We start from the raw sequence: 221,516 nt of genomic DNA, 5'->3' as shown, positions 1-221,516 counted from the left end.
TGTGTCACAAAACAAACAATTTAAAGTTGCCATTAGGGCCTTTTTTTTGCCTCCATCTTAGCTTATTTGTTTTGCTCTAGGCTGGTCTCCCTCAAGCGTCTGAAAGGCAGAAAAGCCTGTTTTGCCTCTCACATCTCAGTTTTGTTAGTGAGCCCCCAGAAAATTTCCACAAAGTTTCTGATGACCCTGATCAGGTCACTGAGAAAGCTGAACTTGACACTCTTGGCTTCTGTGGAAAGGGAACTCTTGGTAAGGAAGAAGCCTAAGGCAGAGTCTGGGGCAGTGGGGAGGCCCACTGCCTGCTGTGAGGAAGGTATGCCACAGCTGACTCATTCTGTCCTCTCTGCTAGGCATTTTGAATGTCTGCAGTTTTTACTGTAAGCAGTGGTTTATTGAATATCCTCGTAGCCACATTTTGAAGTACATATTTAATTATGTCCAAAGGAATTAAATATATTTAGAGCCTCAATAAGTATTGCCAAATTTTTCTCCAAAAGGGCTGCATAATTTATATTTCCAGTTAGTGTTATATGTTTGATCATTCTCACACCACCACCCCCACCCCCTATCAACCTACAGACTTGGTCATCTGTAGATAGGATCTTTTTTTAAAAAAAAAATTTTAATCTTTGCCAGTATAGGTTAAAAGTGGTACCTTATATTTTAAAAGTGTTTCTTTCATTACAAACGAGGTTGCTATGGCAGTGTTATTATCGGCTGTTTGTATTCTTTTTGTATGAACTGCCTGTTCATTTTCTTAACCTATTTTTATTTTGATAAATAAGACTTAAAGTACAAACATAATACGTAAGATGCAAGACCATCATATTGATGACAGAATCTATTCTATGGTTGTAGTGCATGTCTTGGGGAGTTTGAAGTCTTATATTAATAATTGTTAAATGTCAGGAGTGAAATAGTTTCATTGTTTCTATTACTAAAGTGAAAAGTTGTGTTTAAATTGTATAAAATTAGGTATTTTGCTTAAGTACAAGAAAAATTTTGAGCATTTTATTTTTTACTTCGTTAAGCATGCAGATAGTCCAAGCATAGTAAATAACTTGTTTTAAAAGGATCAAGTAGCATTTGTAGCAGAGGAAGCATTGTTATCCGTAGCATGAGTGTAATGGTGATATGAAAACGCCGCCGTCGAATGTCTTGTTGTTATAACATTTCTGAACTTTTATGGATCAGGCACCATGCTGCGTTTCCAGGGGTGGGGTGGGGGCGGGCAGTGGGTGGAGATCTGTTGTCTTAAGGTTTCACATAGTCAGAATCAAATAAATACACATAGTTTAGATTCAAGTAGGTCTATAAAAATCTTTTTTTCTAATAAAAATTACCATTCCCTTGACCACCTCCTATTTCCTGTCCCCAGAGTGAGCTGTTCCACTGATTTTTTTGTTGTTGTTATTTATTATCGTATCTCTAAATAGCATGCTTATATTGCTTTATCTGTTTCTAGTTTGAGGCATTTCTTTAATTTCTAATATAAAACTTTGTTCTGCTGCTTCCCAGCCATTACACTTTCCCTTCCTGCTCCCCTTTTCCCAGTGTATGTAATTCAGTGTTTTCATTATTGACTGTGATTAAGAATGCATGCACGACTGAGATTATGTAACACTGTACAGCTAAGTGATGTGTTACTCTTACCCTGTTCTGCCTTTTTATTTCCTTGACTTAATAATTAATTTTGTTTGCATAGGTTTCTGTGTACTTATTGCTAATTAAACCCAAAACTCTACGTCCAGACATACCAGTTGTTTATCAGTTTCATCCATCTTGAAGAAATTGCTCCTGAAGTAATAATCTGTTTTGTCCATTCTGAACTTTTTGCCTTCTGTGGCTAGTACACAGCTGTCATCCTGGGATCTGTTTTCACCATCGTCCTAGAAATTACTTCTGTCTCCCTTATGTTGGCGGCTCACCAGGTAGCTCAGTGGTTAAGAATCCACCTGCCAGTGCAGGAGATGCAGGTTCAGTCTCTGAGTCAGGAAGATGCCCTGGAGGAGGAAATGGCAACCTACTGCAGTATTATTGCCAGGATAATCCTGTGGACAGAGGGGCCTAGAGGTCACAGTCCAAGAGTCGGGCAAAACTAGCACACACCCCTATGTTGGGTTCCCTGATGGCCCATTTTCTATGTCTCATATCCTTTTTAAGATTTACTGCTTCATTTGTGTGGATTGTTATCAAGTAACTTCTTGAGAACAAAGGGAGTATAGGGATACATTTTTTCGCAGAATGGTATAGTAGATCTAATTTCTTCTTACAGATTACACCATTCAGTTCCCCCACCAAAGCACCCTGTATTTGGTGTCGCCAATTTTTGAGTCCTGAGCTGGGCTGGACCACAGCACTGTTTCATATCCATATTTTGCTGAGTCCAGAAGCATTCTTTGCTTTGTACCATACTGCCAAGTATTTATAGCTTCATTGGTTTCTGTTACTATTTTCCTACCTAGGAACTCTGATGGATTGACTTTTTAAAATGAATCTGTGTGTGTATGTGTGTACATAAACATATTCACGCATCCTGTGGTCTTCAAACTCAGGAATTGAATATATTTGAATATATTTTCAATTAAAATATTTGCCATCCTTACTACTAAGTATCTGAAACTCAGAAACTAATTAGATTTGGATAACTAAATAGCCCCTCGCTGACTGAAGTACTGCCATCCGAACTTAAACAGCTCAAGAGATTTATATGTGTGTTTCTGTATATGTTTTTATGTATGTATATACATAAATATATATGTACTTAAATATATTCATCTTTGATCAAAAATATGCATAAGGATAATTCCATCTAGTACTTGCACTTCCCAGGTAGCACTAGTGGTAAAGAACCTGCCTACCCGTTGGAGGAGACATGAGATGCAGGTTCAATCCCTGGGTTGGGAAGATCCCCTGGAGAGGGTCATGGCAACCCACTGCAGTATTCTTGCCTGGAGAATCCCATGAGCAGTGGAGCCTGGCAGGTTATGGTCCATTCGGTCGCAAAGAGTTTGACATGACTGAAGCAACTTATCAGTAGCAGCACTTGATCAAATTATGGGGAAAATATGCCACCAGAGTTTGTGAATTTGAGGTTGGCAAACATCTTTGCACATAATATTTTTTGTCTGTCTTAGAGCATCTATGTTAGAATACCTATCTTCCATTTTGCTTCACATGTATCAAGCAATCCTCATAACTTTGCAGGGTAAGTCCTAGTATCCCCTTTTTACTGATGGGTGAAATAAGGTACTGAGATGTTAAGCAGTTTACTAATAAAGTAGATGGGATGATATAGTGGACTCCACATTTGAACCAGGTAGCCTGGATCCAGAGTCTGAATTGAACTATACTGAAATTCAGTGATACACTGTAAAGAATGAAAGCAATCCTGGGGCAAGGATGATAAAGCCTGGGAGCCTTAACTTGTAGCTTTTGCTGATATCATTAAATAATGTCAGGTCACCAACTCCTAGGTTTATCACTGTCTTGCCATATTTGCCTCAAATTTTTTATCCCAAAGATAAAAAATTTTATCCCACCCCTGAAACCAAGCAGGACTATGTGGGGCTCCTGGTCATGAAAGCCTTTCCATGTTTCCCATTTCTTGTTTGTACAGTATAGACTTCAGCCTCTGTGACCTCTGAGTTCCAAAGGACAGGTTCAAACAGTTGCTAATCAAGGAATGGAGGGAATGCAGAGACAGGAGGAACAATTAAACAGGAGTGTGCCAGGGTCATGATTCTGCCTCAAGGGATACACGTGACAGTATCTGCTCTTCCACAGAACTAAAACCCCCAACAAGTGGGAGATGTTTACTACTTTCGCATTCTTTATTCCAGAGAAGGTCACAGTTTGAGAACCACAGAAGCTCATCAGAAGACCACCTGAGGCCAGATTAAAGCCATGCAGGCCATAAACAACTCTGATGCTCATCAGCAATCATACCCTTGAACCATTGCTATAAAACTCTTCACCAAATCCTCCCTGACTTGGGGCACACAGTTTTTAGGGCATTAGCCCACTGTGTTCCCTTTACCCAGCAAGGCAATAAAGCTCTTCTTTTCTACTTCACCCAAAACCTTGTCTTTGAGGTTCAATTTGGCACTGAGTTTTGGCATCACCCCCAGTCCTATTCCTTTTTCTTTCTCCAGAGATAACTTGTATCACTTGCAGTTTTATGGACTTAACTACTTGTGTATGCATCCATAATCTATGGGTAATGCTATATACTTACAGCCTATCTTTTCCTATTAAAATTGAAACATCAGGATCGGATGTCTTCAAAGTGGCAACAGTATGAGAATAATCAGCTCACTCAATTGAATTAGACACCCTTGAGGCATCCCAGATGGTGCTAGTGGTAAAGAACCTGCCAATTCAGGAAACGAGATGAGGATTCAATTCCTGGGTCAGGAAGACCACCTGGAGGAGGGCATGGCAACCCACTCCAGTATTCTTGCATGGAGAATTCCATGGACAGAAGAGCCTGGGGGCTACAGTTCATAGAGTCACAGAGTCAGACACGACTAAAGTGACTTAGGATGCACATGCATCCATACATACCCTTAAAGGTAGGTGGTCACCATTAGGAGTTACAATAGGACACCTGGAGGCATTCATTTTTTATCTAAATTTTGGGAAAGAATCATTATGATGGAAGCAATACAGATAATAAATAGAATGTAAACTTGCCTGACTTTTAAAAAGGACAGCAGAGGAGCTTCCTTGCCTAGGATATGCAGTCACAGTTCCTTCAGGATCATTTTTCAATGCAAAAAGTAAATAGGAGCCAACATTAGAAGGACAAAAAGTGAAATTTGTTGAATACTTAATCAGAGGTAGAGCCTGATGCTTGGCATAATGCCTACCTTTGCAAGTCACCTTCAAGAAAGCACCTATGTGCTAGATATAAAGCCACTCTTCTACCGGCCTGGAGCTCAAGTATGTTAGTGGAAGCCCAGAGTTTTGGTGGTCCCATCACTTCATGGCAAATAGATGGGGAAACTGGAAAAAGTGTCAGACTTTATTTTCTTGGGCTCCATAATCACTGCAGATGGTGACTTCAGCCATGAAATTAAAAGACGTTTGCTCTTGGGAAGAAAACCTCTGACCAACCTAGACAGCGTATTGAAAAGCAGAGACATTACTTTGCCAACAAAGGTCCATCTAGTCAAAGCTATGGTTTCTCCAGTAGTCATGTATGGATGTGAGAGTTGGACCATAAAGAAAGCTGAGTGCCAAAGAATCAATGCTTTTGAACTGTGGTGTTGGAGAAGACTCTTGAGAGTCCCTTGGACTGCAAGGAGATCCAACCATTCCATTCTAAAGGAAATCGGTCCTGAATATTCATTGGAAGGACTGATGCTGAAGCTAAAACTCCAGTACTTCGGTCATCTGATGTGAAGAACTGACTGATTTGAAAAGACCCTGATGCTGGGAAAGATTGAAGGCAGGAGGAGAAGAGGGTGACAGAGCATGAGATAGTTGGATGGATATGAATTTGAGTAAGCTCCGGGGGTGGAGTTGGTGTTGGACAGGGAAGCCTGGAGTGCTGCAATACATGGGGTCACAGAGTCAGACATGACTGAGCAACTGAACTGAACTGAACTGAACAGTACACTGTCATATCTATTTGTACTTAGCACCCTTTCTGTGCTCTTCCCTGTGCCTTAATAAGGAAGCCTGATAACCTGGCCATCTAAATCTACTCCACCCTTCACCCTGCTCAGTACCCAAGAAATTGACGTCTATGCACTATATTAACCAGAATTCCTTTTCCTTGGTAGAGTGTTGCAAATGGGCAAAACCATTAGGAGAAGACTGGGTGGGAAGGGAAAGAAGTCAAGGAGTTTATGCTTTTGCCTCTTCTCATGCAGTGATTTGGAAATGGCTGTATTTCTCCACATTACAGCTCCTGATGTAGCCCAGAAGTTGATCTCACAGGTTCAGCAACTGGTTTTCCTTACATTTTCTTATGAGTAGAAACATGGTGCTTTTGCTTAACCCAGGCTGCTTCATCAACTCTTGTAGTGTCCTTTATCCTTGCCTGCACTCTTTGTTCACTCCATTCCCATTTCCTGGTGCAGTCCTGTATAGTATAGTCGTTTGTACCACAAGTAGCTCTAGGAAGCAGATCCTGAGTGTAGGGGAAATGATGTTTGTGGCAAGAGGTGATTTCACCTTTGTTCACATTGTCCCTAATGGTGTTGTGGGGTGTTGGAGAACAATGGGTTAAGATCAAGTGGCTGTGGCGTTCAGTCACTGTGGTCATGGTGGGGATTACAGAGGTTGTGAGAGCTAGTCGTTTGGGATTTTTATTTTTTGGCTATGCCACATGGCATGTGAAATATGTGACCAGGGATCAAACCTGTACCCTCTGCAGTGGAAGCACAGAGTCTAAACCACTGGAGCGCCAGGGAAGGCCTGGGCTAGTCTTTTTGAATGTCCAGGAGATAGGCACAGGATAAAGTATAAATTGAAAACAAGTGTGAAACTTCAGAAAACTTAACTGTGGCAGCATTAGAGGACTGTCTTGTCCTTCATAGTTGACAGAAGGAATCCTTCCTCTTTGGGGCAAACAATCTTACTCCCAAGAAAATAAAGCCTTCAGTGACTTCACCTAAGAAAAATCTCTCAGAGGATATCAGGGTCTACACCTGCCATCCACCTTTACACTCTGGAAAATAATAATATGCCAGCATATCCCAAATGAGTACAAGGTTGAACCCAAGAGAAGGCACCTGTACAACATATTACCACTTTGCATCAGTATGAGTCTGGGAAACAAGTATGGAAGTGGATTCTAAGGATTCACACCAAAAGTGTGACATAGGATAGGCCAGGATTATTGATATGGTGTACTCACATGGGAAATGTGATTTAATGTATTGGCTTGGAAACCTGGGAATGATAGCAGTATTGACACAATATCTGCCTACAGTCAGCTCGGTGGAAATGTCAGTACATTTGGAAGGGTCCAGAGTCTTAGGGAGATGGGAATGTGGGCTTGCTCAGTACCAAAAACTTGGTTGCTTAACAAGAAGACAAATGTATTCTCTCACACTTCTGGGGGCCAGAAGTCTAAAATCTGGTCTGAGATTAAGGTGTCAGCAGGACTATACTCCCTCCGGAGGCTCTAGGGCTCTGGGGGAGATCAGTTCCTTGCCTCTTAGCTTCTGGGGGCTGCCAACATTGCTCAGCTGGTGTTCACATCACTCAAGTCTTTGTCTTCAAGGACACATTGCCTCTTCTTTAGCACATGTCAAATCTCCCTCTGCCTGTCTCTTACAAGGATGGTTGTGACTGAATTTGTGGCCCACTCAAATAATCTAGGATTCAAATTTCTTAAACTAAGTCATATTTATGGGGGGGGGGAGTTTGCCATATAAATTACATTCACAAGTTCCAAGGATTACGGATTGCTATCTTTGGGGACAGTTATTCAATCTACTATTATATAGTGAATGGTTTAATTATCATACATCTATACCATGGGATACTAACTCAGCAATAAAAAGGAATGAACTATCGATACCGATTACAATCTGGGTAAATGGCCAGAAAAATTGCACTGAGTGAAAAAAAGTCAGTTATGAAAGTATACATAGTGTATATATTTACATTTATATATATATATATATATATATATATATATATATATATATATATATACACACACACACATACATACACACACACACAAGCTGGAATCAAGATTTCTGGGAGAAATATCAATAACCTCAGATATGCAGATGACACCACCCTTATGACAGAAAGTGAAGAGGAACTCAAAAGCCTCTTGATGAAAGTGAAAGAGGAGAGTGAAAAAGTTGGCTTAAAGCTCAACATACAGAAAACAAAGATCATGGCATCTGGTCCCATCACTTCATGGGAAATAGATGGGGAAACAGTGTCAGACTTTATTTTTGTGGGGCTCCAAAATCACTGCAGATAGTGATTGCAGCCATGAAATTAAAAGATGCTTACTCCTTGGAAGGAACGTTATGACTAACCTAGATAGCATATTCAAAAGCAGAGACATTACCTTGCCAACAAAGGTCCATCTAGTCAAGGCTATGGTTTTTCCAGTAGTCGTGTATGGATGTGAAAGTTGGACTGTGAAGAAAGCTGAGTGCCGAAGAATTGATGCCTTTGAACTGTGGTGTTGGAGAAGACTCTTGAGAGTCCCTTGGACTGCAAGGAGATCCAACCAGTCCATTCTGAAGGAGATCAGCCCTGGGATTTCTTTTGGAAGGACTGATGCTAAAGCTGAAACTCCAATACTTTGGCCATCTCATGCGAAGAGTTGACACATTGGAAAAGACTGATGCTTGAGGTCAGGAGGAGAAGGGGACGACAGAGGATGAGATGGCTGGATGGCATCACCAACTCGATGGACATGAGTCTGAGTGAACTCCGGGATTTGGTGATGGACAGGGAGGCCTGGCGTGTTGCAATTCATGGGGACGCAAAGAGTCGGACATGACTGAGTGACTGAACTGAACTAAACTGATATATATATATAAAGGATTTATATAACATCCTTTAAATGACAAAATTATAGAAATAGCAGATTAGAGACTGCCAGGGTATAAAGAGGTGGTGGGGACAGGAAGGAGGAAGGTATGGCTGCAGTAAGACACAAGGGATCCTTGTTGAGACGTTAATGTTATGTATCTTGATTGTATCAATATCAAAATTCTGATTGTAATATTGTTCTATAGTTTTGCATGCATAGTAAACAGGCTACCTCTAGTATTTTACATCTACATATGAATTTCCAATTATGTCAAAATAAAGTGCATAACTTAAAAATATCCTACTCAACAACTAAAAAACAACCCAATCAAAAATTGGGAAGAAAACCTAAACAGACATTTCTCCAAAGAAGACATCTAGATGGTCAATAGGCCATAAAAAGATGCTCAATATAGCTAATTATTAGAGAAATGTAAATCAAAAGTACAATATATCACTTCACACCAGTCAGAATGGCCATCATTAAAAAGTTTACAAATAACAGGAGAAACAAAATGGCAGAGGAGTAGGTGACATGGAGTACATCTCTCCACTGATGCATCAGGAATACACCTTCAGACACAGAAGTTTTTGCAGGACACCAGCTGAGAGCAGGCAGGAATCCTTGACCACTGGAAAGGAATATATAGACCCATGCAAAATTTGGCAGAGCAAATGAAGGAAGAGAAAAATTAGAGAGTGAGCAGGACTGGTCCTACACCTGGTAGACAGGGGAAATGAAACTGCAATTGCTTGGAACAGAGGAGAAGCATTTGAGACTGTTTGAGAGTGCAGCAGTGATCTGTGATAGGCTGAATGGAATGAGAACAATACAAACAATCCTTGCCACATCTGTACATACACTGGACAGGGATGCAACTCCCCTGGAATGCACGGCGGCTAAGAGCTGAAGCCTAGGAATTGGAGAGCAACCCCAGGACAAAGTCTGCTGTTGATGGTAGGGAGACTGCCCAAGGGGATATTAGCGAGGAGATCACCATGAGAAATGCCTTTGGCAATACTGCTGAGTTGCACACAGAGGGTGAGGCCATCACCATCATCTCTCTGCCCACATGCAAGCACCAGCAGCTGACCAACACAGAAAGACCTCAGACAGGGTGGTCCCCGACACACCAAGAAATGGAGAAGAAACTAAGCCGAGGGGGAAGAAGGGTTAAGTGCCTAATGAAGGACCCCAGCCAGGGGGGCCACTTAAGTGCCTGAATGCCTCGAGCAACAGAGAAGGACCAGCCAGGGAGGTCCTTTGAATGCCAGCTGTCAGTTCAGTTCAGTCCCTCAGTCGTGTCCTACTCTGTGACCCCATGAACCACAGCACTCCAGGCCTCCCTGTCCATCACCAACTCCCAGAGTCAATCCAAACCCATGTCCATTGAGTCGGTGATGCCATCCAGCCATCTCATCCTCTGTGGTCCCCTTCTCCTCCTGTCCTCAATCTTTCCCAGCATCAGGGTCTTTTCCAATGAGTCAGCTCTCCACATAAGGTGGCCAAAGGACTGGAGTTTCAGCTTTAGCATCATTCCTCTCAATGAACACCCAGGACTGATCTCCTTTTAGGATGGACTGGTTGGATCTCCTTGCAATACAACAGACTCTAAAGAGTCTTCTCCAATACCACAGTTCAAAAACATCAATTCTCCGGTGCTCAGTTTTCTTTATAATCCAACTCTCATATCCATACATGACCACTGGAAAAACCATTACATGACTAGATGGACCTTTGTTGACAAAGTAATGTCTCTGCTTTTTAATATGCTGTCTAGGTTGATCAGAGCTTTTCTTCAAAGAAGCAAGGGTCTTAATTTCATGGCTGCAAGCACCATCTGCATTGATTTTGGAGCCCAGAAAAATAAAGTCAGCCAGTGTTTCCACTGTTTCCCCATCTATTTGCCATGAAGTGATGGGACCGGATGCCATGATCTTCGTTTTCTGAATGTTGAACTTTAAGCCAATTTCACTCTCCTCTTTCATTTTCATCAAGAGGCCCTTTAGTTCTTCTTCACTTTCTGCCATAAGGGTGGTGTCATCTGTATATCTGAGGTTATTGATATTTCTCCCAGCAAACTTGATTCCAGTTTGTGCTTCCTCCAACCCAGTGTTTCTCATGATGTACTCTGCATATAAGTTAAATGAACAAGGTGACAATATATAGCCTTGATGTACTTCTTTTCCTATTAGGAATCAGTCTGTTTTTCCATATCCAGGTCTAACTGTTGCTTCCTGACCTGCATACAGGTCTCTCATGAGGCAGGTCAGGTGGTCTGGTATTCCCATCTCTTTCAGAATTTTCCACAATTTTTTGTGATCCACATAGTCAAAGGCTTTGTGATAGTCAATAAAGCAGAAATAGATGTTTTTCTGGAACTCTCTTGCTTTTTCAATGATCCAGTGGATGTTGGCAATTTGTTCTCTGGTTCCTCTGCCTTTTCTACATCCAGCTTGAACATCTGGGAGTTCACAGTTCACGTATTGCTGAAGCCTGGCTTGGAGAATTTTAAGTATTATTTCACTAGCGTGTGAGATGAGTGCAATTGTGTGGTAGTTTGAGCATTCTTTGGCATTGCCTTTCTTTGGGATTGAAATGAAAACTGAACTATCCTGGAAAATGTTAAAGGGACATACAATCAGGTTACAGCCATGATTCATAATCAGAAAGGTCAGTTATACATTGTGACCTACACCAATAGGTGCCATAAAGATTACAAAGGTGATTGACTACACAGGGGATTATTACATTCTTTCTGGCGAAAGGAAATCTTGGTATGGGATCTGGTGTCTATCAGGCTGGGAGGTCTGTTCTGTCATAGGTATGTGATCTCCATGGCCATACTTTGGAACATAGTCCAAAGTTAACTGGGAATGTAAGATGGATTTTATTCCTTTTCAAGATGGAGTCAGCTCAGCTTGTTCCTTTCCTCTAACTACAAGTGTTAGATTTTTTCCCCTTCTCTATAGAAACTTAAAAAGAGGTTTCTTTTAAAATTTTCTGTTGCCATGACAACACCCGGTTCCACCTGAACTTAACTTTTCTCAAACCTTGAGCTAACCGATGTATTTTTCTTATGGAAATGTTTGTCTTAAGCTATGTTAATGAACTGTGTATTTATCCTAGACTCTGTCTTCAAGTTGGTTCTGCCTAAGACTCAGAACCATAAATATAATATGCCTAGCTGCTGTTAACGGAGAAGGCAATGGCACCCCACTCCAGTACTCTTGCCTGGAAAATCCCATGAACGGAGGGCCTGGTGGGCTGTAGTCAATGGGGTTGCTAAGAGTCGGACACGACTGAGCGACTTCACTTTCACTTCACTTTAAGACTCAGAACCAACTTGACAAACCAGTATATTTTACTCATACAAATGTTCTCTTAAGCTATGTTAATAGGACAGCATTTACTTGGAAACTTGCCTTTCTTCAAGATTCATGTCAATCATTTTATGGCCTGGGACCACTCACCTTGTGCCAATGTTATCTCAGAATGCATATTGTGGGTGAGGGGCCTGGTGCCATTCTCTGAGTTTTGAGACATTTCCTTTCTCCAATTAGCAACATGCAAGTAGCTATATAACATCTAGCTAGCAGGGAAGCACTCTTTCTGCCCGCTTCTGATGTCTATGTCAGAAGCTTTCTCTATCTTTTTTATACTTTATAAAACTTTATTACACAAAAGCTCTGAGCGATCAAGCCTCATCACTAGCCCCGGATAGAATTCTTCTACTCTGGAGGCCAAGAATTCCAGCATCTTTCACAGCTCAGCAACAACCTTTCAAGATAAAAACACAATTGAAATGGAGGGGCAGTGGGGCTAAGGAGAAGGAGCAAATACCTTCCCACCAATTGTACAAGCTGCAGATTAAATCCACACACTCGACTAGGCAGACTGTCTGCCTATGGAGCATATGAAAGAACAATGAGAGTTCCCACAAAAGGAAATGCACTAACTCTGGCAACTGTTGACACTGGGGGCAAGAACACCGAACAGTAGGACAAGATTAGAGTCTGAGCTATTCCCACAGTAGGTCCAGAGGCCACATCAGTATTGGAGGGAACCCTAAGGAGACGCAGATGATCTGTGACAGTGAAGGAAAGGACACTGATAGCTGAGATCTGAGATAAATATTTATCATTCTTCTATTTTGATTTGTTTTATTATTGGTTCTGGATTCTTTTTCTTTTTCCCCTGTTGCTGTGGTTGTTGATATTATTATTCCTGTTAACTCTACTTAGTCTTTTGAGAACTTCTTTTTAATCACACTTTATATTTCTTTCATATGCTTGTGAGAGAGCTAATTCTTAGGTAGGTTGATAAGGAGTCCAGGGCCCTCAAGGAGAAAGGGGTCCAGGGCTCTCAAGGAGGAGAAAAGGACAAACATTTTTTTCTACGTTACTTTGTCTTAGTCGAATAAGATGTTTATTCTTAAACTCTGAGTTGTTATGACAACAATTTTCAAGACTAACTTCCTTAAGCTCAGAGCTAATGATTACACAACAAAACAACTCATCTTGCTCAAGGATATGTTTTTCCTTAAGCTCTGTACTAATGATTTTATAAGAACAATGTATCTTGAGGATATGTTTCTCCTTCTTAAGAACCTTCTAGGCAAAACACTCTCTGACATACATCACAGCAGGATCCTCTATGACCCACCTCCCAGAATATTGGAAATAAAAGCAAAAATAAAGAAATGGGACCTAATTAACCTTAAAAGCTTCTGCACATCAAAGGAAACTATTAGCAAGGTGAAAAGACAGCCTTCAGAATGGGAGAAGATAATAGCAAATGAAGCAACTGACAAACTAATCTCGAGAATATACAAGCAACTCCTACAGCTCAACTCCAGAAAAATAAATGACCCAATCAAAAAATGGGCCAAAGAACTAAATAGACATTTCTCCAAAGAAGACATACAGATGGCTAACAAACACATGAAAAGATGCTCAACATCACTCATTATCAGAGAAATGCAAATCAAAACCACTATGAGGTACCATTTCACACCAGTCAGAATGGCTGCGATCCAAAAGTCTACAAGTAATAAATGCTGGAGAGGGTGTGGAGAAAAGGGAACCCTCTTACACTGCTGGTGGGAATGCAAACTAGTACAGCCACTATGGAGAACAGTGTGGAGATTCCTTAAAAAACTGGAAATAGACCTGCCTTATGATCCAGCAATCCCACTGCTGGGCATACACACTGAGGAAACTAGAAGGGAAAGAGACACATGTACCCCAATGTTCATCGCAGCACTGTTTATAATAGCCAGGACATGGAAGCAACCTAGATGTCCATCAGCAGATGAATGGATAAGAAAGCAGTGGTACATATACACAATGGAGTATTATTCAGCCATTAAAAAGAATACATTTGAATCAGTTCTAATGAGGTGGATGAAACTGGAGCCTATTATACAGAGTGAAGTAAGCCAGAAAGAAAAACACCAATACAGTATACTAACGCATATATATGGAATTTAGAAAGATGGTAACAATAACCCTGTGTACGAGACAGCAAAAGAGACACTGATGTATAAAACAGTCTTATGGACTCTGTGAGAGAGGGAGAGGGTGGGAAGATTTGGGAGAATGGCATGGAAACATGTAAAATATCATGTATGAAACGAGTTGCCAGTCCAGGTTCGATGCACAATACTGGATGCTTGGGCCTGGTGCACTGGGACGACCCAGAGGGATGGAATGGGGAGGGAGGAGGGAGGCGGGTTCAGGATGGGGAACACATGTATACCTGTGGTGGATTCATTTTGATATTTGGCAAAACTAATACAGTTATGTTAAGTTTAAAAATAAAATTAAAAAAAAAAAAAAAGAACCTTCTGACTAATCTTAGATGATCTTGTTATCTTAAGATGTATGTTGTACCAGTGGGTCTGGTAAGACATTTCTATTGCTAGTTCTAATCTTGTTAATTTAAAATGTATGTTGTGGGAGTTCAGTTCAATTCAGTACAGTCAATCAGTTGTGTCTGACTCTTTGAAACACCATGAACTACACCATGCCAGGTTTCCCTGTCCATCACCAACTCCTAGAGCTTGTTCAAACTCATGTCCATTGAGTCAGTGATGCCATCCAACCATCTCATCCTCTGTCATCCCCTTCTCCTGCCTTCAATCTTTCCCAGCATCAGGGTCTTTTTCAGTGAATCAGTTCTTCACATCAGGTGGCCAAAGTATTGAAGTTTCAGCTTCAGCATCAGTCCTTCCAGTGAATATTCAGGACTGATTTCCTTTAGAATGGACTGGTTGGATCTTCTTGCAGTCCAAGGGACTCTCAAGAGTCTTCTCCAACAACACAGTTCCAAAGCATCAATTCTTTGGTACTCAGCTTTCTTTATCATCCAAGTCTCACATCCATACATAACTGCTGGAAAAACCGTAGCTTTGACTAGACAGACTTTTGTTGGCAAAGTAATGTCTCTGCTCTTCAATATACTGTCAAGGTTCATCACAGCTTTTCTTCCAAGGAGCAAACGTCTTTTAATTTCATGGCTGCAGTCACCATCTGCAGTGATTTTGGAGTGCAAAAAAATAAAGTCTCTCCCTGTTTCCATTGTTTCCCCATCTATTTTCCATGAAGTGATGGGACCAGATACCATGATCTAAGTTTTCTGTATGTTGAATTTTAAGCCAACTTTTTCACTCTCCACTTTCGCTTTCATCAAGAGGCTCTTTAGTTCCTCTTCACTTTCTGCCATAAGGGTGGTATCATCTGTGTACTGACATCATTGCTATTTCTCCTGGCAATCTTGATTCCCACTTGTACTTCATCCAGCCCAGCATTTCACATGATATACTTTACATAGAAGTTAAATAAGCAGGGTGACAATATACAGCCTTGACGTACTACTTTCCTGATTTAGAACCAGTCTGTTGTTCCATGCCTCATATGGGTGTCATCCCCTGGCCTCCATTGGCCGGTGGCATCCCTGGATGGAGCAATGCCCTCAGTCCCTGAGAGGGGGAAGCTGGATGCAGCAGGTTGTGTGTGTGAGGGCCATGGGGGCCACCAGTATGCAGTAGGAGAGTGTTCTCCCAGGCCGGTTGTGGCTCTGGGTGTAGGCAGAGGTGGGTGTGACCAGTTCTAACTGTTGATTCTTGACCTCTGTACAGGTTTCTCAGAAGGCAGGTAAGGTGGTCTGGTATTCCCATCTCTTGAAGAATTTTCCACAGTTTGTTATGATCCAGTCAAAGGCTTTGGCGTAGTCAATAAAGGAGAAATAGATGTTTTTCTGGAACTCTCTAGCTTTTTCTATGATCCAGTAGATGTTGGCAATTTGATCTCTGGTTCCTCTGCCTTTTCTAAATCCAGCTTGAACATCTCGAAGTTCACAGTTCACATACTGTTGAAGCCTGACTTGGAAAATTGTGAGCTTTACTTTTCTAATTTGTGAGATGAATGCAATTGTGCATAGTTTGAACAGTCTTTGGCACTGCCTTTCTTAAGGATTAGAACGAAAACTGACCTTTTCCAGTCCTGTGGCCACTGCTGAGTTTTCCAAATTTACTGGCATATTGAGTGAAGCACTTTCACAGCATCATCTTTTAGGATTTGAAATAGCTCAACTGGAATTTCATCACATCCACTAGCTTTATTCATAGTGATGCTTCCTGAGGCCCACTTGACTTTGCATTCCAGGGTGTCTGGCTCTAGGTGAGTGATCACACCATCGTGTTTATCTGGGTCATGAAGATCTTTTTTGTACTGTTCTGTGTATTCTTGCCACCTTTTTTTTTTTTTTAACATCTTCTGCTTCTGTTAGGTCCTTTATTGTGAACATCTTTGCATGAAATGTTCCCTTTGTATCTCTAATTTTCCTGAAGAGATCTCTAATCTTTCCCATTCTATTGTTTTCCTCTATTTCTTTGCATTGATCACTGAGGAAGGCTTTCTTATCTCTCCTTGCTATTCTTTGAAACTCTGCATTCAAATGAGTAAATCTTTCCTTTTCTCCTTTGCCTTTCACTTCTCTTCTTTTCTTAGCTGTTTGTAAGGCCTCCTCAGACAGCCATTTTGCCTTTTTGCATTTTTTTTCTTGGGGATGACCTTGATCACTGCCTCCTGTACAATGTCATGAACCTCCATCTATAATTCATCAGGCACTCTGTCTGTCAGATCTAATCCTTTGAATCTATTTGTCACTTCCACTGTTGGAGTGGGTATGTTAAAAATATATAAGGCCTTGACCATACTAGCGTGCAGGACACTCTCCATCTGCATTCTGATGTCTGTGTCAGAAGCTTTCTCTGTCCTTTTTCACTGTAATAAAACTTCTGCATTTTATTACACAAAAGCGCTGAGTGATTAAGCCTGGTGCCCAATCCCAAAACTGAATCTTCTTCAGACATCACAAATCCAACATCATTCACCGTAAGATGTCACTTCTACCTCTACACTGGCCTTTTGTGGTTCTATGGCGTTTTTTTTTTTTTTTTCTTTTTCTTTTTTCAAATTAAAAAAATATTTTTTTTGGTTTGTTATTTTCATTACTGTTCTTTTCCTGCTGTAGTTATTTCTTAATATATATAAATCTTTTAAATATAATTCTATTTAACTTAGCTTTTCTACTTTTCCTTTCTTTCATTCTCTTTCTTTCTTTTTTTCACCATGTTTGTCAGTTTTGTGGGTTTTTTTGTTTTTGTGTTTTTTGCTTTATTCCCCAGTTGGCACTCTGCTTTGGTTTTGTTTTCCAGTTTGTGTTTTAGTTAGTTGTTTTTTTTTTTTTCTTTTTTTCCCCTCAATATCATTTTTAGTATTCTTTGCTTGCCAGATCACTCTCTTGTACTTTTTCTTTGTACTATTTTGGTTTTGTTTGTGTGTATGTATGTGAGTGTATGTGAATTCCATTATTTTTTGTTATTTTTCTGATTTTGTATTTACCATTTGCCTGGGGTTCATCTTTTGTTTCTTGTTGTTGTGTGTTTATTTTAACCCCCTTTAATGACATAACAAATGACTTGTAAAATCACAGTTCCCCAGCCAGAGATCAGCCCTGAGTCTTTGGATTGGGTCCTGGACCCAAGACACTAGACTGCCAGAGAATTCCTAATCCTAGGGAATATTAATCAGTGAGAACTCCTGTGAAGGCCTCCACAAGTATACAAGACCCAGCATCACCCAACTGCTGGGAGCAAACAGTGTAAGATGCCTCACATAAAAGAGAAGCAAGACAAAAACACAAACCTAGTCATCAGCCTACAGGGTTCCCACGGATAGCTCAAAACATACTACCTCTCACATCCCTGCTTATCAGAGGGGGAAAAAAAATTCACCTTTTCCTACCAGAACACAGGCACAAGTCCCTCCCAATACGAACCCTACACAAACCACTAAACCAACCTAACCCACCAAGGTCAGAAGCCAAAATGAAGAAGGAATATGACCCTAAAGCCTAGGAAAAGGAAACCTCAAGAACTGTAAGTTAGAAAAAAAAAATGAAAGGACAGAAAAATATCATGCAAATTAAGGTACAAATTAGAAACTCACAAGGCCAAATAAATGAAGAGGAAATAGGCAAACTACCCAAAAAACAGAGTAATGTTAGAAAAGATTATCCAAAACTTTGAAAATAGAATGGAGAAAGTGAAAGAATAAATTAACACATTTAACAAGGACCTAGAAGAAATAAAGAATAAACAAACAGAAATGAATGACACAATTACTGAAATTAAAAATACTTTAGAAGAAATTGATAGCAGAATAACTGAGGCAGATGAAGGATTTAGTGAGCTGGAAGATACAATGGTGGAAAGAACTACTGAAGAGCAGAATAAAGGGAAAAAAATGAAAAGAATTGAGGATAGCCTCAGAGACCTGTGAGACAATATTAAATGCACTAACATTCAAATTATAGGGGTACCAGAAGAATAAGAGAAAAAGAAAAGGTCTGAGAATATTTCTGAAGAGATATAGTCAAAAAATTCTCCAGCATGGGATAGGAAATAGTCAATCGAGTCCAAGAAGCACAGACAGCCCCATACAGGGCAAACCCAAGAAGAAACATGCTGAGACACATAATAATCAAACTGAAAAAGACTAAACACAAAAAAAGAATACTAAAAGCAGCAAGGGAAAAGCAATAAATAACATACTAAGGAAACCCCAAAATATTAATAGCTAATCTTTCAGCAAAATTCTTCAGGCCAGAAGGGAATGGCAGGATATATTTAAATTACTGAAAGGGAAAAATCTACAACCAGTATTATTCTACCTGGCAAGGATCTCATTCAAAATTGATAGAGAAATCAAAAGGTGTACAGACAAGCAAAAGTTAAGAGAATTTAGTACCACCAAACTCAAATGTTATGACCAACCTAGATAGCATATTGAAAAGCAGAGACATTATTTTGCCAAAAAAGGTCTGTCTAGTCAAGGCTATGGTTTTCCCAGTGGTCATGTATGGATGTGAGAGTTGGACTGTGAAGAAAGCTGAGCGCCGAAGAATTGATGCCTTTGAACTGTGGTGTTGGAGAAGACTCTTGAGAGTCCCTTGGACTGCAAGGAGATCCAACCAGTCCATTCTGAAGGAGATCAGCCCTGGGATTTCTTTGGAAGGACTGATGCTAAAGCTGAAACTCCAATACTTTGGCCACCTCATGCGAAGAGTTGACTCATTGGAAAAGACTCTGATGCTGGGAGGGATTGGGGGCAGGAGGGGAAGGGGACGAAAGAGGATGAGATGGCTGGATGGCATCACTGACTCGATGGACGTGAGTCTGAGTGAACTCTGGGAGTTGGCGATGGACAGGAAGGCCTGGCGTGGTGCGATTCATGGGGTCACAAAGAGTCGGACACGACTGAGCGACTGAACTGAACTGAACTGAACTGAACTGAAACTAGCTTTAAAACAAATGTTAAAGTGACTTCTATAGGCAGGAAACACAAGAGAAGGAAAAGACTGACAAAAACCCAAAGCAATTAAGAAAATGCCATGGATTGCGCCCTCACAGGGCACCTGGGAGCCCAAGTGACTTAGACTCTCCTGTAGTATATCAACTGTGAGAGCTCCCCACACACACCAGTAGCATTTGTTTGCAGTGTCCCTCCCTCTCCACAGCACAACTGAGCAAGTGAGCCCAAATAAGTGACCACTTTCACCCCATCATGTCAAGGTGGAAATCAGACACTGAAGAGAGACTTGCAAGCAGAGGAGGCCAACCTAAGCAAAAACAAAAGAAGGGGGAATTGCCCCAGAGGTGGCAGGTGCAACAGATTAAAATCCTGCAGTTAAGCTGAGACTGTGCATTTGAGGGCCACCTGTAGACTTTGAGAACAAGTACAAGCCAGAACAATGGACTATCTAACACTGGACTGACTCTACACTAACAAGAGCTCCAGAGACATTCCTAGATATAGTGGAGGAATTTCTGAGTAGGCAACTTGACTGGAGAAGGAAAACAGAGGAATCACATGAACATCCACCTCACTACCATATATATCCCCATGCCTCATTAAAAAAAATTTTTTAATGATTTTTAATTTTAAAAAATGTTATTATTTATTTAATTTCTTTTTTTATTGTATTTTTTCCTCCCTTTCTTCTCCTTTCCTCCCCTTCTCTTTTTCTTTTTTCTTTCAAACTGTTCTAATATGGTTCTTTATTACTCCTTTAACTTTTTTTTTATACCCTACTTTTACCTTTCTAAAAAAAAAAGAAACTTATTTTTTGAGTAAGTTCCATATTTTTAAATTTTTGTGCTCTATTTTGTCTTTTTAACATTGTAATTTTGAGAGTATAATTTTTTCTAGGTATTTAATTTTTGTTTTTTGATTTATTGTTATTAACTTTGTATCTTTAAGAGGTTAATTTTTAGTACCCGTTTTTACTTAGGGATTTGACTACTGGCTTGATTGCTCTCTTCATTTTTGACTCTCTCTTCTCTCCTCTTGGTCACCTCTTTCTCCTTCCTCCCTTTTCTATTCTCTATATAACTTTGTGAATCTCTTTGGGTATTCCTGGCTGTGAAGAGTTGTTTCATCATTGACCTAGGGGTTTTATATACTGTGCTGTGTGGATGGAGATGTCTTGATGCTATTGTAAGAGGTTGTGACCAAAACCCAGAGCCAGGGGACTCAACTTCAGAATTTTGGATCATCATAGAGCTCCTGACCACAGGGAACATTAATAGACGACAGCCGACCCAAGTCTCCATACCTACACTGAATCCAAGCTCCACCCAAGAGCCAGCAATTTCCAGCGTCTTTGTTGCTGCTGCTAAGTAGCTTCAGTCATGTCCAACTCTGTGCAACCCCATAGACGGCAGCCCACCAGGCTCCCCCATCCCTGGGATTCTCTAGGCAAGAATATTGGAGTGGGTTGCCATTTCCTTCTCTTTGTTAGCAGACCCCAATTTGCAGGTTGACACCCACCATATATCCTGCAGTGTTCCAGAACTGAAAATACACATTTGGAACAAAACTTTCCATGAAAGAAGTGGTGTGAACTGGTTGTTCTCTGTGTGGTGAGTGGCCTTATGAACCTAGGTGTTGTAGGAGATGAGCTCTTAGTATTGAACTCCAAGCACAGTGTCTCCTTCAGAAAAGCTACCTGCTTGTGCAAAGAATTGACTGTCGTGAAGAGAAAATCAGCACCCAAAGCATCTTCATAGGTGGGTTTGCAAATGAAACATTATAGCTTTCACAGGGTGAGCACACTGTTTTTGTAAGCAGTCCCCATTTGGCAAGTTGACAACCAGCATATTTCTCTGCAGTGTCCCAAAAATGAAAATACACACTTGGAAAAAACTGAACTTTCTACAAGAAAGTGCTATGACTGGCTTGTTCTCTGTCTGTTGACTGGCATACCCATACAATACATTATGAACATAGGTGTTCTAGGAGATGAGCTCCTAGTAAGGAGATACCAGCACAGTGTTGCCTTCAGAAGTGTCACTTGCTTGTGCCAACAATTAACTGGTGAGGAGAGAACTGGTACCCAAAGTGTTTTTCTAGGTGGGTTTGAGAATGAAACATTCTAGCTTATCAGAGGGTGAGAACACTGTTTTTGCAAGCAGACCCAATTGGCAGGTTCTCACACAGGATATTTCCCTGCAGTGTCTCAGAAATGAAAATACACACTTGAGACAAACTGAACATTTCCATGAAGGAAGTGGTGGGAACTGATTGTTCTCTGTGTTGAGTAGCATATCCATGCAACGTAATGTGAACCTAGCTGTTCAAGGAGATGAGCTCCTATTATTGAGATCCATGCACAGTGTTTCCTTTAGAAAAGCCACTTGCTTGTGTCAAAAATGGAGTGTAATGAAGAGAGAATCAGCACTGAAAATGTTTTCCAGGGTGGGTTTGAGAGTGAAACTTCCTACCATTCAAAGGGGAGAAAACTGTTTTAGCCCTCTCAAAAATAGCCAGTTCATGGATGCTTGGGGCTGGTGCACTGGGAAGACCCAGAGGGATGGTATGGGGAGGGAGGAGGGAGGAGGGTTCAGGACGGGGAACACATGTATACCTGCGGCGGATTCATTTTGATATTTGGCAAAATTAATACAATTATGTAAAATTTAAAAATAAAATAAAATTAAAAAAAAATAGCCAGTTCAAAACTGCTGCTGCTGCTGCTGCTGCTAAGTCGCTTCAGTCATGTCCAACTCTGTGCGACCCCAGAGACGGCAGCCCACCAGGCTCCCCCGTCCCTGGGATTCTCCAGGCAAGAACACTGGAGTGGGTTGCCATTTCCTTCTCCAATGCATGAAAGTGAAAAGTGTAAGTGAAGTCTGTTTTCCTAAATAAGTCCTAGATGAATGTGAGAATGAAATATACTACCTTTAAAGGGTGAGCATACTCTTTTTGCCATAAGTCCCCAATTAGCAGGATCACAATCGGCATATTTCCTTGCAGTGTCCAGCCCTGAAACTACACGCTTGGGACAAACTGAACCTTTCCATGAAGGACAGAAGATTAGAACAGAAACTTTCCATGAAGAACAGAAGCTTAGAACAGAAGCTTTCCATGAAGGAAGTGGTGCAAACTGGTTGTTCTCTGTGTGGTTCTGCCATAACCATACAATGCATTTTGAAACTTGGTTTCTCTAGGTCATGAGATAACAGTAAGGAGATCCAAGCACAGTGTTTCTTCAGAAAAGTCATGAGCTGCTGCCAAAATTGATGGCAGTAAAGAGAGAATCAGTACCCAAAATGTTTTCCAAACACCCAAAGTGCTTTCCTAGGTAGGTTTGAGAAAGACACATTCTTGCTTTCATAGGATGAGAACAGGGTTTGCTAGCAGACCCCAAATCCCAGGTTCATACACAGCATGTTTCCTTGCAGTGTCTCAGTACTGAAATTACACACTTGAGTCAATAACCTTTTGACACAGCAAGTGTGGTGAAATGTTTGTTGTCTGTTGAGCTGCATAACCATACAAGGCATCATGAGACTCAGTGTTCTAGGAGAGGAGCTCTTAGGAAGGAGATCCAAGCACAGTGATTCTTCAGAAAAGCCACTTGCTGGTGACAAAAATTGACTGTAGTGAAGACAGAATCAGCACCCAAAGTGTTTTCCTGTATGGATTGGAGAGTGGAACAGTCTAGCTTTCACAGGGTGAGAGCAGTGTTCTTTCCAGCAGAACTCAGATGGTAGGTTCATACTTCCCTGCAGTGTCCCAACCTTGAAAATAAAGACTTGGGACAAAATGGACATTTCCACAATGAAACAGTTGAACTGACTGTTCTCTGTGTGTGCATGACATAAAAATAAACACATTATAAAAGTTGGTGTTCTATGAGATGAGCTCCTAGGATGGCAATCCAAGCACATTGTGTTCTTTAATAGTGTCACTTCCTTGCACCAATTGACTGTAGTGAAGAGAAAGTCAGCACCCAAGCTGTTTTCCTAGGTGGCTTTGAGAATGAAACATCCTAGCTTTCAAAAGGTGAGAAAAGTGTTTTTGTCTGCTGAATGTAAATGGTCGATTCACACCCAGCATATATCTCTGCTGTGTCTCAGCACTAGAAATGCACAGTTGGGACAAATCAAAACTTTTCATTTAAAAAATTGTGTGAACTGTTCTGTATGTGGAAAGTGGCAAACCCATATGACACACTATGAACCTAGGTGTTGTGTAAGCAGAGCTCTTAGTAAGGTGAGTTAGGCAGATTTTCCTTCAGAAAAGTAACTTGCTTGCACTAAAAACTGACACTAGTGAAGTGAGAATCAAACTGCTTTTGTAAGTGGCTTCAGAGTAAAACATTCTGGGTTTTACAAAGTGAGCACAGGAGTCCACAACTGGCAAGTTCACACCCAGCATATTTCCTTGCAGTGTACCAAAATTGAAAGAACTCACTCTGAACAAACTGAACGTTTCCATGAAGGAAATGGTGTCAACTGGTTGATCTCTGTGTCGTGAGTGGCCTAGCCCTAGAACACATTCTGAACCTATGGGCAGAGCTCCTAGTAAGGAGATCCAAGCACAGTGTTTCTTTAGAAAAGTCTCAAGCTGGTGATAAAAATTGACGATAGTGAAGAGAGAATCAACATCCAAAGTGTTTTCCCAAACACCCAAATTGTTTTTCCCGGTGGGTTTGAGAATGACACATTCTTTCACAGGATGAGAGCTGAGTTTGTGCTAGCAGACACCAATTGCCAGGTTCACACCCAGCATGTTTCGTTAGAGTGTCTCAACACTGAAAATACATACTTGAGTTAAACAGCTTTTTGACAATAGAACTGGAGTGAAGTGGTTTTTCTAAGCATGTTGAGTTGCATAACCAAACAAGGCATTATGAACTGAGGTGTTCTATGAGATAAGTTCCCAGTAAGGTGATCCAAGCATGGTGTTTCTTCAGAATAGTTACTTGATAGTGACAAAAATAGAAGAATCAGCACCCCACGTGTTTTCCTCGGTGTTTCGAGAATGTCAGATTCAAGCTTTCACAGTATTTGAGAAGTGATTTTGATAGCAGACCCCAATTCTTAGGTTCACATTGAGAGTAATCCGCTGCACTATCCCAGAACTGAAAATACACACTTGGGTCAAACCAAAACATTCCATGAAGGAAGTGGTGTGAACTGATTGTTTTGCTGTGTGTGGAGTGGCATAACCATACAAGGCATTATGAGCCTAGGTGTTCTAGGAGATAAGCTCTTAGGAAGGAGATCCAAGGACAGTGTTTCATTCAGAAAACTCACTTGCTTGATCCAAGAACTGACTGTAGTGAACAGAGAATAGGCACCAAAGACTCTTTCCAGCTTGGTTTGAAAGTGAAACATTTTCGCTTTCATGGGTTGAACACATTGTTTTGGTATCTGTCCCCAATTGGCAAGTTCACCCTCAGCACATTTCCTTGCAGGGTCCCAGAATTGAGATTACGCATTTGGAACCAACAGAACCTTTCCATGAAGGAAGTGGTATGATCTGCTTGTTTTCTGTGTGGTGACTCCCATAACCATACAATGCATCTTGATCCCAGGTTGTTCTAGGAGATGAGACCCCAGTTAGGAGATCCAAGCACAGTGTTTCTTCAGAAAAGCCACAACCTGGCGATAAAAAAATGACTGCAGTGAGGACAGAATCAGCACCCAAAGTGTTTTCCTATTTTCCTGGGTGGGTTTGACAGTGACACACTCTAACTTTCACAGGGTGAGAGCAGTGTTTTTGCCAGCAGAACTCAAATGTCAGGTTCACACCTGTCCTATTTCCCTGCAGTGTCCCAGCCTTGAAAATACACTCTTGGGACAAACTGAACCTTTCCATGAAGAAAGTGTTTGAACTGGCTGTTCTCTGTGTGCTGTGTGGCAGAAAAGTCAATGAATTATGAATGTTGGTGTTCTATGAGATGAGCACTAAGATGGAGATCCAAGCACATTGTTTCCTTTAGTAGTGTCACTTCCTTGCATCAACTGACTGTAGTAAAGAGAAAGGCAGCACCCAAGGTGTTTTCCTAGCTGGCTTTGAGAGTGAAACATTCTAGCTTTCAAAGGGTGAGAAAAATGTTTTTGCCCACTGAACGTAAACAGCCGATACACACCCAGCATGTTTCTCTGCTGTTTCCTAGCACTAGAAATGCACAGCTGGGGCAAACCAAACCTTTGCATGTAGAATGATGTGTGCACTGTTCTCTGGGGGTGAGTGGCAAACCCATAAGACACAGTGTGAACCTAGGCGTTCTATAAGCAGAACTCTTAGGAAGGAGACTCAGGCACAGGTTTTCCTTCAGAAAAGTAACTTGCTTGCCTTAAAAATGGATGGTAGTGAAGTGAAAATAAGAACCAAAAGTATTTTTTTAGGTGGCTCCAGAGTGAAACATCCTAGGTGAGCAAACTGTTTGGCTAGCAGTCCACAACTGGCAAGTTCATACCCAGCATATTACCTGACACTGTACCAGAGTTGGAAGTACTTACTCAGAACTAAAACATTTCCATGAAGGAAGTGGTGTGAACTGGTTGATCTCTTGTTGTGAGTGGCCTACACCTAGAAGGCATTATGAACCCAGGTGTTCTATGGGTAGAGCTCCAGATAAGGAGATCCAAGCACAGTGTTATTTCAGAAAAGTCATAAGTAAGCTACCAACACTGACGGTAGTGAAGAGAGAATCAGCACCCAAACTAGTATTTTCCTAGGTGGGTTTGAGAATGACACATTCTTGCTTTCACAGGACGAGAGCAGAGTTTTTGCTAGCAGAGCCCAATTGCCATTTTCACACTCAGCATATTTCCTTGCAGTGTCTCTGTACTGAAAATACTCACTTGAGTCAAACAACCTCTTGACAATGGAAGTGGAGTGACCTGGTTGCTCTCTGTGGGTTGAGCTGCATAACCATACAAGGAATTATGAACCTAGTCATTCTAGAAGATGAGCTCTTAGGAAGGAGATCCGAGCACTGTGTTTCAGTCAGAAAATTCACTTGCTTGCATCAGGAATTGACAGTAGTGAAGAAAGAATCAGAACCCTAAATGCTTTCCCAGGTGGGTTTGAGAGTGAAACAGTCTAGACTTCACAGGGTGAGAGAAATGCTTTTGTCAGCAGAACTCAAATGGCAGGTTCACACCCATCATACCTCCCTGCTGGGTCCCAGCCCTGAAAATACACACTTAGCACTAACTGAAGCTCTCCATAATGGATGTGGTTGAACTGATTTCTCTCTGTGTGGTGCTATAAACTTAAACACATTAAGAACATTGGTGTTGTATGATTGAGCTCCTAGTATGGATATCCAAGAACATTGTTTCTTTTAGTAGTGTCATTTCCTTGAACTTATGGACTGTAGTGAAGTCAATTACCCAAGGAAAACAAGCACTCAAGTTGTTTTCCTAGGAGGATTTGAGAGTGAAACACTATGGCTTTCAAAGTGTGAGAAAACAGTTATTGCACACTGACCGTCAATGGCCGAGTCAGACCCTACATGTTCCTCTGCAGTCTTGCAGCACTAGAAATATACATTTGGTACAGACGGGACCTTTGCATTTAGAAAGCTATGTGAAATGTTCTCTATGTAGTGAGTGGCAAACCCATACAACAGAGTAGGAACCCCACGTGTTCTATAAGAAGAGCTGGTAGTAAGAAGAGTCAGGTAGATTTTCCTTTCAAAAAGTTACTAACAATTGACGGTAATGAAATGAGAATCAAAGTGTTTTTGTAAGTTGCTTCATAGCGAAATATTCTAGGATTTACAGGGTAAGCACACTGTTTATGCTTAGGTGTCTACAACTGGCAAGTTCACACTCGGCATATTTCCTTGCAGTGTCCCAAACCTGAAACTACTCACCCGGAACAAAATGAACCTTTCCACGAAGGAAGTGGTGTGAACTGGTTGATCTCTGTGTCATGAGTGACATAGCCCTAGAATATTCTATAAACCTTGGTGTTCCATGGGAAGAGGTCCTAGTAAGGAGATCCATATAGAATGTTTCTTCAGAAAAGTCAAGAGCTAGTGACAAAAATTGATGGTAGTGAAAGGATTTATTCAAACCCTGAAAGCTTTTCTCAGGTGGATTTGAGAATGACACATTCTTGCTTTCATAGGATGAGAGCAGTTTTGGCTAGTAGATCCCAAATGTCATGTTCATACCCATCATGTTTCCTTACAGTCTCTCAGCACTGAAAATACACACTTGAGTCAAACAACCTTTCGGTGAGGGAAATGGGGTGAACTGATTGTTCTCTGTGTGTGAAGTTGCATAACCAAACAAGCCATTATGAACCTAGGTGTTCTATGAGACGAGCTCCTAGTAAGGCATTTCTTCAGAATAGTCTCTTGATAGTGACAAAAAAATCGACAAGAGTGAAGGGAGAATCAGCAGGCAAAGTGTTTTCCTTTGCGTTCCTTTGGGTTTTTAAAATGTTACATTCTAATTTTCACCGTTTAGCAGTGTTTTTGCTGCTGCTGCTGCTGCAGCTGCTAAGTCGCTTCAGTAGTGTCTGACTCTGTGCGACACCATAGACGGCAGCCCACTAGGCTCCACCGTCCCTGGGATTCTCCAGGCAAGAACACTGGAGTGGGTTGCCATTTCCTTCTCCAATGCAGGAAAGTGAAAAGTGAAAGTGAAATGGCTAAGTCGTGTCCAACTCTTCGCGACCCCATGGACTGCAGCCCACCAGGCTCCTCTGTCCATGGGATTTTCCAGGCAAGAGTGCTGGAGTGCTAGCAGACTCCAATTGGCAGGTTCACACCAAGAATAAATCCAAGCAATGTCCCAGCACTGAAAATAGACACTTGGGTCAAACCCAACCATTCCATGAAGGACGTGGTGTGAACTGGTTATTCACTGGGCATATAGTGGCATAACCATACAAGGTGTTCTATAAGCAGAGCTTGTAATAAGGAGACACAGGCAGTTTTTCCTTCAGCAACTTAACTTGCTTGCACTAAAAATTGACAGTAGTAAAGTGAAAATCAGCACCCAAAGTGTTTTTGTAAGTGGCTTCAGGGTGAAACTTTCTAGGATTTATAGGGTGAACACACTATTTTGCCAGCAGTCCACAACTGGTAAGTACACACCAGGCCTATTTCCTGAAAGTGTCCCAGAGTTGGAAGTACTCACTCTGAACAAACTGAACCTTTCCAAGAGGGAAGTGGTGTGAAGTGGTTGATCTCCGTGTCGTGAGTGGCTATGCCTACAACACATTATGAACCTAGGTGTTCTACATGTAGACCTCCTAGTAAGGAGATCCAAGTACAGTGTTTCTTCAGAAAAGGCATGCATTGGCCAGAAAAGTTGACAGTTGTGAAGAGAGAATCAGCACCCAAAGTGTTTTTCTCAAACACCCAAATTGTTTTCCTCAGTGGGTTTGAGAATGACACATCTTGCTTTCACAGGATGAGAGCAGAGTTTTTGCTAGCAAACCCCAATTGCCAGGTTCACATCTAGCATGTTTCCTTGCAGTGGCTCAGCACTGAGAATACACACTTAAGTCAAACAACCTTTCGATACGGAAGTGGGGTGTATTGGCTGATCTCTGTGTGATGAGCTTCTTAACCATACTAGGCATTATGAACCTGGGTCTTCTATGAGAAGACCTCATATTAAAGCAATCCAAGCATGGCATTTCTTCATAGGAGTCACTTGATAGTGGCGAAAAATTGACTTGAATGCAGGGAGAATCAGTACCCAAAGTGTTTTCATCAGTGGGTTTTGAGAATGCCACACAAACTTTCACAGTATTCGATCAGTGTTTTTGCTAGCAGACCCCATTTGGCAGGTTCACACTGAGAATAAATCCCTGCAATGTCCCATCACAGAAAATATACACTTGGGTCAAACCAAACTTTCCATAAATGAACTGGTTTGAAATTGTTTTTCATTGGATGTTTAGTGGCATAACCATACACGGTGTTCTATAAGCAGAGCTTATAGTAAGGAGATGCAGGCAGTTTTTCCTTCACCAAAGTAACTTGCAAGCATTAAAAATTGATGATAGTGAAGTGAAAATCAGCACCCAAAGTGTTTTTGTAAGTGGACTCAGGGTGAAACCTTCTATTATTTATAGGGTGAGCACACTGTTTTGCCAGCAGTCCACTACTGGCAAGTTTATACCCAGCATATTTCCTGAAAGTGTCCCAGAGTTGAAAGGACTCACTTGGAACAAATTGAACATTTCCATGAAGGAAGTGGTATCAACTGATTGTTCTCTGTGCAGTGACAGCCTTAACCATACAATGCACTTTGAATCTAGCTTGTTCTCAGTGATGAGAATTCAATAAGGAGATCCAAGCACAGTGTTTCTTCAGAAAAGTAACTTGCAGGTGATAAAAATTGACTGTAGTGGAGGTGAAATCAGCACCCAAAGTGTTTTCCTAGGTGGTTTTGACAAACAGTCCAGCATTCACAGGGTGAGAGCAGTATTTTGGCCAGCAGAACTCAAATGGCAGATTCACACCCATCATACTGCCCAACAATGTCTCAGCCTTGAAAATACAAACCTCGGACAAACTGAACCTTTCTACGAAAGAAGCAGTTGAACTGATGTTCTCTGTGTCGGGCATGGCAAACAAAATAAATGCATTACGAATGTCAGAGTTCTATGAGATAAATTCCTACTATGGAGATCAAAGCACATTGTGTCCTTTAGTGTCACCTCCTTACATTAACTGCCTGTAGTGAAGAGACAGTCAGCACTCAAGCTCCTTCCCCAAGGGGGTTTGAGATAGAAACACTATTAGCTTGCAAAGGGTGAGAAAACGGCGTTTGCCTGCTGAACCTAAATGGCTGAGGCACACCCACATACTCCTCTGCTGTCTCGCAGCACTAGAAATGAACAGTTAGTACAAATTGAAACTTTGCATTTAGACAATTATGTGAACTCTTCTCTATGTGGTAAGTGGCCAACACATACAACACAGTAGGAGCCAAGGTGTTCAATAAGCAGAGCTGGTAGTAAGGCCAGTCAGGCAAATTTTACTTTAGAAATACTACTTGCTTGCACTAAACATTGATGGTTGTGAACTGAGAATCAAAGTGTTTTTGTAAGAGGCTTCAGAGTGAAACGTTCTTGCATTTACAGGGTGAACACACTGTTTATGCCAGCAGTCCACAAATGGCAGGTTCACAAAACCAGCGTATTTCCTGGCACTGTCCCAAACTTGAATCTACTCACTTGGAACACACTGAACCTTTCCACAAAGACAGTGGTGTGCACTGGTTCATCTTTGTGTCATGAGTGGCATAACCCTACAATGTGTTATGAACCTAGGTGTTCTGCAGGTAGAGCTCCTAGTGAGATGAAAGCACAGCGCTTCTTCAGAAAAGTCACTGCCAGGTGACCAATATTGATGGTAGTGAGGGATCATCACTACCACCCAAAGTGTTTTCTCAAACACCCAAAGTGTTTCCCTAGGTGGGTTTAAGAAAGACACATTCTTGCTTTCATAGGATGAGAGCAGACTTCTTGCTAGCAGAGCCCAGTTGCCAGTTTGACACCCAGCATTACGTCTAGTCAAGGCTATGGTTTTTCCTGTGGTCATGTATGGATGTGAGAGTTGGACTGTGAAGAAGGCTGAGCGCCAAAGAATTGATGCTTTTGAACTGTGGTGTTGGAGAAGACTCTTGAGAGTCCCTTGGACTGCAAGGAGATCCAACCAGTCCATTCTAAAGGAGATCAGCCCTGGATGTTCTTTGGAAGGACTGATGCTAAAGCTGAAACTCCAGTACTTTGGCCACCTCATGAAAAGCATTGACTCATTGGAAAACTCTGATGCTGGGAGAGATTGGGGACAGGAGGAGAAGGGGACGACAGAGGATGAGATCACTGGATGGCATCACGGACTCGATGGACGTGAGTTTGACCGAACTCCAGGAGTTGGTGATGGACAGGGAGGCCTGCTGCTGCTGCAATTCATGGGGTTGCAAAGACACGACTGAGTGACTGAACTGAATTGATGTTTCCTTGAAGTGTCTCAGCACTGAAGATATACACTTGAGTCAAACAACCTTGGATGATGGAAGTAGAGTGACCTGGTTGTTCTCTGTGTGTTGAGTTGAAATAACCACACAAGGAATTATGAACTTGGTGTGTTCTAGCAGATGAGCTCATGGGAAGGAGAACTGAGCACTGTGCTTCAGCCAGAATATTCACGTGTTGTGTCAGGAACTGATAGTAGTGAAGAGTGTTTCATAGTGGGAATTTTTCAGCACCCAGAATATTCTCCCAGGTGGGGTTGAGAGTGAAACAGTCTAGCCTGCGAGGCTCCTCTGTCCATGGGATTCTCCAGGCAAGAATAATGGAGTGGGTAGACACTCCCTTCTCCAGGGGATCTTCCCAACCTAGGGAATTAAACCAGGGTCTCCTGCATTGTAGGTAGATGCTTTACCAGCTGAGCTACCAGGGAAGCCCTTTCTCCTAATAATAGTAATTTTTTATATACTCAAACACTACTGTAAACTGACTACATAAAAATAATCTTAAAGAAAATGGAAAAGAAAGAAAACTGAATTTTTGTTATGATTATTTGATAAACTAACTGGTGATACTGAGATAGTAACACTCATATGTGAAAAGCAGTAATGTATGAACAAAGTTTTCTGTAAACAGTTCAAAGAAAATAAACTCAATGTGCACCAAAGGATATCTTCTTTAATCAGCTTTACAAAGATCAAAGGTGGTAGAATCACAAAGACATGCTTGAAACTTATCTCCATCTCTCACTAACTGCATGACAATTTACTTAACCTCCATAAGCCCACTTCCCCGTATATACAATGGCATCCTATCTCTGAGAGTTACTGTGAGGCTCACATGAAGCAATGTATGTGAGTCCTACAGCACAGCCTACACGCAGTCAAAGTCGTTATTATCACAGTGACTCAGTGTAGCATGACTGGATATACAGAAACTTTCATAAAGAAGACCATTTGAGGTTATTCTACTTGTGCATTACATTGAAAACGATTAGGTAAGGCTGATAATACACAGAAGAACTGTACAAAAAAGATCTTCACGACCCAGATAATCACTATGGTGTGATCACTCACCTAGAGCCAGACATCCTGGAATGTGAAGTCAAGTGGGCCTCAGAAAGCATCACTACAAACAAAGCTAGTGGAGGTGATGGAATTCCAGTTGAGCTATTTCAAATCCTGAAAGATGATGCTGTGAAAGTGCTGCACTCAATATGCCAGCAAGTTTGGAAAACTCAGCAGTGGCCACAGGTCTGGAAAAGGTCAGTTTTCATTCCAATCCCAAAGAAAGGCAATGCCAAAGAATGCTTAAACTACCACTCAATTGCACTCATCTCACACGCTAGTAAAGTAATGCTCAAAATTCTCCAAGCCAGGCTTCAGCAATACATGAACTGTGAAATTCCAGATGTTCAAGCTGATTTTAGAAAAGGCAGAGGAACCAGAGATCAAATTGCCAACATCCGCTGGATCATGGAAAAAGCAAGAGTGTTCCAGAAAAACATCTATTTCTGCTTTATTGACTATCACAAAGCCTTTGACTGTGTGGATCACAATAAACCGTGGAAAATTCTGAAAGAGATGGGAATACCAGACCACCTGACCTTCCTCTTGAGAAATTTGTATGCAGGTCAGGAAGCAACAGTTAGAACTGGACATGGAACAACAGACTGGTTCCAAATAGGAAAAGGAGTACGTCAAGGCTGTATATTGTCACCCTGCTTATTTAACTTATATGCAGAGTACATCATGAGAAACGCTGGGCTGGAAGAAGCACAAGCTGGAATCAAGATTGCCCAGAGAAATATCAATAATCTCAGATATGCAGATGACACCATCCTTATGGCAGAAAGTGAAGAGGAACTAAAAACCTCTTGATGAAGGTGAAAGAGGCGAGTGAAAAAGTTAGCTTAAAAGTCAACATTCAGAAAACGAAGATCATGGCATCCGGTCCCATCACTTCATGGGAAATAGATGGGGAAACAGTGGAAACAGTGTCAGACTTTATATTTTGGGGCTCCAAAATCACTGCAGATGGTGACTGCAGCCATGAAATTAAAAGACGCTTACTCCTTGGAAGGAAAGTTATGACCAACCTAGATAGCATATTCAAAAGCAGAGACATTATTTTGCCAACAAAGGTCCATCTAGTCAAGGCTATGGTTTTTCCTGTGGTCATGTATGGATATGAGAGTTGGACTGTGAAGAAAGCTGAGTGCCGAAGAATTGATGCCTTTGAACTGTGGTGTTGGAGAAGACTCTTGAGAGTCCCTTGGACTGCAAGGAGATCCAACCAGTCCATTCTGAAGGAGATCAGCCCTGGGATTTCTTTCGAAGGAATGATGCTAAAGCTGAAACTCCACTACTCTGGCCACCTCATGCGAAGAGTTGACTCGTTGGAAAAGACTCTAATGCTGGGAGGGACTGGGGGCAGGAGGAGAAGGGGATGACAGAGGATGAGATGGCTGGATGGCATCACTGACTCGATGGACGTGAGTCTGAGTGAACTCCGGGAGTTGGCGATGGACAGGGAGGCCTGGTGTGCTGCGATTCGTGGGGTCACAAAGAGTCAGACACGACTGAGCGACTGAACTGAACTGAACTGAGAGACACCTGATTTTTTAATAAAGGCAGACTCACATTCTCATTTGGTTTTTATTGCTAAAAATTGCCTTGTTTAAGACAGCTGTGTCTGAAAAAGGAATTCCAATGACCACTCGAGTAAGTGCTTATGAACGAACATTTATTCTCCAGTGTTGTTCTCCTAACTTCCAAGCACTGTCTAGCAGAGACAAAATGCTGAACATGTTATAATAGAAAGGGAAACAAGAAAACAAATTAGGTAGTAGTTTGCTTTTAGATTTCATAAGCCATTTCTTTCATTAAACACAGTTTCGGGCCTACAAATTTCTGCTTTTCTGAGATCCACTGGCAGATGGGGCTATGTCATTCAATTCATGGTGAGGACTATTAGATGTTCCTGAGGCTTGATTGAATAATTAAAGTGATAAACCAAATATGAGTGCTTTTATTGCATTTGCTCAGCATTAATAATACCCATCATGGAAAGGGAAAATGGTATCAGTTTAGAACCACTCATTTGGTAAGTACCAAAAAGTTCCACATATGGAATGAGCAGTAAAGTATTCTGAGTTTCAAGGCTCTGGGCCCACAATGCAAACAGATTTTCTCTTAGAATCTCATTTCCTTCAAGTCCTTATAATTAGCTATAATTAGCTAGGTAATATGGAGTTGACCTTTAAACACAAGAACTGGGGTGCTGACCCTCTGTATAACTGAAAACTGAATTAGCTGCTGAAATTCTTTGCCTTTTCTTATTCCTTGAAGTTTTTCTTCTGTTGGAGGCCTTGACACCTGGCAAGGGCCTTTGAAGACAGGAAGGCATTTTGCTTGGATTCTTGAAAGAAACTGTTTGTTGCATATCCTACTAAAGTCATGAGAAAGAACTATAGGAATATCAAGGAAGAACTGTGGGATCTTCAAGGATCCAAATACCTAAAATAGAAAGGGCATTCCTGCTTGAAATGTTCGGGAAAGGAAATACCTTATCTATATTACATCTCATTTATTCCTCACAAAACTGTAATAAGATAGATACTATCTGCATATTAATGTGAGAAAACAGGTCATTTGCCAAAAGGCAATCATGATTTGGACACAGATTTATTTGGCTCAAAATTTCCTGCTCTTCCTCTTAGTCTTCTGCTTTGCCTCCAGGGAAAGTTTCAGGCATCTTGACCTGTGCTGAACAAAGCAGCCACTAGTCAAATGGGGTCATCTGAATTAAGATGTGCCATAAAATACACTAGAAGCAATGACAGATATTTTCTTGGGCAGAGGATGAGATTATTAGATAGCCTCACTGACTCAGTGGACACAAATTTAGGCAAACTCAGGGAGATAGTGGAGGACAGAGGAGCCTGGAATGCTGCAGTCCATGGGGTCACAAAAAGTCAGACATGACTTACTGACTGAACAAAAACATAAAATACACATTGCATTTTGAAGATGTAATATAAAAAAGTAAAATATCTCAATAATTTAAAAATATGTGTATCATACGGGAATGAGTGCTTTGGATGTATCAGGTTAGATGATGTAGATTATTAAAATTAATTTCACCCATTTGTGTGTGTGTTTTTTAATTTTATTTTTAAACTTTACATAATTGTATTAGTTTTGCCAAATATCAAAATGAATCCGCCACAGGTATACATGTGTTCCCCATCCTGAACCCTCCTCCCCCCTCCCTCCCCATTCCATCCCTCTGGGTCGTCCCAGTGCACCAGCCCCAAGCATCCAGTATCGTGCATCGAACCTGGACTGGCAACTCGTTTCATACATGGTATTTTACATGTTTCAATGCCATTCTCCGAAATCTTCCCACCCTCTCCCTCTCTCACAGAGTCCATAAGACTGTTCTATACACAGCCACTAGAAAAAAAATTATCTATGTGGCTCACATTATGTTTTATGTAGTAGCAATGATTTTAATAATTTCCACTTAGGTTCCCAGACTGAAATTGTAGGATTTCCAAGGGAAATTTTTAGGAATTTAAAATATCAATATGCTACCTACACTCAATCCTTCTTAGTTTACTGTCTTCTGAACTTAATAAACATGGATCTTTAATTCCCTCTAGAGAAAGCACTCTGTCTTACACAAGTTGAATGGTCATTCTATGAACTTACAGAAGGACTGGAGCATCCCATGGTAACTAATGAAGTAAGCCATTATCAATGATTTTGTGATCATGTTTGGTACCTCCCTGAGTCAAAGCAGTGCTGTAAATTCCTTGAGTCATTTCAGGTAGGGTGAAGATGGCACATGTTTTTATCAGGAATGGAGAACTGATACAATTTCATTTTGGTATGGGACATAGGTCTTAGACCAAGTTTTATTTCTCTGAGCCTTTTTTTTTTTTTTTTTTTGCCCCCCTCTGGGCCTCTTTTGATCATGATCTTCTAGCATAGTGGTAAATGCAATAATAGATGCCAATGAAGAGAAACAAAAGGATGCTTTCACATCCATAGTATAAAAATGCTAAATCCTTTCACTGTTGTAAGCTATGAGCCAGAACAAATGTTTGGGACCTGGAGAAGCACATTTAAGATTTATAAAAGCAAAGTCAACTAATTTCATTGTCACTGTCAGGGTCACTGTCCCTTGAACAATGACAAAGTTCCTCAAGCACATAGTTACAGTTAAGCCTTGTTATGCAAAACAGATTTTATTTTTTAAAAAGTTCTTGAGATAAACTATGTGAGACTAGTGAAAATTTTGTTTGGAAATGATTTAGTCTTCTTCAACTGGTAAACACAGCTAATACAGAGTTGACCCTTAAACACAAGGATTGGGGTGCTGACCCTTTGCATAACCAAAAACCGAACTTTCTCACTGGAACTGTATCTGTGGTTCTGCATCTACAGATTTAACCAACTGCACAGGTTGTGTGCACATAGGCATGTGTGCTCAATTGTGCCCAAGTCTTTGCCATCCCATGCACTGTAGTCTACCAGGCTCCTCTGTCTGTGGGATTTTCCAGTTAAGAACACTGGAGTGGGTTGGCACTTCCTTCTTCAGCATGGGTTGTGTAGTACTGCTTATGAATGGACCTGCATGATACAAATGTGTATTCAAGGGTCCACTGAGTAGTGAAAAGCATGATTAGAGCACATCTTCTGTGGACTGAGGAGTCAGAAAACACTAAGGAGAGTATCAAATCACTTTGTTGGGACTTCCTGGTGGTCCACTGGTTAAGACTGTGCACTTCCAATGTGAGGGGTGTGGGCTGGATCCCTGATTGGGGAACCAAAGCCCACAGGCCATGAAGCACGGGCAAAAAGAAAAAAAAAAAAAAATCACTTTGTTATATAGCTGAAATACATAATATTTTATGTCAAGTATACTTCGATTAAAAAAGAAAAAATAATAAATGAAATTTAAAAACCACCATGGAAGGTATAAAGGAGGCAAATAATACAAGTTCCACCCTCAGGGATGGAAGGGATTTCTCTAATTGTAGAAATTTGCTCCCTAGGACTGGTTGAGTGATTGAAGATTGAAAAAAAGGGAGAAGTTATATCTCATTTTCTTAGAAATAAAGCAGCTCCTTTGGAGTCATACTTATAGGGAAAGCTTATATATATATAAAATCACGAATGAAACTCATTTGCAAGTAAGAAAGGAGCCATAGGCTCTGTGACTTTCAGGTAATCAGGTAGCCTCCTTGAGCAGTCTAATGGGGTTCAGTTCAGTTTAGTCATTCAGTCGTGTCCGATTCTTTGCGACCCCATGAATCGCAGCACGCCAGGCCTCCCTGTCCATCACCAACTCCCAGAGTTCACTCAGACTCATGTCCATCGAGTCAGTGATGCCATCCAGCCATCTCATCCTCTGTTGTCCCCTTCTCCTCCTGCCCCCAATCTCTCCCAGCATTAGAGTCTTTTCCAATGAGTCAACTCTGCATGAGGTGGCCAAAGTACTGGAGTTTCAGCTTTAGCATCATTCCTTCCAAAGAAATCCCAGGGCTGATCTCCTTCAGAATGGACTGGTTGGATCTCCTTGCAGTCCAAGGGACTCTCAAGAGTCTTCTCCAACACCACACTTCAAAAGCATCAATTCTTTGGCGTTCAGCCTTCTTCACAATCCAACTCTCACATGCATACATGACCACAGGAAAAACCATAGCCTTGACTAGATGGACCTTTGTTGGCAAAATAATGTCTCTGCTTTTGAATATGCTATCTAGGTTGGTCATAACTTTCCTTCCAAGGAGTAAGGGTCTTTTAATTTCATGGCTGCAATCACCATCTGCAGTGATTTTGGAGCCCCCCAAAATAAAGGCTGACACTGTTTCCACTGTTTCCCCATCTATTTCCCATGAAGTGATGGGACCGGATGCCATGATCTTCCTTTTCTGAATGTTGAGCATTAAGCCAACTTTTTCACTCTCCTCTTTCACTTTCATCAAGAGGCTTTTTAGTTCCTCTTCACTTTCTGCCATAAGGGTGGTGTCATCTGCATATCTGAGATTATTGATATTTCTCTGGGCAATCTTGATTCCAGCTTGTGCTTCTTCCAGCCCAGCGTCTCTCATGATGTACACTGCATATAAGTTAAATAAGCAGGGTGACAATATACAACCTTGACATACTCCTTTTCCTATTTGGAACCAGTCTGTTGTTCCATGTCCAGTTCTAACTGTTGCTTCCTGACCTGCATACAGGTTTCTCAAGAGGAAGGTCAGGTGGTCTGGTATTCCATCTCTTTCAGAATTTTCCACAGTTTATTGTGATCCACACAAAGGCTTTGGCATAGTCAATAAAGCAGAAATAAATGTTTTTCTGGAACTCTCTAGCTTTTTCCATGATCCAACAGATGTTGGCAATTTGATCTCTGGTTCCTCTGCCTTTTCTAAAACCAGCTTGAACATCAGGAAGTTCACAGTTCACATATTGCTGAAACTTGGCTTGGAGAATTTTGAGCATTACTTTACTAGTGTGTGAGATGTGTGAAATTGAGTGGTAGTTTGAGCATTCTTTGGCATTGCCTTTCTTTGGGATTGGAATGAAAACTGACCTTTTCCAGTCCTGTGGCCACTGCTGAATTTTCCAAATTTGCTGGCATATTGAATGCAGCACTTTCACAGCATCACCTTTCAGGATTTGAAATAGCTCAACTGGAATTCCATCACCTCCACTAGCTTTGTTCTTAGTGATGCTTCCTAAGGCCCACTTGACTTCACATTCCAGGATGTCTGGCTCTAGGTGAGTGATCACACCATCGTGATTATCTGGGTCATGAAGATTATTTTTTGTACAGTTCTTCTGTGTATTCTTGCCATCTCTTCTTAATATCTTCTGTTTCTGTTAGGTCCATACCATTTCTGTCCTTTATCAAGCCCATCTTTGCATGAAATGTTCCCTTGGTATGTCTAATTTTCTTGAAGAGATCTCTAGTCTTTCCCATTCTGTTGTTTTCCTCTATGTCTTTGCACTGATCACTGAAGAAGGCTTTCTTATCTCTTCTTGCTATTCTTTGGAACTCTGCATTCAGATGCTTATATCTTTCCTTTTCTCCTTTGATTTTTGCTTCTTTTCACAGCTATTTGTAAGGCCTCCTCAGACAGCCATTTTACTTTTATGTATTTCTTTTCCATGGGGATGGTCTTGATCCCTGTCTTCTGTACAATGTCATAAACCTCATTCCATAGTTTATCAGGCACTCTATCCATCAGATCTAGGCCCTTAAATCTATTTCTCACTTCCACTGTATAATCATAAGGGATTTGATTTAGGTCATACCTGAATTTTCTAGTGGTTTTCCCTACTTTCTTCAATTTAAGTCTGAATTTGGCAATAAGTAGTTCATGATCTGAGCCACAGTCAGCTCCTGGTCTTGTTTTTGCTGACTGTATAGAGCTTCTCCATCTTTGGATGCAAAGAATATAATCAATCTGATTTTGGTGTTGATCATCTGGTGATGTCCATGTATAGAGTCTTTTCTTGTGTTGTTGGAAGAGGGTGTTTGTTATGACCAGTGCATTTTCTTGGCAAAACTCTTTTAGTCTTTGTCCTGCTTCATTTCGTCTAATGGGGTAGTTGGGGTCTTATTCTACTGTCATTTCTATCAGCTATACCTTGTCATTTGGTATCACAACATTAGGTCAGATTAAACAGAAATAAACCTCTCACTTATCGCCAAAACCCTTATATAAAAGGTACTGATACCCTGAAATAGAGTTATGTCCTAGCCAGAGATCACAAAATAACCAAAGTTTTCCTAAGTGTTAAAATCACTGTCACAATGATTCAGTTCATATGTTATCTTTAACTTTTCTGAGATGATCCAATCTTGTTTTAACCTAAAAACTGCCACATATATTTGATTAAATAATGTTGTTACTTAGTTTAAGGTAATTGGGTCACATGGACTGGGTCAAAAGAGACAAATACTTTGGTGGACATTAAAAAAAATATAACCATAGAGGGAATTCCCTGGTGGTCTAGTGGTTAGGATTCTGAGCTTTCACTGCCAAGGATTCAGGATCAATCCCTGCTTGGGGAACTAAGATCCTGCAAGCCTCGCAGCACAGCCAAAAAGAAAAAAAGAAAATAAAAAACTATATATACATATATATATATATATATATATATGTTTATATACACGCATACACACATATAACCAAAGAAAAGGCCCATTAGTTCAGCTCCCTTTCCCCAGTGTGTCAGTTCTGGTGCTGAGAAGTTGAGAGATAATTCTTGTTTTAGTCACAGAAGGGCAAAGAAACAGGAAGCTGCTGCTGGAGAGATGGACAGAATCAAAGCTAAACAAATGTATGCCGGATAGATAAGATATACACAGGTATAAGAACTATTCACGCTTTTTCTTGGTTGTTTAAAACCTTATTTATTTATTTTTTTTAGAATATTTATACTTACACTTTTGTTGTTATCTACAACGTGGCTTTTATAAAACTCCTGAGCCACTTTGTGGTTCTTGCCCCAGTATAATCATCTTAGAATTCCTTTTCCCTTGTCACTTTGACTTTGTGTGGCTTCTATAAAATGAGGATCCTGGAAAAGAACCCTTCCTGTGACCCTGGAAGATGAGGTGAGCAGGGCCTGGCTCAGCAGGACCAGACAGGTAAAACTAGCTGGATGGCAAATAGGCTATGATCACCTGGACCAAGGTATAGTTGTGCACATGTCTTAAGGGTTGTGATGACTCACCAGGAGAATAAGGATTATGTAGGTTGACCAGGGTGGGTGAGGTAGGAGGGTCCACAGGATTGTGTGGATTGTGGAAGGAGAGGCAGTATATAACATTCGTAGATTAAACATCTATGGTTCTATTAATAAAAAACAAAGATCTAGGTTTCTCAATTTTTTTTAAACTTATGAAGATTCAAGTCACTAATATGTTCATTCTTACGGTTTACAGTTGAAAGCAAATGGCTATGGTGATGCAGAGAAGACAGCTGAACTGCACCAGTATATTTAAGATTTTTAAGTAAAATTCTGAGTTACTTGACCTTATAAAAATACATGTTGATATACTAAATACTCCACAAAGCTCTAGGATGGGGGATATTGTAAATGTAAAAATACATTTCTCTTGGATCAGCACCAAAAATATCATTAGTTTTCTGTACAACCTCTGACAAGTTTTTCAATATAGACAAGTTAAAATGATTTGGTAAAAATCACAAATGCCATGGAAATCATTAAAGATAAATCCAAACAACTTTCAAATACATTTTGACATCAAGGTCGGGCAATTCACTTGGAGGGACAGTATCGTGAGTGCCACTGAATTACTGTCCTAAGACTTTTGATGTCAACTTTGTACAATGGGGATATTTCACATCTCACACAAAGCAGGCACTCAGAAACTTAAGAAAATTATTAGAACCGTTATTAAGACTGAGGTGAACAATTTGTGCAGCCTTCCACAATTTCAAAGAGGTAGTGATAGATACCGGTCCTCCTGGCGATGTCAAATGCTGTTTCCTCCAGGCTGTTCTTCAGACCTGGCTTGATGTAGCGGTTCATCAGTAGGAGCTCCAGGATGTCTTTGCTGTCTCTGTTCCCAGCAGCAAGGTGTAGGGGGGTCAGGAGGCCTTTCGTTTGGGCGTTGATATCTGCATCATGCTGCAGTAAGAAAGAAGCCACTCTGGCATTATTCCACTTACAGGCACTGTGCAGGGGTGTCCAGCCATCCACGGTCACCGCATGGACATCTGCCCCGTGTGCAATCAGCTCCCGGACCACGTCTAAGTGCCCATTGTAGGCTGCTCGGTGGAGCGGTGTGTACTTGTCTTCATCTTGAGTGTTCACGTGGGTAGCCCTTTCTGAAAGCAGTCTCCGCACTGTGGTCAGCTGAGAATAAAACAGGAGATCTTTCACAAACCCAACATGAAACAAAACAGTAAACAACATGAAATAGTCTAGTGGTGTTAGATTTAATTAAGTTAAATGAAAACTTCCTTGTTAGTAGATGACTGTAAAATAAACTTAAGATTTCTTTTGGGGAGGAGGACAACCGATTTAACAATGAACAAGTCAGTGTTAATTATAAATTCTTTTGGCTTTTTTTTTCCCTCATAAATTAATTTTATGAACGTGATTCTCGGAAAACCAATCCATATGTTTACTCCTGGTCCAGTTAAGGCTTACTGCACTAAAGCTACAGTTAGATGAAAAATACAGGCTAGAATCATGTTTGATATGTTATGTTTCATTTGCGAAGAAAACATAATAATGGGACATTATGTTCTGATCTTTCAGTAGTAGGATTATCACACCAATATGCATGGTGCATAAAACTTTTTGTGTGTGTGTGTGTATAAAACTTTAAAACATAAACTTTTATCAGTAGAAAACAATGCTAAAAAGGAAATCTAGAGATTAAGAAGCTCAATTCCTTCTAACTAAAATAACCTCAGACACCTGTTTTCATGAAGTGATTTTTTTTCAGTTTGGTCTGAGGAAAAAGTAAGCTTCAGGGACAGGTCCTCTGGCTTCCAATCTAGTAGTTTTTCTACTAAACTAAGGTTTCTTTCTTAACCGTTCTTTTTTTTTTTTTTTTTTACCCGATTTTTTTCAGCAGCCCAAAGAAGCAATTTGCTTGGATCTTTTTCCATTTTTTTTTCTTGCAGTTGATACCACTCTTCAGTTTTTTCATCTTGCTCTTCATCGTCATCAGAATTCCCTATCCAGAGACTTTGGGTACCAGTGGGAATAAGGTGTCCGTGTGTTTCCAACAGTTCAAGTTGGTTGAAGTGTTCAGAAAAGTCCAAGGAGTTCTGTGGGTCTGGTTTTTCATCATTTACTTTCTCTTTTTCCATTTTTACTACTATTTTAAATATAAATCATTTCAAACACCAGGCTATAAATAATCTCTCCAGAGATGATTATGTCTGCTTTATTTTATTCATCAAGATCTGAAAACACAAACACAAAAATTAGGAGCGAACCAGTAATTGAGGCTTTATTAATAGCATAAGTAAGTCTTGCAAACATACACAAATATACTCTGTCTAAACTTTTTGGTGTTTATTAATACTCTTTACATTCATCAAATATTGGAGCTGACAGATTTCAGTTATCTTTATTTTTAATGGCCTAATACTCATTTTTTTATTGTTTTCCTCTAAGTCAGTAGTTATGACTCTGACTTATTTTGAATCTACTGGTTTAGATACTATGTTGTATTATACTAACAGTTGATTAATGCTTGAAGTTTTTAAATTATAACTAATACAATAAAAATGAGAACATTCACCATTTTTATAAACTAGACACATAGATGCTATAGAAAAGAAGCAAAAATTTGTATTTCCTAAAAACTACTTCCAAGAATCAGAGATTCTTAGAGATGGAATAGTCCCCAGAGGACACATGTCCCAATCTCTCATCAGTGCAGATATCTTTACCATGACATCTATAATAATCATCCTCTTTCTACTTAAACAATTTCTGGCTGAGGAAAATTCATGGCTTTAAAAAGTAGTCCTATTCATTGACAGACAACTATTGTTCTTAGTTGGGTTCTTGTTGTGAAACAGGATTTTGGCTGTCATTCACTCCTTCATTCAACAAAGATGAAAAAAAACCTGGCATGTGCTAGTCTCTTGGTGTTATGTGCTTGTGTTTAGTGACTCAATCATGCCCAACTCTTTGCGACCCCCTGAACTGTAGCCTTGGAAGGAAAGTTATGACCAACCTAGATAGCATATTAAAGAGCAGAGACACTACTTTGCCAACAAAGGTCTGTCTAGTCAAGGCTATGTTTTTTCCAGTAGTCATGTATGGATGTGAGAGTTGGACTGTGAAGAAAGCTGAGCACCAAAGAATTGATGCTTTTGAACTGTGGTGTTGGAGAAGACTCTTGAGAGTCCCATGGACTGCAAGGAGATCCAACCAATCCATTCTAAAGGATATCAGTCCTGGGTGTTCTTTGAAAGGAATGATGCTAAAGCTGAAACTCCAATACTTTGGCCACCTCATGCAAAGAGTTGACTCATTGGAAAAGACTTTGATGCTGGGAGGGATTGGGGACAGGAGGAAAAGGGGACGACAGAGGATGAGATGGCTGGATGGCATCACCGACTCGATGGACGTGGGTTTGGGTGAAGTCTGGGAGTTGGTGATGGACAGGGAGGCCTGGCGTGCTGCGATTCATGGGGTCGCAGAGTAGGACACGACTGAGCGACTGAACTGAACTGAACTGAACTATAGCCTGGCAGGCTCCTCTGTTTAAGGGATTTCCCAGGCTAGAAATCCCTGGAGTGGGTTGCCATTTTCTTCTCCAGGGGATCTTTCTGATGCAGCGATCAAACCCACTTCTCTTTTGTCTCCTACATTGGCAGGCAGGTTTTTTTTTTTTACCACTGCACCACTTTGGAAGCCCGCCAGTCTCTAGGTACTGCGATTCAATAATGAACAAGATCCATGTCTTAACCTCATTAAGTTTATCATCTAGTCAGGAAGACTGGCAAAAACAGCATTAAGTACTATGATAAGACTGTAACCAGATACAATGAATATACAGGAGCGTAATTAACCCAGTCTTATGGGATTACTGAGGGCCTCCCTGATAGCTCAGTGGTCAAGAATTTGTCTGCCAACACAGGAGACATGGGTTCAATCCCTGGGTTGGGAAGATGCCCTGGATAAGGAAATGGCAACACACTCCAGTATTCTTGCCTGGAGCATCCCATGGACAGAGAAGCCTGGTGGGCTACAGTCAATGGGTTTGCAGAGTTGGACACAACTTAGTGACTAAAATACCACCACCAAAGGATTACAGAAGGCTTCCTGAAGGAAATGATATTTATTCTGCTAGGTTGCCATAATAATTTATAAACAATATCAGCTTAAAGAGTTATGCAGGAGGGCAGTCCCAAGATGGAGGACGAATAGGATAGGAAGAGCACTTTCTCCCCCACAAATTCATCAAAAGATCATTTGAATGCTGAACAACTTCCACAAAACAACTTCTCAACGCTGGCGGAGGACACCAGGCACCCAGAAAGGCAGCGCATTCTCTTCAAAAGGAGGTAGGAAAAAATATAAAAGACAAAAAGAGAGACAAAAGAGTTAGGGACGGAGACCCATACTGGGGAGGGAGTCATGAAGGAGAAGTTTTCAAACACCAGGAAACCCCCTCAACAGTGGGTCTATGGGGGAGTTTTAGAATCTCAGAGGGCAAGATAACCAAGAAGAAAAAAAAAAACCCCAAAACCCACAGAATAGGTGCCTAACCACAACTCCCAGCAGAGAAGTAGCCCAGATGCTCGCATCAGCGACCGGAGGCTGGAAAGGGAGGCGCGGGCTGCATGCTTAAGGTAAGGACCGGGCCTGAATGCTCTGAGGACAATCTGAGGGAGCTAATGTGAGACAGTAGCCCAAACTGTGGGATAGCCAGAGAGAGAGAGAGAGAGAAAAAAAAAAACACTTTCCTGTGAAATGTTCCAACTTAATGCACAGCCTGGCCCACTCACAGAGCAAAGGACTGAGTGATCACCAAAGGAGAGCTAGCCAGCTGCATACAGTTCCCTTCCTGCCAGAGGCAGAGAGGCAGGTGGGCAACAGCCAGAGCCAGAAGGCAAGGGGCTGCTCCAATCTCGGCCTCAGAGACCAGCATCCTGCACCAAACTGAGCAGGCCCCCAGTTGCTAACCATGTCTTCCTGGGATCCTGAATGGTTGACATCTGCCAGGAGGGTCATAGCCTGAGATCAGCTTCCCAGAGGAGACACATGGCACACCCAAGACCAGAGAGGTGATTCAGATGCATGGCCCCCCTGGGACAGTGTGCTCACCAAGCACCTGGTTGCCTGAGCTGCTCAGACCTGGGAAGGGCACAAAATGCATGCCCAACAGAGTCTGTGCCCTTGTGGAGTACCCGAGAACCTGAACCCGAGCGGCTTAGACCTGGCAAGTGCATGAAACCCAGGGCCTGCTTTGGACAGTGCCCTGCAGAGCACCCTGCAGCCTGAGCAGTGTAGAAACAGAAAGAACACGCTGTGAGCTTGGGCAAACCCAGTGTGGTCCATACATTGTGAGCACTCCCCACACACGCCAGTGATATTTGTTTGCAGGGTTCCTCCCTCCCCAAAACACAACTGAACAAGTGAGCATAAATAAGTGACCATATTTTCCCCCTTGTGTCAGGGCAGAAATTAAACACTGAAGAGACTTTCAAACAGAGGAAGCCAAAATAAAGAAGAGGGACCCGCTCTGGAAGTGACACATGCAACAGATTAAAACCCTGTAGTTAACACTAACTAAACATTAGATAGCATATTGAAAAGCAGAGACATTACTTTGCTAACAAAGGTCTATCTAGTCAAGGCTATGGTTTTTCCAGTGGTCATGTATGGATGTGAGAGTTGGACTGTGAAGAAAGCTGAGCGCCGAAGAATTGATGCTTTTGAACTGTGGTGTTGGAGAAGACTCTTGAGAGTCCCTTGGACTGCAAGGAGATCCAAGAAGTCCATTCTAAAGGAGATCAGCCCTGGGTGTTCTTTGGAAGGAACGATGCTAAAGCTGAAACTCCAGTACTCTGGCCACCTCATGTGAAGAGTTGACTCATTGGAAAAGACTCTGATGCTGGGAGGGATTGGGGGCAGGAGGAAAAGGGAATGACAGAGGATGAGATGGTTGGATGGCATCACGGACTCGATGGACGTGAGTTTGAGTGAACTCTGGGATTTGGTGATGGACAGGGAGGCCTGGTGTGCTGCAGTTCATCGGGTCGCAAAGAGTCGGACACGACTGAGCAACTGAACTGAACTGAAGCATTAGAGGGGGCCTATAGACCTTGAGAACAAGCACAAGCTGGAACAAGGAACTATCTGAAACTGAACTCACCCCACACTGCCCACAACAGCTCCAGAGAAATTCCTAAATATATTTTATATGATCACTTTTTAATTTTTTTAAGTTCTTTACCACTTTAATTTTCACTTTTATAACCTACTATTACCTTGCAAAAAAAAGATCCTGTTGTAAAAGCAAATTTCATATATATATTTTTTATAATTTTTGTGATTCATTTTGTTTTGTATTTTTAATATTATATTTTTGAGAGTCTAACCTCTACTCTATATTTTTAATTTTTGCTTCTTGGTATTTTTTTTTTTAAATCAATTTTGTACCTTTAAGAATCTAATCTTCAGTATCCATGTTCACTTAGGGTTGTGATTACTGGCTTGATTGCTCTCTCCCATTTTGACTCCCCCTCTTCTCATCCTGGTCAGTTCTATCTCCTTCCTCCTTTTCTCTTCTCTTCTCTATGGAACTCCGTAAACTTCTCTGAGTGTTCCAGACTGTGTAGAGCACTTAGGGAATTGATTGCTGGCTAGACTGCTCTCTCCCCTTTTGACTCCCCTCTTCTCCTCCTGGTCACCTCTATCTCCCTCCTCCCTCTTCTCTTCTCTATGTAACTCTGTGTACCTCTCTGGGTGTCCTTTACTGTGGAGAATCTTTTCACCATTAACCTTAATGTTTTATCATCAGTGCTGTATGGATGGAGAAGTCTTGAGGCTACTGTAAAAATAAGACTGAAAGCCAGAGGCAGGAGGCTTAACTCCAAAACGCGAGAACATCAGAAAACTTCTGATTCCAGGGACCATTAACAGACAAGAGCTCATCAAAAGCCTCCATACCTACACTGAAACCAAAAACCACCCAAGAGTCAACAAGTTCCAGAGCAAGACATATCATGCTAATTCTCCAGTAACGCAGGAACACAGCCCTGGGCATTAAAAGACAGACTGCCCAAAGTCACACCAAACCCACAGACACCCCAAAACTCACTACTGTACACTTCATTGCACTCTAGATAGAAGACATCCAGCTTCACCCATCAGAACACAGACATAAGCTCCCCTAACCAGAAAACCTTGACAAGCCACTAGTACAACCCCACCCACAGGGAGCAGGGTCCACAATAAAGAGGACCCACAAACTTCCAGCCTACAGAAGACACTCCAAACACAGCAATCTAAACAAAATGAAAAGGCAGATAAATATTTACCAGGTAAAGGAACATAATAAACATCCACTAAACCAAAAAAAAAAAAAAAAAAGGAGGAGATAGGGAGTCTACCTGAAAAATAATTCAGAATAATGTTAGTCAAGATGCTCCAAAATCTTGAAAACAAAATTTTGAAACTAAAATAAATAGACTAGAGACCAGGATTGAGAAGATGCAAGAAATGTTTAACAAGGACCTAGAAAAATAAAGAAGAGTCAATCAATAATGAATAATGCAATAACTGAGACCAAAAGCATTCTGGAGGGAACCAACAGTAGAATAACTGAGGTAGAAGACAGGATAAGTGAGGTGGAAGATAGAATGGTTGAAATAAATAAAGCAGAGAAGAAAAAAGAAAACAGAATTAAAGACATAAGGAGAACCTCAGAGGCCTCTGGGACAATGTTAAACACCCCAACATTCGAATCATAGGAATTCCTGAAGAAGACGACAAAAAGAAAGGGTGTGAGAAAATACTTGAGATAACAGTTGAAAACATCCCTAAAATGGGGAAGGAAATATTCACTCAAGTCCAAGAAACCCAGAGAGTTCCAAACAGGATAAACCCAAGGCGAAACACTGCAAGACACATTTAATCAAACTAACAAAGATCAAACACAAAGAACAAATATTAAAAGCAGCAAGGGAAAAGCAACAAATAACACACAATGGGATCCCAATAAAGATAACAGCTGATCTTTCAATAGAAACTCTTCAGGCCAGAAGGGAATGGCAGGACATACTTAAAGTGATGAAAGAGAAAAACCTACAGCCCAGATATCTATACCCAGCAAGGATCTCATTCAAACATGAAGGTGAAATCAAAAGCTTTACAGACAGGCAAATGCTGAGAGAATTCAGCACCACCAAACCTGCTCTTCAATAAATGTAAAGGATCTTCTCTAGACAGGAAACACAGAAAAGGTGTACAAACTCTACCCAAAACAACAAAGTAAATGGCAACAGGATCATACTTATCAATAATTACCTTAAACATAAATGGGTTGAATGCCCCAACCAATAGACGAAGACTGGCTGAATGGATACAAAAATAAGACCCCTATATACGCTGTCTACAAGAGACCCACTTCAAAACAGGGGACACATACAGACTGAAAGTGAGGGGCTGGAAAAAGATATTTCATGCAAATGGAGACCAAAATAAAGCAGGACCAGCAATCTCATATCAGATAAAATAGTCTTTGAAATAAAAGCCATGAAAAGAGACAAAGAAGGACACTACATAATGATCAAAGGATCAATCCAAGAAGAAGATATAAAAATTATAAATATATAGGTACCAAACATAGGAGAACCTCAATACAAAAGGCAAATGCTAACAGGTATAGAAGGGTAAATTAACAGTAACACAACAATAGTGGAAGGCTTTAATACCCCACTAACACCTATGGATAGATCAACCAAAAGAAAATTAGCAAGGAAACACAAACTTTAAATAATACAATGGAGCAGTTTGCCCCCATTAATATAGGACATTTCACCCCAAAACTTTTTCTCAAGTGCATACAGAACATTGTCTGGGATAGATCACATCCTGGGCCATAAATCTAGCCTTAGTAAATTCAAAAAAACTGAAATCATTTCAAGCATCTTTTCTGATCACAATGCGGTAAGATTAGATGTCAACTCCAGGAAAAAAACTATAAAAATACAAACATATGGATGCTAAATAACATGCTGCTGAATAACCAACAAATCATGGAAGAAATGAAAAAGGAAATCAAAATCTTCATAGAAACAAATGAAAATGAAAACATGACAACCCAAAACCTATGGGATTCAGTAAAAGCAGTGTTCATTGGAAGGACTGATGTTGAAGCTGAAACTCCAATCCTTTGGCCACGTGATGCGAAGAGCTGACTCATCTGAAAAGACCCTGACGCTGGGAAAGGTTGAAGGTGAGAGGGGACGGGGACGACAGAGGGTGAGATGGTTGGATGGCATCACTGACTCAACGGACATGAGGTTGAGCAAGCTCCCAGAGTTGGGATGGACAGGGAGGCCTGGTGTGCTGCAGTCCATGCGGTCACAAAGAGTCAGACATGACTGAGCGACTAAACTGAAATGAACTGAACTGAAAAGCAGTGTAAAGGGGAAGGTTCATAGCACTGGAAGCTTACCTCAAGAAACAAAAGAAAAGTCAAATAAATAACTTTACACCTAAAGCAACTAGAAAAAGAAGAAATGAAGAACCCCAGGGTTAGTAGAAGGAAAGAAATCACAAAAATTAGGGCAGAAATAAATGAAAAAGAAAAAAAGGAGACTCTAACAAAAATCCCACTCTGGTACTCTTGCCTGGAAAATCCCATGGACGGAGGAGCCTGGTAGGCTGCAGTCCATGGGGTTGCTAGGAGTCAGACACAACTGAGCGACTTCACTTTCATGCATTGGAGAAGGAAATGGCAACCCACTCCAGTGTTCTTACCTGGAGAATTCTAGGGACAAGGGAGCCTGGTGGGCTGCCGTCTATGGGGTCGCACAGAGTTGGACACGACTGAAGTGACTTAGCAGCAGCATCAGTAACTATACGACAATGAATAGGACAACTTGAAACAAATGGACGAATTCTTAGAAAAGTATTACCTTCCAAAACTGAACCAGAAAGAAATAGAAAATCTTAACAGACCCATCACAAGCACAGAAATGGAAACTGTAATAAAAAATCTTCCAAAAAACAAAAGCACAGGTGAATACTACTAAAAATTTAGAGAAGAGCTAACACTTATCCTATTCAAACTCTTCCAGAAAATTGCAGAGGAAGGTAATCTCCCAAACACATTCTATGAGCCCACTATCACCCTAATACCAAAACCAGAAAAAGATGACACAAAAAAAGAAAACTATAGGCCAATATCACTGATAAACATAGATGCAAAAATCCTCAACAAATTTCTAGCAAACAGAATCCAACAACATATTTAAAAGATCATACATCATGACCAAGTGGGCTTTATCCCAGGGATACAAGGTTCTTCAATATTTGCAAATCACTCAATGTGATATATCACATTAACAAATTGAAGGATAAAAATAATATGATTATCTCAATAGATGCAGAGAAAGCCTTTGACAAAATTCAACAACCATTTATGATAAAGACTCTCCAGAAAACAGGCATAGAAGGAACATACCTCAACATAATAAAAGCCATATATGATCAACACATAGCAAACATTATCCTCAATAGTGAAATATTGAAAGCATTTTCCCTAAAGTCAGGAACCAGACAAGGGTACCCACTCTCACCACTACTATTCAACATAGTATTGGAAGTTTTAGCCACAGCAATCAGAGAAAAAAAAGAAATAAAAGAATCCAGTTTGGAAAAGAAGTAAAACTCTCACTATTTGCCGTGATATGATCCTCTACATAGAAAACCCTAAGACACCACCAGAAAATTACTAGAGCTAATCAATGAATATCATAAAGTTGCAGGATATAAAATTAATACACGAAATCCCTTGCATATACACTAATAATGATTAAATAGAGAAATTAAGGAAACAATTCCATTCACCATTGCAACGAAAAGAATAAAATACATAGGACTATATCTACCTAAAGAAACAAAAGACCTATATATAGAAAACTATAAAACACATGTGAAAGAAATCAAAGAGGACACTAACAGATAGAGAAATATACTATGTTCATGGATCGGAAAAATCAATATAGTGAAAATGAGTATACTACCCAAAGCAATCTATAGATTCAATGCAATCCCTATCAAGCTACCAATGGTATGTTTCACAGAGCTAGAACAAATAATTTCACAATTTGTATCGAAATACAAAAAACCTCTAATAGCCAAAAGAATCTTGAGAAAGAAGGAAGAATAGAACTGGAGGACTCAACCTGCCTGTCTTCAGACTATACTACAAAGCTACAGTCATCAAGACTGTATGGTACTGGCACAAAGACAGAAATATAGATCAATGGAACAAAATAGAAAGCTCAGAGATAAATCCATGCACCTATGGACACCTTATCTTTGACTAAGGAGGAAAAAATATTAATGGAGAAAAGACAATCTCTTTAGTGGTGCTGGGAAAACTGGTCAACCACCTGTAAAAGAATGAAACTAGAACACTCTTAGCGCCATACACAAAAATAAACTCAAAATGGATTAAAGATCTAAATTTAAGGCCAGAAACTATAAAACTCCTAGTGGAAAACATAGGCAAAACACTCTCTAACATGAATAACAGCAAGATCCTCTATGACCTACCTCCCATAAACTTAAAAGCTTTTGAACAATGAAGGAAACTATAAGCAAAGTGAAAAGACAGGCTTCAGAATGGGAGAAAATAATAGCAAATGAATCAACTGACAAAGAATTAATCTCAAAAATACAGAAACAGCTCATGCAGCTCAATACCAGAAAAATAAATGACCCAATCAAAAACTGGGCCAAAGGACTAAACAGACATTTCTCCAAAGAAGACATACAGGTGGCTAAGAAACACATGAAAAAATGCTCAACACCATTCATTATCAGAGAAACACAGATCAAAACCACAATGAGGTACCATCTCACCCTGGTCTGAATGGCTGGTATCAAAAAGTCTACAAATAATAAATGCTGGAGAGGGTGTGGAGAAAAGGGAACCCCCTTACACTGTTGGTGGGAATGAAAACTAGTACAGCCACTATGCAGAACAGTGTGGAGATTCCTTCAAAAACAGAAAATAGAATTGCCATACAACCCAGCAATCCCACTGCTGGGCATACACATCGAGGAAACCAGAAGTCAGAGAGACATGTGTACCCCAATGTTCATCCCAGCACTGTTTACAATAGCCAGGTCAGGGAAGCAACCTAGATGTCCATTGACAGATGAATGGATAAGAAAGTTGTGGCACATATACATAATAGAATATTACTCAGCCATTAAAAAGAATGCATTTGAATCAGTTCTCATGAGGTGGATGAAACTGGAGCCTATTATACAGAGTGAAGTAAGCCAGAAAGAAAAACACCAACACAGTATATTAACACATATATACATCGAATTTAGAAAGATGGTAACAATGACCCCATATGCGAGATAGCAAAAGAGACACAGATGTAAAGAACAGACTAATGGACTCTGTGGGAGAAGGCGAGGGTGGGATGATTTGAGAGAATAACATTAAAACATGTATATTACCACATGTGAAATAGAAGACCAGTCCAAGTTCGAGGCATGAAACAGGGCACTCAAAGCCGGTGCACTGGGACAACCCAAAGGGATGGGATGGGGAGGGAGGTGGGACGGGGGTTTGGGATTGGGGAACACATGTACACCTGTGGCTGATTCATGTCAATGTATGGCAAAAACTACCACAATATTGTAATTAGCCTCCAATTAAAATAAATTCATTAATTATAAAAAAGTTGTACAGCATATCAAAGTTTAACACCACTTAAAGAAAATGAGTATAACAGATGTTTTAAAAATATCTCTCAGCTTCCTAATTATATTTGTTGAAACCTTTTTAGTCATTTAAGACTCTTCCCAGAAGTTGCCTCTCTCTTAAGTCTTTCTTGAGCCTGTATATTAGATCTCTCTCTCTAGTTTCTCCTGTTTCTTGGTGATATATACTGTCTTATCACTAATTTTATTCTTGTTTTAGCCTCTAAAGAGATTGTTAGCTTAAGGATAGGGACTATATTTAACTTACATTTATGTCCGACTTATATACACAGGCATTAAAACATTTGCATAATTAACATGATTAAAGTGCTATCACTTGATTTTGCTTGGAATGGATTCTGAGAAATCTTAGAGTTACTCATACTCCTAAGATACAGATTTCTTTCTACCTAATTTTCATGAGTTTTAATTGAATGAATCCTAATGCATCAATGCAAAGAAATATAGGAAAATAACAGAATGGGAAAGACAAGAGATTTCTTCAAGAAAATTAGAGATACCAAGGGGACATTTCATGCAAGTTTAGTTCAGTCGTGTCCGACTCTTTGAAACCCCATGAACTGCAGCACGCCAGGCCTCCCTGTCCATCACCAACTCCCGGAGTCCAATCAAATCCATGTCCATCGAGTTGGTGGTGCCATCCAACCATCTCATCCTCTGTCGTCCCTTTCTCCTCCTGCCCTCAATCTTTCTCAGCATCAGGGTCTTTTCAAATGAGTCAGTTCTTCGCATCAGGTGGCCAAAGGACTGGAGTCTCAGCTTCAACATCAGTCCTTCCAATGAACACCCAGGATGGATTTCCTTTAGGATGGACTGGTTGGATCTCCTTGCAGTCCAAGGGACTCTCAAGAGTCTTGTCCAACACCACAGTTCAAAAGCATCAACTCTTCCATGCTGAGCTTTCTTTGTATTCCAACTCTCATATCCATCCATGACCAGTGGAAAAAGATGCAAAGATGGGCTCAATAAAGGATAGAAATGGTAAGGACCTAACAGAAGCAGAAGATATTAAGAAGAGGTGGCAAGAATACACAGAACTGTACAAAAATGATCTTCACGACCCAGATAATCACGATGGTGTGATCACTGACCTAGAGCCAGACATCCTGGAATGAGAAGTCAAGTGGGCCTTAGGAAGCATCACTATGAACAAAGCTAGTGAAGGTGATGGAATTCTAATTGAGCCATTTCAAATCCTAAAAGATGATGCTGTGAAAGTGCTACACTCAATATGTCAGCAAATTTGGAAAACTCAGCAGTGACCACAGGACTGGAAAAGGTCAGTTTTCATTGCAATCCCAAAGAAAGGCAATGCCAAAATATGCTCAAACTACCGCTCAATCCCACTCATCTCACAGGCTAGTGAAGTAATGCTCAAAATTCTCCAAGCCAGGCTTCAGCAATACGTGAACCGTGAACTCCCAGATGTTCAAGCTGGTTTTAGAAAAGGCAGAGGAACCAGAGATCAAATTGCCAACATCCACTCGATCATGGAAAAAGCAAGAGAGTTCCAGAAAAATATCTATTTCTGCTTTCTTGACTATGCCAAAGCCTTTGACTGTGTGGATCACAATAAACTGTGGAAAATTCTGAAAGAGGTGGGAATACCAGACCACCTGATCTGCCTCTTGAGAAACCTGTATGCAGGTTCAGGAAGCAAGTTAGAACTGGACATGGAACAACAGACTGGTTCCAAATAGGAAAAGGAGTACGTCAAGGCTGTATATTGTCACCCTGCTTATTTAACTTATATGCAGAGTACATCACGAGAAACACTGGGCTGGATGAAGCACAAGGTGGGATCAAGATTGCCTGGAGAAATATGAATAACCTCAGATATGCAGATGACACCGCCCTTATGGAAGAAAGTGAAGAAGAACTAAAGAGCCTCTTGATGAATGCGAAAGAGGAGACTGAAGAAGCTGGCTTTAAGCTCAACATTTAGAAAACTAAGATCATGGCATCTGGTCCCATCACTTCATGGGAAATAGATAGGGAAACAGTGGAAACCGTGGCTGACTTGATTTTGGGGGGCTCCACAATCACTGCAGATGGTGATTGCAGCCATGAAATTAAAAGACGCTTACTCCTTGGGAGAAAAGCTATGACCAATCTAGATAGCATATTAAAAAGCAGAGACATTACTTTGCCAATAAAGGTCCGTCTAGTCAAGGTTATGGTTTTTCCAGTGGTCATGTACGGATGTGAGAGTTGGACTATAAGGAATGCTGAGCACAGAAGCATTGATGCTTTTGAACTGTGGTGTTGGAGAAGACTCTTGAGAGTCCCTTGGACTGCAAGGAGATCCAACCAGTCCATCCTAAAGGAGATCAGTCCTGGATGTTCATTGGCAGGACTGATGTTGAAGGTGAAACTCCAATCCTTTGGCCACCTGATGCGAAGAGCTGACTCACTGGAAAAGACCCTGATGCTAAGAAAGATGGAGGGTGGCAGGAGAAGGGGACGACAGAGGATGAGATGGTTAGATGGCTTCACCGACTCAATGGACATGAGTTTTGGTAAACTCCGGGAGTTGGTGATGGACATGGAGGCCTGGCATGCTGCGGTTCATCGGGTAGCAAAGAGTTGGACACGACTGAGCAACTGAACTGAAGAGAACTGAGTGTATCACTATATTTTAATACTACTGCCCAAGAGCATTAAAGTCAAGTTTAAATCTATCACTCATGACCAATACCTTCTCTGGACCTGTTACTTTGTAGCACAATGCAGTGTTCGTTGCTGAGTCACGGCCAACTCTTTGTGACCCCATTGACTGTAGCCCACAAGACACCTCCGTCCGTGGAATTCTCCAGACAAGAACACTGGAATGGGTTGCCTTTCCCTTCTCCTGGGGATCTTTCCCATGTGGGGATAGTACCTGGGTCTCCTGCATGGCTGGCAGATTCTTTACCATGAGTCAAGAAGGAGGACCCTATGCACAAAAAAGGACTGCACTAAAGAATTTTCAAAGATAGTTCAGTTTTTCAGATCAATCAGGAGACCCTATCAGAAAGGTTTTTATATTCTAATATTTTCACTTTTTTCTCAAGCTATTCTCTGAAGCTTACAATGCAATATACATCTATTCATTAAACACTTAATGAATACCAGTAAATAATGTAAAGTTCACATATTAATTACAGCATCCATAGTAACATTATTGGGGCATTCCCTGGTGGCTCAGCAGTAAAGAATCCACCTGAAATGCAGGAGACTCAGGAGAGGTGGGCTCGATCCTTGGGTCAGATCTCCTGGAGGAGGGCATGGCAAATCCACTCCAGTATTCTTGCCTAAAGAATATCATAGATTGAGGAGCCTGGCAGCCATAGTCACAAGAGTCCAACAGGACTTAAGCTAGAGTGTAAGTACAGCACAGCAACATTATAGCACAGATCTTGTGCCCCTCCTCTCCTTTTTATAAAAAACTCTTTAAAATTTGAATTTACTGTTCCAGGTAAAATAAATTACATACAAAAATTTCTTTAGTTTAAAAAGTCAAACTCTGGTGCCTCTCCCTGATTCAAGATTTAAACAGTCGATCAAGATTTCTACTTGATGATATTGCAACAGGAGGAACTAGGTTATGTTTTTTAAAGATCACATTCCACAAAGTACGTCAACTCTTATTAAACAGCTCAGCGACAGGTGGAGCGATAAGCCCCATTAGACAGGCGAAGGCGCTTAAGTTTATAAAGATTAAAACAACTTTCAATGGAACTAAAGGCCCAGATTTTCTAATTCAAAAGTTTCACATTATTATTATTTTTTTAATGCACTGTCAGCACAAAGCAATACAGATGTGCTGAACCTGGGGTCCACGGAGACAATAAGGAGACGCAGGGAAAGGCCTGTAAACTAGAGGTCGAATGTTCACTCTCTGAGGAGGGCAGTGAGAGAAGGCCACCAGTCGCGACCCCGGCACTGGCCGGTCACTTCACAGGCCCAGGAGGCGCGTCTGCGGCCTTCCAAACAGCTAAGCCCGAAGAAACTGCTCCAGCCCTACCGAGGACCAAACTTCGCGGCCGGGTTTGCAGAGCTCACCAGGGGTCCACAGGGGCCGGACCCTTTCGGTTCAGGCGCTCAAAGGTGGCGCCAAGCGAGCAGGAAGTGTGACCCCAGACGAGAAAGAGCTACCCACCTCAGAGTCGGAAAATCGCCGCCAGGAACCTCGCTTCCGGGTTCCGTCTCGGCTACTCAGGATTGGCCCCCGTACGAGGGCGGGGCCTCGCTGCAACTTTTATTGCGACCTCGCGGCACTCGACAGCCAATGAGAAGAGTTGATGCGCTTGCGTCATCAATGAGGTATCGCGAGAGAAGGGGAAACTGTTACTCTCCCGCCTAATTCGGGTTTACCCACAAGCCGGTTCTGAGACGCCATCCCGGGCGGTGCTGTTGCTTTTTGTGTCGTGATTGTCCCTCCTTCTTCCCGGGTAAAAGCCAGCCTCGGGTCCCCAGGGTGGGGCTGTGGAGAGTCCAGGTGTGGGGTAATTTGCGAGTTGCTTCCTCTGTCTGTGGCGTCGCGGGCGGAAGCCCAGAGAGTACTGACTTTGTGCGAAGAATGGGCCGAGTAGGCTAGGGAGGAGCTTGGAGGTTCCTCGAGTTCTGTGGTGCGGGCGCGCTGAGATTTGGGATCCTCACCGAACCGGCGATTTGGGCGTGGGAGGGGTCGTTCCACGGTGGCAGCCTCTCCTCCTCAAAAGTGAAAGTAAAGTCGCTCAGTAGTGTCCGACTCTTTGCGACCCCGTGGACTGTAGCCCGCTAGGCTCCTCCGGCTGCTGCTGCTAAGTCGTTTCAGTCGTGTCCGACTCCGTGCGACCCCATAGACGGCAGCCCACCAGGCTCCCCCGTCCCTGGGATTCTCCAGGCAAGAACACTGGAGTGGGTTGCCATTTCCTTCTCCAAGGCTCCTCTGAGTATTTTCCTTCAACGACGTGTTTTTGTTTATTCAAACGTGGACCCCTTGTCCTTTCAAAACAAGCCCGTGTCTTTAAAATAATTCTGTGTTTAAGCAGGAAATCTCCTTAGGCTCCAGCGTAGTCCTTGCATGCAACTTAAACATTTCTGTTCAGAGTTATTCTTGTGCTAAACCGGAAGTATTGTGTGACTCGTTTGCCCATTCATTTAACAAACATTAGCTTCCCACAGGGCACGCAAAAGGAGCTAGGGGAGTTTAATTATAGTGGTAAAACTGGAGTGGCACTGGAGACACGCTATTTTTTTTGTTTACATTAAAAATAAAAATGTAGTAGGTGCTTAAGTGAAAATGAGACTCTTTCAAAATTGCCAGTCTGCATTTTAAAAATATGTTTTAAATAAAATTTTGTTTTAGAATTTGTAATCGAGTGAGTTTTCTGACCTATTTGAGCACCGGACCCAAGGGTACTTGGAGAAGGAACTGGTCTCAGAGGAGGTGGACTGATCATAGAAATGAGCCCTGCGGATGCCCTGTAAGCACCTTTCTTCCGAAATATTTGTTGGTTTATGTTTCTACCAAATAGCCTGTCGACTATGCTCACCATAAAAGGACACTTATTTAGTAAATAAAGAGCTTGCATTAACACACGTGTTAGTCGTCAAAAAAAATATTTGGAACGGTTAACAATTCATACTGTATGTTTATTAAAGATAATATGCAGCTGTAGATTGGGGTTTTGCTGTAGATTGGCATATTGCTGTATAAATTTTTGTTCTTAGGTTTTTGTCTTAAACTATTGAAGCTATAAATATTCTTGAACTGAGTCTTACTAGCTAATGCAAGTCTTTTAGAGCACATTTTTAGAGGGATACATTGCCCTGGTACTGAATAAATTGCAAATGAATCTGACTAAAATGAAAATAAATAAAAGAACTAGGAAAAGTAATGTGGGAAAAGCTTTCAACTTGGAGTCTTTCATCCTGGTTTTAATTTCTTGATTAGTATTGTTTGACCCTGAGCAAGTTAGCAAGCCTTTAAACTTCACCTCAGTTTCTTCATTTGTATCAAGTTAAAATGTCTCTCAGATAAATTTTCGTATTTAAATGAAAAAACTCAAGTGAAAATACTTTAGAAATTGCTGTGGAAGTCTGGATAGTAATGTGATTTGAAAGTATTCTGACTTAATCTGTATGTATATAGCAGTCAGAACTGCATATCATTTTCTGGAAATTTCTCTTGTGTATAAAGATTTGAATTCTAGAGATAAACAAAAGTTTGTTTTTAAGTTCGTATGTTTTAGTGAAAACAGCCTGAATTTTAATCCCGGCTTTTAGTACCATTTCTGCCATTCTGTTTCATGATAAATCAATTAATTTCTAGCATTTAGCCTTCTGGTTTTTCAGAAACAATAATACCTAACCTCTTTACATATGAGAGTTGAGATGAGATCAGAGATACCAAATTATTTTAAAGACAGTTAAAAAGTCACATTAAGTTTAAGAGAGTGTTAGTAATTATCATATTGCTGCTTCACATGAAAGTATTGAATCTTTGGAGTACTACCAAATTTAAATGGCATTGTAAACTTGGCCAGATTTGTTAATGGGAAGCTAACTTTGTATGGAGAGTAGTCAAGCAGGGACCTAGATGTAAGTTACTAGCTTATTAGAATAGAAATCTACTTATAAAATAAGAGGAGTGCTTTTTAAATTAACTAGTTAATTCTAATTTTCCTGGAAAAGTGCAAAGTAGATAAATAGCAAGTTTAGATACTGGGATCAAATTCTGTTAGGTTTTTGCTGTGGAAGAGAGTAGGAAAATAAACTTTCAAATCCAGGTTACATATGAGTGTATAAAACTGCTTATAACACGGTTATATATTTTTGAAGCAGTTACAGAGCCTTTTAAAAAGTGTGTATATATTCCACATTGTATTAGTGGTAGGAAGATTGTGATGTTAATAAACTAAATGCTTCAAATTTTCAGATCTTGTTTAGAGCTGGAAAAATGATTTTATTTCATAATTGCTATTTTATAGATTTAATTTAGAATTTTTTTTTTAGATTTTAGTTTAGATGTTCAGTTTGCTTGAACATTCTTTCAATGAATTATATTGAAGTGTTTCTTCTTTTTAAATACAGCGATGATGAAAACACATTTAAAATCTTGGTTGCAACCGATATTCATCTGGGATTTATGGAAAAAGATGCTGTGAGAGGAAATGATACATTTGTAACACTTGATGAAATTTTAAGACTTGCCCAGGAAAATGATGTGAGTTTGGTTTGCATTTTTGCAGTTTCTACCAAGTTCCTATACTTACTGTTTTTCCTTTTAGAGTTTTGTTTCATACGTTCTTGCGCTCAGATTGCCTGCTTAAATATAAGTATGCTAAAAGTCCAAATCAGATTTCGTGTGCCTTATTCTCTGAATTCAAGTAGGAGTGCCTTTCGTAAATAGTCTGTAAAAATTTATGAAAATTGATGAAGTGTTTACTGAGTGCAGCATGTTTCTTTTTGAACTGTAAAGATGACTGTTATAGTTTCTGCTTTCAAAGAACATACAGCAGGCATATCAGTATGTGAGATATGCTAAATGTCTAAAATGCTCAGATGCAAGGTCATATGTGATAAGAGCCATAAGAAAATTATAAACAGCATTTCCTGAGAGATTAGAGGTAGAAGAGATCACATTTAGAATAGGACAGTAAGATGAGATAAATTAAGTGGCATTTAACTTGGACTTGGAAGGGATATAGCAGCTGTGTTGGCTCACTGGTGGGTCTTGTTTGGGAAAGAGGGCTGAAAACTAGAAATGTGGTTTGAGCTTCACTGAGAGCTTCAAATGCCAGATTGATGAGTTTGTACCCAACTAATAGAAAGTCTTCTGACAAGAGTCTAGCATGAAGTCAAGATAAGTTTGAGGCTTTTTTAAAGTCGTGGCTTTCAATGGAAAAAAGGAAGTGAATACAAGAACTATTACAAAAATAGGGTTTGTATACTTTGATTAGGAGATGCGGATGAGGGAGAAGGGATGACAGTATCTCTGAAGTGTGTTAAGTTTGGGTGAATGGTGGTACCGGTAATAGAAGTAGGTTTTAAATAAGGAAGATTTCTTTGTTATTTTCACACTTCCTTATTACATACTTCATTATGTGGGAAGGTGATGAATTTTGATTTAGGCCATTTGAGTTGGAGGTTCCAATAGGATATTCAAGGAAACCTTCCGGCAGACAGATAAAATGTCCATCTAGAGCCCAGAAGACAACTGGGGAATAAACATAAATTCGGGTGACTTGCAAACTGTTATCTTCAACTTTGACTTTTCCTCAGAGTTCTGTTCAGTTTTTCTGCAAGTCCTTTAGTTCATATTTCTAAATATTTATGAGTGGAATCTCCCCACTATTTTCTGCCTTTGTGTCTATAAGCTTAATTCAAAACTTTTATTTTGCTGAACTACAGTAGCTCCCCTTAGTTTTTTTTTTCTTTTCTTTTTTACAGCATAGCAGACAGAGTGAACTTATAAAATCATAAATCAGATCATGGCACTCTGCTGCTTCAAAATCTAAGTGGCCTTCCATTAAATCTAGAGTAAAAATTAAACTACAGAGTTCAATATGATCTGACCCTACTAGAAGACTTCATCTCCTTTGACTCAGGGTGCTTGGCTTGTGCTCCATCTACTCTGGAGTGTGTGTTCTACTCTGGGACCTCTGTGTGTCTGGTTCTCTTCCCGCTTGGAGCATCTTGATTTTGTCAGGGTTTACTTCTCAGTTCAAGTTTTATCTTTTTGGAGAAGTCTTCCCTGATAACTCCAAACAGTCTTATCACATTACTCATTCATTTTTTTATAGCACCATCTGAAATAATTTATTGGATTATCTACTTGTGTATTTTCTTCTCCTCTGGAAGATAAATTAGATGAGAATGAAGATTCTTTTCTGTTTGCTCATGTGTATCTTAGTACTGCGAAAGGATCTGCCAAGCGGGAGGCACTCTCATAAATGTGTTCATGAATGAGAGAATGTCTAGTATTGTCTCCTTTTACCCTGAAGGGAGAGAAATTAACAGTCAAAGGAGGTTTGTTTCCTGCTAGAGAATCCTGTGTCCTTTTCTATGCTTAGGTGCTGAAGAACTATGTCTTTCCCTGAGCGCAAGCTTTTTGTTTCCTTTACTGTCTCACTTCCTTTCCTTCTGCTTCCTCTCCCTGTACTCTTTAATACTAACTGTCCTCTTCTGCCCACAGCCCCAAGCTGGTACCTCCAAATGCATGTTATATTTACTTTCCCCCATCTTTTGTGTCTATTTCTTCTTACTGAAGTCTAAATTCTTCCTGATTTTTAAGTCCTCTATATTGTGGGCAATGGTACCCCACTCCATACCCTTGCCTGGAAAATCCCATGGATGGAGGAGCCTGGTAGGCTGCAGTCCATGGGGTCGCTAAGAGTTGGACACAACTGAGAGACTTCACTTTCACGTTTCACTTTCATGCATTGGAGAAGGAAATGGCAACCCACTCCAGTGTTCTTGCTTGGAGAATCCCAGGGATGGGGGAGCCTGGTGGGCTGCCGTCTATGGGGTCGCACAGAGTTGGACACGACTGAAGCGACGTAGCAGCAGCCTTCTAACCAGCCTTATCTCTGCTCTTTAGTTCTGTCAGGCTAATCTGTACTCTCTAGTTCTTCAGAGTCTTTTTTTTTAACTCTTAATTTTGGAACAATATCAATCTTACAGAAACATTGCAAGAATAGTACAAATAATTTCTTACGGTTCACTGAGATTTTCCTACACTGTGTGTGTGTGTGAGAATTTGTATCTGTGTCTTAATCGCTCAGTTGGATCCAACTATTTTGACCCCTGGACTGTAGTCCAGGCTCCTCTGTCCATGGGATTCTCCAGCCAAGAAAACTGGAGTAGGCTGCCATTCCCTTCTCCAGGGCATCTTCCTGACCAAGGATCAAACCAGAGTCTCCTGCATTGCAGGGAGAATCTGTATTATCTGAGCCACCAGGGATGCCCTTCCTATACTTTTACATTTAATTTATCCTCTCTCTCTCCATACATACACACACAGACAGACACACTTTTTCTGAACCACTTGAGAGTAAACTGCATGTGTAACCAGAGTGCACTTGTCAAAACGAGGAAAACTGATGTTTCTCCAGTACTATCATGTAATTCTAAGATGCTGCCAGTTTTCCCCACAACAAATGTCGTGGTAGTTTGGGGGCAGGTCAGTGCTGTTAGATCCCAACCCAGGATTACATTTTACATTTAGTTGTCATGTCTCTTTAGTCTCTTATAATCTGGGACGTTTCCTCAGTCTGCCTTGTCTTTAATGACTCTGGCTTTTTTTTTTTTTAACAAAGTTGTGATAGTTTCAGGTGAATAGTGAAGGGACTCAATGGATATACATGTATTCACTCTGCCCCAGAGTCCTCTGGTGGCTTAGATGGTAAAGAATTTGCCCGCAATGCAGGAGACCTAGGTTCTATCCCTGGGTCAGAAAGATCCCCTGGAGAAGGAAATGGCAACCACTTTGATATTCTTGCCTGAGAAATCCCAGAGGAGCCTGGCAGGCTACAGTCCGTAGGGTCACAAAGAGTTGGACACTGAGTACGCACACACTCTCACCAGACTCCCCTCCTGTCTAGGCTGCCATATAACTTTGAGCGGAGTTCCCTATTCTATGTGGTAGGTCCTTGTTGGTTATCCATTTTAAATATAACAGTGTGTCCATGCCATCCCAAACTCTCTAACTATCCTTTCCCCTCTATCCTTAACCCCTGGCAACCATAAGTTTGTTCTCTCAGCATGACCTTGACATTTTTGAAGAGTCACAGGTAATTATTTTTGTAGAATATTCCTCGACTGGATGTGTCTGACATTTCCTCATAAGTAGATTCATGTAGGGCCGGAATACCTCAGAAGCAAGTTGTGTTTTCAGTGATCACTAGAGTCACAAACCAGTTTTTAAAGATATTAAAATTTTTTTTTTTGCTCTTGGTAATATAAAACATACCACCCTAACCATGTTTAAGGATTCAGTTGAGTAGTATTAAGCACATTTGTATGTTTGAGTAACCAACCTCCAAAACTCTCTTAAACAACTCTTTCCCTTCCCCTCCCTTTTTCTATGGCTTTGATTGTTTTTTTCCTTTGATCATTTTTTTCCTTTGCTCAAATCATGTTTAGTTTTGAAGACCTAGCTTAAATTTTAATTGCAGTCTCTCTGACTAGTGTAGGGGCCAGAAATCTTTTCCTTCTTCCCTTCTAGGTTCTCTGACTGGTCTGATAATTAAGTTGACATAAGACAGATAAGGGCTTCCCAGGTGGCACTAGTGATAAAGAACTCACCTGCCAATGCAGAAGACATGAAATGTGGGAAGCTCCCCTGGAGAAGGGCACAGCAACCCATTCCAGTGTTCTTACCAGGAGAATCCCATGGACAGAGGAGCCTGGTGGGCTATAATCCATAGGGTAGCAAAGAGTCGAACACGACTGAAGCAATTTAGCATGCGCGCAAGACAGATTAATGGGCTAAAATATCGCATATGTGCAGTGTTGTTGTTTAGTCACTCAGGTCATGTCCAATTCTTTGTGACCCCACAGACTATAGCCCTTCAGGCTCATCTGTCCATGGTATTTCCCATGCAGGAGCCCCACAAAAATATGAGACTCCCAGCAGTGAGGTAATGGAGGCTTATCTGCCATCCTGATCTAAGGAGAAGGAGAAGGGAGTCTGGGGCTTTTAAGAGGAGGAAGACAGTGCATAGGAAGATGGGAAGAGCAGATGTTTGTTAAACAAGAGTATGCTGTGCCATGCACTGTGATGAGTCTTTCTGATACCAGAAATTCTCTCTGGTAATAGCTCTTCTCCTGGTATATATCCCCGTCTAAATTCAGAGTCTGATTTATGTTTAGATGCATAGCAGTTTTTCTCTCCCACTGGATTTTGAATAGAATAGGGGTCATATTTTATTCATCATACTCAGTATGAGGTATGGTACATTGTATTCAGTGAGGGCAGGGACATGATCTGTTTTGTAGATTGGTATTTCCTGAGCTTTCACTGCCTATAGGAAGTCTAAATAATTGTTGAATGAATCCAGTGAATAATTTGGATTGAATCAGCTCTTTCTTGCATGTTGTTGTTTAGTTATTAAGTTGTCTCTGACTCTTTGTGACCCCATAGACTGTAGCACGCCAGGCTTCTCTGTCCATGGGATTTCCCAGGCAAGAATACTGGAGTGGGTTGCCAATTCCTTCTCCAGCAGATCTTCCTGACCCAGGTATCAAAGCTGGGTCTCCTGCTTGGCAGACAGATTCTTTACCACTGAACCATTCCTTCAATAGGTTTTATTAAAGTGCAAAGTTTATGTTTGATTTGGATAACTTTAAAAAAAGAAATCACTTCTGGTAGCATGAGTTAAGAGACTTGGTATAGTAATTTAAAGATGGCTTTTTGAAGGTGGCCTGGGAACCTAAGTGGGAATCAGATTAGTAACCAGATTGGAAGGGCCTTTAAATGAACAAAATGTGAAACTTTAAATCTCCACACATAGTGGTATCTTTTATAAAATTTTTTTCTCTCTTTGGTCTATAGTTTTAAAAATTTTACCTATACAACACACTAATTTTCACACTATTTTCTTTTCATTAGGTGGATTTTATTTTGTTAGGTGGTGATCTTTTTCATGAAAATAAACCCTCAAGAAAAACATTACATACCTGCCTCGAGTTATTAAGAAAATATTGTATGGGGGATCGTCCTGTACAGTTTGAAATTCTCAGCGACCAGTCAGTTAACTTTGGTTTTAGTAAGTAAGTATATTTAAATGCTTCAATGAATGTTTCCTTGTGTCTATGATATATAACATTTCCTATGTAAGATGCATGAACACATAAACAATTAGTCATCTTCTCTTCATTATAAGCTATTTCCTTGACAGTTGTAGTTCTTTGAATTTTCTGTACATTATTGTATTAATTTATATTTCCCTAATTAATAGATTGAGTAACTTCTCAGATTTTTATTGTACTTTTGGAATCTCTGTTCATATCCTTTGTCTATTTAAAAAATTTGGATTTTTTTTTTTTTTTTTTTGCTTTTCATGTTGAATTTGCAGGAGCTATTTATATATTTTAGATATCAAGCCTTTGTTAAACATATTTATTTTTTTTCCCAATCAGTGGATTGTCTTTTGACTGTTCACAGGACCTTTTGTTGACAGAAATACTTAATTTTGATGTTCATAGTCAAATATGTAACAAGTCTGAGTGACTTCACTTTCACTTTTCATTTTTATGCATTGGAAAAGGAAATGGCAACCCACTCCAGTCTTCTTGCTTGGAGAATCCTAGGGATGGCGGAGCCTGGTGGGCTGCTGTCTATTTGGTCACACAGAGTCAGACACGACTGAAGCGACACAGCAGCAGAATTGGATTTTGAAAGATTCTTACAATTTTTAACATATGTCCTTGTTTTAAAAAATTCTAATCACTTGTTAAAGAGATTGTCTTTTCTACATTGTATATTCTTGCCTCCTTTGTCAAAGATAAGGTGTCCATAGGTGTGTGGATTTATCTCTGGGCTTTCTATTTTGTTCCAGTGATCTATATTTCTGTCTTTGTGCCAGTACCATACTGTCTTGATGACTGCAGCTTTGTAGTAGAGCCTGAAGTCAGGCAGGTTGATTCCTCCAGTTCCATTCTTCTTTCTCAAGATTGCTTTGGCTATTCGAGGTTTTTTTTGTATTTCCGTACAAATTATGAAATTATTTGTTCTAGTTCTGTGAAAAATACCATTGGTATCTTGATAGGGATTGCACTGAATCTATAGAGTGCTTTGGATAGTATACTCATTTTCACTATATTGATTCTTCCAATCCATGAACATGGTATATTTTTCCATCTATTTGTGTCCTCTTTGATTTCTTTCATCCCACTCCAGTATTCTTACCTGAGAAATCCCATGACAGAGGAGCCTGGTGGGCTACATTACATGAGGTTGCAAGAGAGTTGGACATGACTTATCAACTAAACAACAGTAGCAAATGTTTTCAAACCTTCTTTCCTGTTCTCTTTCTGAAAATTATATCTTACCCACTTTTTAATATCCCCTATAACTTTATTTCTTTGTACTACATTTTGGATAATTTTCTGTTCCAGTTTACTAGTTCATGTAGAAAAATAGAACAACAACAAAAAAATAGGGAATCTCTGAAAAAGAGGACTACTAAGTAGCGTTTAGCTCAGTTCAATCCCTATCAAAATTCCAATGTTAGCTTTCACGGAAATAGAACAAACAACAGGTACAGGAAAAGGTGCTCAGCATCACTAATCATTGGGGAAAAGCATATGAAAACCACAATGAGATATCACCTCACACCTGTTAGGATGTCTGTCATCAAAAAGATAAGGGAGAACAAGTATTGTGGAGAATGTGGAGAGAAGAAAACCCTTGCGCACTATTTGGAATGCCAGTTTATGCAGCCCGTGGAAAACACTGGAGATTCCCCCTCAAAGACAGAACCACCGTGTAATCCAGTAGTTCTCCCTCTGGGTATATATCCAGAGGGAATGAAAACAGTATCTTAAAGAGATAGTCTGCACTCCCACGTTCACTGCAGCATTATTCACAGTAGCCAAGATAAGGCAGTGGTGGCAACAGTATACATGTCCATCAGTGAAAGAATGGATAAACATGTAATATATATGTGTGTGTGTATATGTAATACATACATGTTACTCAACTGTGAGAAGAGACATCCTTTCATCTGAGACAACATGCGTGGACCTTGAAGGCTTTATGCTAAGTAAACTAAGTCAGACAAAGAGACAAATAATGTGTAACATCACTTACGCAGTATAGGGAATCTGAACTCATATGGAGACTGGAATGGTGGTTACCAGGGCCGGGTGTTGGGGTGAAAGTGGAGATGCTGGTCAAAAAGTATAATTTTGATTAAAAAATGATTACATTCCTAGGATCTAATGTACAGCATAGTATGAGTTAGTAAAGTTTCTAAGACAGTAGATCTTAAACGTTCTGACTAGAAAAAGGAGATGGTAACTGTGTGACATGCTGGCAGGTGTTGAAGGGAGTGTGTGTTAAGCTTACAGTGCTAGGTAAGTTACAGTGGTTATCATTTTGCAGTATAGAATATATCAAACCAACGTATTTGTATACCTTAAAGTAACACAATGTTGCATGTCAGTTATATCACAGTATAGCTGGAAAAAAGTATATTATAATGCTGCTGCTACTGCTAAGTCACTTGAGTTGTGTCCAACTCTGTGTGACCCCATAGATGGCAGCCCACCAGGCTCCCCCGTCCCTGGGATTCTCCAGGCAAGAACACTGGAGTAGGATGCCATTTCCTTCTCCAATGCATGAAAGTGAAAAGTGAAAGTGAAGTTGCTCAGTTGTGTCCAAGCCTCAGCGACCCCATGGACTGCAGCCTTCCAGGCTCCTCTGCATGGAATTTTCCAGGCAAGAGTACTGGAGTGGGGTGCCATTGCCTTCTCTACAATAATAAAAAATGTGGTATAATTCATGAATTGATAGGCAGATAATTGGAAGAGTATAGAAGTTCCAGAAATAGCCTCAGTAAATGTGGGAATTTAGTATTTGATAAAGGTGGTATCACATATCTCCAGGAAAATATAGCTTATTCAATAAAAGAACTAGAGGAAACTGTTAAGCATTTTAAAAAATCTGAATGTGGAAAAGACTTTTCTAAGTATTGCACAAATCCAGAATCCATAAAAGAAAAGATTGATGTTTTTGTCTTTGTAAATTTCTGCATGGCAAGAGCTGCCCATGGAAGTTGGAAGTCCAGGTTCAACCAGGAAGAACATTTTTAATTCAAGGCAAATTAAGGTCTAATTTTCCCAATAGATAAATAATTTTTTCAAGTTAGTTAAAAGAAATTCATGAGTTAATAAAAAAAAAGTTAGGTAAAGAATATGGACATCATTCACTGAAAAGGAAATAAAGTGACATTTAAACATATTAAAAGAATATGAAAGATACGAGATGAAGTATACTGAGATATTTTTCTCCTATAGGATTTATATACATCAGTAATTCTCAGTCCTGGGTGTGTATTATCTTTACCGCAGAATCTTAAAAAGTACTGATGCCCAGTCTCTAGTTCAGTTAATCTCCCTGATTGTGTCTCAGACATTGGCGGATCTTCAAAGATCCCTAGAGAATTTTGCTGTGCAGCTAGGATTTAGAACTACTGGTATAAGATTGAAGAAGTTTGATCATATATTGTACTAGTGGAGTAAGGGGAAATGGTCTCATGCTGTGCCATTGTATTATATATAATTATACCACCTCAATGGGGGGAAGTTGGCAGTAATCAAATTTACAAATGTAGGTGTGCTTTTTGACCTGACAGTGTCCTCCTAGATAATTTCCTATACTCTCACAAGGGCATCTTTGTACAGGATTACTCACTGTAACCATTTGTGAAACAAAAGACTGGAAATGGCCTAAATGTCCATGGGTAGGTATCTACTTAAACACATTGTAATAATCCATACAGTGTCTGGCTAAAAAAAGCCACAAGGAAGCTCTTTATATACTGATATGAAATGATTTACAAAGTATGTTAAGGGATAAAGGCAGGGTCCAAAGGTCTGTATTGTGCTGCCATTTGTGGAAGAAGGAAGATGTATTTATTTGCTTTACAGGTATAAGATATTTTTTCACAGATAAAGTAGAAATTGCTAGTGTCATTTCCTCTGAGAAGAGGAGCTTGGTGGCTAGGGACAGGAGTAGTGTGAAAATTTGTCATACAAGTAGTGAGTAATAGAGCTGGAATTTTTAATCAAGGTCTTGTATTCCAGAGTAGGTGTATTTTTCCCCTCCCACTTCTACAATACAAATACAGACCTTACACAAAGACTTTCAAAATTTTGAAAGCCTATTAGCTTACTATTCAGATAATCAAATCGTTCATACAATTCACAAACATCATATACTGTAAGGTTTTCAAGTGCAGTACTTTGAGATCTTTTCAAACTTGAATTATTGCCTATGATTGAATATTTTTTTAAAACTCCAAAGTCATCTGCCGACTTAGATCATCCAGTTTGCCTGTAACAGTATTAAGTTTTTGGAGGAGGAGAATGGAGGAAAGAGCTTTTGTCTCTTACAGAAACTTTTTCTTTCTTTTTTAAGGTTTCCATGGGTGAACTACCAAGATGGCAATCTCAACATTTCAATTCCGGTGTTTAGTATTCACGGCAATCATGATGATCCCACAGGGGTAATTATTGTGTTCTTAAAGTTTGTTGAAATTTTAGAAATTTTCTGTTTAATTTGTCTATGGGAAGCATTCTTCCACTTCTTCCCAGCAACTTTTAGTCAGATTGACTCAGAGATTCAAATCGACTCTTTATCATTCATATAGGCTTTTATACTGCTTTTTAGATACTTTAAAAAATCTGAGATAATAATTGATGTATGAGATATGTTTTTATTTCTTGAGTGCCAAAGTTAGCAATAAGTAACCAGTAGAAGGAATAACATTTAGGAATAAATAAATGTTGGAAATAACCTAACATTTGTATAATGCTTTACAGATTACCTGGTGCTTTTATCTCAAAAATCTCACTGTAGGAAATAATTGTTTCATGAACAGTTTTAAATCTAAATTAGATCATCTTGTTTTGTTTGATAAGGAAGTACAGACCATCTTCAGCTTGTGATGGTTCGACCTAAGATTTTTAAACTTCACAATAGTGTGAAACTGACATGCATTCAGTTGAACCTGAATTATGAGCTTTGATCTTTTTTTGGGCTAATGATTTGTGGGAAGATACTCTCTTATGATGCTGAGTAAAGACAGCAAGACCCAGCTCCCAATCAGCCACCCCAGCCCAAGGGTAAACAGTTGCCACACTTAAAATCATTCTGTATGGGTATGTACCATACAGTCATTCTGTTCTTCATGTACAGTAGATTATACAAGATACTCAGTACTTTATTGTAAAATATTTATACTTTTTCCCAACTGTAGGCTCATGTAACTGTTCTGAGCATGTTTAAAGTAGGCTAGGTTAAGCTATGATTTTCAGTAGATGAGGTACTTTAACTGCATTTTTGACTTACAGTATTTTCAATTTACTATGGATTTATTGGTACCTAAATCCACTGTAAATTGAGGAAGATTTCAAATAATAGGGATCCTAAAGTAATCTCAAAATACCATTTTATTTTTTCTGGTCATTAATGTATTATAAATCACTATTTAGCTAGTCTTTTTTTTCCTCACCTCTTGAGAGGTCTGCTTAATATGACAAATAACTGATTCTATAGCTGGTTTTATTTTTCAGTGGACAAGACATGATAAATTTTGATGAAATGTTAACTTTGTATTTAACATGTATTAACATGTGATTCTACTCACAGTGATAGAGAAAAGGATAGCACATACTTTACTATTGTAATCTTGTTTTGACAAGGCACTATCTTCATCTAGGTTTTTATAACTGCTATACAGAATATACTTTTAATAAGTTATAACATATGCTGATTATTAATTTTTAGATATACATTAATATTCTTTGAAAATATTTTGCATAGGCAGATGCACTCTGTGCCCTGGATATTTTAAGTTGTGCTGGATTTGTCAATCACTTTGGACGTTCAATGTCTGTGGAGAAGATAGACATTAGTCCAGTTTTGCTTCAGAAAGGAAGCACAAAAATTGCTCTATATGGCTTAGGTAAGATGAGTTTATATTACTATTTATGTTGATAAATGTTTACTTGTTTAAGCAACTAGGAAATCAAATTCTGGAGTTCACTTTGTTGCTGTTTGGAAGGAATTGAGGCAAATCTAATTATTCCTTATGGGTGACTTTAAAAAATATTACAACGTTTTGGTGGACATTTTTCATTATTTTATAAGCACCAGTATGGTAAAGAATCTGCCTGCAGTGCAGGAGACCCAGGTTCTATCCCTGAGTCAGGAAGATCCCCTGGAAAAGGGAATAGCTACCCACTCCAGTATTCTTGCCTGGAGAATTCCACGGACAGAGGAGCCAGGCAGGCTATGGTCCATCAGATTTTAAAGAGTCAGACATGAAGGACCAACTGACATTTCATTTCATTTCATTTCAATAGTTCTTGAGATTTGATTTTAATAGCAGTTTCGATGAAAAAATATTTTTCCCTTAGTATCTATTGTTTATTCTTTCTTTCTTTTTTTTCTTTTAGACTCAGACAAGAATCCTGAACATAGAACTGTAGAGTAATTTAGAACAACTGCATTTTGATATTTTGGAAGTCTTTGAAAGGTTTAAAGTTTCACTGTCCAATACAGTAATCATGTGGATATCAGGCACTAGAAAAGTGGCTAATCTAAATTGAGTCATGCTATAAGTATAAAATAGATGTTAGATTTCAAAGACTTAGAAAAAAATGTAAAATATCTTACTCAGATATTGGGTTAAATAAAATATATTAAAATTAATTTCACCAATTTCTTTTACTTATTTTAATGTGGCTACTAGAAAATTAAAATTCACATATTTGGCCTGTTTTGGTGGCTCACATGATATTTTTATTAGTACTAGTTTAGAACTGTCATCTACAACGCTCAGAAAATTTGCTTTATCAACTTCTGTAATTTATTTAGTTTCCAGTAGGTAAAAGCTTTTTTGCTAGGCTTTATTACATGTGAACGGAAGACTGTTTTTGTTTGTTCTTCAGTGGCTAAGTCATGTCTGACTCTTGCGACCCCATTGAGTTTGTCCTTTACTGTCTCCTGGAGTTTGCTCAGATTCACGTCCATTGAGTAGGTGATGTTATCTAGCCATCTCATCCTCTGCTGCTCCTTTCTTTTGCCTTCAGTGTTTCCCAGCATCAGGGTCTTTTCCAATGAGTTGGCCCTTTGCATCAGTTGGCCAAAGTATTGGAGTTTCAGCTTCAGCATCAGTCCTTCCAATTGATATTCAGGGTTGATTTCCTTTAGGATGTACTGGTTAGATCTCCTTGCAGTCCAAGGGACTCTTCAAGAGTCTTATCCAGGACCACAGTTTGAAAGCATCAATTCTTTTACGCCCAGCCTTCTTCATGGTCCAGCTGTTACATCCATACATGACTACTGGTAAAACCATTTTCAGCATGCATTCAGAGTGTATTTTTTGTGTCTTCATTTGGTTAAGTTCAGTTTGATATTTGTTGTATGAATACAATAGTTTTATTGTTTTTGATGTGTATCATTTAGTCGCTAAATCGTGCCCAACTCTTTGCGACTCCATGAACTATAGCCTACCAGGCTCTTGCATCCGTGGAATTCTCCAGGCAAGAACACTGGAGTGGGTTGCCATTTCCTAAGTATTATAAAAATTATACTTCATGTTAAACCAGTTTTAAAGTACCCCAAGGGAAATTGAGAAAAAACTCATGCTGTAACTAACCTCAACATAGTTTTCATTATTTTTTGAGTGATTTTAGTATAATAAAAACCTTAGTACTCATTTCTTTTTGTATATGTTTTTAAAGAATAATTAAGATGGATGTTTTATTTAAATACTTTATGTAGGAAGTGCAGAGTCTTTGCCCAAGTTACATAATTTTGCCAACAAATAGAAAAGCATCATGGCAATCTCTATTTTAGAGATATAGAAGATGAGACCAAAATATTATGTCTGATTTTTGCAAGTGATAGAGCAAGAAGTAAAATACACTTAAAAAAAACAAAAAAAAAACTACTGATATTTTAATCACTGTAACGTTGGGGATCATATCTGAAGAAAATGATTGATCCTCACACTTTCAAACCAAGGACAAACCCCATTATGCCTTAGTCACTGCCAGAGGCAAACTGCTTCCATCATCCCTTTTATCCCCAATCTCTCATCTCATCCTGTTCTGTTTTCCTTAACTGGACTCAGTCTCTACCCTCCAGCTCTCACCCGAGCTCTGTATATGCTGCTCTAGCTAAGTCACTTTAGTCGTGTCTGACTCTGTGTGACCCCATAGACAGCAGCCCACCAGGCTCCTCCATCCACAGGACCCTCCAGGTAAGAATACTGGAGTGGGGTGCCATATGCTAGAGCCCTTTTTAGTTAGCAGACTCATATCATCAGTCCCTGAATGCTCCCTGTGCTGTGCCACTCTCAGTGACAGTGGCCCACGAGGCTCCTGTGTCTTGTGCAGTTTTCTCCTGGCCTCTCACAGGCTCTAGGGCGGAAGGGCTGGAGGCCAAGTCCCTGCTCTTCTTGCTTCCCGCTGCCACCCCCTGTCCTTCCTTTCCAGGTACCCTTGAAGCTAACTGCCAACCAGTAAACTGCCCTTTCCATTACCTCAGTTTTCTTACCTGCTTACCTTCCAATTTTGTCAGTGTTCTTAGTGTTTCTGCAGCTAAGTAGATCAACCTTCTAATGCCCTGGATTTTCATGTCTTGCCTTTTTTATCCCAGTCATACGTTCCACCATCATTTCATTGGCAGCACTAGGAGTTCTCTCTAGAAGCTAATCACTCCATGAAGTAGTAACCTTGTCCTCCCACTGATAATTGCCTTCTTAGCATCCTGACTTTTTTTCCTTTTATAGTATTTAAAATTACAATTTGCATGTTTATTTTCATTGACCCTATACTATCCTTTGGGGAATTAGGAAGAGTTACTGAAAAGTCATTAAATTATTTAAAAGCACACTGTTTTTATTTAAAAGCATAATATACATAAAACTATTATTTTTAAGTACATTTTAAAATCTCACCCCTTCTACTGTCATTTCCTGTGTATTTTACAATGTATATGTTAGATCAAGAGTACACATAGAAAAAATAGAGTAGAAAACAATATTATTAAAAATTTTAATAAGACTGAGCATAGAAAACAGATTTTTATTCTATATTTTCTAGATTTTGAAGGTATGTATGCTTGACATCAGAGAAGGCAATGGCACCCCACTCCAGTACTCTTGCCTGGAAAATCCCATGGACGGAGGAGCCTGGTGGGCTGCAGTCCATGGGGTCGCTAAGAGTCAGACATGACTGAGTGACTTCACTTTCACTTTTCACTTTCATGCATTGGAGGAGGGAATGGCAACCCACTCCAGGGTTCTTGCCTGGAGAATCCCAAGGATGGTGGAGCCTGATGGGCTGCCGTCTGTGGGGTCACACAGAGTCGAACACGACTGAAGCGACTTAGTAGTAGTAGTAGTAGTATGCTTGACATGGAAAACATTCTTTGAATGCAACTGCTCAGCAGGTTTCCCCGGTGGCTCAGCAGTGAAGATTCCCCTTACAATCCTGGACACTTGTAGGAGACTGGGGTTCAATCCCTGGGTCGGGAAGACCCCCTGGAGAAGGAAATGGCAACCCACTCCAGTACTTGCCTGGGAAGTCTCATGAACAGAGGAGCCTGACGGGCTGTAGTCCATGGGGTCACAAAGAGTCCGACACGACTGAGCAACTAAACAACAACAGCTGCTCAGCAGCTGTCAGGCATGAACTTGGAATGTTTTCATTTATGAATAATGATATCATATTTCAAATATCTCTCTGATAGGAAAACGAGATACTCAGAGAAGCACATAATTTAGAAGCAAAACTTTTGAAATAATGTTATTTCTATTTCAGGATCTATTCCAGATGAAAGGCTCTATCGAATGTTTGTCAACAAAAAAGTAACAATGTTGAGACCCAAAGAAGATGAGAACTCTTGGTTTAACTTATTTGTGATTCATCAGAACAGGTAAAAGTTTTGTCTCTGAAAATTCTTGAGTCAAATGTTGAGGTTCCCCAAATCTCTGTTTCTAAGCTTACCTATATTTTAGTAAAGTGAAGTATGTAGTGAAGTCGCTCAGTCGTGTGTGACTCTTTGTGACCCCATGGACTGTAGCCTACCAGGCTCTTCAGTCCATGGGATTTTCCAGGCAAGAGTACTGGAGCGGGTTGCCATTTTCTTCTCCAGGGGATCTTCCCGACCCAGGGATCGAACCTGGGTCTCTCGCATTGTAGGCAGACGCTTTACCGTCTGAGCTACCAGGAAAGCCCATATTTTAGTAAAGGGCTCCTTATTCTTTGAAAGCTGTCAATGCAGATCAGGCAAACTTAGATAGGCTTTGTGTGACTGCATCTTGAAATCATTTTCAATATATATTCATACTTATTAATACAAATGAGTATTTCTAGCATATGGGTAAGGTATACCAAAAACCGTAAAATGAATGCTCCTAAATTCAGAAGGAAGTGGAACATGAGCAGTACATTACCCCATGCCTTTTTCTGACCCTATCTTTTCCCACATACTTATAGGGGAAGCACTATCTTCACTTTTTATTTAATCTGTCCATAGCTTTCTTTATTGTTCAATTACACACTTATTCATGAGTCATCTTTATTTGGTTTTGGTATAACTGGAACCATGCTTTATTTGCAGTTGGCTTATTTTTGTTCAACAGTATGTTACTTCAAAGTGAAAGTGTCAGTCATTAGTTGTGTCTGACTCTTGCGACCACATGGACTGTAGCCTGCCAGGCTCCTCTGTCCATGGGATTCTCCAGGCAAGAATACTGGAACGGGTAGCCATTCCCTTCACCAGGGAATCTTCCCAACCCAGGGATCAAACCCAGATCTCCTGCATTGCAGGTGGATTCTTTACCACTGAGCCACCAAGGAAGCCCTTTGTTACTATGATTCATTTTGCTGCTTAACAGCATAACTCATTTTCACTGATGTATATACATTTCAACTTTTTCACCTGTTGATGAGTGTTTTGTTATTTCCAGATTTTTTTTTTAATCTTTTTGTTAGGAACATTCTTTTTTTTTTTAAAGTATATGTGCTGCTGAAGTGAGCACAGGAATATTCTTATACATTACTCCTGGTACATATATACAGGTGTTTTTCCAGAATATCAAATATAGGTAGATAAGCTTCTTTTTGTTGGTAGTTTTAAGAAATTTAATCTAGTGGCAGGGTGTAAGGTTGATTAAAAGGAAATAGAGATTTGAAGAAACACGATTTATTGTGTGATAATTATAGTAAAAAAGTGTGAGATGGTAACAGTGGTGGCAGTGAAATGATATATAAGGAACAAAGTTGAAAAGTTATTGAAAAAGAATCTGAAGGGATATGGGGCCTGATTATATAATTTCTTCTTATTATTAAATAGTATTATTTATTGAAGAGATGCTTATTGACTGTAGAATACTCTGGTACTTGTCCATCACCGCAACTCAGTGAAAGAAAGGTTTTAGGCTGCAGTGTTATGTTGCCTTATGTATATTCTTGAACAAACATGGTGAGTTTCAAAGGAGGAACAGGACAGGGTTTTGATATGTTGGTTTCCATGTAACAGACAGAATTTGTTCCTTCTCTTGCTGAGGGCTTCCCAGTTCTGCTATACTTTCTGCTTTCCCCAAGTAGGAATAAGTCAGAAGGAATGGTCATAAGGCATTCCATACCAGAATGAGAGGTGGAGTGGCAGCATTGGTAAGGGGAATGGGTAATATAATGTTCGTATGGCTGGTTGCTGTTAAAGGTGATGTTAATAATCTTGATCATTTGATTAAGGTGGTATAGAGCAGGTTTCTCCACTGGAAAGGTCACATCTTCTACTTTATAATAATAAATATTTTGGGAAAAATACATTGAGACTATGTGAATATCCTGTTTCTCTTTAGACTTTGGCCCACAGGCTTTAGCATCCACTGGGGGATCTTGATGGGGAAAAAGTGGCTGACTTTATTTTTCTGGGCTCCAAAATCACTGCAGATGGTGTTTGCAGCCATGAAATTAAATGACGCTTATTCCTTGGAAGGAAAGTTATGACCAACCTAGATAGCATATCCAAAAGCAGAGACATTACTTTGCCAACAAAGGTCTTGTCTAGTCAAGGCTATGGTTTTTCCAGTGGTCATGTATGATGTAAGTGTTGGACTGTGAAGAAAGCTGAGTGCCAAAGAATTGATGCTTTTGAACTGTGGTGTTTAGAGAAGACTCGTGAGAGTGCCTTGGACTGCAAGGAGATCCAACCAGTCCATCCTAAAGGAGATCAGTCCTGGGTGTTCATTGGAAGGACTGATGTGGAAGCTGAAACTCCAATACTTTGGCTACCTGATGTGAAGAGCTGACTCATTGGAAAAGACCCTGATGCTGGGAAAGATTGAGGGCAGGAGAGAAGGGGACGACAGAGCATGAGATGGCTGGATGGCATCACCGACTCAATGGACATGGATTTGGGTGGACTCCAGGAGTTGGTGATGGACAGGGAGGCCTGGCGTGCTGTGGTTCATGGCGTTGCAAAGAGTCGGACACAACTGAGTGACTGAACTGAACTGAAGGTGCAGCTTGTTTCCAGTAATTAATGCTGTGGTGGTGTTTGTAACTTTTTAAATTTCCCTTATTCTTTCTATAGTTATTGACAGAAAGTCTTCTGTTAGGAAAATTTGTCATTCTCATTTATTTGCTTATTCATTCCATTCATTTATTTATCTTACTATAGACTCAAGATATTTATTTTATTCTTTGAGGTACAATCCAGTATTATCAGTTTTTGTTGTTGCTTACTTTGTTTCAACTCTGACCATTGAGAGCTTTTTTATATCGGCTTCTGTGCTCTTCCAGCAAGCCCTCTTCCTTTTTGTTTTTTGAGCTATGTCATTAACCTTCCAGTCCTACAAGATGCTCCAGGCTCCTCTTGTATTTTTCTCTCAAGCCCAGGAATCAACTACTTCGCCAAGGAGCCCTAATTGCTTTCATCAGAGAGTGGTATTTAGAAACCCAGATATGGCCACTAAGTGTGCGTAGTGCTACTGCAGGTCTCCATAGCCCTCATGACTAGAGTTAAAGGAATATATGTATATTTATTAATTCATGCATACATGTCTGTATGTATATATGTGTTTGAGCAAGCTTCTGGATATGGTGAAGGACAGGGAAGCCTAGCGTGCTGCAGTCCATGGGGTTGCAAAGAGTCAGACACGACTGAGCGACTGAACAACAAATATATGTGTTTAAAAAAAAAAAACCCTAGCACAAGTTCATACTGATTGGAATCCATCCCTACAGGGTTCATTTTTGTCATCTCCCTTATTTGAGACTTCTTTCTGTAATAGAAACCTGGATTGTATCATCTTTATGTGTACTTATTTTTTAATCTTAATTCACATATAAAGTAATTTTAAAATTGAGAAAATTTATCAGCCAGGATTCAGTGTTTGTATATTATTTTAGTCCATAGCCTTATTATATCTAGTAAAAAACACCACTTTCTAAAGTTCCTTAGGTCAGTTCCTTTTCTCCTACCCTTCATTGTGGTTATAATAGGTTTTTATGGTAATGTTGTTAGGATCATTTTTCACCTTCAGCATTCTTACATACTTATTGTTTTCAGGGTAAGTATGTTTTCAGGGCCTTGTAAAAGAAAAACTGATTTTCTCATATTGAGCAAGAATTTTTGAGCCTTTTATATTTTACTTTACTTCCTATTTGTTTCTATATGTTGATCAGTTTTCTTTTTCTTGCAGCGAAAGAAGGTAAACCCTAAACAGATTTTGTCATGCAAAATATTTCCACAAGGATGTTCTAATCAGCTTCTATGTCATAAGTCAGAATCAACCCACCAGCGTAATTCTCCCTTTTCCAGTGCTCCAGGAAGGCACACATACCTCATGTTTATTTGAGTTATTCTGCTCTCTTCAGTCATTGTGATAGCATTATACATTTTTTACATAAAAGTTTTTTTTTACATAAACATTCCTAGATACATGAGCTTCTTTCACTTCCTGCTCTTCCGTGCATTCATTCTGTTCAGCTACACTGGTCCCCTTGCTGCTCTTGAACTCACTGGACACATTCCCATGTCAGCGCCTTTGCCATCAGTTTCCTCCCTCTGCTTAGGTCTCGGGCATTCCTGGTCCCTCATCTCAATGCTCTGCTACTTGTCTCCTGTCAGAGAGGCCTTTCTGGACTACCCTGTGTATAGTAGCCTCCCTTTTACATGTAACTTTCCCCTTTATTTTTTCTTTATTTTTCTATAGCACCTATCACTATCTGACAAAACTTTATATAAAAAACAAAGATTTATATATGTATATGTGTGTGTGTATGCATATGCATGAGCATGTTGTGTTATTGCTAGTTTCCCCCATTTGAGCAAGGACTTTGTTCGTATCTATGTCTTCAGGATCTAGAAGAGACCTGGGAAACCTGACACATAGACACTCAGTAAATGTTTGTTGAGTGAATGAATGTCGGCTTGCCTCAAGTGAATGCTGGTTGAAGTAGTTGAACACTTTTACTTAAATTCTCAGTGATATAAATCAGTATTATAGAAAATTTTTTTCTTATCTTCCTCTCTTTGGGTTTTCAAATATCTTTCAATAATAGCAGCTAATCTAGGTTTAAAATAAGGGTTTGGAAATCACATTCATACAATATTTAATATTGAAAACTCTTATCTCTTATATAAGACTGACATTCTCATTATTTTAATTAGTAAAAGAAACATGTTAAAAGTGACGGGACATATTCAGAGATTTGACTTTATTTTTTGAAGCTTAGGTTAAATGCACTGTCATCTTCTGGTTTCTGTTTGGTGTACACTCAGACCAGTTTATAGGTTTTTTACTCTTTCTAGAGCTCATGCTTTTCTGGCTTTCCCACAGGGAGAGTTATTCCTCTCTACCTTTTGTGACCTGCCTTTGTGTAGAATTGACTGCTTTCTCTTTTGAGGCTTTTACTTGTCTGTGTCCTGCAAGCTTGTAAACCCTTTGAGATTAGGAATTAGATATTATCTTTGTATCCCCAACCCCTTGAATACTTTCTGGCTTACAGAAGGGATAATAAATCTTTAGTGACTGGAGAAAGACTTATTATGAAGTTTTTTTATATCTCTGGACATTTATAATACTTGTTTTTAAAAATCTTGGCATAGGAGTAAACACGGAAGTACCAACTTCATTCCAGAGCAGTTTTTGGATGACTTCATCGATCTTGTTATCTGGGGCCATGAACATGAGTGTAAAATAGCTCCAACCAAAAATGAACAACAGCTCTTCTACGTGTCACAGCCTGGAAGTTCAGTGGTCACTTCTCTTTCCCCAGGAGAAGCTGTAAAAAAGTGAGTAATGATTATATTTTCCAAATCAGTTCTTAAAAATATTTGCTATAATAATCTGATCATCTCATAGGCCAAAAGTACTGATGGTGCTGTTACTTATATGATAAATTTATTTATAAAGACTGATCATTCCATATACTGTTACTATTTTCCCAGATTTTAAGCTGTTTTCAGCAGGAGAAGACCCCAGTGGTATTAATGATTTTGCTGTTCATTAGGCCAATTCAAGGCTAACATTTTTTATTAATTAAATTTTAAGTTAGAATGCTATAGGAAAGTTGATGGATGAGTAGATTTTATTCTGGGGAAGAAGAATGATTACATTTTTTCCTGTGATATAACATTAAGATCAAATTACTAAAAGTCTTGGTGGTCCAGTGGTTAAAAATCTGCCTTGTAATGTGCAAGACACAGGTTCAATCCGTGATCAGGGAGCTAAGATCCCACATGCCACAAAGCGACTAAGCCCAGGCGCCACAACTACTAAGCATTGTATGCCACAACTAGAAAGTCCACAGACAAATAAATAAATATAAAAAAAAAAACCCAGATCAAATTACTAAACATTTTTTAAGGAGGGGAGGTTGTAAGGGTTTTGTAGACATTAACAAATATGATCGTTTTGATGTGCACATCTTCCTGAGGAAATTTACAATGTGACTAGGCTTTCATTTCCCTCCTCATTTCAGACACATTGGTTTGCTGCGTATTAAAGGAAGGAAGATGAATATGCAGAAAATTCCTCTCCGCACGGTGAGGCAGTTTTTCATAGATGATGTTGTTTTGGCTGATCATCCAGACATTTTTAACCCAGATAATCCTAAAGTAACGCAAGTCATACAGAACTTCTGTTTGGAGAAGGTAATTCTTCTAGATAAAGGTCAATGAAATCTATTTTAGTTGAGAGGTTATTTACATTGAATTAAATACTTCCGTAGACTAGAGGGAAGACATTACATTTGCTATATTCTTGTGAAACCTTTAAGGAACCACTGTTCAGTAAATGAGTTTAGGCGTAAGGTTTTTTTTAAAGTCTTTGAGATGGAAGAATGTTACATATAGAGGAAACTTTAAGCCCCCTTCCCAGATCCTTTCCTCCTTCTCAGAGACGTATGTATAATGACTTTTCTCTTTTTATCCTGATTTGATAATTTGTTCATTTTATTAATGAAAGCAGTAACTTTGATTGGGGAATCACAGGATACTATGGTAGATGAAGAGAACCTTAGCCTAGTAATCTCCCTCACACATCCTTTCACCCTGAAATCTACCTCCAGATAAAATCTTGAAATACGTCTGCTAGGGCTTCCCTGGTTGCTCAGCTGGTAAAGAATCCTCCTGCAATGCAGGAGATTCTCATTCAATCCTGGGTCGGGAAGATCCCCTGGAGAAGGGATAGGCTACCCACTCCAGTATTGTTGGGTTTCCCTGGTGGCTTAGATGGTAAGGAGTCTGCTTACAATGCAACAGACCTCGGTTCGATCCCTGGGTTGAGAAAATCCCCTCGGGGAGGGCATGGCAACCCACTCCAGTATTCTTGCCTGGAGAATGCCATGGACTGAGGAGTCAGGTGGGCTACAGTCCCTAGGGTCGCAATGAGTCAAACATGATTGAGCGATTAAGCACAGCACAGGGACCATGTCACTTCAGTGTAAGTCCCATACCTCCTCCCATACAGATCACCATCCCTAAACCTCTGTAGAATTTCTTGAGCCACTTTGAAATTGGATGAATGCATTTGATAATATGGAACTTGACATCTTAATACAGTAAGTCTTCTACACATGAACCTTTAAGTTGCAAACTTTGAAAGATGCGGACATGCATTTGCATGTCCTGTCACTTAAATTAGTTCACATGTCTGGTGTACATTGTCACATGCATGCATCCTCTGCAAATGGTTGTATTCTGGTGTGCTGCACTGCACTGTACAGAGGGCTTCCCTGATGGCTCAGCAGTAAAGCGTCTGCCTGCAGTGCAGGAGACATGGGTTTGATCACTGGGTTGGGAAGGTCCCCTGGAGAAGGAAATGGCAAGCCACTCCAGTATTCTTGCCTGGAGACTCCCAGGCAAGAGGAGCACGGCGGGCTATAGTCCATGGGGTCGTAAGAGTCCAACATGACTTAGTGACTAAACCACCAAAACCACTGTATAGAGTATAGTAACACAGTATCTTTATTTCAAGCTGGAGAATGTCTGGAAAGAAGCATAAAAGCAGCAGTGATGTAGCTGGTACTGTTGTACTTTTCAAAGTACTACATTTAAGATTAAAAATGTTTTCTTTATTTTTTGTGTTTGTTTTTATGTATTGTTTGTATGAAAAGTATTATAAACCTGTTTGTGCATGTGTGCCAAATTGCTTTAGTTGTGTCTGACTCTTTGCAGCCCTTTGGACTGTAACCCACCAGGCTCCTCTGTCCATGGGATTCTCCAGGCAAGATTACTGGAGTGGGTTGCCATGCCCTCCTCCAGGGAATCTTCCTGACCCAGTGATCAAACTTGCATCTCTGTGTCTCCTGCATTGGCAGATGAGATCTTTACCTTTAGCACCTGCTGGGAAACCTATTACAGAACAGGATTATGTAGCTGATTGTGTTAGTTGAGTACCTAGGATAACTGTTAGACTTACAAACAAATTAGACTTACAGATTTGCTGTTGGAACAGAAGTCATTCATATGTAACATTAATTGCTAACACTTACTCAGTTCTTAACTCTGTGTATGCTCTTCTGCTTTGCATTTTATTCTCATAAAAAGCATGATGATAATGCTTTCATTGCTTGTATATTCCTGACACTGTTGGCAGCATTTTGCATTTAATCCACTTAGCAACGCTATAGAACAGTAGAGTCTACTGCCGGGGTCCAGCCCCGGCTGATCCAGGGTATTCGAAGGGGAGACGGCGTCAGCGACTATTTACATATTCATCAAAGATATAAAGAGTAATAGAATGAGGATAGCTCAGTAGGAAAATTCACTGGAGAAAAGAGGCTGAGTAGCTTGGTTTACGCGGGAGACCAATAAAACTTCAAGACAAGAAGCTTGCACCACTTACGTAGGCCGCAGGCGTCCTTCCATTCTCCCGAATGAGAGGAGACACTGAGGCCTCCCCGGTCGGATCTTAGAAGCCCAGGCATAATTAGTAAGCATGGCCAGTTCCGCGCTCCAGATGGAGACTCAGCCAGAGTTTGAGAGAGAGAGAGACATGGGGAGACCAGTCTTTCGAGGAACTGATCCCAATTCTTTATTTTCCAGTCTGTTTTTATATACTGAGATGTTATACAAAAGTCATGTGGGGACAGCAGTCCTGACTTTTATTAAAGTCAGGTGCTTCACACAAATGTATGCAGAGGTCTTAGGGATGTTACATCATCTTCTGGCCAGGGGGGCCTGCTGACAATTTATGACCCTCTCCTTGTGACAGTGGTCAGTCAACCAGAACACTTTTTTCTCCAAGGGTGGTTATTCTTAAAACAGATGCCACCCAAATAAAGTTACATTCCTATAGGGTGAGGGTGTAGTGGGTTTTAGTTAAGGAAAGAATTTACTTGGCCTAAGGTCTAACGTGATTTATTTCAAAGGTTAATACTTATTTCTTCTATATATTCATTAATGTGTATAAGGGCAGGGGATGTGGAGACTTAGCAGTAAACATTGGCTCAACAAATGAAAAACCCTTCACCAATACAATTTCTAATCAGCCCACTATACTTATACTAATAGTTTTCTAACTTCTCTAAAGAACCTGTTTTTAGAAGGTTTAAAGCATCTCGTGCCTCTCACGGTTGGGAGGCTATGAGCAATCACATGTGGCCGGACGAGCCTGTCAGGCAGGCTAGAGAACCTTCAGAGGAGTTTGTAAGTTGAAGCACTCCTGTCACGCCCAGGAATTATTATTAACTGGAGCTCTAAGTTAACTCCTTCTCCGAAAGAGGTGGTGGGGGACAGCCCCCCGTAAAGTCAGAGGTGTAAGTGAGAGCACAAAGTAGTAAAGTAGGCAGGCTCTGGTTATGGGGGTAGATGCTCGATTTCCAGGGGGACTCCTGAGGCTCCATCCCACCTTTGCGTATGTCAAGCCTCCTTCCTCATGACCTTTGCCATGGGCGGAGTGCCTCACGCTGGCCCCCAACAGTCTACCATCCACATTTTATATAAAGAGGAGCTGAACCTTAAAGTGAGACAAACATGATAACCAGTAAACTGCGGAAACGCCCACTGGAGCTGAACCTTAAAGTAACTCACCCAATGTGTCTACTTTACTAGCAGCATGTAACTCACATAACTGAAAGGTTTAGGTTTGCTGGTTTCAAGATGACCAGATCCAGAAACTCAAATTAAGATAGCGGGTCCTTCTGTCTCTGTTTCCATGTTTAGTCCTGTGCCACCCAGTCCTGTGGTTTTTATCTTAAGCTTCACTGTATGTAAGGAAGTCTGTCATGCGGTGGCCCACAGACTTACATTGCCTTTACAGCTAAAAGAATCATTTTTTCCCCAGTGGTTCCAGATAATCCCCTTAAACATTGAGTTTCCCTGGACTGAGATCATGTACTTGTCCCTGAACCCCATCTCTCAGGCGAGGGAGATGGAGCATGAGTGAGTGGATTGTCCCAGCCTACTCAGGGAGTGCAGGGTCTCTCAGCCTTGGCACAGCTGACAGTTTAGACTGGGAAATGCTTTGTTGTGGGAGCTTGTTCTGTGCACAGTGGGATTTTTCCAAGTCCTCACCTCTACCACTAGATGCCAGCCAGAAATACCTCTTCCCCCTAGTCACGACAATATCTTTATTTTGAGGTTGAAGAAATGCTTGAAAATGCAGAACGGGAACGTCTGGGAAATTCTCGACAGCCAGAGAAGCCTCTTATACGACTGCGAGTAAGTCCTATTTAGATGAATTCAGCTTTATTGATTTTCAAAGGAGAGTTTTGTATAGTTTACATGAATTTTTTTTTTTTTTTTGGTAAAATAGCAAAGAGAGTACATATAGTAAAAAGAGCTATCATCATTGGTGAAGAAAATAATAAAGCAGCCAGTATTTGATTTAATCATAGTTTCATTCCTTTCTATAAACTTTTTATTTTATATTGGGGTATGCTGCTGCTAAGTTGCTTCAGTCGTGTCAGACTCTGTGCGACCCCATAGACGGCAGCCCACCAGGCTCCCCCATCCCTGGGATTCTCCAGGCAAGAATACTGGAGTGAGTTGCCATTTTCTTCTCCAATGCATGAAAGTGAAAAGTGAAAGTGAAGTCACCCAGTCGTGTCCGACTCTTAGCGACCCCAAGGACTGCAGTCTACCAGGCTCCTCCATCCATGGGATTTTCCAGGCAAGAGGACTGGAGTGGGTTGCCATTGCCTTCTCCTATATTGGGGTATAGCTGATTAAAAATGTTGTGACAGTTTCAAGTGAACAGTGAAGGGACTCAGCCATACATATATATGTTCTCCCCCAAATCCCCCTCCCATCCAGGCTGCCACATAACATTGGTAAAGTTCCATGTGCTATATATATAGTAGGTCCTTGTTGGCTATCCATTTTAGTTCATTCTGATAGGTTTGATGTTTTTGTTTTCTTGCTTCCCTCATTTCTAAATAGTGTTGTGTTGACTAGGTTGGCCGAGCTCTCAGACTTCATCGCTTGCGGCTCCCCGCTCTCCCCTCCTTCCAGGCACTCGGACTTCTTGCAGTGCCTCAGACATATCAGACCCGCTCACTTCCTCCAGGTCTGCTCACGTCACCCAAGTAGTCACCTCAGTGGACCCCAGCCTGATTAAGACTGTAACCCCCAGGTCCTCTCTCCAGCACTACTGATTTCACTTACCCTTCTCTACGTCTTCTTTTTTTCCCCACAACACATCCACCTGAACTACAACATCCAATTTATTTGTTTATTTATTTTGGTTATTATTTGTCCTCAGCTACCAAACTATCTGCTCTATGGAAGCATGGAACTTTGTGAATCTTGGTAACTAATGTAGCCAAAGATACCAGAACAGTCCCTGGCAATTGCACGTGCTTGATAAATACGTGGCAAGAACTGACATTTCAGAGTTAGAAAATTCTAAGAAATTGAAGTGTTTCCTGTGCCTCTAAACCTGCTTATCTTTTGCATCATGATATTCACAAATAACAAGACTTTTTTTTTTGCCACCCCTGTGCCTTTCTCTTCTAGCTCCTACCTTTTCTGATTTTCTTCCCCCCAAAATAATACATTGTCTATATTGCTCATATAACAGTCTCTTCCTCAGTCCAATATAATCAAGGCTGTGACACCACCATCTCAGGTGAAAAATGCAACCTTCAACTGTCAAATCCAGTCGATTTTTTTCATCGTAGTGAGTCACTCTTCGGCATTCTCTTCTACAAGTTTTCTTGGTCCCTTCCTATATTTTAGTTAGTCCTGTGTCCAGTCTAGGCATATGATCACCCATAGAATGATGGCTCCCAAATTTTGACCTACCCCTGAGACCTCCTTGTTGGAGTCCAAGAGTCCTTCTAAAGCCTTGTGCCCAAGGGATATGGCCCTCAAACTGCAGCAGCACTGGCATCACCTGGGAAATTCTTAAAAATAACAGAATCTCAGGCTCCATATTAAACCCACTGAATTGCATTTTAACAGGATCCCCCCAAAATTTATATGCACATGAAAATTTGAGAAGCCCTGGGCCATACAGGATGAAGGTAAAGAAGACAGTCTAGAGTCAGACTGTCTGGTTTGATTCCGGCTCTGTCACTAGCTATGTGACCTTGAGCCACTGGGTCTCTTGTCCCTGAGTATGTGCTTTCTAGATCTGAGTGAATTCTCTCCATCTCATTGTCATTGCTGTAGCTGAGCCCAGATGCTGTCTTAGCAGCCTCTTCCTTTGTGTCCTCAGTCTCCTCTGTACATACTTCTTACAGCACTGTTCAGGTTCTGCTTGCAGCTGCTTCTTTACATGGTTTGTCTTCCTAGCCAGCTTCTTAGTTTCTTTCGAACCAGGATGCTGTTTTATTTATGTTATATCTGGCCCTTGGCAGAGTACTTAGACATTGTGGACACTTCAGTAAAGTTTGCTTAGTGAATAATTTTGTAACATTTAGAAGCAGAAAATTACAAATAAAACTAGACTGGAGTTCAGTTGTTAAAAATGTGTTTTGGGGAGACCCCCTAGCTTGAGCATTTGGCATTTTCTGGTTTAGAACGTGGCAGCTGTAGAGATGGTTTGTCTGGGTAATAGAAACTTAGCTGCTTTAAGAGAACCACACAGATCTCTTTATCAGGGCAGAAGCACCATGTTTCTCATCTATGTCTGCCTGATACTGTTAAAACTAATCAGACTTAAATTGGAAATAGGCGTTCCTTTTCCCAAACACATTACTAACTTATTAATGATAAAAAGAAAAAATATCTTCCTGTAGGTAGTATTCCAAAATGTATTGGCTAGATGACCCTCGTTGATTCACTAATTCATTGAACAGATGTTTACTGAGTTATTGAGTGCCTTCTTTTCTGCATGTGAGAGTGGGGGGTGGGCAGTGATGATAAAATAAACAAGGCTTACAGGAGGTGGAGGTGTGAGAATAGATACAATAAACAAATAGCAAATATGTGAACAGAATCTTAGCTAGTGCTAAGTGTGACAGAGAGTGTAAGTGAGGTGGAGGTTAGGTGTAGTCTGGAGAGGCTGGTGATGTGGTACAAAGCTGGTTCCCAGAGCATCCTTGGAGAACAGCTGGTTTAGGAAAATGATTATATCTGTTAAGAAGAGATGTAGTATTTTTCTTTATAAGGGGCTTGGTGCCATAAGAGATGTCTTTAGAAAAAGCCTGCCTTGAGAATCATTGTTAGTTCTAAATAGAAATCGTGAGCCCTCTTGTACCTGCAGTTTCGTATCTGCAGATATGGAGGGCTGATTGAACTGTGCCACTTTATACAAGGGACTTCAGCATCTGCAGACTTTGGTGTTCCCAGCCAGGGGTCCTGGAATCAATCCCCCTGAAATACCAAGAGATGACTGTCACGTGTTTTGAAGGTGATCATTTCTCAAAGCTCACAGACTTGCTCCTTTTCCTCCATGAATTTTCCCAGTGTTTATTATTGTCTGATGTGAAAGCTTATCCTTACGTGATAAACCAATTAATAAATACATCTAGTGCCAGCCAGCATTCTATTTGGATATCTGTTTTAAAAGTTTAAGAAAACTTGTTTAGAAATATCACATCCTTTTCAGATGATATTCCTGGTTCCTTGAGTGTTTTTACCATGGGGAGATACAGTGATTCTGACATTGTGGGAATTCTTGCTGTACCTTGATTCCATCAAACAATGTTTTGCAGAAGCATAAACCTTTGAAGCTTTATTTTTTCATAGAATAAATTGTGTAACATCATCATGATCTTTAAAATGAATTGTAGAATATTAACATACAGTACTAACTTAAAAGTCTTACCCATAAATACTGAAATTGTTGCTCTGTTGTTTGCTAGCCTTTGTAACTTGTTCTGTATTTCCAGGTGGACTATAGTGGAGGCTTTGAACCATTCAGTGTTCTTCGCTTTAGCCAGAAATTTGTGGATCGGGTAGCTAATCCAAAAGATGTTATCCATTTTTTTAGGCACAGAGAACAAAAGAAAAACACGGGTAAGCTGGTTATCTTTTTTTTAAAGATATTTTTAGCACCTTTCTTTTTAAGGTATTTTTTTGGCTATGCAAGGTCTTTGTTTCTTTGCAGTTTTTTCCTCTAGTTTTGGCAAGTGGGGGCAACTCTGTAGTTGGGGTATGGGAACTTCTCATTGCTGTGCCTTCTCTGTTGCGGAGCTCGGGGCCCTAGGGCACTTGCATTTCAGTAGTTTTGGCAAGTGGACTCAGTAGTTGCAGTTCCCAGGCTCTATAACACAGGCTCAATAGTTGTGGTGCATGAACTTAGTTACTCTAAGGCATGTGGGATCTTCCCGGATCAGAGATCAAACCCATGTCTTCTGCATTGGCAGGCAGATTCTTTACCACTGAGCCACCTGTGGTAAATTTGATCCCAGGGTCAGGAAGATTCCCTGGAGAAGGAAATGGTAACCCACTACAGTATTCTTGCCTGGAAAATCCCATGGACAGAGGAGCCTGGCAGAGGAGTCCATGGATTCACAAAGAGTCAGACACAACTTAGTGACTAAACACTCACGCATGCAGGCAAAAATTAGATAGCAATCACTTATAAACCTGCGGGTATCAGTGAAGAAATGATAGCTTTCATAGTTTTTTTTTAAACATGCTGCTGATTAACAAGACATACTTTATAGATTTAGTGTTTACATATCTATTATTACTATATATTCTTAATGTTTAGAGAATGTACTCTTAAATTTTACAGCTAAATATTTCAACTTCACGGCATATATGATTTAAGATTCCAGACTTAAGAGATGTCCCAGAATATTAAAAAGATATATACTTAAGGGCTAATTAAGTTTTGTGAAAACTAATTGCCTTTATTTTAGCATTTATCAAAAACAGGTAACCTGACTGAAACAGTGCTTCTTCATAAGAAATATGAAGAAATATGAATTTTTTAAATACAGTGGCTCTTCTCCTTAGAACTATTGAGTCAGAATTAATATGTCCCTTGTTTACATATATACCACATTGGTTTTTATTAACCCTGATTTAATGAGCTTCTATTTTCATAGTTAAATTGTGATCAAAATGGTGTGTACTGTTAATTCAGCCTGAAATAGTCATTTGGATATTTAAATGGAGCTCATAGAATACTGTTTTAGGGGAAAACAATCCATATCAGAGAAAGGTTTTTATGCTATTAATTTTACCTAGTTATTCATGATGATTTACTTTAATCATTCATCCTTATCAATTCTTTGGAGTTTTATTGGTATAGCATTTGTGAGAATATGGAGTTTAGAACTGGTTCCTTATTTTATTTGTGTTTCATCCATAGTCAGTCTTGTTCTGATGATCCCTTTTTTGCATAAACATGAATTGCTTAATGGAAACAATGACCCTTTCATGTATCATTTTGAAAGCATGAAATTGTTTGTTTTGGCCAGCTCTGCTACTACAACCACTTGTGTGAAATCATGCAAATCACTTAATCTCTCTGATCTTAAGTTTTCTTGTCATCAAAATTAGGATAATAACTGTACCTGCCTCAGAGTACTGTTGTGAGGATTAGAAGATATACTGTATGTAAATGGTCTTAATATAGTGTCTGGCGTATTGAAATGTAGTAATCATATTTATGAAGTAATATTAATTCTCCCTGGAGAAGGCAATGGCACCCCACTCCAGTACTCTTGCCTGGAAAATCCCATGGACGGAGGAGCCTGGTAGGCTCCAGTCCATGGGGTCGCTAAGAGTCAGACATGACTGAGCGACTTCACTTTCACTTTTCACTTTCATGCATTGGAGAAGGAAATGGCAACCCACTCCAGTGTTCTTGCCTAGAGAATCCCAGGGACGGGCGAGCCTGGTGGGCTGCCGTCTGTGGGGTCGCATAGAGTCGGACACGACTGAAGCGACTTAGCAGCAGCAGCATTAATTCTCCCATCTTGAAATTCAAAAAGGATTTCTATTTACTTGTCCTCACTGCTTTGCAAGAGGCATGCTGAACTTTGTGCCTCTTTATCCTGTAAGCCATGGCATAAGCTTTTCCCTCTGCCTAAGATATTTTGTCTCTTTTTTTGCTTAGTGAGTCTTACTCATTCTGTAAGTCTTGAGTCAAATGATAGTAGCGTTTGCTATCTGCACATTATTTTCAGTCTTCTTGGGGAAGAAATAGTTCATTTCTTCTTGGTGTGTCATATTTTTATTCTCAGCTCTGTTGTAGCACTTACCACCTTTTATTGTAATCATTAGCTATTATGGGCTGTCTCCTATCATTTTATTGTATTTTCCACACCATGTTGCACACCTGCTGGACAGTTAATATTCATTTTCCTTGACAAGTTACGAACAGAGCGTATTACTAGACATTATGCTTTTTGACTTCTTACCCAAGTACTCTTTTTATTCTGTACCTACTTTTTTTGGAGACAACCATCCTGCCTAAGAATGCAGTAAATCTGCTTTACTACACACGCTTCCCATTTGTCTCTCAGAATATTAAACATATATGTACTATGGGCTCAGATTTAATTAATAATTTCTGCTGTTTCATCAAGGATATTCTTTAGTGAAACTGGCTGTTTGCTTTGTCTTGTTTTGAACTTTGAATACGAGGTGATGACTATTAGTAGAGCTCAGAACCACTGCCTTCACTCATCCCAAGGCACTGGCAGTTTTACCCAGGGCTGCTTTTGTATCATCAGTGTAAGTGGCTATACCGTGGAAAAGGTAAATAATGTCTTAGTATTACTATTGAGCCCCCTGAAGCAGTATGGGGAACTCCCAGAGATCTGTGGACCACCCTTGAGTATGGAGCCAAGAGACATGTTACTTGGAGATCAGGAAAAGAAGTAGAGACTTGGGGGGAAAGACTCTTGAAACTAGCAAAAATGCCATATTTTTGTCTCAAAATTTATTACGTTGAGCAAGCTGACAGTTGATAAAGTTTGGGCATACCTCCTCTACTGACAGGAATGTGCAGTGAATTTGGGTACTTTAATATTAAGGTGTCTGTGTGCGGTTAGTTGTGTCTATGGACTGTAGTCCACCACGGATTACAGTCTGTCCGTGGAATTTTCCAGGCAAAAATAGGGAGTGGGTTGCCATTTCCTTCTCCAGGGGATCTTCCTGACCCAGGGATTGGACCCACGTCTCCTGCAGTGGCAGGTGGATTCCTTACCACTGAGCCACCAGGAAGGCCCCAACATTGAAATAGAAACTGTTATTTTTTCTCTTCATGGATGTCTTTTTTCTAGGAGAAGAGATCAACTTTGGCAAGTTCATCTCAAAATCCTCAGAAGGAACAACACTAAGGGTTGAAGACCTTGTAAAACAGTATTTTCAAACTGCGGAGAAGGTAATTTCTTAATTACAGTTCTCCATTTGAATTAGTGGTGATCTTATAATAACAGATTTCAATTTAGGATATGTATAATTGACAATTTAAACAAAATGAATCCTCAGAATGTTTTCATGAAGTAAGTAGGGTGATAATCAGTTACACTCATTTATAGTTATTATATATCAAGAAAAATAACTGCTTAATTAATGTTAGTTATTAACACCACAATTATTGTGTATTATTGTTGTTATCCTTTCTTTTTACCTTTGCTACATAAGTTTGAATCTGGGATTTAATTTTCTTGCATCAGGATGTAATTTCAGAATTGCTTTATTATATAGCCACAGGATGGTGATGCTACTCTTATCATCATGAGTATATGCCATTCTGAGATCCTCTGGTTATGTTATCTTCCTGTTGCTGCCGAAATAAATTTAGTGGTTTAAAACAATGTAAACTTAGTGGTTTAAAACAATGCAAATTTATTATTTTAACAATCTTGTAGGTCAGAAATTCACTCTTCTCCCTGGACTAAAATTGAGGTATTAGCAGGGCTGTGTTCCTTTTTGGAAGCTGTAGAGTAGAATTCATTTTCTCAACTTCTCCAGCTTCTGGCTGTTCCTACCTTACTTGGCTCAAGGCCCCTTCTTCCATCTTCAAAGCAAGCAACATTGTATTTGCCTTGCTGTCTTTCCCCAGATACATCTCTCTGACTCCCTTCTGTGCCTCACTTCTGCTATGAAGATGCTTGTTATTATACTGAGCCCACCGGGATAGTCCCTGCTCATCTCCATTTTGTATCCAGCTGATTGCTGCTAAGTTGCTTCAGTTGTGTCCGACTCTGTGCGACCCCATAGATGGCAGCCCACTAGACTCCCCCGTCCCTGGGATTCTCCAGGCAAGAACACTGGAGTGGGTTGCCATTTCCTTCTCCAGTCCGTGAAAGTGAAGTCACTCAGTTGTGTCCAACTCTTCACGACCCCATGGAATGCAGCCTACCAGGCTCCTCCGTCCATGGGATTTTCCAGGCAAGAGTACTGGGGTGGGGTGCCATCGCCTTCTCTGATCCAGCTGATTAGCAATCTTAATTCCAGTTGTAACCTTAATTCTCCTTTGCCATGTAACATATTCATGGGTCCCAGAGGTTAGGATGTGGACATCTTTAGGGGGGCCACTATTCTGCCCTGGAGAAGGAAATGGCAGCCCACCCCAGTATTCTTTCCTGGGAAATCCCATGGACAGAGGAGTCTGATGGGCTACAGTCCATGGGGTCACAAAGAGTCAGATACAACTGAATGATTAAACAGCAAACAATTCTGCCTTCCACGCTGGTCAGCCTAATCTGATCATCAGCTCCCATTTCTGCACTCTGTGTCCCAGACACTCAGGCCTCTCTGTTTTCATAGGTCCTGGACTCTACTCCTGTTTCTTTACACTTTGCTGTTGTTGGCCTGTAATATTTCTAGGCTTAATTACTGTCCTTTGTTTTCTATTGCTTTGCTTCATTTTTCCTCCAGTAACTAGATAACTTTTTTGTCTTCTTCCTTGATTCTGTAATTTTCCTTACTTGTATAGAATTGTTTTGTAGGGAAAATACTGTTTTCTGCATCAGAAAATACTATTTTCTGTCTCTTACAGAACGTACAGCTCTCACTTCTAACAGAAAGGGGAATGGGTGAAGCAGTACAAGAATTTGTGGACAAGGAAGAAAAAGATGCCATAGAGGAATTAGTGAAATATCAGTTGGAAAAAACACAGCGATTTCTTAAAGAACGTCATATTGATGCTCTAGAAGATAAAATCGATGAAGAGGTGAATAATTTGGGGTGAAAAATCTAATATTTAGATAGTCTCTCCTTAAGAGTAGCTCTGCATTCCTTTCTGGTAAATCACCACTTCTCTGATTTGTTCAGTTTCCTCATCTATAAAATTGAGATCACAAAATGAGGATTAAATTATAAAATGTCTAATAAGTGTCTAGAATATGGTCTCAAAAATGATTGATACCTAGTGAATGTTAAGTGCTTTAAAATGAACCTCATAAGGTGAAAATGTCTACTTCAATTTTTTAGTAAGTTTTGATTGAGATTTTGAATTTCACTTAGAAAATGCAGTTCCTGTAAGCATAAAAGCAGAGTGAAAACTCTTTAGATTTGACTACATAAAATTTTTGAATGTTTGCATGTCAGATTGTCAAAAAAACACATGGTACTGACATGGAAAACATACTTGTATGTGGGCAGAATAAGAGGTTAATATTCTTAATGTTAAAGGGCTCTTATGAATCTTAAGATTACTAAATATTTCAATAAAATAATGAACAGAGGACCTGAATAGGTGGTTCACAAAAGAAATACAAATGGCTAATAAGCATATGAAAATGGTATTTAACCTATGATAATCAAAGAAACTCAAATTAATGTTTTATTTGTCAAAGTAGCAACGATTTGTTAAAGATATTTAGTACCCTGCTGGTAGAGTATTGAGTTTGAACAGCTGCACTATAAAGCATTTTGGCAGTGTATGTCAAGAGGCTTAAGATTTTCCCTTTAATTCAGCCCTAGGAAATTTTCTTAAGACAATAATGAGATAGAGATTTGAATGGGATGTAATTTATCTCAGTGTTACCTGTAGGGGAGAAGTCAGAAATGTTTTGGTAAAATGTTGGCACATAGATACTATAGAATACTATGTGTTTGTGCTAAGTTACTTCAGTCGTGTCCGACTCTTTGCAACCCTGTGGACTAGGACCCTCCAGGCTCCTCTGTCCATGGGATTCTCCAGGCAAGAATACTGGAGTGGGTTACCATGCCCACTTCCAGAGGATCTTCCCTATCCAGGAATTGAGCCCATGTCTCTTGAGTCTCCTGCATTGGCAGGTGGGTTCTTTACCATTGGTGCCACCTGGGAAGCCCATAGAATACTATGCAGCTATTAAAAATTATATTTTAAGAACATGGAAAAGTATTTTCAGTGTTAAGTGGGAAAAGAATTCCAAAGAAGTAAAACTATACACGTGATCACAATTATTTTTATTTTCTATGTGAGTATGTCTATGTGTGTATGTGAAAAAGTGGAAGAAAATATTCCAGATGTTATTAGTTGTTACTTCAGGTAGTAGGATTATAAGGGATCATTTCCTGTGTTTTCCAAATTCCCTCTAAGCAGAAGAACAAAGTATTATTTTTAAAACTCATTCCACTTGACTTTTATTTTTGTGCTTTTAATTATTTAACATAATTCTTTTAAAGCCTAATGATGTCAGCTAGTATACAACCAGTAATATTAAATGCCAGGTACTTTTACAGGGAAGGCAGATAATTTACACTTTAAAACCCCTTACTCTGTGATTCTGGATGTGTTAGGTTCATAAATTTTTAGCATGGATAGATTTCTCAGTTAAGTGTCATAAGTATAATATGACCATCCCCCGCTAAATGTAAAATGCAAAACTACAAAACTCCCAGGAGATAACATAGGAGAACCTAGATGACCTTGTGTATGGTAATGACTTTTAGATTCAGCAACAAAAGCATGATTTATTAAAGAAGTAATTGATAATCTAGACTGCATTAAAATTTAAAACTTTTCCTTTACAAAAGACTAAAAAAAATGAGAAGACAAGCCACAGACTGGGAGAAAATAGTTGGAAAAGAAACAACATCTGATGAGGGATTATTATCTAAAATATGCAAAAATTTCTTAAAATTCAACAATAAGAAAATTTTTTAAATCCAATTAAAAAATGGACCAGGGACCTTAACAGAACAAGATAGACTATTGCCAAGTGAGCATATGAAAAGATGCTCCACATCTCATGTCATTACGGAAATGAAGCTACTACACACTTATCGGAATGGCCAAACTCTTGAACACCAACAGCACCAAATGCTGGTGAGGATGTAGTGCAACAGGAATCCTTACGTTGCTAGTGGGAATGCAGAATGATATAGTCACTTTGGAAGACAGTCGGGCAGTTTCTTAGAAAAGTAAACACACTCTTCCCATGCTCTTCAGCAGTCATACTCCTTGGTATTTACCCAACAGAGGTGAAAACTTAAGTCCAAACAAAACCCTGCACATGGTATTTATAGCAGTTTTATTTAGAACTGCCAAAATTTGGAAGCAACCAAGATGTACTTCAGTAGGGAAATGAATAAGTGAACTGTGAAACATCTAGATAAGGAAATGTTATTCTGTACTAAAATGAAATGACCTATCAAGCATTTAAAAGACATGGAGGAACCTTAAATGCATATTACCAAGTGAATGAAGCCAATCTGAAAAAAGTAACTTGATGTACTGAACATGATTCCTTACTGTGTAACATTCTGGAAAAGGTAAAACTATGGACTTGGTAAAAAGATGTGGTTGTGGGGGTGGGGTGAGAGGAGGAATAGATAGATTCACAGAGGTTTTTTAGAACAGAGAAACTACACTGTATCAAACTAAAGTGGTGGCTTATACATGTATACATTATACATTTGTCCAGCCTCATAGAATGCACAGCACCAAGAGTAAGCATTGCCAAGTGAGCGTATATGAACTTTAAGGTAAATTCTGGTAAATTTAAGGTACATTGGTAAATACCAATTGGTATTTACCAACTTTAAGGTAAATTTACCTTACCTTAAAGTGAACTTTTAGGTAAATTCTGGAGTTTGGGTGATACAGAGTATGGAGTGTGGAGTGTCAGCTGAACAGTTTTGGTGGGGGATGTTGATATTAATAGGGAAGACTGTGCATGTGTGGGACAGGGTATATGGGAAATCTAGGTAACTTCATTTTAATTTTGTTGTGAACCCAAGCTACTCTAAAAAAAATAAATAAAACAAGCTCCCCTCCTCATACTCTACCCTCCAAAAGGACCATCTACACCTGGAGTGACATCATGACTTTTGACAGAGAGAGAGAGAGAGAGAGAGAGAGAGTGTGTTTGTGTGTGTGTGTGTGTGTGTGTGTGTGTGTGTGTGTGTAACATGGGGGCTAAGCGTATGGACTGCAGACTGGATGACCTTACTTGCTGTGGAATTGTCAGTGGGCTGTTTTAATATCTCTGCTTCACCTATGAAATAGGGATAATAGAACTACCATCAAAACTGTGAGGATTAAAAGAACACATGTAAGTCCTAGGTACACTGGCACATAATGCCTGCTCCGTATTTTTTCCCTGATTCTCATTTCTCATCTGTGAATGACCCAGTGCTTTTGGTATATCATATGCCACCTGGAGAGCTATTACATGCTATGCTATCTTTTAAAAAACAATTATTTTTCCTATATTTTCCCCTTTTTACTGAATCATAACATACATGCTGCTATTTCTTTTAACAAAACTCTGGAGCCTAGATCTTATTTCCCTTTAGCTCTTTCTCTGCTTATTTGTTCATTTTTCACAGCAGAATTTTTTTCTATATTTGCTGCTTGGAATCTTTGCCTTCATTTTTCTCTTAAACCTATTCCTTCTGGGCTTTTGACCCCATATTTCTAGTGAATTTACTCTGGTCAAAGTACCAGTGACCTCCGGTGCTAAATTCACTGTCCATTCTCCATCTTAAATCTCACTTGACCACTTCTTAAAGCCTTTTTTCCATTGGCTTTTAGGGCTCCACACTCTTCTGGTTGTCTTCCCACCTCATTATCTGTGCCTCTCAGTTTCTATTGATTCCTCTTACCTCTCTAACCCTCTTATGTTGGAGTCTCCAGAACTCAGTCCTTTGACCCCTTCTTTATCTACACATTCTTTTGTATTCTCATCCAACTTCCTGGCTTTAAATACCAACATCAGTTTGATGATGACTTTTCAAAAGTCTAGCTCAGAACTCTTCTGTCAGCTCAAGTCTTCTGTAGCCAAGAGCCTGCTGGATGTTTCCACTCAGGTGTTCAGGAGACCTCCTCAGCTTCCAGCATTCCTCATCTGAGCCACTGATCCTTATCCCTTAGTGGAAGCACCATTCTTTCATTTGCTCAGGCGATCAACCTTGAAATCATCCTTGATTCCTCTCTTCCTGTCACCTGTATCCTGCCTGGAAATCCTTTAACTCTACCTTCAGAATCTGTACAGATGTGACTGTTTCTCACCACCTCCATCACTATCAGTGGTCTAAGCCATGGCTGTTTCTCACCTTAGTTACTCCTGTTGCCTCCAAACTGGTCTCGCTGTTCTGCCTGTGTTTCTTGTCCTCCACCCTCTGTTCTGTCCTCAGTTCCACTGTTGGTGGTCCTAAAGTAATTCAGATGAAGTCACTCCTGCCAGAGAAGAAAAAGCCCTTACAGTTGTTCCCAAGGCCTTACTGGATCTGGTTTCTGTAACTTCTTCAGCCACTTGTCTGCTCAAGCCCAGCATCCTCCTTGCTGTTTTAAACATACAGTGTTTCTGCCCCGGTGCCTTTGCATGTATTCTTTCTTTTGATTGGAATGATTTCCCCCAGGTACTTGTGAAGTTCATTCCCTACCTTTTAAAATCCTTGCCACTTTATCGCTTTATTACCTTCTCAGTCAGGTCTTTGATGATCTCCTGTAGCCTCTCCTTGGCACTTTCTGTCCCTCTTCCTGCATTATTTCTCTGGGAGCACGTAACACCTTTTGCAAAAATTTCACAGGTTCACGTACTTGAAAGGACTCTTAAGACTCCACTGAGCATACTCCAGGTTTTTATTTAAAGGCAGCTCGTATAGAGTATAGGCAGGCATTAGGGATCTGGGAAATGCCAGGCACCCACTCCTCCTCTCCTTGTGTGCACACTGCAAACCCAGGACTGGACACATAGCAAGATATGTGCAGAAGTTGACAGGGGTTTTTTTTTTTAATGCCACTCTAGTCACATAAGCCATGCTAACTGCTCATCCAGGTAGGAAACCATAGTAAATTGGCGCTGGGAATGCCAGAGGCTCCTCAGAGGTAAGTAAGAACAGAGTTTTCCCAGTCTAGGTGATCCCAACTAGACTTGATCCCATACACCTTCTAAAATACAGTATAGCTTATTTGTTTCTGATTTTCTAACACAGACACATGCACACGGTGATTATAAGCTCCTTAAGGGCAGACTTTCTGACTCTTGTTGATTGTTGTATTCTCTACCCCTACAGTAGTACCTGGTACTTAGTGGCTTGGCTCAGTAAATATGTGCTGAGTAAATTATTAAATAAATGGAACGTATCTCCAGCAGCATAACTAAATTGTAAGAGCTTTGTGAGCAGCAACTGGTAACAAAGGAAGCTCTGTATCCGTGGCACCAGGACCAGGGTTTGCAATCATTAAACTTTCAGTGGTTGACTGTTAACAGAATGGATCTTCAAGGGCCCACCCATTTGGGACACTATTTTAGAGAGCCTCCTGAATGACTTACATCCAGAAGCCTAAGGATAATTTGTGTAGTGTAATAACTCAAACCGGTTTTCGAGAGGTTTTTGTTCTTAGCTATTTTATTGAAGTATAACACCCATAGGACATTGCAGGTTCTTCCTCTGTAGTCTGACTGGCTGTTTGGCAGCAGGTAATATAATTTTGCTTTTGGCCAGTTTTTCTTAGAGTACATTTCTGAATTTTTAATGTAAGTCACTGGAGGAGGCAATGGCAGCCTACTCCAGTACTCTTGCCTGGAAAATCCCATGGACAGAGGAGCCTTGTAGGCTGCAGCCCATGGGGTCGCTAGGAGTCGGACACGACTGAGCGACTTCACTTTGATGTATTGGAGAAGGAAATGGCAACCCACTCCAGTGTTCTTGCCTGGAGAATCCCAGGGATGGGGGAGCCTGGTGGGCTGCCATCTATAGGGTCACACAGAGTCGGATACAACTGAAGCAACTTAGCAGCAGCACTGGGAAAATATGACTTCTTTAATCTTTTGTGAAACAAAACTATAGTTGAATTTCCAAGTTTTATGTTGAAATGAAAAGCGTCTGTTAAGCAGTTTTGTATTTACATAACAGACATGTTTGTAACATATTTGTGAATTTTTCTCTTACAATCCAGGTACGTCGTTTCAGAGAAAGCAGACAAAAGAATACGAATGAAGAAGATGATGAAGTTCGAGAGGTAATTTTCCTGTTAATTCCTTTGCATATTTGTCAGCTTGTTAAATCAGAATAACTAGTAGGTTTACTTAGTCTACAGGATCTTGGTTTGGTGGGTGGGACTGAGCAGGGGTTGGCTGATGACAGCTGCTTTTGACTTACTCCAGTTCAACCTATGAATATTGTGGTTGCTGATATTCTCTTTTTAACCTTCTGCTATTGTTTAAAACTTAACTAATTGTTGATACGTGTATGGAGTGGGAGGGCAGGGGGCAGGAATAATAGTTTGAAGAGTTCTTATTAGTCAAAATAATTCCCAACTGCTATTAGAACATCTTATCAATATAAGATAAAACCTTACCCCACTGAGCTGATATTGTTTGCAGCAAAAAAAGAAGAGATTTAGTGTTTTGGTTAGCAGTGTCATTAAAGGTAAATACACAGTGTCCACTGGTCTTTCTAAACTGTTGAAATTTTCTTGATTGCCCTCATCACTGTCTTTTCCATCTCTTTGTAGATTAGGAATTTGAGGTTAGCAACTGTTAACTTAAACTTCGGGCCTCTGTCTGGTACTTGGTGAATTCATGATTGAAATTCAAATTGAACTATATTTTCCTATTTTCTAATTGCTGTAAGTGTTGGATGATTGCTGTCTAGTACTTAAAAATTATTTTATCAATTATTTATTTGGACTTTTGATTGCTTTCCTTCAGCATTTTCTATAGTACCTGTTATGGGTAGCCATTGTGTTTTTATTAGGGATATAAATATGAAAAAGATGGTCTGGTTCCCCCAGAGAGTCTCAGTTTAGTACATGAGACAGAGATATGCAGAAAGAAAAATTTACACTATATGACCAGAAGTTTCATCCTCACTGAATTCATACAACTGTCCCATTAGTCCATTTTTGTTCCCTAAATATTTCAGAACTGTAGCTGACAGGTGTACTCTTGCCTGGAGAATCCCAAGGACAGGGGAGCCTGGTGGGCTGCCATCTGTGGGATCATACGGAGTCGGACACAACTGAAGCGACTTAGCAGCATCAGCAGCTAACAGGTGGTGAATTGGAAAGAGCTGGAACTGCTCACAAGGACCACAGCCTTTTCTAACTCAAAGAAACTATGACCCACTCTGTGTAGGGCCACTCAAGATAGATGGGTTATGGTGGCAAGTTCTGACAAAACATGGTCTATTGGAGAAAGGCATGGCAAACCACTTCAGCATTCTTGCCTTGAGAATCCCGTGAAAAGTATGAAAGGCACAAAGATCTGACACTAAAAGATGTACTCCTCAGGTCCGTAGGTGCCCAATATGTTATTGGAAAAGGGTGGAGAAGTAACTCCAAAAAGAATGAAGAGATGGAGCCAAAGCAAAAACAACACCCAGTTGTGGATGTGACTGGTGATGGAAGTAAAGTCGGATGCTGTAAAGAAGAATATTGCATGGGAACCTGGAATGTTAGGTCCATGAATCAAGGTAAACTAGAAGTGGTCAAACGAGATGGCAAGAGTGAACATCAACATTTTAGGAATCAGTGCACTAAAATGGACCGGAATGGGTGAATTTAATTCAGGTGACCATTATATCTACTACTGTGAGCAAGAATCTCTTAGAAGAAATGGAATATCCCTCATAGTCCATAAGAGTATGAAATGCAGTACTTAGGTGCAATGTCAAAAATGACAGAATGATATCTGTTCGTTTCCAAGCCAAGCCATTAAAGAACACAGTAATCCAAGTCTATGCTCTGATCAGTAATGCTGAAGAAGCTGAAGTTGACTGGTCCTATGAAACATACAAGACCTTCTATATCTAACACCCCAAAAAGATGTCCTTTTCATTTTAAGGGACTGGAATGCAAAAGTAGGGAGTCAGGAGATACTTGGAGAAACAGGCAAGTTTAGCCTTGGAGTACAGAATGAAGCAGGTCAAAGGCTAACAGAGATTGGCCATGAGAACGCACTTGTCATAGCACTTCCAACAATATAGGAGATGACTCTACAAATGGACATCACCAGATGGTCAGTACTGAAATCAGATTGATTATATTCTTTGCAGCCAAAGATGGAGAAGCTCTATACAGTCAGCAAAAACAAGACCAGGATCTGATTGTGGCTCAGATCATGGACTCCTTATTGCCAAATTCAGACTTAAATTGAAGAAAGTAGGGAAAAACCACTAGACCATTGAGGTATGACCTAAATTAAATCCCTTAGGATTATACAGTGGAAATGACAAAGATTCAAGGGATTAGATCTGATAGACAGAGTGCCTGAAGAACTATGGATGGTTTGTGCCATTGTACAGGAGGCAGTGATCAAGACCATCCCCAAGAAAAATGCAGAAAGGCAAAATGGGTGTCTGAGGAGGCCTTACAAATAGCTGAGAAAAGAAGAGAAGCCAAAAGCCAAGGAGAAAAGGAAAGATATACCCATATGAATGCAGAGTTCCAAAGAAGAGCAAGGAGAGATGAGGAAGCCTTCCTCAGTGATCACTGCAAAGAAACAGAGGAAAACAATAGAATGGGAGACTAGAGATCGCTTCAGGAAAATAGAGATACCAAGGGAACATTTTGTGCAAAGATGGGCACAATTAAGGACAGAAATAGTATGGATCTAACAGAAGCAGAAGATATTAAGAAGAGGTGGAAAGAATACACAGAAGCACTGTATAAAAAATATCTTCATGACCGAGACAACCACAATGGTGTGATCACTCACCAAGAGCCAGACATCCTGGAATGTGAAGTCAAATGGGCCTTATGAAGCATCACTAAGAACAAAGCTAGTGGAGGTGATGGAATTCCAGCTGAGTTAATTTAAATCCTAAAAGTTGATGCTGTGAAAGTGCTGCACTCAATATGCCAGCAAATTTGGAAAACTCAGCAGTGGCCATAGGACTGGAAAAGGTCAGTTTTCATTCCAATCCCAGAGAAAGGAAATGCCAAAGAATGTTATAACTACTGCACAATTGCACTCATCTGACACGCTTCAAAGTAGTGCTCAAAATTCTCCAAGCCAGACTTCAACAGTATGTGAACTGTGAACTTAGAGATGTTCAAATTGGATTTAGAAAAGGCAGAGGAACCAAAGATCAAATTGCCAACATCCATTGGATCATCAAAAAAGCAAGAGAGTTCCAGAAAAACATCTACTTTTGCTTTATTGATGATGTCAAAGCCTTTCACTGTGTGGATCACAACAAACTGTGGAAAATTTTTAAAGAGATGGGAATACCAGACGACCTTACCTGCCTCCTGAGAAATCTGTAGGCAGGTCAAGGAGCAACAGTTAGAACTGGACATGAAACAACAGATTGGTTCCAAATCGGGAAAGGAGTACATCAAGGCTGTATATTGTCACTCTGCTTATTTAACTTATATGCAGAGTACATCATGAGAAATGCTGGACTGGATTGCCGGGGTCCAGCCCCAGCTGATCCAGGGTATTCGAAGGGGAGATGGCATAGGCGAGGGTCAGGCAACAACTGCTTAATTACACGTTAATTAAGGATACAAAGAGTAATAGAATGAGGATAGCTCAGTAGGAAAATTCAGTGGAGAAAAGAGGCTGAGTAGCTTGGTTTACACGGGAGACCAATAAAACTTCAAGACAAGAAGTTTGCACCACTTACGTAGGCCGCAGGCGTCCTTCCATTCTCCCGAAGGAGAGGAGACACTGAGGCCTCCCCGTTCGGATCTTAGAAGCCCATTAGCAAGCATGGCGGGTTCCGCGCTCCAGATGGAGACTCAGCCAGAATTTGGGAAAGAGAGTGACATGGGGAGACCAAGTTTCAGTGAACAAGGCCCGCACTTTATTTTCCAAAGTAGTTTTTATACCTTAAGTTGTGCATAGAGGATAATGGGGGAAGGGGTGGAGTCATGCAAGGACAACAGTTCCTGGTCCTAATCGAAGCCAGGCTTTCAAACTTATCATATGCAAAAGTTCAGGTGATTGACATCATCTTCTGGCCCAGAGGCCTGTTAACATTTTAAGAAACTTATTTTTCTCTAAAGGTGATTATTCCAAAGTCAGGCACCAGCCTCCAAAAAAGCATTGGACAAAGCTGCATTTTACATTTCTATACACCCATTATATCAATCAATACACTGCCAAGGACACAGTAGGTAAGGAGTATGGAGACTTAGCAGCAAACATTGGCCCAACAAGTGAAAAACCCTTCACCAATACAATTTCTAATCAATCTTTTAACTACTCAAAGGAATCTGTGTTTAGGCAGTTTAGAACATCTCCTGCCTCTCACAGTTAGGAGTCTCTGAACAATCACATGTGGCCGGAAAAACCTATTCAGGCAGGCTAGAGGATTTCCAAAGGAGTTTTTAGATTGAAACACTGTCACACCCAGGAATTATTAACTGGAGCTGTAAGCTAACTCTTTTTTCAGAGAGAGGTAGTGGGGGACAGCCCCCGGTAAAGTCAGAGGTGTAGGTGAAAGCACAAAGCAGAAAGTAGGCAGACTCTGGTGTGGGGGGTAGATGCTCGAGAATTTACAGGGGGACTCCTGAGGCTCAATCCCGCCTTTGCGTATGCCGAGCCTCCTTCCTCATGACCTTTGTCATGGGCGGAGTTCCTCACGCTGGCTCCCGGCAGTGATAGAATTCCTGTTGAGCTATTACAGATCCTCACTCAATATGCAATATGCCGGCTCCCGGCACTGGATGAAACACAAGCTGGAATCAAGATTGCCAGGAGAAATATCACTAACCTCAGATACGCAGATGATACCACCCTTATGGCAGAAAGCGAAGAAGAACTAAAGAGCCTCTTGATGAAAGTGAAAGAGGAGAGTAAAAAAGTTGGCCTAAAACTCAACATCCAGAAAACTAAGATCATGGCATCCAGTTCCATCACTTCATGGCAAATAGATGGAGAAACAATGGAAACAGTGACAGACTATTTTTTGAGGCTCCAAAATCACTGTAGATGGTGTTTGCAGCCATGAAATGAAAAGATGCTTGCTCCTTGGAAGAAAAGCTATGACCAACCTAGACAGCATATTAAAAAGCAGACATTACTTTGCCAACAAAGATCTGTCTCGTCAAAGCTATGGTTTTTCCAGTAGTCGTGTATGGACGTGAGAGTTGGACTATAAAGAAAACTGAGCACCGAAGAATTGATGCTTTTGAACTGTCATGTTGGAGAAGACTCTAGAGAGAGAGTCCCTTGGACTGCAAGAAGATTCAACCAGTCTATCCAAAGGAAATCAGTCCTGAATATAGATTGGAAGGACTGATGCTGAAGGCGAAACTCCAATATTTGGCCACCTGATGTGAAGAACTGATTCATTTGAAAAGACCTTGATGCTAGGAAAAATTGAAGGCGGGAGGAGAAGGGGACTACAGAGAATGAGATGGTTGGATGGCATCACTGACTCAGTGGACATGAGTTTGAGTAAACTCTGGGAGTTGGTAATGGACAGTAAAGTCTGGTGTGCTGTAATCCATGGGGTCACAAAGAGTTGGACACCACTGAGTGACACCAAACTGAACTGAACTGATACTATTTAGAACTTGACTAATAAAGTTCGAGGCTTTCCCAAGGTGTAATTCACAGGTTTGTAGAATTATTTAGCTCAGAACATGAATCCCAGTATCATACTTAAATTACTTAAACAAACAAAAGCATTAGTTTTTCCTTTAGAGATAAAAAACATGCTTTAATGTCTTGTTCACATAGAAAAACTCTCAAGTATTTTCTTTAATTGTAGGTTCCTATTTAAATAAAAAGCCAAATATCAGTAGTAAATATTTTAGGCTTTGCTGGCCATCTATGGTATATGTCACTTTTCTTTTTTTAACAGCCCTTTAAAAATGTAGAAACTGTTCTTAGTCTGATCCAAAGTTCATAGTTGGACTGGCCTCTGATTTCTTTCTTATGTTCTATCTGAATTTGATTCAGGGTCAATATCTTTTTTTAAGCTGTAATACCAAGTGCTATTGATGGAGTGAAGAGTCAGCCAGTAGGATGAGAGAAAATATTTGCAAATCATATATCTGATAAAGGATTAATAACCAGAATATATAAAGGGCTCTAAAATTCAGTGAAATAACCCGTTTTAAAAATGGACAGAGGGCTTGCCTAGATATTTCTTTAAAGAAGAGATACAGTTAACCACTAAGCACAGAAAAGATGCTCAATATCACGAAACACTAGGGAATTCTAATCAAAACCATTAGATACACTTTGTATTCCTTTGAATGGCTGTTCTCCAAGAAATTAGAAGCTAACAAATAATGGCAAGAAAATGGAGAAATGGCAACCCTTGTGCGTTGCTGCTGCTGCTAAGTCGCTTCAGTTGTGTCTGACTCTTTGCGACCCCATAGATGGCAGCCCACCAGGCTCCCCCATCCCTGGGATTCTCCAGGCAAGAACACTGGAGTGGGTTGCTGTTTGCTTCTCCAATACATGAAAGTGAAAAGTGAAAGAAGTCGCTCAGTCGTGTCCAATTCTTAGCAACCCCATGGACTGTGGCCTACCAGGCTCCTCCGTCCATGGGATTTTCCAGGCAAGAGTACTGGAGTGGGTTGCCAGTGCATTGCTAGTGGGAAGATAAAAGCTACTGTGGAAAACAGTATGATGATTCCTCAGAAGGTTAAACATGGAATTTCTATATGATCTTTACAAATCTAAGTGGTGAAAAATTATTTCTTACTGTTGTTTTTAATTAATACTTTTTTTATTACTATAAGTCTGAACAGTTTTTATAAGTTACATTAGATGAAACACTTTGTCATGTTCTTTACATAGAGTATTATTTTTTTGCCTAGGTCATTGGCCTTTCTCTAAAATTGATTCATAAGAGCACTCAGGTGAAAGTGTGTGCACACTCATACTGAGTGTTTGTGTAGCAGAGTTAGGGGTTTTTGTCCTGTAAAAGAGGTCTCCTTTTGTTCCTGAGGGTTTTTTGTTTGTTTAAATCTGGAATAGGTAATGAATCAAAAGCTTTTTTGGCATCTGTGAAGATACGCCTGTGGGGTTCTTCCTCCTGTTTTCTGTTAATATGGTGAATTATATTATTTTCTATTCTATTATTGACACATCCTTAGTATCACTTTATGAGCCCCCTGGTAATGGGTGTACTGGTCTTTTAATGTGCCCCTGGATTCCTTTTGTTTGCTTTGATATTCATGAGTAAAATACTGTAATTTTTCTTCTGTGCATGCAGTCCTTTGTCAGTTTTCGGTACTATGTTATGCTGGCTTTATAAAAAGAAATTGGCAGCTTTCTTTCTTAATGCTATCAAAATAGCCATGGAATCATCTATTCTTTGAAGATTTGGTAGAATTTACCTGTGAAACTCTGATTGTGGTCATTTTCCGGAGTGTAGATCTTTTAATAATTTTCTCAAAATGTTGTTTGTTAATTAGTCTGTTGAGACTGTCTTGGTTTAGTTGAGGTCATTTATTTTCCAAATTACTTAGAATTGAACAGAGTGCTTTGTCATAATTCTTTTAATTTTCCTTAGATCTTTTTTCTCCCTCCATTCTCATTTCTTTGCTTTAATTTAACAATTCATTTTAAAGTACTTTAATCTGTTCTGATATTCAGTATTTTTATTATAATTTTCTAGATATTCTGTACTTTTTGTTTTATTTTGCAATTTGAAGTCAGGGTATTTTCATTTTTAATTTTATTGCACTGTGATGAGAAAGTATGGTATTCTTTTTTGCTATTTAGAATTGATCTTTTTCTTAGCATCCCATTATATATCAGTTAAACCATTTCATGGGGTCTTGAAAAGAAGTATATTATTTATTTTCAGAGTACAGAGTTCAACATGTATCAATTACATCTACCTTAGTATGTAATTTACAGTGCTTCCCTGGTGGCTCAGGCAGTAAAGCGTCTGTCTACAATGCAGGAGACCTGGGTTCAGTCCCTGGGTCGGGAAGATCCCCTGGAGAAGGAAATGGCAATCCAGTCCAGTACTATTGCCTGGAAAATCCATGGACGGAGGAGCCTGGTAGGCTACAGTCCATGGGGTCGCAAAGAGTCGGACATGACTGAGCACACTTTCACTTAGTATGTAATTTAGGTCTTTAGTACATTTTTTAATGTACTGTTATTTATGGTAGTTGTAGTCTATAAAGTCACTACAAACACTGAGTGAGTATTTAACTTACTGCTTCAAGAAGAAATACAAGGCTCTTGCCAGCCACTGGTTACAAAATCTTTGCTAACTGATTAATGCAGTACCTTTTCTGTGTGTGTTTTTGTTTGAGGACACCTTATTCAGTATATGTCGTTGATTCATTAACATTGAACTTGTGGCCAATAGCCCTATAACTCATGTCTGAATAACGCTTATCTGACAAGTGTATTTCCTCCACAAGGCACGTCTTAGCTTCCTGCACTTAGGAACAGTAAACAACACTTCAGCAGTACACCAGGGGCCATTTTAAAAGTAAAATCACCATCCAAAAGCACAGAATTGTGAACAACATGGCACTACAAGTGTTCCGAAAAGGACACTCATTTACAAGTATGAGAGCTGAAACCAGAAGGCTGAGTGTCACATTGTTTGACATCATCTGGGAATGTGTGTGTCAGGCAATTAAAAATTTTCACGGCACATGCCCATAATTGACCACAAAAACATCAGGAGTATTGTTTTGGGGTTACAAAAACATTTTGGCAAGTAGGTGAATTTGCATATATGGGATGTGAAAATTATGAGAATTGGCCATACTTTATCTGGGACAAGAAAGGTTAATTGAAATCTTTACAGTTTTTTTATGTTTTTTGTTGTATTCCCTGAAGTTTTTTCTTTTTGAGTTTTAATGCCATGTTGAATGCTTGTAGTGAGTTAGCTGTTCCACTCCAACAGGTACCTCATCGTGAAGCTTGGTTCCCTCCCACCACCACTTCACTCCCGCTTCTGCCCTGCCTGCTTTGTTCTCATCTCCTTAGTTAGCCCTGTCTGTCCATAGTTCATGGATCACAGAGAGCTTGGAAACGCTCTAGCTGCCTGTTCTTAGACCAAGAACTTGTCATTCTAAGCAAGAGAGACTGTTGTCATGGTCTTTTGGGAGGGATAGATCAATTTTGGAGCTCTCTACACTGTCTGAAACTCTTCAGCCTTCTTCCTTAGCCAAGCCAGTTATTCATTCTCCTACCCATTAACTCTTTCTCCTAGGCTTTGTGTTTTGTGGGTAGAGCATTTTTCTAATTTCATTGAAAACATTAAAAAACATTTTTGTTGTTCTTGTTACATTTTGATAGATTTAAAGGAAGAGATCAGAGCATTGCTCTTTTGTTTTTAATCAGGAAATCTATTGTCACTTCAGAGTTATTCAGGATATTTCATTAAGTGTCAAACTGGTCTTTTTTAGACAGTTTATTTATTAAATTAAAATCTTGATCCTAAGGTTTTAATCCTTTTCCAGGCTTTCACTTGTTTTGTTCTACTTAACTCTTTATATATATTTGTAAGAAATTATTGCTTATGTTCTTCTGATTATAAAAGTCATATTTTAGAAAATGTATATTGTAGCAAATTTGTAATATTCAATAATAATGAAGAAAAGAAAAGCACCCTAAAATGTCATCACTCAGAGATAGAAGCTATTTTTAGTGAGGTTTTTTCCTTGTTATTTATCAATAGCACATTGTATAGAGAAGTTCAAATGATGACAGCCTCTTACAAATTGTGGTGTTGAATTAGGCATGCGTGCACGTGTACTAAATCGGTTCCATCATGTCCAACTCTTTGCAACTCTATGGACTGTAACCCACCAGGTGCCTCTGTCCATGGGATTTTCTCCTCTTGTTTTCCTGACAAGAGGAGGTTGTCAGGCCCTCCTCCAGGGGATCGGCCCAACCCAGGGATAGAACTCGTCTCTTATGTCTCCTGCATTGGCAGGCAGGTTCTTTACCACTGGCACCACTTGAGAAGCCTGTTGAATTAGGGTTGATTGCTAACTCCTGACAGAATTGCCATTCCTCCCAGTTCTGAAACTTCTGATTTTGTGAAATTTTATTCTCCTTAGTATACCTTTCAAAAGGTCTCCTTTTATAGGTAGTATTGCAAATCGATCTGGCAAATCACAGGCACTGAATTTGATTGCTGATGGAGAAGGCTTCTCTTGTATTGCATTTTTTAGTGTGACTATGAGGAGAAGGGGGCGGCAGAGGATGACATGGTTGGATGGCATCACTGATTCAGTCAACCTGAGTTTGAGTGAACTCCAGGAGATAGTGAAGGACAGGGAAGCCTGGCATGTTGCATCCCATGGGATTGCAAAGAGTTGGACACAACTGAGCGACTGAACGACAACAATAACAGCATAATTAGTGAAAAATAATAGTTTAGACAGTTTCTCAATATGAGAAGTTCACCAGAGTGACCAGATTAATGAGTTGGGAGGATGCTGCATTGTCCACTAACGTGCTTTCCTCTTATCATCCCTGTCAGGCCATGAGTAGGGCCAGAGCCCTCAGATCTCAGTCAGAGGACGCTGCTTCCGCCTTTACTGCTGAAGACCTTATGAGCATAGATTTGGCAGAACAGATGGCTGATGACTCTGATGATAGCGTCAAAGCAGCAGCCAACAAAGGAAGAGGCCGAGGAAGAGGCCAAAGAGGAGGAAGAGGGCAGAATTCAGTGTCGAGAAGGGGGTCGCAGAGAGGAAGAGGTTAGCCCTGAGTACTGTCTTCCCTACACATTCACACTTGGCAGTTGTGCAGGAAATTCAGAATTGTATCCCCATTGGCAGAATTGAGTTACACAGTCCTTCAAAAATTTATCTTTATAATGTGCTGAGATAGGCTTTAATGTAGTTCTAACATACACATTTCACTTAAATATTGAATAGCCACATGCACATAAAGTTTTTAATATATATTTTTTTACATAATAAAAGAGTTTAATACCTACTCTCCTGTTTTTTAAAAGAATTTCATTGTGTTTGGGGATTTTCCTGAAGATCCTGTGGTTAGGACTTGAACTTTCACTGCTAAGGGTGTGGGTTCAATCCCTAGTCAGGGAATTAAGATCCCTCTAGTCTCACTGCACAGCCAAAAAAAAAAAGTTTCACAGTTTTTCTTATACATTGGATATATTTAATCGATACATTTGCTCTCACATATACAAAGTAATAGTGAATGAAACACTTAAGGAAAATGATTAACTAAGGCCCACTGACAGTAGGAATAAAACTCCAGATCATAAAAATTATTTTTGTTAGTGTCATAAGATACAAATGCCCACATTATCATGAAATGGCCTTATAAAATTTGTTTACAAAGAAAAACTGCCCTCAAACAATTTGATTTATTAATGTTAGTTAAGATTAATTACCATCATTGTGTTTAATGTGACACTATTGTCATTGAATAGTCCAAATAATAAAAGCTTTCACCCAGTGACTTCCTAATGAAGTATAAAAATCCCTAGGAATATTTAAAAATTATTTTTATTAAATATTTACCTATAGGAATTTTAAACTGGTTAAAATGGGTAGTAATTTAGTTAAAAATCTCCAAGGAGAAAAGTCTCCATATTCTATTGATGATTATTTTATTATCCTTGCATTTATAAATATTTTCCTTAAATTTTAAATGGAGCAATATGAACCAGATGTGGCCTAAGTATAGTCTTTGAAAATTGACTGATCAGACTCTAGATGTTTCTTCATATATATATATATATTTGGCATTTTACACATAAACTGTTTTGAGATAACAAAATTTTTTAAGATTTCATTTTGATTTTATTTTTTTAAATAAAACTTTAGCTTCTGATGGACTGTATATTAACTGCTCAATATTCTAACAGCAGGCACTAGTCTGGAGATTTCTACTCAAGGCAGAGGTTCAAAGGCCACTACATCAACGTCTAGAAATATGTCTATTATAGATGGTGAGTATAGACTGCAAGTGATCATCTTTCAGTTATTTATAAATTCCAATGCAAAAAGACCCAGGAAACCCCATGAATAAGTCTTACTGGTTTGTGTTGTCATCACTGGGGAGTCAAAAGAGTTATTGGAATCACAGGATAAATTATATTAATTTAAAAGACCTTTGCCATTCAGGGGGGCTATTGAAGAGCTCTAAATGTATTTTTTATAATATCTGATATTAGACAGATCTAATGATTTCCCTTTAATAGAGGGATCACTGAGACATAGAAAAGGCAGTTGGTCAGTGTATCAACAGTGATTAAGAGACAAGGAACTGCTTCTTAACATACTGTTAACTTGCTTTTCTAATGCTGCTTTTGTCCATCTCTACTGTTAATATAGCCATGTGAGCTGCATTCAAGGGAAATTACAGTCAATTCTATGCATTGATTTTGTATATGTGTTGTGTCTGAAAGCTAGCCTCAAACTAAGGGAACCTATTTTTTATAAACTGTTTAGATAATTAGTATAGAAATTTAATAAACTTTTTAATATTATAGTTTATGAGATCAGCAGAAATTATAAGTCAGATTTGTGAAAATATATGTTAAAATACGTGATTTTTTTTCTCCTTTGAATTGAGAGTATATCCATATGTATTGTATTATCTTATTAGAGATTAATTTTTGACAGATTGAAGAGTTGGATTAAATCTTACAAGATGAAATTTGTAAAGGGTAAATACATGCTGTATATATGTCTAAGAGGATGGCTGCACAGAGAGAGTTCTGAGAAGTATGTGATATTAGCAGGAAACCAAGTAAGAAAGACTTAGGTCACTAAGGTTGTGCAAAGGTTGATTCAACTGTCTCAATCTGATGGTGCCTGAAGGGCTGTTGCTGAGCCATAAGAGACACCAGGATTCTTGCTCTTTGGAGGAGAGGAATTCAATCTGGGGCCAGTGACGAGGCTCAATCAGTGAGATTTTGTGTGATAAAGTTTTATTAAAATATAAAAGAGATAGAGAAGGCTTATGGACATAGACATCAGAAGTGGAAGGAAAGAGTGCCTCCCTGCTAGCTTTTAGCTGGATGTTATATAGCTACTAGCAGGCTGCTAATTGGAGGAAGGAAATATCTCAAAACTCAGACCGGCACCAGGCCCCTCATCCACAACATGCATTTTGACATAACATTGGCACAAGGTGAGTCATCCTGGGCCATAAAGCCATTGACATGAATCTTGAAGAAAGGCAGGTTTCCAAGCAAATATATAGTTTCATTAACATAGATTAGGAGAACAATTGTATGAGTAAAACATACTGGTTCCTTGAGCCCTTATCAGTTCTGAGTCTCTTAAGGGAACTGACTTGAAGAAAGACATTGTTCATTAACATAGCTTAAAAGAAAAGCATTTCTGTAAGAAAAACACATTGGTTAGCTCAAGGTTTGAGAAAAGTTAAGTTCAGGTGGAACCAGGTGTCATCATGGCAACATAGAATTTTAAAAGAAACCTTTTAATTTTGTATAGAGAAGGAAAAAATGCTGATACTTGTAGTTTGTTTCCTCCTGCCGCTTAAGAGAGAGAAAATCGTCTGACACTTGCATCCTGTTTCCTCTGTTTGGAGACCCCTAGCCTTCCTGCCTGTTAACCTCTGAGTGCCAAAAGCAGTATTTATAGAAGTAGTGCTTCTCTACAGCAAGGACGTTCTCTCTCTGTGCTGATTGGATGTATCATGTCAAGAATACTGTGCTCATCTTTGGAACCATATTTCAAGAAGGATATCAGCTTTATATGATCATTCAGAAGAGAAACCATATAATATAAAAAAATCTCTTAGAAGGAACTTAGGATAGCTAACCTGGGAAAAATTGAAATCTTTACATTAACGAAGTTCAATCATGTCAAAGATCGAATAGATATGATTTGCACAGTCCTAAAGACAGTGGTTTTAAATCTGTTTTAAGTTATAGATTCTGCAAGCTACATATCCTGTCTTTAAATAAGTACTCATGCAATTATATTCCATTTCAAAGGGTTCAGGGATCCCCTAGAAGCCCATCCATGGGCTCTAGGTTAAGAACTGCTCCCCAGTGAGGACAGATGGGAAAAGCTAATCACACACAGATTTAAGTTTATTATATGATAAAAGAGACCTGGAAGACTTAAGAACAATTTCACGTACTCCCTCTTTTATAGACGAGGGAACTGAGCTAAATATTTTGCCTTAGGTTGATAAAACCACTGATAGTACTAATTTATGAGACAATTGCTAATTGTCTGCAACTATAATTACTAATATTTATGAGACAATTACTGGATGCCTGTCAACAGCTCAGTGGAAAGTGAAAGTGTTAGTCGCTCAGTCATGTCTGACTCTTTGCTACCCCATGGCCTGTAGCTCACCAGATTCTTCTGTCCATGGGATTTCCCAGGCAAGAATACTGGAGTGGGTAGCCATTTCTCCAGGGGATCTTCCAGACCTAGTGATCAAACCCGGGTCTCCTGCTTTGCAGGCAGACTCTTTAGCATCTGCTCAGTAGAGTCAGTACTTATATTTTCTCTGTTTTACAGAAAAGAGAACCAAGGCTTTGAAAAGATAGGCAGTTTATCTAAGGTCTCACAGCTGGTAAATTCTGGAGCTTGAATTGATCCCCCACATTCTCTGGCCTTCAGGACAAGTAGTTAAGCACTATACTAGTTTCCAGAGCGAGATAAAATTAGAGATTGAGCTAATTGGTTGATTGAGCTAATTGGTTCTCAGTAGTCTTTGCATTATACAGAAGAGCCTGTCAATCAACCCAAACATGGAGTAAGCCACCTCAGAAGGAAATGACCTGTGACTCCATCAGAGGAAGTTTTTCGGTATTTTTTGGATGACAGATGCCTTTGGAGAACAGACAAAGACATCAGATCTATTAAATGATTCTCAAAGAATCTTCTTATCAGAAGTTCTGCTGCTATGTTTTTATTCAAGAATTATTCAATATTTGCATAGAGCCAACTGAAATCCATTTGACTTCATAAGTATGTTGTCTCTGTTGCCATTTAGAAAATGGCATCTAGAAGGATACTGAGACATTCTTAGCAGGTCTAAAATAAAAGCAGAGACGGGGAAAGGAAGTGAAAAAAAAAAAGCACTGTAAAGAATCTGGGCTGAGTTCAACATATGAAAAGTTCTGTGACTTTAGATGAGTCACTCAGTCTCCTAGTCTGTTCACATGTAAATTGGGACTAATCTTGCCAAATTCTATTATTCTGAAGATTAAAAGCAAAAAACCTGGGAATTCACTGGTGGTCCACTGATTAGGACTCTCCTGAGGGCCCAGGTTCAATCCATGGTTGGGGAAGTAAGATCCTGCAAGCCAGATGATAGGGTACCCCCCCACCCCGCAAAGGCTGGCACATAGTAGGCTTTTGTGAAATGTTAATGTTAAAAAAGAGAGAGCTATTATTGAAAAAAAGAGGGAGTTAGGAAAGGAACAAGAATAAAATATGAACACCTTGTTAAGCCACTACAGTTCGGTTAATGTGCAACACAGAGGCATGGACATTGTAAATTACCTGCCTTTACCTGAGCCCAAACTGAGTTTTTTCATCATGGCTTTGTTCAGTTTTTTGTTTGTTTGCTTGTTTATTTTAATTAATTTTTTACTTTTGGCTGCACTGGGGCTTCATTGCCATGCACTGGCTTTTTCAGTTGCAGTGAGCAGACTTCTTGAGGTGGCTTTTCTTGTTGCAGAGCACAGGCTCTAGGGCCTGTAGGCTCAGTAGTTGTGGTGCATGAGTTTAGTTGCTCCATGGCATGTGGGATCTTACCAGACCAGGGATGAAACCTGCATCCCCTGCATTGGCAGGCAGATTCTTAACTACTGTACCATCAGAAAAGTCCAGGCTTTATTGTTTTATGTGAAGCTTTCCCTAACACCATTGGACAGAATTAATCACTCAAACTGAGTCTTCAAGTTTCCACTGTTCTTGTTAAGAAATCAGCTGTTAGTTTAGCTTGTTGCTTTTTTTTTTTTAAGTAGTCCATTTTTCCTCCATCTAGCTGTCTTTGGTGTTCCCCACTTTCACTATGATGAATCTAGATTTCAATTCTTTTTTTGTCCTGCTTAGAATTTATTCAGCTTCATGAAACTGTGAATTGATGTGTTTTATCACTTCTAGTAATCCTTTGTTGTTATCCCTTCAGATACTACCTCTATTCTGTTCTTATTCTTCTAAGATTTCAATTAAATAAATATAACCTGTTCACTCTGTCCTCCTACTGGGGAGTAGTACTAACTTCCCAGAGTAATTAAAAGTGTTAAATGAACTATGCATATCCATTACTGAGCATAGCACTTGATAAGAATCCAATCAGTGATTGCTGTTGTTATTAATAGTATTAGTGGCAGTGTTTACAATAAACTTATGAAAATGGATCTTCCATAAATTAGTCTAAATTTGTCTTTTATACAGTTGATTTGGCTCAGTGGTTTTACATTTAACTGGTTACATCCAACATTGGGCCTTTTTTTGAAAAATAAAACTGACTTTTTAATACAGTCTGTGACAGAATAACCATGGAGTACTAGCTATAGTAGCTGTAACTTTGGGACAAAAGCAGCTTTAAAACTATAGCTTCTGTGTTTGTATTCTAAATGGAGGAATGAAGAGATAAAGGTTCAATTCTATTATAACAAACTACATGGAGTGTAGAGGTTTGTTACTGCATTGGAGTTTTATTGGGAAATGTATTAGATATTACATTTATAGCCAGCAGCAACATTTTTCCATAGAAGTTTGTCTGCAAAGGATAGTGACTAAGTAAATAAAAGAGCCTCTGTCTTTGCATTTAATTTACCATAGCTACCATTGGTGCTACTCCGTCTACAATGATGATAGTAGTAGTCTCTGTTACTAGCGACATCATTTGAATACCTGCTCCTATAGTCACTTGCCAAAACAATTTACATTAACTACTTTTTATTCTTTCAACAATTTTCAGCATGAAGTATTATTAATGCTGTTTTATAGGTGGAGAAACTGAGACTTGAAGAAGCCAAGGAACTTGGTCATAGTCACCCAGCTAGAGAGTCCACCTAGGTCTAACTCTTAAAACCAGAGCTTTTAGCCCCCAGTACAGTATGCATTGCCTTCCTAATAGAACCCAGTGCTTAATTTTCTGATAATGTTAATTTATCACACAAACATTTATTGGGGATAGAAAGAAAGGAAGGCTCTTGTTTCTTCTTCAAGGAGCTGAGATTTTGAGGAGTCCATTAGTGAATAATAATTGAGCAGAAATATTTTTTTGGAAGAGTCACAGTCACTGGCTCTTTCATTCAGTTGCCCTGTCCAGCCTTTGAGTACAGTAGGATGTGAGGCCAGTAATAGAGTAGGTGGGTAAGAACTCTGCTTCTGTCTTTCCTCTCCCCTCTTAGCTAGACATGCCAAGATTGGGGGTGAAAAAGAGAGTAAATGGTATCTTAGGCCTAGGTGGGAAGATTCCTGAGTTTTCTTACTAGGAGATTTTTGGACTTTGTGGGGTTGTTTGAGCATTTGACTTCTTTAAATCCTCTGTCTTTTTATCTCCTCTTGCCCTGTTGTTTGGCTTTGGGGTTATCTTGGGGGAGACCTTTTTTTTTATGTTAGGGAACTGGTAAGGCTTAGGAGAAACTTAAACCTCTGATGGGCTGTTTACATTTTATTCTAGGTTTTTAATATTCTGCTCTTAATTCCAGTGTGTGTGGGGTTGGGGGGTGGTTCCCCATACCACCATTCCGTTCTCAGACACCTGCTGAGTGTCCTACAAGTCAACTCAGTTCTGACACTGACTACCCAGAGACAGCATCAGATTCCACAGGGGAGAGACCCAGCTCCACAAGACCGCCTGCTTCTCTTCAGATGCCAGTCACATGCTGGAATATGGTTGTTCCCATACTTCTGACCAATTGGCCATAAATCAGAGGTTCCCATGACTCCTTCCTTGATTCAATTTACTTGCTAGAGTGACTCACAGAACACAGGAAACTAGTTTACTTACTGGATTACTGGCTTATTACCAAAGATATTAAAGATATGAATCAATAGCCAGTTGAAGAGATACTTAGGGCAAGGACCAGAACAAAGGAGTTTCTGTCTGTATCAAGTTTGGGGTCTAGGCATAGTGGCATGTGGAAATATCCTGATTCATTCCCTGGAAGCTCTCTGAACCCTCTCCTTTTGGGTTTTTTATCTAGGCCCCATTACATAGGCGTGATTGATGAGATTATTGGCTGTTGGTGATTGATTCAACCTCCAGCTTCTCTACCCTCCCCAGAAATCAGGTTGGGGACTGAAAGTTCCAACGTTCTCTTCCTAGTTGGTTCCCTGGTACCCAACCTCCCTCACTTGTGGTCCCAAAGTTGCCTTGTTAACATAGTAAAAAGCACCTTGATGGCTCTCATCATTTCAGGAAATCAGCGTTTTAGCGGCTCCCTGGGCTTCTTGGTTGCTCAGATAGTAAAGAATCCACCTGCAGTGCAGGAGACCCAGGTTCGATTCCTGGGTTGGGAAAATCCCCTGGAGAAGGGAATGGCAACCCACTCCAGTAATCTTGCCTGGAGAATTCCATGGACAGAGGAACCTGGCAGGCTACAGTCCATGAGGTTGGAAAGAGTCAGACACAACTGAGTGACTTAACACTGACTGGCTAGGGGCTCTCTGCCAGAAATGTGGATGAAGACCAAATTATGTTTCTTATTGTAAAATCATAATATCATAGTCTTGGGAAGAATAAACTTCATGATTCTAACCAGGTTTACAAAGGTGGAAATGTAAGGATTTATAGGAAAATTATTGTGAAACAAAGGATACACTGTTTTCTAGAATTCCCTCTGGACAATTACTTAGATACTGAATATTTTTGACACAGTAGAGGAGAGTAAGGAAGCTCTTGCTGGAACAAGTGGCTCCTAACACAGTAGAGCCACGAGGAAAGAGCTTGCCAACTATAAGAGAAGACCTAAGGAGGTTACTTTCACTTATTTGGAATTCAGTCTATTTGGTGATCAGATTTTATCCAGGTATTTTGCTGTAAAATACTTTTTACTATAGATGTCTTTATGAACACTGCTTATTACTTTATTTGAGTAAATCAGAAAAATCATTTGAGACTGACAATTAGACATACAATTCCATCTCCCTTCAGATTTTAAGAAATATAAGTGGTTTTATAATTAGTCATCATGAGCTTTTACAGATAAAACTTAGGAAGTAATCAGCTAAAGAAGCATGCAGATTTTTCTAAACTGTTTTAAGAAAAACATAATGGATGTATCATCTTTTTCATTGTAGCCTTTAAATCTACAAGACAGCAGCCCTCCCGAAATGTTGCTACTAAAAATTATACCGAGGTAAGGAAAAAAAGTTTTATAGTTGTGGGCTACTTTATATTTTGTACATTATGATTGTCAATTCTTTGCTTTACAGAGTAAATAAAAGAAAAAAAATGTAAAATGTTAAAACTGTTGAGAACTTTACTGATTATAAAGGCTGAGGGCTTCTAGGAGTTTTTATTTTGTTTTCTCTCTTAAAAAAAAAAAGAGAGTGAATCACCTTGATTTGTACATCCATAAATATGTGTCCCCAGTAATAGTTTTAAGAATAATAATGTTGAACCAGAAGGGTCCATGCGTGGAAAACTGTTACAGAAGATGGGCATTCAGTGCACAGAGAGGTCTTGTTTCTTGTTGGTGCCCTTTTGTTACTTACATACTCTGGCTGTGTCTTAATGGCTGAAACTAGACTCAAGACAGATTACAAGGTCTGAGTTTATGGACCTCTGTGTGACTCTAGATTTAAAATGAAACTTCTGCTGTTCTTTGGATTCCAAGGAGAGTCCAAAATTGGCTTGAGTCTCCTCTTCCCTTGTTTTCAAAACCCATGTGTCTCACCTGGCTTCTGCCTCCGGAGTGGCTGTGGTTCCCCCCGCCCCCGCCCCGAGATATAATAATCAAAAATGCCTCCAGACATGCCAAACGTTTCTGGAATGGTAGTAGGGGTTAAAAATCACACCTATCTGAGAGTCGCTGCTCTGTATCATACCACCCTAGCAACGTTAAATTCATCCCTTCCTGATCTCTGCGAGCTCGTGATGCGGCTGACCTCCTCTTCCAGAAAGCTTCTCTGTCCTGCTCCTACTATTGCTCTTTTATCTCTCTCAATTTCATCTTTTTATTTTTTTTCCACCTCTTCTTCCTATTATACAACTATCTCTGAGTGTACTGGTCCTTTTATCCTGACCTCCATTTCATTATTCCGTCAGCTGTTGCCCTCTATTGCTTCATATATGAAAACAAACAAAACTTTCATCATGTCCACAAGGAAGCTTCCCTTCTAGATTTGTCTTTTATAATGGAAGAATATGAGTTCAAAAAGAGTTAAGTCATGGCAAACTAACTTTTTCTTTTATTTTTTTAATTGGGGATACATAATGGAGAAGGCAATGGCACCCCACTCCAGTACTCTTGCCTGGAAAATCCCATGGACGGAGCAGCCTGGTAGGCTGCAGTCCATGGCGTAGCTAGGAGTCAGACACGACTGAGTGACTTCACTTTCACTTTTCACTTTCATGCATTGGAGAAGGAAATGGCAACCCACTCCAGTATTCTTGCCTGGAGAATCCTAGGGACAGGGGAGCCTGGTGGGCTGCCGTCTATGGGGTCGCACAGAGTCGGACATGACTGAAGCAACTTAGCAGCAGCAGCAGTGGTGGTGGTGGTTTAGAGGAATGCTGAAGGTGTTAGATTCCTTCAAGGTACATAAGACAATCTAATGATAGTTTCATGGACAAAAATATTGTCTGGATTCATAGCTGATTAGACAGCTTCATTTAATGGTTTTTGACTAATAGTTCAATGTTAACCTGTTGAGGGAGTGGATCTCAAGTGCTATTTTTTTCACTGTTTTGTCTTTGACTTTATCAGTTAGATGAAGACATAGCAAATGTGTGTATTAAGTGTCAAGATAACAGAAATATAGAATAGGTAGTATTTTGGATTATAGAATCAAGAATCAATATCAATCAGTTATATCTTTACTGAGGCTTAAAGGCAACAAGTGGTATTTAACAGGGATAAATGTAACAGAAAAACAGATATTCAGTACTTCCCACACAGTCTTATATACCTCATTTTTAATTAGAGATGAAACAATGACGGTCTTTCATTTCAAACCCAAGAGAATCAATCACCGGGCACTGTCTGCATGTGACCCTATGTGAGTCATTCACCAGTCTAGGTACATGTTCCTGTAGGTACCCAGGCTGCCATGGTACAGGATAGAAGTGAACTCACACATATTATACAGAAAACCATACATAAAATGAAGAGGTCTTAGGGAGGAGGTCAGGCAGAGCTTTAGGTTTTATGGGTGCTGCTAACATGGTTTCTGCCTCCTTCTTTGTAAATTTTTATAAAAAATGTATTTTTAGACTATTTAATGCATTTTTTTCAAATTTTCCATCCCCACAAAGACTATTTGCTTTTTCTCCCTCTTAGGTGATTGAGGTGGATGAGTCAGATACCGAAGAAGACATTTTTCTGACTACTTTCAAAACTGATCAAAGGTAGGTGTAGTCACTTCCTGCAAGAAGAAACATTTGAAAAAATTAAAAATTATCCAGAATTCTCCTTATACATTTTTCTAAGTCATGGAAATCTAACAGATTCATTTTCAACTAGTCATGTATTTGTTGTTGCTTAGTCACTAAGTCATGTCTGACTCTTTGTAACCCCATGGACTAAGCTCCTCTGTCCATGGAACTCTCCAGACAAGAATACTGGAGTGGGGTTGCCATGCCATCCTCCAGGGGATCTTCCTGACCCAGGGATCAAACCATCATCTCCTGCATTGCAGGCAGATTCTTCACCACTGAGCCACCTGGGAAGCAGTCATGTATATACAGAAGTGAAAAATAGACCAGGGGCTAGTTCATAGAGTCAGTGCATCATTATTACAAGTATTTTCAGTGACAGTTTGAATAACTTGTCATTCATTTCCTTTTGCCTTTATTACCCAGTGATTTTCTTGTTAGAGTACTGTGTTCTCTCCAATTAACAGAAAATAGCTTTGTATTTTGTTTATATTCAGTTTCAGCTTTTAGCACTTCCTGTATGTCAGGCACCATTCTAAGCCTTCGCATATGAATTAGCTTGTTTGCTGCTTACAGTCACTCCAGGAGGTAAATGTATTTATAACTCTGTTTTCCTCCCTTTTGTCTTTGAAGAAAGTGAAGCCTGGTAGTTTAAATAACTTACCTGAGGTCACCAGCCAGTCACGGACCAGGCATTCTGCTCCAGGACTCACCTCTGCCATTGCTTCTTTTATTTAATTTTATTGAAGTATTAGTTGATTTACAGAGTTGTGTTATTTTCTGCTATACAGCAGAGTAGTTATACATATATATATACATTCTTTTTCACATTCTTTCCCATTATGGTTTATCCCAGGATATTGAATATTGTTGCCTGTGCTATACAGTAAGACCATGTTGTTTGTCCATTCTATATATAATAGTTTGCATCTGTTAATTCCAGATTCCCAGTCTATCCCATTTGCACCCTTCTCCCCCTTGACTAGCACAAGTCTGTTCTCTGTGTCTGTAACTCTTATTTTTGTTTTGTAAATAAGTTCATTTGTGTTGTATTTTAGATTCCACATATAAGTGATATCATATGGTATTTGTCTTCCTCATTCAGACTTACTTTGCTTGTTATGATAATCTCTAGGTTCATCCTCTGCTGTTGCTTCTTAACATAATGGATTAAACTCTCAGACCTCTGTGCATGTAATAAGAGTCATTTAAATGACAAGAGACGATTTAGAGACTAACATTTTGGCAAGAAATCTGAAATCAGCCTTGGCAGATTTGTGTTCCTAATGACAACACGATTTAGGTTGTTTGGTGGAAATTATTTAGTAATAACATGGTTGGTGTATTTATTTCAGTCATAATTGGAAGCATTAAGCTCTACCACTTACTGAGTAAGGGCCTTGTACAAGTTTCTTCTGTGCCTCAGTGTCCTCATATGTAAAATGAAGACAAGAATATTCATCTCCAAGGGTTATTATGAGGCTTAGAAGTAAGTTAATGTTAGTGAAGTGCTAAGTACAGCACTGATAGCTTATGGTGAACGGTGCCGGATTTGTGGTCTCCCAAGGAGAAGATTTAACTCTGGGACCAAAGACACAGTCTCAGTCACTCAGAGCTTTGTGTAGCAGAGATGTTATTAAAGTGAAAGTGATAGAAAAGTGTTCTAGCAAAAGGCACAGGAAGGGGTAGAAAAGTATCTGCCTCGCTAGTTTAAGCAGAGCATTAAATATATTTAAGCATTAAATATATTTATATAAAAGCATTATATACTTTTCAACTGGCTGTTGAGAGTAGATGAAAAGAATGCGTCAAAGCTGTGAAAGTTTTGTTAGACCTCTTTTCCCACAGCATACATCTTGAGCTTAAAAAATACATGGCCTTGAGCAAGAGATAGGGCTTACAAGGCCTACATGGCTAAGGCAAAAGAATGTGAAAAAGAAAGAATGTTCACCTCCTTAAAGGGGCCTTGGATTCCCTATCAACCTGCCTAAGTTAAGTCTCTCAGTACTTGGCACAAAGTAACACCTCTATAAAGAGGAACAGGCTAGGGAAATCAAATGAGAATAATGGGAAGAATGGTAGGCAGTGAAAGCACTAATATTCTGGTGGTTAACTTGAAAAAGGAAAGAACTTTCAGCTGTAAAACTCCCTTCTGCTGGATAGGCAATGGTGGTCCACCCACTTTTCTTTGGAAAAATTGCAGCAAACTCTACCTTGTTGTGGGCTTCCATGGTGGTTCAGACAGTAAAGAATCTGCCTGCAATGTGGGGGACCTGGGTTCGAATCCTGTGTCTGGAAGATCACTTGGAAAAGGAAATGGCAACCCACTCCAGTATTCTTGCCCAGAGAAGTCCATGGACAAAGGAGCTTGGCAGGCTACAGTCCATGGGGTCGCAAAGAATCGGACACAACTGAGTGACTAACTCTACCTTGTTGTACTGGGAATAAGAGGACCCTTCCAGATTTGATAGAGCTGGTGGTACCCACCCTCATCTTAAAGCCACAAGCAAGAGAAGACCTGGTCCCATCAGGCCAGGGGAAAGAGGAGAGATGGAAGGGATCCTGTTAAACCTCGCAGTGAGGGGAACTGACATTTCGGGGGCACCTTTTATGTGCCAAGGCCAATTTAACGTGTTATCTTATGCTTGTGACAGTGCTACAACTGACATAATTGGGCGAACATTTCTAGACAGGAATTCTGACCTGTGGCTCCAAATTATATCTGTGCAAAAATGAAGAAGACTTAGAGCTCCTGCACACAATTTAATACACCCTCTCTGCCTTAAAGCTCATCAAATTAAACTTTTTTTTTTTTGGTCATTAAGGACAAAAGCCGTTTATTTATTTGGCCTAGCAGTCAAAGCAATATAGCCATTCTTTGCTTCCAGCACTGATTTCTAAGGATAGGGGACCTCTTATAGACTGGATCTGTCAGTCTGTGGGGTCCTCTGGTATAGAATTAGGGGCCCCTGCTATGATCACATGAGCCAGCGTCTGGTGTAGATGTCTGGGCACTATTGGTTATTTGTCTGGGGAGACAGCAGCAGGCAGAGTCAGGTCTCAGTGCATGCTTCTTTCTTAACTTTCCACTTTCCCCAGCCCCCGTATCCACAATGCCTTGTCTGCCATGGTGGGCTTCGGCTTTATGCTCTTGATGCTCTGTCTTCCTGTCACAGATGGAAACCAGTCAATGACCAGTTCCAGCTTAGGTCAAATACAGAGAGGTAGGAGGGTCCCAGTTGGATCGGTTGATAAGTTCCTTGATCTGCTGTCTCTGAAGCTGTGTTGCTCTTCGAGTTTGCTCGTCATATCCTCCTTTACCTTTGTGCCTGAGAACCTGTGGGTTTTTCTGTTTCCTTCTGACATAAGACCTCTTGTTTCAAACAGTTTGTCCAGACAAGACCTTCAGTTCTTTTGCTGTAATAACATTCCAAAGCGTGGTAATAAATCGTTGGCTAGGAATTCACAAACGCTGCTTTCGTGACAGGAGCCGGCCACCTTTTTCTTAAAGGGTTAGGTAGTAAATATTTTAGGCTTTGTGGGCCAGGAGACAATATTGGGGATATTATGTAGGTACTTAACGATTTAAATGTACCCATTTCAAAAGGTGAAGACCATTCTTAGCTCACATCTGTGGGCAACAGGTAGGCTGGATTTGGTTTGCTAACCAAGATTGCTGGCCCATGTTCTAAGATAACTTAAAATTTTTGTTAGTAAAAAGACAGGAATATGAATTCCATTACTATAAGTTAAGCTTCATAAAAGCAGATTCCTGATTAACTTGGTTACTGATATTTCCCAGGGCCTATCATTTAGTACTTGGCAAGGATCAAGTACTAAATAAATATTTGCTATTCAATTTGGACAGAACATGAATAATATTAACTGAGGCAACCCTAGAAAGCAGTGAGGCTTTTCCAAGATCCTTTTATCCTTTTATGGAAACATAGCTGATAGTTGAATTAAAATATTTCAATGTTGCCATAATTTTGAGGAGTAGAGGATAGTAGTAGATATGTGTTAATATATGCTAAGAACTATGATAATACAAGCAAACATCTGTGAAATGCTTCATACATGTCAGGCACTGATCGAAGTGTTTAGGTATATTAACACATTTAATCTTTTTTAAGTGGCTATTGATTTTTATTTTTGAAATTATTTTTTATTGGAGTATAATTACAATGCTGTGCTAGGTTCTGCTGCTAAGTCACTTCAGTCGTGTCCGACTCTGTGTGACCTCATAGACGGCAGCCCACCAGGCTCCCCCATCCCTGGGATTCTCCAGGCAAGAACACTGGAGTGGGTTGCCATTTCCTTTTCCAATGCGTGAAAGTGAAGCGCTCAGTCATGTCCGACTCTTCGTGACCCCATGGACTGCAGCCTACCAGGCTCCTCCATCCATGGGATTTTCCAGGCAAGAGTACTGGAGTGGGGTGCCATCGCCTTCTCCAGTGCTAGGTTCTACTGTAGAGCAAAATGAATCAGCCATACATATACATACATATATTCCCTCACTTTGGGATTTTCTTCCCATTCAGGTCACTGCAGTGCAGTAAGTAGAGTTCCCTGTGCTACATAGTATGTTCTCATTAGTTATCTATTTTACAGATAGGGTCAATAGTATATGGGCTTCCCTGGTGGCTCAATGGGAAAGAATCCACCTGCCAGTGGAGGAGACGCAGGTTTGATCTCTGGGTTGGGAAGATCCCCTGGAGAAGGAAACGGCAACCCACTCCAGTATTCTTGCCTGGAAAATCCCATGGACAGAGGAGCCTGGCGGGCTTCATTCCATAGGGTCACAAAGAGTCAAACACAACTTGGTGACTAACCAGCAACAACAACATAAACAGTACATATACATCAATGCAATCTCTCAGTTCCTCCCACTCCTCCCCTTCCCCCCTTGGTGTTTGTATGTTTGTTCTCTGTGTCTGTCTCCATTCCTGGTTTGCAAATAGGTTCATCTCTCCCATTTTTCTAGATTCCATATGTGTGCATTAATGCAAAATAATTGTTTTTCTCTCTCTGACTGACTTCATCCTGTATGACAGTTCTCTAGGTCCATCCACATCTCTACAAATGACCCATTTTCATTCCTTTTTATGGCTAACACATTTAATCTCTTAAAAAAGTATTATTATCCTCGTTTCATATCTGAGGAGATTGCGGCACATAGGCTGAGTACCTTGCTGGAAGCCATGTAACTCAGAAGGGGCAGAACTGGAATTCACACTTTGACCTCAGAGTGCTTTTCCTCACACATTTCTGAGCTTTTACTGCCTCTAATGCAGCTCGAAGAGAATGTACTAGCTGTTTTTATTTATGGCTGCTACTAAAATGAAAAATTTGGCAAGAAAGGCTCCTGTGATGAATTTTTGGTTCATCTTCTGTTTTTCTCCTATTTTGCCTCAGAGGCTCGAGCACTTCATCATCAAGCAAACCCATGTCCCAGAGCCAGATCACCAAAGGGGTCGACTTTGAATCAGATGAGGTAATAATAAAGTACTAAGTTAAATCTTAAATAATTTAAGTGTTTATAAAATCTGAATAGGAACTGCTAAGCTAGTTGCTGAAAATTATTTCTGAATATAGTTTCATTGATCACCTTCCTTGGAACCATAGTTACTGTGGAATCAATGAGTGGCCTCTGTTGAGTGCCTGTCAATGGAAATGTCTCAGACGTGAAAGGCCTGAAATTTAATGTCTAATATTCACTCAGCTCTTATTTAACCTGCCCAGTTAACAGTAGGATCAGAATAGTTTTTTTAAGCTTTTGTTGTTTATGTTTGGAGAAATAGTGGTGATAATATCATAGAAGTTACTTTTTAATAAAATGTTTATTAAATCCTCATTATATGCTCTACACATTCCTATATAAGGATGCATGGTGGTAATTTTCAACTGTGGTAGAAACATGAACATAAAACTTAAATCTCAACCAGTTTTAAGTGTACAATTATCAATAGTTCACTAGTGTTAAGTGTATTCACATTGTTGTGCAACAGCCTCCAGAACCTGTGCATCTTCCAGAACCAAAAATCTATACCCATTGAACCACATCTTTCCATTTCCCCTCTCCTCAGCCCCTAGAAACCACTCTAGTGTCCTTATGATTTTGACTGCTCTGATACTTCAGATCAGTGAGATTATACAGTATTCGTCTTTTTCCCCCTGGCTTATTTCACTGAGCACAGTGTTCTCCAGGGTTATCCCCATTGTAGCATGTGAATCACACCTATGATTTTGAGCTTCACCTGCTGCTGTCATGTTCCCTGTGTCTCAGATGTGGTTTTGAAACAGCTTGAAGAAAGACTCCCCAGAACTCGGGCTACAGAGAAAAATGGCAACATGAACTCATACAGTCTGTCTATTAAATACTAACATGTTGCCTCCAGGAGAGAAGTGAGCAATTGTTGATGCATTTGTTAATTCCAGAGCATCTAGATATACATATGGTTATATGTTACTTAAAAAAATTTGTATACTTCAAGTTAACTGCAAAGGAGAACTATTTGCAAATTCTCTACTATACCTTAATTTGGATTTAACTCTCATTTGTAAATCAGTTCTGCCTTTTATGGTAGCAGAAAATGAATCAATAAGTGAGAGCGAATTTGTATTTCTCAAGACATCCGTATATCAGTAGAGATAGCTAACTTGGTAAACATTTGAATGTGTTAACATCGCCAACAGAGCCTAACACCAAATAGTTATTCCTTTTTAGTAATATCTTAAAAGAAGCATAAACCAAAACTTTACAGTTTTGCTTTCTCTTTTGAATATTTAGTTATAAAATATATAATCATTGATTTATGTTATCTGCATTAGATCATGTGTTTGGGGCTTATTTTAGGTTTGTTACTTTTCATTCTCTCTAAGTTCTTAGCAAACATCTGATATTCTTGCCTATTTATATTGTACATGTAATAAACAACCCAGGAACATAGAAACTCATTGAAACTGAAATTGCCCATCTACTTCTTTTTCTAAAAAAGTATTTGAAAGATTGCTTTGCTAGATTGTTTCTTGCATCATTCTGAGAGTAGTGGATCTATTTCTGGCATTATATGGGTAGTGGGAATAGAAATTGCAGTTATTTCTAAACTGGATCATGTGGCTTCATTAATTTTTTGGCTTTCAGTTTCTGGAACATGAGATATACCAGTTATAAACTGTAAATTGAAAAAAAAAAAACCTGTTTAAAAACCTAATAGAAATGACTTGAATAGTATTTATTTTTTGGCTTTCCCATACCTTATTTGCTTTTTGTAGGATGAATAACTGAGAGACATATATTGACATATATTATGGGTGTATATATACACACTCATATAGAGCAGGATAAATTTTTATTTTTAATGCTTGCTAAAAATTCAGTTGACCTTATTTATTTTAACAGTGAAATGGCTACTAAGGAAGGGAGAAAGAGAAAAAAAACTGACAATTTATATTTATGAAGGAAATAGAAACACGAAAGCGTACCCGATGTGAAAAGAGAAGATGGCTCTTACTGGCATTGTTTGCCCGTAAGCACTTCTGTTTTATCTCAGTGAAGCATGGAACAGTCACTAATTTTACATTTGGATGTCGTTTTAGGACGATGACGATCCTTTTATGAACCTTAGTTGTTTAAGAAGAAACAGAAGATAATATATTTAATGGCAGTTTGAAGTTTTTAAGATTCGGGAAAAATTGAAACATTGAAGACTAAGAGTTTACCAGTTGAAGATTTTTTGAGTATTGCAGTTAACTGAAGAATTTGAATCATTCTTGCTTACACAGAGATGGAGAAACTAATGTATAAAAATTTATGTTTTTTAATATCACTTCCTGACCATGACTCCACTGTCTGAGAAACTTCCCAGTTCAAGGACATATAGAGTAGCATTGGTTCTCCTTATTTTTCAATCTGGTGTTAATGTTACCTGTATTATAAATGCTCTATAAAACTTAGAAGGTTATCTGACATACAGTAGTTTTATTTATACTGAGTGAGAGCTTTGTGTAAATATCATTCTTGAATAAGGACTAAAATAAATCTACCATTGTACATTTCTGCTTTATAATCAAACACTGTGTCAGTATTTTAAGGTGATGACATTTAGCCAGAGTTGAGGAAAAGAGCTTTACCCCTTTTTTTATAATTTTAGTAATTTCTAGACATCGTGGATTTCCTGCACGTAAAACAGTTTATATGAACAGTGCCTAAGCTCACTGTTTGTTACTCAATATGTGTTCTTTTTCAATATATGTTCTTTTTCTAATGCTTGTGAAGGTATCAGCCAGAGACTTTGAATGATTACATATATCCTGTACTTTGAACAACTCGATAATTGGTATCAAAAAATAAAGTCTGTCATCATTATCATTTCTTATTCCAGTTGTAGCAAAGATTCTAAAAGATTGTGCTTTCATTGACTGGTAGGAATTTCCTGCATTATTTTCCATTATTAAAGTTTCTGTCTCTTCCTTATCTATTTCTAAGAGGAAAGGGTTAAAATAGTTTAACCATATTTTCTTAGAAATATTGAATCTTTTTTTTTTTTTTAGACAGACTGGCCAATTGAGCCTTATGGTTATATTAGATTAACAATGAAGTATCACTTCTATGGAATATCAGTGCCAAGATTCCTCACTACTAATATTTTATCTTAACATTGAGCATGGGCAATTCCAAAATCTTAGAGAAGCAGCTTCTGTTACATTTTCTTACTTGTAAGTAGGAAAGGAGAAAATGGCTCTTACTACTTCTTAGGACCAAAGAATTTGACCTCTTCAGATTTAAGTTCAGTAATCCCATTTTCCTTTTTAAGACTGTTAAAAGACCCCGTTGGAGTGTTGTTTTCATCTTACAATGCAGCTATTTATTCAAAACTCCTAAAGGAAGTTACAGATCTTGGTGGTGCAACAGCCTGACATTTCTTCATAGGTAGAAACAAACACTAGATGGAGCAATAGTCCTGATCTTTGATATATTCAAACCTAGAATGTGTCAAACTTCAAAAGACAACAGTAGCTTAGTGGCTGGCCTGTATATCATAGCCCTTTGCAAGGACCCAAGTCAAGAATTGCAGTGTAGCCCTGGTTTCTTTAAAAATATTTTCTGTACTTCATTTGAGTATAGGATTATTTTAGTAGGTAGCATCAAAGCCTCAGCAGAAGGCCTTGTCCTGTGAAATACTCTCCAGCACATCTACTCCCATCTTTAATATTCCCAGTATTTGAATGAAGCAAAGATGAGATGCTTTCCACGGTGGGATGGAAGCTAGTTTGGGAGACAGTCTCTAGGAAGACTCAGCCAATGACTCTTCTCACCTGCCAATCAGATGTGTTCAGGTGGGAGTCATAGTAAGGGACATGGTCACTAATGCAACCTGATAGATTCCTGAGAAAAAGAGTAAGGACTTCCTTTCTGCAAACTGCTCTGTGGTATGAAAGAGGTACTAAATGGGATGCATTTAACTCCTGTGAAAAGTAACTGGCAGTGAGAGAAGGTGAATTCTCCCCCAGCTAATTCAGGTCATTTTGTGAATAGCATGTCACTTCCTGTATATTGGTTGGCCCTAAAGTGTTCGGGTTTTCCATGAAATGTTACAAAAAACCCAAATGAACTTTGGGGCCAACCCTATAGTAAGTATGGAGAAGGAAATGGCACCCCACTCCAGTATTCTTGCCTGGAGAATCCTGTGGATAGAGGAGCCTGGTGGGCTGCTGTCCATGGGGTCACACAGAGTCAGACACAACTGAAGCAACTTAGCTGCAGCAGCAGCAGCTATAGTAAGTAAAGTAGGAAAGAAGGACATTTTTGATGAATATTGCTCCATAGTTAAATATGCCACATATCCTTTTTACTGTATATTGATGCAGTAAAATCTAGGGCTTTTTGGATGATTTTTCGAGTTGGGATAGATGTGTGGAGGTGATAACTGCAGAACCCCTAGTGAAAACATTCTGAGGGGAAAACTTCTTTCATCATTTACCAAAGAATATCTTTTTCTGGCATTTTGTATCAAAAATATAATAGTACATTTATAATTCTAGGAAATAAAAGTGGTACTTAGGAAATTCAGGCATTCAGACTTTCAATTTGGGTACATATTGTATATGGTTTTCATAAATTTTAAAATTATGAAATACAGTAACAGAAAAGTCATGTAGTTAAACAAATAATGATAAAGTGAGCCTCATGGCACTCTGTACAGGTCAGAAAATAGAATTTCACCAGTGCCTCAGGAGCACTAGTGTCCTCTCTGGGAAACCCCATCTTGACTCCTGCCATTGAGAAGTTTGTTCTTTTGCCACAAGGTGGTGCTTCCAAATTTAAAATTTACTCAGTGTAGTTTTGCAGTAAATTTGGAACCTATGCAATAATACTGAACCTATGCAGTTAAAACCAAAATTAGCTTTCTAATTTTATATGTAAATTGCTTGGCATATTTCACCTGGCTCAGCCTGTGTTACTAAGGAAATTGTCAGTTCAATAAATTTTACATATAAAGGTTCAAGAAGAAAATGTTTTATGTTTTAATAAAGAGAGAAAAGTCTTTATTAGAAAAATGGAATTAAAAAGTTTCCCATTGTAAGATTTTTCTGTTGAAATGTACTGTATTTAAAAATAACTTTCCCCCAGTGTAATCTGTTGTCCTTTTTTGTATTCCTTATACATTTGTCACACTGTTTTATGGCTTTTTAAAGCTAATTCTTTTTTTTTTTTTTTTAAGCTCATTTGTTATAGAATAAAGATTTGGGTTTTTTTGAGTCCAGAGAGCTTCCATATTTTTGAATGAAAAATGTCTACATTTCATCATTTGCTTATCTTATTCCCTTTTAATATTTCTGAACTTAATGTTTAATAACTAGGTCTCAAAATACTAGCAGTTTAGATAGGTCTCTATGAAGTCAGTTCATACAGCTTTCTCTTGCCAAGCACATTTGTATATCTGTTCTGTGACTGATAGCTAAATCTGATTTTAGCTATTTAAATCATACAGGCAATGCATATTCTTCAAAATTCAGACATTGAAATCTTTACCAAAATATGTATTTCCCCATAATCTTCTCCCCAGACAACCTCTCAACAGTTTAGGTACGTATTTCTATAATTGCTTTTGACATGACTACTAACAAAAATGGTTGAATCAAATTGTGTAGTCAAATATTTCAGTCTCTGTGTCAAGGTATATGTTCACCTTAGTACTTACTTTGACATCCTGAGTTTTCTGTATCTTGTTTATCAAGCTCTTTTAATTTAAGCCACCATTGTCTGTTTTTTTGAGAGATAATTTCAGTGCTTTCCAATGTGTAATTTAAATGTTATCACTCTAATAATTTGGGTCAAATAAAAGAATATTTAATCTGTGTGCCTTGATGTCATAAGTGGTAAAGCAGGATTCAAAGGGCTCTTGACCAGTGATTGCACATAATAGTTGATTAGCCAAAAGAAGCACGATGGATATTAGGCTGTTTGGCCCAGTCTGCTCTGTTCTGCCTGTCAGAGCCACAGCAGTGCTTATGAATCATGTACAGCCACCCAACACTAGCACTTAAGTGCCCTTGATCACAGTACCTCATTTCAAGTGTTTCGTTTTTGTTATGTTTAAAAATCAGTATTCTCTCAGCTGTAAGCTTATAAAACTAACTTCAGTCTACCTATAATTGCATTTGAACTGATTATGGGATGTATCTGGACTTTGAGCAAGTGTTGCTAGAGGTGAAAAGGCATTGCCTAGTAGAATGAGAGGCACAATTGCATATCTGATGGTCTTTTGTTTTGTTTTGCCTGTAGGTCTTGATAGTCTAGAAATAGGACTTGTGAAATGACATCTAACCATCTGTCATAGACATACCTGAAAGCACCCAGCAGCTCATCATTCCAGTCTTGATTTCTGAGCTTTTCAGTAGTGCTTTGAAACCAGGTTACATTTTTTAAACTTTTAATTTTGAAATAATATCAAATTTATGGAAAATGTGCAGGGATAATAGAGAACTTTTTACATTTTACTCTTCACCAATTTTTAACTTTTCATCATTAAAAAAAGTATTCTCTATGTGTGTATGTTCCATACCATTTCCTTCTCCAGGGGCTCTTCCCGACCCAGGGATTGAACCCAGGTCTCCCGCATTGCAGGCAGAGGTTTTAACCTCTGAGCCACCAGGGAAGCCCATCCATGCATATATTCATATACAAACATGAACATGTACACTTATGTGTAATTTTGTTTTCAGTCTTTGGAGAGTAGATTGCAAGGGGAAATGCTTCTTTGCCCCTTAATACCTCAGTGTATATTTGTGTGCCCTCAAATGTTATTCTCTTCCCTCCCACATCCCTTTCTCTGCTCTATTGTAAGTAAACGATTTCATTCTTGTTTATCTTTTCTGTATTTATTTTAGCTAAAAATGAATTTGTGTATTTTAATTTCTCCATTTTTCTTATGCAAAAAGTTGTATGCTATATAATTCTCTCCCTGCCCCCCACCAAACAATATATCCTGAAAATTACACCAAACAATTTATATAGATTTTTCTGTTTTTCATAGCTGTATAGTACTCCCTTGAGTTTAAATACAGTGGTTTATTCTATCATTTTCCTGTATTTGGGTATTTAAGTAGCTCCAGTATTTGCAATTATGTAAACATTTCTGCAATGTTAACATTGTTAGTATTTTCTTATTTATGGATGCGTATCTTCAGAGTAAATTCCTGGAAGGTGGAATTGCTGGGTAAAACAGTAAATGTTTGTGTAGTTTTGCTAAATACCACCAAATTCCCTCCATAGAGGTTACTCTGTTTTGTATTTCTGCCAAAGATATGTGAGACAGCCTATTTCTCCATAGCCTCACCATTAGAATTTATTGTCAAGCTTTTGATTTTTTGCCAATCTAGTGGATGAGCATCTCCATATAATTTTAGTTTGCATTTCTGTTATGAACCTGTAAATATATATTTCAGGGCCATCTTTGGTATATTGCTTGTTCATGTATTTAACCCCTTTTCCTAAGATCTTTAGTTCTTCCACCCCCACCAATTAATACAAATACTTTTATGTTAAGGATATTAGCCCTTTGTCTATAATGCATTACTTTCTTTTTGTGCTCTTACAGTTTCATTTGTCCACATTTAGATCTCTGATCCACTTAGAGTTTGCTCTTGTGTAAAGTTGTAAAGAATAGATTTAATTTTCTCTTTTACAAATGACTATCCAGTTGTCTGTCCATCATTTATTAAAGCTGCTTCTTTGCCCCAGTGATGTGCTAGGTTTCCATATGTTGTATGGTCTATTTCTCAAGTTTGTTCCCTTCCATTGGTGCTCTTCATGCACCAATAGCACAAAGTTTAAATATGAAGGCTGTATAGTATGTTTTAATGTGTAGTATTAAAGACTAGAGATCTCTTCAAGAAAATTAGAGATACCAAAGGAACATTTCATGCAAAGATGGCCACAATAAATTGGACAGAATCATATGGACTAATAGAAGCAGAATATATTAAGAAGAGGTGACAAGAATAGAACTATACAAAAAAGATCATGACCCAGATAACCATGATGGTGTGATCACTCAACCTAGAGCCAGATATCCTGGAGTGAGGAGTTAAGTGGGCCTTAGGAAGCATCACTGAACAAAGCTAGTAGAAGTGATGAAATTCCAGCTGAGCTATTTCAAATCCTAAAAGATAATGCTGTGAAAGTGCTGCACTCAATATGCCAGCAAATTTGGAAAACTCAGCAGTGGCCACAGGACTGGAAAAGATTAGTTTTCATTCCAGTCCCAAAGAAAGGCAATGCCAAAGACTATTCAAACTACTGCACAGTTGCATTCGTCTCACATGCTAGCAAAGTAATGCTCAGAATTCTCCAAGCCAGGCTTTAACAGCACATGAACTGTGAACTTCCTGATATTCAAGCTGGATTTAGAAAAGGCATAGGAATCAGAGATCAAATTGCCAACATCTGTTGGATCATTGAAAAAGCAAGAGAATTCCAGGAAAACATCTACTTTTGCTTTATTGATTATGCCAAAGCCTTTAACTGTGTAGATCACAACAAAGCATGGAAAATTCTTCAAGAGATGGGAATACAAGACCACCACCTTACCTGCCTCCTGAGAAATCTGTATGCAGGTCAAGAAGCAAGAATTAGAACCAAACATGGAACAACAGTTGTTCCAAATTGGGAAGGGAGTACATCAAGGTTGTATATTGTCACCCTGCTTATTTAACTTATATGCGGAGTACATCACACGAAATGCTGGACTGGATGAAGAACAAGCTGGAATCAAGATTGCTGGGAGAAATATCAATAACCTCAAATATGCAGATGACACCACACTTATGGCAGAAAGTGAAGAGGAACTAAAGAGTCTCTTGATGAAGGTGAAAGAGGAGAGTGAAAACATGGCTTAAAACTCAGTATTCAAAAAACTAAGATCATGGCATCCAGTCCCATCACTTCATGGCAATATGGGAAACAATGGAAACAGTGACAAACTTATTTTCTTGGGCTCCAAAATGACTGCAGCCATGAAATTAAAAGATGCTTGTTTCTTGGAAGAAAAGCTATGACCTACCCAGACAGCATATTAAAAAATAGAGACATTACTTTTCCCACAGAGGTCCATATAGTCAAAGCTATGGTTTTTCCAATAGTCGTGTATGGATGTGAGAGTTGGACTGTGAAGAAAGTGGAGTGCTGAAGAATTGATGCTTTTGAACTGTGGTGTTGGAGAAGACTCTTGAGAGTCCCTTGGACTGCAAGGAGATCCAACCAGTCCATCCTAAAGGAAATCAGTCCTGGGTGTTCATTGGAAAGACTGATATTGAAGCTGAAACTCCAGTTCTTTGGCCACCTCATGCAAAGAGCTGACTCATTAGAAAAGACCCTGATGCTGGGAAAGATTGAGGGCAGGAGGAGGAGGGAACGACAGAGGATGAGATGGTTGGATGGCATCACTGACTCAATGGACATGAGTTTGAGCAGGCTCCTGGAGTTGCTGATAGACAGGGATGGCTGGCGTGCTGCAGTCCGTGGGATTGCAGAGAGTCAGACACGACTGACTGAACTGAACTGAGCTGAATGTAATAGGGCTCATTACCCCCTCATAGCTTTTCATTTTCAATGTTTTCCTAGGTATTTTGTGTTTGTTTTTCCAAATTAACTCAAGTATCACTTTTGTAGCTTCAACAGCAACAAAAACTTTTGGTATTTTTTTTTAGAATTTTATTAAATTTACAAATTAGGAAGAACTGATATCTTTTAAGGATATCCTATCTAAGAACAAAGACTATCTAACATTTATTCAAGTTTATTTTATGCATCTTAAAAATGTTTAAAATGTTCTTCATAGAGGTTTTGAACGCTAAAAATCTAATCATCAGTATTTCATCTTGTCATGCTGCTACTGTGATTATAGTTTTTCTCCTCCATTATATCTTATAACTTGGTATTATTTTTATATATGAAATCTATTTGTTTTTGTATAATAATTTTATATCCTGCTAATTTGATGAATCCTATCACTTAAATTTGTTTTATCTTTGATACATTTGGCTTTTCCAGGTGTAATTTTATGTGATCTGCCAATGAAGATATTTTTAGGTCTTGTTTCAGTTTTTATGCCTTTAATGTTTTTTGTCTTATCTAAGTGCACTGGCCTCCAGTGTAAATATATCAAAAAACTGCAAAGTACAGACAAGGAACATAAAATTTTAGCTTCTTCTCCAAATTTTATAAATTTAGCAAATGATAACTTCATTCAAATGGACTCATAGAGTGTGTACCTTTTTTTGTGTATAACTTCTTTTTCACAATGTGATATCTGAGCTACAACCATGTTGCAGCATTTCCCTACTTTTTCATTGCTTATAGCAGTTCCCACTCCCACCAGCCACATAGCATGGTCCATGTCCTTATAAAATACTTGATATTTTCACCCTTTCTCATTTTAGTCATTCTAATGGATATGTAGTACTGTCTTCTGTTTTTATTTTCATTTTTCTGATAACTAATGATGTTAAGAAGCATACATGCATATTTTTTTCACAATTTTGATGTCTTTTGTAATGTATTCAAATATTTTGCCCATTTTTGAGTGAGTAGTCTGCTTTTTTTTTTTAAACTGATTTCTGAGATGTATGTTTTATATAGTTTCTTTATTGTGTGTATGTATTGAAAATTCTCTCCAATGGCTTACCTTTTCATTCTGTAAATGATGTTTCGTTGAAAAGAAGTTCTTCATTTCAACAAAGTTCAGTTTATCAGTGATTAATGTTTTTGTGTCTTGTTTCTCTATCCTAAGATCTTAGGATCTGGAGGTTCATCTGTGTTATCTCCCAAAAGTTTATCTGATTTGTCTTTGACATGTAACTCTACAGTCCAGCTGGGCATTTATTTTTATGTGTGGTCTGAGATATGAATCATTTCATTCTACTCCACATGGAGATGCCCTTGCCCCAACACCATTTGTTGAAATCACTTGTCATTTTCCCCTGCAGTGCAGAGCTCTCTTAGTCATTAATTAACAGACCACATATACATATGTGGATTTATTTCTGACCTTTTTATTCGGTTCCATTACTGTGTTTCAAATTCATTACTATACTTTTATAATGAGCTTTTCATCTACTAGAACATGCCTTCCATCTTTGTTTTTTATTTCCCCAAAAATATCTTGGTAATTCTTGGCTCCATAAATTTTCAAGTAAATTTTATAATCATATATACTGCTTGTGAGTTAATATAAGTTTTTAGCAAAAATACTTCTGTAGTTTCAGTTTGGTTATAATTTTTTAATTGAAATATAGTTGATTTACAATGTTATGTTCTCCTGTACAGTAAAGTGATTCATATATATACACACACACACACACATTCTTTTTTCTTTATTCTTTTCCATTATGGTTTATCTCAGGACATTGAATATAGTTCCCTATTCTATATGGTTGGTTATAATTCTTAACTGTTATCTATTGTAGTTGATTTAATTCAAACTTTGATCTTATTCCCAGACTTGACATTTCCTTTGATAGTCAAAGAAACCAATTTGGGTTGCTAAGAGCTAGCTAATGTTTGTGACATTAAGAAAATATCCTATTCTTGCTGTTATTTTTCTGTTTCTTACCTGAAGTGTTAGCAACCTTGTTTACCTGGCCTAATGTTCCTTTGCCCCATTGGTGACCTAGCCTGTCAGGAGAGAGTAGTAATGATTCCCATGCCCCTACCTCACCCACCTTCCTTTCTTCCAAGCTGTGTAAGCCAGGTGGATTACCCTCCTCTCCCAAGACCCTTTGTACATTTACAAAACATCCAGTCCAGGCTTTCTGCCAGTTCTGACCCTCACTATCCAACCCCCTCTGTCTCTCCAGCCGCTGGTTTCCTTCCGTCTTCATGTCCACTCCCTACATGACATCCTCCTGTGTTCTGCAGGGGTCCCTTCTCCCCAGCGGTCGCACCAGGGAATGAGGAGAGGTGGACAATGAAGGAGATTGATGTTCATTGAGTTGCTCTTCCCTGCCAGGCCCAACTGTGTATGAAAGTGTTACTCGCTCAGTTGTGTCCAATTCTTTTAACCCCATGGATTGTAACCTGCCAGGCTTCTCTGTCCATGGAATTCTCCAAGCAAGAATACTGGAGTAGGTTGCCATTCCTTTCTCCAGGGGACCTTCCCAACCCAGGGATCAAACCCCGGTCTCCTGAACTGCAGGCAAACTGTATCGTCTGAGCCACCAGGCTTCCAGGTGTGTATATGCGCTCTCATTATTCTCATAACACTAAAAAGTAGGCATTATTACCCTTTTTAAAGAGCATAAGATCACAACAAACTGGAACATCGTTAAAGAGATGAAAATACCAAACCACCTTACCTGCCTACAGGGAAACCTGTATCCAGGTCAAGAAGCAACAGTTAGAACTAGACATGGAACAACAGACTGGCTTAAAATCAGGAAAGGAATACATCAAGGCTGTATGTTGTCACCCTGCTTATTTAACTTATATGCAGAGCACATCATGTGAGATGCTGGGCTGGGTGAATCAAACAAGCTAGAATCAAGATTACCAGGAGAAACATAAACAATCTCAGATATGCAGATGATACCACCCTAATGCCAAAAACCCAAGAAGAACTAAAGAGTTCTGATAAAGTTGAAAGAGTGAAAAAGCTGACAAAATTCAGCATTCAAAAACGAAGATAATGACACCCAGTCCCGTCATTTCAATGGCAAATAGATGGGGAAATAATGGAAACAGTGACAGTGATTTTATTTTCTTGAGCTCCAAAATCACTGCAGACATTGACTGCAGCCATGAAATTAAAAGACACTTAACTCCTTCGAAGAAAAGCTGTGAAAAACCTAAACAGCATATTAAAAAGCAGAGGTATCACTTTGCTGACAAAGGTCTGAATAGTCAAAACTATGGTTTTTCCGGTAGTCACGTATGGATGTGAGAGTTAGAGTATAAGGAAACTGAGCAATGAAGAATTGATGTTTTTGAACTGTAGTGTTGGAGAAGACTCTTGAGAGTCCCTTGGACAGCAAGGAGATCAAACCTGTCAATACTAAAGGAAATCAGTCCTGAATATTCCTTGGAAGGACTGAAGCTGAAGCTCCAATACTTTGGCCACCTGATGTGAAGATCTGACTCATTGGAAAAGATCCTGATGCTGGGAAAGATTAAAGGCAGGAGGAGAAGGGGACAACAGGAAGGCATCATCGAGTCAATGCACATGAGTTTGAGCAAACTCTGGAAGATGGTGGACAGGGAAGACTGGAGTGCTGCAATCCATGGGGTCACACATGGAGTGAGGCGTGATTTAGCAACTGAACAAGATCACACAGCTAATAAATGTAGAGCTGAGATTTAAATCTGAATCCATATCTTGTTCTTTCTGCATGACCACACTGCCTCCCATGAAACTGAGGCATGTCCTGACTTAACCTAAAACAGTAGTCTCAAATCCTGGTGCATCTTTGAAGAAATTATATAAAAAAGAAGGGCAAAGTACAAAGGAAACTGTGAGCTGGATCTCATGTCGGTGACTGGCCCAGACAGAGTAAACACTCAGAGGAGAGCTTTCCCGTGGAGAGAGACTTTTCAAATGGTTACAAGGATTCATATTAAACAATAAGCAGTAAATATGGGTGACTCATTGACCAAGTTCTTGTGAAAATTGAAAAGTCAATGGTGTCCAGTTGGTTCAGATAAAATCTATAATAGATAATAGACTAGATAATAGATAATAGAATGGGTGACCACTGGGATTGTCAGGATTAATTCAGTTAGGTTTAATGTGTCCAGCAACTAAAATTATTTAATAATTTCCTATGGAAATTTTTCTATTTTTTGGTTTTCTCCCCAAATCACATTGATTATTTTTTTCTGATTATAAAAAAATTGGAAATATATAATTAATATAATAAATATATATGTATTTGTGAATATAGTTGCTTTGTTTCTTTAAGATAAATTCTTAGACGTGAACTTTTTGAATATAAAGTGTGGTTATATTTTAAAGACTTGGTGAAAGCTAACAAAACCCTTGTTGAATGGCCAGAGGACATGAATTTTAAAGTGATAGATAGGAAATGCAAATAGCTAATAAGCCCAGGACGTTATTAGTAATTAAATTAACCTTAAGGGACATGTCATTTTTAACTGTCAAAATAGAATTTGTTTTATTCATTTGATACACACACACATATATGTGTGTATGTATATATATATTTATATTTGGCTTCAGGACATGTTTAATTACTCCAGTTACAGATAGATAGCACTGAGGCTACTGCCCTAGCCTTGAGGATTCAGTGGAACACAGACTTTTTTTCAAATATATTTTTGAATTTTTACAGTGTTGTGTTGGTTTCTGCCATACAGCAACACATATCAGCCATAATTATGCAATACATCCCCTCCCTCCTTAACCTCCCTCCGCTCCCTGCGTCTCATCACTCCAGATCATCACAGAGCACCAGGCTGGCTCCCTGTGCTACACAGCAACTTCTCACCAGCAGTCTCTCTTACACCTGATAGTGTATATATGTCAGTGCTGCTTTCTCCATTCGTCTCACTCTCTCCCTCCCCAACTGTGTCCACAAGTCCATTCTCTTCATCTTCATCTCCATTCCTTCCCTACAAATAGGTTCATCAGTATCACTTTTCTAGATTTCATATATATGTGTTAATATACTATATTTGTTTTTCTCTTTCTGCCTTTCTTCTCTATATAACAGGCTCTAGATTCATCTACCTAACCAGAACTGACTCAAATTCATTCTTTTTTATGGTTGAGTAATATTCCATTGTATATATGTACCACATCTTCTTCATCCATACATCTGTTGATGGACATCTAGGCTGCTTCCATTTCTTGGCTATTGTAAACCATGCTGCTATGAATACTGAAGGTACATGTGTCTTTTTCTGTCATGGCTTTCTCAGGATATATCCCAGTAGTGGGATTGCTGGGTCATAATGATAGATTTATGCCTATTTTTAAAGGATTCTTCATACTGTTTTCCATAATGGCTATATCAATTTGCATTCCTACCAACAGTGGAGGAGGGCTACCTTTTTTCCACATCCTCTCCAGCATTTATTGTTTGTATATTTTTTGATGATGACCATTCTGACTGGTGTGAGACAATACCTCATTCTAGTTTTGATTTGCATGTCTCTAATAATGAGTGATGTTGAGCATCTTTTCATGCATTTATTTGCCATCTGTATGTCTTCTTTGGAGAAATGTCTATTTAGGGTCTTCTGCCCATTTTTTGATAAGGCTGTTTTTTGTTTTTTTCCTGATACTGAGCTGTATGAACTGCTTATATATTCTGGAGATTAGTCCTTTGTCAGTTGTTTCATTTGCAATTATTTTCTCTCTTCTGAGCATTGTGTTTTAATCTTATAGTTTCCTCTGCTGTGCAAAAGCATTGAAGTTTAATTATATCCCATTTGTTTATTTTTGTTTTTATTTCCATTACTCTAGGAGGTGCGTCACAGAGGATCTTGCTGTGATGTATGTCAAAGAATGTACTGCCTATGTTTTCCTCTAAGAGCTTTATAGTTTCTGACCTTACATTTAAGTCTTTAATCCATTTTGAGCTTATTTTTATGTATGATGTTAGGAAGGGGGTATTGACTTTTCATTAAGAAAATAGACCATGTATTACTAATACAAAGTCACTGCATTTTTCAGGCAAGTCAATTAGACAAGCTCCTCCTTGAAAAAAAGATAAGTAGTTCTCTAGAAAAAAAAGGAGCCATCATTTCTCTGAACCACCCATGAGCATTCCAAAGACGCGGTAGAGAGAGAGTTAGATTCTAGAATGGATGGTAGGCAGGAGCTAGGCCTTCACATAGATGGTGATGTTCAGCAGAGATGCCACAGGAGCCCCAGGCATCCCTGGTCCTAGCAGAATGCTCTGGACCAGAGGTCTGTGAGAAAGGCCAAGCCACACCTCTGGTCCTCACAGACTGACTGGCCTGCATCTGGCTGGCCCTGTGCCCTGTTCCAGCTATACAGAGGATGCCTTCCTCTGGGATGCAGTACACAGGGGCATGGAGCAACTGGGGCTTCTCTTCTCACACAGCCTGTTCACCAGCATCAGGGAAGAAGCTGCACTCTCCCTACTAGCTGAAGCCACAGCGTCCAAGTCAGGGGTTGTATTACAGGTATTGGTGAGGTCAAAACTCCCATGAAGTGAATCTGGGGCCAGGCAGCATGCTTGAAACACTCTGGTGGGTCCCTGCACTGTCCCCCAGAGCTGGGTGGCGTCCTTGAGGGCGAGGACATAGGCCACTGGCCATAAACTTCCCCAGCCTCCGACAGAGAAAACACCCTTCATGTTCTTGGTAAAACTTCTGGCAATATCCCTTTCTCTACAGAGCTCTCATTCGTACAGTGAGGACCTTGCTGCTCTGAATCTGCAGATGAACAGCCTCCAGGATCAGTGATGAGCAGCTGCAGGCTTGGTCAGGGCCAGAGTGAGCTGGAGGGCCTGAGGCTCCGCAATACAAGGGTCACCTCCCTCCTGCTGTCAGAGACACTGACTGGAGACCCATCAGGGCTGTACTCCTCACCCTTCCTCATCTGAGCCCTCAGGCATGGGTTATTGAGTGCTAGCTCCTCACTGGACACTAAGTGAAGGCAAAACAACAGCAATAACAACAAACAACCACCCACAATAGACATGACCTCATGGGGCTTTTAGTCTAAAATAGGCATTTTTTTGAACTATTTGCCAGGACCACGCTAAGCACTTTATAAATATTATTACATGTAATCATCACAAAACTCTATGTGGTATGTATTTTTATCTACTGAATGAGGAAGCAGATGTTCAGAGACTGACTCACATATCATGGGGCTACACAGGCTAAGGATTGAATCTCAGCCTTGACTGACTCCAAAGACCTCACCATTAACTTCTGGGTGAAAAGGATTCTTTCAGAATGCATTTCAAACTATCAGTTCAATGACTGCGTGTTGGTTAGGGTGAAGGAAAATGGGGCTTTCCTGTTGCTCATGGGAGTGAAAATGGATGATAATCTGGCGAGATCATAATCCATCAAGAGCTTTCATCTTTACCCAGAATTCCATTTTTTAACATTCTATCCCAAGGAGAGAATCAGAAATGTGATCAAAGATTTATGTACAGACATGTGAGCATGTGTGCTAAGCCACTTCAGTAGTGTTTGACTCTTTGCAACTCCATGGACTGTAGCCTACCAGGCTCCTCTGTCCGTGAGGATTCTCCAGGCTAGAATCCTGGAGTGGGTTACCATGTCCTCCTCCAGGGGATCTTTGTAACCCAGGGGTCAAACCCCTGTTTCTTGACTCCTGTATTGGAAGGTGGGTTCTTTACCACTAGCACCACCTGGGAATCAACAGACATACCTCAGAAATATTGTGGATTCAGTTCCAGACCACTGCAATAAAACGAATACCATAATAAAGTGAGTCACATGAATTTTTTGGTTTCCCAGTGCATGTAAAAGTTATGTTTACACTATACTGTAGTCTATTAAGTGCACAACTGAATTATATCTTTAAAAAGTACATTCCTTAATTTAAAAATACCTCATTGCTAAAAAATGCTAATTGTCATCTGAGCCTTTAACAAGTTGTCAATCTTTTTTTTTTTTTGGTGGAGGGTCTTGCCTTGATGTTGATGGCTGCTGACTGATCAGTGTTGTAGTTGCTCAAAGTCGGGGTAGTTGCTGTAGCAATTTCTTAAAATAAGACTGTAGTGAAGTTTGCTCTATTGATCGACTCTTCCTTTCAGGAGCAGTTTCTTTGTAGCATGCATGCAGTGCTGTTTGACAGCATTTAACCCACATAGAACTTCTTTCAAAATTAGAGTCAGTCCTCTCAAACCCTGATGCTGCTTTATCAACTTAGCTGATTTAATATTCTAAATCCTTTGTTGTCATTTAAACAACCTTCACAACATCTTCACCAGAAGTAGATTCTAGCTCAAGAAACCACTTTCTTTGCTCACCCATAGGAAGCAACATTTCATCCATTAAATCTGTATCACAATATCACAGCAATTCAGACACATCTCCAGGCTCCACTTTCAGTTGTCTTGCTATTTCCATCACATCTGCGGGTACAGCTGCCACCGAAGCCTTGAACCCCTCAAAGTCATCCGTGAAGGCTGGAGTGAACTTCCAAACTCCTGTTCATGTTGATATTTTGGCCTCTTCCCATGAATCCTAAATGTTCTTAATGACATCTAGGATAGTGAGTTCATTCCAGAAGGTTTTCAATAGACTGCCCAGATCCATCAGAGGAATCACTATGACAGCTATAGTCTTATAAAGTGATCTTTCTTAAGTAAGAAGACTTGATAATCAAAACTGGAACCCCTGATGACTCAGATGGTAGAGAATCTACCACCAGTGTGGAAGACTGGAGTTCTATCCCTGGGTCAGGAAGGTCCTCTGGAAAATGAAATGGCAACACACTCCAGTATTCTTGCCTGGAGAATCCCATGGACAGAGGAGCCTGGCGGCCTACAGTCCATGGGGTCACAAGGAGTCCCTTCACTTTCAGTCAAAACTACTCCTTGATCCATGGGCTGCAGAATGGACCTTGTGTTAGCAGGCATGAAAGTAACACTAATCTTATTGTATATTCTCATCAGAGCTCTTGGGTGACCAGGTGCCTTGTCAATGAGCCGTCATTCTGAAAGGAATCTTGTGTGTTTTTTTTTTTTTTGAGCAGCAGAATCTCAGCAGTGGACTTAAGACATTCAGTAAACCATGTTGTAAATAAATGTGCTATCATCCTGAACTTGTTCCATTTGTAGAGCACAGGCAAAGTAGATTTGGCATAATTATTAAGGGCCCTAGGAATGGTAAATGGGCATTCACTTCAACTTCAAGTCACCAGCTGCATTATCCCCTGTCCTTTGAAGCTTTAAAGTCAGGCATTGACTTCTCCTCTCTAGCTATGAAATTCCTAGATGGCATCTTCTTCCAATATTAGGCTGTTTCATCTACATTGAAAATTTGTTATTTAATGGTGCCACCTTCAGTAACTATCTTAGCTAGATCTTCTGGATAACTTGCTGCAGCTTCTACATCAGCACTTGTACTTTTATGTTATGGAGATAGTTTCTTGCCTTAAACCTCATGAACCAGCCTCTGCTATGAGACTTTTCTTCTGCAGCTTCCTCACCTCTCTCAGCCTTCAGAGCATTGAAGAGAGTTAAACTTTGCTCTGGATTAGGCTTTGGCTTAAGAGAATGTGGCAGCTGGTTTGATCTTCTATCCAGACCACTAAAACTTTCTCCTTTTCAGCAATAAGACTGTTTCTCTTAACCATCTCTGTGTGTTCACTGGAGTACAACTATTAATTTCCTTCAAGAACTTTTCCTTTACATTCACAATGTGGCTAACTCTTTGGTGCAAGAGGCCTAGCTTTCAGCCTTCCTCACTAAGCTTAATTATTTCTAGCTTTTAAAGAAGAAATGTGTGACTTTTCCTGTCACTTGCACACTTTGAGGCTTATAATTGGCCTAATTTCAATATTGCTATGTCTCAGGAAATAGGGAGGCCCAAGGAGAGAGAGAGCGATGGGGAAGGGCTGGTTGGTGGAGCAGTCAGAACCCACGTTTATCAATAAGTTTTGCCATCTTGTGTGCATGGTTTATAGCACCCCAAAACAATGACAATAGTAACATCAAAGATCACTGATCCCAGATCACCATAACAAATATAATAATGATGAAAAAGTTTAAAATGTGAGAGTTAGCAAAATATAACAGAGACACAAAAGAAGCATATGCTGTTGGAAGGAGAGCATTGATAGACTTGCCTGATACAGCATTGGCACAGAACTTCAATTTGTAAAAAAAGACACAGTATATGCAAAGTACAATAAATGAAGTGCCATAAAATTTGGTGTGCTTGAACAACTGATTGGATATTTGATTTAAAAATTGAGTATATATTATACTCTAATAATATGTATTAGTATAAAAACATAATATATGTAAATACATAGAATATATGGAATAATTTATTTCATAAATAAAAGTAAATGACATCATAATAGAATGTCTAGAATTTGCCTTAAAACAATCTGGACCAGAGGAAGGGAAATGGATTGGACCTGGCTAATGGATACATGTAAGTGCATAATATCATATTTCTATATAAAAAGGCTTAAAATATTTATGTAAAAGATGATTCAATCAAGCATTATTTATTGCAGTGAAAAATACACTGTAGTATGGTATTCCTTGAGGCAAAATATATGCAGCTATTAAAAGGGATGTTTTTGAGAAAAATATAGTAACATGGAAAATGTTCTCAGAATGATGTAATCCAGACACAAAACTGATAAATTTTCAATTATTTTAAAAATGTAAAGGAAACACCAAAAAGTTAATAGAAAGATTGTGGTGATTTTTTTCCCCTTATTTATATGTTTTTATATTATTTTATAAATACCATTTATACTCAGAAAAAAGAGAGTGATGTATAGAACAATGCAGTCAATCTTTACATCTAACAGGTCCCTTACTATTGTCACTGTCAGAGATGGGTTATTGGTCTCATCAGCCAACTGAACCAATGTGACCTGGGTGACAGGTTTTGGTTACAAGTAAGGAGGTCGTTGGAAAGGAAATAAAACTACTGGCTTTATAAGTTACACCCTGTACTTCTGCAGGACACAGCCAGTTGTGTTTGTGAGAGACAGTTCCATTGTCAAGGAGTGATGATGAAATGAACAGCTCTGCTTTAGTTGTATGAATGTTTGGAGTTTTTTGTCTTTAAAAACACTCTATTGATGTTTTCATATATAGATTCATTAAGTATTTAGTAAGAGCCTGCTCTATGCTAGGTACCATGCTAGGCATGGTTTAAAAGATGAAGAGATATACCCTGAAGAAACCAAAGTTGAAAAAGACACATGTACCCCAATGTTCATTGCAGCACTATTTACAATAGCTAGAACATGGAAGCAACCTAGATGTCCATCGACAGATGAATGGACAAAGAAGCTGTAGTACATAAACACAATGGACTATTACTCAGCGATAAAAAGGAACCCATTTGATTCAGTTCTATAGAGGTGAACAAACCTCTATAGAGCCTATTATACAGAGTGAAGTAAGTCAGAAAGAGAAATGTGAATATTGCATATATATGGAATCTAGAAAGATGGTACTGATGAATTTATTTTCAGGGCAGCAGTTGAGAAACAGACATAGAGAACAGACCTATGGACACAGGGGGACAGGAGGAGGGCGAGGCTGTGATGTATGGAGAGAGTAACATGGAAACTTACAATATCATATGTAAAATATACAGCCAATGGGAATTTGCTGTACAACTCAGGGAACTCAAACAGGGGCTCTGTGACAACCTAGAAGGGTGAGATGGGGAGGGAGGTGGGAAGGAGTTTCGGGAGGGAGGGGACATGAGTGTATGGCTGATTCTTGTTGATGTATAACAGAAAACCACAAAATTCTGTAAAGCAATTATCCTTCAATTAAAAAAAATAAAGTGAAAAAAAAAAAAAGATGAAAAGAGCAGAGTGCCCGTACCTAAGAAAGTTCAGTCTAATAGGAGAGGCTGAGGTAAATAGTTGTTACACTGGATAGAAAGGCTGAGGTAGGGCTTCCTAGAGGTGGTCTGGGGGTTGAGAACCCGCCGGCCAGTGCTGGGACCACGGGTTCAGTCCTTGGGGCAGATCTCACAAGCAAGCACCTAAGTCCATGCACTACAACGACTGAGCCCATGAGCCACAACTACTGAGTCCACGTGCCTGGAGCCTGTGCTCCACAATGAGAGAAGCCACTGAAATGAGAAGCCCGTGCACCACATGAAGGGTAGCCCCCGCTCCCTGCAACTAAAGAAAGCCTGTGTGCGGCAGCGAAGACCCAGCACAGCCAAAAATAAATAAGGAAAAGCTCAGGCGGAAGTAAGCTCAGGATGAACCATCAAACCCACGCTGAGGGTCCACACGCTCTTCGGAACTCACTTGCTGCTAAGATCTTTCACTTAGCAATTAAAATTTCAGGTATAGAATAAATGGTAGGGTCTTTCTAATCTCACAATTTAGATTACATATTACTCTTCTGCCCTTAATATCAGGCTTTTATGGTATCCTTAATATGATTTTTAAAAATAATCTGACTGATTGCCCAGGATCTGACCTTTACATTATGATCTAACATGTTTATTCCATTGCAAATAGTTTCTTCTTCAAAGATGTATGATCATCATATTTCAAACACCACAAACCTTCCTTGGTTCCCTCGACTGCAAGCTGAATTTTCAATTGTAATTACTAGAATTTGTCTTTATCATAGCATGAACTTTATAAAATAAAAGTCGATGTAAAATTAATATGAGAAAAGACTTTTTTTCTGGTGCTCAAAACCAATGGCTTCATTGGTAATTCAAAAAAAAAAAAGGCCTTATTAAAGCATTTTTCAAAGTGTATCAATGATAGCTATTACTTGTATCCTGTGAAAATAAGTTGCAGATCTGGTAATGCTTTCTAGAAATAACTTTACAAAATTGTTATTTGGTATTGCTATAAGAGAAAAAACTAGTCATCATTCCTCCCTCTATAAAATGTAAATTAATAAAAAGGCTTAAATATAAGGCTTAATTATCCTCTTTCACTTTGTGAGGATCTGGTTTGAAACAAAGCGCACAGCAGAAGTAAAAGAGAAAGAGGAAAAAATAGCTCAAAAGCAATTAAGAGCATAGAATTAGAGCTGGTGCTAAGAAACATGACTCAACCTGTAGGATTACAGAAAATCTCCTTGTAACATCCATTCCATGGCTCTACCAATAGAGGAACTGTATCTTTTTCTCTTTGCCTCCTCAGAGATTTACTGAAGAAATCCTCATTTAAGTGGTTAACCAGCAGTAGAACCAGGAAATATAGTTATTTTCATAGAAGGTAGACTTTATATTGAGTTCAGAAGATACAGTTTATATAATTTTAAATGATTAAAATGTAGCTATGTTTCTGAACCCTACTAGATAGAAAAAGGAGTATTCAGAAAAATTAAGGTTTGCATCCTGGGTTGTCTGATTCCAAGTTCAAAATCTCTGCTACAGTTCTGCTCATTTCCCCTATCTGGGTCCTGGGCTAGGGTCTAGGAGGTAATAAGAATGAGATACACAGAAGAGCTGACAATCAGAAAGACAGATAAATTACAAATTGACAACCACAAGGTAAAGGAGACGTCAGAGAACAGACAACATGTTATGGGAGCAGTTTTAAATGAGATCTGAGGGCACAGACTCTGCTTGTTCTGAGATTGTGCCAGTCGAGGGGGTCGGTGAATCTGACAAGAGAGAGAGCCCTTGAGCTGGATCTTAGAGAAAGAAGAGATGTTTTCCTGGCTCAGGGGTGGGAGAGGATGATTCCAGACAGAGAAATAGTATCTTCAAATACATAGCATCATGAAATTGGTGGGCTGCGATAAGACCCGAAAATTCTATCCATAGTGAACCATGAAGAAGAAAAGGGGCAAGGTTAAGAAAATGAGGGAAGAGTAGGGTATGTTTAGTTTAAAGCTGGTTGAACTCTAAAGGCATGTGGATATTCCAGGTGGAAATGTCCAACCAACAGTTGAATATATAGCATTGATCTGGAGCTTTCAACAAAAGTGTAAGAGGAGGTATAATTCGGAAAGAGTAGTGATGGTTCAACCAGTAGAGATGGTTGAGATCACTCTCGGATGTTTAATTCAAAAGGAGCAGATAACAGAGGATGGCACCCTGGATCACCAACACTAACTAGCAGGCCTGTGGTGGTTACAACAAATGCCACCATTTATCCACATCATGGTTTAAATAGGCTGATATGAGTTGGTTCAGTACCAACACCACCATTTATTTATTTTGGGAGGGGGGTATGGTTTATTTTTTGTGTATGTTTTATTTTTTTTATTTTTAATTAATTTATTTTAACTGGAGGCTAATTACAATATTGTGGTGGTTTTGCCATACATTGACATGAATCAGCCACAGGTGTACATGTGTTCCCCATCCTGAACCCCCCTCCTACCTCCCTCCCCATCCCATCCCTCTGGGTCATCCCAGTGCACCAGCCCTGAGCTCTCTGTCTCGTGCATCGAACCTAGATTGGCGATCTATTTCACATATGATAAAATACATGTTTCAATGCTATTCTCTCAAATCATCCCACCCTCTCCTTCTCCCACAGAGTCCAAAAGACTTCTGTACATCCGTGTCTCTTTTGCTGTCTCGCATATAGGGTTATCATTACCATTTTTCTAAATTCCATATATATGCATTAGTATACTGTATTGGTGTTTTTCTTTCTGGCTTACATCACTCTGTATAATAGGCTCCAGTTTCATCCACCTCATTAGAACTGATTCAAATGTATTCTTTTTAATGGCCGAGTAATATTCCATTGTGCTTTCTTATCCATTCGTCTGCCAGTAGTCATCTAGGTTGCTTTCATGTCCTGGCTATTATAAACAGTGCTGTGATGAACATTGGGGTACACGTGTCTCTTTCAATTCTGGTTTCCTCAATGTGTATGCCCAGCAGTGGGATTGCTGGGTCATACTTTCCTGGTAGCTCAGAGGTTAAAGCGTCTGCCTGCAGTGCGGGAGACCTGGGTTCGATCCCTGGGTTGGGAAGATCCCCTGGAGAAGGAAATGACAACTCACTTCAGTATTCTTGCCTGGAGAATCCCATGGACAGAGGAGCCTGGCGGGCTACAGTCCATGGGGTCGCAAAGAGTCGGACATGACTGAGCGACTGAACTGAACTGAACTGAACTGAACTGATGGCAGTTCTATTTCCAGTGTTTTAAGGAATCTCCACACTGTTCTCCATAGTGGCTGTACTAGTTTGCATTGCCACCAACAGTGTAAGAGGGTTCCCTTTTCACTACACCCTCTCCAGCATTTATTGTTTGTAAACTTTTGGATAGCAGTCATTCTGACCGTTGTGAGATGGTACCTCACTGTGGTTTTGATTTGCGTTTCTCTGATAATGAGTGATGTTGAGCATCTTTTCATGTGTTTGTTAGCCATCTGTATGTCTTCTTTGGAGAAATGTCTGTTTAGTTCTTTGGCCCACTTTTTGATTGGGTCGTTTATTTTTCTGAAATTGAGCTGCAGGAGTTGCTTGTATATTTTTGAGATTAATTCTTTGTCAGCTGATTCATTTGCTATTATTTTCTCCCATTCTGAAGGCTGTCTTTTCACCTTGCTTATATTTTCCTTCATTGTGCAAAAGGTTTTAAGTTTAATTAGGTCCCATTTGTTTATTTTTGCTTTTATTTCCATTACTCTGGGAGGTGGGTCATAGAGGATCCTGCTGTGATTTATGTCGGAGAGTGTTTTGCCTGTTTTCCTCTAGGAGTTTTATGGTTTCTGGTCTTATGTTTAGATCTTTAACCCATTTTGAGTTTATTTTTGTGTATGGTGTTAGAAAGTGTTCTAGTTTCATTCTATTACAAGTGGTTAACCAGTTTTCCCAGCACTGCTTGTTAAAGAGATTGTCTTTTCTCCATTGTGTAGTCTTGCCTCCTCTGTCAAAGATAAGGTGTCCAAGGTGTGTGGATTTGTCTCTGGGCTTTCTATTTTGTTCCATTGATCTATATTTCTGTCTTTGTGCCAGTACCATACTGTCTTGATGACTGTAGCTTTGTAGTAGAGCCTGAAGTCAGGCAGGTTTATTCCTCCAGTTCCATTCTTCTTTCTCAAGATTGCTTTGGCTGTTCGAGGTTTTTTGTGTTTCCATACAAATTGTGAAATTATTTGTTCTAGCTCTGTGAAAAATACCATTGGTAGCTTGATAGGGATTGCATTGAATCTATAAATTGCAATAATTGTAGTACACTCATTTTCACTATATTGATTCTTCCAATCCATGAACATGGTATATTTCTCCATCTATGTGTGTCCTGTTTGATTTCTTTCATCAGTGTTTTATAGTTTTCTATATATAGGTCTTTTGTTTCTTGAGGTAGATATATTCCTAAGTATTTTATTCTTTTCATTGTAATGGTGAATGGAATTGTTTCCTTAATTTCTCTTTCTGTTTTCTCTTTGTTAGTGTATAGGAATGCAAGGGATTTCTCTGTGTTAATTCTATATCCTGCAACTTTACTATATTCATTGACGAGCTCTAGGAATTTTCTGGTGGAGTCTTTAGGTTTTTCTATGTAGAGGATCATGTCATCTGCAAACAGTGAGAGTTTTACTTCTTCTTTTCCAATTTGGATTCCTTTTATTTCTTTTTCTGCTCTGATTGCTGTGGCCACAACTTCTAAAACTATGTTGAATAGTAGTGCCAGGCCACCTTTTATAAAAGCTCCTATGTAAACATGTAGAGTGAGATCAAACAACTTACAAAAAAGAAAAACAGGAAAAGAAAAACCTGGAGCCACAAACTGCAGGTTGCTTGTGTGTACTTCCTTTTATTTATCCTAAATATACCATTTTACCCTATGGCTCCAGTGTATTAGAACTTGGAAGCCAATTCCTTGCATAACATTTCCATTTTTATTGCTTTTGAGATGATCTTCAGCCATGGTTTATATTTCAGCACTACTTGGTTTATTTGTAGTTTAAGTAACATGACATTCAACTTTTGCCATGAAAACAGACAGATTCTGTGTGACTATCATATACTGGAAATGATGCTAAGGGCTCTTTCTTTCCCTCTGCCACTGTGATTGTCACCAGAGAAGGACTGTGGGGGTGATAACTTTTTTAATCAAGTAGGGATTTTCAGGAAACAATATTGGTGTTAAATGAGGAATTGCTTGTGGTACCAGGAATTTCGGTGTGGTGCAGCTGTCAGAAACAACTTTCTAAGGAGCTGTGTGATATTGTTATTCTTTATCTAGTTTTTATTAAAAATATTTGTGAAATGATTTGTTATTTTTCTTTTTGGTTTTAAGTCCATTTGAAATAGTTAAACACTAAACTCTGCTCTCTGGTTTGTTCAACATGTATGACTATTATTAGAGATGAAAATAATTACTATTTGACACTGCAAGAGTTCAGAATGAATGTCCCTAAAATATGCCACTTACGCTTATTGATTAGTTTGAGCTGAAGTCAATTGAGGTACAAAAGACTTGGAAAGAGTTGTTGCTGCTATTGTTGTTTTACCTCCCCCTTAACTGCCTAAAAGAATTCAAAGGGAGAGTCTGGTCCAGGAAGATAGCTTTTACTGGAGGTAACTAAGACCACGTGGGCTGTTTGGAAAGCTGGGGGAAACCCAGCAGAGCCTCTTTGTTCAAAGTCCTTTCTGTCCCACTGTCTCTGTGAGGCACAGCAAGCACTGATTGACCAGCATGGGCTCTTGCTGTCTTGCTGTGAATTGTCTTCCTCCCCTTTTAAGCTCCAGACCTCTATTGCCTTCTTCTTATTTCAGAATATAGCCTCTCAGCCTCAACTGCCCGACTTTCAGGGAGCCTCTCACTATCTTTCTTTGGGCTCCCATATGTATGTAATTAAATGTGATTTTCTCATGTTAATTTGTTTTCATTTGTTTTTTGGTTCATGAGTGCTCAGTCATGTCTGATTCTTTGCAACCCCATGGACTGTAGACTGCCAGGCTCTGCTGTCCACGGGATTCTCCGAGCCGGATTACAGGAGTGGGTTGCCATTTCCTCCTCCAGGGGATCTTCCCAACCCATGGATCGAACCCGGGTATACTGCATTGCAGGCAGATTCTTTACCATCTGAACCACCAGGGAAGCCCGTTAATCTGTTTTATGTCAATTTAATTAATAGACCAGCCCAAAGAACCTAAATGGGTAGAAGAAACTTTTTTGTCCCTAACAGCATGTACTGACTGTACACAGCATCCTTGGTTCTATTCAGAAGGCACACAAGAAGGAGCTGCTTCATTCTGGAAGCTCCATGTCTTCTGAAGTCTCCTTTAGCTCAGTTCAGTTCAGTCGCTCAGTCGTGTCTGACTCTTTGCGACCCCATGAACCACAGCACGCCAGGCCTCCCTGTCCATCACCAACTCCCAGAGCTCACTCAAACTCATGTCCATTGAGTCGGTGATGCCATCCAACCATCTCATCCTCTGTTGTCCCCTTCTCCTCCTGCCCTCAATCTTTCCCAGCATCAGGGTCTTTTCAAATGAGTCAGTTCTTCCCATCAGGTGGCCAAAGTACTGGAGTTTCAGCTTCAACATCAGTCCTTCCAATGAACACCCAGGACTGATCTCTTTTAGGATAGACTAGTTGGATCTCCTTGCAGTCCAAGGGACTCTCAAGAGTCTTCTCCAGCACCATAGTTCAAAATCACAAATTCTTTGGCACTCAGCTTTCTTTATAGTCCAACTCTCACATCCGTACATGACCACTGGAAAAACCATAGCCTTGACTAGACAGACCTTTGTTGACAAAGTTAATGTCTCTGCTTTTAAATATGCTGTCTAGGTTGGTCATAACTTTCCTTCCAAGAAGTAAGCGTCTTTTAATTTCATAGCTGCAATCACCATCTGCAGTGATTCTGGAGCCCCCCAAAATAAAGTCAGTCACTGTTTCCACTGTTTCCCCATCTATTTGCCATGAAGTGATGGGACCAGATGCCATAATCTTCGTTTTCTGAATGTTGAGCTTTAAGCCAACATTTTCACTCTCCTCTTTCACTTTCATCAAGGCTCTTTAGTTTTTCTTCGCTTTCTGCCATAAAGATCATCTGCATATCTGAGGTTATTGATATTTCTCCCAGCAATCTTGATTCCAGCTTGTGCTTCATACAGCCCAGCGTTTCTCATGATGTACTTGGCATATAAATTAAATAAGCAGGGTGATAATATACAGCCTTGACCACTGGAAAAACCATAGCCTTGACCTTTATTGACAAAGTAATGTCTCTGCTTTTAAATATGCTGTCTAGGTTAGTCATAACTTTCCTTTCAAGAAGTAAGCATCTTTTAATTTCATGGCAGCAATCACCATCTGCAGTGATTTTGGAGCCCCCCAAAATAAAGTCAGTCCTTTTCCTATTTGGAAGTCTCCTTAGTTATAGACATAATAATGCTGAAGAGCCAACAAAGTGTCTGAAGAAGGCTTAATTGTTTAGTCTTAACATGGAACGAGTGGGAGATGTTCTTTCACTAAGCACTAGACTGATCCATCAGTTCAGGGGAAGTCAACAGTGGTGCTGGACTGGGAACTCGGGAGGCCCAATCCTGGCCAAGTAGAGAGCTGGAAGCCTGGAAAAGAGGAAGTGTTCTAGAATTTATACCTCCCCTTGGATATAGGGCTTCCCAGGTGGCTCAGCTGGTAAAGAAACTGCCTGCAATTTGGAAGACCTGGGTTTGATCCCTAGCTTGGGAAGATCCCCTGGAGAAGGGAACAGCTACCCACTCCAGTATTCTCATCTGGAGAATTCCATGGACAGTATGGTCCATGGGGTCGCGAAGAGTCAGACATGACTGAGCCACTTTTACTTCACTTGGATATTGGGGGCTTCCCTAGTGGCTCAGATGGTAAAGAATCTGCCTGCAATGCAGGAGATTTGATCCCTGGGTCAGGAAGATCCTCTGGAGAAGAAAATAGCAACCCACTCCAGTATTCTTGCCTGGGAAATCCCATGGACAGAGGAGCCTGGTGGGCTACAGTCCATGGGGCTGCAAAGGGTCGGGCATGACTGAGCAACTAATATTTTGGGTATTGTGAATACTCCTGACCCCTTCAGAGCACACTGGTCCAAATTCCAACTGCAGCCTGAGGGCCTTCTCTGGCTTCTGAGGCTCACTTCAGCCACCCACTTGGCAGGCAGGAAGTAGAGGAGAATTATCACACCCCTGGGAGCAGCCTTCAACCTGTGGTTGAAGGAGGTGGTGTGTAGATACTCCGGCTCCCTCGCAGAGCTTGCACAGCTGCTGTGCATGCTTTGTATCAGCTTCCCCAGCAGGACTATGCCCAGTCACCCACAATGGTAACTGGTCTGACAATACGCTCTTTATTGGCCACCTTCCTTTCCTTGTCTCATTTTTCCACCTTTCCCTACTCCTGTTTGCTTCCACTTCCCCAGTAAACTTGCATTAAAAACTTTGTCTCAGGATTTACTCCTGTGGAAAGGTAAGGACTGAAATATGTCACCTCATCTTTCAGAAAGAGAGTTTCAGGCCCCCGGCACAAATGCCATCACACCCACAAGGTGGGCACGGCAAGCAGTAAATCACCACGAAGGCATGAGTGCTCCAGACTAGTGTGCAGTCCAGAGCACCAAGCAAAGTACTTAGATAACAGAGCTCAGAAGGCAATGCCTATCTTGGGTTTCTCTCTCTGTGCTCGATGCTGACTAGCCTTCTTCTGCCCATACCTCTTCCTCAACACTGAGATTAATTCAATTAACCAGGGTTCCGTTTTCTAAGCCACCATCACATTTGAGCCTTGCCTCCCTGTAATACTGGCAAGTCATCTTGAGATACTGGCAAGCATCCAATCCACCTGGGCTCTTGAGTTGCATGTTCACAGGCAGTCTCTTGTTTGTTTGTTTTTTTCCTGATATTTAGATTCCTAAGTATCTATTATCTCATCAATCTGGCACCCCTGTCGCTTCTCCTAGGATCAGTCACATACTCCCCTATTCCAACCACATGACTCCATGAGACCCACCAGGTCCATCAGCAGAATCAGAGGATATCTGCATATCAGCTTCTGCTCCCAGACATAGTTGTTTACCAAGGGAATGTAAAGTGATGAAATAAGAGTGGACCTCTTTGAACTTCTGATAAAATAATGGAGAAAGGTAGGCTAAAAGCTCTGGGAGGAAGCTAATGTCCAAGGAGGATCTTTTGTGTTTCTTGTATTTGACCAAGAATGTGGCAATCATCCTTGCTTCCCCCCTCCAGTCTCTGTCAACCCTGAGCCCCACCTTGCTGGCACCAAGATCCAGGTCTCCAGTCTGCTCCTGAATCACTTGAACAGCCTTCCCTCTCTATTTTCCAGTTGCCAGAGTGTTCTTTCTAAAATGCAAATCTGATCTTATCAGTCTCTACTTGTAGCCATTCTGTGAATTCCTGTTGCTCTTTGGAAATCATTCAGATCTTTATGAGGATTTCAAAACTGATGGAACCCTTTTTGTCTGGCCCCCTACCTACCTCTCCAGTCCTCTCTCTCCACTTAACTCTTCAGAAAAAAAAAAAAAAAAATGTTGCCTGCCATTTCAGCAAACAAAGACTATTGTCTGCCATCAAGCCATCAGCCACTAAGGGGCATTCATAATGGAGAAGAGCATACTGGCCCTAGATAGTTAAGATGTGTGTCAAAGCAATGATTTCAATGAGCCCAGACTCTTGCATCTTCCCATACATAGAAGAGCATGAAACTCATTAACTTGAGATGTCTGTTTTCTTGATTAGCAATCATCTTTTGATATTTGACAACTTGCTTATTTGTTTTTATTTAAACAAAAACTCGTTTGTATCCTGGGCTTCCCAGGTGGCTCAGTGGTAAACAGTCCACCTGCAATGCAGGAGATTCAGGAGATGCAGTTTCAATCCCTAGGTTGGGAATATCCCCTGGAGGAGGGCATGGCAACCCACTCCAGTAATCTTGCCTGGAGAATCCCATGGACAGAGGGGTCTGGAGGGCTACAGTCCGTGGGGTCGCAAGAGCCGGACACGACTGAGCATTCACCACTACCACCACCTATATATCCTGCCCTCCCTTTCCTCGTTGGAGCAGCTTCTCAGAGCCATCTGAGAGTCTGTATCCCAGGCTATAGTCTTCAATAAGGTCCCTGAATAAAGCATAACTGGCATTTTCTAAGTTGTACGTTTTCCTTCAGTCCACATCTCTTTGCATAACACTCAAGCGCTTCCTGCTCCTGCAGTTGAATGAGTCAGACTCACAGTCATCTCCATGCCTCTGCATGTGGCACACAGAGACTCTCTCCTTACGGAATTCTCCATCTTCTTCCCTCTGCCTCCTCCGTGACCTAATGACTCTTGCTGGTCCCTTGGGACTGAGTTGAAGTGTCACTTTCTCTGAGAAGACTTCCCTGATTTCCTCTCATGTAGATCAGGGCACCTTGTACTTTACTCTGGTGACACTTAATCAAACTATTTTCTATTTGCTTATTTTCCTGTGTCCCTGGAGCTCAAGGGGGTACAGAAGCTCATGTCCAAATTTCCTAGAAAATTTCCAAAATGAGAGGTGGCTACGCTTTCCCTTAGTGAGAAAAGAGGACTTGGGTGGGAGGGGTCTGTTCTCCAGGGATTGGGTAAGACAAAGGATTTCTCCTGAAGGAAGGGGACATCTCAGAAGGGACCTGGGCTTGAGTCATTTGATGGAGACCTAAGGGCACTTCTCAGCCGGGCGCCATTACAAAAAAAAAGTCTGCTTGGGCTTTGCCAGTAGAACAATAGAGGGGGCAGTTACAAGTAGTCAACCAATTACTGCATACAGAGCCCAGAGCAATGTGGCAGGGCAGCCCTATGGGACTGAAAACTCCACATACAGGAAAAGGAAAGCTTTCCACTAAGGCCAGAAAAATGAAACAACTTGCTTAAGATTTCAGAGCTAGGTAGGACTTGACAAAACTAGGATTTGACTCTGATTCAACAGGATTATGTATGGAATGGATGGCAGGGCAGGAGTGACTGGGAAAGACTTGGGTGGGTGTTTGTGTGTGTATGTGTGTGTGAAAGACCAGGTGAGTAAAATACCAAGATTTCGTGGAGAAGTAGGTGGGAACAGAAAACAACATGCGTAACATCCCTTACAGATACAGCTTCAGAAACGCCCATGGCAGAAAACTCAGTTACCCAAGAATTGGGCACAGAGCTATTTACCTCCTTTGATTCCTGGATCACACCAGGATAACTGCTTTGAAGTGTTTCCTGGAAAAACAAGCCCACACCCCCCATTAAATCTTAGTGAAGGGAAGGAAGCGAAGTCTGGCCAGCCTCCCAGGACATCTTAAGTCTGGTCACTGAAGACGCTTGGAGATAGTCCACATCGATTTCATTGTTCACATTGTGCCAGAACCCCCAGGGCCCAGGGACACACCTCAACCTGAAACCTGCCAAGACTGACACTCAGACAAGATCAGAGCAGCCCCAGCGCGGAACCAGGTGCTGCCTGGAGCAGGCACACCCAGTCGCTGCCGCGCGCCCTCCGAAACCCCAACTGCCCCGGGGCGCATTCCTCCCGCTTCCTTTCGGACGGCTAGGCTTAAGCTGAAGGCAGGCGGATACGAGTCTTTAGCGAAACAGCCCTGAAGCCCAACTGGAGTTTTATTTCTAGAGCGAGAACGGGCTGGGGCAGGGGGTGGAGAGGAGCTCGCCGAGCCGGAGCGCGTCACCGTCTCCCGGAGAGACGCCGCGCAGCGCGATTTGCAGAGGCGCTCGCTCTCCCGCAGCCGGAGGGCGCAGCGGAGACACGAAAGTGGCGCGGGCGGCCCGGAGCGCGCGATCGCGGGCGGGAGGCAGGCGGGGAGGGGCGCCCACCGCGCGCGGCAAGGTCCGGGGTCCCGGGACGCACGGCCCACGCGCTCCTCTCCCAGCGCCCGAGAGCACGTGCGCGGCCCGTGGGGCGTCCGGCCCGGCCGGCCCCGGGCGCGGGGCTCCCGCAAAGATGACCCCTGGCTGGGTGCTGTTCTGCCTGCTCCCCGCGGTACGGGCCGCGGACGAGCGGAGCCCTGGGGCGGCCCTAGCGGGCCCCAATGCTTCGCACTTCTTCTGGAACAACTACACCTTCTCAGACTGGCAGAACTTCGTGGGCCGAAGGCGCTATGGGGCCGAGTCCCAGAACCCCACGGTGAAAGCCCTGCTTATCGTGGCTTACTCTTTCATCATCATCTTCTCGCTCTTTGGCAACGTTCTGGTCTGTCATGTCATCTTCAAAAACCAGCGGATGCACTCGGCCACCAGCCTCTTCATCGTCAACTTGGCCGTCGCCGACATCATGATCACGCTCCTCAACACCCCCTTCACTTTGGTGAGGCCGAGGGCTGGGCTCTGTCTCCCTGGGTCCCCTCCCTCTCGCCGCCCTATTTCCCCCTTTTCCCGTCTGTTCCCTTCTCTGCCTGTCTTCCTGCTTCATGTTTCTTAGTCTCTCTCTGATCGACTCATCTTTCATCGCTCTGCCCTGCTGTTTGTCTCTTAGTGTGTCTGTTTCTGACGCTGTCATTCCGTGTTTGCCTTTCTGCCTGCCTGTCTCTCCAGCATCGTCTCTTTCCTCTGTCTCCGGTTCTCTGTGTCTTCATCTATTTTTTTCCTGTCTGTGACTCTCTCTGCCTCTGTTTGTCTGTCTCTCTCTCTCCTCATGCTTATCCTTGACACTTCTTGTCTGTCTCTCTAGCTTTGTCTTTCTGTGCTCTGTCTCTCTCTCATCACCTTCTAAGCCAGAGCTTCTGCAGCTCATGGCACTGGGGTCAATGATTCGAGTGTCTGCAGCCAGCTGTGAGTCAATGACCATTTCCTGTGTAATGTCACTGACCGAGAGTCTGCATGATGATGGAGCAGTAAATCAAAGCGCTTTGAAATGCCAGCGTAGATTGTTAGGTCACCCCACTCCCATTAAATATAGCCCATTAAATGTTCCCCCACCATGGGATGCTGCTTGAAGCCATCTGAAATATGAAACAGTTGCTAGTTATTAATGGAACCTTGGGTGCATTTTCCTAGACCACTTAGTTAAATTGCATTTCCCTTCTGTGGTTTGCCAGTGAGGTTGTGTATGAAGTCTGTGTGGTCGAGGACATGCGGGTGAGGTGGGCTTGGGCCCCAGGGCAGGGGCCGCCTGGGGGCACTTGCACATGGGTAGGGGGAGAGCCCCTCCCACCCCGCCTCTCTTCCCCAACTTCCACTGAGCCCAGACTGCTGAGTGATAGTGGTGTCACTTCTCTTCCGTGTCTTGGGACTGTGGTGCCCATGGATGATCAAAACTGAAAGAACTGTGACCAAGCAATCATCATGACAGGAACACCTTCTATTTCTGCAGCATGAGTTAGGCTTTTTTCCAATTTATGAACAACCTTATTGATACTTGAGTTATTACCAAACCCTATCTGTTCATATGTCTTTCTCTCTCTTTCTTACACACACCACACACACTCAACCAGAAATAACAGATGAGCAAAAAGAAGGTGAATTCCCACAAGCCTATACACGTGTGTGAACATCCTTTCAAATCTTACGTTTAAAAACTGTGTCCTCTGTCTTGTCTTTGCTTTTGAGAGCATCACTCCCATTTGGCAGATGAGAAAACTGTGGCACAGAGGTTCAGTCTCTTGTCCAGGTCGCTTGGCTGGTAACTGGCAGAGCCAGCATGAGAATTTGGTCCTCTGACTCAGGTACGGCCGGAGGTCTGTCCATGAAGCCACTTAACTGGGGATAGAGGGTGGGACCTCTTGGACCACTGCTCTCAACCACTGACTTTTCCTGCTCTCCTTTCTGCCTACATTTACTGGATTCCTCAGGATGCCATGGGCAGTAGCCAGGGGCAAATAGACTTCCAGATACCTCCCCCCTACAACATACACACACACATCCACTCCCCACCGACTGCCTTAAAGCACAGGAAGTGCATCTCTGGCTCCTCTTGGCTCCCCCTTAGCTTCTGACTTGACCATCTGCAGTCCTGGGGGGTGGGCTAGGCCGCCCAGGATAGGAGCCCCAGGGCACAGCCCTCTGCTGCTGCCCAGAGCAGGGTGCGTGGCTGGATCTGCACACAGGGCAGGTGGGGGGAGGGGGAGGCCAGACTGCAGATCGGAGCTGAGAGCCCCTACCTGGAGGATCTTCTGCAAAGGAGGGGTGTCAAGGCTCTGAGGACCCAGCCCCTGCTCCAGGTTGATCCAAACCAGCTTGGCCTTCAACCTGACCCGTGCAGCCACTCCAGTCCAATTTCCTATCAGAGCTTCCAAGGAGCTGGCAACCAGGGTGAGTGAAAGGGTTGAGGGGAGGGTCTTCTACACCTCAGCTGGGCTCCTCAATGGGTAAGAAATCCTGTCCTTGGGCTAGTTGATGTCAATATCCCTCCTCTCTGGTCTCCCTTCCTGTCCGCTTTACATACTATGGTCAGCATGAAAACCAGTGCTGGTCGATGAGAGAAAAGCAAACAATTACTCACAATTACTGTGACAGAGGTGGGCACAGAGTGTGGTGGAGCCAGGAGTCAGTCCTTTATTTTGATCTGCCAGAGTCCCATGGGCGGGTCAAAGGAGACTTTTCAAAGAACACGACATTTCAAAGGGGCTAGGATGAGTAGGAATTTCTAGGGTGAGATGAATGTTCAGTACAGGCAGAGACTGAAGAGGACAAAGGCAGGGGTGTCCAGGTTCGTGGTGTGTTGAGTGCTCACTGCAGCTGCAGCGTCAGGGCAGGAAGCACCATGGAGGAGCTGCGGGGCAGGAAGAAGCAGAGGCGGCCAGGGAAAGGCGAGCCGGCTGTGAGCAGCGTGGATGCTTGGAGGGTATCTGGCTCCGTCTTGAAGGCCGTTGATGATTCTAAGCAGAAAGGTGACAGTAACCTGACTTTTGGTTAAGAAGTGCTGTCAGCGATGTGAAGGCTGAATTACAGGGGGGCAGACTGGAGGACTAGAAAGCTGACTGGAGGCTGTGATAATCCAGGTGGGAGATGAGGGAGCTCCAGGAAGGCCGTGGCCTGGGGGCTGAATAAGAGGGAGTGGATTGGGAAACCCTTCAAGCAGCACTGCTTGGCTTTGGTTTTGCATTGACCGTGGGAGGTGAGAAGCGGGGTTACCTAAGCATTTCCTGCTGGGTAGTGTCACTGGGCTGCTCACATCCTCATGGAGCTCCTACCTGCCTATTCCATAGAGAATAGTGTCCATGGTTTGTGTACCAGGTTCATGATCAGGTCAGACTTGTCCCCCGTGTTTCTCATGCACATGCTCTAGTCAAATCATTCCAACCCTTATTCCCCAAACAGCTCCTGAGATTCCTGACTTTGTGCCACGCTCTTTGTTCTTACCTGCACACGGGCAAATCCTACCTATTCTGTAAAGTGTTAGTTGCTTAGTTGTGTCCGACTCTTTGGGAACCCATGAGCTATAGCCCTCCAGGTTCCTCTGTCCATGGAATTCTCCAGGCAAGAATACTGGAGTGGATCGCCATTCCCTTCTCCAGGGGATCAAACCTGGGTCTTCTGCACTGCAGGTAGATTCCTTACCATCTGAGCCACCAGGGAAGCCCATTCTGTAAAGCTCATCTCAAATGTCTCGTATCTTATAATAATGGCAGCTAGTAGTTAAGTACTTGCTATGTACCAGGCACTGTTTTATCTGGTTTACTCATGTTATCTGCTTTACAGGTACCTGATTTTTATAGCAATCATGTGAACAAGGGTTAGCCCAGGAAAGTGAGGCTCACTGGGCCTAAGTGCCTTGCCCAAGGTAACAGCTATCAGTAGCAAATATGCTGCTGTAAATCACTGCTCGACATTCTTCCTGTCGAGCTGACTTGCTCCATTTTTTTGTGTCACCTCTCTCTCTCTCAGCCTCAGCCCACTCCCACCCGCCCTGGTGGCCCTTTGGGCCTTCTGTGGGGCAGGGGTCCCAACCCCTAGGCCACGGACCAGTACCTAATGGGACCCGGGCCCCACAGCAGGTGATGAGTGGTGGGCAAGTGAGTGAAGCTCTGTCTGTGTTTACCTGTACCCTTCACATGTTACCTCCTGAGCACCTCCTCCTGTCCATCAAGGCAGCATTAATTCCCCTTGGAGCACGCATCCTACTTCACTTGAATCATCCTGAAAGCCTTACCCCCCATGAATTATCTTCCATGAAACTGGCCCCTGGTGCCAAAACAGTTGGGGATCCCTGCCATAGGACATTGAATATTTTCTATCTTGCATCTGAGACACCTGAGACCTCCTCTTCCCCAGTTGGGAGCTCCTTGATCAGAATCAATGCCTGATCCTTTTTGGATGTGGAACATCACTGCGCTGAGTGAGCAAAGAGCTGTGGAAGATGTGGGTTGAGGCCTCTGCCTGCTCCCTAAGCACCACACACCCTGAGAGCTGGTCTCCTCTCTCCGCCCAGACCCCGGCCCCTGCTCCCACCTCTGCAGATCCCTGGATCTCCTTCCCAGATAACGTGTCTCAAGGCCTGCTTAGTCAACATTCCAGGGCACAGCCCACACGCTATGTTGTGACTCTGTAGACATGTCTCCTCTGTGAGTTTGAACTCATAGGAACCAAAAATGAATTTGGTTATTATCATAAAAATAGCTCCTATTTATTTCTAATCATATCTTTCTAGCAATCTGCCAGATATTATATTCCATGCACTGTAGTCTTTCTCTAAAAATAAAAAAAAAAAGCTAATCCTTACAATAAGATACATTAGAAATAAGACTCATTAGAAAAGACCCTGATGCTGGGAAAGATTGAGGGCAGGAAGAGAAGGGGACGACACAGGATGAGGTTGGATGGCATCACAACTCTATGGACATGAGTTTGATCAGGCTTCAGGAGACAGTGAAGGACAGAGAAGCCTGGCTTGCTGCAGTTCATGGGGTCACGAAGAGTAGGACATGACTGAGCAACAGAATAACAAAAGAGATTTTTGAGCCTTTTTTTTTTTGCAAATGAGGAAACTGAGGTTCAGACAGATTACCTACCTTGCCCAAGGTCACACAGCTTGAAAACATTAGAGGCAGGAAATCTGATTCCAGAACCCATGTCCCTCCCACTCTGTCCTGGCACCTAGCAGGGCCCGGCCCCAGTAGCAGGATCAGAGTCTGCTGAATTGGGTGATGGAGACTGAGTTATGCTGGAGAAAAGCATGTGAGACCCACAGTCCAGCAGTGCAGAGTAGAGCAAGGCAGGGAGAGGCCTCCTGTGGGACGCTGCCCAGAGACACAGGGTGGGGGAGTCAAGGGCCAGAACTGTCTGCCTCCTGACTCCTGCGGGTTCATCTGCAGGTCCGCTTTGTGAACAGCACGTGGGTATTCGGGAAAGGCATGTGCCACGTCAGCCGCTTCGCACAGTACTGCTCCCTGCACGTCTCTGCCCTGACGCTGACGGCCATCGCTGTGGACCGCCACCAGGTGAGGGCCACCCCCCACCCCCCGCGCGCCCTGCCCTACCGCCCCGGCGTTGCTTACCAAGGGCGCTCAGGACAGTGCTTCAGCCCATTTATTTTTAAAGACTGTTTCTGATGTGGACCGTCTTTAAAGTCTTTATTGAATCTGTTACAATATCTCTTCTGTTTTATGTTTTGGCTTTTTGCCCGCGAGGCATGTGGGACCTTAGCTTTGTGACCAGGGATTGAACCCGCACCCCCTGCATTGGAAGGCGAAGTCTTAACCACTGGACCGCCAGTGAAGTTCCCTAGACCATTTTTCAAAGAGCCTATTTGTCTTCTTACTGACCAATATGAGCACTAAATTAGGCATATTAAGTCCTTTGTGCTAGGGGCTGCAAAACATTACTCCCCATTTGTTATTCCAGTGAAGACTCCCTGCTGGCATTCTGTGCATCAGAAATGACTGAGCTTGTTTTCAGGGGTAGGAAGGCAAATCTGGAAAATGACAGATGAAAAGAGAGTGGCAGATAATTGCAGGCCGGAGGCAAGGCTGCTGGCTGGGAGATGAGGTGGATATTCCTGGGCCTGGTTGTAGAAGAGGTACACCTGGGGTTGCAGACAGGGAGGTGTGCGGGCACAGGAGTCCAGCGGGGTGTTGAGGCACTGCTCACTGTCCTGCCCCTTCAGGCACACATGGGCAGGTATGGTGAAGGGAGCCGAAAGGACCTGATAGCGCCTGTCATGGAGAAGGGTGATTCCACACAGATGCCTGGCTTATGCTGATTCAGCGAACCTTGGTTATAACACTTGAGTCTGTGCAGAGTCGCTGATTGCAGGTTCAGGGAAGGGCATCATCGCCTGCACAGCACCATATGCATGGTGACTGATGAAGGGAGGAACAGCCTTGAGGCATGAGGCTGGCTGCCTCAAGGCTGGCTGCAGGCTAATGCTCAGATTTCTAGAAGATCATTAGTCTGCTCTGTGAAGACACAGGGGCGCCTTCAGGCCAGTATCATAAGGACAATCAAGACAAAAAGAGGGAAATTTAATTCTAAAGAGCTCCAAGAATTACAACAACAGCCAAGGGATAGGAAGCTTCTAAGGTACAGACTCATCAGGGAGAATCCTCAGTGGCTCAGCAGGTAAAGAATCTGTGTGCAATACAGGAGACCCAGGAAATTTGGGTTCCATCCCTGATTTGGGAAGATTCCCTGGAGGAAGGCATGGCAACTCACTCCAGTATTCTTGCCATGGACAGAGGAGCCTGGTGGGCTACAGTCCATAGTCACAAAGAGTTGGACATGACTAAAGCAGCTTAGCACCCATGCACACTGTCCCTTTGGCATTTATGTTAAGATGTTTTGGTGCAAAATATCAAAAGGTTGCATACAAATATTTCCTGCCTTTTCTTGACCTTCTCCCCTAATTCAACAAGAAGGACTCTGGATCACCTTACCTTTACTTGGGCTATACCTACTTCACTTAACACAGCTGAGGGTCCACCCTTGGACCAAAGGTGGGTCTGAGGAACAAGGGGGAGGTCTTGCACACACTGGCCACACTACTGTGATATAAACCCACACATGGGATCCTGTCCCAGAGGCTACAGGTTCTTGGAGCATCCAAGGTCTCTGACCCAGGCTTCCACTCTCTTTATTGACCTGAGCCATGAAGGAGTGTGAGAGGCAAGGATGGCCGAGTCCAGAATGGAGATGTGCTGGGCAGCTTCTGAAGCCTAGTCCATTCCTCTGATAAACCTTAAGAGACCGGGAGAAAACTGTGGAAGAACATGGTAGAAGGTCCAGTGTGTCCTGGGATGGCATCCCGAGGTGGTGGCAGCTCTTTATGACCTCTCCTCCTGACCCAAACACCCCAAACATCTTTTTCAGGAAATAATGATTCTAACCTAGCCACCTGGGTGTCCATTAACAGACAGATGGATAAAGAAGATGTGGTGTATATATATACTGGAATACTACTCAGCCATAAAAAAGAATGAAATTTTGCCATTTGCAGCAAGATGGATGGATTTGGAGGGTATTATGCTAAGTGAAGTAAGCCAGATGGAGAAAAACAAATACTGCATGATATTACTTATATTAGAATCTAAAGTAATACAGCAAACTAGTGAATATAACAAAAAAGAAGCAGACCCCCAGACATAGAGAACAAACTAGTGGTTACCAGTGGGAAAAGGGAAGGAGGAAGAGGCAATGTCTGGGTAGAGGATTAAGAGGTACACACTACAGGTATAAAATAAGCTACAAGGATTATTGTACAACACAGGGAATATGACCCATATTTTACAATAACTATAAGTGGAGTATAACCTTTAAAATTGTGAATCACTATATGGTATACTTACAATTTATATAATATTATACATCAATTATATTTCAATTTAATAAAAAGAAATAATGATTCTAACCTTAAAATGAGGCTGCTGTGAAATTCCCAAGTCTTTATTTAAACCTTTTAGGAGAATTGATTGGCATATAGTAGCAATTGGTTCTAAGATGCTTTTCAGCCCAAAGCTTCTAGCACTGGTTTTATCTGGGGCTTGGGAAAGCTGGGCCCCACCGCAGTTTTATTGGATTGGCCAGATAGTTCGTTCGGTTAGTGAGTATGTTGTTCAACACAGTTCTTGGTGAAAATGAAAAATGTGTCTTTTATTAGTACTTAAAGCCAAATGAATTTTTTGGCCAGCCCAGTAGAAACAACTTTCAGAAACAGCAGTGACCCCCAGATAAAGGTCGATGCAGCTTCCCACAGTAAGTGGTGAGGACCTCACCCCGTGTGTGTCACCTTCCTACCCCTCAGAGCCCTTCGTAACCTAAAGGATCTGGGCAGATGGAATGAGGCCCTGAGGTGGAGGCTGACCGTGGCTGCCCCTCTCCCCGCTCTGCTGTGAGTGTCATGGGGACAGACCTCTCCCTTCACTCCTCCCTGACTTTCTCACTGCACCCTGCTTCGGCCAGGCATGACCTACCTGCAAGAGCCATTTGAACTGCCTGGAGTCTCTGAGTCCAGATTGCATCCTCTTTCTACCCCCAGACCTGGGCGGTAGGGTGGTGTAACCCAGGGGCTCTACAATGAATTAAGGGGTACTTGATTTTGTAAGTAGGACCTACCTGCCTCGTTGTGACAAGCGAGCCACATCATCTGGATTTCTCATTTGCTTCAAGCTGTCTTCTGCCAATGATGCCCAGTTTTGTGTGTTTTCCAGGTCATCATGCATCCGTTAAAACCCCGGATCTCAATCACAAAAGGTGTCATCTACATCGCAGTCATCTGGACCATGGCAACGTTCTTTTCCCTCCCACACGCTATCTGCCAGAAATTATTTACCTTCAAGTACAGGTGAGATGGACTAGTAGGGAGCAGCCTGGGGGCCTGGAGGACTTGGACAGATGGAAACTTGAGCCTCCTCTGAATCTCAGAGTTACTAGCACCAAGTTACTGTGCCAAGCTGGTCTCTCTGCTTCCTTCCCATCCTGTTGCTTCCAGGCCTGTGCCTATCCTCTGAACTTTTATTGTTTTGCTTTTTTTCCTTCATCCTTTCTTCTAAACACTTTACAGCTCTTCCTTGTTTTTCTCTGTCCCTTTGTTTGCAAGGTCAAGGCAAGAGCAATCAGCTTCTGCCACTGGTGACATATACTCACCCAGACTGAAATTCAGAATCACCTAGTCCCTTTTTAAAATGATGAGGTTTAAGTTCTCTTGCACCACCTACAAACAAACCTGTATATGTCTAAGTGTCTCAGGCAGGATGCTGTCCCTACACACACCTCTCATTTATCGTATGCTTTGTCTGTGCTCTTCTAGAAAGGAAAGCACTCAGTGTCTTGAAATTTAAATACTTGTGCATGCTGCTAGCTCGTTAAACGTGACCTCCCCTGTTAGACTGTGAGGTTGGGGAGAACTGGGTCCATTTCTGATTTTGTCATCTTGCTGTCCCTAGCATCTAAATGACTGTCTCCACATCACAAGCTCTCAGTACATATTTGCTGAATGAATGAATGAACGTAGAGTGATCTTTATCAGTTCATCGTTGTTTTAGCTGAAGTTCTATAGAAACAGATCCTGAGATAAAGGAAGATGCATGTACCCATGATTTTTAAGAAAGTGCTCCCAGAGGACTTCCCTGGTGGTCCAGTGGTTAAGAATTCTCCTTCCAATGCAGTGGACATGGATTCGATCCCTGGTTGGGGAACAAGATCCCATGTGCCAAGGAGCAACTAAGCCCATACTGCAACTACTGAGCCTGCTTTCCACAACTAGACAGCCTGCATGCTTCAGCTAAGACCTGACACAGCTGAATAAATAAATGAAGTGCTGGACTTCCCTGGTGGTACAGTGGATAAGAATCCACCCACCAGTGCAGGGGTCACAAGTTCGACCCCAGGTCTGGGAAGATTCCACATGTTGTAGAGCAACTAAGCCTGTGTGCCACAACTGCTAAAGCCTATGTGCCCAGAGCCCAGGCTTGGCAACAAGAGAGGCCCCCACCATGAGAAACCTGCACATTGTAGTAAGAGCAGTCCCTGCTCGCTGCATCTAGAGAAAGCCCATTCACAGCAACAAAGACCCAGTGCAGCAACAACAGAATAATTAATTTTAAAAATACCAATAGATTTCTACATACTTAAAAAAAAAAATCACCCTTAAAAAAAATAAATAAGTGAAGTCGCTCCCAGGGGTGGTAGATACTGGGTGGAGAAGCAGGACAGCAAATGGGGAGAGACCAAGGGAGGGCCTGGCCTGCGGGGGGCGCTCCGGGGCAGACTGTAGCTGCGTCTGCCAGCTTGGAGGCGACGGAGCTGCGCTTTCATATCCTAGGAAACTCCTGGTCACGTCTAGCTTAGTGAATCTGGGGAAAGTGTCTTTAGTGGCCTTCGGGTGGTCCTAGGCTCCTGGAAGGCTTGGGTACCAGCTGTGTCTTGTGGGGTGGGCAAGAGCTGAGGCCCAGTGCTTCAGACCAGCGAGGGGTGCCCTGCTGATGGGTCTTCCTGTGTGCTGCCTCACCTGAAACATACATTTACACACACTCCTGTGATGTAGGAGGGCTCCAAACATGCTCTGAAGGCCAACTTGAACTAATTTATGAAGAATCCGTGCCTGAATTCTAGGATACCAAGTGAATCAGGTACCCACCCCTCCTGAGCACTCAGCTTCCCCATCTGTCTTCACATGTGGAGGGCTGTTTCTTTTTTCTGATAACAAAAGCAAAGAGAGTTTTCTTTGTTTCACTAGTGACAGCCACCTGTATGTACTGATATTACAAGATCAACAAGCTACATGGTATGATGAGAAAGTAGCAATTTCGAGTTGCTGCTTAAAGATTTTATAGGATGAAACCCCTGCGGGCATCAAAAGTCTGGATATGTAAATAAAGACCGAGCTTAGGTTTCCTGCCACAAGTTCCTGCCTTGCTTTTTCCGGAGCATCTTTTAAAATGTTCATTCAGAATTGAGCCTGTGAAAAATTAGTGACCTCCACCCCAACCAGCTTGTAAGTAACAGGTGCTTGCTGCCTGCTCTCTCTCCTGCCCATTGGAGACCTGGGAGTAAGGATGGCACTTCTCCCACCTCACAGCACCCCCAGCTGGGATGTAAGTAATAGTCTTGTGACTTCCTTTGTGTGAGTGTGTTAAAACTGCACCTTCAGTCAAAATGGCCCTGGGATTTTCACTTCTCCAAAATTGAAAGGAAGTTCTGAGGGAGCTCCCTGCTGCCTCGTTCAGCAGATCATAATCTGCATGTTCTTCATCCACCAGCTCCAGGTTTTCCAATACACATAGGTGTCCTTAAAGAATTTGAAGAGGACTGGGTACATTCCATAGAAAATAAGTATTTTTGTCTGAGTGGCTGAAGGTGTATGAGTTCCAGCATTGCCACTCACATTCTCAAAACTCATCATTTTCCCCCCATTCCTTGGATCCCCTCTGGAATGAGAGTAGGTTGTCCAACAGAAATTCCAAGATTTCCCGAATCCATTGTGCTTCCAGGATGAGTTAATTCTAAGACTAGGAACACCAGTGCATTTATTCATTGAACAAATATTTATTGGGCCTCTATTCTGGGCTAGGAACAATACAAAGTAAACACACAGAGTAATCTAGGTGTATTTCTCTTTCCTAGAAATTGAAGTATAGTTGATTTGCAGTGTTAGTTTCAAGTGTTTAGCAGACTTTTTTCTCTTATAGGTTATTACAAAATGTTGAGTATAGTTCTCTGTGCTATACAGTAGGTCCTTGTTATCTATTTTATATATTATAGTTTTTATATGTTAATCACATCAGTCAAATATTAACAATTTATAAGTTCATATTCATCAGTCCTGAATATTCATTGGAAGGACTGATGCTGAAGCTGAAACTCCAATACTTTGGCTACCTGATGCAAAGAACTGACTTATTTGAAAAGACCCTGATGCTGGGAAAGATAGAGGTGGGAGGAGAAGGGGATGACAGAGGATGAGATGGTTGGATGGAATCACTGACTCAATGGACATGAGTTTGAGTTGACTTCAGGAGTTGGTGATGGACAGGGAGGCCTGGCGTGCTGCAGTCCATGGGATCACAAAGAGTCGGACACAACTGAGCAGCTGAACTGAACTGAATGTTAACCTCAAACTCCAAAATTACCCCTCCCCACTGACCTTTCCCCTTTGGTAACCATGTTTGTCTTCTATGTCTATGGATCTGTTTCTATTTTGTATATAAGTTCATCCGTGTCATTTTTAACATTTTTTAAAAATTTTTGTATCATTTTTTTAGATTCCACGTATAAGCAATATCATACGATATTTGTCTATCTCTGTCTGGCTTACTTCATTTAGCATGATAACCTCTAGGTCCATATGTACTGCAAATGACATTATTTCATTCTTTATGGATGAGTAGTATTCCACTGTATATGTGTACCATATCTTCTTTATCCACTCATTTGTCATTGGACATTTAGGTGTTATTCTTACCTTTATAGAACTCCCAGCCTAGTGGGAATGCTGGAAATGTAGTCAGATAATCAGGCTGCTCATCATCTATGCTTTAACAGATGGATGTACCAGGAACCCAGGGAGAGAGAGGCCAGTGTTCCTGGGATGGGGCTTTTCCACAGTAACCACACATTCTCCTTCTCTCTCCCCTGTCCCCAGTGAGGACATTGTCCGCTCCCTGTGCCTGCCAGACTTCCCTGAGCCAGCCGACCTCTTCTGGAAGTACCTGGACTTGGCCACTTTCATCCTGCTTTACATTCTGCCCCTCCTCATCATCTCCGTGGCCTATGCCCGTGTGGCCAAGAAGCTGTGGCTGTGCAACACCATCGGTGACGTGACCACGAAGCAGTACCTGGCCCTGCGGCGCAAGAAGAAGAAGACCATCAAGATGCTGATGCTGGTGGTGGTTCTCTTTGCCCTCTGCTGGTTCCCCCTCAACTGCTACGTTCTCCTGCTGTCCAGCAAGGTCATTCACACCAACAACGCCCTCTACTTTGCCTTCCACTGGTTCGCCATGAGCAGTACCTGCTACAATCCCTTCATCTACTGCTGGCTCAATGAGAACTTCAGGGTCGAGCTGAAGGCGCTGCTGCGCATGTGCCAGAGGTCACCCAAGCCTCAGGAGGGGCAGCCACCCTCCCCTGTGCCCTCCCTCAGGGTGGCCTGGGCAGAGAAGAGCAGCAGCCGCAGGGCTCTTCCAGCCAACAGCCTCCTGCCGTCCTCCCAGGTGCAGTCTGGGAGGACAGACCTGGCGTCCGTGGAACCCATTGTGACCATGACTTAGAGGAGGAGGCAGGGAAGGGGTGGGAGTGAGGGGCTCTGTCTGCCGAGGATTATGGCAGAGCGCCTGAGAACAGAGCCTGGAAAAGAGTCTGTCCTCACACATGATGAACTTCACATGCCAGAAACAAGTTCCTGCAGAAGCCCGAGGGCACTTGAGTTCCCACACAACTCTGTCCAGCCTCTTGGCTCCATTAGAGAAAGCAAAAAGGCAACTTCCAGCTCAACACGTATCGGTGAATTTCTGTCTGAGACATGCTGGTTCCACGAGCCAGAGGACCTGGGACAGCTTCTGCTCACATGGGGGTTGAGTTAGGCAACTGCTCCCAACAGTAAGGTAGCCTCTTTACAACACTCCCCACCACTGATCACTTGTGATGGACCCTGGAGTCAGACTTGGGGTGTGCACAACCCAGGGGCACAGCACTGCTTGAGACAGGACCGTTGGCCAATGAGAGGTTCGCCAGCCAGAGCTGGTGTGGAGCTTTGAATGCCTTGCTTTCTGAAGTCGCTGGAGCAAGATGAATCCCAGTTCTACGGAGGCCCAAAACATGACAAGAAAGGGCTGACTGGGTTCTTTACTTTAGTAAACAGGAATTACCATGTTTCCTTAAAACAAAGAAAAACTCTCATTGAAAGTTTGAAACATTCAGAAAAGCACAAAGAGGAAAATAAAAACTACCCCCTTCTCCCACTAACTTGTGATAATTTCTGTCAAAATGCTATGGATTTCTTGGCAACTTTTTTCTGTATGTGTGTGTCAGTGATTTTCGTTTCATGTTGAATTACAGTTTTCCATTTAGAAATAAGAAATACAAGCATAACCGAGAACTCCTGAACCCCTCTCCCAGGAGTAATATCTACTGGAAGAGTGAGATGAGATGGGAGAAGAGCCCAAGGAGAAAACTGTCCCAGAGCAGACAGACTGCCTTCATTCTGCAACCAGTGGTGGGAAGGGCCTGGTTAAAGGACCTCTCTTGGGATGGTGGCCATTGTGATAAACCAGATACAAAAGATCCAACCAGAAAAAAAAGATACATCCAAGAGATACAACTCCTCCTCTCCTGCAATCTCACAGAACAAGATGCGATGAAGTACCTCTGCTTTTGCAGGAGATGAGAGAGCAGGCTTTCCAACATGCTCCCAAGCTGTCTAGACAGGCTGTTTCTCTTCTGTGTTGTCTGAATAGTAAGGCTTTTTCACACCAATTTCCACAAAACAGCTTACATTCAACCTTACTCTGGTGGCTCACATGTTACTTATCAAAACCTATGGCATCATGATGGTCCTTAATAACTCAGCTTGCCAGAGAAACCTCATTCCAGAGACGATGAGTGTTTTCATCATCTTCGGTCTGGTCCTGAGTGAGTCACAGTGTCACCCAGGAGAGAGATGCCCTAGGCAGAGGAGAGCTTCATTCACCACCCTTAAGCAAGTGCTGCTCTCATGCTGGTTTGAGGTTTCTTTCTAGCAACCAGAGAGATTCTGAAAACACAATAGCCGTTGGCTGAGTGGAAAACTGAGGCTCAGGGAGACGGGGTTTGTCTGAGGTTCACTTAGATCTCTTGGCTGTTAACTGGACTTTGTCATATCATCTGCTTCCCTAAAACGAATCCTGGGGGTTCATTATTACTATTCTGTTTTGGGGATGTTTGAAAATTTCAAGCTGTAAAGTTTAAAAAATCATCTTCTGAACAGTGGGTAAAAAAGTGACTTTCATGGGACGTGCATGCTACATTGCTTCAGTTGTGTCCGACCCAGGGATCAAACCTGGGTCTCCTGCACTACAGATAAGTTCTTTACCATCTGAGCCACCAGGGAAGCCCATAGGTTCCACCTTCATGGGAGAGAGGGAGGCTTTTAGGCCCATAGGGATACCAGGCGGGTTTTTTCCAGCCCAAAAGGCTCCCAGGCCTGAGCCTATTGTCTTTTAATGCTGTAATGGTATCCTTTGAATCAGAAAGAGAGCAAGTGGCAGAGCTATGAAAAGTTTGTCCTGCTCTGAAATCAGACAAAAAGTTTGCCTTCGCTTCCTCCTCTCTGAGGGCCTATAGAAATGCTGCCAAGTCACAGGGAAGGTCTTTCTCTGGTGGAAGTCCCGCCCCACTAAGGTCTGGGTCTGCTGTCAGCTCTCCGTCTCCCATCTCCCTCCACTTCATCGACCTTCCCTGTGTGTCTCAGAACAAAAAGTGCTTTGTGTTTAAGAAAGTGACATGTGTCACCCTGGAACCTCTGCACTGTGCTGTCGTGAAGACTTGACTGTAACTTGTTCCAGTGTCAATAAAATACATAGTGGCTGTGTGGCCTGTGCTTCCCGGACTGGTGATTCCAGTTGGTGACCTTCAAATAGGGATTCATGTGGATTAGTTGAAGAGCGTGTGGAGAGCTTCAGCCCTCACCTCTGCATCTTACAGCTGAGCAAACACAAACAAACTGAGCAGGTCAAGAACCAGTTGAAAGCCTCTGGGTAGCGCTTCTTCCATCGCGCTGGCTGCAAGTCCCCTCTTTTGTGATTGTGAGTCTGTGTTGAGTGAATTAACCTGGGACTCCATCTGCTCCTTGGCGATCCCAAAGATGAAGCTGCCACTCCCACACGCAGGGTGCAGTGGGTACTGCGTTGCTAGTCACAGGATTTCTGCCCACCCTGGACCAAGGCTCCCCCTGTCCAACCAAATAAGCTGGGTAGGAGCCTCTATAAGCAGCTCTTTGCAGGAAGCCCCTCTCAGCAGGCAGCCCCTTTTCTTGTCACTTTAACATAAAGCTGTATTGTAACTAACTTTTAGACCAGGTACCCCCATGCTGTACTCACCTCTGGCCCAAGCACAACTTTCAAAATTTTAATGACAATACCTTGCCTCGTTTGTCGGTTCTTTCTGTAAATCAAAGGAGTAGAAATGAAGAAGTAATTTACAGATGACCAGATCTCTTCCCTGGCTTCCCCTCCAGTAATCTTGTGAACAAGACTAACACCTAGAGGAAGATCATGAGGAGCCGACAAGCCTGCACACAGTGGGGCGTGGTGACCACTCTGACCCCCCATCTCAGGGATTAACTGAGATGACTTCCCTCTTTCCCTTCAAAACTTCCCTGGCTGAGCAGCATCTTCAGAGCTGGTTTTTGGGAAACACTGAGTCCACCATTTCCCCAGATTCCTGCCACTCTAATTAAAGTCACCTTTCCTTTCTACCAGCATTTGTCTCTCTCCCTGTCTCTCTCATGTTGATTTTTGAGCGGTGAGCAGACAGACCTGATTTGGTAGCACTTCCACTGCATACATAATTACCCTGATGCCATCCAGAGCCCAGGAAATCAGTGTTAAATAATGACCCAGAAGGGAATTTATTGTACCTGGGGAACATTTGAAAGAAAATGAAAGGCAATAGAAAAGAGAGGAGAATTAGGACCTGCTGACAGCTCCTGTGTGAGACACCTTGCTGAATGTTTCTAAGTCCATAGACTCATTTTCCCTCGTATTTCTCCAAGGTGGGTGTTGTTATTTCTACACTGAAGCTCAGTAAAGATCCTACAGCCTAATCTTGAGGTTAGGTTCTCAGAAGCCATGTAGGAAAAGAACCTGACTTTGTTTTTAATTTAATGTTCTATGAATTTCCTTGCTTATAGGGCTCTTTGGGGAGTAAAACTTGTTTATCCCAAAACCAGTGCTTGAGTTACATGCTTTAGGAAATGATTGACTACGATTTGGTGGGTCCCAGGGCCCCTTGTGGCCCCGTGGTCAGTGAACTCATGCTCGCAGAGCAGGGCGAGTGTCACACTGTCTTGTGGGCCCCCCCCACCCCCAGTTAGAAGCATCTTCCCAACCACCTGTGAGCCACGGCTGAGTGGCCCGGCCCTGCTTACGGACTGTGGCAGGTGGACGGGGGTAGCATCTGTCTTACAGCCGGCCTGGGTCTCAGGGTCTGCAGGCAGCAAAGGCAGAACCCGGCTGGACCCTTACTGCTCCAGGCAGGCTGGGAGGTTCCCCCAGGTCCCTAGGGTAAAGGGAGCCATGCCAGAGTGTCTGGGCCAGAGCCATCCGGGAAGAGGGGCTCTTGCGACATCCACTGGGTAAAGATGCTTGTCCTAGAATGTTGCCCACAGGTAGAAGATGCTCCTAGTGCTGTGGGATCAGGACATCAGCACCTTCTTTTGGCCTCTGTGTACCCTCCCCACCCCCTCACCCTGTCGCCTCACCCCTGCCCTCCTCTCTCATGTTAAGGTGTATACACTTAGTAAAGGAACAAATACAGTGCATGCAATGCTGGAAGCTTTGGGGGGAATGAATAACCAGTGGTATTTAGTGTGAGAAAGCCCTGGGGTTCAGGTTTTAGAGCCTCTCTTGCCGAGACTAAGCCATTTGCTGCTTCACATGGACAAAGTACTTGACGTTAACAGCTCCTCCTCGTCTCCTGTTTTCAGCCTAGCAGGGACTCTGTACTCAGACTGGTCATGAATTTAAGTTGCTCAGCTTCCATATGAGGCAAAGAAATCATGAACACAGGGTTCAGGATATGGTTATCTCAGGTGGAGGAGGGGTAGGCATTGGCAGGTAGGGTAATGGGAACCACGTGACTGTAAATAATTGTCAAGATTCTAACTCAGTCTGGGGCAGTGGGTTCATGGGTGCTTATTACTTGATTAAAAATCACCAATCAAATAATTAACCAAGTAGCTAAAAGCAGATCACAGCTGGACCAGCATTAAGAGTGTGCCATAAACCCAGAGTTATGATTCATCCAATTCTTTGCCTCTGCAGTCTATACACAAACAATAAGCCAGTAGAAATGGAACCCGGAGGTCCACGCCTTCACCTTTCTTCCCTGCATCCTACCAATCAAATTGCATCTGTATTTGTAGCATTAGAACATGCAAATTGAGTTCACTGCTGAGATAAGTAGGACAGGACAACTACATTTATTTTTTTAAAGCAATCTTGTATTTTCAGATTTAAAACTTGCCTCCTCGTTTCTTTGCTTTTGTTTTCTAATCCATCACTCTTGCTAATTCTGTCCCAATTGTTCAAAACAGTTAAAGCACCACTGTGAGGTGGCCACTCAGTTCCCCTCGCCTCACCTGCTGTGCTGCTTCTCCTGGGCTAGCTGATTGTATGTTTACCTAACTCTAGTCAGCAAAGCGGGGCTTCCCTGGTGGCTCAATGGTAAAGAATCCTCTTGCCAATGCAGAAGACAAGGGTTTGATCCCTGAGTAGAGAAGATCCCCTGGAGAAGAGAATGGCAACCCACTCCAGTATTCTTACCTGGAGAATCCCATGGACAGAGGAGCCTGACAGGCTACAGTCCATGGGGTTACAAAAGAGTTGAACACATAGTGACTAAACAACAATTCAAGCCAGCAGAGAACCTGCTTTCCCAGGACTCACCTTCTCCTCTCCTTGCTGCGGCTAAGTCGCTTCAGTCGTGTCCGACTCTGTGCAACCCCATAGACGGCAGCCCATCAGGCTCCCCCGTCTCTGGGATTCTCCAGGCAAGAACACTGGAGTGGGTTGCCATTTCCTTCTCCAATGCATGAAAGTGAAAAGTGAAAGTGAAGTTGCTCAGTCGTGTCCGACTCTTCACAACCCCATGGACTGCAGCCTACCAGGCTCCTCCATCCATGGGATTTTCTAGGAAAAATACTGGAGTGGGGTGCCATTAGATATTCCAACTCCCTAGATCTGTTTCTTTCTCATTTTCCATTTACTCCTTTACTTTGGAAGCTACATATTCCAGCTGCTGTTCAAGAAAAAATTTCTTTTGAGACCTTGTATGTCCTGTGAGTCTGTGCTCAGTCACTTCAGTCCTGTCCAAATCTTTGCGACCACATGGACTGTAGCCGGGCAGTCTCCTCTGTCCATGGGATTCACCAGGTGAGAATACTGGAGCTGGTCACCAGTTCTTCCTCTAGAGGATCTTCCTAACCCAGGAACTGAACCTCTATTTGCAAGTGGATTCTTTACTAACTGAGCCACCAAGGAAGCCCTGTATGTCCTGAGATATGTTTAATTCACACATAATTCGAATTGTGGCTGACTGAAAATAGCATCATAGATTGAAAATCACTGTCTCTCAGAATTTCAAAGGTATTTTATTAGTTTTCTGTTGCTGCCATACAAATTATGATTGCCTTAGTGGGTTAAGGGCTTTGCTGATGGCTCAGATGGTAAAGAATCTGCCTGCAATTCAGGAGGCCTGGGTTTGATCCCTGGGTTGGGAAGATCCCCTGGAGAAGGGAAAGGCTACCCACTCCAGTATTCTGGCCTGGAGAATTCCATGGACTGTGCAGCCTATGGGGTCGCAAAGAGTCGGACAGGACTGAGCAACTTTCACTTTCACTTTAGTGGGTTAAACAGCACAAATGTATGCTCTTACACTTCCGTGGGCAGGTCAGAAGTCAGACACAGGTCTCAGGAGGACAAAAGTAAGGCTCAGGCAGGGCTCCATTCTCTTGTGTAGGCTCCGGGTCTGATAGTTTCCTTGCCTCTTCTGGCTCCCGAGGCCTCCCACACTCCGTGGCTCATGGCCCCTTTCTGCCAGCTTCAAGTGTGGCTGTCTGGCACCTCTCTGATCTTCTCTAGTCTTGTTTCCCCATCTCTCCTGCTCCTCTCCTGCACTTTCAGGACCTTCGTGATTACACTGGGTCCACCTGAGTAGCACAGGGTACTCTCCCCTCTTGGTCAGCTGACAGCGATCCTGATTCCAGCTGCAGCCTTCATTCTGCTTTGCCTAATGCATTCACAGGTGCTGGGGATGAGGACATGGACATCCTTGGGAGGCTATTATTCCACTGGCCAGCACTGCTCATCTGCCTTCTAGCACTTCTGCTGAGAAACTGGAGGCTTTTCTGACTTCCAGTCCTATGCATGCAACCCAAGATTACCTACCTTAGGTAGAGGCCAAACAGGGGGTCAAAGACTGTAATAAGAATCACTGCCTCTGCTCCGTCAAGTATTTAATATAGGCGCCAACCTGTGCAATTCCCCCAGGCAGGTGATACTGCTTTGAGATTAGATTTTCACTGGGAGGATGAGCTTCAGGGGCTTCCACCAACACTGCTGTACCTATCCTCATGTGTTGGTTCTGCCTGTTGCTGAGTGTTCTGACTGTATACTTAGGTACTCAGGACTTAGCCACAGAATAACCTCATGAACCCAGTATGAGTGGGACATAAGCGACAATGCGATTCATAGATGAGAGGGGGACTTGTCCCCCTCTCATCTATGAATCGCAATGTCTTTTTTCATCTCTAAGAATTGGTGGCCCAAAAGCCAGAGTCCAATTATCTCCAAATGTGTACAATGGCCATTGCACAAGCCCCTTTGGAGAAAGGCCAGACCATTGACTAATGAGCTGACCCTGCTGACTCTAACAGTAACCATGCTTTCTGTGCCACTAGGAGTGAGTTACTAAGTGGCTTCTGCCACCCCAGAATCCAATCCCATGAACCTCATGGAATCAGGAAACCTATTTCTAGGTAGCATCCTCACATTCATTTTTTTTTTAATTGCCATAATTTTTTATTTTGCTTTGCTGATGTATCTTTCAGATGAAGGAAAGCTGACTAGTTTGATCTTCATTTTTATGACAAGCAATAAAAACAAATTCTCTTGTCAAATTTACACAATGTTATATGTCAAATATATTTTAAAAACAACAATAGTAACACTCACTAAACTGGCCAATTACATGCCTAATCCTAACAAGACATATTAATACATACATGCATTCTCTCATAAAGCCATGTATAAACAGTACCATTAATGTGTCTTTTTTTTTTTTTTTGAGTTTTTTTTTTGTTTATGTAGGTTTTTTTTAAATTTTATTTTATTTTTAAACTTTACAAAATTGTATTAGTTTTGCCAATTATCAAAATGAATCCGCTACAGGTATACATGTGTTCCCCATCCTGAACCCTCCTCCCTCCTCCCTCCCCATACCATCCCTCTGGGTCATCCCAGTGCACTAGCCCCAAGCATCCAGTATCGTGCATCAAACCTGGACTGGCAACTCATTTCATACATGATATTTTACATGTTTCAATGCCATTCTCCCAAATCTTCCCACCCTCTCCCTCTCCCACAGAGTCCATAAGACTGTTCTATACATCAGTGTCTCTTTTGCTGTCTCGTACACAGGGTTATTGTTACCATCTTTCTAAATTCCATATATATGCGTTAGTATACTGTATTGGTGTTTTTCTTTCTGGCTTACTTCACTCTGTATAATAGGCTCCAGTTTCATCCACCTCATTAGAACTGATTCAAATGTATTCTTTTTAATGGCTGAGTAATACTCCATTGTGTATATGTACCACTGCTTTCTTATCCATTCATCTGTTGATGGACATCTAGGTTGCTTCCATGTCCTGGCTATTATAAACAGTGCTGCGATGAACATTGGGGCACACGTGTCTCTTTCCCTTCTGGTTTCCTCAGTGTGTATGCCCAGCAGTGGGATTGCTGGATCATAAGGCAGGTCTATTTCCAGTTTTTTAAGGAATCTCCACACTGTTCTCCATAGTGGCTGTACTAGTTTGCATTCCCACCAACAGTGTAAGAGGGTTCCTTTTTCTCCACACCCTCTCCAGCATTTATTGCTTGTAGACTTTTGGATGGCAGCCATTCTGACTGGTGTGAAATGGTACCTCATAGTGGTTTTGATTTGCATTTCTCTGATAATGAGTGATGTTGAGCATCTTTTCATGTGTTTGTTAGCCATCTGTATGTCTTCTTTGGAGAAATGTCTATTTAGTTCTTTGGCCCATTTTTTGATTGGGTCATTTACTTTTCTGGAGTTGAGCTGTAGGAGTTGCTTGTATATTTTTGAGCTTAGTTGTTTGTCAGTTGCTTCATTTGCTATTATCTTCTCCCATTCTGAAGGCTGTGTTTTCACCTTGCTAATAGTTTCCTTTGATGTGCAGAAGCTTTTAAGGTTAATTAGGTCCCATTTGTTTATTTTTGCTTTTATTTCCAATATTCTGGAAGGTGGGTCATAGAGGATCCAGCTGTGTTGTATGTCGGAGAGTGTTTTGCCTATGTTCTCCTTTATGAGTTTTATAGTTTCTGGTCTTATGTTGAGATCTTTAATCCATTTTGAGTTTATTTTTGTGTATGGTGTTAGAAAGTGTTCTAGTTTCATTCTTTTACAAGTGGTTGACCAGATTTCCCAGCACCAGTTGTTAAAGAGATTGTCTTTAATCCATTGTATATTCTGGCCTCCTTTGTCAAAGATAAGGTGTTCATATGTGCGTGGATTTATCTCTGGGCTTTCTATTTTGTTCCATTGATCTATATTTCTGTCTTTGTGCCAGTACCATACTGTCTTGATAACTGTGGCTTTGAAGTAGAGCCTGAGGTCAGGTAGGTTGATTCCTCCAGTTCCATTCTTCTTTCTCAAGATAGCTTTGGCTATTCGAGGTTTTTTGTATTTCAATACAAATTGTGAAATTATTTGTTCTAGCTCTGTGAAGAATACTGTTGGTAGCTTGATAGGGATTGCATTGAATCTATAAATTGCTTTGGGTAGTATACTCATTTTCACTATATTGATTCTTCCAATCCATGAACATGGTCTATTTCTCCATCTATTAGTGTCCTCTTTGATTTTTTTCACCAGTGTTTTATAGTTTTCTGTATATAGGTCTTTAGTTTCTTTAGGTAGATATATTCCTAAGTATTTTATTCTTTCCGTTGCAGTGGTGAATGGAATTGTTTCCTTACTTTCTCTTTCTGTTTTCTCATTATTAGTGTACAGGAATGCAAGGGATTTCTGTGTGTTGATTTTATATCCTGCAACTTTACTATAGTCATTGATTAGTTCTAGTAATTTTCTGGTGGAGTCTTTAGGGTTTTCTATGTAGAGGATCATGTCATCGGCAAACAGTGAGAGTTTTACTTCTTCTTTTCCAATTTGGATTCCTTTTATTTCTTTTTCTGCTCTGATTGCTGTGGCCAAAACTTCCAAAACTATGTTGAATAGTAATGGTGAAAGTGGGCACCCTTGTCTTGTTCCTGACTTTAGAGGAAATGCTTTCAATTTTTCACCATTGAGGATAATGTTTGCTGTGGGTTTGTCATATATAGCTTTTATTATGTTGAGGTATGTTCCTTCTATTCCTGCTTTCTGGAGAGTTTTTATCATAAATGGATGTTGAATTTTGTCAAAGGCTTTCTCTGTATCTATTGAGATAATCATATGGTTTTTATTTTTCAATTTGTTAATGTGGTGTATTACATTGATTGATTTGTGGATATTGAAGAATCCTTGCACCCCTGGGATAAAGCCCAGTTGGTCATGGTGTATGATCTTTTTAATGTGTTGTTGGATTCTGATTGCTAGAATTTTGTTAAGAATTTTTGCATCTATGTTCATCAGTGATATTGGCCTGTAGTTTTCTTTTTTTGTGGGATCTTTGTCAGGTTCTCACATTCATTTTTGATGCTCGGAAGAAATCCACTTTTGTGGTTTTATATATCCCTGCTTTTCCATCACTGGTGTGTTTCTCTATGTCAAGGAGAGGTCTGGGCCCTCTCAGAGGATGTATTTAGGGTTGAATGCATGGGTCACACCTCCTAAATTCACTTCAGTATTACCATCTCTCAAAGTCTTTGCATTACTCTTTCTAACTTTTACTATATAATATCTCAAGTTCTTTTTGACATAGACCACTATTGAGACCATGGGCTTCCCTGGTGGCTCAGTGGTAAAGAATCCACATGCCAAGCAGGAGATGCAGGTTCCATCTCTGGGGCAGGAAGATCTTTTGGAAAAGGAAATGGCAACCCATTCCAGTATTTTTGCCAGGGAAATCCCATGGGTAGTGGAGCCTGGTGGGCTAGAGTCTGTAGGGTTGCAAAAGAGTCAGACATGACTTAGCAACTAAGCCACCATCACTATTGAGCCCAGAGACAATAGAAACCCAGCAAACAATTAAAACCATTCTCAGGACTATAAACAGCTAAAAATTATCTTAAAAAGTAAGAACAATTTTGGAGTTCTTGTACTTCCTGATTTTAAAACTTATTACAAAGTTATAGAAAAAAAAAACAAACTGTGATACTGGCATAAAGATAGTCATACTGATCAATGGAATAGAATAAACCCTCACATATATGGTCAAGAAATTTTCAACCAGGCTGCCAAGACCAAAGAGGAAAAGGGGTCTTTTCAGCAAATGGTGTTAGGAAAATTGGATATCCATATGCAGAAGAAAGAATTTGAACCCATGCAAGATGGATCAATTACCTAAAGGGCTAAAGCTATAAAACTCTTAGAAGAAAACATAGGGGAAAAAAAAGTCTCCACAACTTTGGATTTGGCAATGATTTCTTGGACTTGGCACCAAAAGCACAGGTGACAAAAGTTAAGAAGTTAAAAATTAAAAGTTTTAATCAAAATTAAAAGTTTCTATTCATCAGATGAAATAGCAGAGTAAAAAGACAACCTTTAGAATAGAAATATACTTGCAAATCATATATTTGAGAAGACATTAATATCCAGAATATACAAAGAACTTCTACAACTCAACAACAATAACAACAAAATCCAATTTTAAAACAGTCAAAGGACTTGAATAGACATTATTCCAAAGAAGATACACAAATGGCCAAAAAACACATGAAAGAAATTTCAAGATCACTTATTAGGGAAATACAAATCAAAATCACAGTGAGATAACATTGCACACCAAGTTAGGATGGCTACTATTAAACAAAAAATGGAAAAAAGAACACCAGTGTTGGTGAGAATGTGTGGAAACAGTAATTGTTTGACACAGCTGGTAGGAATGTAAAATGGAACAGCTGCTGTGGGAAACAGTATAGCAATAACTCAAAAAATTAAAAATAGAATGCCATATGATCCAGAAATTTCACTTCTGGTTATATACCTAGAGAAACTGAAAGGAGTTTCCAAGAGACATTTGTACATCCATGTTCATAACAGCATTTTCTACAAGAGGCAAAAGGTAGAAGCAACCCAAGTTGATGAATGGTAGAAAAATGTGGTACGCACACACAAAGAAACGTTATTCAGCCTTTAAAGAAGAAGGACATTCTGACATGTGCTACAGCGTGGATGAAACTTGAGGGCTTTATGCTTTGTGAATAAGCCAGTGACAAAAAGACAAATCATGTATGACTTCATTTCCATAGGGGTACACAGATTAGTCAAATTCAGAAGAGGAGAGTTGTTTAATGGGTATAGAGTTCAGTTTTGCCAGATGAAAAAAGGTTCTGGAGGTTGGTTGTACAATATAAATGTATTTAACAAGACTTAACTATACACTTAAGAATGGTTAAGTTGGTAAATACTGTTATATTAATTTTAACCACAAGTGTAAAAAAAGCATATAAGTTGCATGTGAAAAACAAAAAGTCATTTTCGGTAACCCAAACTTAATCCACTGACTCCAGAATATCTGGTGTATATTTCCATGTTGATAAACTCAACCTAATCTACATTTTTATTTCTCCCTTCCTCTTCTAACACTCTGATAATCTATGCTCAGATATGTTACCTATGTATTTGTAGATTTCAATTATTTAAATCATGCAATTTGTTTGGTATAAAATATCTCCTTTGGATTTGGTGATGTCAGTGGCCCCTGTAACCCTGGGATCTACAGACAAATAGGAGTTAGTAGGGGTGGGACTTGAAGAGGCTTGACATTTCATTTCAAGGAGTCCTCTGATGAGGTTAGTACATAAGCAGAGTGGACCAACCTCAGCAGGTGGAGAGAAGAAATTGCTTCTTCATTCAAGAGAGGCTCAATGAAGTTTGGAATTATTGGAGTGGTCTGAATTGCCCACAGATACACCTGTTTCAGTTTCAGGGTGCTGCCTTTCCCCTGTAAACGCCTTTACTTTTACATTAGAGACCAAGTGAGGCTGTCAATTCAACCGATGTTGTACTTCAGCAGGCCACTATGTTTGATTAACCACTGTATTAGCTACATGAACTCTGCACTTTTGAGAAACATAAAATTCTTTTACGGAAATCATGGAATAGCCCTCATCCTCTGATGTTAAGTTTTCAGTCTGTCATTCTCTTTTAGAAACTGTTATAGCTGAGTTAAAAGCAGCCGTCCCATCTCACAACTTGTCTACTTCTTATGTCCATTATAATGGTCAATCTCCATAGCCACCGAAGCTCTGCCTTCCATAGGCAAGCCATTCCAAATGACTGTGGTGGGCCATTTAAGTGACTGCTCAGCCAAAGCATGCTCTGGAACCCCTGAGCCTCTTCCTGTGATGCTAACCCATCCTCACTGACTGTAAACCTAGGAAACTAGATAATGAATTCTGGATTCCCATTCCCTTGAAAGGCTATAGGCCTGTCAATATTTCTGGAACAAAAATTGTTTTTTGATTAAAGCATTAATTTTTTTTAAATTGAAGCATGGTTGATTTACAATGTTGTGTTCATTTCTGCTGTGTAGTAAAAGTGACTAAGTCATGACATACTTTTTCATTTTCTTTTTCATTATGATTTATCACAGGATACTGAATATAGTTCCCTGTGCTATACAGTGGGACCTAGTTGCTTACAAATTCATTACTAATCTTTGTTACAGAAAATGAAGCCACTCTAGCTAGTTTAAATAACTGGAAGGGGGTCTTTGACCTTCACACAGCTTCTACATCATATAGTTCACTTCTCCTTCCATGTCCGACTGTGTGTCTACTTGCCAGAATCTAGGTCACATGAAGATTGCTAATTGCAAACGTTATAGTGTAGGTAATTCTTAAAAAGGTTCCAGGCTTTGTAGTATAAGAAAGTTGGAATGGATATAAAATAAACCAGCGTGATGTAGCTCATGTAGCAAAGATCCATAGGAAGTAATCTCTCTCTCTGTCGTTGAAAGTCTGAAAATTACTTCATTATCTCTCTGAAATGATAGTTTAGCTGTGTAAAGAATAAAATAGCAGGTTGACTGATGTTTTCCCAAAACATTTTGAGGATGTTATTCTGTTTCTGGATTCTATTGTTATTGATAAGAAGAGTGTTCTGTTTGTATTTTCTTTGTGGGTAGCTTTAAAGATTTTAATTTTTGAATGTTTACTACTATATCTGGATGTATATTTGTTTTTATTTATTCTGTTTAGAACTGTCTAATCTCTCATCAAAAGATTCATATCTTTTTTCAGTTCTGAAAAATTACCTGGCAATATCATATTAAATATATATCCCCATTTTCTCTTTTTCTCACTGTGTAACTCTTTATTTGCCATTCATTAAAGCTTCTTGTTAGATGCTCTTTGATTCTTAGTTTCCCTTTCATACTTTTCATCTTCTTTGTTTTCTAGATTACATGCTTTCCAGAGATCTTTTAATTCACTACTTCTCTTTAGATGAATTTAGTCATGTATTAATTGATTTTTAAAATTTGAATGACTATTTTCTTTCATTGCCAATGTGACCATGTGCTGATTCTTGAGATACGCCTGCACTTTTCTCTTAATGTCTTCTCTTTGTATTATGTACTATTCTTCCCTTTATCTATGTGAACAGTTTAGTGATTCTTATGGTGAAGTCCCTCAGGGATTAAGCTAATGTCTGTATTTCCTTGGCTGGAAATCTTCCTGTTTGTTTTACCTGCTAACTCTCCTTTATGAAGGTGGAGTTCCTTATGTGTTGTGTAATTTTTGCCTACGAGCTCATATTTGGTAGGTGGTGTTTTCTGGAGAAGTACTGTGGAAATGCCAGGAATATGCATTATCCTGAGGAAGGGGATAGTATTTGCCTCTATTGGTGGCCCCTGAATTTTGGATGAATTGTTTCATTGTGGTTTAATCAAACTTTATTTTTTGACTCTATCATAATTTTAAAATGCATTCATTGATGTAATAATCCCCTATCTTTAGATGAAAGTTTGGAAAGTCTCTATGCCTTTTAAAAGTAAGCTTTTATCTTTAAAAAATCAATTCAGTTCAGTTGCTCACTTGTGTTCGACTCTTTGAGACCCCATGGACTGTAGCATGCCAGGCTTCCCTGTCCCATCACCAACTCCTGGAGCTTGCTCAAACTCATGTCCATCATGTCGGTGATGCCATCCAACCATCTCATCCTCTGTTGTCCCCTTCTCCTCCTGCCCTCATTCTTTCCCAGCATCAGGGTCTTTTCCAAAGAGTTAGTTCTTCACATCAGATGGCCAAAGTATCAGAGCTTCAACTTCAGCATCAGTCCTTCCAATGATTATTCAGCACTGATTTCCTTTACGATTGACTGGTTTGATCTTCTTGGAGTCTGAGGGACTCTCGAGAGTCTTCTCCAAAACCACAGTTCAAAAGTATAAGTTCTTCAGTGCTCAGCCTTCTTTTTTTTTAAAATTAATTAATTAATTTTACTTTACAATATTGTATTGGTTTTGCCATACATTGACTTGAATCCACCATGAATGTACATGTGTTCCCCATCCTGAATCCCCCTCCCACCTCCCTCCCCATCCCATCCCTCTGGGTCATCCCAGTGCACCAGCCCCGAGCACCCTGTATCATGCATCAAACCTGGACTGGCGATTCATTTCACATATGATATTTTACATGTTTCAATGTCATTTTCCCATATCATCCTGCCTCGCCCTCTTCCACCGAGTCCAAAAGGCTGTTCTATGCATCTGTGTCTCTTTTGCTGTCTGGCATACAGGGTTATCGTTACCTTTTTCTCAATTCCATGTATATGCGTTAGTATACTGTATTGGTGTTTTTCTTTCTGGTTTACTTCAATCTGTATAATAGGCTCCAGTTTCATCCACCTCATTAGAACTGATTCAAATGTATTCTTTTTAATGACTGAGAAATATTCCATTGTGTATATGTACCACAGCTTTCTTATCCATTCATCTGCTGATGGACATCTAGTCAGCCTTCTTTATAGTCCAACTCTCACATCCATACATGGCTACTGGAAAAACCATAGCTCTGACTAGATGGACCTTTGTCGGCAAAGTAATATCTCTTCTTATTAATATGCTGTCTAGGTTTGTCATAACTTCTTTTCCAAGGAGCAAGGGTCTTTTAATTTCATGGCTGTAGTCACTGCAGTGATTTTGGAGCCCCTCCCCCCTCCAAAATAAAGTTTGTCAGTGTTTCCATAGGTTTCGATTTACAGAAAAATTAGGAGAGTACTCAGAGTCCTCTTCTACTCCACACCTAATTTCCCCTATTAGAAACATCCTGTATTTGTATGGTATATGTGTTACAATTAATGAACTAATACTGATACACTGTTGTTAACTAAAGACCATGCTTATGCTCAGTCATTCATTCATGTCAAACACTTTGTGATCCCTATGGACCATAGCCCGCCAGGCTCCTCTGTCCATGGGATTCTCCAGGCAAGAATACTGGAGTGGGTTGCCATGCCCTCCTCCAGGGGATCTTATAGACCCCGAACTAAAGTCCATACTTGATTCAAATTTCCTTAGTTTATACCTCATCCCACCCAGGATAGCACATTATAGTCACCCTGTCTTGTCTCCTCTAGACTATGACAGTTTCATAAACTTTCCTTGTTTTTGATGATCTCTACAGTTTTGAGGAAGATTTTCCCCTCAACTGAGATTTATGTGATGTTTCTCTCATGATTAAACTAGGGTTTGGGAAAGGAGGAAGGTGATATTTTTATCATTATCACATCAAGGATGCATATTATGAACATGGAAGTCACCAGGTACAGACCTTGAAGATAAAGTAGCTGCATGAACTATTTGGAATTCTGTTTTGTAGGAGATCTGTCTCTCTTCCATTTATTCACTTATTCAACCATTTTTTAACATCGTGGACTCATGGATATTAATTGTACACTTTGGGTTACCATTTATTTATTTATGTTGTTTCCCAAATTATTCCAGTTTTGGCCATTGGAAACTCTTCCAATTGCCTCCTGTATCCATTTGATATACCCCCATCAATGTGGGATTTTTTAAAAAGTATTTCCTTACTTTCTGTCACTATAAGATATACTAGTATCAGCTTGTTTAATTCTTGCCCCAGGCTTAGAATCTGCTTTTCTTCAAAGTATTTTGGTTCCTTTCCTTTGGGCTCAAAAATCACTGCAGTGACTACAGCCATGAAATTAAAAGACACTTGCTCCTTGGAAGAAAAGTTGTGACCAACCTAGACAGCATATTAAAAAGCAAAGACATTACTTTGCTGACAAAAGTCCATCTAGTCAAAGCTATGGCTTTTCCAGTAGTCATGTAGGGATGTGAGAGTTGGACTATAAAGAAGACTGAGCACTGAAGAATTGATGCTTTTTGAACTGTAGTGTTGGATGTTTTTGAACTGCGGTATTCTGATTCCTTTTTTTTTTTTTTTTTTTTTTGGAGAATGGTATTAGAAATCAAGTATTGGGTGCTAGAGGTACCCATTGTTACTGGATTGTCTTTAGAAACTTCCAGAAGACTGAATAAATATATACATGTTTATTAACCTTGTGCATGCACACATATCTGTAAATATTTCTGTAACTATCTATTCCTTTATTAAGGTAGACATGGGTCCATACTGATATCTCTAACTTTAATCCATTGTCAAATGGATCATTTTAACCTCCTCTCCTTGCATATATCCCTTGCATTGTAAATTTCCACTCCAACAGTGAGAAACCTATCTGAAACCATTTGCTATCCTTTGACTTAACTGTTCAGTCCCATTGTATATGTAGAGTAGTAGGAGAGATAAGAGTCCTACTTGATGGGGTGACTTCATCCTCTCTGGTATGGGCAGGTGGTTAAAGCCAACTTTTTCTTCTAGGTGCTCTCAAGGGATCTGCAGGGACTTTTCAAGGCCCCAACAACCATCAGTCACAATCCTCAAAACAAAAGAGATGCATTTGATTCTCTGAAACTCTCTGCCCTCAACCTTCAGTTCACATTCTGTACTTCAAGCTCTTCCTCATAGCTCCAGCCACATGCTCTTTCTCCCATGTGATCTATGCTTTGTTCACAGAAAACACTGGCACATCTTTTTCTATGTGCTGTGCTGTGCTTAGTTACTCAGTCATGTCCACCTCTTTGAGATCCCATGGACTGTAGCCCGCCAGGCTCCTCTCTCCTTGGGGATTATCCAGGCATGGGTTGTCTACTGGAGTGGGTTGTCAAGACCTTCTCCAGGGAATCTTCCCAACCCAGGGACTGAACCAAGGTCTCTGGCATTGCAGGCAGATTCTTACTGTCTGAGCCACCAGAGAAGCCCAAGGATACTGGAGTGGGTAGCTTATCCCTTCTCCAGGGAATCTTCCTGACCCAGGGACTGAACTGGTGTCTCTGGCATTGCAGGCAGATTCTTTGCCAGCTGAGCCACCAGGGAAGCCTGTCTTTCTCTGTACATTAGAGCCATGCAGGCTCTTGTAGCCTGGTGGTCTTCTGTTGGCTACACCACCTAGCAATGTCAGTCCTTATCCTTCCTTCTATGATGGCCTGAAATCAGACACCTGTCCAGAATACCCCCAGGCTCCAGAGGACTCATATCAGGCTCTCAAGGAAGCTCCTTCATTAGGCTTGAGATAAAAGAATAAAACCTCACTTCCTATCTGAAGCTGCAGTCGGGGGTGAAGGGGAACTAAGAGGTAACATCTCTCTTCAAATAAATGTTTTCCATACATTTCTCTCCCTCTTCAAATCCAAGTCCTCCCTACATCCTTGATTTAGGAAGAGAAAGTATGGTTTGAGCTTTGTTTCACATTCACTTTAGTGTCCATCTGCTAGCCATGGAATTGGTCTCTCAGTGAAACTAAAACCAGAAGAGTCCAACTTTATATATAACATAAAAATCAGAGTTTCTGGTAATCAGAGCCTTCTACCCTTGACAGGGCACCAGTACTCCATCCAGACATAGTCACTTCAAAGAAAGCACTATCTCTGAACCAAAAAATGCTACAGGTATGTTTAGATCTTAAATAGTCAAAGTAATCTTATCAATCAGAGATTGGTTTTCTTTCTAGGGGAGCTAAATCTCTTCTCTCCTTTATTTTACAAAGTTTTGCTGATTGCACTTTTTCTCACCTAAATTTTTGCTTTATTAAACTTTATTTTTTACCTCTGTCAGACCCTAAGTATTTGTTAAGTCTTTGGAACTTGTTCCTTCTTATACATCTAAGCTATAGAAAACAGAAAATAAATCTTTTTAAATTGCACTCTCATCCTACAACCATTCTAATCACTAATTCATTATATATATATATGTATATATATAATAGATTACATTATATATAAAACATATGAAAGATTATATTATATATTACATATATATAATAGATGCTTTAGGATTGTCTATGTATATGATCATGTCATGTGCAAATAAAGACAGTTCTATTTCTTTCTAATATATATGACTTTTACATCTTTTACTTGTCCTATTGTACTAATTAGATTTTCCTGTACAATAGTGAATGGAAGTGGTGAGCATGTATTTCAGACATTGTATTTTTCAGTTTTAAAATTTTCACTTAGTTCCAGATTTTGACCATTCATGTGAGTGTGTAGTGGTAACTCTCATTGTTGTTTGAACTTGCATTTCCCTGATGACCAATGATTTCAGCATCTCTTCATATGCTTATTTTCTGCATGTGTATCTTCTTTGGTGAGGTGTCTATTGAGTTCTTTGGCCCATTTTTTAATCACATTATTTTCTTATTGTTGAGTTTTAAGAATTTTAACAGTCCTTCATCAGATATTCTTTCCAAATAGTTTCTTCCAGTCTATGGCTTGTCTTCTTAGTCTCCTGACTTTCTCTTTCACAGAGGAGAAGTTGTTTTAAATATTTTAGTCCCATTTTAATAATTTTTATCTTCAACAGCAATTACCAGAGCTTTTTATGCCACCAGTATAGAAATGCCATTCTTTTCTTGTTTGATTATTTTTTATAATTTCTACTCATTTGCTGAGATTATCAATCTGTTCATTCATTCTGCATATGTTTTCTTATAAAATATTTGAATAGTTATAATAACAGTGGTTTTCAAGTTCCTTGTCTGCTAATTGCAGCATCTAGGTCATTTCAGCAGAGAAGGCAATGGCACCCCACTCCAGTACTCTTGCCTGGAAAATCCCATGGTCATTTCAGAACTGGTTTCTATTGTATGATTTTTCTCTAGCATATGGGTTACATTTTTCTGTTTCTTTTCATTCCTACTGATTTTAGATTGACTACACACTGGATACATAATGCTGTGTTGAAGAGACTCTGCATTTTAGTTTCTCTGAAGGATTTTATCTTTCTTATTTTGGGCTGCTGCTGCTAAGTCACTTCAGTTGTGTCCGACTCTGTGCGACCCCATAGATGGCAGCCTACCAGGTGCCCCCGTCCCTGGGATTCTCCAGGCAAGAACACTGGAGTGGGTTGCCATTTCCTTCTCCAATGCATGAAAGTGAAAAGTGAAAGTGAAAAGTGAAAGTGAAGTTGCTCAGTCGTGTCTGACTCTTAGCGACCCCATGGACTGCAGCCTACCAGGCTCCCCCGTCCATGGGCTTTTCCAGGCAAGAGTAGTGAAGTGGGCTGCCATTGCCTTCTCTGCTTATTTTGGCCTAGCAGGCAGTTAACGTTGATATCCCATGAGGTGTGCAGCAGCTGAAATGTTTTCTCTGTCCCTCCGACTTCTACCCACCGCCTATCACCTGGGGCCTCCCTGAAACATCTATAGTTTAGTGGGCTGCCAACAAGTTTGGCTCAGTTTATGTTGTTTTTTGGTTCACCTCTTCTGTAACTTCTCTAAAATTTCTCCCCCTAACTTTCTAGCTACTCCACAAGCCCTGCCCTTCATCTTGTGCCATCTTACAGAGTAAGGCGCTGGCTTTCTACTACCCCAAGTTTCCTCCACACTGGAGAATGTCAGTAGACAAAGAGCCTCACAAATCACACTATTTGTAATTGTTGAATTTTAAGAGTGTACTCTTGTACATTCAGTGGCAGCAACGGCACAGAAGCGGGGCAGCAGAGATGGCGCATGAACACGGCCGAGAGGAGCTACCCCAGGCCAGTGGTCAGGGGCTGCCGCCGAGAGGAGCTACCCCCTGTCCGAGGTAAGGAGCAGAAGCTGCGCTTTGCTGGAACAGCCGTGAAGAGAGATCCCACAACCAAGGTAAGTGAAACCCAAATAAGATGGTAGGCAGTGAGAGAGGGCATCAGAGGGCAGACAGGCTGAAAACACAATCACAGACAACTAGCCAATCTGATCACGTGGACCACAACCTTGTCTAACTCAATGAGATGAAGCCATGGCATATAGAATGGAATGGCAAACCACTTCAGTATCCTTGCCTTGAGAACCATATGAACAGTATGAAAAGGCAAAAAGATAGGACACTGAAAGATGAACTCCCCAGGTTGGTAGGTGCCCAACATGCTACTGGAGATCAGTGGAGAAATAACTCCAGAAAGAATGAAAGTATGGAGCCAAAGCAAAAACAACACCCAGTTGTGAATAGGACTGGTGATAGAAACAAGGTGTGATGCTGTAAAGAGCAATATTGCATAGGAACCTGGAATGTTAGGTCCATGAATCAAGGAAAATTGGAAGTGGTCAAACAGGAGATGACAAGAGTGAACATTGACATTCTAGGAATCAGTGAACTAAGATGGACTGGAATGGGTGAATTTAACTCAGATGACCATTATATCTACTACTGTGGGCAGGAATCCCTTAGAAGAAATGGAGTAGCCATCATAGTCAACAAAAGAGTCTGAAATGCAGTACTTGGATGCAATCTCAAAAATGACAGAATGATCTCTGTTGGTTTCCAAGGCAAACCATTCAATATCATGGTAATCCAAGTCTACGCCCTGGCCAGTAATGCTGAAGAAGCTGAAGTTGAACGGTTCTAGGAAGACCTACAAGAACTTCTAGAACTCACACCCAAAAAAGATGTCTTTTTCATTATAGGGGACTGGAATACAAAAGTAGGAAAGCAAGAAATACCTGGAGTAACAGGCAAATTTGGCCTTGGAGTACAGAATGAAGCAGGGCAAAGGCTAATAGAGTTCTGCCAAGAGAATGCACTGGTCAAGCAAACAGCCTCTTCCAACAACATAAGAGAAGACTCTACACGTGGACATCACCAAATGTTCGGTACCAAAATCAGATTGATTATGTTCTTTGTAGCCAAAGATGGAGAAACTCTATACAGTCAGCAAAAAGAAGACCAGGAGCTGACTGTGGCTCAGATCAAGTACTCTTTATTGTCAAATTCATACTTAAATGGAAGAAAGTGGAGAAAACCACTAGACCATTCAGGTATGACCTAAATCAAATCCCTTACGACTATACAATGGAAGTGAGAAATAGATTTAAAGGGACTAAATCTGATAGACAGAGTGCCTGATGAACTATGTATGGAGGTTTGTGACATTGTACAGGAGACAGGAATCAAGACCATCCCCAAGAAAAAGAAATGCAAAAAAGCAAAATGGCTGCCTGAGGAGGCCTTACAAATAGCTGTGAAAAGAACAGAAGGGAAAAGCAAAGGAGAAAAGGAAAGATATAAGCATCTGAATGCAGAGTTCCAAAGAATAGCAAGGAGAGATAAGAAAGCCTTCCTCAGCGATCAATGCAAAGAAAAAGAGGAAAAAACAGAATGGGAAAGACTGGAGATCTCTTCAAGAAAATTAGAGATACCAAGGGAACATTTCATGCAAAGATGGGCTCAATAAAGGACAGAAGTGGTAGGGACCTAACAGAAACAGAAGATATTAAGAACAGGTGACAAGAATACACAGAAGAACTGTACAAAAAAGATCTTCATGACTAAGATAGTCACGATGATGTGATCACTCACCTAGAGCCAGACATCCTGGAATGTGAAGTCAAGTGAGCCTTAGGAAGCATCACTACGAGCAAAGCTAGTGGAGGTGATGGAATTCCAGTTGAGCTATTTCAAATGCTGAAATATGATGCTGTGAAAGTGCTGCACTCAATATGTCAGCAAACTTGGAAAACTCAGCAGTGGCCACAGGACTGGGAAAGGTCAGTTTTCATTCCAATCTCAAAGAAAGACAATGCAAATGAAAGCTCAAACTACTGCACAATTGCACTCATCTCACACGCAAGTAAAGTAATGCTTAAAATTCTCCAGCCAGGCTTCAGCAATACATGAACTGTGAACTTCCAGATGTTCAAGCCAGTTTTAGAAAAGGCAGAGGAACCAGAGATCAAATTGCCAACATCTGCTGGATCATGGAAGAAGGAAGAGAGTTCCAGAAAAACATCTATTTCTGCTTTACTGACTATGCCAAAGCCTTGACTGTGTGGCTCACAATAAACTGTGGAAAATTCTGAAAGAGATGGGCATATCAGACCACCTGACCTGCCTCTTGAGAAGCCTGTATGCAGGTCAGGAAGCAACAGTTAGAACTGGACATGGAAAAACAGACTGGTTCCAAACAGGAAAAGGAGTACATCAAGCCTGTATATTGTCACCCTGCTTATTTAACTGCTATGCAGAGTACATCATGAGAAACACTGAGCTGGAGGAAGCATAGATAGTCCAGTGAGAAGGCTGATTTTAAACAATGGTTTAAACACTTTGGGGATGCTAAAAGAATGTGGAGCTACTGAAGTAGCCCCACATCAAGTAGATTTTTGGCAGTCAGTGACTTAAATTTGTGGCTTCAACAGTTCACTAAGGACCCTGGAGGTCCATGATATGTTAGTCAGTCAGTTCAGTCGCTCAGTCATGTCCGACTCTTTGCGACCCCATGAATCGCAGCACGCTAGGTCTCCCTGTCCATCAGCAACTCCCAGAGTTCACTCAGACTCACGTCCATCGAGTCAGTGATGCCATCCAGCCATTTCATCCTCTGTCGTCCCCTTATCCTCCTGCCCCCAATCCCTCCCAGCATCAGAGTCTTTTCCAATGAGTCAACTCTTGGCATGAGGTGGCCAAAGTACTGGACTTTCAGCTTTAGCATCATTCCTTCCAAAGAAATCCCAGGGCTGATATCCTTCAGAATGGACTGGTTGGATCTCCTTGCAGTCCAAGGGACTCTCAAGAGTCTTCTCCAACACCACAGTTCAAAAGCATCAATTCTTTAGAGATCAGCTCTCTTCACAGTCCAACTCTCACATCCATACATGGACACTGGAAAAACCATAGCCTTGACTAAACGGACCTTTTTTGGCAAAGAAATGTCTCTGCTTTTGAATATGCTATCTAGGTTGGTCATAACTTTTCTTCCAAGGAATAAGCGTCTTTTAATTTCATGGCTGCAGTCACCATCTCCAGTGATTTTGGAGCCCAAAAAGATAAAGTCTGACACTGTTTCCACTGTTTCCCCATCTATTTCCCATGAAGTGATGGGACCCGATGCCATGATCTTCAGTTTCTGAATGTTGAGCTTTAAGCCAACTTTTCCCACTCTCCTCTTTCACTTTCATCAAGAGGCTTTTTAGTTCCTCTTCACTTTCTGCCATAAGGATGGTGTCATCTGCATATCTGAGGTTATTGATATTTCTCCTGGCAATCTTGATTCCAGCTTGTGCTTCTTCCAGCCCAGTGTTTCTCATGATGTACTCTGCATATAAGTTAAATAAGCAGGATGACAATATACAGGCTTGACGTACTCCTTTTCCTATATGGAACCAATCTGTTGTTCCATGTCCAGTTCTAACTGTTGCTTCCTGACCTGCATACAGGCTTCTCAAGAGGCAGGTCAAGGTGGTCTGATATTCCCATCTCTTTTAGAATTTTCCAGTTTATTGTGATCCACACAGTCAAAGGCTTTGGCATAGTCAGTAAAGCAGAAATAGATGTTTTTCTGGAACTCTCTTCCTTTTTCCATGATCCAGTGGATGTTGGCAATTTGATCTCTGGTTCCTCTGCCTTTTCTAAAACTGGCTTGAACATCTAGAAGTTCACAGTTCACATATTGCTGAAGCCTGGCTGGAGTAATTTTAAGCATTACTTTACTAGCATGGGAGATGAATGCAATTGTGTGGTAGTTTGAGCTTTCTTTGGCATTGTCTTTCTTTGGGATTAGAATGAAAACTGACCTTTCCCAGTCCTGTGGCCACTGCTGAGTTTTCCAAGTTTGCTGACATATTGAGTGCAGCACTTTCACAGCATCATATTTCAGCATTTGAAATAGCTCAACTGGAATTCCATCACCTCCACTAGCTTTGCTCGTAGTGATGCTTCCTAAGGCTCACTTGACTTCACATTCCAGGATGTCTGGCTCTAGGTGAGTGATCACATCATCGTGACTATCTTGGTCATGAAGATCTTTTTTGTACAGTTCTTCTGTGTATTCTTGCCACCTGTTCTTAATATCTTCTGTTTCTGTTAGGTCCATACCATTTCTGTCCTTTATTGAGCCCTTCTTTGCATGAAATGTTCCCTTGGTAGGTTTAATTTTCTTGAAGAGATCTCCAGTCTTTCCCATTCTGTTGTTTTCCTCTATTTCTTTGCATTGATCGCTGAGGAAGGCTTTCTTATCTCTTCTTGCTATTCTTTGGAACTCTGCATTCAGATGCTTATATCTTTCCTTTTCATTTCTGTTCTTTTCACAGCTATTTGTAAGGCATCCCCAGACAGCCATTTTACTTTTTTGCATTTCTTTTCCATGGAGATAGTCTTGATCCCTGTCTCCTGTACAATGTCACGAACCTCAGTCCATAGTTCATCAGGCACTCTATGTATCAGATCTAGGCCCTTAAATCTATTTCTCACTTCCACTGTATAATCATAAGGGATTTGGTTTAGGTCATACCTGAATGGTCTAGTGGTTTTCCCTACTTTCTTCAATTTAAGCTGAATTTGGCAATAAGGAGCTCATGATCTGAGCCACAGTCAGCTCCCGGTCTTCTTTTTGCTCACAGCTTCTCCATCTTTGGCTCCAAAGAATATAATCAATCTGATTTCGGTGTTGACCATCTGGTGATGTCCATGTGTAGCGTCTTCCCTTCTGTTGTTGGAAGAGGGTGTTTGCTATGACCAGTGCGTTCTCTTGGCAAAATTCTATTAGCCTTTGCCTTGCTTCATTCTGTATTCCAAGGCCAAATTTGCCTGTTACTCCAGGTGTTTCTTGACTTCCTACTTTTGCATTCCAGTCCCCTATAATGAAAAGGACATCTTTTTGGATGTTAGTTCTAAAACTTCTTGTAGGTCTTCATAGAACCATTCACCTTCAGCTTCTTCAGCATTACTGGTTGGGGCCTAGTCTTGGATTAATGTGATATTGAATGGTTTGCCTTGGAAACAAACAGAGATCATTCTGTCGTTTTTAAGATTGCATCCAAGTACTGCATTTTGGACTCTTTTGTTGACCATGATGGCTACTCCATTTCTTCTAAGGGATTCCTGCCCACAGTAGTAGATATAATGGTCATCTGAGTTAAATTCACCCATTCCAGTCCATTTTAGTTCACTGATTCCTAGAATGTCAACGTTCACTCTTGCCATCTCCTGTTTGACCACTTCCAATTTGCCCTGATTTATGGACCTAACATTCCAGCTTCCTATGCAATATTGCTCTTTACAGCATCGGACCTTGCTTCTATCACCAGTCACATCCACAACTGGGTATTGTTTTTGCTTTGGCTCCATCCCTTCATTCTTTCTGGAGTTATTTCTCCACTGATCTCCAGTAGCATATTGGGCACCTACTGACCCGGGGAGTTCCTCTTTCAGTATCCTATCATTTTGCCTTTTCATGCTGTTCATGGGGTTCTCAAGGAAAGAATACTGAAGTGGTTTGCCATTCCCTTCTCCAGTGGACCACATTCTGTCAGTGTCTTCTCCAGTGTGTCTTCACATGGCCCTTCTGTACAGACTTGGTGGGTGGAGGTCAGAGAGCCAGAGAGATTTTTGGTATCTCATCCTCTTCTTATAGAAAACAATGCTAATCACTCAGCCAACAAAGGTCTGTCTAGTCAAGGCTATGGTTTTTCCAGTGGTCATGTATGGATGTGAGAGTTGGAATGTGAAGAAGGCTGAGTGCTGAAGAATTGATGCTTTTGAACTGTGGTGTTGGAGAAGACTCTTGAGAGTCCCTTGGACTGCAAGGAGATCCAACCAGTCCATTCTAAAGGAGATCAGTCCTGGATGTTCATGGGGAGGACTGATGCTAAAGCTGAAACTCCAATACTTTGGCCACCTCATGCGAAGAGTTGATTCACTGGAAAAGACTCTGATGCTGGGAGGGATTGGGGGCAGGAGGAGAAGGGGATGACAGAGGATGAGATGGCTAGATGTCATCACCGACTCAATGGACATGAGTTTGAGTGAACTCTGGGAGTTGGTGATGGACAGGGAGGCCTGGCATGCTGTGATTCATGGGGTCGCAAAGAGTCGGACATGACTGAGTGACTGAACGGAACTGAAATGAACTGATGGACATTCTAGGTCCTATGCAATATTGCTCTTTACAGCAGTGGACCTTGCTTCCATCACCAGTCACATCCACAACTGGGTGGTTTTTTTTTTTTTTTTTTTTTGCTTTAGCTCCATCTCTTCATTATTTTTGGAGTTATTTCTCCACTGATCTCCAGTAGCATACTGGGTGGAGAAGGCAATGACACCCCACTCCAGTACTCTTGCCTGGGAAATCCCATGGATGGAGTAGCCTCATAGGCTACAGTCCATGGGGTTGCTAAGAGTTGGACATGACTGAGAGACTTCACTTTCACTTTTCACTTTTATACATTGGAGAGGGAAATGGCAACCCACTCCAGTGTTCTTGCCTGAAGAATCCCAGGGACAGAGGAGCCTGGTGGTTTTCCGTCTATGGGGTTGCACAGAGTCGGACATGACTAATGTGACTTAGCAGCAGCAGCAGCAGCATACTGGGCACCAAATGACCTGGAGAGTTCATCTTTCAGTGTCCTATTTTTTGCCTTTCCATACTGTTAATGGGGTTCTCAAGCAAGAATACTGAAGTGGTTTGCCATTCCTTCTCCAGTGGACCACATTTTGTCAGAACTCTCCACCATGACCTGTCCATCTTGGGTGGCCATACAGAGCATGACTCATAGTTTCATTGAATTAGATAAGGCTGTGGTCTATGTGATTAGATTGGTTGGTTTTTTGTGATTGTGGTTTTTAGTCTGTCTTCCCTCTAATAGAGAAGGATAAGAGACTTATGAAAGCTTCCTGATGGGATAGACTGACTGAGGGGGATACTGGGTCTTGTTCTGATGGGTGGAGCCATGCTCAGTGAAAGCCTTTTACTGTGTGGATCACAATAAACTCTGGAAAATTCTAAGAGAGATGGGAATACCAGACCACCTGACTTGCCTCTTGAGAAATATGTATGCAGGTTAGGAAGCAACAGTTAGAACTGGACATGGAACGACAGACTGGTTCCAAACAGGAAAAGGAGTACGTCACCTGTATATTGTCACCATGCTTATTTAACTTATATGCAGAGTACATCATGAGAAACACTGGGCTGGAAGAAGCACAAGCTGGAATCAAGATTGCCGGGAGAAATATCAATAACCTCAAATATGCAGATGACACCACCCTTATGGCAGAAAGTGAAGAGGAACTAAAAAGCCTCTTGATGAAAGTGAAAGAGGAGAGTGAAAATGTTGGCTTAAAGCTCAACATTCAGAAAATGAAGATCATAGCACCCGGTCCCATCACTTCATGGGAAATAGATGGGGAAACAGTGGAAACAGTGTAAGGCTTTATTTTTGGGGCTCCAAAATCACTGCAGATTGTGACTGCAGCCATGAAATTAAAAGACGTTTGCTCTTTGGAAGAAAAGCTATGACCAACTTTGACAGCATATTAATAAGCAGAGACATTACTTTGCCAACAAAGGTCCACGTAGTCAAAGCTATGGTTTTTCCAATAATCATGTATGGATGTGAGAGTTGGACCATAAAGAAGACTGAGCTCCAAAGAATTGATGTTTTTGAACTGTGGTGTTGGAGAAGACTCTTGAGAGTCCCTTGGACTGCAAGGAGAACCAATCAGTCCATCCTAAAGGAAATCAGTCTTGAATTTTCATTGGAAGGACTGATACTGAAGATAAAACTCCAATACTTTGGCCACCTGATGCGAAGAGCTGGCTCATTTGAAAAGACCCTGATGCTGGGAAAGGTTGAAGGTGAGAGGAGGAGAGGATGACAGAGGATGAGGTGATTAGGTGGCATCACCGACTAATGGATATAAGTTTGAGTAAACTCCGGGAGTTGATGATGGACAGGGAGGTCTGGCGTGCTGCAGTCCATGGGGTCACAAAAAGTCAGACATGACTGAGTGACTGAACTGTATTGCCTATAAAAGCCTACTTACCCATGAAGCCTCATGTCTCCTGTCTTCCCACCTCAGCTCCTGCTAAGGTGAACTACTGACTTGTTGTTTCTTAATATTCTAGACATTTGCACGGGCATATCCTCCTACCGGGTTGGGGGATGGTCCCTCAACCCCTAAACCAAAGGATTCTTCTTTAACTCCTGTCTGTCTCTCCAGTGTCAGCTCAGGACCACATCCCCACCTCCTAACTTCCTAGTCTAGGTTAGGAGCCCCTCTTCTGTGTAAGCACAGAGCCCTGGTCTTCCTCCAGCCCTCTGTAGCAAAATAGCTTCCATGCTTATCTGCCCCTCCCATTAACTTGGTTGCTGCCTGTGGAAGGGAGTTAGACTTCTCTTGAGTGCCTAGCACAGGATTATTGAGAATAAATGTTGATCAGATGCTTGTAATATTTTATGCATACTTCTGTGTTTATCCTAGGCATCCCTAGTAGCTCAGTCGGTAAAGCTTCTGCCTGCAATGCAGGAGACCAGAGTTTGATCCCTGGGTTGGGAAGATCCCCTGGAGAAGGAAATGGCAACCCACTCCAGTATTCTTGCCTGGAGAATCCCATGGACAGAGGAGCCTGGCGGGCTGCAGTCCATGGAGTCACAACGAGTTGGACATGACAGAGCAACTAACACTGTGTTAATTCATATCATGCATTATTTTTCTGTGATTATCCTCTTAGAGGTCTTCCCCCCGACCCCCGACAACCCTGAAAAGATTAGCCTATGAGACATAGTGCCCCAGAGAAAAGGGTTGTAAATGTCACCTAGAAGAAGTTCACTAAGCAAGGAGGAAGGGAAATATGACATAAAAGGGAGCTCCTTCCACACAGGAAAAGAAAGGAGAAAGCCTCTGTGGTGCTGGGAAAAGGGAAGGAAGAGAGAGTGAGAGGAGAGGAAGAAGGAGAAGAAGATGGATGAAGAGGAGGAGGAGAAATTGTCCTCGCAAACCATCCTCCTCTTCTCAAACCTTGGAAGGGTTGAAAGCAGAAACATCCAGACAAGGCTTGGAAGGGATTGAGGAATACCTAGACTGGTGTCCTGCCTTCTCAGACATGGAGGAGGGGACCTCAGGCTTCACAGGGACTCATGTGCCTTGACAAATATGGCAAAGGAGCAGTGGAGCAGAAAGGAGGTGAGGAGTTCTCTGTGTGAAGAAATACATATTTAATTATATCTTATTATGCCACACGTGTTTCAGTGGTGGCATTTGCTTCTTATGGTATCTGATCTCATTATAAACAGTGCTTTTCCATTTTCTGTGGGGAAAATAAAAACAGGAAAAAACTGAGCCGGGAACAGTACCTGAGAAATGCTTACAACCTGTGAACTCATCAGCTATTCATCTCTCATGTCCTAACAGTCATTTCTCATTAGGAGACAGAGCTGAGAGACAATGATTAAACTTCTGGGCAGCAGGCAGCCTGTGTTATTCAGCAGAAAACAAAGAGAAGTGACAGTAGACTGGAGCTCACGTGGAGCAATTGCGTTGGTCTGTGCAGTGAAGAGTGAAGCAGAAGGAGGGCATCAGGCAGAAACCAAGGGCCAAGAGTTGGGCGCACTGAACAGCAGGATCACACACACATCCATTTATCCTTGAGCTCATTAAATATGGACTGAGCAACTATATTTGTCAAGCACTGTGGAAACACAATCAAAATTGGTAAGGTTGAATCTTTTTCTTCTAGGAGCTAATAATGTAGTTCACTTCAGTTCAGTTCAGTCTCTCAGTTGTGTCCGACTCTTTGCGACCCCATGGATCGCAGCACGCCAGGCCTCCCTGTCCATCACCAACTCCCGGAGTTCACTCAGACTCATGTCCATCGAGTCGGTGATGACATCCACCCATCTCATCCTCTATCGTCCCCTTTTCCTCCTGCCCCCAATCCCTCCCAGCATCAGAGTCTTTTCCAATGAGTCAACTCTTCCCACGAGGTGGCCAAAGTACTGGAGTTTCAGCTTTGACATCATTCCTTCCAAAGAACACCCAAGGCTGATCTTTAGAATGGACTGGTTGGATCTTCTTGCAATCCAAGGGACTCTCAAGAGTCTTCTCCAACACCACACTTCAAAAGCATTAATTCTTCGACGTTCAGCTTTCTTCACAGTCCAACTCTCACATCCATACATGACCACTGGAAAAACCATAGCCTTGACTAGATGGACCTTTGTTGGCAAAGTAATGTCTCTGCTTTTGAATATGCTATCTAGGTTGGTCATAACTTTTCTTCCAAGGAGTAAGTGTCTTTTAATTTTATGGCTGCAGTCACCATCTGCAGTGATTTTGGAGCCCAAGAAATTAAAGTCTGCCACTGTTTCCACTGTTTCCCCATCTGTTTCCCATGAAGTGATGGGATCAGATGCCATGATCTTTGTTTTCTGAATCTTGAGCTTTAAGCCAACTTTTTCACTCTCCTCTTTCACTTTCATTAAGAGGCTTTTTAGTTCCTCTTCACTTTCTGCCATAAGGGTGGTGTCATCTGCATATCTGAGGTTATTGATATTTCTCCCGGCAATCTTGATTCCAGCTTGTGCTTCTTCCAGCCCAGCGTTTCTCATGATGTGCTCTGCATGTAAGTTAGATAAGCAGGGTACTAATGTAGTTAGAGGAGATTTAAAAGTACATAAATACATAACTATGCAGTATATTTTGAGATAGCACAGAAGTGGGAGGATTTATTTTCTCCAGAGAGGGAAAGACATCTAAGAAGGGATAAGTTTGAGTTGATATTTCATTTCTGCTCCTACTTATCTTCCTTCATAGCTCACTCAGTGATGAATCTGCCTGCAATGCAGGAGACCCAGGTTCGAATCCTGGGTGGGGAAGATCCCTTGGATAAGGAAATTCTTGCCTGGAGAATCCTATGGACAGAGAAGCCTGGTGGGCTACAGTCCATGGGGTTGCAGGAGTTGGACATGACTTAGTGACTAAACCACCACCTACTTGTCTAATACCACCTGCAATTCAGTTCTGGCACTACCTACCCAGACATAATCCAGACCCCACAGGTTGAGGACAGACTCTTCCACAAAGTTATTCTCACTTCAGATGTCAACTGCAAGTTCCAGGGGCCCCCGGCTCACCCACACCTCTGACTGGCTGGCTATGAATTCATGGGCTTCCACAACTCCTTCAGGTGGAATTATTTACTCAGAAGACTCATTGAATTTAGCAAGGCACTTTACCTAAGATTACCATTTTATTATAATGGATACACATAGGGAGAGGTATGAGAAGGGTGTAGGGCTTCTGTGCCCAGTCCCCATGAGGTTCATCCTACTGGCATGTGGATGTGTTCACCAACCATGAAGTTCCAGTGGGCTTCACCGTTCAGAGTTTTTATTGAGATTTCATTCCATTATATAGGCATGACTGATTACATCATTGTTTATGTGATTGAATGTAATCTCCAGCCCCTCTCCCATCCTTGAAGATTAGGCTGGCCTAAAGCTCCAACCTTCTAATCATGGGGCTTCACTCTTGTGATTAGCCCATTCTGAAGCTATCTAGGTTCCACTGGTGAATTGCTTTATTAGCATAACAAAGGCATTCCTATCATTCAGGAAATCCCAAACTCTAGGAGTTCCATGTCAGGTATTCCTGGACAAAGACAAATTCTTCATCAGAGCACAGTTGGGTTTAGAAGGTTGACCAGAAGTTCAGTAGATGGATATCCCAAGTGAGTCACCAACTTTTTATGTGACTGAGGTGGCACTGCTCACCCTGGCCTCCAAACCATCTCTCCTCCTTCTGCATGATGCAGGACTGTAGTCTTTACAGTTACTACCGCTACTTGGGAGTATGCCATTGAAAGCTCAGTCTATCAACCTGGAGAGAAGGCGGATGACCAAAGATCAACTCAAAATCCATTATCGGATTAGTTTCGGTAGAGAGCAGGGTCCCAGGAGGATCAAGTCTTAGGAACAGAGAAGACCATGGTGTAGGGAATTTGGGTTTAAACCTTGGCTTGGTCACTTAGCTGTGAAATCTTGGACAAGTTATATAACCTCTCTGGGCTTCAACATCTCTTATCTATAAAGTAAAGCCTGTGGCCAACACTCCATGTAGGCTAACCCCACATACATTCAAAAAGGCCAAGAGAACCTCAGATATGCTGGCCTGAACTGCTGAACCTAAGCCAGTCACTTACCTTCTTGAGAGCAAAACATTGTTGTGAGTAAAACAAGCTCGATTTATCTGAGCCCCTATTTATCTAATCTCAAAAACAAGCCCCGATTATTTATTTATTCAAATTAGTTGAATTTTCTGTTCTATGCATTTAAACACATTGCTAGCTGATACCAGGTTCTTATAGATCTGGAATTCTAAATACTTACTGAAGGCGGATAGAGTGTAAAGCACTGTGTGAGGTGCATAAAATAATCATTATTTAGAGGCCTGCTTTCGAGGAATGCACAGCCTCAGGGGAAGAAGGGCTTGGGAGTACATGTGCAATTTGCATCCTCTTTGACTTCAGTTTGGTTTGAATTCATGCTTTACCACTTCTGGGATCTGCAAACTTGAGTGAGCTCCCAGGCTTGTAACATCATTCACAATATGGGGACAATAATGCATTTATTATTGTGTACTACTGCCTGGAGGCTGAGAGTTTATCTTTACAGAAACCTATTTCCCAACACAAAAGGTTTTTACTACCCTAAAAAAAAAAAAAAAAAAAAATTAAAATATGCTTACTCTCTACTGGTACTCTGTTTTCTAAGGAGTGATTTTGCAAATCTGGTGAGTCACATTTTCCCCAAGGCCAAACAGTTCTTAACTACATTGTTTATGTAATTACCTTACCTTTTTATACTCCATATTTCCTCTTAATTTACAGTGTTTTATAGGAAATTGTTTCTTTTGTTGAATAAGTTGAATTTTAAACACAGATACCACCTGCTTTTCAAAAGTCCACTAAGAGCTGTTTTGCTTAAGACCTTCACTACAACCTGTTTTCACTAACCAAAAGGAATCCAACAGAGATGTGGATGAAATATGTTGCCTGCCAGATGCGTAAACAGAAGATGTTGTAGCCATCAAGCCAGCAGCCACTGTACCAGCCCTCAACTGAATGAGGGCATTCAGGATAGAGGAAAGCTGGAGATAATTAAGGTGCACATCAACGGATTGATTTTAATAAACCCAGACTCTTGCATCTTTGCATATATAGAAAGGCACTAAATTCCTTAACTTGAGATATTAGTTTTCATCAATGAAAAGCAATCTTCTGATGTTCCGACTGCCTGAGTTTTGTTGCAGAAATTCCTATATATCCTGGCTCCTCCTTTATCTCTTTGGAGCAGTCCCTCAGAATGATCTGAGAGGCAGTCTTTCAGGCTCAAGTTGTTGCAGGAAGGGGGACCCCTTCCAGGGCCCAAAACTGGGCTCTTGTCTAACACTTAGAAATGACTTGTCTGAGGAGACACATGTGCTGACAAAGCAAGAGATTTTTTGGGAAGGGGCGCCCAGGCAGAGAGCAGCAGGTAAGGGAACCCAGGAGAACTGCCTCGTGGTTCCCACTGCTATGTGGCTAGCAGTCTCGGGTTTTAAGGTGATGGAATTAGTTTCCGGGTTGTCTTTAGCCAGTCATCTGACTCAGAGTCCTTCCTGGTGGTGCACATCTTGTTCAGCCAAGATGGATGCCAGAGAGAAGGATTCTGGAAAGTGGTCGGATATGTGGTGTCTCCTTTTGATCCTTCCTGAACTCATCCAGTTGATGGTGGCTTATTAGTTCTGTGTTCCTTACCAGGACCCCCTGTAGTAAAACAACTCATGCAAATGGTTACTATGGTGCCTGGCCAGGGTGGGCGATTTCAGTCAGTGTGCCTTCCCTAACAACTCCCCCCTGAGAGACTTCATACTCAAGATACTTCTTGGGAATTGGGGCGGAGCTCTCTTTCTTCTGTAACTTCTTCCTGCTGTGCATGGTTGTAGGCCTGCCTAGCAGAGCAGAAGTCTCTCTCTACATGATCTAAGTCAAGGTATTTTTTCTCCTGAAACCAGCATTCACCCTTGTAATAACAGCAATATAGTTTGAAACTGTTAGTTCCTTTCAGAGATGAAATAGACAGGGGACAAACAGGAGACCTAACAGGATGGTCATCACTGGTGCCTAGAAACAGAAGGCAACATTTGGGGTGAGGGCTTCAGGCTGTGTGACTTTGATTGGTTGGTGGTGAGGCAACAGAGCTGTGCTCCAGGAATCTTGTGTTTAGTCTGAAGTTACCATCCTCCACCTGGTTTGGGGCTCCAGTTCTGTAGAAGAACTCAAAGACATTGTTATGCATATTATTTTTGAGTAGGAATCAGGACCCTGTTTCAAGGCTGTACCATCATTTGATTGTTTCTCGTCTGTTTCTATATCCCCAGATCAGATCAGATCAGTTGCTCAGTCGTGTCCGACTCTTTGTGACCCCATGAATTGCAGCATGCCAGGCCTCCCTGTCCATCACCAACTCCCGGAGTTCACTCAGACTGTATCCCCACCCTTTCCTAATTAGCAATTGTTTGAATCCACACTTTGGAACTCAGGAAAGGTCAAGGAGGTTGAATGAAGCCTATATCCTACAGACAAGAAATGGAGAACACAGAACAGATCTGTACTCCAGAGCCCCACAGAGTCCTGCTCAGTTTTAATTTACAGAACTAGGCAACTATGCCTGTGATAACTTCCTGTCAAAATGGGGCATAGGACTGCCTCAGCTTGGAGAATAGACACTGCATTGAAAGTATTCCTGAGTTCCAAGTCCTAGATCTGAGTCTTGTATGATTAAAATCTCAATCCCTTGGTCTGCCATTTTGGTGTAACAGACCCAGTTAGATATAGTTGGAGGAGTGATAACTGGAATTTTAATAGACAAAATAAATCTCATTTCTTTTTGGAAGAATAGGCCTGAAACCTTGTCTGGACCTGGCACTTTGGGAAGACTTGTAGCCAGGTAGCCAGTTGCCTGGTTTTATAAAAAAGTAAGGCTGCAGTTACTAACTTCCAGGAGGCATTGTTTTGAGAATGGTGGCATCCAAACCTGACACAACTCAGAAAACTGAAGTGTTTAGCAATACAAAGTCTAATCTGAAATTATACCCACAGTATCACCTAGTTATTTCCCAGGATGTCTGAACCATAGCTATGACTTTTAGTTGTAAAATTTTCTTTAATCGCCAAAGCAAATGTCACCATTAATGATGTCAGTGTTTCTCTAGGTATGAGAAGATGCAAGAATTGGGACTCATAAAATTTTTCCTGAAAAGATCTAACTATCTGAATGCTTGTTTTGCCGGTTTTTCCCAGAGCATAGAGTGCCTCATTCCTGATTTTCACCCTGAACTCCTTTCAGGGGAGTTGAAGGTCAGTAGTTGCAGTGGCCATGATTTAATCTTTGTAGACGTAGATGGCAAGTGTCAGTATTCAGATGGCAGAGCCCCTTTTTGCTCATAAACATGACCATGATTTTGAGGGGGGCATTTCATGACAATCTTATCTCATGGTGCTGAGAATGTCCATTCTCAGGTTTGGCAAAGATTTTTTTGACAGGCCACTTAATGTGCTGTTACTGGACTAGGCCATAAAACAGTATCCAAAATTCTCTGGACTACCTGTCTTGCTAGTCTCTTGGCCCAGGAAAAACATTCCCTCTTATTGCTTCTTCCCATATCTAGAGTTACACTCTAGATCTCTAGATCTCATATGGAACTATATATTATTTTATCAGAGGCCTCAGTCACACCTTTGGCAGTGTAAGAAATAGCAACTTTGTAAAACAAGTGAAATACAAATAATATAGCCAGCAGTGTTAGTAAAGTCACAAGTAAGACTTAAGACCTTCTGTCAGATGTAGCCCAGTATATCCCAGGTCATCTGACTTAGTCTACTCTGTAGAATCTTTATCTTCCAGGGAAATTATATATTGGCATTGTCTATAAGTCACATAGCCCAGTTTTCTAGTATTACTAGACTGATTATCCTTAGTATGATTTAATTGTTTCCAACATAGAGGAGACTTTAAACCTAAGTTACCATAGCTTGGCATTATCTATATAAATCCATCCCATAATTGTGGGGCATTTTTTCCTTTTTTGAAACTTGGCTTGTTGCTCTGATTGAGTTTGAGTAATAGAAGACAACTCAAATTATGGCCAGAGTCAGAGCAGGCACTATTAATTTTCCCGGTGAGGGAATCCCATCTAGTAATATCAGTAGTGACCTGAATATGGCTATAATTTATTTTTTAAGTAGATTTTCTCAGGGCCAATCAGTTAGAACCTTGTAGTAGAGAAATTTACCAAGGTAACCCAGAACTAGACACAGGTAATTGGCCACAAACTCAACAATTGGATTGATTTCTAAAACTAGTATAGGATCAGGCCTAGCATAGAAAAGCATTTGATTTATATGCAAAGGTCTAAGAAGTCAAGAAAACATTATAAATGATCATACGAATCAGGTCCAACATCTTGGGCAAGTTGTCTACTTCTGATGTCATTGTCTTCTCATCCTGGTGTTGTTTGAGGATCATTTTAAGGTGAAATCAGGTCAGCTGTCTTCTCTATAGACCAGTCCAGTGTGGGGCCTTTGGAAGTGGGAATTCATCTAAGAGTCAATTTCCCTTCAGTTTCATTGTGCATGAGCTAGTTAAGAGTACCTGATAAAAAAGTTCTTCCATCTAGGTTGGAGACAGTCCCTTAAATCATGTCTTTTTTCAGTCCTGGTTGCAGGTTATGAGACATCTGTTCTTCATCCAAAGACAGATTACTGAGATAAACTTCAGAAACAAACTTAGGGTGTTCTTTAAAAATTCAATTAAATTTTACATTAATATCACATAATAGCAAAGAACTATCCAAGAAATGAGTCTGACTAGATGCAGACAAACTGGTATTTAACATTTATTGAAACATCTTTTTCTCCCTAAAATTACCCTTATTTTTATCAGATATAACCAAATTAAGGCTGGTTTGTTTGCAAAATAGGTCTGCTCTCACTAATTTTTCCCTGATGATTTATATAACCATATTGATCATAGACATTTTTGCTGAAACATTTATAGTCTCAGATTGAACTTTTAAAATAAAACAGGGCTGGGAAACTCACACCATAGGCTTATCACAGATTTTGCCTAACAAATCTAGGTGACTTTCTCCCTTTTCAAGTTCTCAAAAATTCCTTGAGATTTTTGTACCTGTTAGTGAGATAACCTTCTTAACTCATTTGATAAGCTTACTGGAAACCTAAGCATTTCCAATTTTTGGAGGAGTCTGATAGAGAGAAAATATAATTGTTTTGTTTATAACATATAATTTTACCAAATTATTGTCATAATTAGTTTGAGAGGAAGATTTTCCCTACTACTGGAAAGCATAAGATTCAAACTCGTAATTTTTCAGATAGAAACCATAAAAGTTACAAGCATATTTGCTGGTTCATTCAGTCCGTTTGTTAAGTTTTGTGAAGTCATCAGGTTTTCCATTAGAATACCAGGATATACCAAAATGTTAAGAATTCCATATGATTTCTAGGATATCTATATTAGTAATATTTACCATACATTATAACATGAGAGAATTTATTACTCATTTGATAATATTTTTCATGTAATTTAACCAACCAAATAAACACTCTCTTTGGGATGTTTCAAGAGCCCTATGAAGCACCCTAAAGTTAGCTAGAGATAAAAGGAAATTCAAAAGAATTAGATTTAGGAATTTTTGTCAAAAAGATCAATTAAAAGGGTTTAGAACTGTTAGGTAGGTAGAATAGGGAAAAGGAGTCCAAAATGGCAGTGGCTAAAAGACAAGGAAGGTCAAAGGAAGGTTAGAGGACCAGAGTGAAGACTTCAGGCAGAACAAACAGCACTCCTGGCTAAGCCCAATTTGCATAGGGCAGGCCCAGGTAGAGGAAAAAACATATAAAAGGAGGAGCCAAAGCACTTTCTCATGGACTCTCTCTCTCCAGTGTGCGTGCATGCGCGCACGCTCTCTCTCTCTCTCACTCTCTCTCTTACTCTCTCTCTTTCCTTCCCTCCCCTGTGCGCTCCCCCACTCTCTTCTCTTCGAGTCTTGGATGCTCCTGCTATCTTCTAAATAAAATAGAGCTGTAACACTGATTTGCCTAAGAGCTGTAGCACAGTTTGTCCAAGACCCGAGAGCTGTGACGCACAGAGGGCTTTAATGTCCGTCGCTCCAAATCTTTGTTGCGACGAGACAAAGAACCAAGGAACATACACTCGTGTGACAGAACATTTGGTTAGATTTAGTCAGTGTTGATGGGTGTATCATTTAGCTTGTTGATATGTCACAATGTGGGTATATATGGAGGCTCAAGGTCTAGTGAAAGTCAACTCTGCCATCTTGGACCTAGTTGGCTCTAACCAGTTTTCCTATTGCTGTATCATTCCTAACAAAATCCATTTATCTAACTAATTGCAATCCAATTTTAGAAAATCCTGATCATGCATTGGAGAAGGCAATGGCACCCCATTCCAGTACTCTTGCCTGGAAAATCCCATGGATGGAGGAGCCTGGTAGGCTGCAGTCCATGGGGTTGCTAAGAGTCGAACACGACTGAGAGACTTCACTTTCACTTTTCACTTTCATGCATTGGAGAAGGCAATGGCACCCCATTCCAGTACTCTTGCCTGGAAAATCCCATGGACAAAGGAGCCTGGTAGGCTGCAGTCCATGGGGTTGCTAAGAGTTGGACACAACTGAGTGACTTCACTTTCATTTTTCACTTTCATGCATTGGAGAAGGCAATGGCACCCCACTCCAAAACTCTTGCCTGGAAAATCCCATGGACGGAGGAGCCTGGTAGGCTGCAGTCCATGGGGTCACACAGAGTCTGACATGACTGAGCGACTGAACTGACTGACTGACTGATCATGCATAACTCTTTTTAGTACTCTTTTTTTTTTTTTTTCCTGAAAACACACTTCCTACTTTCCTTTTAGCAAAAGAACTAACTTTTATATTAGCATTTTATAGATTGGTAAGCATGAATACCAGTGATAATTTCTAAAACCTTTGCTTTCTTAGAACATTTTGAAAGTGAAAGCAAAAGTGAAATCACTCAGTCGTGTCTGACTGTTTGCGACCGCATGGACTGTAGCCTACCAGGCTCCTCTGTCCATGGGATTTCCAGGCAATAGTACTGGAGTGGATTGCCATTTCCTTCTCCAGGGGATCTTCCCAACCAAGGGATTTAACCCAGGTCTCCTGCATTGTAGACAGACGCTTTATTTTGGGATGGCACCAATATTATTCATTTATAGTCCCTAATCTCTTTAGTTTTTCTATAAAAGGAAATTAATGTTTAGTAGTAAATGTTTCAAAATCTTATTTTATTTGGAAATGACCTAACTATTCAATAGACTTCCAATACTTAGTTTAGCACAACCCCCATCTGGAGAGAATATTTCAGACAGACATTTCTAAAGCATAATTATTCTTAATAGAGTTTATCTTAAAAGCTCATATCTCATTTACATTATTTTTAGAAGTTTCTTCATTCAAGGTAATTTTCTTGTTGACAAACTTGTAACAGATATGATAATATTTAACTTATATTAAACCTAGGTACAATGAAAATATTCTACTTAATTACTTTAAGACATGTCTATACTAGATAGGTCAACAAACAAACATAATATCAAGTATTTAATACTGAATATTTCCCAGTTCTTCACATGAACCTGGAATTTATTGTTTAATTTAGAATTATTTGATTTGTAACCACTTGCTTTTCTTTAAGCCAATTAAATAGAGCTCATTTACAAATTAACCTCAAAAATATTATCCAGAGACAAAGACATACAAAGACATATTTAGACAGAACCAATGAAAGATCTAGCTTCATTTTCTAAGCTTAGTCATGAATTAGATATTACAATATAACATTTCAGTTCAGTACAGTTCAGTTCAGTCGCTCAGTCGTGCCCGACTCTTTGAGACCCCATGAATCACAGCATGCCAGGCCTCCCTGTCCATCACCAACTCCTGGAGTTCACTCAGACTCACGTCCATCAAGTCGGTGATGCCATCCAGCCATCTCATCCTCTGTCATCCCCTTCTCCTCCTGCACCCAATCCCTCCCAGCATCAGAGTCTTTTCCAATGAGTCAACTCTTCCCACGAGGTGGCCAGAGTACTGGAGTTTCAGCTTTAGCATCATTCCTTCCAAAGAAATCCCAGGGCTGATCTCCTTTAGAATGGGCTGGTTGGATCTCCTTGCAGTCCAAGGGACTCTCAAGAGTCTTCTCCAACACCACACTTCAAAAGCATCAATTCTTCGGTGCTCAGCTTTCTTCACAGTCCAGCTCTCACATCCATACATGACCACAGGAAAATCCATAGCCTTGACTAGACGGACCTTTGTTGGCAAAGTAATGTCTCTGCTTTTGAATATACTATCTAGGTTGGTCATAACTTTCCTTCCAAGGAGTAAGCGTCTTTTAATTTCATGGCTGCAGTCACCATCTGCAGTGATTTTGGAGCGCCAAAAATAAAGTCTGACACTGTTTCCACTGTTTCCCCATCTAATTCCCATGAAGTGATGGGACCAGATGCCATGATCTTCGTTTTCTTTTCTTTCTTTCTTTTTTTTTTTAATCTTCGTTTTCTGAATGTTGAGCTTTAAGCCAACTTTTTCACTCTCCACTTTCACTTTCATCAAGAGGCTTTTTAGTTTCTCTTCACTTTCTGCCAGAAGCGTGGTGTCATCTGCATATATGAGGTTATTGATATTTCTCCCGGCAATCTTGATTCCAGCTTGTGCTTCTTCCAGCCCAGCGTTTCTCATGATGTACTCTGCATATAAGTTAAATAAGCATGGTGACAATATACAGGCTTGACGTACTCCTTTTCCTGTTTGGAACCAGTCTGTTGTTCCATGTCCAGTTCTAACTGTTGCTTCCTGACCTGCATACAGGTTTCTCAAGAGGCAGGTCAGGTGGTCTGGTATTCCCATCTCTTTCAGAATTTTCCAGTTTATTGTGATCCACACAGTGAAAGGCTTTGTGATAGTCAATAAAGCAGGAATAGATGTTTTTTCTGGAACTCTCTTGCTTTTTCCATGATCCAGAGGATGTTGGCAATTTGATCTCTGGTTCCTCTGCCTTTTCTAAAACCAGCTTGAACATCTGGAAGTTCACGGTTCATGTATTGCTGAAGCCTGGCTTGGAGAATTTTGAGCATTACTTTACTATCATGTGAGATGAGTGCAATTGTGTAGTAGTTTGAGCTTTCTTTGGCATTGCCTTTCTTTGGGATTGGAATGAAAACTAACCTTTTCCAGTCCTGTGGCTACTGCTGAGTTTTCCAAATTTGCTGGCCTATTGAGTGTAGCACTTTCACAGCATCATCTTTCAAGATTTGAAATAGCTCAACTGGAATTCCATCACCTCCACTAGCTTTGTTTGTAGTGATGCTTTCTAAGGCCCACTTGACTTCACAATCCAGGATGTCTGGCTCTAGGTGAATGGTCACACCATTGTGATTATCTTGGTTGTGAAGATCTTTTTTGTACTGTTCTTCTGTGTATTCTTGCCACCTAAAAATTTTATTAGTTTATAAAAAAGAGTTGGAATAAATAAAAAAATTTAAAGGCTTTTCCCCATTTTTCCTCAGTCTCAGGAGTCAATGAGGTCTAGTTAAGTGTTCCTGAGAACAGAACCAGAGCCCTGGTCTCAAGGCACAGGGAAAGAAAATCAAGTTCTAACAAAATGGCGACAGGTCTAAACCAAATGGTGGCCAGACAAAGCAAAATGGCCATCAAAAATCACAACACAGAACACAGAGTTAAGGCACACATATAGACCTGGCAGACCTCATCATACAGTCACTTAAATATAAGAATACAGTCTCTCAGAAAACCTCCTATAGAGACACAGAGACACAGATCCAAGCACTAGCAGAGTACATGAAAATATCTCTTGTCTTCAAAGGTTTCAAAGGGATGAAAGGAAGCCAGGTTGAAAGAAGAAGAGGGAGGAGGAGGGAGGTGGGGCACAAGGGGTGGCCTTACAGATGTCTCCCGACACCTGCAGATAGCCAGGCATTACAGGACTTTATCCTGGGCCTCTAGAGAAGGGAGGACTGGAACTCGGCCCTACCAGAAACTAGACCAGAACAGAACCAGAAATCAAATTCTCTGCCAAGTGGAGGTGATCAGTCTCCAATCCTCAGCTCAGGCTGAGGCCCTTCGACCAGATTTCTGCATCCAGGACCAGGGGACTAGACAAAAGGGGAAGGATAGGAAGGGTTAAGGAGAAGAAAGAGAGAGGGAAAGGGAGAGAGGTCAATAAAATCTCTTGTTCCTTACTGGGTGGGGCACTCTGGCCAGTTGTCTGCATCAGGAGGAGACCAGGGACAAAAGGGTCCCAGTTGTGGCCACTGGGTCTGGTCCATTGGTGGGCAAGTTGGCCCCTGAGTACCCCGAGTAGTCAGGATGTCAGTCACAGCAAAGAGTACCTGCCAGAATCGCCATTTGTTGCAGGAAGGGGGACCCCTTCCAGGGCTCGAAACTGGGCTCTTGTCTAACACTCAGAAATGAATTGTCTGAGAAGACACATGTGCTGACAAAGCAAGAGATTTTATTGGGAAGGGGCGCCCGGGTGGAGAGCAGCAGGTAAGGGAATCCAGAAGAACTGCCACTTGGCTCCCACTGCTATGTGGCTAGCAGTCTCGGGTTTTATGGTGATGGAATTATTTTCCGGGTTGTCTTTAGCCAATCATCTGAGATTGGCTAAAATCTCAGAATCCTTCCTGGTGGTGCATGCCTTGTTCAGCCAAGATGGATGCCAGAGAGAAGGATTCTGGGAGGAGGTCGGATATATGGTGTCTCCTTTTGACCTTTCTTGAAGTCTTCTAGTTGGTAGTGGCTTATTAGTTCCATGTTCCTTACCAGGACCTCATGCAAATGGTTACTGTGTGCCTGGCCAGGGTGGGCAGTTTCAGTCATTGTGCTTCCCCTAACAAAGTCCTCAGAAAATCTGCCAAATAAAAGATAATTCTCAACTTTTGAGTCCCTCTTTTTTTTTTTTTTTTTTTGCTTTTACCAAAAAAAAAAAAAATAAGGTTAAAAATTAAAATTAGTATTCAATTCTGTTTGCAGGAAGCATTAATAACAGGGCTTCCCGGGTGGCTCATACAGTAAAGAATCTGCCTGCAGTGCAGAAGGCCTGGGTACAGTCCCTGGGTTGGGAAGATCCCCTGGAAAAGGGAATGGCTGCCCACTCCAGTATTCTTGCCTGGAGAATTCCATGGGCAGAGGAGTCTGGCAGGCCTCAGTCCATGGGGTTGCACAGAGTCAGACACGACTGAGTGGCTAACGCTTTAATAGAGGCGGCACACATGCCCCGAGTAAAAACAGCGCCACCAAGCTCCTTTCCCAGGAATCACATTCAGCATCTCAGCATCAAGCTACCATAACTTTGAACTGTGTCTGCGAACATCTGTGCTTTATCTCCATTTATTCTGTACATCTGATAGCAAGATGTATCCCAAGGTAATTATTTCTTTGTTTTACACAATTTCAACTTACAAAAGTTTTCATCGGAATGCTTTACTTACAGATGGCAGAGAAAACCTGTACTATCATGAGTGCCAGAAAGCTGGGAATGGTTTGAGAACTAAATACGTTATTTGACTATAGAGTTTCTAGAAAGCTGTGGAAAGGAGCTAAGAAACTCCTCAAGCAGCCACATATCAGAAATCTTCCTGCTGGTCTCTTGGGTTTGCTATGGGATGGGAGGAAGTTGTATTTGATAGGAAATGACAGCATATTGAAAAACAGAGATATTACTTTGCCAAAAAAGGTCCGTCTAGTCAAGGCTATGATTTTTCCAGTGGTCATGTATGGATGTGAGAGTTGGACTGTGAAGAAAGCTGAGTACCGAAGAATTGATGCTTTTGAAGTGTGTTGTTGGAGAAGACTCTTGAGAGTCCATTGGACTGCAAGGAGATCCAACCAGTCCATTTTGAAGGAGATCAGCCCTGGGATTTCTTTGGAAGGAATGATGCTGAAGCTGAAACTCCAATACTTTGGCCACCTCATGCGAAGAATTGACTCATTGGAAAAGACACTGATGCTGAGAAGGATTGGGTGCAGGAGGAGAAGGGGACGACAGAGGATGAGATGGCTGGATGGCATCACTGACTCAATGGACATGAGCTTGAGTGAACTCTGGAAGTTGGTGATGGACAGGGAGGCCTGGTGTGCTGTGATTCATGGGGTTGCAAAGAGTCAGACACGAGTGAGTGACTGAACTGAACTGAACTAAATAGTCTTCATAGAAAGTTGCCAAAGATTCTATCACCACAAAGGACTGATAAGTACAATTTTTGTGAAATTGCCCTTCTCTGAGATGGACTTGTAATTTTGTGTTAGTCCAAGTTTGTGTACCCAATGCACAGTGAAGCCAAACAAACTGACAGGTAAGACCTTGGAGCAGAGAAAGGTTTTTTGCAGGAGCATGCAAGGAGAAGGGTGGCTCATGCTGTAAAAGCCTGAACTCTTGAAGGGTTTCAGCAAAGCACTCTTAAAAGCCAGATGAGGGAGGCGTGTCACAGGTATACGATCAGTTTGTACACAATTCTCTCTGCTTGGCTAATGGTGAGGTTAACAGGGTGATGTAACAGAGATTAACACTATCAGTCCTTAGGTT

The 221,516-nt window shown here is 40.8% G+C and overlaps 3 protein-coding genes and 2 pseudogenes across 9 annotated transcripts; 2 read left to right on the top strand and 3 right to left on the bottom strand.

Annotated features, from left to right (window-relative positions):
* Positions 1 to 40,849: 40,849 nt before the first annotated feature.
* Positions 40,850 to 58,194, bottom strand: ANKRD49 (ankyrin repeat domain 49). Of its 2 annotated transcripts, none has more exons than XM_055547440.1 (3): positions 58,045 to 58,194; positions 43,016 to 43,366; positions 40,850 to 42,302 (listed from the first exon to the last, which is right to left on the bottom strand). In XM_055547440.1, the coding sequence occupies exons 2-3, from the start codon at positions 43,268 to 43,270 to the stop codon at positions 41,841 to 41,843; spliced, it is 717 nt and encodes a 238-aa protein (XP_055403415.1). In that variant the 5' UTR covers positions 43,271 to 43,366; positions 58,045 to 58,194; the 3' UTR covers positions 40,850 to 41,840. The 2 variants fall into 2 exon arrangements, with proteins under 2 accessions (XP_055403415.1, XP_055403416.1); XM_055547441.1 differs by having other exon boundaries at positions 57,948 to 58,074.
* On the top strand, positions 58,160 to 134,712 carry MRE11 (MRE11 homolog, double strand break repair nuclease). 6 transcript variants are annotated; one of them, XM_055547436.1, is made up of 20 exons: positions 58,160 to 58,208; positions 59,236 to 59,353; positions 60,963 to 61,095; positions 66,484 to 66,644; positions 71,017 to 71,104; positions 72,424 to 72,565; positions 76,434 to 76,548; positions 81,736 to 81,921; positions 82,611 to 82,782; positions 86,713 to 86,793; positions 90,411 to 90,537; positions 93,765 to 93,865; positions 95,489 to 95,662; positions 101,825 to 101,887; positions 112,300 to 112,519; positions 113,662 to 113,745; positions 121,052 to 121,110; positions 123,256 to 123,323; positions 128,766 to 128,844; positions 130,950 to 134,712. In XM_055547436.1, exons 2-20 carry the CDS (start codon positions 59,334 to 59,336, stop codon positions 131,001 to 131,003), a joined length of 2,127 nt encoding a protein of 708 aa, XP_055403411.1. In that variant the 5' UTR covers positions 58,160 to 58,208; positions 59,236 to 59,333; the 3' UTR covers positions 131,004 to 134,712. The 6 variants fall into 6 exon arrangements, with proteins under 6 accessions (XP_055403411.1, XP_055403414.1, XP_055403409.1 ...); XM_055547439.1 differs by having other exon boundaries at positions 58,198 to 58,336; positions 82,611 to 82,674; XM_055547434.1 differs by having other exon boundaries at positions 58,198 to 58,336.
* Positions 134,713 to 144,669: 9,957 nt separating this feature from the next.
* LOC129628690 (nucleoside diphosphate kinase 6-like) lies at positions 144,670 to 146,243 on the bottom strand (annotated as a pseudogene).
* Positions 146,244 to 146,445: 202 nt separating this feature from the next.
* On the bottom strand, positions 146,446 to 148,490 carry LOC129628688 (tigger transposable element-derived protein 1-like; annotated as a pseudogene).
* Positions 148,491 to 162,366: 13,876 nt separating this feature from the next.
* On the top strand, positions 162,367 to 176,542 carry GPR83 (G protein-coupled receptor 83). Its single transcript, XM_055547405.1, has 4 exons — positions 162,367 to 162,796; positions 167,742 to 167,867; positions 171,072 to 171,205; positions 175,004 to 176,542. Exons 1-4 carry the CDS (start codon positions 162,434 to 162,436, stop codon positions 175,626 to 175,628), a joined length of 1,248 nt encoding a protein of 415 aa, XP_055403380.1. The 5' UTR covers positions 162,367 to 162,433; the 3' UTR covers positions 175,629 to 176,542.
* The last annotated feature ends 44,974 nt before the right edge of the window (positions 176,543 to 221,516 follow it).

This window comes from Bubalus kerabau, chromosome 15 (assembly GCF_029407905.1).
Source record: "Bubalus kerabau isolate K-KA32 ecotype Philippines breed swamp buffalo chromosome 15, PCC_UOA_SB_1v2, whole genome shotgun sequence".
Lineage (NCBI taxonomy): Eukaryota > Metazoa > Chordata > Mammalia > Artiodactyla > Bovidae > Bubalus > Bubalus kerabau.
This window is presented reverse-complemented; position numbering and strand designations above follow the sequence as displayed.

Bases quoted from the DNA above. Each gene is read 5' to 3' on its own strand.
- ANKRD49 (XM_055547440.1), bottom strand. From the start codon at position 43,270: ATGGAAAAAGAGAAAGTAAATGATGAAAAACCAGACCCACAGAACTCC. The intron at 42,303-43,015 runs GTAAAAAAAAAA...TTTTATTCTCAG, and splicing joins GGGCTGCTGAAAAAAATCGG to CTGACCACAGTGCGGAGACT.
- MRE11 (XM_055547436.1), top strand. From the start codon at position 59,334: ATGAGCCCTGCGGATGCCCT. The intron at 86,794-90,410 runs GTAAGTCCTATT...CTGTATTTCCAG, and splicing joins AGCCTCTTATACGACTGCGA to GTGGACTATAGTGGAGGCTT. The intron at 128,845-130,949 runs GTAATAATAAAG...ATGTCGTTTTAG, and splicing joins TCGACTTTGAATCAGATGAG to GACGATGACGATCCTTTTAT.
- GPR83 (XM_055547405.1), top strand. From the start codon at position 162,434: ATGACCCCTGGCTGGGTGCTGTTCTGCCTGCTCCCCGCGGTACGGGCC. The intron at 167,868-171,071 runs GTGAGGGCCACC...TGTGTTTTCCAG, and splicing joins TCGCTGTGGACCGCCACCAG to GTCATCATGCATCCGTTAAA. The intron at 171,206-175,003 runs GTGAGATGGACT...CCCTGTCCCCAG, and splicing joins TTATTTACCTTCAAGTACAG to TGAGGACATTGTCCGCTCCC.